This window comes from Eptesicus fuscus, chromosome 4, assembly GCF_027574615.1.
Source record: "Eptesicus fuscus isolate TK198812 chromosome 4, DD_ASM_mEF_20220401, whole genome shotgun sequence".
NCBI classification, from domain to species: domain Eukaryota; kingdom Metazoa; phylum Chordata; class Mammalia; order Chiroptera; family Vespertilionidae; genus Eptesicus; species Eptesicus fuscus.
The window spans coordinates 40,178,807-40,406,132 of NC_072476.1; the positions used below are offsets into that span (position 1 = coordinate 40,178,807).

The following is a 227,326-nucleotide window of genomic DNA, read 5'->3' on the forward strand; positions in this document are numbered from 1 at the left end:
ATCAGAGGTTGGCAAGGATGTAGAACAATGGGAATGCTCTAGCTGACTGATATAAATGTAACATAATGTAAGTAATTATAACAATATTTGAAAGTTTCTTATAAAATTAAATACCTACCTCCTCTAAATATACAATTCTATCTTGAAATATTTGCCTAAAAGAAATAAAAAATACATCCATGTAATAATTTGTCGATGAATGCTCAATAACCCCAATCTGGAAAACAAACAAACAAGCATGTTCACAGCGTGAAACAAATATGTATGTTCACAGTGTGAAATTCTAATTATTAAGAAAAACAAAAGAACTGCTAATTGATGACAGCATAGGCGACCCTGCTATCGGTTCTCAACCTGTGGATTGCGACCCACAGGTTGAGAACCGCTGCTGTAGAGCCTAAGACCATCAGAAAACACAGATATTTACATTATGATTCATAACAGTAGCAAAATTACAGTTATGAAGTAGCAACGAAAATAATTTTATAGTTGGGGGTCACCATAACATGAGGAACTGTATTAAAGGGTCGCGGCATTAGAAAGGTTGAGAACCACTGTTCTAGATAAAACTAACCCAGCTGGGGGAAAAAATTAGAACTGTGGTTTCATGGGGCAGGGGTGGAGTGGGCTCGCAGGAACTTCATGGAAAGATGGAATTACTCTGGATCTTGATTGTGGTGTCATTTACAAAGCCATTTATACCCATTAAAATATATCACACATACACTTGAAAGTTGTGCATCTTATTTTATATAAATTACTAGGGGCCCAGTGCACAAATTCATGCACCTTGAAAGGAACTGTGGGCCGAAAGGCTGCAGTGGGCACAGGAGTGGGTCTCAGCCCATCCTCCGCGCCCCTGACGGCCCCTCCTGACATGGACCCCAGTCCCCAGTCTGCCAGCAGCCCTGCTCCTGCCGCCGCCGCTCCCGTGTGCTGATGGCACTGAGTGATTGGGGCTGGCACCAGCAGTGGGTGAGAGCAGGGCCAGCACTGTCAGTTGGTGCAAGCAGTGGCTCCAGTGCCAGCAGCAGGTGTGAGTGCCGGGCAGGAGCAAAGAATTTTCAGTAACCACCAAAGGCTTACCCTGATGACAGCGACTGGTGCCCTGCCATGGTCTGGCGCCCCTGCTCACCTGCTCCACCATCCCGCTGCAGCCGATGCCCACCATGTTCTATGCACTGCCGCCTGCTGCCAATGCCCGCCACGTTCCACACGTGCCCCCTGGTGGTCAGTGCACATCATAGTGACTGGTTGTTTGGTTGTTTCACCGTTTGGTCAATTTGCATATTAGCCTTATATTATATAGGATACCCAACAGAGTTGATTAATATATTTTTCAAAGAATATTCCTTCCTCAAAGTAACATAATAGGCATTTTAAAAGTGTAAAAAAAAGTCCATTTTCATTAGTATAGAAAATGCCTTTCTGTATGACTATCACAAATAGTCTTTGCTGACTTTTAAATTCTAATGTCTAAGCAACAAGCAGTAACATCAGTTACCATGTACTTAGTGCCAAATATAAGCAAGATTCTCTGCCATACACTTACAAACATTTCATTCTCATAACAACCCTGCAAGATAGGTCTTATTATCTTCATCTTTGGATGAGAAATCCAAGTCTCAGAATAGTTAAGCAATTTGTCCAAGAACATCCAATCAGTAGAAAGTAGAGGTAGTGGTTATCCAAGGACTGTCTCCATCACCCATATTCTTTCTACTACTTGTCACCTTTCAGTTAATTCATATGTCAGACTTATCCCAAAGCCATTTAGCCACTAGGTAAACAGCCATTGCTAGTCTATTCATTTAATTGGTCTGGTCACAATGTCCTCATCATGTTACTTTTAATGAGTCACCCATTTAATAATTATCCCAATAATTAAAACAAAGAAAGAAAACCAAAGAAACAAATACTTAACCTTCTTTCAACTTCACATGGCAAAAGTTCAATATGGTGTTTATAGCAGGATAGACCTGGGTTCACGATCTAGCTTTGGCAATTTTTAACTGAGAATATTGCTTAATCTCTATAAGCTTCTATTTCTTACATGAAATGCAAGTATTAACAACCATCTCATAGGGTTGTTGTGAGGATAAAGTGAAGTAATACATTATAAGCACTTTGCATTATGCTAAGAACACTGTAAATGACTAGAGATAAAAATGTTATTAATGAAAGGACAGATATTGTTTGTTATAAAGGTTGATTAATTTCTTATTTTTCTTATTATTGCATATTTCCTTATTATTTCCTTTTACTAGGGACCATTTAGCAAGCCTGAAAAGACCCTGTGTATTCAACTCAATTATCTGGACTTCAGAGATTCTTTAGCCAAAAATCATTTTGAGGTTGTATACATTTAGTTTCTACTTAATATTTATTTAATATTTTCACTCAAACAGTTCATTTAATATTTTCCACATGCCATTGTATTATGTGCCCTTATATTACTTCCAGTAACTTATATGGACAATTGAGAATAAAGTATACAAGGTATGCCACTGTCTTGTTCTCTGTAAGTAGCCCAAAACAATGGTCAAACTGTCCAGTGCCATTATGTGACCTATAGGGACAAAGTCCCCACAAACTATGAGCTTCAGTTTTTACCTTTTTATTTTCCACCCTCTGGAAGAGATCCATGAAACAGTGGAAACGTAAAAAAAAGAAACTAGGTAGAAGCCAAAGAAACCAATGTTTATAACAATGTACTAACTATAACTAACCGAGCCTGCTTTAAAAGACTCTCCTAGCTTTAAAAGGCATTATATAAAACTAGAGGCCTGGTGCATGAAAATTCATGCACTGGAGGGGGGCGTCCCTCAGCCCAGCCTGCCCCCCCTCTCACAGTCTGGAAGCCCTAAGAATCAGGAGGCGACCCAGCGATTAGGAGAAGGTGACGCCCCATCACACCTCTGCTGCTGCCATTGCTTGCAGCGCAAGCCTCAGCCAGACCTGGTTACCTGAGCCTCGGGCGGCCCTGGGTGGCTTGGCAGCCACCATCCGAGGCTTGCCTGCACCTTGGGCTGGCCCTGGGCGGCTGAGGGGACTGGGTGCTACCACCTTGTGGCTGTGACAGTCAATTAGCATATTCCCTCCTTATTGGCTGTGGGCACCATCATTTTTGCAACAGCATGAGGGTCAATTAGCATATTCCCTCTTTATTAGATAGGATTCTTTGATTCTCTGCTCAGGGTGTTATATAATTGAGAGGAAATAAGATGATACAATAAGTAGTATTCTAATAATAACAGAAAAGGGAAGTATGATTCTCAAAACTGACCTTAAACTCCATTAGGGAACAGGTTTTCATCTTTACAGCCCCATCACAATCTTCCTTCCACTCTGCCTCTATTCCAAACATAAAACACCCTCAAACGTTCTCAGAACTATCATTTTTATAGGAAAGAAAAAAAAAATCTCCATATAATTTGCAATAGGTTATTAGTAATTTGTTGTCTTGCTCCTCCTGGGCTTCCAAAGAAAGCAGTGCACCTTGGGTTAAGTTAAAGCAGAGGGCTTACTATGGTGGATTGCAACTATTTGTGTGTGGCAGGCAGATAAGATGCCCCGACGCCCCAGTTAAACATAAATGTCCTTCCCACTTCTATCCTACCATCTCAGATGATCATGCACAGATTATATTGAATTAAATAATTTTTAGGGTTCCGGGACAGTGAAGCTGAATCCGAAAGAGCTGAGGAGTAGCAAACAGGCCAGGATGCAGACCCAGAGTGCACAGTACTCTATCGGTTAAAAACAGAAATGACCTAGTACACCCCACAGCATGAACAGTTGCCTCATTGTCATTGGACAGTCTGTCAGGCCTAATCAAATCACTTGGGCTTCACTTGTAGGCAGTTTTGCCAACTGGCTGATTCCTTATTTTTGTGGTCAATATAACCAAATTACTTTGAACTTTGTTTCATTGAATTTCAAAGACCCATTCTCCTATCATAACTTCACCTCTTCTCATTTCTTCCATTTTGTCCTAGTTACTAACATTATTTACTTAATCACATATGAATATGCATTAAAGATACCAGAATGAAATACTTTTCCATTCCCTAGGGTTAAGCTCCACTTTTCCATTCCCTAGGTGGCCCAAGGGGATAGGTAACCAAACAAGATATATTTAAAATTCATTATTTCTGGAATTCTCCAACCCAGTCTGTTTACAGATTTTTTTTTTTTCCAGTTCAGTCTTGACACACAGACAAGTGTGTACCAACTGTCTACTTTTTATATTTGGGTGAGTACCTGGAAGTGGTATGTGGCAGAAGACAAGAATGAGGAGAAGGGAACACAAGCACACTGTTAACTTCAAGACTACCTTACTCCTCACCTTCATTTTACTCCAAGTGAAAAGATTCCTGGTTTTTTATTTCACTCTGTTACCCATTTTGAATTACCTTTTTAAAATGTGTTCATGTCCTCATTCACCCCTCAGTTCATCCCCCTTGTATTGGATGTCATACCTACCTCTTTTCTCAATAGTTTTCCCTTTACAGATCTCCAACTTCACACTTCCTTTATTCTACTTCCTCCAATGTTTTCAAACTACACAGCATCAAAGCACATATGAGCATTAGTCTTGGCCAAATAGTATGAGCTTCCTGAGCCCCAAACAAAAGAATGTATGCTCAACCTGGAGTCCTTTGACAATGGCATTAGTGTTCTGGAATTGGTTGTTCAGAAACATTACTATATGGATTGGGATTTCTATATAACATAACTTTCCATTTATATGAGTTATTCCCCAAATATAAATACAGTTAAATATCAGGAACATAGCTTTATGACAACTTTCCCTTTTATGACAACTTCCCCTTTTTGGGCCAGATCTTGAAGTTTAAGTCCTTAGTATTGATAGCCTAGAACAGTGGTCGGCAAACTCATTAGTCAACAGAGCCAAATATCAACAATTGAAATTTCTTTTGAGAGCCAAATTTTTTAACTTAAACTTCTTCTGACGCCACTTCTTCAAAATAGACTCGCCCAGGCCGTGGTATTTTGTGGAAGAGCCACACTCAAGGAGCCAAAGAGCCGCATGTGGCTCGCAACCCGCAGTTTGCCGACCACGGGCCTAGAACCTTAAATTAAAAATTTTAAAAAGTGACATCAGCCTGGCCAGTGTGGCTCAGTGCTTGAACGTCAACCCAGAAACCAAGAGGTTGTAGGTTTGATTCCTGGTCAGGGCACATGCTTGTGTTGCGGGCTCGATCCCCAGTAGGAGCCATGCAGGAGGCAGCTAATCGATGATGTTCCTCTCTCATCAATGTTTCTATCTCTCTATCTGCCTCCCTTCCTCTCTTTCTAAAAATCAATAAAAACATATATATTTTTAAAGTGACATCATTCCATCTCTCTTCCTCTTATGGTATCTTCTGCAAAATTGTCCACAAAAAGAAAGTCTCAATATCAAAGTGAAAACATCTGTGGATCTTACCAAAACTAAAGGTATCTTGATATAGCTGCAGTTACCATTATTATTATTTCAGTGTTGAGTAGAAGGAATTGTGGTTTCTCCAATATTGTGAATAATTGTTTTGTCATTAAACAGAGAGTACAATATGTGTCTAGACTATCTCCCATAGGGCTCACAAACACTTTCAATTGTCCCCAATGTGGTAGCCACATGTTTGTCTTTAGCTGGCTGAGTCTTAAGCCAGAGTTTAGAGAAAGTGGAAGAGAGAAAATCAATTAAGCGTCTCTTTAGGATGTGTCACTAAGGGTAATGCATTTCCCCCCTAAAGTAATGTGTTTAAAAGAAAATAAATATTGCACACCATTACTGTTCTCATTAGTTACTTATACTCTGATAAGAGTATAAAGACATTTTTAAAACTGTTGGAACAAATTCAAAAATTGGTGAACCTCATTCAGCTATAAATTCTGAGAATGCATGAACTCATTGATATTCATTGAGTGCTTATGTGTGCCAATTACCAATATGGTATACTACACTTCAGAGCATAAATGCGTTCCAAGTATTTGTAAAGGAAACAAATGGATATTGAATTTCACTGATAGGAAATAAAGTAAAAAAGGAAAATGACTGTCTGCAAACTCTAGCTCACACATAAAATGCATCCAATGTTTTAAAGTCCAACTGAAGTAGTTATTCAATTAAATATTAATAATCATAATGAAACACTATAGTGACTGAAAGTAGTTGCAAGTACTTAGACATTCACAAAAATCAGAGATTTTAAAACTAGAAAAACTACTTTAGAAAAGATTTGGATAATTCTGATTCCTACAGATAACTGAGAGCCAGGGACAGTAAATCAGCTGTCCAAAGATACACAGCTTTTCTGTGTGAGCACCAGGATTGGAAACAAGGCTTATTTTATCTGAGATCCAGCATAAACTTTCTTCCCTCCATTAGGAGCTGCTGTGGTCAGCCTCTCTGACAGCGTGACCTCCACAGCATAGGTCTTCCCTCAGGAACATGTGGTCAAGCACTAGCAGTTACAGGCTTCTGTCTTCTGGGGAATACACTGTTCATGGGTGCATGCAGAATCTTTTTCAAATGAGAGATAATTATACACTCTCCCTTCCTGCTACTCCTATAATTTGGCCTGTCCATTCAAATTATACACACCTGCTTCTTTTTACTCTATCTTCTCTTTGTGGGTTTGGAGAAATTGACTAGTTTAATTTTAACCACAGCTTCAAGTCCATAAAATGACAGCTGGAGATGTCTCTGACCTTCGCAGAAAGAAATGACACCATTGACCTGTCATCAGTGGGATTTGCACTTGAAGTTTTATCTTCATCATATAAGCAATAGGTTTGCCAATCCACTGGTAAGCTTCCATCTGACACCTCTTTGTGACCAAAGAAACTATGGGGTCATGGGCAGAGCAAATCCAACTTGACTCAAAAAGAGCCAAACCTATCACCTTGAACTCAAAATTGTGTGATCAGAGTAGTTGAGAGAAGCAGCCACAATCCCCCCAGTGTCAGTCAGGGTTCTTTAGGTGGCAAATAACAGACCAAAGGAACACATTGGGGAAAAAATGGAAGGACCAGGTCTTCAAAGGTATTGGTGTAACATAGCTCAGGGGGAATCTGTGTAGCAAGACCCCACAGACACTTTCTTCAGTAGTGGGAAGAGTGGACTCCAACATTGTTTATTTATTTATTTATTTAAATATTTTATTGATTTTTTTACAGAGAAGAAGGGAGAGTGATAGAGAGTTAGAAACATCGATGAGAGAGAAACATCGATCAGCTGTCTCCTGCACACCCCCCACTGGGGATGTGCCTGCAACCAAGGTACATGCCCTTGACCGGAATCGAACCTGGGACCTTTCAGTCCACAGGCTGACGCTCTATCCACTGAGCCAAACTGGTTTCGGCAGGACTCCAAGATTGTTGACCCTTGTGTCCTTCTGCTTAAGAGTTAAATTCTAGGGAGACAGTGTGATGAGCCAAGTTTGGATATCATGACCACTACCTGAAGCGGGGGAAGTCTCATGAATGCTCAGGTAGTGCCACAATTCAATGGGTAGAGGAAGTTTCCCAAAGGAAAATAGTTGTTCAGAACAACAACAACAACAAAAGGGAAATGGATGCTGAGCAGTCAAATTAGTGGATGTCCACAACACCACCAATGTGGAGAGACAGAGCCTGGCTGGCGTGGCTCAGTGGTTGAGCGTCTACCTATGACCCAGAAGGTCAGGGTTCGATTCCTGGTCAGGGCACATGCCCGGGTTGTGGGCTCAATCCCCAATGTGGGCATGCAGGAGGCAGCTGATGGATGATTCTCTCTCATCATTGATGTTTCTATCTCTCTCTCCCCTTCTCTTTCTCTCTGAAATAAATAAAAATATATTTTAAAAAACACGTGGAGTGACAGAGACTAACAGAGATAGCTGAATATTGAAGTATTCAGCTCAAGGATGACACTACCTCAGACAACAGCTCAAGGATGACACCAACAAAAGGTTACTAAAATCTGGTGTTGAGTCATAGTTTTAAATCAGGCTGTTTAGCAGCAATTTTCCTTTGAAATGTCTCCAGCACTGTCCAAAACCTGCGTGGTATGTGAATATCTGGTCCATTAAGCTCTCTTTCCTACCTCCCACCCATTCTCCTCCAGCCACTCCTACTCCCTTCTCTTTACCAAAATCTGAATCCCAGCTGTTTCTTTAGCAACATTTTTGTTTAAGTTGGAAGATCAATCAAACATCATAGGACTTTTCGACTTTTAACAAATGTGACTTACATTTTTAAAATCCAAAGTGAAACCTAATTATTAGATGTAAAAGAGAGAGGGGGGAAAAGTCAGATAAAATGCTTCTTTGTCCTGTGAGTGCTCTCTCAGGCAGTCTTGCCCCAGTCCCTGCTCAATGAAACTTCCTGGTAGACCCTGTTGAGGTGAAAGATGGCTCTTCACGTCCACTCCAAGTACAGCTCAGACCAGCATTCTGAAAAAGAGGCAGGTTTCAGTGTACTGGCTTTTGTTCCCTGCAAAATCTCACTTTTAGTTATTAAAGTATTCACTGTAGGAAACAAATTTGTAACCCATTTCTCATGTTACCAACACACAAAAAACAAAATTTGATATCCTGGGGTTTATTTGCTGAGGGCACTTCCCATAAAAGTGAGTGAGTATGCATTGGAAAATGTGTCTGGGTAACTCCTTAAGGATAAATGTTAGTCACAATCGTTCCACCCCCAACCCCCAACTCTCGCCCCTAGCACCCTCCCCACCTCCTGACTTCCCGCCTCTCCAGGGCTGGTGACCTAATAGCATTTTTCTTCATGCATATTTTGGCTTCGCCCCATGGCCTGGCTGCCTTGGTCTGTCTGAGTCTTTTGAAATCCCTGCATGTTCGCCCCAGATTAAACCGAGTGTGTCTCAGGATGTGTGTTCCGTTTGGTTCTTTCCCCTTAACGTTCCCTGTGCAACGTGTCTGGGGGGGAGGAGGACGCGACGGGGAGGCGCGGGAGGGGCCGAGGCGAGGAGCTGTCCCCTTGCACGTTTCCAATCGCATTACGTGAACAAATAGCGGAGGGGTGGCCGGGCCAGAACGGCTTGTGTAACTTTGCAAACGTGCCAGAAAGTTTAAAATCTCTCCTCCTTCCTTCACTCCAGACACTGCCGGCTCGCCGGGCCGCCGCGCCGCTCCCCATCGCCTTCCAGAGCGCTGGGAAAGAGCAGAGGCGGGTGCCACGTCCCAGCAGCCGCCTGGACTGGAGAAGGGTCTGCAGCCCAACCTTGCTGGGGACTACGATACCCGCGCTCCACCGCCTCCCTGGAGGAAGATTTCTCCCTCCCTCACGTGATTTCAGTCCAGTTTTCCTTTTCTCTGAGCGACGTCCTCCCGGAGTGGGGGCCATCGGAGAAAGGGAGAGATGCGCTTCGCCTGGACCGCGCTCCTGCTGGGGCCGCTGCAGCTCTGCACTGTCCTGCGCTGCACCCCGCCGGCCGCCGGCCAGCAGCAGCCCCCTCGCGATCCCCCGGCGGCTCCAGGCGCCTGGAGCCAGAAGATCCAATGGGAGAACAACGGGCAGGTGTTCAGCCTGCTGAGTCTGGGCTCGCAGTACCAGCCGCAGCGCCGACGGGACCCGAGCGCCACCGCCCAGGGCGCCGCCAACGCTGCTGCCCAGCAGCCGCGCACGCCGATCCTGCTGCTCCGCAACAACCGCACGGCGGCGACTCGGGCGCGGACCGCTGCCCCGTCCGGAGCCACCGGCGGCCGCCCCAGGCCCGCCGCCCGCCACTGGTTCCAGGCTGGCTACTCGTCGTCCGGGACCGGCGACGCTGGCCCCGCGCGCGCGAGTAACCGGACCACGTCCGCAGAGCGCCCGGCACTCAGTAACTTGAGGCCGCCTAGCCGAGTGGACGGCATGGTGGGAGACGATCCATACAACCCTTACAAGTACTCCGACGACAACCCCTATTACAACTACTACGACACGTATGAAAGGCCCCGGCCTGGGAGCAGGTACCGACCCGGCTATGGCACCGGCTACTTCCAGTACGGTAAGCACCCCAAGTCTCAGGAACCACCCGGGCACCCCTTCCCCAACGTGGCTGGTGGCTCCCCGACGTGGCTGCCAGGGCGCGGCAGGCCCGAGTCCCCGCAGACCCGACCCCTCCCCCTGCGCCTGCAGAGGCAGCCCTGGAATCTGGTGCAAACCGCGCGCGCCTGGCCCCTCCTGCTTCCTTTCCACATTGGTCTGCAGCCCCAGGCATCCCCCAGTCTCCTGCTACCCACAGCCTCACACTAAACAGCAGTCCAGCTGGGTAGAGGTTGAGGAGTAAGGGACACGGAGGGACCAGTAGCCAGGGCAGGGGGCGCAAGGTTGTCTCACTATGCCCATCACCTGCTGACGTTTAGGTCTACCGGACCTGGTGCCAGATCCCTACTACATCCAGGCGTCCACTTACGTGCAAAAGATGTCCATGTACAACCTGAGATGCGCTGCGGAGGAAAACTGCTTGGCCAGGTACGAGCTGGGATATCAGCGGCCCGGCTCCCCTCTCTTGGTTCCAGGGGCTCATCAGGTCCCTGGTTCTGACTACTCTTGTTCCTAACAGACAAGAATTGGAAAGTGGTACAAGAGCTGGGAAGTAGGACTTGAACTCCTGGGCACGCTGACCTGGATGGAGAGATAAAAATTTTAATATTTCTGTGGGTTCTGTCTTTCAAACTGCAGCACAAATCAATGAGATGGAACAAATACTTCTCCCGAGTGTGTTGGGGGGGGGGGGGGGGGGGGGGCGGGGGGGGGGGAAGGGGGTGTCTCTGTTTTCCAAGATCCTTCAACTTTGAAGCCAACTGTTTCCAATAACTTTCTATTAAATAACTAACTGTACAATAACATGGGAAAATATTATAATCAAAGAGCTTGTTAATATACCCTTAAAAGACTGGGGGCTAATTTGCCATCGAGGAACCCCTTATTGGAAAAGGTTAAGTTTTATCCTTTTGTTTGAAGCCATAATTAACTTAGCTATTTGGGTGTCACTATAGCCAGAATAAGACTATGAACAAGAACTTTGTTTTTCCATCAGTCCTAAAATAAAATCATAGCAATGGATTTCTCTGAAGTTGCTACTGGGAAACCAGCAGAGGGAGCTAGAGGATGTTTTGATAGGTCTCAAAAATGTTTACACTGTAAAATAAGGTCATTAGTAATCAGTAGTATTTGAATGCATATTCACACAAAATAGTGTATTAGAAGGTACACAGTAATGTTTATTCATATATTTCTTCCACTCTGGCCCTTTATAATTTCCAGGCTAAAGGAAGAGAAGAAATTGAAGCGCATCATTTTCATTCTTGAATCTTGCATCACTAACACCATTGCACTCTCTATACTATTACAGTAATGCTGTTGTTTTGAAGACAGTGAAGTTAAAAAATTGTCTAAAATTATTTGTGTACTTTTTAGAGTGATTTCCCCACTTTACATCATAGTTATTTGTTCAAGAAATGTATTGTTAAATTCAAAGTTCTTAACAGGTAAATATGGATGATTTTTTTTTTAACATGGGATAATTTCCACCTCAGTTTCACTCATTCATATGGTTAAACTTGACTTGATTATAAAGTTTACTTATCACTCATTTTAAAATATTTTTTATTATTGATTTCAGAGAGAGGAAGGGAGAGGGAGAGATAGAAACATCTACACTAATAATAGAGAAATACGCAAATTGACTGTACCTTTGCGATGCCCACCAGCCAATCAGGAGCGAGTATGCAAATTAACCCAACAAAGATGGTGGGTTAATTTGCATACATAGGCGCCAAGCAGTTGGGGGGCAGGGCAAGATGCTTGCATTGTCGCCATGGCAATGATGCAGGCATTCCACACTGCCCTAGCAGCTCCGGGCCTCTGGGCAGTGTGGGAAGGTGGAAAGGCGGCTCCGGACCAGAGCCAAGGCGGTGCCTGCAGCCAGGGGAAGGAAGGCCCATTTTTGCATGAATCTTTGTGCATGGGGCCTCTAGTCAATGATGAGAGAGAATCATTGATTGGCTGCCCCCTGCACGCCCTCTACTGGGGATCGAGCCCAAAACCCTGGCATGTGCCCTGACCAGGAACCAAACTGTGACCACCTGGTTCATAGGCTGACGCTCAACCACTGAGCCACGCCAGCAACACTATAATACTAACTTTATTGTTTTTATATTTATACTGAGGATTTCCATAGTTTTCATTCACTCACTCATTCAACATATATTCCAGAGTTCTGACTACTTGCCAGACACTCCCCTAAGATCTGGAGATTCCACAATAATAAGCAAAATGCCCTGACTCTTGAAACTCATAATCTAGTTGGAGGAGTGGGAGAGTCACCATTATATACTGAAAAGGTTTTGCTTGTAGTTTTCTCTTTAGTTAACAGTCTGTGAAAATAATAATGTTTCTTTTTTTAAAATGACAGCTCAGCATATAGAGCAGATGTCAGAGATTATGATCACAGGGTGCTGCTAAGATTTCCCCAAAGAGTGAAAAATCAAGGGACATCAGATTTCTTACCAAGCCGACCAAGATATTCCTGGGAATGGCACAGTTGTCATCAGTAAGTGGATGGGCCTTCTGGGTACTTTTGAGTTGGTTTTTCATTTTTCAAATGATTTTTACACAAAGGGAGAAAATTGCTGTTATTCACATTTAGAATTTTTCTCTATGTAATCTGACATAATCAATGGAGTCTGTCTTTAAAATAATATATCAATTAGTAGATCCTGTTATCTTTTAAATTAGAAACTCTAAGTCCAGTTTATTAAAACAGTTGATAGGGTTCAGTGATTGGATTCACTAGAATTTTACTCCAATATATTTCAAGATTTATAAAAAAGCCCATTGCAGCCAAGATCATCTGTAGTTAGCATTTAACAGCATTTAATAAAGAACACAAATTGTTATTAAAAGGGTTCAGATACCTTTCTCAAAGAAAGGTGTATATGATATACTCCATGAGCTGAGAAGACCTATCTCCATCTTTCAAAAGACCTGTATCAATACAACTTTGCCTGTTTTGTCCTAAATTTAAAGATGTCCACATTAGGTTATGCTATAATTAGCCTAGATAAATTGCTCAGGTGTTTATTGCCAGAAAATCCTGACATGTGCCCTTAAACTTGTTCTCTTCCTAATGGGAGAAGATGAACAATTCAGCATGTTCTCTTTCATGAAATGATAACAACAGATATGAGCACCTAATGTGCTGATAAGATAGAATTATTCATTTCCAAACAAAAGTTTATACTAGTTAAAATAATAATGGTGGGTAAAACATGCCATTTTCTCTTTTGCATTTTAGTAATCATTTTTAAATCTATGAGAACTTAAATTTCTAAAATCTCACAGACACTTCCCAAGAGTCATGTGCTCTTCTTTATTGGAATGAAACATCAGTATGGCAGCCAAGGGAAATATACTAGAAAACACATGGCAAGTTTCACCTAAACACAGAAATTTACTGTCCAATTCTATTTAATATTCAAAGATAAAACAGGGTATAATAGAAAAGCAAAACACTCAAAATATGTCTTTTTTTTCCAAGTAGCAAAGTTGAAAACTTACGGTTTTTATAGACTTCTGACCCTGGGTAGGGGGGTGAGGAGGTGGAAATCATACAGAATCTGGCTTTAAAAAGATAAACGTTATCTCAATTTTAATGTGCAAACAGACCGGTGGGCAGCGGGGAAGTCATCTGAAGTTCTCACTGCTTTTCCTCTCTCTGTCACTGACCACTGTCTCTGTGTTGTGGGGCACACTAGACATTACCACAGCATGGATGAATTCAGCCACTATGACCTGCTCGATGCCAACACCCAGAGGAGAGTGGCTGAAGGCCACAAAGCAAGTTTCTGTCTGGAGGACACATCCTGTGACTATGGCTACCACAGGCGGTTTGCATGTACTGCACACACACAGGTAGGTTGGCATCATCAGATCAGGAATCTGCAGGCTTCGAGAGAAAACAAAGGGGTCTTCTATTTTCTTTCCTCCCGCCTGTCTTTTACAAACTGCTTCATTTAGGGGTTTATCTAGTCAAGATAGAAGATAACTGAGAAAACAAAAGTGAAGGCTTGATGATCCAAATTATTTTGAAAGTATTTTATCATCACAGAAGGTCACTGCAGACTCATTGTGTTCCACAATCAAAAGCAGCACTTTACTCTCTGAAAAAGTCTGAATGGTTTCCAATATCTGAGCTCATTCTGTATCCTTTCACTGGCTTGGTAAGTAACTATAGAAAAGATACCTGTTTTCCCACCTGCAAAACCTAGTATGCTAAAAATAGGATACCCGGTGATTGTGGTTAGCAAAAGGAGAGAAAGTAGGCTTCTTAAAAAGCACTTTAAAAAACTGTCTCTTTTAATCATGTAAATAAAAGCAGAAGGATACAATTTCTTTCTTTACACATATATATTTAAGACTACAGTATAATTGATGTCAGATGTTCTTTGGATGAATTTTTAAAAATCGTGCTGAACTAAGCAATTTGTGTGTCCTATAATGGGAAAATCTGTGTCAGTTCAAAGCCATGCCAGTATTTCCATAAGAAACTCTAATTTGTAAAAGGACATTGTAATTTTACTCCTGCCGAAATCTTGGCAAGGAGTAGTGAGAGTATATGTCTCAGGGCAAGGGGAAGCAAATTCCAGGACTGTGGCAGGAAGCCTTTGGTGACCTAAATGTTACTGCTGCTTCTTTCTCTAAGCTTAGAATATGAGAGCAATTGGAGGGGGTAGGGTTCAATTCCATGTGCCCTGAGGCAACACTTATTCTTTAAGCAAAAGAAGATGTAACCTATCCACACGTTACAGATATGTGTCTACAGAAATTCCTTTTCCACTGAGAGTCCCACAGGGCCTGCCTGTGAAGGGACCTAGTTTATTCTTTTCATTCACAAAGAGGCACTGTGGATAGCTCACTGCTGAAATACTTGAATCTAAGACGACAGGTATTTACAGCACTTCTAGTCTCTCAATTCTTGGGGTCACCCCACTTCATTTTATATGGTAGCTTTCCCCTAACCATCCTCATTTATGCCCTATTAACTATTATTCACCAGGTCTTGTATTATAAGCAGTTTGTGCTTTTCACTTAGACTGGCATATCATTTAAAGGAAAAAATAATTCTCTCAAAGCCCCAATATTGACTTAGATTAGTTGTATTATAATGTTTATTAAATGTATCCAAATATAAAACTAGATATAACTTCCTTATATTTATACTTTCATAACAAATTCATATATTAAATGTATACAAAACTAGAAACTGTCATATTAACTTACTGTATCAAACAGTTGTGTTTTGCTAAAACCAAATAGCTAATTTAGATAGCCTCAGGTAAGGTTCTACATTTAATCTATTTCTAAAGCATGACTTTGAATATATGAAATACCTGTTTCCTTAATGGCCCTAAAAACTCCCATATTTGTTTGCTAGTTCAAATAATCAAAGCTCATACTTAACTTCTGCGAGCTGAGTCATGCTAGAGTACTAGTTTCAGCATTCTTTAAAGCTCTTTTATTTACTTGAAAGTAATATAAACATTGTAGTATTATTTAAACCTGGATTAAAGAGATATCTATTCCAATGACTCCCTTGTAATGCCATAAATTTAGTAGTAGCAACAACAACAACAAGAGCTAAACTTATTAAGTATTTATTATGTGCCAGAACAAATGATAAGCTGGGATAAGAAAGCAAAAATTATTCATTACGTATTTACCCCTCAACATACTGTTAATGCGTTTGTATGAGCAAAGGTGGGTACATTGTTCTCACTGCTGTGGCACAGGTACTTCTGAGTGTGGCCTGTCCACGCTACATTGTGTGTGGTATGAGAGCACAATTCTTCCTCTTCCTCCCCAAATCAGGTTATCGTCAAACCAGAACTGGTAGGACACGCTAGATGATTTTGCCATCTCTTTGGTGACGAAGGTGATCTTAAGCACCAAAGCAATTTGGGGTGCTGAAATTAAATAGCAGTATTGAGTTAAAATGATTCTAGCATATGCTTTTTAATTTTCTTTAGATTACCATTAGAATGAAAATACAACAGTAAAACTTCTCGTGAAGAACTAATAGATTTGAGACTGCACCTACAGACTTCAGTTTGAACAAACTTCTCCAGACTATAACTTTACAGAGAGCAAGGACCGTATCTCATTGGTATTCTTCTCCTCACAGGCTGTAGAAGTCACTCATTTACTTGCTGACATGAATACCTTAGCAAGTGAAGTGAGATGGGATGTGTACATTGAGACATACATTCATCCCTTTAATTCAACAAGATATTTCAGTGACTATATGAGAGAGGGTACAGTGTGGTGGGGAACATCAGAGACTCTGGATCCAAATGCCTAAACTCAAAACCAACTCAGCCACTTATAAGCTATATATCCTTCCATGAGTTATTTGACCTTACTGTGCCTCAGGTTCCTTATTTGTAAAATGGGGATAATAATAGCACCTGCCTCGTGTAGTTCTGGGAACTGAATTTATGTTTAAAATGATTCCTGACATGTAATACATAATTACAGTTAGCTATTCAAAAATGCAATCATAGACCCTACCCTTAGGGAGCTTACAACCTTTAATTAGATGTTTTTATATAGTATGATTATAATTCAGAGCAGAAAAGGATAAATACTATAAAAGCTATATACACAAAAAAGTATCATGGGCAGAGTACAGGAAGTAATTTCCAAAGGTCAAAATTGGGGAAGGTTGTACTGAGAAGAGAATATTTGAGCTAAATTGATTATTATGTGGCCTTTATTCTTGAACTGATGATAGTCTAGAATTTTGGTGGAGGTCTATTTTTCACTTAAGATTATACTTATCACTGGTGACTTATGACACTTTTAAGAAGCTAGATATACTACTACTTATATTAGGCAGTTTTTTGTTGTTGGAGGTGCTATAAGGCTGAGTAATATATACTTCTCAAGGGAGATGCAATATAAGTATAGTTGTACTCACAAACTCTTGTAAGTACTAACTTAAAATTTGATTTACAAATAATATGCATTCTCTCTCCCCTCTTTCTCTCTCTCTCTCTTTTGTTAATCCTTCATCTGAGGATATTTTCCCATTGATTTTTAGGGAGAGTGGAAGAGAGAGGGAAAGATAGAGAGAAACATTGATGTGAGAGAAACACATCAATTGGTTGCCTCCTGCACGAGCCCCAACCAGGGCCCGGGCCAGGGAGAAGCCTGCAACCAAGGTACGTGCCCTTGACTGGAATCGAATCCGGGACCCTTTGGTCCTCAGGCTGACACTCTATCCACTGTGCCAAACTGGCTAGGATTAATATGCATATTCTTTAGCATACTCTAACCATACACCATCTTTTTAAATGTCTTATTTTATTTGTTTTAGGGGTTGAGTCCTGGCTGTTATGATACTTACAATGCAGACATAGACTGCCAGTGGATTGACATCACAGATGTAGCACCTGGAAACTACATCCTAAAGGTAGAGACCTTTAAGAATATATAGCTGTAACTTATTTCCACTGAAATTCCATAGATCCCTTTCTCTGGATTCAAATGTTAGATAATCATGACCCTGAAAGCAATTATACATTTTCCATAACTATTTCTAAATGATCCCAGATATATTATTTTTTATTTTATTTTTAATAATATATATATATATTATTTATTTTTTATTGTTAATAGTATTACAGATATCTCCCAAAATATCTTATTTTAAAGAACTTGAGGGGAAAATACACAACCTCTCCCTAAAACGGCTCCAGAGTTGAACCATTTGCCTAAAACTTCACCCTCCCTGCTTCTGTGAGTTGAAGCATGGTAGCCCTGTGAAAACAGGAAGAAATTAACCAGTAAACACTGCTAATAAAATCTGAAGTGCAGATGATGTTTGTGTTGCCTAGGTCAGTGTGAACCCCAGCTACTTGGTGCCTGAGTCCGACTATTCCAACAATGTCGTGCGCTGTGACATTCGCTACACAGGACATCATGCGTATGCCTCAGGTTGCACAATTTCACCGTAAGTCTGATTTGCCTAACTAAGCGATACTCTTTCCCAAGCGTTTTAGTTCATCAACAGGCATTGCACAGGGTATGTTTGTTCCTATCATTAGTATAGCCTCCTTGCAAACTAGACTGAAGGTAGAAATGGTCTGCACTGTCACATAGTTAGAGCTGATCTTTTTTTGGCTATGCTAGAGAAAGGAGGGTGTACTCAGCTTTTTAGCATCTTAAAACTTAGTTTTGAAGACAACACACACACACACACACAGAGAGGGGGGGGAGAGAGAGAGAGAGAGAGAGAGAAAGAGAACACATTGTTTACCCAGAAAGCATGTGTGGAGGCCGAATATGTGAAGTATGCAATGCGTAGTGTGGGTGACCTTGTGGGAGCCCAAATGGTTGGGTTTCCGGCTGCTGCCAGAGTGCATGACAGAGCTCTGGAGAAATTCCTAGAGTTCCTCAAAGTACATTCTGAAAAATCGCTGCCTTAAAGAATGCAGCTAAAGGGATCAGACTGCCTGTTCTGTGCAAATCAAGAGTTCACATATTTGAGTTCTAGAACAAATACTAGGGAAATATTCCACAAAAGAAGGGATGTGTGAAGGTACCTTCATCATTTTCTTAGTCCTGGAACCCTTCTCCGAATGACATCTTAGATAGAATTCCAGCACATTAATATTAACAGGAGTGGTGTGCTGATGAAAGTACTTAGCGAAAGGTGGGCAGGTTTCCTGCTTGTCTGTCCATCTCACCCTAATGCCTTAAGCACTGCCTGCTTTAGTGTTGCTGGGTTTTAGATTCTAACTACACATGCCACCTGTGAGCGGCACCTTCCGAACAATGAGCACACCATGAGAGTGATACTGAACACCCATCAGCTTTGCTTTGACGCTGGAGAGGCACTGGTGCCTCGGAGTCACACAGAAAGGTGTAACAGGTACACTAGAAACTCATAATAGTAATTTCTCCCTGATGTACAAACCAGGACAGTGGTTCATCACACATGCACCTGCAGCTGTAGGTTTCCCCAAGACCACCTAAACCTGATTGTGCAGGTTCTGCCTTAGACCTGGGCTCCTGTCCCATGCTCCACTCACAGAGCCACCTCCTGTGGCTTGGGCTGCATGCACCTTACAGGGGCGCCTTTTCCTCGTTCCCATGAATGAGCAAAGGCTGTGCTTTACAAGTGTCATCACAGCATTCAAGGTCAATGAAGCTTATAACAGCAAAATGATAATTAAATATATTCTTCTGAACATGCCCACAACATAGGAAACCTGAATGGGTTTATGACCCATATAGTACAGAGTGATCATAGTGTACCTGCAAATCCCCAGAACAGCAATGAAATTTGAACTAAAATACATGGGTTACCTTGATTTTTATAATTCCTTAATTCTCTAATCCTTGGTATTCTCACACTTGCACAATGTATTTATTGAGGTCCTACACTGGGTATTTTAGAATAATTCAAGGATAAATAAGACTCCTGACCCTGTATAGCAATAATTACAATTAATTACTTGTGAATCTTTGTTCAATGTTTGTCTCCTGTTCTACTGTCATAGCCGGGACCTCGCTTCTTGTCTACTGCAAACCCATTACCAGGTAGAGGTCTGCCACTATGTAGCCTCTTAGTCAATATTTGATTAATAGATAATTACCCTCTCTTTAGGGAATTGAGAGGGTGAGAGAAATACATAACTGTAATAAACAAACAACAAGGAGTTCCACGAGGGGTAAAATAAAATGCAGCGGGACCAGGACCTCGGTTATACTAGTAATAAGCTAGGTGACTCCCAGGTACAACCGCTAGCTTTCCTCTAGAATGAGGTCTGGAGAGGTGACTCTGTTGTTTCACAGAACGTGTCTTGCTTCTCATTCAGTAGAATCCATTGACTTGGATGTTGCCAGATATTTCCTTTTTCTTTTTTAAAAAATATATTTTTATTGATTTCAGAGAGGAAGGGAGGAGGAGAGAGAGAAACATCAATATGAGAGAGAATCATTGATTTGCTGCCTCCTGCACGCCCCCACTGGGGATCAAGCCCACAACCTGGGCATGTGCCCTGACCGGGAATTGAACCTTGACCTCTTGGTTCATAGGTTGATGCTCAACCACTGAGCCATGCCAGCCGGGCTGCCAGATATTTTGAGCAAATAAAAATTGTTTCAGCCTAGAGTTGCCTTTTCTTTTTTTAAACAGTTGCCACTGACTATAACTAAACTGCAAGAGTGGTTGAGATAGAATTTTGATAATGAATATTGATCAGATGAAAATGTGAGTTTAATAACCCATAGTTAGTGAATCATAATAAAATAAGATCAGACTTATCCATGAATGGGAAATAATGGGAAAAGTGCAGAAACCTCGACTTGAGAAAGATATCCTCACCTTCAGCTGACTGCCTCTTACGTTTTGACTTTCACTTCCAGCCTCCCTTGCTAGGGATCAGAGTTCAGAGGAAGGAGAGATATCCTCTGGCTGAGAATCAGGAGTGGCTTTAGGACAGCATTTGAATTGGGTCTTGAGGCTAAGGAGGACTGCACTGGAGAGAGTTTGGCAAGAGCATGCTCTGACTATCAGAGAGAAAGTAGGGAGCGGGGGAGAAGATTAAACAGGGAACTTGTATGCATAGCCAATGGACACAGACAATAGTGTGGTGAACACCTGGAAAGGGTAGGTGTGGAGAGAAGGGGGTCAATGGGAAAAAAAGGAAGAGGGACATCTGTAATAATATCAATAATAAAGATAAATTTTTTAAAAAAGAGCATGCTGGGAGGACATCACTGACACCTACATGGCAGGAAGAAATTGCAGGATATGTTTGGAAAAGCAAGTGTTCTAGTTTGGCTAAAATATGTTTCATGGAGTGAAGAGTTAGGTAAAAAGGATGGAGCAGTAAAATGGGACCAGATCAAAGAGAGCACTGAAGAGCAAGACAGAAAGTTAGAACTTCGTTTTGGAGGCCATACACAGTCTTTCTTGGGCGGGGAGCATATGTAGCCTGAAGTTATGTGGTCTGGTGACTCTGTAAGTAGCAGTGGGTGTGATTCCCTTGGTAACATTATTGTACTTTTTTTTTTTTTTAACTCTTAAAGACATATTACCTCTGAGTTTACTGATGTTTTTCACATTAATGAAATATTTGAGAGCATTCCATTGGTGTGAACAAACCACCCCGTTAGAAAGTGTGTGACTTTAATGTATCCTCTTCTCGCTCATTGTTTATAAAATATACAGACCAAGTGACTTTGTGGTCCAGTTCAGTTCTATGATACTACAACTAAGTTTTCTTCTCACAGACATTACTGTTGGGAGATTATGGTTTATGATTTGGACTATGGTTTATGGTTTATTTCCTTTACATGGGGAATCTGTGATAATGTAAACACACTAATATTGATTTATTGGCTTTGATTCGGTGTCTTGCACATTAATGCCTCACTACACATCCCAAATCATGCTGGGAAAGGACTAATGCAGGACAGCGAGAGGCCGGCCCTGCTTCTTGGTGCGCATGCCACATTTGTTCCATGGAGTGAACTCACCCAGGCAGAGTTGCTGGTCTGAGTCCTGCTTTACTTTTGGTTGTTTAAGTAGATTTTTTATTTAACCATAAATATCAGGCATATACTTTCTGCTGCTGACATACTTTCTTTAAATCAGTGTTAAAATCAAGTATTGGCCCTAGCTGCATCGTCCTGATATGCCAATGTTGCAGGTTCGATCCTCTGTCAGGGCACATATAAGAATTAACCAATGAATGCATAAATAAGTGGGACAAGAAAATGATATTTTTCTCTCTCAAATCAATAAAAATATTTTTTTCTCAATCAAGTATTAATGGATAATTTCATAAGCTAACTGCTGCTTAGGTGGAGGAAAATGATACCTCAATTTTTTAAAAGGTTGACTTCAAACTTGTCTACTGTATTCATTCATAGTATTATCAGGTTAATAACTTATCTTTTGTTTTTTAATATAGGTATTAAAAAGCAAGCCAAGACTCCCAATGGATAAATCAGTGCCTGGTGTTCTGAAGTGGGAAAAATAGATTAACTTCAGTAGGATTTATGTACTTTGAAAAAGAGAACAGAAAACAACAAAGGAATTTTTGTTTGGACTTTTTTATAACTAAGCACATAACTGGATTTTGAACATTTAAATTGGCATTGTTTGGAAAAATTTTAATATTATTCACATTATTTTGTGAATTAACATGTTTCAATTCTGTAGTTGCACCCTTGGCTCTTTCAAAGAAATCCAAATTTCTTATGCTCTTTTTGTATTTACAATACAGAAGGGAAAGTAATATTGCAATGAATGAGCCAAAATTACTTTGAACTGGGAATTTTCTAAAGTGCTGTAACTTCAGTGAACTACGGTAATCATTGGCTTATATATGTCCTGGCTCCTACTGTTTAAATAGGTATGGACACATTTGGTGCTGAGGAAGGAACAAATGCATTACCATGGGTCTCAAAAAATATTACTATATAGCAGAGAAATGGCAGTATATGTATTCAGATAGCTACATCCCTATATAAAATTTATGTTTACATTTTTAAATTAGTAGATAAACTCCTTTCTTTCTGTCAAGTGTACAATTTCACTCTGACATAAGTCAGTTTTTATTTTGGAACAAATTGAGTAATTGAGCTGCCCAACTCTCCCTGACATTTGTTGATGCTCCCTCTACTCTTTAATTTTCCTATGGGCAGAGACCTTTTAAGTGGCATCTTAAAATTACCCTTCTGGGGACTGGTATACATAGGACAACTGTGTCAATGGGAAGTTATTCTGATGACAAATATGATACATCCAAAGATAATGCACAATTAAGTATATTGAAGTACTGGCCAAAAATTTTTTCTTACGGACATAAAATAAAAATCATAATGAACAAGTCCCTCAAACCACAACTGTCTCTCAAATAATTTTTAAAAAGTAATGAAAATCAATTTAGAATTTTCAAATTTTCTACATTTAAAAAAATAAGTTCAGCTTTAAAAAGAGGAATGCTAGAAAGTTTTAAGTTATCCATAATAGATGACATAATATGTGTGGATACAGGAACCGTGTCATCCAGGAATCAGTCATGTGTGTGTGTGTGTGTGTGTGTGTGTGTGTGTGTATGTGTGTGTGTGTTTGTATGTGTGTGTGTGTGTGTGTGTCTGAAATATAATCCAGATTAGCAAAGCACACAGCATTACATACTTGAGGGGTTGGTGAATAAGGGTAAAAAAAATACTTTCGTCAAAACCAAAGGCTGTGCTACATAATGAGACAGCTGTGCTTTTATTTTAAACTGTGAAATCATGTGTCACAACAGAATTGGGAGACTTTCTCTTTTTTCTAGATTCAAAAGGTGCAGAAAGAAATCAAATTACACTTTTAAGTTAGTGGTGCTTAAGCAGAAGTTTTTCTATATTAACCAGTATTAAAATCTCAAGCAAGGTACTTCAAGTGCCAGGACACACAGGTAAAATTTAAAAATGAGTTGGCATCCGTGTATTATACGCCATGGAGTTGTAAAGTCAACACCATTCAGCACTCACTCAGTGCCTAGAGCAGTGAGAGGGGCTAGAAATGGACAGTCATGGAGGCGTGGGTAATGGAGGGCCACAGATCTACATCCGCCAGAGTACACTCTTCCCAATAGAGAACACAGACAACTTAGTAGAGATCAGGGCTTTCACTGAGCTAGTATCTGATCTATGGGATAGCTTCTTTGATGTACCTCTTTGCCTTAAATTGCTTTTTAGTTTTAAGATTGCAGGAAGAGCCTTTCTTTTAGATTATAATATTTTCAAATATTTTAACATAGTTACTTCTTAGAAAAACAATAAACTACTGTCAGTATTAATACTGAGCCAGACTGGCATCTACAGATTTAAGATCTATTAGTGCAAGATTTTTACCCCTGTATTAAAAGCTAGCCAATATCATGGCCTTTGGATACACGAGAAGACATATTTACTATCATTCATTAGACCCTCCATCTGTCTGTCCATCCATCATCATTTGAGGGCCTAATATATGCCAGGCACTGACATGCTAGGCAATAGGATATAAAAAAGATTTTCTCTAACCTCAATTAAGTATTAAAAATGTCATTATTATGCTTTAGGTTCACTTTATTTCATTTTTAACAACTATAAGTACATGTCTAAAAAATTTTATTTTAAGCTCTATTGTTTTTCATGACCATATTTTATTTTAAAAATAAGTTAAAAACTAATAGTTATATGCATGTATGTGTTACTAATAATTAAAAATATGTTTCCAATTCCTGAACTGTCTGCCTTTTAAATATAAAATGTGCTATTTGATTGATTTTGAAAAAAAAAAGTTTCGATTAGGAAGTAAAGATTCTCACTTAATCCTTATGCATCCTTCCCCCTCAGTCATCTCTTAACACTCCCTTAACATTCAATATTTTTGAACCTCAAGGGATCTCTTCTCTGAATAACCACAAAAACTCACACAAAATGACTAGCTGGTAAAAGTTATCCATTAATAAAATAAAGAATCCAGCCTTACAAACTCTAGATTAAAAAAAATAAATAGAAAGTAGAAATGATACAAAGAATGTTGAGCAGTGAAAAGAAACTGGCTTTTAAACTAATAAAGACTGAGAAAAAAAAATGGGCTAAACAGGAAAATAATAATGAGTCTTCCACACACCATATTAGTGACCTCATAATTATTCAGACCACCGTTTGAACTAAAGATGTCTTGACCTTGGGGGTGAGGATTCAGTTTTCCAGCAGTACCAGAACATATGAATCTACAACTTGCCTATTTCTAGGAAATCTTTACACTTTTACATAATAAATTTATTCACAATTCCAATCACTAGGTATTATTTGTAATAATGAACAATAAATGTTTTTTCTTTGCAACCTCATAGAATAATCACATTTAAACATTCCCAATATTCAGATTCCAGAGGAAATGCCATGCATTAAAATGATCATGGCACTGAGAAATCACCTTTAGCAACTTGTGTGAAAATACACAATTTCTGGTCAGAAGACGCCTTATTTTAAAAATAACTTGTACTGATACTAACAGTATAGTAAATGATAAGTAAAAAGTTACCCCTTTTCTACATTTTTTATATTTATAATCCATATTCACAAATAATACATTCAAACAACAGCTATATTTCATTTCCAGTTACCAAAAGTCCTGGGCCACTTTTAAACACTTCAAGCATTTCATTTATCTTTTAAACTAAAATGGTGCTGAATTATTTCAACTTGAATGTAAAAATGTGTTGTCTTAGTTCACAGGATATAAACATTTAATTAATAGGTAACTGCTTGCTACTAACTACATATCATTTGATATTGTAATACTTTCAATGAAGGTTTAGTTTCTTCCAAAATTTTCAAGAATCCTATTTGTAAAACACCTGTAACTTTTTTGAGAAGCTCTTAATTTACATGCCTGACACTGGCTTTATAGTCTTTTTTACACTCTTACATTCTTTCATTGTATGCTATACTACGAGTGCAAAATTATATAAAAATACCTTGAATAAATGATTTCAAGTATCCATAGTGGTCATTTGTTGTTACATACAAATAAATGATATGAACTTCATTTTAGGTTAAAATCTAAAAGCCCATGTATGTGGTTTGTGGTTTTGCTTAGTTGACTTTTGTATTAACAAATTGTTTAATAAGCTCACATGACTTAAAACTTGTCTATGATGAATTAAAAAAAATCTAGTTGATGTTTTAAAAAAGAAACTATCATACATGAATGGATCCTAACTTCTGTCACCATTACCAGCCACTTCAAGGACACAGAGCAGGCACTAAGAGGACAACCACACTATGTTTTAATTAGGATTTATAAGAAATATGCATAATCATATATATACTCAGGGGACACATCCAATTCAAACTACAAACTAGCCATAAAAAGAGAAACATTGCTATCATAGAAATCCTTATTTAAACATTTACCAGATTAGCCTGGAAGCTGGTAACCTGAGAAAACAACCTGGCCCCAAACTGTGGACAAATGTTTTTCTTTGGGGGGCGGGGGGAGTCACAAAATTAACCCACACAACAATTAACCTGTAAAGAGCTCTCACAGGTAAAACAGATGTAGGCTTGTGGTTGGCAGTTTGGAGAGTTAAGTTGTAGAATATCTGGTGATACCCTGAACGAACAATTTCCTGCTTCCCTAGCCTGCTCAAGGCAAAGTATCTGAATACACTTTCCTTATTAATGCAAAAGATGATTTTCTTTGTCCCATCAATGTTCAGTATTTCTCACACTGTTCAACATTAGCTCATTAACCAAGACAGGGGAGGGCAGATCATTCCCTTTTGTCAGAAAACTTGACTGCCTTATGCTACTCATTTATTAATATTTCAAATCCTTGCCACAGATATTAGTAGAGGATTATTAACCCACAGGTTGAATATATCACTTGTGTTGCAGTAATCTGTAGCTTAAATTTAAACAAAGCTCTTGCATCATTCCTCTTTTTAATTTGAAAAAGTAAAATATTTATTACAGAATTAGGAAAATACTGATTTCCTCAAGCATGTATTGAGGGAGTCTCATTTCACAAGACAGTCTACTAAAAAAAGAACCCTGTACAAAAATAAGAGAAATGTTATCTCTGTGGCAGATATTCACAATACATATTGCCATATTCAATAATTCTAAGAAGTCCTGTAGTAAAGAAACCACTTTAACTTTATTATCTAGTGTTTCTCAGATTTGTTTTGCCATAAATATCTGTTTTAAATAGCATTTACTATGCTGTCAAAATGTTGTTTTTTCATGGAAAACTCTGAGATATGCCATATTATTTAATTATCAGTTCATAAAAATGATATTATTTGAAAATGACTTAAAACATACCTAATACATAGTCACAAACCCAAACAGACAGCCAAAATGAGGAGACAAACAACCCCCAAATGAAAGAACAAGAGATAAATGAAGAAGAGATAAATGAAGCAGAGATAAGAAATTTCTCTGAAATAGAATTTAGAGCAATGATGGTAAAGATGCTCAACAGCATGAAAAAAGCTATAGTAATTATGAAAAAAGAACAGTCAGAAATAAAGAATGACATAACACAAATAAAGGACACATTGGAAGGAATACACAGCAGATTAGGGGAAGCTGAGGATCGAATCAGTGAATTAGAAGACAGAGTTGAAAAAAATCACTCAATCAGAGAACCAAAAAGAAAGAAGAAAAAAACAATTAAAAAACAGGAGGACAGCTTAAGGGAGCTGTGGGACAATGTGAAATGTAACAATATTAGAATAGCAGGTGTACCAGAAGAGGCAGAAAGGGGGAAAGGGATAAAGAACATGTTTGAAGAAATAATGGCAGAAAACTTCCCTAACCTAGTAAAGGAAAAAGTCACATAAGTTCAGGAGGCACAGAGAATCCCAAGCCAGAAGAACCCAAACAGGATGATGACCAGACACATCATAATTAAAATGCCAAAAATTAAAGACAAAGAGAGAATCTTAAAGGCAACAAAAGAAAAGAAAACTGTTACCTACAAAGGAGTTCCCATAAGGCTGACACCTGATTTCTCATTAGAAATTCTACAGGCCAGAAGGGAATTGCATGAAGTACTCAAGGTAATGGAAAGCAAGGATCTGAAACCAAGATTACTATATCCAGCAAGGCTATCATTCAAAATAGACGGTCATATAAAGAACTTCCCAGACAAAAAAAAAAAAAGGCTAAAGGAGTTCATCACCACCAAGCCAGCATTACAAGAAATGCTGAAGGGATTGCCGTAAGGGATTGCTGAGAAGAAAAAACAGAGAGAGAAACCTAGCCACACAGAATTAAAATGGCTATAAATAAGTACCTCTCAATAATAACCCTAAATGTAAGTGGATTAAATGCTCCAATCAAAAGGCATAGGGTAGCTGAACGGATACAAAAACATGACCCAACTATATGCTGCCTGCAAGAGACCCACCTCAAAACAAAAGACACACACAAATGAAAGTGAAGGGATGGGAAAATTTTTCCATGCAAATGGAAAGGAAAAAGAAAAGCTGGAGTAGCAATACTCATATCCGATAAAATAGACTTCAAAATGAAGGCCATCACAAGAGACAACAAAGGACACTACATAATACTAAAGGGATCGATCCAACAAGAGGATATAACCCTGGTGAACATATATGCACCCAATATAGGAGCACCTAAATATATAAAAAGAAAACTTCTAGAGGTCTTTAATGGAGAGATTGCCAACAATACAGTCATAGTAAGGGACTTCACTGGATAGATCTTCCAGACAAAAACTTAACAAGGAAACAGTGACTCTAAGGGACACACTGGATCAGATGGATTTAACTGACATTTATAGAACATTTCACCCCAAAATAGCAGAATATACATTCTTCTCATGTGCACATGGATCATTCACAAAGATAGGCCACATGTTAGGACACAAAACAAGTCTTTACAAGTTCAAGAATATTAAAATCATAACAAGCATCTTCTCAGATCACAGTGGAATGAAATTAGAAATCAACTAAAATAAAACATCTAAAAACATTGAAACACATGGAGGCTAAATAGCATGTTATTAAACAATGAATGGGTTACCAACGAGATCAAGAAAGAAATAAAAAACTTCCTGGAAACAAATGAAAATGAATACACAACAACTAAAAATCTTTGGGACACAGCAAAAGCAGTCCTGAGAAGGAAGTTCATAGCACTACAGGCATACCTCAAAAAACAAGAAAAATCAGCAATAAATTATTTAACCCTACAACTTAAAGAACTAGAAAGAGAACAAAAAGAAAAGCCCAGAGTGAGTAGAAGGAAAGAAATAATAAAGATTAGAGCAGAAATAAATAACATAGAGACTAAAAAAAAAAACAACACAAAAAATCAATGAAACCAAGAGCTGGTTCTTTCAAAGGATAAACAAAATTGATAAACCATTAGCAAGACTCATCAAGAAACAGAGAGAGGATGCAAATAAATAAAATCTCTCCTTTCACAAACATTACTTGTTGAGAACACGGAAGGTGAACCAATCATTTTCTTCATGGTTCATTCATTTTATATATTTGAAATTATTTTATGTTCTACATCTAGTATAATTTAAGTAAGTTTGAAACAAATCTTAGCACTTCTCAGAGTGGGCAGGAAAAAACAGGATTGGATAGGAATGACTTGGAAGGATATATGCATGTATTTAAAATTTGCTGCTAGTAACTTGCTGTTTCACTATGGGTTATAGGCACCAATTTGAGAGAGAGAGAGAGAGAGAGAGAGAGAGAGAGAGAGAGAGAGAGAGAGAGAGAGAGGAGAGAGAGAGAGAAATGCCACAAAACCAAAAGTTGAACCAGCAATAAAATAACTAAGAATATGTCAAGGTTACTGTTAGAAATACAATATTGCTAGTTCCCAATAGAAATACAATATTGCTAGTTCCCAATTTCTTTACATTCCAAGGCAAACCAGAGCTCATGACACAACTGTACATAATAGGGGTTAAGGACAAATGTAATGGTAGCTCCTGATAAGAGGCAGCTCCTTTAAAAAAAATAAAATGTTAGATCTTCATTGCACATAACTTACTAAACTAATGTATAAATTTTATGCCTAAAAATTTTGCAACAAATATTATCACCCAGTTATTTGTAAATAACTAATGAATTATACCATTGTCATAATAACTAATGAATTATACCATTGTCATACAGCAACTATTAGAGTCAACCATTTTCAATTATTACAAAGCCATTCTTTTCTAGAGGTATGATATTAGGGAAAATAACTTTTATAACAATTGATAGTTGGGGTGCTGCTGGGGCCAAGGTTCATAGATAAACAGTCTGGTAGTTGTGATCATGTCACTTTTATTTTAGGACTCTTTGATTTCTGGTAATAGGAATATACTTAAACTTGTTTAGTCCAAAGAGGACTTTATACGTTCATGTAATCAGACAGAGGAAAGGCAAAGGTAGGGTTGTCCCAGGAATAGATGGAACCAGGAAATCAAACACCATCAATGTTCTCACTGTCTTCTCTCTGGGTGTTCACTTTATTATTTTGGTTTAGTTTCTCCATGAGGATGGAAACTTTGTTGCCTGCAGATCTCAGTACACATTTACACAGCTTACTGAGCAGAAAGAAAATGGCATTAACCTATAGCTCAAATTTGAAAAATTCCAGGGGAAGGTATTTCATAGGCTCAGGTTGTCATGTGTCAATCCCAGATCTAGTCATTGTGGAAACCATGAGAGGTTCCGAATGAGTCAAGTGCTCTTCTTATCTATATATATAAAAGCCTAAGCGACCGAAAGACCGAACAACTGGTCGACTGGTTGCTATGACATGCACTCACCACCAGGGAGCAGACGCTCAATGCAGGAGCTGTCCCCTGGTGGTCAGTGCACTCCCACAGTGGGAGTGCCACTCAGCTCAGCTGACTGACCCGTCCTGGCAGCCCACCACCCTGAAGGCAGCCACTCACTCCCTCAGTAGTCCTTCAGGTCCAATCTCCAGAGAACAGGCCAGACACTGATGGACCGGCGCTGCCGGCACATCCCGACAGCGCCGCCAGCCTCCTAGAAGTCAGCCTCGGGCACCACAGCTGCTTCCCCTCCCTAGATGCTCTGCAAGGAAGAAACGATATAAAAGTGGCCGCCAGGTGGCCCCCGACAACTGGCATGAACATCAGCAAGATGGATCCAGATCCAGGGCTGGCAAGGGCATCCCATTGTTTGCCTGGGGGGCTGATCATGTCCCGGGCCCCCCAAACCTCTTCAGGACAGGCGCCAGATGCAGGGCTCATGGTGGCGAGCACTGCTATGGTGGCGCAAGCCTCTCCAGATCAGGACTGACTGGGCACGAGCCTGCAGCAGGTGCAGCAGGGCCGGGGTGAGCGGGAGCAGCAGGCGCAGCAGGGCCGGGATGAACGGGAGCAGCAGGCAGGAGCGGCAGGCATGTTGGACTGCTGGTTTCAGCCCAATCCCCGCAGGCCATGCCAAGGGACCCCACCCATGCACAAATTCGTGCACCAGGCCTCTATTCCATTATAAAAGTCAAGGAGACAGGGTCAAGTAAGAGAATGGCTGCTTCCATACAAATCACATGACTACATTTTTGCTTTATGTGTAGGTGTGAGCGGAGGGTGTGGGAAAGAAAAAGGATTCCCCAGAGAAAGGGGTGAGTTATTATGGGTATTTTCAATGAGAAGTTTACTGGGAACCAACAATCCACCTACTTATGTCCAGCAAAAAGATTAATAAAATCAACATATGTATAATCCAACTCAGAACCTTTCCTTCCATGCTACTCATCCACCCTATTTCTGTTAAGAGAACCCCATATCCTCAGCATTTAAGGGCTGGCTTTTTCACAAGAAGGAGATAATGCCACCTTCTTCTCCCTTTCAACACGATTTTCCTCCCCTACTGGCAGGTCTAAGCAGTCTTCTCCCTCCCACCCCATCGGCAGTGTTTCATAAAGTCTTAATAGGTTAACATAGTGGTCGGCAAACTAATTAGTCAACAGAGCCAAATATCAACAGTACAACGATTGAAATTTCTTTTTTGAGAGCCGAAAACCGACATCTGCGCATGGGCCACGAAGTTTTAATCGCACTGTATGTGCACGCCTGCACGTGGTATTTTGTGGAAGAGCCACACTCAAGGGGCCAAAGAGCCGCATGTGGCTCGAGAGCCGTAGTTTGCCGACCACTGGGTTAGCATATCAGAAGGGAAGCTCATCCTTACAGGTGAGAGAAGATCACAGTTCCTTCTAATTCAACCAGTCACACCCGAGTTGCAACAGGTGAGTCATTCCAAAAAGAAAAAGGGAAAAGAACAAGAGAAAGAACCATTCTTTTAAGGTTTTGCTTCTCCAATTGCTACCCATTCCCACTGAACCCGCTACCATCCATCACCCCAGTTGTTTGTCTTTGACCATCAGTGAGAGACTCCATCTAGAAGGAGTAACTTAGGGGAGGGGGCATTGCACTCTTTATTTCTATTAGTAACACTATGCTTTTAACACATTATAGTCCTTGTAGAGTGGGTGCAGTCAATGGTGAAGTAAGGTGGCAGGGAAAACTTCAGAGAAAAGCACAGCAAAATACTAGTGTTCTGGAAGAACTGCAATGATAAATGAGAGGCTAGGATGAGATAAAAAGTAGTCAGTATACCCGTCTCTCTCCCAATATTCTCTCTTGATGTTCTCACCATCTTTTAAGGGCATCCCATCGTCTGCCTGGAGGGCTCATCATGTCCTGGCCCCCCCCCAAACCTCTTCGGGATGGGCACCAGACGCAGAGCTCATGGTGGCGAGATATAGAAACATGTACACGTGGTTATGCTAGGGTGAGGTGAAAGTAGTATATAGGTGTGACAACTCATCCAAGAGGTTTTTGAACCTGAGTCTGAGATACAACTGTTAAATTGGCTTTGCAGAGAAGAAATCTAAGAGGATGAGGTCAGAGGAATGGGATGGAAAACATACACATGGTGCAACTTCTTCACTAACTTAGGCAACCTGCTCTCTGGAAAAGGACTATTAAGCCAAGACTTTCTTCAAGGCCAAGGCTGACCAGAGATGCCTTTTAGTCCACAGGGAATTATCCTGTTATTCTTTCAGAGTTTGAGAAGGCTTATCAGGAGCTAGGCACACATAACCTTATTCCCTGTCTCTTCTCTCCAATTTTCTCAGGGGAATATTTTTGAATATTAGAGACATGGAAAGAAATGACATATTCTCCTTTCCTCTCTCCTCATGCAGGGATTTCACAATTTAACTACAGGGGGCCCTCTAGAATTCTTTCTCTCTCAGTGATCAAAAAGAGGCCAATGTGAGTGCTTTAACCTCAAACACTGATCTCAGTTGAATCTACCAGAAAAAAAAAAAAAAGTCTAAGAGTGAACTTTGCCCTATCACAATAATTTGGATCTTCACCCAAAACCAATACTTCCATCCTGGTGATGCTAAAATCATTTACATTGATTGTCATCAATATATAATACTCATTTCACTGAGCTAACTGCTAAGATAACTGTTTCTTATATCTAGTTTGTATTCAAATTTCACCAATTGTCTTATAATTTTTTTCCTTTTTTTAAAGTTGGTTTGTTTGAATCAGGATCAAACAAGGACCATACACTGAATTTGGTTATTAATGTGTTTTAAGTCTTTGAAAATAATATATATTTCCCTTTTATCATTTTTTGTCTTGCTATTAATATATATGAAAAATAGGTATTTTTATAGAATACCGTTTGTCTTACAGAATTTTTCACTTTCTGGATTTGCAGATTTTATCCTGGTAGTGTTATTTAATACATTCTTTTGTTCCTTATATTTCCTATATAAAATCAGATCTAGAGACTTGACCAGATATAAGCTAGGTTTGATTTGGAGGAGCAAGAAGACTTGATAAATGGTGGTATGTCCTTCTTAACTGCCTCACATGCCCAGTATATCTCTAGTTGTCTCTTGGTGGTGTTAAGAATGAACAGTGTTCACTGTTGTCAGTCTGATTTGCTCACTACAAAATCCCCCATCAGATTTTCACCTACTTATTTTAGCAGCCATTAATGATCACTGCTAGATCCATTATTGATTATCAAAAGTGATTTTTAAAAGAACTCAGAGTATTTCATAATGCTTTTTCATTTGAACTGAACTACTTCTTTCTTTCATTAATGTACTTTATTAAATTAAATAACATTTAATGTGAAACTTGATAATTGACCTTTTTTCCCCCTGTAGTAATCTGAGATAGTTCTGGAACCTTATGAAAGACATTCAAGGTGCTGCGCTCTTTCATAAGAAAAGCCAAAGTGTTGTTTTTGGAGCTGTTTTTGTCATGTGCGTGTGTATTTTTCTCCCATTATTGTCATATGTAATTTTAATCTTACATAAATGATCTGTTGATTTGAAATATCATGGGAACACTTTGACCTAAAACATTTTCAAAGAGGTTAGTTACCGGATATACAAGCTAAGGACACTTTACACAAGCATAGCTTCCTTATTCCTCAGATTTTTCTATTTTAAATCTGGTTTCTCAATTTCTTGTAGATTTTAAGAAGCCTAACTGACATTCAAGGCTTCCTTTATCAGGCCCCAATTCCCACTTCATGGTTTCATATCCTACTATTGTGTATTCTCACCTATGGCCCAGCCACACAACTGGCTGCTTTCCTTAGATCTCTCATATCCCCGGGGGTAAAGTACTTCCTACCTTTACCTCTCTGTCTCTTAAGGTACTTGTTTATTTTTTATAGATTCACATATAGCGTGTTCTCCCGAAATGTTTACACACACCTTGAATAATTATAAAGGCAGTATTTATTAAAATACATTTCATTTTCAAATCTGAGTTATCAGCTGTTCAAGTGTGTATACATTTTTTGGGGGGACACCCTGTGTATACATACTCTCGTATTAGACTTCTAGTGTACAGCTACTGCTTCCTGGCTAACACCCTTGTGTTTCTATTGGGATGAAAATAAATTTTTAGTGGTCTTACTGGGCAACTTTGAAAAATATAGAGAATACAGGCTTATTTGACATTTTCACATCCACATTTATAAATGATTTTGCTCCTCCAACCCCACCCTCTATAGTCTTTATTAGGTTTAGTGTGAACATTATCCAAGCTTCAATAAAAATGGCAGTATGCCCTGACCGGTTTGGCTCAGTGGATAGAGCGTCGGCCTGTGGACTGAAGGGTCTCGGGTTCGATTCCAGTCAAGGGCATGTACCTTGGTTGCAGGCACATCCTCAGTAGGGGGTGTGCAGGAGGCAGCTGATCGATGTTTCTCTCTCATCAATGTTTCTAACTCTCTATCCCTCTCCCCTCCTCTCTGTAAAAAATCAATAAAATATATATATGAAAAAGAAATGTAAAAAAATAATAAAAATAAAAAATAAAAATGGCAGTATGATGTAGTGGCTAAAAACAAAGGTATTTAAGTTCATAGCCTAGCTTTACCGCTTAACAGCTACATGACCTTCAACAAGTTACCTAGCTGCCAAAGACTAGGGTGATAAAACAGAATGTAAATGCTATAAACATTCATAAGGTAGAAATGGAATAACTAACAAACATTGAGAGAGAAAGAAAAAGAAAATGGAAGTGTGCTACTTATACTTTTATAGCTAGAGTCAAAATCTGCACTTTGACTCCAGCTATAAATAAAGCAGATAAACATATACATCTGCCTATTCTTAAATTTATTAATACAAAGATAACCTTAAGAAAAATAATACCACTAACTAATATTCAGTAGTGGAGGAAAACATTCTGAGAGAAAGAATATGTTAATTTAATCATCCATCAGAATAAGCAGTAAATAGATACTGTCCAAAGCAGGACTTGACAAATATGGACTGTTAGCTAACTCACCACTAGTTTTTGTAGATAAAGGTTATCTAAATATAGCCAAGCCAATTTGTTTACAATACCACAATCAAGTAGCTGCCACACAGACCTTAGGGACTGCAGAGCCTAGAATCACCTGCTACAGAAAATGTTTGCTGACCCCTGTCCTAAAGTAGGGTACTTAGTATATGAAATATAATTGTAAAGGTAGTCTCTATTAAAAGATATAAATATTTCATATTATAAAAATACCACTGACACAAAAGTTACCTAAAATGCATGACAATGTAACTGACAACTGTGTTAACATAAGAAAATATTGAAACCTGTAAAGAATTTTTGTTGAGTTTATTTGAGCCAAACTGTTGACAACTGCTGATAAGCAGAATCTCAATGTATTGGAGTATTGGGATAATGCTCCAGAGAATGGCAGTTTTCACCTTATTTTATACATTACTATCAAAGGGGGAGACATAAGTGGGTTACATGAAATCCACTGGTGATAGATTAGGGAGGTGGGAGAAAGCAAAGCGGGAAGGGAAACCTCTGAGATTGGATAAAAAGTAAAATAATAGATACATACTTCTTTTATATAGGTGGGTACAGGACAGGCAACAGTCAAACATTAACAAGATAACAATAAAAATGAGTGAATTTGTGGTCTCGCCCTGGAGCCATGGTGTATTGGTTGTGCCCTGAGGGGTCTGGAAAAAGGGAAGTTACAAGTTACCCATTTCTAGACTACTGGTTTCTCTTTTCCTACTTTTATTCAATTTCAATTTCCCCCCCATTTTCTCTCTCTGCTATTTTGGTATTTCTTCAAAACTGTGCTTTAAATTTTTTGAGTGAATATTTTCTTAAAATCTAAATTAATCTCAGTAACTCTACCAGCCTACCAGCAAAACATCATTGTCTAGTGAAGATCTGTTACTGGTAAGCCTTTTTAGATTTTGTCTGTCAGAATAATACCTTTATTCTCAAATGACAGTCTAATAGGGTAACTGATCTTGGTTAGTAATTATTTTCTCCCATTGCTATGAAGACACCTCATTTCTTTCTGACTGTTTCTGTTGAGGTAGGCTGTGGATGAAAAGGGGACACATTCTAACCTGACTAGCCCAGGGAAGGCCTACGTGGAGACCTTGCAAACTCTAGAGACCTAAAGTAACTGTTAGGGTCTCTGAAGGAGAATGCACGTGGCCAAAAGGTAAAGAATTATAAATTTACTAGAGGCCCAGTGCATGAAAATTCCTGCACTGGAGGGGGGCATTGTCCCTTAGCCCGGCCTGCCCCCTCTCACAGTCTGGGAGCGCTCAGAGGCGGGAGGCGTCCCGGCGATCAGGGGAAGGTGACGCCCCCATCACACCTCTGCTGCTGCCACTGCCGGCAGCACAAGCCTCGGCCAGCCCTGGTTACCTGAGCCTCAGGCCAGCCCTGGGCGGCTGGGCAGCTGCCATCTGAGGCTTGCCTGCGCCTCGGCCGGCCCTGCTTGCCTGAGCCTCAGTAAGTGGGGGGGTGCAGGGACCCTAGGTCCCTGGTGGGGCTGACAGAACAGGCACGCAGAGCAGCCGGCCCCGCCCCTGCAGTGGGCACTGCCATCTTGTGACAGCATGATGGTCAATTTGCATATTACCTCTTTATAATATAGGTTTATTACATCTGTTAGCAGAAGGGCTGAAACCAAAATGGCATCAGCAGGGCAGAGTAGGGGGAGCAGGATATTTATGTCTCTTGTAAAGGGCAGTCAGAGTAACTGGTCAGACCTGGTGCAGGTGGGGACCAGGTATAAGCGGTCCACTGGAAACTGGGTGAGGAGGTTTACTGGAAACCAAAGGCTGTTAATCAAGAGCCCCAAGCAAGACATAATGGAATGCAAAAAGGTGTCTAACATTTCAGCCTCTCTCTCTCTGCCTCTCTCTTTCTTTTTGTAAGTTGGGGTTGATGAGGGATGCTGATCTCACTTTTCTGTAACTTCTTCATGCTTAGGTGGGGTATAGAGATGTCCCTAATTCGTCAGTGATTGAGGGAATGGATGATAATCTACTGTAGGTCTGAATAGCATAATTCCCCCTATGGATCTATTGGTAATTGCTTGAATGTGGTTTTGAAGGCAGGAGGAAAGGGCTCTTAGGATGCATTGGCCAAAGATGAATGCCAGGAAGAGCATTAAGAGGGGTCCAACTAGAGGTAAAAGCCAATTAAGATTCTGTAGCCAGGTGCCCCAAGATTCCAAAAGTTGTTGTCAGACTTTTGAGGCCCTATCAACTAGTTTCTTGGTCCCATTCTTTACTATGCCATACTGATTGGCATAAAAACAGCATTCTTCCTCTAAGAATAGGCATAGCTCCCTTTTCTCAGCCTGTGAGGAAGGGGGTCAAGTCCTCTCCGATTTTGGAAGTTAACTGCTGCCAGTAAATCTATCTGGTCCTACACTGTGACAATACTTTGGGCAATTCCCTCTAAACTATCTAAAAGGTCTTTGGATAGGCTCTGATATTAGGAAAGGAAGATTGCCAGGCCTGTCTATGGAGGGCATCAGCATGGTCCTGAGCTGCTTTCATTAAGTTTGTCATAGTTGACTGCCTAATGGGCAGTCTTTTTGAGCCTGGCAATGAGACAGATGATCATATAAGCTGGCGCCCTGGAGAATTTACCTGATAGTCCCATCTTGGGTCAGAACAAGGGACTGCATCAGAGCCAACCGGGTTGGCCACTGTGTAGCTCAAGCATGTCAAATTCGTGGCCCATGTGCCACATGCAGCCCACAACGAATATTTTTACAGCCCGGGCAATATAACAGTATGTAAGAAACATTTTAATAAAATTTCGTAACTTAATTTTTACAATATCCTGTTATACATAATTTTTAATAATGAACTACAACGTTTGCTAATGACTGATTACTATAATCATGTTGCATTAATTTCCCTTAACACCTTACCCACAGGCGTACCATTTCTCTCTGGTTACTCTTACAAGAGTCATAAATATCCTGCTCCCCCTACTCCGCCCCACTTATGCCATTGTGGTCTTAGCCCTTCTGCTAGCAGATGTAATAATAAATTTATAATTCTTTACCCCTTTTGGCCTCGTGTGTTCCTGTTTCACTGGTTCAGGAGTGCCCATTAGGGAGGAAGGTCTAATTGAGGCCGGCAATCATATCACTGGAGGTAAGCCCAGGTCGAGCTGCCGCTGTCTACTGCTCTCCGAGTAGCAAACTTGGGGTGACCGAAGCTGGGACAATGGCTCCTCTTCCCCATGGAACACCCCCAGGTTTTGGCACCAAATGCTAGGGTCATAGAAAGAGGAGCAAGAGCCCCAAGTGGAGCACAATGGAGCACAAGAATGTGCCTAATAGTAACCACAAAGGATGGTCTGAAATTAAAGCTTTTAACTAAAAGCAATATACGACAGGTAGTCATGTCCTAGGCTAGATTCTTCCCTGACAAAGGACAATTTAACTAATCCTGCTGTTGTCTTTTGCATCTTTGATAACATACCATTGGAATGTCAGCTAAAGTGCACACTAAGAAAGCACTGTATACCTTTACCTAAACTAATCTAGAAAAAAAAGTACAAAATACAAATATGTAAAATAAGACAAAAGAGTAAACTAATCCAAACTTGTATAGGTAATTTTAAAAATAAAAAGTTATACTGTTTAGTTCTGCAAATAAAACATATATCATGGATGAAATGGTTACATTTAAAAAATATGTAAATTGAATTTAGGTGAAAATCTAAACAGATAAATTAATATAGAAAAAAACACACACACACAAAACAAAACAAAACAGAAAAAGCTGTTAAAATGAACCAGGCAGAGATTGGTGGTTTTTTGTTGTTGTTGTTGTTTTTCAGTTATTCCACTAAATCTTTAAAAAACAAAAAAGAAAAATCATATAGTCATTTTCATAAATGCTTCAAAGACATTTGATAAAACTCAGCATCTATTCTTAATTAATAAAAATACACCTCAGTAAAAAGAATATATCTTAACAACATAAAACATATCTAACTAAATCTAAAAGTCAATTTCATGCATATGGGGAAGCACTAAAAGCATTCCCATTAATGCCAAGAAAAGATAAGAAGGTCCACTTTTAGTGCTATTATACAATGTTGTACTAGAGATACTAGTCAATCCAATAAGCTAAGAATTTTTATATTAGTAGCAGATTAAGAAATGATCATTTTCTTAAAATGATGTAATTCAGAACTTGCAAAAATGCAAGAGAAACAATGGAGTAGCTATTAAAAGTTTTATAAGGTGGCTGAGAAAACTGTCAGTATACAGAAGTTAAGAGCTTTCATATATAGCAACAATAACCAATTAGAAGGTTAAAGATCAGATATCATTTATAACATGAATAAAATAAAATATTCTGTCTGGAAACAAAGTCAAAAGACTATGACAAGATGGATATTCTTTGCAAATCATAATAAGTAAAAGGCTTATTTCTCTAACATATGAAAAGCTCCTAAAAACCAATAACAAAAAGATTAAGAGCGTCAAAACAACAACAACAACAACAACAACAAAAAAAACAGGTCGTAGAAATGAAAATACAAATGGCTTGATTGGGCTCACTTTAAATTAATGCAACAAACTTCAAGTGGGCTCCTAATGCTGCCCACTAATCACACTGCTTCTTATTTCAATTACTAGAAGCCCGATGCACGAAGATTTGTGCTAGAATGGGCTTTCCTTTCCTTGGCTGCCAGCACCACCTTTCCACTCCGGCCCAGCCCCTTTTCGCTCAGGCCCCGGAGCCACCTCTTTCCACTCCAGGAGCCATCTCTTTCTGCTCCGGCCCCGCCTTCCCATGCTGCCCAGAGGCCCTGAGAGACCGGGGGTGGGGTAGAACGCCTGCGTCGTTGCCATGGCAATGACACAAGCGTCCCGCCCCTGTCACTTGGCACCTGTATATGCAAATTAACCACCATCTTTGTTGGGTTAATTTGCATAACACTCCTGATTGGCTGGTGGCATAGCGGAGGTACAGTCAATTTACATGTTTGTCTATTATTAGGTAAGATTCTTATTTTTTTCCTAGAGGAAAACATTACTTTCTCTCCCATTCTCATTCTGTACTGTTACTAAACAAGTCTGAGCCATCCTATCTCTCACCTGGATTATTCTAATAGCCTCCTAACTGGTATCTGCAACTATTCAACTATAGGAATCATCAATAAACTGAAGGGAAAAAAAATCTTGTATATATCCATTATTATTTACTCAAAATAACAATATTTATTCAAACATCAATAGAATATGTATTCAAAATGTAAATATTTCACTGAGCACCTACTATTACTGAGCACTGTTCAAGTTTGGGACATGGCAAAAAACAACAACAAAGTCTGTACACTCACAAAACTTATATTCCAGATAGGGAGACTGACACCCATATAAATATATGTGTCAGATGATGAATGTCATAGAAGAAAAATCAAGCAAGGAGAAAGCAACTATAACCACTTAATGTTTTTCTAAGGGCAGTCAAAGAAGCTCTCCCAAATAAGATGAGATTTGCACAGAGACCTGTAAAACTTAGGGACAGAGCCTTGCAGATATCAAAGTAGAGAACAAATTCAAGCCCTAAAGAAAGTAAATTCTAAGTATTTATAATGCAATTATAGTGCTTAAAAAATCTTTAAAAATTTGATGGACCTGAAAATCTCTCCTTTATCACCTATGATAAAAATAAAAATTCAAAAGTAGTTCACACCTATTTCACGTATGAGCTAAGTTGGTTGTTATTAGTACATGTGAAAACTATGAACTTCTGTCCACAACAGAGAGGCCTAAGCTAAATACTGAGTATTCATACCATGTTTAGTTTAAAAATAAATACAAATAACCTTCTTCCCTTCAATGACCCTCTAAATTTTGGCTGTTTTTACTGAAAAACATCCTTTTAAATTTGTCCTGAAGACAACATGGAGAATTACTTTCTTTCAAAACAAGTTCTCCCTTGAGGAGAAACACATGTTCAAAGAACAAACAACATTCCAGTATCTGACTTAAGGCTACTTAATTTCAGCAGGATGATGTCATACTTAGGCAACTAAACATATTCCTGTACATACTATTTCTTCTGCAATTCTATAAGTCAGGCCTATTCATGGAAGCAGACCCATCATTTTATGCAATTAGAGAACAATAAAGAGAACAAGTTTGAAGTACAAATACATCCCCAGTAATAAATAATTTCTAAGGGAAATTAAAGAGAGAAATATTGATGTGAGAGAAACACATCAATTGGTTGCCTCCTGCATGAGCCCTGACCAGGGCCTGGGCCAAGGAGGAGCCTGCAGCCAAGGTAATATGCCCTTGACCAGAATTGAATACAGGACCCTTCAGTCTGCAGGCTGATGCTCTATCCACTTGCCAAACCGGCTAGGGTCAAGGACGTTACTTCTTATCCTGACACTCAGCCTGGGCTCCAGTGACCAGGTCCCAGGGAGCACAGCAGTCCTCAAGCCCAGGAAGTAGCAGAAGTGGTGCTGAGCACAATGAGTGACCAGAAAGTAACAATAGCAGCTGAAGTAATAACAGTAATTGCTCTACTCCCATTGCTAAATACCAGTGGGAGTATAGCGGCAAGAAGAGAAGTGTAACACTGGTGGAGGTATTTACTTACTTAAATTTATCCAGAGCTTACCAGGAACCAAGCACTCTCCAAAGTGCTTTATAGTTATTAACACCTTTAATCCCCACAATAATCTTATTGTTGGTCACAATTCTTATTACACCCATTTTACACATGAGCTACAGATTCAGTAATTTGCCAAAAGCCACATGGTTAGTAAGGGGTAGGGCCAGAATTTAAAATTGGCTAGTGCAACTTCCAAAGTACCAGTGGTAGGAGCAAAAGTAACAGAGGCAGAAGCAGAATGTTAACAATTGGAGCAGCAGCAATGGTGGTAATAGTGTGGGCAATGATGGCAGAAGTAGTCATGGTAATAGCACCACAGATAATGGTAGTTGTGATAGTGATATTAGAGAGCGTTAACAGTAGTGATCGTGGTGGCAACAATAACAATACTGATACCATTTTTGAACACCTACTGTGTTCCAGGCATCCGAGTGAGGTGTTTCCACATCATTAATCCTCACCAAAAGCTGTGCGGAAGGAGTTCTGACACTTTATAGCCAGGGTGACTAAGGCTTGCAGTGGTTCAATGACTCCCTGGGGTCACACAGCTGGGAAGAGATAGAGCCAGGCCATTCTACTCCCAAGGTTGGGTTCTCTCTCCTTCTGGGGTCCTCAGTCCACCCCCTTACCTGAAGCTGCCTAAGAAAGCACAGTCTCTTGCTTGCTGCCTCCAGAGGCAGAAGTGTGCACCTTCACCTGGTACCATTAGCAGGACAGTCTATTACCCCACACCCCCTAATCCTTGTTCCCAAACCTACCCCTCATCCCACTCCAAACACACCCACTCCCTTTGCCATGACAGCTTGTAGAGGTTGAAGGAAAAGATCTTATCCTAATCCACTAATTTCTTTCACATCTTCTTGCTTATAACATGGGTTCCTGACCTCTCTCCACCCTGCTGGCCCTTCTCCAGGCATGATGTCTAGAACAGGGCTAATTCTGGAAATGGGAGAGTAGTAGAGGAGTCACCTCCCTCGCTCTGGCATGACCTCTTTTAAAACAGCCTGAGATTACAAAACAGCCTGAGATTACATGAGCTTCTCACACTGGTGATGTCCTAAGCTGACATCCTAAACCCTTGCTCACTCCTGGGTCTGCTTCTCTCTGACTTGCCTGACCCTGGGCCCTTTCTGTGGTTCTCTGAGACCCTCTAGCTTGTCACCAATGGGAAGTAGAGGGTTTTCTCCCACAAGTTTTTGGTTGTCCTCTCCGAGCATCAGATTTAAGGGATTCTATATTCAACCACTCATTGTTCCCCTTCTGAAGGACACTGGTTCAGTGGTAAGTTAGTAAGTGTTCCTCAGAGAAAGGGTTCCCAGGTCAAATCAGTTTGTGAAACTCTGAGCAAAACAGGCTCCTTCCCTGGAGAATTCAGGACCTTTATGAATCTTTGCGATGGGCCTGGGACTCTCCCAGAAAAGGGTATACTTCTCAGTGTTTCCCAAACCTGGTTCTTTAAATGGCTGTTTATGTAAGTATGTGACACACAAATAAATTCCCTTTGAAAAGAAAAGTCCCAAATTACAGTTAAAGCTTAAAAAAAGGTAATATCCCAACATATATTTAAATAAAATTTAAAAGCTATAGTTAAATAAAATGTAAAAGTTATATTTAAAATTTCTTTGTAAAAAAAAAAAAAGAAATAAAAATATCCAAGTAAACTTTGAGAAGAAAAAAAGATAAGGGTGAAACAAACTACTAAGTATCTAAAGAAAATACAAGGCTATAATAATTTAATGTGTAATACTGGATCAGAGAAATGCATAAGTGAAAAAGAGAAAGAGCATAGAAGCACTCCGTGATTTTATGGTGACATTTCAAATCAGTAGAGAAAGGATAACCCAACTACTCAAAAAAAGCATTAGAACAATATTCATTTAGGAAAACATAGAATAGTTAGATCCTCACCACATAGCATGCATGTATTAAAATAACCCTAGCTGCAGTAACAGATAAATAGCCTAAATCTGTCACTTAATCAAGTACTCACTGATTTCTTGCTCATGTAAAGTTCAATAGGTGGTTGTATAGGGTTGGGGGATCTTCTCAATGGAACCATGGTTTATAGAAATGTCACCATCTTCAAAATCTCTCTTGAAAGGTTGCTCAAGATGTCAACATTTAGCTGGAAAACAAGGAAAGAAATATGGAAGAATGCTTGGAAAATTATGTGGGACAGGTGAAAATCATGTAGTCATCTTTACCCATATTCCATTGGCCAGCATTTGCCTAGCTTTAAGGAGGCTGGGAAATGTAATTTAGCCAGTTACCTAAGGAAAAGAAAAGTAAGATTCAGTGAACATTTTTTTTTTTTTTTAGAAAGTTTTTAATGCAGTATGCCCTTCTGGTTACTAAGTATCCTACCAAACCTAGAGCACATTTCCTCGTTCCCCAAGTGAGACAATCTAAAATTCTACCTAGTTATTGCAACCAGCTCCAAGTCCAAGAGCTCTGAATAATGCATGGCTTTTCTATCAGTTCTGAATATGGCCCATTAAGGTTCAGTGACACTTGCACTAAACACACAAGTTATAGAAATCTCTCTACTGCCACCTGGCTCAATCTACTAGGTTGAAGAAGCACAGGAGACACACAGAGGCACTGGTCTATCTGGCAGGCATTTTGAGGTCCCTATAATATAGCAGTGGGGACATCTCCTTAATTTGAACTTTGCTAGGTGGAAGAAACTACTTATTTAAATGTTCTTCCCAGCTCTGGATCTACCCTTATGCAGGTTCTCTTTTGTCCATTATCACATTCAAAATAAATTACGGGGACTGTGCCTTCTTTGGAGTGACTTTAGTTTTTGTAACCCATATCTTCCCTGAGCAAGTTTGGGAGCCCCCAAATACCTTTAATGATAGAGCATCTTTAGGCTGCTGAAGTGCAGGCTTGCAATTTCGTTGCCATTACAAATAAGCAGATTATTGTTTTCTGAGGGAAAGTTATCTCTATTCAGTTACATATGCTAGTAGCATTTCCCAAAGTTCTTTCCTAAATGTAAATCTCAAGCCTGTCTTATTTTTCTCTTCCTTTGCCCCATACCATCATGTTTAGGAGGAAATACCACACCTTTACTCAGGTGTGTATGCTGGAGCCAGAAGTCGTCATGGACCTTTATGTATATCTCTTACCATCTGGGACTAGATGCTTTTCCATCATTTTACGTTTTGTTTTGTTCATGCTGTCCAAGTAACAAATTATTGCCATATCTTTTTTTCCTATCACCTTGATAAATGTAGGTAATAACCATCAACATTTATTACCAACATTCCATTTCCTAACCTCCTTCCCTAGATCAAAGGGTTCCCTAGACATGTGATCCACATTCTAATTGCAAATGACCACTGAACAATCATTTTGTCACTGCATGACACAGATTTCATTTCTCAACCTGGATATTAGCTTTCATCTTGACTGTCTGTTGGACTAATGCCATGTGTTTTGGATTTTTTTTTTATAATGGAATTCTTGTAGCAAAAATTTCTGCGTCAAAGTAATGATACCTGTCCTGTTACAAAAAAAATATCCCCAATTCTCTGGTTTAACACAGTATTTTTTTTTACAAAAATAACAAATCCAATTGGCTTAAGTGGAGGAAAGGGTTGATGACCATGATTCTCAGTTACTTAGTTCCCAGACTGATGGCTGTTTCTTCATTTTAAAAATAGGGTCTTCTAATGTCTTCCTAGGAACCCACATCCATCTGAGGGACAAAAGAAGAGTGGAGGACAGAAGAGGATTTTATGGGCCAGACCTGGAAATGTTTTATACCATTTTCACCCATATTCCAGTCAAGCAATTCTTAAGTCACAAGACCCCAACCTAACTTTAAGAGAGGCTGAGAGATGTAGATAACTTGTGTACTAATTGACTTGATTAAGCAGTTTGTCAATCTCTGCCAGGATACACAGGGGTATATTCCAGATGGTTAAGAAAGGTAAACATAAACCTATAAAAAGTACTAGTGGAACTACAGTATTATTTAGGGGTGTCAAGAACTCCTCAGGGTATGGGAGTTCCATGGACCTACTACAGAGAGCACTTAGAAGACGGGGGCAGAGCAAAGATTAAACTGTCCTTGATGGTGAAAGAAAAGGTTGTTGTTGCAGCAGGGAAGAAATACCCACCAGGATCCTTCTTCCCTGCTGAGGAAAAAGCCTTAAGCTACTGTAAGATCGTCAGACACTGTCAATCAGGACACAAGTAAAGACTCACTGTAGCATGGGTAAAAGGAAATACACTCTACCCCTGGGAAGAGTCAGGAGGCTATCCTGCAGCCAGACTTGGGGAGGGGCAAGAAACACTCTAAACAAGATTCACCAAACAAACAGTGAAGAGTTTAGCTTCCACAAGGAAGAGGGGTAGGAGCATTGAGAAAGCCATAATCCTAAAATCTAGCCACAATCCTACATAATAAAAGGGTAATATGTAAATTACCATCACTCCGCTACGCCCACGATTGGGCCAGCGGGAGGCGCAAGGGGCGGGACTCGGGGTGGCTGATTGGGCTGGCGGGACGCTGAGCTCACATCGCCAGTGGCGGCACGAGCTCAGCGTCTGCGCCATGGCTGTGCTGTGGCACAGAAGGGGCCTCTGGGGCAGCGAGCCCACGTCCTACTGCGGACCATCAAAAGCAGGGAGCGAAAGCGGGGGAGCTGGCTGTCTGTCCGCTCCAGCACCAGGCCTTTCAAAAGCCTCCGCCGCGCCAGAGGCTTTTGAAAGGCCTGGTGCACCAGCGGACAGACAGCCAGCTCCCCCGCGATCGAAAGCAGGGAGCTGTGTGTTCGCTCCAGCACCAGCGGACCCCCTGCCATCAAAAGCAGGGAGCAGGCTGCTAGCAGTGTCCGCAGAACGTGCTAGGCTTTGTGGGGCAGTGGATATGGCCTGGATGGCAGGTTAGGCCTAGGGGACCCTACACGTGCATGATTTAATCATGCACTGGGCCTCCAGTCTAAGTATAAAAACCATGGAAAATATTTTAAAGATCAAGGGCTCAAAGAATTCTTCCCATGAGTTCTTTTCTGAGGAATTTACTAGAAACTGAACTTTATCCAAACAGAAGAGTGGGAAAACTTTAGCAATTTAGCTTTAATATAACTTAATTGCAAAAATAAGATTAAAACTAAGGAGAATAATCCTATATAATAAAAGCCTAATATGCTAAGTGTCCAGTTGTCTGTTCAACCAATCAAAGCATAATATGCTAATGATATGCTAAGGCCGCTCAATGGCTCCCTATGACGTGCACTGACCACCAGGGGGCAGACGCTCCCACTGGTAGGTTAGCTTGCTGCTGGGGTCTGGCTGATTGGGACTGGAGCCTCCCGCAGTCCCTCCCTGGCTGGCCAACCTCCCATGCCCCTCCCAGCCATGATCGTGTACCAGTGGGGTCCCTCACCTGGCCTGCACCCTCTCACAGTCCGAGAGCCAGTTCTGGCCCGGTGCACGAATTCATGCACTGGGCCTGTAGTGTTATATAACAGTGCTCTATGTCTTGTGTTGTATGTTCCAATAAAATAAAAACAATGCATCTAAAAATGGGAGGAGAATGGAGATGGAACAAGGAAAGTAGAATAAACTCATTAACTGTGATTTAGATAAGTAAAAGTTAAGAAATGTTATTAAAAATTGACAATACAAATTATAGATAAACGAAATAAGGAACTAAGGGCACTAAGAAAGGTGTAAGCACAAAGATAACTACTAGAACAAAAATGTTAACCTCCCTAAATACCAAATTTAGGGATTTTTTTAAAAAATAAAACACAGTAAGCACATTATAAAGAGAAACAATGAATTATTACAGCATAAATCTTATAACTGAAAGCAAGCATATTCATCTTATCAACATTTGTGGGTTTAATGTGCCTATCAAAAGGAAAGATTTTCAACTTTCATAAAGATGCAACTATATAGTATGCTCTATTCAAGAGACATGCATAAAACAGAAAGGCTAAAAATAAAAGGATAGTCAAAGGTATTCCAGGGAAAAGGCAACACTAAGAAAGCAGGGCAGCAACACTGATATCAGATAAAGTAAAAGGCAAACAACAGTAGAGAAAGATTTTCTAACTATGATTCCAAATCCATATGCAAAAATGAAATAGAAGAAAATGAAAAGAGAAACTGATATATCTGACTACATATTAGTAAGTGGCAGATAAGCATGATAAAAAGGAAATCCAAGACAACTGACAAATCTGGAAAAAATATTTGTAATACATATAACAGATAAGGGCTGGTATTTATTTTAATATAAAAATAAATCTTAAAAATCAGGGGGAAAAGACAAAAATAAAAAATAACTCACTTGCCCTGGCTGGTGCAGCTGTTGTTAGAGCATTAGCCCGCACACCTAAGAGTAGTGGGTTTGATTGCAGTCAAGGGCATGTGCCTGGGTTATGGGTTCGTTCCCCGCCCCTGGTCAGAGTGCGTGTGGTAGGCAATCGATGTGTCTCTCTCACATCATTGTTTCTCTCTTTCTCCCTTCCCTCCTCTGTCCCTTCCACTCTCTCTGAAAAGCAATGGAGAAAATATCCTTGGGTGAGGATTAACAAAAACCCAAAACAAAACAAAACTCCTCACGAATGAAAAAAAGGGCAAGACAATAAATTCACAAAAATTGACTCAATAAAAACTTAAAAAGTATTCAACTGTACCCATAGTAAGAAAAGTACATAGTAAAACTGTATTTCACTTATCCAACTGGTGAAAATAAAAATGTAAAAACACCAAACTCTGTTGGAGGTTGTGAGGAAACAAGCCTCTCTCATACACTTCTGGTAGAAATACAAATTGGTACAATCTTCATGGAGAAAAATTTGGCAATTTAAAAAATGCATTTACCTTCCGACATAACATTCTTAACTCTAGGAACATAACCACAATATGAAAATGCATCTGTTTTTCATATTTTCTTTGCAACATTGTAAATGTAAAATATGAAAAATAATCTATATACCCATACATTGAATAAATTGATAGATTACCCAAATGAAGTACTATAATGTTTTTTTGTTTGTTTTGTTTTAAATGAAATTTCAATGAACAGATTTGCAGTGATTTCCAGGATATATTTTTAATGAAAAAAGCAAAGTTTATAAAAGCATCTAGGGAATGCTAAATTTTGTATAAAAAAGAGGGAATAACAAAATATACATACATGTGTTCATTTGTGCAAGTGAACACAACAAGGAAACACCAGGGACTAATGAGATTGATTATCTAAAGAGAATGTATGGGGATGAGGTGGAAAATAGGGAGTTGCCAATTCTCTTGAGTATAGCGCTTTGTGTGGCTTTGACTTTTGGAAAATGTTAATGTTTTACATACATAAAGAAAAAAATAAATCAAATTAGCAAGAAAGGACAAATACTTAAAATTATACACCATCAGAAACATATGACCAAAATTGATTTTAAATGAAGTACTACATAGAAAAAAGGAGGAAGAAAGCACAAACCCAGATAACTTTATTATTATTTTTTAAATTGAGATACAATTCACATACCATAACATTCACATTTTAAAGTGCACAATTCAGTGGGGTTTTGTCTACTGAGAAAACTGAGCCAACACCACCATCCAATTCCAGCACACATTCATCAATCAAAAAAAAAAAAAAAAATGCCATACCCATTAGCAGTCACTCACGAGGCCTCCATCACCCAGCCCGCACAAATTTTTGTGAATAGGTTTTGACTCCCCAAAAACTTAGTTGTTTCTCAGTATCCACAGGAGATTAGTTTCAGAACCCCTGCTTCTCCATGGATACCAAAATTCACAGGTCCCCTATAAAAAATGGCATACATAGATCAATGCAGTTGGCCCTCCACATCCACAGACTCCCAACTACAAATAAAAAATACAGGTATTCATTAAAAAGATCTGCATATAAGTGGATCCATGCAATTCAAACCCGTGCTGTTCAAGAAGCAACTATATTGACTTTTGTTTATTCAATCATATGTTGGATATTTGAATTGTTTCCTCTTTTAGCTATTATGAATAGTGTTATCATGAATATTCATGTTCAAGTTTTTGATTGAACCTGTTTTCAAAGTTCATCCATTGCCATTGTATATATCAGTATTTCCATCCTTTTTATGGCTGAATAACTCCATTTATGTACAGTTGACCCTTGAACAATTAAAGGTATACAGCTGAGTGGAAATGTGGCATCATATGAGACTCTCATTATGCCTATGTTGGCACACTTGATGGTATCCCACAAGTCTTTGTGAATCTGTTCATTTTAATTCTTTTGTTTGTTCCTCAGACTGGATCATCTTAATAGACCTATATGTAGGTTCACCTTATCGTTCTTTTGTCTGCACAAATCTGCTGTTGAGCCCTTCTGTTAATTTTGTTGGTTTCACTTATTGTATTTTTCAGCTGCTGTTTTTTTTTGTCTCTTCATTATCATTTCTATCTCATCATTGATATTATTTGGTGAGACACTGTTCTCAGACTTTCTTTTAGCTCTTTAGACATGGTTTCCTTTGGTTCCCAGACATATTTAAAGTAGCTTATTTAATGTCATTGTTGGATAAATACAAAGTCTGGGTCTCCTCAAGAACAGTTTCTATTGATTGCTTTTTTCCCCTCTTTTTTCCCCAAAGTCTGAGCCAGACTTTGCTTCTGCATATCTTATGTTTTCTTGGAAACTGAACATTTTAAATATAATATTGCAACTCCAGAAATTAGGCAGTCCTTTCTCCACATTGCCTCTACTTCATTAGCTTAGTAGTATAATAATAACTGGACAGAAATTTCCTTAAATTCTTGGAATCAATACTTTCCTGATTTTGTTGACAGGGCTCTGTGTGCTGGGACACACCTTCAACATTTAGCCAGAAAGTTGACAATTCCACCTTAGCCTTAATTTCTTGCTTGTGCAAGCTATCTCCTGTGTCCTTTCGACATGTAAGTCCTTTCTCTAGCAGTAAAAAATATATATTGTGTAGGCCAACCAGAGATGAGAGTTTAGGGCATCTTTAGCTTTTTCCTGAACATGCACAGTTACGCATGTGACTTCCTTAATTCCAAGAAATATGTCAGAACTTACCAGATTTCCCAAGGATATTAAATTCTTCCTATTTTTTTTTAAGCTTTTTGATGAAATTTTTGTTTGCCCCAAGTTATTTACTGCCTCAGGCAGCTATGATGTTGAACAACTGCCTCTCTTTGTTTTCTAAGTGATCTCAGGAAATGGCTTTATGCACTGGGCAAGCTCTTTGACACAAGACAGATTTGCAAGAAGGGCCTTCCAGTGAACTACCAAAGTAGTCAAGTAATAACAATTCTGATAATATATCTATAAAGCTGACCCCCAGTGGCTGTCAGCTGCTGGTTTGCAAGACTACCAGGTATATGAGAAGTGGGGACGAGAATAGGGCAAGTTAAAATGTCACAAAGATCACTGTTCTTATGAACATTCAGCCGTTTTTCTTGAAAAAATACTCCCTCGATTGCTGTATGCTTTTGGTTAATTCCATAGCTCTAAAGAGTTGATTCTGACAATAAGGACAGTTTTCTCATTGCTTTTGACAGCGAGAAAAATTTCTGGATGCCCTTATTCCACCATTTTTGCTGACATCATCCCAGATAACTTTCAAACTTAGTTTTGAGACCATATGCCCTCAGGCAAAAGAAAAAAAGCATTCTAAACATATACTGAAGTTGGTTAATGGACTCCTGTTTTACAGAGGCATCATTAGCAATTCTGAAACTAACTTCTGTGTGTTCTCGTGTTGAGAAAACAAGTAAATATATTGTGAAAGGCTCCCAGTGGTCAAATTAAGGACAATTTGAGTATCAAAATAAATAAGAGACTTCTATTTCTGACCATTACATAATAACTGAAACCAGATTTGCCCTTCTACATTAAGCAAATAGAAAACTTAATAAAATTTATAAAACAAAGGTTTTGGGATAATGGATAAAAAAGCTGTACAGGATATTAACACCCCAGAGGAAAAAACCAAATGAGTTGAGTGCTTCAGCTCACTATCTGCTAGTTCAGAGTTTAGATAAGCTAATGTGACTAGATTGTGGGAGGGAAAATACAGAAGAGGAAGATGCACAGAAAGGTTCCTAGATGTACAGAAGGAAGGGTTCCTTCAAGTTGATCATATAAGACTGATCTGTGCAATGCGTATAAAGAATCTACCAAGGCCAGGGGGAAAAAAATCCCTAGAAAGTAGTGGAACAATACCAAGAACTTACAGTCCCAGGAATAGTTTGTGTTCTCACCAGACACAACAGAAAGATGTCCTTACAGACAAAGCATAAGATAGTGATTCAGTAATGGGGCCAAATGAGCCCTACACTAAGGTTTCCCAACCTTAGCATTGTTGACATTTTGACCTGGATAATTCTTTGTTGTATATACTATAGAATGTTTAGCAGCATTCCTGGCCTATTATCAGCAAAAACAATAACAATGTATTATAGGGTTACACGTAGAAGCAAAATGTATGTAATAACAGAACAAAGGCTGGGAGGAAAAAAATTAAAAGTGTACTGCCCTGCCAGTGTGGCTCATTGGTTGAATGTCAACCTATGAACCAGGAGGACATGGTTCGATTCCTGGTCAGGGCACATGCCCGGGTTTTAGGCTTGATCCTCAGTTAGTGGGTGTGCAGGAGGCAGCCAATCAATGATTCTCTCTCATCATTGATGTTTCTCTCTCCTCTCTCTTCCTTTCTCTGAAATCAATTTAAAAAAATGTGTACTGTAGGTTAGACTGTGATAAAGATGTATATTGTAAACCTTATAAGCCAATATTAGACACAACAAAATAAAAAATACCCAATAAAAATAGAAAGAGGTATCCATGAGATCACAATGAAATAAATTTAAAAACTGAATAGTTTTTCCCTTAATATAAAAAGCCAGCTAATTATTGTAGAAATAAGAAGAAACTTTTTTTAAAATTACCATTTACAATTACTCTAGCAGTAATCGTTTCAGTAAGAATTATGGCTAAGTGGTAGAACTAGTCAGTGTAAGTTTTAGAATAGTCTATAATCTGAAAGTATCTCCCTAAAAATAATTATTCATTACAAAGAGGAAAATATTAACTTTCCAGTGGGGAAATCTCATAGACATTACCTGAAACAAGAAAATTAACATCACCAGTACTAGGTCTCATCAACATCACCTGCCTCTTAATATGCCCTGAGATAAATACAACATCCCTCCTGTGATATTCCTGCCCAAAGTGCCTAACTTGAATTTAATAATGGGGACATCAGACAAACCCAAATAAAGGGACAATGCTCAATACTTCTGAAAAATGTCAATGTCATAAAATACTAAAACAGACTCAGAAACTATTATCAACTGAATGTAAGGTATGATGTTGGCTTTTCAGATGTAAAAAGACATGGGGACAATTGGGAAAATATGAGCATTTGATAACTGGATTGTGGTAATACAAGAGAATAGAGAATGACTTTGTTTATAAAGAGAATATAAAGGGTGGAGGGGAGAGAAGGAAACAAGAAAAATGAAATGGGAAAAGAAAAGGATGAGAACAAGAAAGCAGTTGGAGAGGGAGAAAGAGTGGAAGACAGAAAGAGGGGGATAAATAGGAGAGGAGGAGGAAAAGGAGAAAGGGAGGAGAAAGATGAAAGCTACATGTAAAGAAAATGCAGTAAAATGTTAATGCAGTAAATGTTTATGGAATTTGGGTGCAGGACAGGGTGTGGTAAAGAACTCGGCCTTGCCAAAGACAATAATTCAAGAAGGTGAAGGCAATCTATGTCGTACCTGATTGAACTGTCTTTGTTTAGGGTAGGAGCTGGCTATACTAAAAAAAGACAAACCATGTGATTTACCATAGGGGCTTGGGTCATGTAGTATCAGTCTCTCCAACAATCATGTGGGCAATCAGTCATCCCTAAATATTGAAGGCACAGTAAAAATTCTGGATACAAAACCTTGAGAAAGCTCCTCAGACTGGCAATCTGCATTTAATGTCTCAATGATAATATGTCCTGAGGACAAGAGAAGCTTTGCATTTAGAACCCTCATAGATATTGCTCTATGCATCTCTTCCTATGGCTGTTTATAAGTTGTGCACTTTCCCTGTGATAAATAAACTCTGTGAATGTAATAGGTTTCAGTGAGCTCTGGAAATTTTCCTAGCGAATTACTGAACCTCAGTGTATGGGGAACCTCCCACCCTTTCCCCTCCCGCACACCACCTACGAACCTGCAACTGGTGTCAGAAGTAAGAGTGGTCTTGTGTGGGCTCTTCTCTCTAACTTTGTAGTTGGCCCCTAACTCCTTGCAATTGGGGTAAAGTCTTAAGCAGACTTGGCAGTCTGGAAAATAGTGCTCTCAACTTCGTAGCTTGGCTAAATCTGGGTAGGCATAGAGACATTTTTCTTTCACTTTTTTCCTGTAATAAATTTTCATAATTGAAATTAATTTCAATCTAACATAACTAAAATTATATCAAAATAAAATTTGAAAGAAAAAAACACAAATTTTGCATTCAACACAGAAATAATTTTCTTTCCACACAGTATCTTGAATTCCATTGCTCAAGTTATCTAAATTTTTAAGCTCATGAAAAATGTAGAAATGACTCTCCAGAGCTTGTGAATTCCTGATAACCAGAAGACTTTCCCTGCCATTAACTTTTGAAGAGATTTTATTATTTATATATATATATATGTGCACGTACACACGCACTCACACACATATACATTTTTATTGATTTCAGAGAGGAAGGGAGAGGGGAGAGATAGAAACATCAATGAGAGAGAACCATTGATTGGCTGCTTCCTGCATGCCCCCTACTGGATGTGCCTGCATTTTACTGAAACACAGGATGTGCCTTATCCAGGAATTGAACCATGTCCTACTGGTTCATAGGTTGACGCTCAACCACTGAACAATGCCAGTCGGGCTTGAAAGAATTTTTAAAATCTTATTTTTCTTTTAATAGAAATACTATGATGTACAGAGTAGCCCCCTCCTCAGTGAGTCATCTTATAACCTTTCTGTTCATCTATCGTAGAAATGCTCTTTCAATCATAACTCCTTCAATCTATGATTCCTCAAAAATGTTTCTATAAGAGCACATGGCCACGTAATTAGGTGTCATACATTTTGAATTTAACAGAAATATTTATATGCAGTGAAATAACTAATTTTTGGTTGTGTTGCTACATTTAAACAATATGTTACCTAAATAATTGAAATATTCAGAAAGCTAAAATTGTCCTGGGAAACTAAAACAGTCAAAAAGTACAAGTTAATTACTAAATAAAACTATAATAAATATTAATATTTTTTGTATAATTTATTACCTGTATACCCCAAATGAATATTACTCTCTCATTTTATTGATATTAGAGAGAGAGAGAAACATCAATTTGTTGTTCCATCTATTCATGTATTCATTGGTTGATTCTTTTATGACCAGGGACTGAAACCACAACCTTGGTTGTATTGGGAAGATGCTCTAACCAACTGAGTTACCAATCCAGGACCAAACATCACTCTCTTAATCTTAGTTTTACTAACAAGAATAACTTTTAGTAGAGGTTATCTACTTTAAATAGCTACAATTTCCTCATAATTTTCAATTATTATTTTAAATATATCTCAACTTTTATTCTCAAGGCAAAGAAACACAGACCTAATCCAGTGAAATATACTTCATGATAAGCACAAATGAGGAAATCTGAGTAATAATCTCAAAATTCTTTTATAAAGGGAACATTCTGGGCATATTTTTAAAAACCAACTTATTTAGTTGATTTGTGGAAGATTTATGTAAACATAACTTGAACATACTTAAAAAAGAGAAATAAAGACAACAACAAACTTATTTCTGTACCTCCTCCAAAAAGACTTATCCAAATACGAGTTTAAATAATGGGCTGGCAAAAAAAAAAAAGAAAAAGAAAAGAAGGACAACAATTTTTTAGATGAAAAAGTTCACAAAAAGAGGTACTAATTAATCATCAAACGTAATTTTTTTCCCCTGAAACACAGCAATTTTAGATTGCTGCTCTTTTCGCCGCCTGCTTGCTTCCCATGAAGGATGAAGAGGCAGCTGTGTCTGCTGTTTAGTATTTTCTGGTCCTCTTGGTGCATTCTTAATAAACTGATTTTTGAGTTGATGGTCATTTTGCTGAAAACCTGGGAGGAGAAAGCAAAAATAATGAAAATTAAGTATATACACAAACAACATGCAAAAGAAATATATTTTATCTTCTCAAATCAGTACTGAAGAAGAAATTGAGTTTTACTGAAATGGAATACCTCATTTTAAACCTAAGTCCAATAGGGAACAGTTTGAAGTTGAAATATACAGTACATGAGCAGTCAATGCTGGGACACATGCTTCCTAATCCTTGCAAGTGGATGTGTTGTGTATTGCTTGTCTCTTAATATGTGCTGTGATATCTTAACCCTTTGCACTGGCTTGCTTTTTTCTCGATTCCTTTATTCTAATGCTAACCGTGTCGAGTCACACTCGACATCCGAGTGCAAAAGGTTAAGAAATATCACTTGCTTATGAAATCTGTGTGTGAAGCAGATGTAGCCAGAAAGCACACATCTTTACTAAGATATTGAATCTGACAATGTTGATAGGAGAGATTTATTTTTAAAAGGCTATTTATTGATTTCACTCCCTTCTGTTACTGAACAAAGTTATTACTACAAGGTAAATTACTAAATCTACTTCAATACAAGATAAAGTTTTGTTTTAATCACAAAGCTACCAAAAGATATGAGGTTGCCAACTTATATTCTAGTCCTTATGGCATCTTATATTATGAGGCACTTCAATTACATTACCTTGAACAAACTACTGTTTGGGAGAGATATACTAGCTTGAAAAGACCTGAATCAATGCATGTTTATAGAATCAGAAAGAAATGGGGCGGGGGGAGGGGGGGGGACAAAAAAAAGAAAGAAACAGGGAGGCAAAAAGTTTAATATAGATGTATTAAGCATCCTATATTAAGTTTAATATAGGATACATAATTTCTCCACTTCAATTTAGACATCATTATCAAAAGCCTTTTAAAGATCTCCTTAAAAAGCAAATGGCATAATCTACATATATAAAAGCCTAAGCGACCATTCGACCATTAACTATGATGCACACTGACCACCAGGGGGCAGACACTCTGACTGGTAGTTTAGCTTGCTGCTGGGGTCCGGCTGATCGGGAGTAGGTGAGACAGGCCGGACACGCCCTGGAGCTCTCCTGCAGTCCCTCCCTAGCCCTGATCGTGCACTGGTGGGGTCTCTCGGCCTGGCCTGCGCCCTCTCGCAATCCAAGACCAATCGGGGGATGTCAGAGAGCCGGTTTTGGCCCGATCCCCACAGGCCAGGCCGAGGGACCCCACTAGTGCACAAATCCATGCACCGGGTCTCTAGTGTTTTATAAACAAGTGCATAGAGTTTCTAAAATATCGTGTACACAGATTCATATTTTATACAAATCACCATGTGCTCCAGAAATTTATAATACTCAGAGTGGCTCTAGGGATGAAGAATGAAGTTTAAATGTTAAGTGAAACTATTTCATGATAACTGAGATTTGAATGAGACAGTATTTCTAAACTAATAATATATTTTTTATAATTATGCAAAGTAAGTTTGCATGTGTGAGTAAATTGATAAGTATTATAAATTAAAAAGTTAAGCAAAAATAAACAAAAAAAAATCTCTTTTACACGGGTCTCCTCAGGGAAAACATGGGTGTGGCTTTAGTTTAGTTATCCTATGTTTGTGAAAATAAGGTAAATGAGGCAGATGGCCTCGTGTTTGCCAAACTTGGTCTTCTTTTCCTTCTAGGTGCACAACCATAATGTATTTCCCATCACACAACAGTTAAATGAGGCCATGTAACTTGAGTTATAGCCAATGGAAGCTTCTATTCTCTCTCCTTTATTTTTTGTAGTATATTGCCAAAGAGCCATCAGTATACTAATCTTTTATAATTTCCAACCACTTACCACCCAAACTCCAAAAACATGAAGCCTGCTTCCCAAGTTTTCACTGCCAACGGTTTTAACTATCTTTAGCACACAAATGCTCACTTTTCAGTCTCAGATATCTATTTTCTTACCATCTATCAATGAACTGCTAAGCTAGTTTCAAATTTTTATGTTTTATTTAAAATATTTTTATTGATATTTTAGAGAGAGGAAGGGAGAGGAAGAGAGAGAAAAAGAAACATTAATGTGAGAGTGCAACATCAATCGGCTGCCTTCTGCATACCCCCTACTGGGGACAGAGCCTGAAACCTGGGCATTTGCCTTGACTGGGAATCAAACCAGTGAACCCTTGGTACACTGGATGACGTTCAACCAATTGAGCCACAGTGGCCAGGGCCAGTTGGTTTTTTTAATGTACAGGTCACTAAACTCAGAGCAGTCACATCCATGAGCTCTATGGAAAGCACCACAAGCATCACTCAATAATCCTGGGCTTTGAGTTGGATGGGCCTTTGGGTTGGCTTTGGTGGGAAGGAGGTCAGTGTGCTCTATGTGTGGGAGAAAAAAAAAAAATGGGCATCTGGTGATCATAAGGATGGTGATTATGTGATTATCTGTTCAAGAAATTCCACTTTATTTTTTCTCCTAGCCACAGAGTCAGTTTGCATTTCTTAACTCCCTTGTGGCTAGATATGGGGTCATGTAATTGAATTTTGGCTAATGAAATGAGAACAGAACTGATTTCTGCCACTTCAGGCCTGGCCCATAATAACCTTCTGCAAAATTTTCCATGTACTTTATTCCCTTCTGTTGGCAAAATGGAGAATATCTGGAAACTGCAAGAGGAAGAATCCAAATGAAACTTTATCATTGAATGACTATGTGAAACATAGCCTCTCTGCTGATTCATGCTGGACTGTGATGTGAGTGAGAAACAAATTTTTATTGTTTTTAAATCAGTGAGAGTTTGGAATATGCACAGAAGTTAGCCGACCCAAATATATTAAACTTGATTTGTTATAAATTAATTTAAAAACATTTTGAGCTGGCCAGAGTGGCTCAGCTGGTTGAATGTCATGCTGTACACCAAAAGTTTGCGGGTTTGATTCCTGGTCAGAGCCCATACCTGGGTTGTGGGTTAGATCCCCAGTTGGGACATATATAGAAGGCAACAGATCAAAGTTTCTCTCTCTCTCTCCCTCCTTCCCCTTCTCTTTCTAAGCATGTCCTCAGGTGAGGACTAAAAAAGAAAAAAACACAACAAAAACTTTGATTTTACTCTCAACCCAGAAAGTAACATACCTGTTACTGAATGTTTAACAGCACAGTGTTGACTAAGATATAGCTCATATAATAATTTACTTAAAGAATACATTAATTTAGTTCAAGATAAATTAAATACACCCAATATTTCCTAATAAGTTTTGTCTATATCTTTCCCAATGGCAGGACATAGGGAAATAAAACAACTTAAATCTTACCTAATAAGAGACAAACATGTAAATTGACTGTACCTCTGCTATGCCCACAGCCAATCAGAGTGAGTATGCAAATTAGAAGGCCAAAGATGGTGGCTGCCCAGCTGCTCCAGGTGCAGAGTGGCCAGGCGGGGCAGGACGCCTGCTATGAGAGGGAGGGCGTGGGGGGTGAAGGGATCTACAGGAGCGGCACTCTGGCCGCAGCGAAGACAAGACTGCAGACTCTGGAGTCTGCAGTGAAGACGAAGATGGCAGACTCCGGCCCGAGTCTGCAGCAAAAACTAAGAAGGCAGACTCTGGCCGGAGCGAAGGCCTGGGTCCCGAGTGCCGGAGGAAAACCGGTGCTGGAAGCCAAGGGAAGGAAGGCCTATTGCACAAATCTCTTCGTGCAACGGGCATCTGGTTAATTGTAAGATGGTAATTATAACATGCTCTATTTCCATTTCTGTGGGTACATAATTCATTCAGGCTATTGAGTAATGAGAATTTTTCATCCTTCCACTTTGACAAAGCATTGCTTTATTGCATATGAAGGTCAACCAGTCAATAATAACATACCTGGGGTGCTGCTTTTTGGAGCCTGTTCTCTGTAATTTCTAAAAGAAGAAAAACGTCATTAGGATTTTCAAAGATAAGTAAATCTTCTGACTTAACAGAGAAAGATAAATTGATTTCATTTACATGTAAATCTAAAGAACAAAATAAAAGAACAAACACAGATGCAGAGAACAGAGTAATGATTGCTTGTTCAATCATCAGAGGGGATAGGTTTGGGGGACTGAATGAAAAAAATGAAGGGATTAAAAAGTATAGATTGGTGGTTATAAAGCAGTCACAGATATATAAAGTACAGTAGAGGGAATACTATGTATGGTGTCAAGTGGGTACTAGAAATATTGGGAGCAACACTCTGTAGTGGTTAGACACATGATTGTCTAACCACTATGCTGTACACCTGAAATGAATAATGTTGAATGTAAACTGTAATTGAAAAAAAAAATTTAAAGAGAAAAAAAATCTTTTAACTTAATATCCTATGGTTACCTTGTGTCTATTTTTGAGATCTATCTAGACAAAGAATTCAAAAAATCTTTTCACAGGGGGAATGAGTCACATATAACAAAAATTAAGACTTGCATTTAGTAGGAAAGAAAAGGGATAGTGATATGTTATTTTCAAGTGAGAAAAAAATGACTTTCGAGGCAGGTTTAAGAGATATGTTAATTATTTTCAAGGCTCCAAAGATGGTTGTGTGTCTTTTCTACATCATTAGATATATACTAGAGGCCTGGTGCATGAAATTCATGAATTCATGCATAGGGGGGTGTCCCTCAGCCCAGCCTGAACCCTCTCCAATCTGAGACCTGCTGAGGGATGTCCAATTGCCCGTTTAGGCCTGATCCCGGACAGTTGGACATACCTCTCACAATCCAGGACTGCTGGCTCCTAACCACTCGCCTGCCTCTGCCTGATTGCCCCTAACCTCTTCTGCCTGCCAGCCTGATCGATACCTAACTGTTTCCCGGCCAGCCCGATTGCCCCTAACTGCCCTCCCCTGCTGGCCTGGTCACCCACAACTGCCCTCCCCTGCAGGCCTGTCCCCCCCACAACTGCCCTCCCCTGCAGGCCTGATCACCCTCTACTGCCCTCCCCTGATGGCCTGGTCACTCCTAACTGCCCTCCCTGCTGGCCTGATCACCCACAACTGCCCTCCCCTGCAGGCCTGGGTCCCCCCCAACTGCCCTCCCTTGCTGACCTGGTCTCCCCCAACTGCCCTCCTCTGCCGGCCTGGTCACCCCTAACTGCCCACACTGCCCTCCCCTGCAGGCCATCTTGTGGTGGCCATCTTGTGTCCACATGGGGGCAGCCATCTTGTGTCTTGGAGTGATGGTCAATTTGCATATTACTCCTTTATTAGATAGGATACACACACACACACACACACACACACACACACACATGTAATTTATTGATTTCAGAGAGGAAGAAAGATAGATAGAAACATCAATGATGAGAGAGAATCACTGATTGGCTGGCTCCTGCATACCCCCTACTTGGGGGGGAATTGAGCCCACAACCTGGGCATGTGCCCTTTGGCCAGAATCAAACCTGGGACCCTTTAGTTCCCAGGCTGACACTCTATCCACTGAGCCAAACCGGCTAGGGCTTCCATACTCTTAAACTTCTATCAACATCACAGTTTTCTATTGTATTAAAATGATCCCTGACCTCTAAATATATAGAAAAACAGTTCACTGAAGAAAGCAGCTAAAACTGAAGAAATTAGCTTACCATGTGTAAAGATACCCCTACTTGATTAAAATTACAAAGGAAAATAAACTTATTGATTTAAAACAGAACAGCTGTGCAAAGTGGTATTTAATAGCAGAGATAGAGACAACAGCATCACCAAAACATTAAAAAAAAAGCATTCTGGAGAAACTCCAGTGTTAGGGCAAGCAGCTGTACTGAAATAGAAATGCATACTAAAATGATAGATGCTTACAATAATGGCCATAGGTTAATAAAAACAAAACAACAACAACAAAAAAACACCTATCACATTTTTATTCATTAAGTTTTGTTTAAAGAGTGAACTATGTAAGACATTTTCAAAAGTTATTCATCAAAAGCTAACTCAAAGTTTCAAAACTTTGGTAATTGAAGGGATAAACTTGAATTAGCTAGAAAAATTATTTGGCTATAACATCTCATTTTCTTATGAAGCTGGATAAATGTGTCATTGACATTTGTGTTTTTGTATATATTATCCTAATATAAAGTGGGAGAGATCCAAGTCACAGGATGTACTTTGTATAAACTAGAATTATGGAGGGGAGGTAGTCTCTTCTTTCACTATTAGAATGTGTAAATATTTAATATTTTTAAAAATTAAAAACTAATAGTTATTTCAGAATACCAAAATATAATTACCTTCTAGAGCTTTTAGATCCAGATAAAGAATGGAAAAACACTGATTCAAACTTCCTTGCTTCTGTACTTGGCTTGTTTTTGTCATTTCTTATACTCTCACGGGTTTCAAGTATATCTTCTTCAGGGAACACTTTTTTGGGAGATTTTTGTTCCAAAACTGAAGAAGGACAACTACTTTCCTTCTTTCGTGTCCGTCTGACTTTACCAATGAAGAAGTCATCTCCACTATCACTATCCTCAGACATGGAAGACTGTTTGTAAAACCTTTCTTCTGTGCTATCATCAAAATACTCCTTCTCTTCTTCATGTGATTCTTCTCCATCACTGTTATTACCAAGTGAACTATCAAAGGCTTTCTTTTCTTGCTTTTGACTTAATGTTTTCATTTTGGGGTCAGCAGGCGTCTTCTGCGGTCCAGAGGAAACTACAGAATCCTTTCCAGAAGGCTGTGACGGAGAATTTGGAATATCCACTGTTTTGAGTCCATGTTCCATCTTGGCTATTTTTTCTTTTGAACTATTAATTGGTTTCTTTGCTAATATTTTGGCTTCCTTGTCTTTTTGCTCACTGATAATAGCAACTTCATGCTGCAACTTAATAGCATCATCATTTGAACATGAAGTGTCCTTGGAATGATTTTCTTCTGAAGCATTCGTTGATGACTTAACTTCAGCATCATTCTGTCTTGCATCTTTGAAGGCTTTGACGGCAGCTGCAAGAAAAATAGCACACAACTTGTTTTAATACTGAAACAAACAACATAAAATATCAATGTTCAGTACAATATTCCTTATATTATTTAGGAACCCTTGGGCTAATTTAAACATTATATGAAATGCAATCAAGTACCACATAATGACATTTTCATCAACAATGGATGGCATATATGACAGTGGTTACATGAAATTATAATGGAGTCTAGGTGTGCAGGAGGCCATACCATCTAATTGTGTAAGTACCCTGAATAGTGTTTGCATAATTATGAAATCGCCTAATGATGCATTTCTCAGAATGTTATTCCTGTTGTTAAGTGATGCATGAGTGTATATATAACAAACAGGTCTGAATTTACAAAGAAAGCTACTGACTTTTTAGAAACCAAACGTTGAGTAAGAAAGCTCAGGAGTATCCATTTAAAATACAAAATGAGAAAAACCCACCATTTTATGCCTTAAGAGTGTTGAAGAACAGTAAAAACTTTACTGAATGCAAATAAATAAAACAAAATAACTTTAATTTCTATAGGAATAATGTATAGATATAATTATAGAGCATTATGAATTGGTTTTCAGACATAAAAATATCTTCAAATCTGTGACAAAAGCATTTAATTCTTTCAATACATTTTAGAATACACATACTAAATGGAAATCATATGGCTAAGTAGTAGACATATCAAAAATAATAATATGAATTATATCAATAATTAGAAAATCAATTGTATTCAATATAATCATGAATATGTATTACATATATTCAAATATTAGAATTTAGAAAAAAATATGAATTAACTTGGGCTACACACTCATATATCCAACCACCTACTTGACATAATTCTTCAGATATCAGATACCTTCCATATTTTCAAGCCTCTACCCATACATATAGAAATATTTGAAAGAGATATTTGTAAAGGCAAAAGAACCAAAAACACAAATAAATCAACAGCCATTTTTAAAAATAATATGCACACGTGCATTAATAAGTACATGGCTTTAATTCATACCTTTCAGCACATCTATTTTTTTCTTCAGAAGAGGGTGCATTGCTAATCTGGCAATTGCTCTTTCAGTCGCAGTAGATTCAGGCTGCAAATTGAAACAATAAAATTCACACTGATAAAAATACTACTGTCCTTGGACAATTATAATTATTGTGTAATCAATGAATAAATATTGTTTGGGTACTTAATGTCTTTCTAAAATTGTGGTAGGCATCATATGTGATTTTTAAAAAGTCTAAAAAAACTATATCACCCTAGTTGGTTTGGCTCAGTGGGTAGAGCGTCGGCCTGTGGACCAAAAGGTCCCAGGTTCGATTCCAGTCAAGGGCTCATGCCCTAGTTGCGGGCTCGATCCCCCGTAGGGGGTTGTGCAGGAGGCAGCCAATCAATGAGTCTCTCTCATCATTGATGGTTCTATCTCTCTCTTCCTTCCTCTATGAAATAATATATATATATATATATATATATATATTTTTTTTTTAAAGTATAATATTCCTGCTTTCAAAGGACTGAAAAGATCAAGTTAAGACTAAATTAATATAAAGGAATCAAATGACGTATTATTAAGCTTGGTGATATAACTTATGACTATATAATGTTTGAACTTCCATTTAATATATACCAAGTAATTATCTAATCCTCTATATTTATACTTTGAATGTCCAATATTACTATTGCACTCTTAAAACCTTCCACTACAGTGCCTGGCTTACAGCCAAAACTTTATAAATATCTGATGATGACTGAACAGGAACAGATTACACATCATATTTAATGTATTTAAGAATTTAGAAAATTCATAATACGGGTTAACTGCTTTAACTATCATCTGTAGGCTAATAACTTCCAAATTTCTACTTCCAGTTTTAACTTGGGCTAAAGACTCATATATCCAACCACCTACTTGATAGTTAGATAATTCTTTGATTTTTCTTCTCAAGTCCACTTTTACTATAGACTTTCCCATCTTACTGTATGTAATTTTAACTTTTCTGGTTACACAGGCCTAAAAGTTTAAGGATTCTTCTATTGTATTTCTCCTTCCTTTATATCTCATAATTAATCCTTCAGCAAATCCTATGGTTCCAACTGCAAAATATACTCACTTCTTACCATTTCTACTCTTACTACCTTTCACCAACTCACCAACGGTCTTCTCACTTGGGCAAATGCAATAATTTCATACCTGGTCACTGTCTTCAGCATTTTTCTCCCCTACAGACAATTTCCCCTGTAACAGTCACAGTGAGCTTTTAAAATATAACCAGATCATGTTATCTGCTCTTGATACTTAGGCTTTTCCATTGCAAGATCTTCCCTACCTGGAATACTCTACTCTCAAATATATACATGGTTGATCATCTCACTGTATTCTGGTCTCTGCTAAAATGTTGCCTAAACTAACACAACACTTTCCATCACTCCTCATTTATTTCACATCACCTAATGCTTCATGCCAGTGCAGATATTTGCATATCTGTAAGGCAGACACTTTATCTTCTTCATTGCTGTAGAGACCAGGGTCGGGGAACCTTTTTTTCTGCCAAGGGCCATTTAGATATTTATAACATTTTCGAGGGCCATACAAAATTATCAACTTAAAAATTAGCCTGCTCTATTTGGTCAAACATTTAATTAACTCACCCCTAATGCCTTAGCAGGGCCAGACCAAGTGATTTTGCAGGCCTCATACGGCCCGAAGGCCAGACATTCCCCACCACAGTGCCTAGAACAGTAATGGTTAATAGTTGGCATTCAGTAAACATTCCATAAAGCAAGTGAATAAATTTCACTAGTGTGTGAAAGAAGAGCTACCAGCTTCAAACATCTTTATTATAAATTTATCCTACAATGTTAAATAACCCAATATAAGGTTTTTCCCCTTGCACGTAATATAAACTTGGGAGTATCTAAGTAAAAGCAAGATGGTGGCAGCTTGAAGTCTACTGTTTAGAACACTGATCTAGGTAATGTCACCCAGAATAATGTCTTCAAATTAAACCTGGTGAAAATCCTCTGCCAGGACTGCCTGCTGCTATCTAATTACCTTGTGTACTGGGCTGCATAATCTTCCCCTAAAATTTATGTTCAACTAAAAACTCAGAATGTGACCTTATTTAGAAGCAGGATCCTTGCAGATTTAATTTAAGACAGTGGTCAGCAAACTCATTAGTCAACAGAGACAAATATCAACAGTACAACAATTGAAATTTCTTTTGAGAGCTAAATTTTTTAAACTTAAACTTCTTCTAACGCCACTTCTTCAAAATAAACTCGCCCAGGCCGTGGTATTTTGTGGAAGAGCCACACTCAAGGGGCCAAAGAGCTGCATGTGACTCTCGAGCCGCAGTTTTCGGACCATGGATTTAAGAGATCACAATGGATTAGGGTGGGCCCTAAATCTAATATGACTGATATCTCTTAAGGACATTTGGTTACAGAGGCACAGAGAGACAGAAAATGAAGAAAGAAGGCTGAGGCAGAGATTAGAGTTAAACTGCCACAAGCCGAGGAAGGCCTAGGGACACTAGAGGTTGGAATCAGCAAGGAAGGGTTCTTTCCTAGGACCTTTTAAGGATAGCCTTACTTGACTTCATATTTTAACTTCCTGAATCATCCTACCTACTAATAGACAAATATGCAAATTGACCGCACCTTCGCCATGCCCAAGCCACGCCCACCAGCCAAGCCATGCCCACCAACCAATCAGGACGAGTATGCAAATTACCCCAACAAAGATGGTGGCTAATTTGCATATCAAGACAGCGTAGAAAGAAGCCAAGAGCTGCAGAAGGGAGCAAAGCTGCAGAGAAGCAAGCAAGCCGGGGGGGAGGAGAAGGGAGGAGCGGAGGCGGGGCTGGGGGAGAAGGGAAAAGCAGGCGGGCTGGCGGAGAAGGCGGGCTGGGGGACAAGGGAGGAGCGGAGGCGGGGCTGGGGGAGAAGGGAAAAGCAGGTGGGCTGGCGGAAAAGACAGGCCGGGGGGACAAGGGAGGAGAGCAGGCAGGGCAGGGTAGAGTGCAGCAGGAAACCCTATTGCAGGATTTTTCCTGCAATGGGAACGCTAGTGAGAGAATAAATTTCTGTTGTTTTAAACCATCTATTCTGTGGCATTTTGTTATAGCAGCCTTAGAGAAACTAATATACTTTGACTGTGACTCTTACACATCTCTGTTCAACCTTCTCTAAGAAATGTAGTCCACTGGGAGATCATTCATTACACACAGTATTAAATCAGTCTTCTGCTTCTTCAATACATTTCTAGGTTTCCTGATGCAACACTGGACTTCTTACCCATTTTATCTACCTTATAGAGATATGAGAGAACCTGGGAAGAAAGCCTATTGCTGGTATCCTGAGTCACTCAGTGACAAGCTGGACTGCTGAAGTTTATGGGTCAAACATGCTTGCTTGAACTTTACAGAAAGCGTATTAAAGGCTGTAGCACAGAACCCCCAATGAAAGACACAATTTTTCTGGTTGAAAAGGCTCAACACAATATATGAAAACAGTCACATCAGAATATTGACTTTACAAGCTTTCAGAGGAAAAAGCAAACAAACAAAGCAAATCACACACACACGAATAATAATTATATCACACACACTCACATACACAAATTTAGGAATCAGGATCAGAGGTCGAAAGATAATAAAGCAATGCTTCTAAATTTTTGCAGGAAAATAATTTTCAAACTAGGTAAGAATAAAAATATGTTAAGACATGCAAGGTTTTAAAAAGTTCACATCCCTTGAATCATTCTCACAAGAAGTAGCCAATGCCTCACCACTGATATGAAGGACACAGCAAATGAGGAAGGCATGGGTTGTAAGAAAGAAGAGATTCAGGCAAAAGAAATGCCCAGTATGGTGACCGATTTAGAATCAGAACACCTGGTGTATTAAATATTTTTAGAGGAGATTTCAGTAACTGTTGAGGGGTTTGGTGCTATGCTAGAGAGAAGACAGAAAACTAACAAAACAAACATAACAATGATGAACTATAGGAAATAGAAATATTATGGAAAGGGAAAAGTAATCACTCACTACATGACATAGTTAAAATAACGTAACCACAAAATGCTCATTTAACCTAAATTTATATATAATCCTACTAGGTGTACCGGTTAATAATAGAGGATTTTGTAATGAAAGAAAACACGGCAATTTCAAGAGAAACATCAAAAGTGCTTTATTCAAAGTAATGTCCATTGCTAGCTTCACATTTCCCTATCTTTCAGGAAATTTGTGGATACCGTCCCAATAGAACTTTTCTTGATTTGAGGCAAACCATTCAGAGACCCAATTTTCCACTTCTTCGTATGTTTTCAAGTGCTGCTCAGAAAGTGCGTGTGCCATCGATCTGAACAAGTGGTAAACTGAAGGAGCAAGGTCTGGTGAATACAGCAGGTAGGTTAATACTTCCCAGGCAAGATCTTTTAATGTGTCTTTAACTGGTTTTGAAGTGTGTGATGGTGCGTCATCATGAAGCAAAATTACTTTGCCATGTCTTCTGGAACATTCTGGTCATTTCACGATCAAAGCATGGTTCAAATTGATTATTTGTTGTCAGTAGTGATCAGTATTAACGGTTTCATCTGGTTTTAGAAGCTCATAATACACCACACCTTCCTGATCCCACCAAACACAGAGCATTGTCTTCTTTCCGAAGTGATTTGGCGTTGCAGTTGATGTTGATGGTTGACCTGGATCAACCCATGATTTTGTGCATTTGGGATTCTCAAAATAAATCCACTTTTCATCGCCAGTCACAATTCGATGCAAAAAAGACTTTCTTTTGTGCCACTGAAGCAACATTTTACTGATGACTTTTCGGTTTTTCATTGATCTTTCGTTCAGTTGATGTGGCACCCATTTTCCTTCCTTTAAAATCTTTCCCATTGCTTGTAAATGATCGGAAATTGTTTGCTGAGCAAGGTTTAATCTTTCTGCAAGTTGTTTTTTAATTTGACATGCATCTTCATCCAATAATGCTTGTAATTGTTGGTCTTCAAACTTTTTCGGTTGACCAGGACGTTCTTTGTCTTTCACATCGAAATCATCACTTTTAAAGCATTTAAACCAGCGTTCTCAAGTATCTTGAGATGGAGCATGTTCACCATAAGCTTCCCGAAGTATTCAGCACTTTTCTTCAAAATAAAGTAATGAATTCAAACTTCCCGCAAATGCTCTTTTTTGGGGCACGAAATTCAACATTTTTAAGTGTAAATATATCTATGATGTTAACACCTTCAGCATATTTGACATATGAAGTTTTGAAGCTTGTTGTCAATACAACAAAATAGCATACATATCACATAGCATATATATCAACATATGTGTAACTCCATCTATTAAAAAAGTCCGCATTATTAACTGGTACACCTAGTATATAATAAAAGGCTAACATGCAAATCGACCGAACTGCGGAACGACTGGTCACTATAACACGCACTGACCACCAGGGGGCAGATGCTCAATGCAGGAGCTGCCCCCTAGTGGTCAGTGCACTCCCACAGTGGGGGTGCCATTCAGCTCACAGCTGGAGAGCACAGTGGCAGTGGTGGGAGGTAAGGAGTAAGGGGTCCTGGACTGCAAGAGCAATGTCTGACGGCCGGCTTAGACATCCCCTGAAGGGTCCCTGTCTGCGAGAGGGCGCAGGCTGGGCTGAGGGGACCTCCATCCCACCCACCCCCCCCCCCCCCCCCGCTCCAGTGCCTCTAGTCTACATATATTAGAAGAATGGAAAGGTACAGATATGACATGGAGGAGGAACGAGATAGAAATCCTTACAGATCATAGCAAGAAATCAACAGTTTATGCTTAAAAGTAATCAACTTAAGTTGAAAGTGGGGGGAAGCTAATAAAGACCTGTCATTTTCACAAAAAATCTTATAGAAGTATTTGACTCTTATATCCGGTGGTAGGCAAGCTGGCCAGTTCTCACCTGTTGCCTATCTTTTAAAATAACATTTTATGGGAATGCAGCCCCATAAATTCATTATACAACCAACCATATGCACTCCAGGGCCCTGCCTTTCTTTCAGGTTCCACGGGAAAAGAAGACACTGCAGCAACAACTATCTGTAACTGCTTTCTTCAGTATATTTCCTGTAGCAACAAAAAATTTGTTTCAAAGATAATGTCCAACATATGAACATCTGTATTTGTAAAATAGGCAAATTAGAAAGTGACTATTCTCATCACATGGGTTAATTTCACATGTTTTTAGATAAAAAATTCTGGGAATCCTAATAGATTTTGACTAAATGTATTCACGTAGAATTGCTCAAAACATCTACTACTGGCTTTGACAACTTGCTAAAAGCTTTGATAAATTGGGTATTTTTCTTTCCAGAGTTAGCTACAACTTTCCATCTTAGTTATAAAAAGTTTTAGAAGAGCAGTGGTAATACCTGCATGTCTGGTGTTGACTCTAGGTAAATACTGTTTTGTTAAGAATCATTTTATCACCGAGTTCATTTACCAATGTTATTTCTCTGCCCTGGAAAATATCTTACAGCGACTTAATGATAAAAATTCTGTAAATTCTATGTTTTTTAAAGGCTCTAGAGCAGCGCTCCCCAACTGGTGGTCTGTGAGGTCTGAAAGGTTGGCGACCGCTGCTCTAGAATAAGTTTTAAATTTTACAATTATGTATTAATTTAATAAATGAAGATGCTATTCTTATTTATGTCTGATAGGTAATCTTGAAATCAAGTCAAGACAGTATAATTGTTAAATAAAATCTTTGGTCTGTGTTCCCTTTACAAATTCTTATTAAAATTTATATTTAAACAAGTAAATAAATGGTTTTTAATTGCTTTTTGAAGAATAAAGTTAAAGAAAGGTTTAAAGTATTAATTTCACATTTTTTTACTTAGAAGAAATAAGTTTATTTAAATGATTGCTGAAATTACAAAATTGGTATTTTTAACTAACTTTCTTTAAATAAACAATTTGAGAACTACATGTATCAAAGTCAGGTTTCTGAATTCAATCTAGTATGAGAAGTTGTTGAGAAACAAGTGTTCTTCCAAATTATTTGAGATAACTTTCTCTCATTTTGTGACCCAACTTCAAGCCCCTTTCAACCCTTTTGGGAAAGAGATCAAATATAAACATTTAAGAAAAGAGGTTTATGAAGCAAGTGGGCTCAGGCTCACACCTTTGGTCGTGCTTTGGGACTCTGCTGCAATTTGTTTAAAGCACTAGGCTAAAGTGTAGGAGCTCACAAGAATAAGCAGGCAGCCCCTGCCATGAGACCTCCTTTCTCTCTCTTTAATTTCTCTCCGGTCCATCCTCCTTCCTCACTTACATCCTCCCTCTTTATATTTACTCATATTTATATTTACATTTATATAAACATGACTTATTATATGAAGGTATGGTCTTGAAGACAAACACCATCTTTTGAGGTTTATGATCTTGCACTAATATAAAAGATTAAGACAAATGCACAAATAACAATTCCAAGGCAGAATGTGATAAACTTCATAGGAGAGACAGAAAATGCTACGGAAGTTTACAGAAAATTTTCAAATAGAGTCATACATCTTAAATTTAAATAAATTTATTTTTCAGCTAAAAGGCTAAATAGTCTGTGAGCAAATAGTTTTTACACCTGCATGAAAGTCCTCACAATATTGTGAGGTATGAAAGAAACCACAGGTTTCCTTATTTAAAGTTGACACAATGTTTGCCATGGAAAATTCTCAGGAAACTGTGGTTTAACGCACCTCCAGTTTCTTCCATTTCAAATAAGTTAAATAAAAAAGGGAAAACACCTAATTCTTTAATGGAAAATTTTTATTTTGGCATATGGGTATTTATTGTGAGCACAAAGCATTTGGTGTTCAATTTTGAAAACCATTTTGAGAATGTACATATGAATATAAACAACAATCTAAAAATGCAAAAGCTGTCTCTCTCTCTCTTTTTAATATATTTTTATTGATTTCAGAGAGGAAGGAAGGGGGAGAGAAAGAAACATCCATGATGAGAGAGAATCATGGATTGGCTGCCTCCTGCAAGTCCCCCACTGGGGGTCAAGCCCACAACCTGGGCATGTGCCCCTGACTGGAATCAAACCTGGGACCTTTCCATTTGCAGGCTGACGCTCTATCCACTGAGCCAAACCGGCCAGGGCTGCTAAAGCTCTTTTACATGCAATGTTCATTCCTTTGAAAATATGCCTAAAACAAAGTGATTTTAAATTAACTGGTAGAGATAGACTGCTAGTAGCAGTACTTTTAACTGGATTTAATTTCAATTCTGTGTTTTACCTAAAGATATAAATCAACACTTTAATATTTGTACTTACTAAAAAGAAACAGTTTATTCAGATGGATTCAAAGAACTATGGCAAACTAAGGTTTAGAGTTCAAATTTAAGGGCACAGGAGACCTTTCTGCATTCGTTGAATTCATAATCCCTGATACCATGATTCAAAAATACAGTCTTACATATATGGAAACTTATTCCATCCTTTTGTCTTAAATTTTCATTCTGTAGGCCAAAAACTGAGAAACCTGGGTTTAGACCTTGGACCTGCCATTTCCTACTATCTGACTGTAGGAATATTTTTTACCTTTCTGGGCCCATGGTCTCATCTGTTAAATGGGATTATGATCATCTTCCCTGAGAAAGCTAGCATATATAAAGCACCTAATGAGCCAGGCAAGTGGTATTCATGTTAACAAGTATTACTTTGCTGCCTCTTATCCTGTAGTTGTTTACTATAACTGTCTTTTATTTCTACTGGATTACATCATCCTTTAGAAAAGCTGTTGTATATATACACAATAGAATACTATATGGCTGTAAAAAAGAAAACCTCTTACCCTTTGCAACGGCATGGACAGACCTGGAGCTTATTTCGCTAAGTGAAATGAGCCAGTCAGAAAAAGACAAATACCATATGATCTCCCTTACATGTGGCATCTAAGGAACAAAATAAACTGGCAAACAAAATAGATCCAGAGGTATGGATACACAGAACAGACTGACAGATCTCTGAGGGGAGGGGGCGGTGGAATGGATAAAATAAGGTGAAGAGATTAGTTACAGAATGCATATGCAGAGCCCATGGACACAGACAACAGCGTGATGGAGGCCAGGGGGTGGGGAGGGCTGAGTAGACGTGGGCAAAGCAGAGCAAGGAGGGGCAGAATAGAGGACATCTGTAATAGTGTCAATAAAAAAAATATATTGTCTCTATTCCCTTCATACCTTCCACAGTGCGAATTGCTATGTTTTGAATTGAGACGCTCCTGAAATTCTGGCAACAGCTGTCTGGAAATGTCAGAGTTCCAGTCCCTAAACTCTCTAGCTTTAAACTCTCATCACATACATATTAACTGGCTACTTAACCTTCGTACCCTGTTCCCTTGAAAAATAAAGACATTACTATTATTACCCCTCCCGCCCCCACACACACGAATACTTTCTCTATAAGATCACTGTTTTACAGTGTTTTAAGATCAATTAAGATAAGAATGCAAAAGGAGAAATTGTGCAAGCTGTAAGATATTCCGCAAATTAGTTTGTTCTGGTCTATTCTGACGGTCACATAACCTCAAATGTACAGAGCTCTATGTAACAGACTTATTTTCTATTTGGTCATCTTCCACTGAGCTCCCTTCCTATGGCAAATCTACATATATAAAAGCCTAAGCGGCCGACCTAACACTGTCAGCACACTGACAACCAGGGAACAGATGCTCAACGCAGGAGCAGAAACAATAGGCAGGGAAACATGGAATAGATGGATGAATCTCAGAGGGAAGCGGGGAGAGGGGATGGTGGAAAGAGATTAACCAAAGATCTTATATGCATACTAGAGGCCCGGTGCACGAAATTCGTGCACGTGGGGGTGTGTCCCTCAGCCCAGCCTGCACCCTCTCCAATCTGGGACCCCTCAAGGGATGTCCGACTGCCCATTTAGGCCCAATCCTACCTGGCAGTCGGACATCCCTCTGACAATCCAGGACTGCTGGCTCCCAACTGCTCGCCTGCCTGCCTGCCTTCCTGATTGCCCCTAACCGTTTCTGCCTGCCAGCCTGATCACCCCCTAACCACTCCCCTGACAGCCTGATTGATGCCTAACTGCTCCACTGCCAGCCTGATTGCCCCTAACTGCTCTCCCCTGCAGGCCTGGTCACCCCTAACTGCCCTCTCCTGAAGGCCTGGTCACCCTAACTGCCCTCTCCTGAAGGCCTGGTCACCCCTAACTGCCCTCCCCTGCAGGCCTGATCGCCCCCAACTGCCCTCCCTTGCAGGCCTGGTCCTTCCCAACTGCCCTCCCCTGCTGGCCATCTTGTGTCCACATGGAGGCAGCCATCTTGTGTGTTGGAGTGATGGTCAATTTGCATATTACTCTTTTATTAGATAGGACTAGAGGCCCGGTGCACAAATTCGGGTCCCTCGGCTGGCCTGCAGGGATCGGGCCGAAACTGGCTCTCCAACATCCTCCTATGTGAACTACTATTACAAATCTCAGGACTACATATACAAATGAATTTATTATTACAAAATAATGATAAGGTAATACAGATGTTTGTTTTTCCATTTTCAATTTAAATGATATTTTAAACACTGGAAGGCTGAACAAAGGGCTGTAAATGGAAGACAGATGATAATCTAAAAAACTCATTTTACACATACTACACATACATTCATTGATGTTAACTTTCCAAAGGGAAAACAATCTGGCTGAGAAGTTAAAAAAAAAAAAGACACAGGATATTTTATTTCGGATATTTTTAAGTTAAAGTTAAGTAATAAATATTGCCAAGTGTTACTGTTAGAGTTTAGATAAAAACATAATATTATTAAGGAACTAAAAATAAATTGCTTTTTACTCTTAACACAAATTAAACATTAATGAAATACCTTTAGAACTTAGCAACCAAAAAGTTTAAAAAACTTATTCTGGTAAAAATCTTAAATTATATATTTTTTAAAACTCTCAAGAGGAAGCAAAAATATATCCTGCCATATTTTTATACAATTACCACTATTCTATTTAAGATGTCATTATTTTGTGTGAGATATAGACCAAACCACAAGTTTAAAGCTATAACAAAACTAAGTTTTTCCTTCTCTTTTATGAATGATTCCTATAAAATAATATTTACTGAGAAATCATAGTAGTATAAAATAAAGAGGCTATTGTAAAATCATGCTCAATACTTTGGTGTTGCTTCTCTGACAAGGACAATGATGGCAACAACAAGTCCTTATTCTCCTCAAACAAATAAAACCATTTTCTATTCTGGACTTCTTCTAATAAAATGCTTTAACATTTAACATATCTAAGACCAATTAATTGTAGAGAAGTCCGTGCAAGTCTACATAAATGTAGAATAAGAGTATATATTTTCCTTAAGGCTAGAATAGACAACTTGACATTTATAGTTGGTGATTCCAATATATTTCTCTCAGCAATCAATAAAACAGGAAGAAAATTATTAAAGATATGAATCACCTGAACAACATCATCACTCAATTTGACCTAAGGCATTTATAGGACACTGATCCCAAGAAAATATATATTGTTTTCAAGTGCACATAAAATAGTCACCAAGATAACAAATAATAAAGTTAAAATAATAAAAACCATAAAAAGTATGCTCATGTATCATAAAGAAAACAGTAACAAAAATATACCTGGAAAAATCAACCAAAGATCCTGTATGCATATATTCATACATAACCCATGGAAGCAGACAGTGGAGTGGGCTGGAGGGGGTTGATGAGGGAAAAAAGGGGATATATGTAATATTTTCAACAATAAAAATTTAAAAAAAAAGAGAGCTATACCTGGAAAATCCCCTATTTGCTCAGAGATTAAAGAATATAGTTCTAATTAAGCCATCAGTTAAAGATAAAATTTCAGAGGAAATTCAAAACATTTTGAACTATAAAATGAAAATATATCAAATACATGAGATGAGGCTAAAGTGGTGCTTAGATGGAAACTTATAGCATAAAATGCTTACATTAGAAAACAAGGTATTAAATCAGTAATTTAAGCTTCCACATTCAGAAACTAGAAAAAGAGCAAAGTAAATACAAATGCAAGAAAAACCAAATAATATAGAGTAGAGCAAAAGTCAATGAAAGCAAAAACAGAAAAACAATGTAGAAAATCAATCAACCCAAAATCTGTTCTCAGGTAGCAATTCTCTTAATTGTAGGCATTAGCAAAATGAGCGGAAATATAAAAAGGCAAATAGTAAAGAAGAAGCAGGAGTTGCAAATCCAAGAAGCAGAACAACTAGATAGAAGTCCTAACTGTACAGCATAACAGTGGTATAACCTTAATCATCTCACTTAATTCCCTCATTTGTAAAAGGGGGTTTAAAAAAATCATTCACAGGGTGAATGGCAGGGGTTAAGGGAAATATTCATGGAAATTATTTGGAAAGAATAAAAATAACTATTCTTGTTTGAATTAGTAAGATTGACAAACTGTTATCTAAAACATAAATATCATGTTAAGTTATGTCAACATTTAACATGTCTAACATCAATTAATTGTAGAGAAGTCAGTGCCTTTAAGGACCTTGAAGGTGTGATAACACAGCAAAAATATTCATAAATTACTATAAAATATTTTTTGGTGGCAATATTGAAGGTCAAGTGGGAAAAATTCATTATATACTAATAATACCTGGATTCTTCATAAGTTTTCTCATCAAGGAAAAAAGTAAAAAATATAAATAAGGAACTTAAAAAAAAAAAAATACAACCCACTGCAGATATACCTTTTTGCAGATTTTTTCAAAATTGATATCATCACCAAGAGCAGATTTAGTTACTATGTCAGGTTTCAATTCCTGTAAAAAAATAAAACAAAATAATTTTAGTTATGAGTCTAATTTTAAACTGTCATTATTAACCTCTCTAATAAAAGAGTAATATGCAAATTAACCTTTTGCACTCGGATGTCGAGTGTAACTCGACACGGTTAGCATTAGAATAAAGGAATTGAGAAAAAAGCAAGCAAGTGCAAAGGGTTAACCATCACTCCGCTACATAATCCACACCCATCAGCCAATCAGGGTGAGTATGCAAATTAACCTCAACCAAGATGGCTACCAGAAAGGAGGCTTGGGTTTCCCTGGCAACAGAGGAAGCCAAGCTTTCCACACACTCTGGCGGGCCCAGACCTCCACTCAAGGATACAAAGTTTCAGTTATAGAAGGTAAATAACTTCCAACAGAAATGGCTGCCAGCCACGGAGCGAGCAGGAGGCTTGGCTTCACACCAGGCTACAAAGTTTCAATTGTAGAAGGTAAATAAATTCCAGATACCAGGGCCTCTGCTTGGGGCATCAGGGGCGTGGCTGGCCTGCAAACCACCACAGGCCCCTCGCCCAGGCCTCTGCACGCCCCAAGGGAACCCCCACCCTGATCCAGGACACCCTTCAGGGCAAACCAGCTGGTCCCCACCCGTGCACCAGGCCTCTATCCTATCTAATAAAAGAGTAATATGCAGATTGACCATCACTCCAAGACACAAGATCAAGATAGCTGCCCCTATGTGGTCAAAGATCCTGCCCTCATGTGGACACAAGATGGCCACCACAAGATGGCCAGCAGGGGAGGGCAGTTGGGAGGGACCAGGCCTGCAAGGGAAGCCAGTTGAGAGGGACCAGGCCTGCAAGGGAGGGCGTTAGGAGGCGATCAACCCTGCAGAGGAGGGCAGTTAGGGGTGACCAGGCCGGCAGCGGAGGGAAGTTGGGGGCAAACCCGCTGGCATGGGAGTGGTTAGGGGGTGATCAGGCTGGCAGGCAGAAACGGTTAGGGGCAATCAGGAAGGCAGGCAGGCAGGCGAGCAGTTGGGAGCCAGCGGTCCTGGATTGTCAGAGGGATATCCGGTGGGATCGGGCCTAAACGGGCAGTCAGACATCCCTCGAGGGGTCCCAGATTGGAGAGGGTGCAAGCTGGGCTGAGGTACACACACACCCCCGCCCCCATGCATGAATTTCGTGCACCAGGCCTCTAGTTATAAGATAAATTTCTTTCTCTGTTTTGCTCTTAAGAAATCTGATGTTAAGTAAATTTACAACTTTTAGAAGATAACTTCTATCACACAGTAAGAAATGACTATGCTAAGAAAAAAAGTCACAGCAAAATGAATTTAAAAGCTAATCACCCACAACAATTATATTCTATGAAAGCTAGAACATTCACTGTGTTATAAAATTCCAGGATAAAAACATTTCCTTAATAAAAATAAGATTAAAATAATTCAAAACATTAATTTAAGAATTATTACATTTACAGAAATTTTTACTTATTTTAATGACATTGGCAATTTCATTAATTTATAGAGAAATGTAGAGATTTATTGAGAAATATCTAATTTTAATTAATTTTAAAAATCTTAATTTAATTTATAAATGAAGATATGTTCCAAGTGACTGATACCCCAGTAAAATACCTGAAACCGTGCATAGTGCCAAGTCCTATATACATACTATATTTTTTCCTGTACATACACTAGAGGCCTGGTGCACGAATTCATGCACGGGTGGGGTCCCTCGGCCTGGCTAGAGATCGGGGCCAATTGGGGTTGTCTCGCCCAGTCCCCATCAGGGCCAATCGGGGAGAGGTACCACAGGAAGTTGGCTGTAGAAGCACACTGAGCACCTGTCCCCTGTTGGTCAGTGTGCGTTACAGCGGCTGGTCAACCGGTTGTTCGGTCTACCGGTCGTAATGGTAGATTAGGCTTTTATATATATAGATGCCTCTGATAAAGATTAATTTATAAATAAGGCACAATAAGAGATTAACAACAATTAAGAGTACAATAATGATAAAACTGAATTATAACAATGTACTATAATAGAAGTTATATAACTATGATCTCTCTCTCAAAATCCCTTACTGGACTGTACTTACACTTTCACTTAAAAGAAGCACTTTATGATGTCTCTTTGGCATGTCTGAATTGCTAGCATCACTACTCTTGCACTTTTGGGACATTATTTAGTAAAATAAAGGTCACTTAAATACAAGAACTGTGATACCATGACAGTCAATCTGATAAACCCAGATGGCTACTAAGTGACTAATAGGTGGGTGACATATACAATGTGGATACACCGGACAAAGAGATGGTTCACATCCTGGGTGGGACACAGCAGGACAATGTGGGATTGCACCATGCTACTCATATAGGTGCACAATTTAAAACTTATGAACTGTTTATTTCTGGAACTTTCCACTTAATATTTTTGGACTGCAACTGACTATGGGTAACAGAAGCTGGGGATAAGGGAAGACCACTATACACTAATTCATAACTGTATCACCAGTGGTATTGGGGAAAGTATGTTTCCAACCAAACTATTTTATATCAGGCTATGGAGAGGGATACTGTATCAAAATAAAAAGTAACTTGAAGGCAGTGACCATGTAGACATTTTAAATTCCAACAGGTTCTCATTAAGGTTGGGCTTTTAATTTAATAAAATATAAAACCTGCTTGTATTTTCCAAAATGTGATGAAACTAAAATATGATGTTTAGATTAGGAGGGGTTAATTCTCAATACAAAGAATTACAAGGTGCCAAGAAAAGTCTGGATTCTTGAAGATTTTTTTTTTTTTGGTCTACTGAAAAATGAGGCAAGAAATGCATTTCTCTGAAATAAAAAATCTGAAATAACGTGAGAGAGTTATTGACATCCAAATCTTCATGCTTTTCCCCAGATAGGAATTGCATTATGGTTATCCTTTAGTAACAATAAAAACCTTATTTCCTAAATATTGTTCTACTGTTTGTTAAAATACACTTCTACCAGATGGAACTTCAATAGGTTACACTTTGTCATCATATTCCCAAGAAATTAAAAAACAACAAAAACCCCCAATAACCTTTGTCTTCTTCCTTCACCTATTCCTGTGTTCTTCGTTGCAATTAATGGCATCTCCAGCCTTTGCTGCTCAGATTAGACAGCTCAGGCATCTGATACTGCGTGCCGCTTTGTCATGTTTCTGTTATACTCTCATCCCCCTCCTTGCTTTCTTTGCTGTAGTGTCTGTTGAATTTTGTTCCCTCCTTTGGATTACTATTATCTTAACCACAGGCTCAGGACTCCTATACTTCTTCTAGGGGATATACCATCCATTCAGTGTTACATAGAATTCCTTGAATACATCTATTCTCCAACCTCAGTATCTTTGGTAAACTGCTTTAAATTTTTTTATTTGTGAACTGCCTTTCTCCATCTGGCCACCTACCTTTCTCACTCCCTCTCCTCCCCCCAATCAAAAGCTATCCACATTTCAATGCTTGCTTGCTAAATACCACTAAAATGAGACAGAGCTTCTTAGAAAAAAAAAAATGGCTGACCACAGATCTGAGGCAGAAAAAGTATAAGCCCTGCAATATTTTGTTATGACAGAAAAGGAAGGACTAATAGGGTTCTCTCAAAAAGTCACATACGCTAACCTTTGAAGGGATACCATTGGTCAAATTTGGATGTGATAAAAGAATAATGACAATGACTACATAATTTTTTACTCAAATGAGGATCCATTTTGAGAATGAAAGGAGGCTCTATTAAAAATTATGCTGGGACACAAGTTATGAATGGGAGAATTGCAAGAAAATGTGGTCATGTGGTCACTCTAATTATAACACTTACTAATTCCTCTTATCTCCAAATACTCTTTATTTTCTCTTAAACCCATTTCAAGCAGGCTTCTGCTCCAATTATTCCAACTAACACCATTCTTGTAAAAAAATGTCACCAACAATTTCCATGTTGCAAAATCTAATGAACAGATCTCAGTCCTCTTCTTATTCAACAGAGCAGCAGCATCTGACTCTTCCCTTCCTTGGCCTGTTATCACCTTTTCACAGGTTAATTCCTTTTTTCTATTTGATATACTTTCTTTGTATGACTTTCAGGACCCATACTCTTGGTTTTCCTTCCTTAGCCTCCTTTGCTAGTTCTTCCTCTTCTTTATAGCTTAATAGTGGACCAGAATTCTGTCCTTGGTACTCTTCACCATTATCTAATACTACCTTAGTGATTTCATTTAGTCTCATGATTTTAAATATCATGTACAAGTTAACTACTCCCCAAAGTCTCTTATGTCTAGCCCAGTACTGTCTTCTGCACTCATATTAAACTGACTCCTTCACATCATCACTCCTAACCCCTCCTACTCTGCTCTAATTTTCCATAGCATACCATCTACTAACATACTATTCTATAATAAAAGGGTAATATGCTAATTAGACTGGGCGTCCTTCTAGGTGTCATTCTGGATGAAGACAGGGCAGGAGGGAAGCAGGCCGGTCCCAGGTGCCTGCCGGCAGCTGGAGAGAAGCCCAGGTCCTGGGTGCCAGAGGGAAGCTGGCTGGCAGCCAGGGGAAGGAAGGCCTACTCTTGCAGGAATTTTCATGCATGGGGCCTCTAGTTACTATATTGTCTTTCCCAATTCCTCCCAAATATCAGAACACTGTAAATTTCTGTTTCTCAGGTATATCTTAAGTACCTAGAAAAGCTCATGACATTTGACAAATCGTTCAAAAATACTTGTTGAAAAAATGGATACTGAGATTATTTTCATTTATTAGGTAGTATAAATTGTTAAATTGAATACTTTAGTTATCTCATATTAGTAGAGCATAAGCTAGACCTGATAGTAAACACTGCCCCTGTTCAGGAACTATTATAGAGAGTACATTTAATTACTATGTCTTTCATTAATTTAACTTTTTAAAGTAAAACAAAATTTTTAATATTGTCATGTTGAGATATGAATCTAAATCACTATCAAACCTAATGCAACACTTCATGTAGGGAAAACTAGTAAAATAATCTAAAAATGTTTTGTATTTTCAAATTCTCTGTTCACATGTCCATCTCATTCATTAGACTCTAAGCTTCTCAAAGAAAGCATCATATTAATTTCTAAATTTCTATAAACTAACAGAGTACTTGGTAAACAAAGTACAGACCTAATAGATTTTTGTTGAGCTGAAATAAAGTGCTTTGGATGGCTCCAAGATGACATGATAAAAGTATGTGAACTTTTCTGGCAAATTACAGGACTAAATAACATCTGGTAAAACTTTTGTTTTTTGAAACCTACAATACTAACTAAAATAGTAAGAATGATTTCAGCTCTGGTCTAAAGTTACAATGTAACACAGACAATGATGGTGGACAGGGGTGTATAATAAATCTCCAAAAGACCTCTGTTCAGGATTTCTCTATACTGAATAGTTTTGACATAATTTTTCAAAATGGCATTGAAGTTAATTGCTATCTTAAGTAATATTTCATCTATGCCAGTTACATGGAGTAAAAGATTAAAGAGATTCAAAATGGTTTTAAAAATTATTAAACTAGTACCATGCTAAGAACAATGATATTGCATCTTAGTGGTACAAAAACAGTATCAACCCAACTTGTTAAAATTTTCAGGAAATGATAGAAGTGGTTTTATTCTTCTTTGCTTTTATAATTATACCCTTCTACATCTTTAAAGTCATCAATGCTAATTTTACTTCAAAAAATTCACTACAGGTGATATTTCAACAACATGGTTTTGATCTGCACAGGTTCATGTACAAGCAATTTTTTTTCAATAAATATAGTCAGCTCTCCACAACCCAGGGTTTTGCATCCACAGAATCAACCAACCATGGATCAAAACTGATCACAGTTTGGAATCTGCAAATGCAGAGGGCCAACTGTATGCATTGCTCTATGCCATTCTATATAACAAACCTGAGCATCCACAGATTTTGGTATCTGGCGGGTGAGTGAGTGAGTGAGTGTGAGTGTGTGAGAGAGAGAGAGAAAGTGTGTGTGTGTGTGTGTGTGTGTGTGTGTGTGTGTCTGGCGGGTCAGAGACTGTGTGTGCGTGTGTCTGGCGTGAAAGAGAGAGTGAGACAGCGAGAGAGCGAGAGAGAGAGATTGTGTGTGTATGTCCTGGAACTAATCCTGAGGGACAGCTGTAGTTCAGTTTTTGGGGGAGTCAAAAGTTACCCTGCTTTTCCACTGAGCAGGGTGACCAAGAAGCTGTTCAAGAGTCAACTGTATTTAAAATTCAAATTCTTAAACCTGAAATGGAAACTTAATAGAATCTCAAGCATTATTATTAAATGATTGATAGGAAAAAAGGAACTAAGAAATCTGCAAACAATTGACAGAAATTTATCTTTACTTTGATTAGCAAAATTTAATGTGAAGCATGTTACTAAATAGCCTTCTAAAATCCAGAACAATGGGCACTGTATAAAAAGACAACCAAAAAGAGTAGAGTTTATAATGTGCAAATGACCTGACATAACACAAAGGAAGATATAATACGGTAGATTGTTAAAAACTGATATATGGCCGAAACCGGTTTGGCTCAGTGGATAGAGCGTCGGCCTGCGGACTGAAAGGTCCCAGGTTCGATTCAGGTCAAGGGCATGTACCTTGGTTGCGGGCACATCCCCAGTAGGAGGTGTGCAAGAGGGAGCTGATCGATGCTTCTCTCTCATCGATGTTTCTAACTCTCTATCCCTCTCTCTTCCTCTCTGTAAAAAATCAATAAAATATATTTAAAAAAAAAAACCAACTGATATATGTTTGAAGATAAAATAGGCAAGATATTTTCTGTTTAGTTCTCAATAGTGGGAATAATAAAAAGATAACCCAAATACTGGGGTTCCCTTCTCAATTTGTACAAACCTCCCACCCATATGATATTTGTCACTAGGTATGAATCCTCATGCATCTATCCTGCCTCCCCCAACAAAAGCTCTGTTTTAGAGGTTGATAAAGGGTTTGACAATGATCCATTCTGGCTTTGTAAGAATATGTGTGAGGTGATGGTGAAAGCCGTGTGGTTACCAGAGAAAGTTAGAGAAACTTAAAAACAGGAATGTACAAAGTATGTGTAGGGATATAAAGTTGACTGTATTATGTAGATAAAAATGGGGATGAGAGAAAAAGTTGATCAGGATGAGAAGAACCAACTAATGAATTAGCTTTTACTACCCATGAGGAATTAGACCCCATCTGGTAGACAATAGAAAGGTAATTTAGGTTCTTGAACAAAAGAGTAATATATAAAACAAAGTAGGTTTACTATTAGGAAATTTTACTAGTGTCAGGTTTTGCTGGCAGCCAGTTAAAGAATTACTAAATGTCTACAAACAGTACTGTCTCACTTTAGTTCCAAGTTGACTTTCATGTTTAAAGCTGAATCTTCATATTCTAAAAACTAAACTGTAATGCATGTTTCAACTATAAATTATTTTCATCAAGCTATGAAATTACTGATGTGAGCAAAAGCTAAAAAACAATGTGTGAAATTCAATAGTGCAAAGATGTGCATTACATTTAAAAGTAGACATTAACTAAGCATAAACATAATCAAATAATTTCATCAAATTAAGCTGCAAAACCCTCTTGGCATTATATAGTCCTATCTCTCACAGTAGAAATACCTTTTAGAAAATAGGACAAAACAAAAATAGTTTAACTCAAGTGATTAAACACGATAACATTTTTTTATGCCAAATAAAAACATCTAAACTGTTCTTGGAACTTCATGAAATTACCCACTTCTGAATGTTCAAAGAGGCAAGCAGAGAAATGAGATGCAGCAATTACATCAGCCTGAAGGTTCTACTTAGAGCACTTCTGCAATTTGAAGGAATAAATCAGGGTAGACAGCTTTTTCTTTTCATTTTAGAGACTGTCTTCTAACAAAATGCCTGGCCTCGGGAAGAAAAGTTTACTATTTTGTAAATATATAGAGTAAATAAAATACTTAAAACTATTTTACTTTTGTCTTCCCAATAACATGTTAAGAATAAAATAGAGTAGGTGAGATCTATACAGTTATTATTTTTGTTATTATTCAGTATATCAAATAAAAGAGGACACAAATACAGCTTTATTTGAATATTTTTTAATACTAAATACACACACACACACACACACTATTTGCAAGTTTAATTTTCCTTGCCCAGCACCAAAGAGCTAAAGAGGGGGAGGGGGAAGCACTTCAAACTTAATAAACAATTACATAAGCCCATAGAATATTTTTTCCCCTTCAGTAAATTACCTAGGAAATTCATCAGAAGGCCTTAGGAAAATTATATTAGGTGAATGAGCAGTCTTTCCCTGTAATATTGGAATTATAACTAAGATATAGGGATGTGCTACAAAGGATTTAGGAATATGTTAAAAGACAGTGAGTGGTTTTTAACTGAAAAAATAAAGGATAATCTTTAAAATCTCAAGGAAGTCAAACTATTTATTACAGCTCTAATTCCTTTAAGTAGTTTCTCTAGAACTTCAAATGTCCAGTAACCTTTCTCAAGGACAAAATAAAATGTATACTTGCCTTTTTTAAAAATTTATTTTTATTGTTGAGGGTATTACAGATGTACCCCATTTCCCCACCCTTTCTTCCCTTCCATCCAGCTTCCACTCCACCCCATGCCTTTGCTCCTCTCTTTCTTTCTCCCTCCCTACCTCCCCCTCTCTCTCTAGTTGACTTCAGAGAGGGAGAGGGAGAAATAGAAACATCAATGATGAGAGAGAATCATCACACTGGGGATTGAACCTGGAACCTGGTATGTGCCCTGACCAGAAATCGAACTGTGACCTCCTGGATCATAGGTCAATGCTCAACCTCTGAGCCACACCGGGCAGACTACCAAAGCTTTTTAATCTACTCATCTAGTGATGGGCATTTGGGCTGTTTCCAGATCTTAGCTATTGTAAATAACACTGCTATGAACATAGAGATACATTTACACTTTCTGATTGATGTTTCGGGATTCTTAGGATATATTCCCAGAAGTGGGATGGATGTTCCATTTATTATTTTTTGAAGACTCCCCATGCTGTTTTCTACAGTGGCTGTACCAGGCTGAATTTCCAACAGCAGTGTACTAAGGTATCCTTTTCCCCACATCCTCGCCAGCACTTCTTTGTTCATTTATTAATGATAGTCATTCTGGGAAGTGTGAGGTGGCACCCCATTATAGTTTTAATTTGCATCTTTCTGACGATTAGTGATATTGAGCATTTGTTCATATGTCTCTTGGCCATTTGTATGTCCTCTTTGGAGAAATGTCTATTCAGGTCTTGTACCCATTTTTAAATTAGACTGTTTGTCTTCCTTTTGTTGAGCTGTATGAGTACTTTATATATTTTGGAAATTAACCCCTTATCAGATTATCATTGGCGAATATGTCTCCTATACAGTGGGTTCCCTTTCATTTTGTGGATGATTTCTTTTCCTGTGCAGAAACCTTTTTGTTTGATGTAGTCCCATTTGTTTATTTTTTTCCTTTTGTTTCTCTTGCCCTAAGAGAGATGTATTAGTGAAAATTCTGCTACGTGAGAAGTCTCAGATTTTACTGCCTCTGTTTCCTTCTAAGATTTTTAGGGTCTCACGTCTTACATTTAAGTTTTTACCTATTTTGAGTTTATTCTTGTATATGGTAAGTTTGTGATCTAGTTTCATTTTTTTGCATGTAACTGTCCAATTTTCCCAACACCATTTCTTGAAGAGACTGTCTTTACTCCATTGTATGCTCTTGCTTCCTTTGTCAAACAATAATTGACCACATTGGCATGGGTCAATTTCTGGAGTCTCTATTCTGTTCCATTGATTTATATGCCTGTTCTTGTGCTAGTGCCAGGCTGTTTTGATTACAATGGCTTTGTAGTATAGTTTGATATCCAGTATTGTGATTTTTCCAACTTTGTTCTTCTTTCTCAAAATAGCTGGTGGAGTCTTTTTTGGTTCCATATAAGTTTTTGGAATATTTGTTCTTGATCTGTGAAATATCCTAATGATATTTTAATAGGAATTGTGTTGAATCTATAGATTGCTTTGGACAGTATGGGCCTCTTAATGATGTTAATTCTTCCAAACCACGATCACAGTATAAGTATCCACTTATTTTGTATCTTCCTCTATTACTTTTTTCAATGTCCTATACTTTTCTAAGTACAAGTCTTTTACATCCTTGCTTAAGTTTATTCCTAGGTATCTCTCTCTATTTTTTTTTTTTTTTTTGCAATGGTACTAGTAAATGCCCTTTTTTTTTTTTTTTTTTAGTTTCTCTTTCTGAGAGTTCATTATTGTTTTATAAAAGTGACATCAATTTCCAGATATTAATTTTGTATCCTGCTACTTTGCCGAATTCGTTTATTAAATTTAGTAGCTTTTTGGTGGCATCTTTAGGGTTTTCTATGTTCAATATCATATCATCTGCGAATAATGACAGTTTAACTTCCTCCTTTCCAATTTGGATGCCTTTTATTTTTTCTTCTTGTCTTATCCCTGTGGCTAGGACTTTCAGTACTATGTTGAATAAGAATGGTGAAATCAGACAACCCTATCTTATTCCTTTTTTTTTTTTTTATGGGAATTACTTTTAGTTCTTGCCCATTGAATATATCTCCACATGCTAACAGCTTAAAGAGCCTATATCAATTAATACTAGAATCATGTTACACTCAAATTTGTTTAAAATATTATGCCAAATGCAGCAGGGAATGAAAATGCTCAGAAACCTAATCATAGCTAGCTACTAATTCATGGTGCCTCAGGAACTGATAATTTTGATATTTAGCTTCCAGATATTATTTCTAAATGTCAAATGCATAAACAAAATCCTTAATAGATAGCCAGGTATTCTATCTTTAGGAAGGCCCAACTATTCTAATTATGTCAAATTATAAACAAATTCGATTTTTCCCCAAGAGGCAATGATGATAAATCATTTCATTACTTTTATTTTTCATTTAATAATGAGCATTAAAATTATAATGCAAAAGCACATTTCATTTTTTTTCTTTTAGAAAAAGCACATTTCTTTATAACACCTAACTATTCTTGATAAAATTGTGCAATTAATACTTAAAAGTAAGAGAGGTGAGGTTTGTATAGTATTAAGAATATGAGCTACTGATTCAGACAGATTTGTACTGCATCCTGGCTTTAGCTACACTCTAGTAGTGTAACTTTGGGCAAAGCAATTAATTTGTAAATCCCTAGTTTACACATCAGTAAAATGAGGCTAAATAGGAGCCTTGAAAAAATACTATGAAGATTACAGATAATACAGGGGTTGGCAAAGTAGGTGTACAGTTGTGAGTATGTGAAACAGTTTATTCTTGTATTACTATTTATTCTTGTATTATTTTTCATGTGAACAATTGTAAATCTACTTTCACCCACTCCTGTATACTTATGCTATAGCAGAGAGCCTGGCACAGAGTAGGTGTGCAGTAATTAATAACTAAAATTACTATTAAATTGTTTATTAGCACGCTTTTACTTCTGAAGTTGAGCTTCCTAGTGCTATAAATAACATATAAGTCTGGGATTTGAAGTTGTTGCATTAAACAGTATCCTTGCTATCTAACTGGGATTCACTTAAAGATTATCAAGGAACTCATATCAATTTGGTAAATCAGTAACCTTAACATTTTTCATTTAACTGTCTCCTTTTCCAGGAAACTGTCCCTGATTATTAGCTAGCAGCAACCTCTTACTCTTTTAAAATTTTCAAAGCACCTCTCATAACTTAGTCTGCTCTTAAAAGTGTGTATACCAGCCCTTCTCTGATAGTATAATACTTTTGCAGAGCAAGAACAATGAATTACATTGCATATTACATTCCATAAAGATAGGCTTAATAGATGTCTCCTTAGTGCATGGAAAAAGTAATTTAGTCATTGCTTCCTAATCAGTTATCTCCCCTCCAATCAATACTCACTCTCCTTCAAATTTATCTTTCTAGAAAATACATATGACTACTTAAAAACCTTTCATCGTCCATATTTCCTAAAGGCTTTAAATGGTAATCTCATCTACCATTAAGCCTCTATCTTTAACCTTTTGGTCCTCTATCCATTCCATATTCCAGCCATGATACTGACTACTAAAGAAATACTTGGTAAATGGATGCTTTATGCCAATTAGTACACTAAGCACTGGAGATAAAAAGACAACATTCTACCCTCAAAAAAGAGGAGACATTTAAAGAAATAATTATATTTCAATGTGCTAAATATTGTAAAAGAAGTACTGAACAGCTCTTCCAAATCACACCAAGTACTTTCAGATCTGTATACTTTCTTCTTGGTGTGCTCTATTTACCTAGACTGCCTTTTCCAAAGCAGAATCATATGTATTTTTCAAGTTCCAACCCAGTGCTTCCCATTCTGTAAGGTCTCCCCTAAATCCTGTCAATTAACGAATCCCTTCTCTAGGTTTCTGAAACTCTGACTACATTATCAGTATAGTATATATCACGGAGAGACTCATATGCTTATTTCCCACAGAATAGTATGTTCCTTGGCAGCAGAAATCTATTCATCTATAAACATAGGATGTTCTAAATTATAATTTATTTAACTAGCCTGAACATATAACATGGAATTTGTAATAGCTATTCTTGAAATTCCTAGTCTTTTTTTAAATTTGTAGTTTTTCTTTTTCTTTTCTGGTTGCAAATTTTATGAGTCTTAAGAGATATATGATCATTAATAAACTGGTATGCTATCTTAGATAGTGAATAACAGAATTATTAATGTTAACTAAAACCCACAAGTTTTATTTTAATATATTGAGTTTCACCAGAAATTATGAATTAAAAAAGTAAAGATCTCTCCATACTTTCTTACCTTAATATACCTTTTGAAGGATTTGGTTAGTTTTTATACAGAAGGACAAGAATATAAGTAAAGTATACATTTTCACTGTCAACTGCCAAAGAACCATTTTTGTAATTTAACAGCAGGTAGAGACCACGGAATAAACTTCATATTTAAGGAAAAAAATAGAACACTATTGAGTTTCTCTTGTTGTCACGAGATATTAATACTTTGAGTAGCAAAATACTAACATTAGCTATTCTAACATAAGGGGGGAGGGGAGGGGAGAATGCATAGTTTCCATTACAACAGAAATATAACAATCCTATCCTATCTAATAAAAGAGTAATATGCAAATTGAGCATCACTCCAACACACAAGATGGTTGCCCCCATGTGGACACAAGATGGCCACCACAAGATGGCCAGCAGGGGAGGGCATTTGGGAGGGACCAGGCCTGCAAGGGAGGGCAGTTGGAGGCGACAAGGCCTGCAGGGGAGGGCAGTTGGGGGGGACCAGGCCTGCAGGGGAGCAGTTAGGCGTCAATTAGGCTGGCAGGAGAGTGGTTAGGGGGTGATCAGGCTCCAGGCAGAAGTGGTTAGGGGCAATCAGGCAGGCAGGTGAGCGGTTGGGAGCCAGCAGTCCTAGATTGTGAGAGGGATGTCCGACTGCCCTCAAGGGGTCCCAGATTGGAGAGGGTGCAGCCTGGGCTGAGGGACACCTCCGCCCCATGCACAAATTTCGTGCATCAGGCCTCTAGTGTAAAATATGTGGGCATGTTAGTGATATAAATATAAATAAATGTTTATTTATTTATATTTTTAATTTGTTTCAGAGAGAGAAAATGACAGGGAGAGACTGAAACACTGATGAGAGAGAAAATGATCGGCTGCCCCCTGCATACCCTTTCCTGGGGATGGAACCCAAAGACTGGGCATATGTCCTGACCAGAAATCAAATTGGTGACCTCCTGGTAACCTCCTGGTGCATGGGCCAATGCTCAACCAACTGAGCCACACAGACTGGGCATGAGTATAAACGTTTAAAAATAATGTGTCTCTATTTAATCCCAAATTCAGGTGACATCCCAGTTGAATAAAAAAGAAAAGCCCATTTTCTAGACCAGTTATTTATTGTTCTTATTCCTGACTACTCTAGGACTCTATGTCTCCCATTGTGTGTTTCAAACAAACTATGTTGTAATATTTGCCTCTTTTCTCAATCACCACATTATTTCATGCTAACATTATGATAGTAGTATTGGTTGTCCAAATTTTTTGAATTAACAGTTGAAAAGGGCTTTGGATACTTGCACAATTAGTAGGAACACTTTGCCAAGGTTGTAAGTTCAAATCTGCAGAATTACAAAACTTAAAAAAAAAAAATCAAAATAAAACAAAAAGAGATAAAAAACATTTTTGACCAAAAGCTCATGTGATAATCCTTTCTTACTTCCTGTTCCCACACTAAATCCTATTCACATACTCAGAAGCCTCTGAAGTAAGTTTATCTGAACTGAAACAATTCCAAAATCAGTTTATTATTTTAAAATTAGGTGTGTATAATGACTGAGTAAATGGTAATAGCATTTTCATCACTTTTGTCAACAAGGATCTATAACTTTTCCTGTGTTTTCAAATAGAATCAAGTAGTTTCAAAATCAGGGAATGCATACCATTTTTATTTGTCACAACTGCTCTTAATTTAAAATATAAAAATATTTTAAGGGCACCATATGCTTGATATAATATCTTTATATCAACACAGCCTACAGTGAAAATCATGAACCCTACATATTAAAAATTTAACACTGCTAAAGGTTAGAGGACTTATTCAAAATACTGGCGTAAAGCTGTAGAAACCACATGCCAGGAAACAAACTGGAATTCCAACATGATGATCTGTTTCTAAATGTTGTTTCATGTGTGTGAGGAGAGCAGTATATATATATAATGATCTTTTAAAACACCACTATGACTTCCTGTTGATCATTTCAAATGTCACAAGCTGAGTACAAAAGAATATTTAATCAGGGCATCTTGTTATGCCTTAAGAAGCAATAAAAGTTGTTCCTTAAAAAAAAAAAAAAAATTAGAAATTAAATGGCCTTAAGAGAACTGGCCAAAGGTGACTATAAAATGAAGAGCCTATCCATTTTTCTATTTCTGACACTTAACATTAAACCAACTAAAACACAAAAACAACTCTGGTTAGTGACTCTTCTTAGTAATAGTTCAGTAATATTCTACTTATATATTGAGACTCAGTGCAACCTCAACATTGTACATATGACAATATAAATAAATGTTACATTAAATGTCACTCAGTCTGCCAGCCAGGCAGCATCATTTATCATACACCTGACATGTTACCAGGTGTTGGGGACAAATAATTGAGTAAAACAATGTACTAGTATTTTCTTAAGACGGTCTCTGTGAGTAGTGTAGGAATAGCATGGAAACAGATTCATACAATATGATAATAGAAATATATGAAGGTTAAGGAGCTGTATAGAAGACGTGGTGAATAATTCTTTTTGGGGCAGAGTGCTTGTGTCAGGGAAAGTTTCCTAGAGCAAGTAACATAAGAAGTGAAGTAAAGCTGCTGAAATAAAGAGTAAGTCTTTATTCAGATCGGAGAGGTGTGCTATCTTTCCCTTTCTCTTCCATTCTCTCTAAAAAGTACAAGTATGCATGAAATAGATTGATATGTTTGGGGTTCATAAATTATAGTTGGTACAAAAAGTATGGGATAGGTAGATGGTATAATTGGAGAAAAAAAGGTATCTTGAGTATAGATCACAAAGGGCCTTGTATGCCATGCAGGACAGAATCTTGATCAAATCTGCATTTTAGAAAGGTCACTGGTTACAGTGCAGAATGTGATTTGAAGTGTGGTAATACCTCAGGCAGGAAGTACAAGTGAGAAATAATAAGAACCTGAACTAAGAAGTGGTTACGTATTTAGAGGATAAAAATAACAGATCTTGGTGAAGGACAAGATATGGGAATATAAAGTAGCTAAGGGAGAAGGGAATTCAAAATAATTCCTAGACTTCTGGCTTAGGAAACTACATGAATGATAGTGTTAAAACCAAAGTCAGGAATAGAAGAGAAGAACATCTGATTAGAATGTGGGTGGTGAGGAACAAAATGTTAGAATCTATATTCAGATACTGACATCTTTTGGAATATATCCTTATCCATCTTCTTTTCTTTACAACCCATCATCCTGTCCCCTAATACCTGCACAGCTGATTAGACTTAGACCAGTGATGGACATCTAACTCAAGATGGCCCAAGAACTTGAGTCACTGTGGGCTGAGGTTGCCACTATACAGTGACCTTGGAAATACCTAAGCAATGAGAGCTGTTTGGAAAGTCAGATAGAAGGGGAGTGAAAGAGAACAGAGTGGGCAGGATAGGGGGAAGATGAGGAAAAACAGAGATGAAGCACAAAATGGAGGAAAATGAGGCAGGAAAGAAACACACAAACAGAACTACCTGAGTTTCTGAGAATCTCCAGATCCTGATTCTCACCCCTGCTGAGGTTAAAATTCAGTGCTTGCCCTTAGGCTTCATAAGAAAACCAAAAACCTTAACCATGCTTTTTAACTTAGCTCAGTGAATCATGTAAAATGTTGAGTTTTGGGTGCACCTAAAAACATTAAGTGGAGCTGAATATAAGAGTGCAGACTGCCCTAGCTGGTTTGACTCAGTGAATAGAATGTCGGCCTGTGGATTGAAGGGTCCTGGGTTCGATTCCAGTCAAGGGCATGTATCTTGGTTGCAGGCTCCTCCCCAGCCTGGGCCTGCTGTTTCTCTCACATCAATATTTCTCTCTATCTTTCTCTCTCTCTTCCATTCTCTCTAAAAATCAATAGAAAGAATATCCTCGGATGAAAATTAAAAGAATGCAGACCTTCAAAAATGCAAGTAGCCATGTTAAAGAGTATAAATTGAGAAGAAAGAACTTTGGGGGGACAACAACACCTAAGAGTCAGTGTGAATCTTATTCAAGGACACTGATGAACAGGCAGACAGATACATTAAGTGGGTTGCTGAGGGAATGGGAAGAGAGGATGTCCAGTTCCCAGTGGTTATGCTATGGGAGGTAAAGATGCTATTCTAATTAGGGGAAAGGAAGAAACTGAGAGGCAGTTAAAGGATGATGATGGGTTTTAAGGCATAAACTAGTTTATTAGCTGACTAATACCCAGTTAGGGGCAAAGTTTGAAACTATAGGTGAAATAAGGAATAAGTAATAAAAGAAGAAAAAGAAAGAGACATAGCACATTAACAGGTTTTAGCCCTGAATAGGAAAAGAAGAAAGCATGGGACCAATAAGAACCAACTATCAGTCTTGGATGACTTTGTGAAGAAACATAGACCTATAAAAATTTTTAGAAAGTTTCAGTACATGTTATTTTTTAAATACAAAAATGCATGTCTCCTCATTAAGGCAAAGAAGATTATCATATCTAAAGAAAATCATCATCATTGTAAAAAGATGTTTCAAGGATAAACATCTAGAAAGGCCCTTACCCTGCCTGTCAACTAGATAAAATGAATAAGAAATTGCTGATTTAGTAAATTAGTTATTTAAGTGGTGTAAGTTCTATAATGATATTGAAAAACATGTCAACCACTGCTTTGTAAATAAAATATAAATTTCAATTAAACTACTTCAAAACAAAAATATTGTTTCACTGAGAAGCTAAAAAGCCTACATTTTTTGCTCATGATTGAAAGAGCAGGTAGCAAAGGTAGTAAACTCCAAGCTAGTGGAGATTAAAGAATAGGACACGGGAGCAAATGACTTAAAAAAAAATCTACTCAATCATCTTAATTTTGTGAAGAAACTAAAGCCTACAGAGGTTAAAGTTTATAACCTAAATTCTACTCAATCATCTTAATTTTGTTAAGAAACTAAAGCCTACAGAGGTCAAAGTTTATAACCTAAATTCCAAGACTTAGAACTCAGTTTTGTACTTTTCAATTCATACTCATTCCATTTGTTTGTTTGTTTTTCTTCTTTCGGCCTATGCACAGCGGTGTTAGATAAAAAGATTTTATATGTTCTCACAAAAACGTAGGCAAACATATCTAAAGAAGAACACTACTCTGTTCCAACTACTCTGAAGACTATTGCAAACAATTAATCCAGTTCATAACTATAGTCACATAGCTGAAAACTTCAAACTGTCAAGTACTAAAACAGCTTTATTCAATTTTCAGACTATTAGCAGCTATTCTCTTACTATCACTGTGGATTAACAATATCATTCAGTCCTCTCACAGTATTCACAAAGCACAGGTTTGTAATTGCTATACAAAGTTTTCTCTCATTTTCACATTCAACTACATCATAATCCTCCAGAAATATACAATAAAAAGATTAACATTATTAAAAAATTATTGTAAAAAATTCAATTGCAACATACATTAAGATTTTAAACTTGTGCGCTCTCCCTCCTAGGAACATGCCCGCACCTTTCTCTCCCTCCTTTTCTTCCCACACAGGCCTGTATCTCCTTAACTCTACGGGACCCCATTAGACTTGCAACCAGGGGAGCAAGGGACAGTGGCTGCATATCCTGGGCTAAGCCCCTGATCCTGTCCCTAAGGCCTCCTGTTCTCTAACTCTCCAGTGAGCTAACAGCAGCACCTCCTTGGCTCACTTCTTTCCCATAATGTTTCTAGAGAGCCAAAGCAGCCCTGCATAGTCTCTCTCCTGTTGCTTCTTCTATCCTAAGCCTTTCCTCAGTTTCACTATCTCCAGCTTTAATATATATACTTCAAAATCACCTGGAATCTTGTGAAATCTTTCCTGCAGGAAGTCAAGAACCCATACTCCATAGGGAAAAATGGCTATTAGCACTATCCTTAATATTGTAAAAAAAAAAAATTAAAAACCTCTTAAATTAAAATCTTATCAGAAAAATAAAAAGAAATAAAAAATTCCAGCAGAAAAAGAGAAACAATTAACTGATTAAGCCACAAAACATCAGTCACTGGGTGAAAGACTACAGAGTATTCAGTTTCAAAATTATCACCTCACAGATTACTTAATAATTGCAAACAGGAAAATGGAGAAATCTGGCAGATAACATCTAACCAGGGGTGAGGAACGGCTGGCCTGAGGGCCAGGCCACATAAAGCCCACAAAATCATTTATTCTGGCCCTTCCATGGCATTAGGGGTGAGTTAATTAAATGTTTGGCAAAATATAGCAGGCTAATTTTTAAGTTGATAATTTTGTATGGCCCATGAATGATGTTATAAATATCCAAATGCCCTTGGATATTTATAACAAAAAACGGTCCCCACCCCTGCTCTAAACCAAGTAATTGGAACTAAGCATCACCAGTAAAGGGACAAACTAGATGTATTACTACTATATATTGTAGCATTATAATTTTTCTCTAGGTTTAAAATAGTTTCCAAAACATTGGAGGGAGATATAAACAAAAGAAGGGGGAAAAAAATCAAAGGAAGACTATTACAAATCAGAGAGGGAAGAATTAAAACAGCTGTCCTGGGCAATCACTTCTTTACCAGGAGGAAACTCAAGTATAAGTAGGTGATGGAGTTTAATCTATTTTTTAATATGCTGATAACTGGTCCTCCTGGTAAACAGGCTAATGATTTTTGTTAGAAGGAAAGGTCTTATCTGAAGAATGTTCAGCATGGAACCCTCCTAAACATGTCCTTTGAAATAAGATTCTGCTCATTTTATAGTTGTGGTGAAATGAAATGCAAAAGATGTGATATGTTACTTTGTTTACATGTTATTTTATTTGACTTTGCATAATAACTACAGATCATAATCTACAACTCTTTTCCCATTTGTGTTCCACTAATAACAACCACTTAGAAACAGGCCATGAAGAGCATAAGCAAAGGTGCTTTAAAGATGCTTTTAATAACAGAGACGTGAGCATGTAAACTTAGAAAAAAATAAGACAAAAGGAGTTTTAAAATAAAGAGTAGCAGGCAGAGCAAAGTCTCAGAATAACTTTCAAGTTCTCACTAGACAGGAATACTCAGTATAGGAAAAGTAATCACCTCAGAGAGAAGGAAGTTAAAAAAAAAAAGCAGCTTGAGTTAACTGGGTATATGCATTTAGCTCTGAGGAATTAAAGAATCTGAAAACATGTTGCACATCTCCTTTGGGTCTTTTTTTCTTAGAGGACAACTATTATCCTATCTAATAAAGAGGGAATGTGCTAATTGACCCTCACGCCGTCGCAAAAGATGGCGGCGCCCACAGCCAATAAGGAGGGAATATGCTAATTGCCACACCCTCAAAGATGGTGGCACCCACAACCACAAGATGGAGCTGCCTAGTCCCCTCAGCCCCGCTGGGGTGACAGGCATGGCAAGGCTGGGCCCGCCCCCAGCTGGGCCCAGCCTTGCCGCGCACCTGCCTCCGGAGTCCCCCAGTCTCCTCAGCACCCCCAGCTGCCCAGCGCCGACCCGAGGCGCAGGCAAGCCTCGTATGGTGGCTGCCCAGCCACTCAGGGCCACCTGAGGCTCAGGTAACCAGGGCAGGCCGAGACTTGTGCTGCCAGCAGTGGCAGCAGCAGAGATGTGATGGGGCGTCGCCTTCCCCTGATCGCCGTGTTGCCTCCAGCCCCTGAGGGCTCCCGGACTGTGAGAGGGGGCAGGCAGGACTGGGGGACCCTCCTCCAGTGCATACATTTTCATGCACTGGGCCTCTAACGTTAATCATATTATCTCATCTAGTCTCTAGGAGAGTAGAGAACAGGTATATTTCAGAAGTTCTGGTTTTAATGAAGAAGCACAGTAAAACTACCAAGGCCATTAACTTTTTAATTAGTTATGAAGCCCAACTACTACTTGACCTTGGGCAAGTTGCTTAACTTCTGTAAGCCTTGGTTTCCAATTCTGTAAGATAGTAAGAAAAAAGACATCTATCTCATGAGATACTGAATATAAAACAGAGGACAAATAAGGCATCTTACACCTTATGGCAAATTTCTTTTTAAGCTCTCATACAAAAAAATTAACATAGTGTCATGCACATAGTAAATATTCACAGAAGCAGCTAGTTATATTACCTTTATTATTAAGGGATTTCTTGTATACTTATATTAATTTCACTGTCTGCCTTAATTTTGCTATCTTTTTCTTTAGCTAAATAACTTTGGGATCTATAAAAGTTGATCAGCTACTAGTACTTTAATTTCTAAGAAAAAGAAACTGTTTCAGAAGCCAGAATTTACACTAGTATCAGAGTTAAAAGTAGGAATACTATTAGAAAAGGCAAGAGAGTTGGTATTCATATACTATAATCTACAAAATTGGAACCTATGATTTCATAGTATCATAAAGATCAGGCCCCCCCTTAGCCGGTTTGGCTCAGTGGATAGAGCGTTGGCCTGCAGACTGAAGGGTCCTGGTTTTGATTCTGGTCTAGGGCACATGCCTGGGTTGCAGGCTCAGTTCAACGTGCAGAAGGCAGCCAATCAATGATTCCCTCTTATTATTGATGTTTCTATCTCTCTCTTCCTCTCCATTCCTCTCTGAAATCAATAAAAATATATTAAAAAAAAAAAAAAAAAAAAGATCAGGCCCCCTTTTTTTCTCTTGGCCAGAAATAAACAAACTCCCATTTCTAAAAATATTTTAGGTTTTCTCTTTGAGGAAGTCATCTTGCAACAAAATACCCTATTATCATAGAAAGCAAGTATAGGACAGTATGTCATGAACAAGACTATAAAAATGTAGTGGTATATGAGCCAAGGAAAAAATTCATCTGGAAAAATGAATAAGTAGAGGTTTTTCTTCAAATTTAATTGAGACTGTGAGCTTCCTGTTTTGTGACTATTTCTTTGATACTCCCATGTATATATGATAAACTGTTCTTTAGGAAATTTCAAATGACCATTCACTTAAAAAATGCTCTATATATTTTTCTTTTAGAAAAGTAGACCATTAAAAGGATCATAAATAAGGAATAAAATTAGATGTATAAGAAAAGCAAACATAGTCTTACTCTTTTTTTCCGTTTTTTTTTAATATTTAAATTTAATTCAACTTTTAAAAAGCATTACAAAAAAAAAGTTCAATTCATAGCATCCAATTCAGACCACCCTAACCCACTGCCATGAATACAAGGGGAAAAATATACATACATACTATTAACTTTATGAATTTCAAGACTATATAGGCTATGCATTTTAGCTTTCTATGAGGCAACAATTCCACAGTGGTCTTATATAATCACATACACACACAAAATAAAACTATGAATGTGACACAGTAATGTTGCAAACCTATGAACTTTCTCACTGAGTCTGATTTGCTATTCCTGATGAGGTTTAAGAATAAAAGAAAAGTTTCACATATAAATCAATTAGGACAACTTATTTTTCTGATTAACTTTAAATTAAATCCATTATTGAGAGTTACAGAAGGGAAGTATTCTGAAGATTAATGAATATCTTTTGTTTTCAGAGTCTTCATATACTACACATAGGCCTATTATATTATAATGCATCCTTTCCATGGAAAAATAAAATCAGCAATTATATAGTAGTTCAAAGCCTTTGAATAATTGAGGACTACAAAAATGACCATTCAGAAGAAATTACAGGGGAAAACTTAGGTAAGGAATGTAATAATTTAGTAAGAACCTTGGTTAAGAGAAAGTGAAAGAGACAATGGGATACACAATAACTTCCTATCTTAAAGTTATCCTCAAAACAAAAATGTCTAAACATTTTATCTCTCATTTTTATTTCATGAGAAATAAAAGGTATATGAAAAAGCCTAAATGATGTATCATCCAAAGTGACACAAATGACAATTAGGAGGCAAACATAGAGTATTTTGACTGAATGATTGGGGGAAAAAAGAGGGATTAAAACACTAGAGAAGATAAATCAAATGTATTGCATAAATTTTGCAGTCCTGTGATTAAAAATAATTCCACAAAAAAATAAAAGCACCTCACACCAAAAAAAAAAAAACACAAAAAAAAAAAACCATGTCCTACATCTGTTTCTACTCAGATTAACTGTGAAAAATAACTGGCCTATAAAATACTTTACTATCCCTTCAAAAGCAAAAAAAAAAAAAAAGATGAGAAACTTTGATAATTTAACTCAATTAAAGTAGTTTTAGAGAATTCAATCATTCTTTTATCTATCTCAAAACTTGGAAGTGCCCAGTCGGTGTGGCTCAGTGGTTGAGTGTCAATCTATGAACCAGGAGGTCACAGCTTGATGCCCAATGGGGGCGTGCAGGAGGCAGTTGATTTTCTCTCATCATTAATGTCTCTCTCTCTCTCTCTCTCTCTCTCTCTCTCTCTCTCTCTCTCATCATTAATGTCTCTCTCTCTCTCTCTCTCCTCTCCCTCTCTGAAATCAGTAAAATTAAAAAACAAACAAAAAAAACCATACTCTTGAAAGTTATACCAAAATGTAATAGTCAAACATACATGCAAAATGACCCTGCAATTAACATAATTGCTAGTACCAAATGTTGTTTTTAAGTTCTGCAATAAAAAAGTCTCCCAGACATTTAATAGTATGTCATTTGGTAAATGAAAGTTTCCACAAAGTAAGGGCAGTGAGAAGACCTAAAAATTATGCTAGTGAAGAGTCTGGCTGAAAGAAACAAAAATATGGATCATTTTGGTCCAATACTAATTTTATTTTGAGTTACTACAGAGCTGAATAAAATGCTGACACCATCACACAAAAATTTATTGAGTTGGCAATAGGCAAAGCATGATGTCAGCCACCAATATCCCCATCCACATTACCAAATAGCATGAACACTTCAATTCTTGAACTCAACTTAGACTACATGCCTAAAGTTACAGTAAAAATAAAAGCCTTAGGCATGAGGCATTATTAAACACAGATGAGTTTAGTTTGGCAGTGTTTTGACTCAAATTAGTCAAGTACTTTAACAAATTCAGTGAAAGAGAAAATGCAAGCTTCAACATATTACAATTTTCTAAATGTGCTACATTCTTCACCAAACAGACCCATAAAATAAGTCTTGGTAAACCTACAATAATATTCAAATAAGTAACCCAACATACACACACATGCAGACTGAGATGAGAGACAGAAACACGCATTCACACAGCTGCACAAGTCCTTACCTTCATGGCATGAATTTCTTCAAGCAATCGTTGTGCCCGCCTTTGGTTTTTTAACAGTGCATCTTCAGTACCCCTGCAAAAGATACATTACAATATGTAGACAGGAAAAGCATGTATTACAGACTCATACCATAATGAAAAGTCTCATTTCTTTTAGAAAAGTATCATAAATCTCTAAATAACAAGCAATGTCATCCTGCACTGCTTTCTCCCCTTCCAACATATATCCCAATTCTACTAATAAACCCAAGTTCTTGGCAAAAATAGGCATAGTCCTGGCATAATATTAAAAATTATTGCTGCTGTTTGCCTTCTAATTCCTTAATGGGAAGGTCAAATAATACTTTTTAATTAATCAGTTAGTAGCAATTATATTTAATATAAGGTCCATAAGCTACAACTAAAGGTTAGATATAATTTTATTAAATAAGAATTTGTTCTCTGGAATTAAAAGAATATACAAAGATGTCAAATATCTGATTATATCAGAGAGGAAAGCCATCTTCTGCAACATTTATGAAAGAAAGCACTAAAAATTAATCAGGAGCAAAACACATTTGAAGACTTTAAATAACATACTTTTTCTCTAATACCAGTGACACTGAAAATACAAACTACTATTTTTTCAAAAAATTAGATGGAACACAATGTTTTGATAAACACTTCCACAAGGTACTGAATATTTCAAATTAATTAGCAATTCAAGAAAAAAAGTGATATAAATTTTTACAACTGATTTACACAAGGTATTACTAGATTTGCTCAAACATACCACATCTTAAGATAACTTCTAATAACATAAAACACATACATAACTCCAAAGGACTTTCATTCTAAAAAGGCCAAAGAGATTTTTGAAAAAAATAGCAGCAGAATTCATCATGTATTTTAAGCAAATATGATCAAAACCATGTAACATGCTGACACAGCACATTTTATCTCAGATCCTCTCTAAATATTATTTTTTTAAAGTGCTGTGTGAGATATTTAATTATTCCTCTAGGTCCCACCCTCAAATTTTGTAAATATTAAATAAAAACAATTTTTGACATTTTATCAGTCAGAAGGCCATAACTTTAAATGACTAACTTTTTTGACTTCAGTCTGCTAACACTTCTGACAAGTTTTCGGATAACCAAAACTCGGATTCTCTTCACTTCTTTTCTCATCTTCACAACCTTTGAAGAATAAAGCCAAAATTTGAAAGGTTATTAATTCAAAAAGAAACATACTTTATTTTGAGTCTTAATATTATAGGCTAAGTCTACCACTTTATCCAAATTTTTGGTTAACTATATTGATAGTTGGATGAAATCAAACATTTTCCACTGAGAGTGAATAAAGGAATACATCAACATTTTAAAATGTGTCTGAGGACTCAAGAGAAAGAAGTTACCTTTAAAAAAGTCACAGCATTCCCAATGATTAGTATTTTAATATTATACTTACTATATCTTGTTGGGCTTGGAACATAATAAACTGTGAGTTTTCTGAGATCACAGATCATCATATCAATCTTTGTGTCCTTGTGGCTTAAAACAGAGCTTCAACAATCATGATGGAAATTTAATTTATTGAATGATTGTGTTAACAAAAGTAAGTGCATGAAAGTGATCATATTTACTTATTTATAGAATACCCTTGCATTTATTTTTAGCAATAAATTATTTGAGGCATAACTTTAAAAGAAATGCCAAAAACACAAGGGCACATTGTGTGTACTCACACACATACTAGTCCACAGATACATGCTTAAATCATCCCATTAAAGAACAATACTGAATTCTAAGAACAAAAAAACAAAACAAACAAACAAAAAATGTATTGGCCAAGAGATGGAAATATTCCAAAGATAAAGAACTACATGTTATAACAGTACTTATAGTACAATGGGATGCTATCGTTTTTAATTTATGCTTATCTGTTATTAGGAGCCATACATCTTATAATTTCTCCTGTATTGTCTTTCTTCCCCTCCTTCATGTTAGGAACTTTATAAAATTCATTTCAGATATCTTTCCCATAAAACCTTCAATGACTTCTTCAATTAGAGAAAACCACTCCATCCTTGGGGTTCCAAATATACTTTGTAGGTAGATTCTATTTCACTATACTGTCATTAATCACTGTGGTTGTTTTTTTTGTGTGTGTTTTTTTTTTCCTATAGTTTTTGAGCTCCTAGAGGACAAGGGACTTGCAATATTTACATAGTGATTTCTGTGTTTTTCAAGAGTACCTGGCATACACAATCCTACAAATTCTTCTTGCCAAAATAGCAATATCAAGGCTTTTGCATTTGGCTGTAATAGCTTCTCTTACCTTTCATGACTATCATTCACCCTCTGTATTACATTGAAGATACTGACAACCAACTTATAATTTCTCTCCACCCTAAGTTTTGACATCATTCTTATTGACAGAAATGCCCACTTAATAACTCATCCAATATATCCTCACTTCTTGACTTGCTCTTTTCTAACTACCTAATCTATTCCATCTCAGTGACCCACTCCCATGGTCACACTGTAGTCCTTATCATCACTTATAATCATTCTATTTCTAAAATGATCAGTTGAAATATTCCACAAGATTACAATTTCTATCTGCTTGCTTATTAAATTCCACCCACCACAATCATCTCTGACTTCACTGGATCAGCAATTCACTTACCCATGTACTTTCTCTCAAACAGTCCTTTGCTTTTGATTTTCCTCCTTTATCCAATTTAGATATATGATCAATATTTGCCAATACCTTAAATTCCCCTATGGTTAGCAATCCCTCTAGTTAATCTTGAATAAAAAGAACATTCTGAGTTCTTTATCACAGCATCCCAATAGCCAGGAATTATTTAATACATTCTATCTACTATAAATTCACCATAATTAACCTCAAACAGGCTCCTACACTTCCTAGCAATCCTACATATATTTTATTGGCCAATTCACTCTACAGTAATTATTTTTAACCTGTCTGCTTTCCTAAAATATTTAACACTAGAGGCCCGGTGCATGAAATTTGTGCACGGGGGGGGGGGGTGTCCCTCAGCCCAGCCTGCACCCTCTCCAATCTGGGATCCCTCTCACAATCCAGGACTGCTGGATCCCAACTGCTCACCTGCCTGCCTTCCTGATTGCCCCACTAACTGCTTCTGCCTGCCAGCCTGATCACCCCCTAACCACTCCCATGCCAGCCTGATTGATGTCTAACTGCTCCCCTGCCAGCCTGTTTGCCCCCAACTTCCCTCCTCTGCCGGCCTGGTCACCCCTAACTGCCCTCCCCTACAGGGTTGATCGCCTCCAACTGCCCTCTCTTGCAGGCCTGGTCTCTCTCAACAGCCCTCCCTTGCAGGCCTGGTCCCTCCCAACTACCCTCCCCTGCTGGCCATCTTGTGGTGGCCATCTTGTGTCCACATAGGGGCAGGATCTTTGCCCACATGGGGGCATCCATATTGTGTGTTGGAGTGATGGTCAATCTGCATATTACTCTTTTATTAGATAGGATAGAGGCCTGGTGCATGGGTGGGGGCCAGCTGGTTTGCCTGAAGGGTGTCCCGGATCAGGGTGGGGGTTCCCTTGGAGCGTGGAGAGGCCTGGGCGAGGGGCATGTGTTGGTTTTCAGGCCAGCCACGCCCCCTGGCGACCCAAGTGGAGGCCTTGGTATCTGGAATTTACTTACCTTCTACAATTGAAACTTTGTAGCCTTGAGCGGAGCCAAGCCTCCTGCTCGCTCCATGGCGGGCAGCCATTTCTTTAGAGGTTTATGTATCTTCTATAATTGAAACTTCGTATCCTTGAGTGGAGGCCTGGGCCAGCCAGGGTGTTCGGAAAGCTTTGCTTCTTCCATTGCCAGGGGCAACCCTAGCCTCCCACTCTTTCCAGCTCGTGGCTGCCACAATTTCTGTTTGGATTTGTTTACCTTCTATAATTGAAACTTTGTAGCCTTGAGTGGAGGCTTAGGCCGGCAAGGGCAGGCCGAAAGCTTAGCTTCCTCCATTGTCTGGAAAACCCAAGCCTCCCTCCTGCTCTCTGTGGCTGTAGCCATCCTGGTTGGGTTTATTTGCATACTCGCTCTGATTGGCTGGTGGGCGTGGCTTGTGGGTGTAGCGGTGTGATGGTTAATTTGCATATTACTCTTTTATTAGGTAGGATTCCTTTTCATTTCTCTTTATACAAATTTACTTGCATCATTCACCCTATTCTATTAATAAAGTTGTATTATCATATATAATAAAAGGCTAATATGCAAATAGACCAAATGGTGGAACAATCGGTCGCTATGACGTGGACTGACCACCAGGGGGCAGATGCTCAACACAGGAACTGCCCCCTGGTGGTCAGTGCGCTTCCACAGGGGGAGCGCCACTCAGCCAGAAGCCGGGCTCATGGCTGGTGAGCACAGCGGTGGTGGCGGGAGCCTCTCTCGCCTCAGCAGCAGCGCTAAGAATATCTGACTAAGCCATCAGTCGGACATCCCCAAGGGCTCCCAGACTGTGATAGGGTGCAGGCGGGCTGAGGGACCCCCACCCTCCAGGTGCACAAATTTTATGCACCGGGCCTCTAGTAAGAAATAATCCTATACATATCTCAGGTTAACCTTTTAACTGTTTTGAATCCCATCCTTTCTGCCATCCTAGAACCCCACTATACAGTATTCCTTTCTAGCACTGTCAATCTCTTAACTGGATTATTCCCATTGATTTTTATCATGCTTGAGTCGTTTTCATTAAAAACAAGACAAACAAAACATCCTCACTACAAAGTTCACAAGGAGCACCCTCTGTCTTCAAATGCCTCAGAGCCAAGCTTTGAGAGATGTTCAAAGTCATTATCACCATTTTCATGCCACATAATTCCAATTTGTGGTGTCCAAGACACCAATGATTTCTAAATGACTCTGAATCCAACAGGAAATTTTCAGACTTCATTTTACTTGAAATCTCAACAGCATCTAACACTGTTCACCACTTCCTCCTTCTTGAAACACTTTTCCAAGTGTTTACATGACCCATGACAGAATACTCTCCTGGTTTTCCTTCTGCCCCTCTAGCCTCTCCTTCTGGTCTTCTTTGAAGGCTCATCCACCATTTCATGTCATGAAATGTTCAAGTTCAAAGGTCAGTCCTAAGCCAGCTGTACTTTTCACCATCCACTTTTGGCCCTAAGTGATCTTATGTGTGAATATTTTTTCAATTTGCCACCTAAACAAAGATGACTCAAAAATTTCTACCTTCAACTGAGATATATCTTTCAGATCCAGACCCAAGTGTGCAACTGCCTACTCAACAATTCCTTTGGAGTAGCTTAAAATCACTTCCACCTCACACTGGAACCCATGTTCTTCACCACCAACTGGATCCCTTTTTTGGTGTTTCATGTTTCCAGGAAAGGAACAATCTTTTCGTTATAAACCTAGGGTTCACTATAGATAGCTCTCACTTCTAAATCTCTCACAATAAATCTATTACCAAGTCCTGTTAATTTTATCTCCTAATTATCTCTCAAATTGTACCACTTTTTTTTTTATCTTGACCTCACCTAGCTATCCCGGTTGAGTTTGGTAACTTGTTTCCCCACTCTTGCCCCTCTCCAGTTATCCAAAACTCAGTCAGAATACATTGTTAACACAGAGATGTCATGCCATACCTTTCTTTCACTCTCTTCAATGGTTTCCAATTGCTTAGGATGGCCACATGGGCTCTTTTTGAGTCCTTTGTCTTTACCATGCTCACATCTACCAGCAAGTCTATACATTTACTGTTTCCTCTGGTAGATTTGCTCTTTCTCCCCATGTCAGCTTGTTAACATCTGATCCTTCTGATTTTTGGCCTATTTGTCATTTCCCAGTAAAGTTATTTTTTGGGCTCCTTGAGTCAAAATTCCCAAATATAAGTTTTACATATAAAACTTCACATATAAGTTTTATATGTAACTTACATATATAAGTTTTATATGTACTTTTTTATTTTAAGTACATATAAAACTTATCATGAACAAATAATTTAAGTTTAATACCGTATTTTCCGGCATATAAGATGACTTTTTAACCCAGGAAAATCTTCTATATGCCCAGTCATCTTATACACCGGAAAATACGGTACTTTATTTTTAATCTGATGATATTTAATGTTTCGTTCTCCCAGTAAGTTATCAATTCAATGAAGGTCAAGTATCTTGTTTTACTTAACATTATATCTTAACACCTAACATAGTGGGTGACATACAGTTAAGTGTGTTCAATAAATATTTGTTAAATAAATGACCAGAAAGGTAGAAATAGTCGCTTGTTCATTCACCATTTCAAAAGAATAGTATAGTAACAGAATGAAGAGCAATCAGGTTTCTTTTTCACTAGATAGGTTAACCTCTTTGAAATCTGTTTCAAAGTTAGGTCTATTTAGAAAAAAAAATCATCCTATATAATAAAAGGCCAATATGCAAATTGACTGAAAGGCGGAATGACCAATCGCTATGACGCGCACTGACCACCAGGGGGCAGACCTCAATGCAGGAGCTGCCCCCTGGTGGTCAATGCACTCCCACAGGGGGAGTGCCTCGGTGGTGGCTGGAGCCTCTCCTGCCTCCACAGTAGTGCTAGTGCTAAGGATGCCTGACTGTTGGCTTAGGCCCATTCCCTGGGGGAAGCGGGCCTAAGCCATCAGTCAGACATCCCCCCAAGGGCTCCCGGACTGCTAGAGGGTGCAGGCTGGGCTGAGGGACGCCCCCACCCCCGAACCAAGTGCATGAATTTCATACACCAGGCCTCTAGTACTTACATAAATGAAAAGCCATTTAGACCAGGTTTAAGTGGAAGAAAAAAAAAGGTTTGCTACATTTCATAAGCAGCATAATAGGTTTATTAATACATTTTTTGAAAGTTAAGTCATTCATAAATAAATAACAAGTGATAAATTTTGCCTTAAAATATATTAGCAAATGTTTCTAATTGCTGTACCCTGTAGTGCATGAGATTATATACCATTTGCTAACCACTGTTAACCAAACTTAACTAATAAGCAGTGGGCAGAGTTGGTCCTCGGTTACATTCCAATCATGGGAAAGCTAGACTCCAATTTTAAAATTCCAATTTAAGAAGAACTATGTTTGTCATTACTGCATAAGGGAATCTAAAAGCAAAGGGAATGCTTCATGTACTTAGTTTCATGCCAATGTCAAAAAATACTTTTCTAGGTTAACTTTCTCAGCATTTATGTACAGCAGGAAGAATATTTAACAAATTTATTTTTAAAAAAAGCACATTCACTTCATGTAAAAATTGAATTATACTTTTATTTTTCTCACAACTGCTTACCTCAAGCATTTAGCTTTCTCAAAGTATTTAAATTTATTTTTGGAAAACTGATGAGCAGCTACCAATAGACTTTTAGTTAGAATTTCAAAGGGTGCCAAATCATTTGGCACCTAGAAATTATGATGCCGGTTGAAAGATAATGCTGAAGTTAAATTAACAAAAAGGACTAAAATAACCAATATCATTAGAAAGCTGGAGAATTCACTTTGATGAATTCTCCAACCAAAAGCAAATAGAACTTTCATTGTTAGAAATGCAATAAGAGTATGATACTGTCTGGAAGGGAAATGATAGAAATGTGAGCAAAGAGGCAAAAAATGGAAACGAAATGTGCTAACAGAAGAAACAACATGAAAGAAAAGTGGAAAGAGTTTGAAGACAGAAACTGAAGGACAAATTGGAAGGTCATGATCATCAAGACTGAGAAGCCTAAGCTAAAGTGCTTCCAAGCAGCAAAATAAATTTAATACAATCTCCAAGAGCAGAAGAAAAGAGTTAACACATCACACATGTTGAAAGTGAGGTGTCACCTAGAACCTAGACTTACAGATGCTCAGTTAACCTGGTAAAATCTGAACATAGTAATGTAACATGGATCTCCCCTTGGATAGCCAGTACAAAAATATGACCTAAAATAAATTAAGTGGAAAGCTAATATAACTACTTGCAAAAAGACCATGTAAGCATATTGGGAAGAAACAACATAAACACAGGAAAGGGAACCATGAAAGCAAAAGCTGGTAGTGTCCAACTCAAGGAAATTCCAAATTGTACTGGAATAACTCAATTATAGAGACAGATATATCATAGCCCAACACTGAATCATGCAATTAAAATCTTTTCTATGGTTCTATATTCCAAGCAGCCGATGTAGATCAATAGACAGGGGGGAAAAAATGTTTATAATGTGAGCATTACTGTCTACATTAGATATATATATTTTTAAATATATTTTATTGATTTTTACAGAGAGGAAGGGTGAGGGATAGAGATAGAAACATTGATCAGCTGCCTCCTGCACACCCCCTACTGGGGATATGCCCGCAACCAAGGTATATGCCCTTGACCGGAATCAAACCTGGGACCTTTCAGTCCGCAGGCCAATGCTCTATCCACTGAGCCAAACCAGTTTCAGCTAGATATATTTCTTAATAAACAGGCTTTCTCCTTAATATAGTCTCTAATAATAATATGCTTATGGTTAATGCAAATTTGCTTTGAGAGAATGAGCTATACTTTTGGGATGATAGCAGCAAGTTTCTGATCTACAAAGCTCAGAGCAAACTTTGGTCCACAACGTAAATACTATTTTGGGTTGATTTTTTTGCATTTGAATGTTTTATTAAAAGTTTAAAGTAGGTGTTTAACCTTTTGCACTCGGATGTCGAGTGTGACTCGACACGGTTAGCATTAGAATAAAGGAATCGAGAAAAAAGCAAGCAAGTGCAAAGTGTTAAAGTACAATATCTCCATTTTTTAAAATTACTTTATTTTCCAATCACATCTGGCATACAATATTATGTTTCAAATGTACAACATAGTGATTAGTGATTTATATGCCTTATAAAGTCATCACCCCAGAAAGTCTAAGTATTTATCTAACATCATACATAGATAGTTATTATAATATTATTGACTATACTAGAGGCCCAGTGCATGAAATTCGTGCACTGGGGGGGGGGGGGGGGAGTCCCTCAGCCCAGCCTGCCCCCTCTCACAGACTGGGAGCCCTCAGGGAATGTCCTACTGATGGCTTAGGCCCGCTCCCCATGGGGAGCAGGCCTTAAGCCGCAGTCTGGCCTCCCTCTGCAGGAGGTGACCAGGCTCATCAGGGGAAGGCGCCAGCCCCATCACCCTGCTGCTGCTGCCACTGCTGCAGCCGCCAAGGAGTTTTCATCAACACAGATTCCAGTCCCTTTACCACGAAAAAACGACAACTTTCTTTAGGCATTTTCAAGATGTGTCTTTCATAGGATATGACATTTCTTTCTTTTTTTTTTTTTTTTATCCTCACCTGAAGATATGTTTCCACTGATTTTTAGAGAGCTTGGAAGAGAGAGGTAAAGACAGAGAGAAACATCAATGTGAGAGGGACACTTCAATTGGTTGCCTCCTGCATGAGCCCTGACCTGGGCCCCGGCCAGGGAGGAGCCTGCAACCTAGGTACATGCCCTTGATCAGAATCGAACCTGAACCCTGCAGTCGGCAGGCTGAGGCTCTATCCACTGAGCCAAACAGGCTAGGGCAGGATATGACATTTCTTAGCCCCTCCAGCCGCAGACCTTAGTTTTTTCCTCCAGGAGTGAGGTGGAAAAACCCTAGATCACCTTCTTGGATTCTTTTTTTTTTTAAATATATTTTATTGATTCTTTACAGAGAGGAAGAGAGAGGGATAGAGAGTTAGAAACATCGATGAGAGAGAATCATCGATCAGCTGCCTCTTGCACAGCCCTTACTAGGGATGTGCCCGCAACCAAGGTACATGCCCTTGACCGGAATCGAACCTGGGACCTTTCAGTCCGCAGGCCGACGCTCTATCCACTGAGCCAAACCGGTTTTGGCACCTTCTTGGATTCCTATTACCCAAGTTACCAAGAACACTGTGAGTGGCAGTGTACAGGGAACTTAGCCAATGAGCGGTCAGAAAAGGTGTTTCCTCTGCAGCTCATGCACAGAGGACCCTCTGCGTGTGTCCGCTGGGCTGGGGGTGTGCCCGGAGCTGTGCGGCGGCCGCCAGGAGCATGCCCCCAGCCCAGCAGCTCTGCCTTGTGTCTGCAGCCCTCCCTCCCTCCCTGGTCAGGGTGCTATGGCCGCCGCCATCTTTGTGTCAGAGTGATGGTTAATTTGCACATTACCCTTTTATTAGATTAGATTCCCTATGCTGTACTTTATATTCCTGTGATTATTTTTATAACAGGCAATTTGGATAGAGGTTGGAGATGGTGGTATGAATTGACTCTTCATTGACTATCTGCTAGCCCAGTGGTTCTCAACCTTTCTAATGCCAAGACCCTTTAATATAGTTCCTCATGCTGTGGTGACCCCCAACCATAAAATTATTTTTGTTGCTACTTCATAACTGTAATTTTTCTACTGTTATGAATCGTAATGTAAATATCTGTGTTTTCCGATGGTCTTAGGCGACACTGCTAGCGGTTCTCAACCTGTGGCCAACTAGCCAGCTTCTTTTTGATAATACATTGACTTTGCCATTTATTTGAATTAACCTGTAACAAAAACCATGGTTAGTATAAAGCCATTACTCCAAGAGCTAGTATTGTTCTAGGGGAGCTTGCAGTGCTAAGAAAAATCTGAGTATACTGTGTTTCTTACAATACATTAAAACTTCTGAAAAAAAACAGCAACAACTTCTGCTTATTCATTACTCATTTATCAGACTGACAAAGACAAAAAACTAGGACAACATATTCTTTAGTGAGGCTGTGAGGAAGCAGGCACTCTCATACATTGCTGGTAGGAATGCAAATTGGTATACTCCTTCCAGAGGAAACTTTAACAATATCTAACAAAAGCCTAATTCTAGGAATCTAGGTAGAAGACACACCCCCAGCAATAGCAAAAGGTTATATATAAGTCTATTTATTGCAGCATTCTCTTTGTTTTTGTTAATCCTCACTCCAGGAAACTTTTCCCATTGCTTTTCAAAGAGAGAGTGGGGGGGGGGGGGAGGGAAGGAAGAAAGAGAGAAAGAGAGAAAGAGAGAAGAGAAAGAGAGAGAGAGAGAGAGAGAGAGAGAGAGAGAGAGAGAGAAACTGATGTGGAAGATAGATACAAATCAATTGGTTCCCTCCTGCATGCCCCAACTGGGCCTGGGGATTGAACCCCTGACCCTTCAGTGCTTGATTGAGCTGACACTCTAACCACTGAGAAACACCTGCCAGGGCTCACCACAGCATTCTTACAAAATGTTGCATAAGAGATAAAATATTATATAAGGTATACACAATGTAGTATTTTAAACCAATGTAATAGATTTGCATGTATCATGGGTAAACCTTGAAAATATTTGGCAAAAAAAGTAACTTTTAGAGTGATATGCATATGATATCATACACAAAGTTTAAAAATATATAACACAATACTATCCACTGGATATAAGCATGGGTGTATATATATATGCTACTAAAATTATAAAAACTATGGATGAGAAAATAACACACTAAGAGTAATAATTACTTCTGAGGTTGAAAATACAGTGGGTAGAATGAGGCAGTCTAATATGGCAAAATATTGACATTTTCTAAACATAGGAAGTAGATTACAAGGACATTAGTTAGACCATTTTCCATATATTTGAATTATTTCATGGTTAACAAAATTAATTATGGTTTTATATGAAGTACTTATTTGGCCATTATTATTGAATTATATTTCTTTTTATTTCTAATGAACAACAATGTAAAAATTCTAGAATGCTTGGTAATTATCTACTACTTAATCATTATTGAGAATATGCTGCCACCTAGCAAAACTTCCCAGAATAGTTTAACAACAAAGCAGAAAATGATTCCCTTCTTATGGATGGATTCTATTTACTATTTCAGTAAAAATTATTTAAAAGTACTACACACTCAATTATGAAATAGCAGTTTTGCAACATCAAAAGCACAAACATAGTTTTTGACAGTCTTATCTTTTACAATGCATGAAGGCAAACCATTTGTTCTCTGGCACATTAGCTTCTATGTTTATTATCTTATAGGAAATGGAAAGCAACTTTCTAATAGGCTTGTTGTTAATCTGCAATCAAGGAAAACATAATGTCAGTTTTATATAAAAGCCCCTGGCCCTTGTATGAAATTAAAGTACCCTGACTGTTTCATCTCCTAATTCTGATTGTATATATCACTGCTATTCATTACTCCGGTGTGGCAGTGTGGCTCATTGAGCGGCAGCCTATGAACCTGGAGGCACATGCCTGGGTTGCAGACTTGATCCCCAGTAGGGAGCGTGCAGGAGGCAATCAATGATTCTCATCATTGATGTTTCTATCTCTCCCCTCCTCTCTGAAATCAATAAAAATATTAAAAAACAAAAACAATAGCATGTTGTTTTCAATTGTGCATCCTTTATCTAGTTCTAGTAAAAAGGGAGGAAAAAAGTCTACATGTAGGACATTCTCCCAACCCCCACATGTAAATATTAGTCTCAAGTTGAGCTGTCCATACTTCCATGTGTTCAACACATATTTACTTGTTACTATCTATAGACAAGGTACTATGCTAGAGGTTAGGGAAGTTCTATAAGTCAGTCCACATAAAGTAGTGGTGAATATAAAGCATGCATTAAATAATCATAAGATGAAATAAAAAGTGATAGTTTATTATTTTAAAAAGGTAAAATTTTACATTACTTCAGAAGAATAAATGTATTTTAAGGACCTAGAGTCAGGAAATATTCTATAAATGTTAGCCTAAACTTATCCTTGGAAATTTTTTAAAAGAATGGGATTATTAAGGGTAGAAGACATTGAAAGTTAGCATAATAGGTGCCTCTGGAGGCAGGCTTTTAAGACACTTTGGGTACTTAAATATACTATAACTTTTTAAAAGAAAAACCACAATACAAAATTACAATACAAGTAATTCAGTCAAATAAATCACAGATATGAGTGCCAACATTCTAAAGATAATACCAGAGCTTTATAGATGAATTAGTGGCCCGGAGCATGAAATTCGTGCAGGGGGGGGGGGGGGGATTCCCTCAGCCCAGCCTGCAACCTCTCCAATTGGGGACCCCTTGGGGGACATCCCTCTTGCAATCTGGGACCGCTGGCTCCTAACCACTCACCTGCCTGCCTGCCTGATCACCCTTAACTGCCTCTACCTGCCTGATCGCCCCTAACTGCCCTCCCCTGCCGGCTTGATCTTGCCTCCAACTGCCCTCCTCTCCCAGCCAATTTGGTTCTGATTGGTCAGTTTCTATGCCAGTCAGCGTCAAAAACTCCGCCTCCTAGGCAGCCATTGGCTCCTCACAGTTGACCCAGATTTGGTTCTGGTCAGTTTCTATGCCAGTCAACGTCAAAAGCTCCGCCTCCTAGGCAGCCATTGGTTCCTCACACTTCACCCAGATTTGGTTCTGATTGGTCAGTTTCTATGCCAGTCAGTGTCTCTGGGTCTATCAATGGGGCCTGATCAGAAAGGTGGGGCTGATCAGCAGCCCTGGTGGAGGCCTGGAGAGAAATGGAGGTGTGGCTGCTGGCCAGACTGGGAGAGAAAGAGAGAGGCAAGTCTTGATCAAAAGCTGCCACAAAGGCAACGGGTCAGTCCCTGCTTCTCTCTTCAGGTCTCTCTCTGGCCCTGATTCGCAGCGCCCTCAGCAGTCAGTTTTGGGGCACCGCGCTTGCACTGGAAGCAGACTGCAGGACTGACTTCTGGTTGGTTGAGCCTCAGTCGTTACCGGACGTTACAACCCAGGGTTTTTATATATTAGGATGCCTAAGGACTCTTTTCCCTTCAGAGACAGGCATACAAATCCCAAATTACACATAATTTCTGGCAATTATAGGATCCCTGAAATACATTCCTGGATCTCAGTTAAGGAGAGCTAATTTAAGTTACTAAGGATCACAAAAATGATGCCTCAAATTCTCATTCAACAGATAGGTACTGAGGATATGATAGTGAATAAAAACTTAGGTGGAGGGAATAGAAATCTCTCTCACATTCACATACACACTAAGCAACTCTTACAAGCTTACCTCTAAAAAGAGGTAAAATGGTTCTCCAAGAGCTTATAAAACTGGTAATGAAGGTCAAGAATGCTTTCCCTGAAAAAGTATGAAATGGACTAATGAGAGAAACAGTTAAAAGCAATAGCATAGGATCTGTAGATGCTGTGCTAAATCAGGAGTGAGGAATGTCTGGCCCAAGAGCCATATAAAGCCAGTGAAATCATTTGATCTGGCCCTGCCAAGGTATTAGGGGGTGAGTTAATTAAATGTTTAACCAAATAGAGCAGGCTAATTTTTAAACTGATAATTTTGGATGGCCCTCAAATGATGTTGTTATAAATATCCAAATGGCCCTTGGCAGAAAAACAGTTCCCCACCCCTGTGATAGATGGTGGAAGACCAGTGTAGTGGAAGTAAGGAGAGAGAAGTAGGGGTTTGGGGGTGGGGAGTGGTATAATAGAAGATGGAGAAATTGGCTTTATTTAGATAGGTCTTGACCAAAAGCAATGGGAAAACCATCAAATAGGTTCTAAGCAAGGGAATCACATGATTAAATTTGTTTTGAAGAGAGCACTTCAGCTGCATTAAAGGGAGTGACAAGATTAATGTTTTGAAGAGAGTACTCCAGCTGCACTATGGAGATGAGATTGGAGGGAAAGAAGAATCACAGGTACGTAGCTAGGAAGCTAGTACAGTAGTGCTGGAGGGAGATATAATGTGGACTAGGATAGGGGTAGTAATGAGAAAGATAACAGTGAATTTGAACTTTTTTTCAGGTACATTTCTTCTTGAAAAGTTAATTCATTTATTTTACCAATTTTCTATGAGATGGTTCCTCTTAATTTCCATGAGGTATTTTACAGTAATGGCATTAGCCATTTATCTGTCATATTTGCCCTAGTTCTTTTCCTAATTGGTTTTGTCTCCCTCCCCTCTTTGGGATGTTTTTCAAATTTTATGCAGACAAATCTATATTTGCTTTTTTCTTTGCAGTTTTCCTCCCATTAATTTAAAATTATACCATCATGTCTACTTTTCCCCACCTTCATATTAGAACATATAAGATTTACTTTAGTGTGAGACATATAAGCTTCCAATTTGATAAGTTCATTTAGTCATCCAACAAACATTTATAGAGCACATATGTTGTAGGTGATAGACATACACACAATAAGAAACAGGTAAACAAGTGTTTTCAGAGTAGAAAGCACTCTAGTTGCACAAAGAATGGATACTTAGCCCAGATTGAGGTGAATTAGTGAAGACTTCCTAAAGATCAAAATTTATTTGGAAGAGGCCTGGAAATTAGCTAAATGGAAAAAGAAAGAGCCTTAAATGAGGAGTGGCATATGTCATTACTACTCTTAGAGTAATTTCAAAATTGAACAGGAACTCACTAGTATTTCCAGTGAACTCCCAAGAACTCCAATTAGATCTTTTATACCCCACTAGAGGCCCGGTGCATGAAATTTGTGCATGGGGGGGGGAGGGGGGAGAGAGTGTCCCTCAGCCCAGCCTGAACCTTCTCCAATATGGGACTCCTCAGGGGATGTCCGACTGCCTGTAGAATCGGAACTATGGGCTCCCAACCGCTCACATGCCTGCCAGCCTGATCACCCCCTAACCACTCCCCTGCCAGCCTGACTGACGCCTAACTGCTCCCCTGCTGGCCTGATTGCCCCCAACTGCCCTCCCCTGCTGGCCCAGTAACCCCCAACTGCCCTCCCCTGCAGGCCTGGTCGCCCCCAACTGCCCTCCCTTGCAGGCCTGATCCCCCCCAACTCCCCTCCCTGCTGGCCTGGTCACCCCTAACTTCCCTCCCTTGCAGGTCTGGTCCCCCTGAACTGCCCTTCCTTGCAGGCCTAGTCCCCCCGAACTGCCCTCCCCTGCCAGCCTGGTTGCCCCTAACTTCCCTCCCCTGACAACCTTGTCGCCCCCAACTGCCCTGCCCTGCCCTGCCAGCCTGGTCACCCCTAACTGCCCTCCCCTGAAGGCTTGGTCCCCCCCAACTGCCTTCCCTCCCCTGTAGGCCCGGTCGTCCCCTAACTGCCCTTCCTGGCTGGCCTGATCGCCCACAACTACCCACCCCTGGGGCCATCTTGTGGTGGCCATCTTTGACCACATGGGGGCGGCCATCTTGTGTGAGGGGGTGAGGTTCAATTTGCATATTACCTCTTTATTATATAGGATAGTTAACCTAATGCAAAAAAAGCCCACTAAATGTTTTCTGGAACTAACACAAGCTTAACATACATTTATAAATATACAATATTTATAATATTTCCCTTTCTAATAAATCCTGTACTCCACTGCCAAGTGAAACCCAGATTTATTGACCTGGCAGTAAGGAAGTAATATATTTCAGTTTCATTTCCTACTTCATCCCACAAGTTCTCATCAATGGAGAGTTTCTATCCCTATATCATCCAAGCAGTTTCCTTCTACCATCCCTTTTCTGCTTATTCTGGTCCATCTGTCTGGAATGCCTTCTTCCCCTTTATTGAATCACTGACCTGAAATTCCTGCATAAGATTCTTAAATCCCAAGAACAAATACTGCACTCACTTCACTTTGCCTTCTTTGGAAACTTTTCTGTACTGTTTTTCTGGGCATTATTCTGAATCATAGGTGAGTTTTCCTACCTGGTATAGGTTGCTTGAAAATAGAAAGTGCCTTACACAACTGTGTAATATAAACAGTGCACAGCTTATAGCAGACACATGTATCCATGGAATAAAGACATTAAAGAACAATCTTTGCTGTAGCTGTGAATCCTAATTTGAACCTTGCTTTTACAGCTTAATTTTAATCTTCTGATGATTATTGACTCCCTTGAATAGAAGCAAAAACTGTAAAGAGAATAGTGGCACAAACGGTAGCCTGGTGACATGAGCACGCTATGGTGGAGGTGATGAAGGCAAATGTTTTGATGAGACTGGAATCAGAACGAGCGAAGAAGAATTGGGGGCCACAAATATAAGCAGCTCTTAAAAGTTTTGCTGTAAATGAAAGCAAAGAAATGGGGCTTTCGCTGAAAGAAGAAATGAGGTACTGAGCATACATCCTCATAAAAGATAGGACCTCATTCAGGGTCAGCAATTTCTTAGGAGACGCTACATGAGGTAGGTAATGTGTACCGGGAGTTTACAGACTGTCAGGCACTGGGCAAACCCTTGACGTATTCCAGTTAATTTAATTCTCACAACCCTGTACTATACTCCGAGTTTAGTTGTACAGAGGACACTGAATACATACATATATAACTCCCCAAAGTTCCACAGACACGAATTCCTGGGTCCAGACGTCAGGGGTACGTCTCTTGCTTCAGTCACCTAGAAACCTGAAGCGGAGTTACCGCGGCATCCTCCCAGGTCCGGACACCAGCCCGGGCCCACCGGCAGGCTCCTCTCCGCACTTCCCATCCTCACCCCGGCCAGACCACGCGTCCTTCAGAGAAACGCACAAGTGCCCTTCAAAGGCCCCCAAGGTCATCCCCACACGCCCCCAGACCTCGGTGCTCACCTCGTTATTGAGGTTCAGGGTCCCGGGCTGGGCCATGGTTGATCTAGGAAGCGGATCCGCAGCGGCACGTGAACTCAGTCCGCCTTTGGCGTCGGCGTCGCCACGCCCCCTCAACGGTGGCCTGTTTGCCCCAAAACTCCGTAGTCGTGTGCGCTAACCAACGTTTGAATAAAAAGGGACACAGACTCTGAGGCAGGACAACTTCCGGAGCAGAGGGCTACGCGCCGGAATTGCGCGTTTCTATGGAAACCAGGCGTGAACGGTGGCCCCTGGGCGCTCTGCGATCTGTTAGTAAAGGAATTTTTCAAGATGCTGGTTTTATTTTATTCACTTGTAGACTGGGCCCGCGTTGTAAGGACCTTAGTTGTTTGTTTTGTTTTTTTTGTCCCAGTGGAGGTGAGAGAGCTTTTTTGAAAGCATCACTTGAATCACCAGGTTTTGCTCTGAATTTTTATTTATCTAGTACATGTGAAGATTCTTGCACGCCTTATTAGATACAACTTTTTGTTTCAGCCTCACATTATAACTTAGGCGTGAAAATGTTTTTCCTGCACACTGTAAGAAAGTTTAATTATTTTTTAAAAATTTTTATTTTATTGTTTAAAGTATTACATATAGTAATACATATATCTCCTTTTTTTCCCCATAGACCTTCTCCCAGCCTCCCCTACCCCCTGTTACATGCCTTCATCCCCCCCCCCCCCCCGGCCCAGTGTCTTGTGTCCATTGGTTGTGCTTATACACATGCATACAAGTCCTTTGGTTGATCTCTTCCCCCGCCCCCCCCCCCCCTCCCCAACATTCCCCAGTCTTCCTGCTGTAAGAAAGTTTAATTAGAGAATGAACTTGTAAAGCAAAACCAGGACACACATTTGCTGCCGCCTGTGGGAATGGATATTTTAAAGTATTAGCCTGCAGGCAGATGAAACATGAGGGAGTGAGTATGAATTAGGTAATATATTGATTAATACTTAACACCTGTAGTACTGAGTGTAACATGAATCAAGTACTGGGACAAATGATCTCCAAGACAGTAGCAAATCCAATTGGATAGGAACAACTATTCTTATCTTTACAGATGTGGAAACTGACTTCCAAGGAGGACTCCAGGGCTGGTTGTAATCTCCGGAGCCCAGTACAAAATGAAAATGCAGAACTCCTCATTCAAAAAGTAGGAAAAAGTTTCTTTCGTGGTTTATTGACCTGTCATGTATTTCTTATTGGTATTTAACCTGTTCCTCCCTCGATCACAGGAATACTGGTGGGACTGGTGCACACCCTCCCAGGTGCCTAGGAGCCCTGCCCCAGCAATCAGGGAGGGGTGCCTGTGCTGGGCATAGACAGGGCTGTGGGCAGCCAAAGAACCCCCATGGGAGGATGTGGACAGCAGGGCCACACATGACCTGAGACTAAGCCCTTGATGTATGTTCCACTGCACTCACAAAACTCAACTTCACAGATAAAAGTATTAGCAATTTCAAGAGTCTGATGAAAGAACATTTAATCCAGGCCTGCTTCTGAACTCTGTCCAAGAGACAGTGCTGTCCGGAGCCCATGCTCTTAACTGCTAATTCTGTACTCAATTTACAGCAACTCAGATTTCTATTTGGATTAGGATTCTTTTAGTTTAATATATGATTTGAGCACAAATGAATTAATGGCTGACTTCCTGTTTGACTAGTGTCACATAAAGGTAGTTTTTTTTTTGCCACGAATAAACCATATACTGACTTATATTGGTCTCCTTATCCATCAGCTTCCCTCATTAAAGATGAGCTCCTGCCCTAGCCAGTTTGGCTCAGTGGATAGAGCACTGGGCTGCAGACTGAAGGGTCTCAGGTTCGATTCCTGTCAAGGGTACACGCCCCAGTTGGGCTCGATCCCCAGTAGGGGAGTGTGCAGGAGGCAGCTGATAAATGATTCTCATCATTGATGTTTCTCTCCCTCTCCCTTCCTCTCTGAAATAAAATAAAATACATATATATTTTTAAAGAGATGAGTTCCTATGTAGGGGCTTTTTCAACTCAGCAGGTAGTAGACACTACATACATAAATACCTAGGGAGAAAAAAAAAGAAAGAAAAAACATAAATACCTAGGAAAGGATGTTTTAAAGCTAAATGTAGGACTTTATGGAAAAGGTGTTTTCTTATTTGGGAGAAAGGTGTTGTTATGATTTCATAATGCTTCAGAAAATGTATTCTTATTATGAAGTTTGTCTGTGGTTCTTAAAGGCTATGGTATTTACTCATGACCACACCTCTTATTTTCTAACACCTCATATTTCTAGCAACTACTGTCTCCTCAGGCTCAGCATTTGTTTTCTATCTTTTCTTAGCCCAAGCTCTCTCCTTTGCCTTTGATACTTCACCAGTACTAATTTACAAGATCAGGTCAAATTCCATCTATCCTTTTTAAAAAATCCTTCCCATAGACCCCCAACAGAAGTTAATTTTTCTCATCAACAGTTTATTCTTATATTATTTACAACTAGAGGCCTGGTGCACAAAATTCATTCACGGGGGGGGGGGGGGGCAGCCCTCAGCCCAGACTGCACCCTCTCCAATCCGGTACTCCTCAGGGGATGTCCGACTGCTGGTTTAGGCCATCAGGTCTAAACCAGCAGTCAGACATCCCTCTCACAATCCTGGACTGCTGGCTCCTAATCGCTCACCTGCCTGCCTGTCTGGTCACCCCTTACTGCCCCCCCTGCCAGCCTGGTCACCCCCAACTGCCCCTCCCCCGCCGGCCTTGTTGCCCCTCATGGCCCCCCTGCCAGCCTGGTCACCCCACGCAGCCTGCTGTTCAGTCATTTGGTCGTCCCTCACTAACCCCCCTACCGGCCTGGTTGCCCCACGCAGCCTGCTTATTCAGTCATTTGGTCGTCCTCCACTAACCCCCGTGCCAGCCTGGTTGTAGGCAGCCATCTTGTGAGGGCATGAGGATCAATTTGCATATTACCTCTTTATTATATAGGATAGTCTAATTTGAAATTTCTTGTGTTCTGTCTACTCCTTTATATAATAAGTTCTCAGAAACCTTAGATGCTCATTTTTAAAGTGACTGGTAGTTTTTCATTTGGCCCTAATGTATCACTTCCAAGTCAATCTCAAAAATTATTTTGATTCTTTACAGAGGTGATTCTAGTAACCTGCTCTCATTAAGCCATTCACATTTCCTCTAGTAATAATAATATATTTATATTAATCAGATTACAAGTTTCTCTAGAAGGCAATGCCATCAAACCACCTCTTCCTTTATTCCTGAAGGACTGACCTGGATCATTTAAATGTTGTCAGATATATGAAACAACAGATTTAGTATCATTAAAGCAACTAGTGTGAGACCATTTTCCTCTTTATTGCAGTATTCCAATCAGTGGAAGTAAAGATCTAAAGAATGTTTAATGGGGACTCAAGTTTCCCAATTTCAAGTTTGTCAAGAATTACTGAACTCCCAACATATCATAACAAAATACCACTACTGGGTATCTTTACAGAAGTTAATTTTCTAACAGTTCTGAAGGCTCAAAGTACAATTTCAAGGTGCCATCAGGGTTGTTTCTGGTGAGAGTTTTCTTGGCTTTCAGAGACAGCCTTCTTGCTATGGCCTCAGGTGGCCTTTCCAATGTGCACCTGGAGAGACACTTCTCGGGTGTCTCTTACTCTTCTTATGAGGATAATAATACTATTGGGTTAGGGCTCCACCCTTGTGATTGCATTTCACCTGTTACCTCCCTGAAGGCTTTGTCTCCAAATACAATCACATTGGGGGTTAAAGCTTCAATATATGCATTTTGGCAAGATGCAATTTGGTTCCTAACACCCACTTTCTTTGAGAAAAGGAAGTTATCTCAAAAGTAATCTTTTCCTTATCTAACATGCCTGATGATTGCCATTTCTATCATTTTGCACTTTCAAAAATTGTAGTCGTACATTTCTAAAATTTTTTAAATTGATTTTTAAAGTGAGTTGAAAGGAGAGGGATAGAGAGATAAAAACATTGATCGGTTGCCTCCTGCATGCTTGGGCATGTGCCCTGACCGGGATCGATCCAGTGACCTCTTGGGTCGATGCTCAACACTGAGCCACATCAGGCCAGGACATTTCTAGATTACAACTAAGCATATGGATATTTAGCAATCAGAATAGAATTGTGACATAGACCTACATATATATGGACAACTGATTTTCAACAATGTTGCAAAGGTAATTCAGTGGGGAATATGTAGTCTTTTCAAAAGTTGGTCTGAAACAATCAGATATCCATATGAGAAAGAGTACTTTGACACATATTGCACACCAAATACAAAAACAACTTAAAATTGGTCATACACCTCAATATAAAACTTAAAACTATAAAACTTATAGAAGAAAACATAGGACAAGAATGTTGTGACCTATGGTTAGGCACAGATTTCTTGGATATCAGAACAAAATCAGAATCTTTATAAAAACACATTGGACTGACTGGAACTCTCAAGTATCATTTTTGGGAATGTAAAATGGCAGAATCACTTTAGAAAAATTTGGTAGTTTCTTAACTTATACATCCATCAGCCAAATGATCTAGACATTCCCCTCTTAGATCAAATAAGAGATGACTACACATATTCACATGAAGACTTGGGCATGAATGTTCAGAGAAGCTTCATTTGTAAGAACTAAAAAATAGAAACAACTCAAATTTCCATTCAGCTGACAAAGGAATAAACTGTGGTATATACACAGATACACACATACACACACCACACACACAATGGGCCACCACTCAGAGTAAAAAAGAATGATATATACTACAATATGGATGAATTTTTCAATAATTATGCTGATAGAATTCAGACCAAAGAACTATATACTGTATTATTCTATTTATGTAAAATTCTAGGAAATGCAAACTAATGCATAGTAACAAAAAATAGGTCAATGGGTTTGCCTAAGGACATGAGGGTATGGGGGAGGATAGAATGAGGGGAGGGACTAATCACAACAAGTCAAGAAGAAACTTCTGGGAGTGATTGATATGTTCATTATCTTGATTTTGGTCATGGTACCACATTGTATGCATATGTCAAAATATGTGCACTTTAATTATGCACAGTTTATTGTGTGTTAATTATACCTTAATAAAGCTGTTAAATAAATACACTTACCATTGAACTAGCAATTCTCCTTCTAAAAAATTCTACAGTTATATTGATACAAATTGATGATGCATATACAAGAATACTTATTACATGAGTGTTTGTAATAACAAAAGTTTGGAGGAAACTTGTCCATCAATACTTAACTGGTTAAATTAATGGATTCATTAAGAAGAATAATCAGCCCTAGTTGGTTTGGCTCAGTAGATAGAGCATTGGCCTGCGGACTGAAGGGTCCCAGGTTCGATTCTAGCCAAGGGCACATGCCCAGGTTTCAGGCTCAATCCCCAGTAGGGGGCATGCAGGAGGCAGCTAATCAATGATTCTCTCTCATCATTGATATTTCTCTCTCTCTCTCCCTCTCCCTTCTTCTCTGAAATCAATAAAATATATATAAAAAAAGAATAATAATCAACTCTTTTATTTACTGGAATGGAAGACTTGTCCTTATATATTCTTTGATGAACAAATCAAGTGACATTATACTATAGTATGCTATCTTTTGTGTGTGTTTACAGGAAGGAGATATATATATTACATTTACTTGATTATATAGCATTTTTGTTCCCTGGAGGGGAAGTCAGTGGCTGAAAAACAAATAAAGTATTTCTTCCTTGTTCCCTTTTGTATCTTTTAAATTTTGTACCATGTGGTAGTATACACTTTTAAAACAAAAATTAAAATATATTCTCATGTTTGTTTGTTTGTTTGTTTGTTACAGTTGTCAACTGCATATGTTTTCTCATTTCTGCCTGTGTTAGCTGATAGTGCCAGTATAGATATAAGCTACATATTTTTATTTTGGATATATTTGTTATGCAATCACTTATCCAAGTGTTTTGTTGTGTGTGTGTTTTTCTGAGGGAGGAGAATTTTCCAAGTATATAACCACATTACCAGAAAGAGAATTACATCTTTTTTTAGTATTTATGCCAATTATTTTATTTTAGTGTATTATTATACTAGAAATTATAAAACAATAAGTAGTAACAGTGATGGTGAATATCCCAGCTTGTTCCTGATTTTAATGGGAATGGCTTTAACATTTCACCATTTGAAATATTTGTTGTTCATTATGGTGAATAGTTTAATAAAATTCAAGTAGTTTTATTTTTCCAGCAGCTTTTTTATGGGTAGAAATGGTTGCTGAATTTTATCATTTGCCTTTTTAATTTCCATTGCTTTGATCATATTGATTTTCCCCTTTAAAGAATTTCCCCCACATATGTTTTAATTTTATTGTAGCTACTAGCGGCCCGGTGCACGAAATTCGTGCACGGAGGGGGGTTGTCCCTCAGCCCAGCCTGTACCCTCTCCAATATGGGACCCCTCGAGGGATGTCCGACTGCCCGTTTAGGCCCGATCCCAGTCAGACATCCCTCTCACAATCCAGGACTGCTGGCTCCCAACTGCTTGCCTGCCTGCCTTCCTGATTGCTCCTAACCACTTCTGCCTGCCAGCCTGATCACCCCCTAACCACTCTGCTGCCAGCGTGTTTGCCCCCAACTTCCCTCCTCTGCCGGCCTGGTTACCCCTAACTTCCATCTCCTGCAGGGTTGATCACCTCCAACTGCCCTCCCTTGCAGGCCTGGTCCTTCTCAACTGCTCTCCCTTGCAGGCCGGGTGCCTCCCAACTGCCCTCTCCTGCTGACCATTTTGTGGTGGCCATCTTGTGTCCACATGGGGGCAGGATCTTTACCACATGGGCGCAGTTATATTGTGTGTTGCAGTGATGATCAATCTGCATATTACTCTTTTATTAGATAGGATAGAGGCCTGGTACAGGGGTGGGGGCCAGCTGCTTTGCCCTGAAGGGTGTCCCGGATCAGGTGGGGCAGCCTAAGCGAGGGGCCTGTGGTGGTTTGCAGGCCGGCCACGACCCCTGGCAACCCAAGCAGAGGCCCTGGTATCTGGAATTTAGTTTCCTTCTACAATTGAAACTTTGTAGCCTGGAGCAGAGCCAAGCCTGGGGCTCCCTCCGAGGCTGGCAGCCATTTCTGTTGGGGTTATAATTGAAACTTTGTTGCCTTAAGCGGGTGGGCCCGGCCAGGTTGTGCGGAAAGCTTTGCTTCCCCTGTTGCCGGTGGCAACCCTGGCCTGCTCTCTCAAGCTCCATTCTGCTGCCATTTGTTTGAATTTGTTTACCTTCTATAATTGAAACTTTGTAGCTTGAGTGGAGGCTAAGGCCTGGCAAGGGCAAGTGGAAAGCTTGACTTCCTCTTTTACCTAGGAAACCTTGCTCTCTGTGGCTGTAGCCATCTTGGTTTGGGTTAATTTGCATACTTGCTCTGATTGGATGGTGGGCGTGGCTTGTGGGTGTGTTGGAGGTATGGTCAATTTGCATATTTGTCTATTATTAGGTAGGATTAGAAAGGTATGGTTGTAGATGTTAGCATCAAGCATGCCTATCTGCAGATTCCAGCAATGAACCCGCTCATCTGTGGACCGTGCCAGCTGACCTGTTCCTGCCCACAAATCCCACTAGCTATCCTGCCTGTGGACCCTGCCAAATGGCCTATGCAGAATCTCTGGCCGAGGTGAGTGGGGAGTGACTCTCCATGATGACTCCAGTCTGTAAGGTCTACTAGAGACGAGTGCCTCTTCAGATGTGCAGCCAACAATCGAAGGTTACTAGGATAATGATAAGTCATGATGGAAACACGAGACCATCAAAGTAACAAAATGAAGCTCCAATAACCCGTCAGAAGAAATGGAGAACTATGAACTGCCTAATAAAGATTTCAAAATAATCATCCTAAAGAATTTCAAAAAAGAACAGATATAAAATCAAATGGAATCAGGAAAACAATAAATTAACAAAATGAGAACTTCAACATCCTTTTATGATAAAATCTCTAAACAAATTTGGTATAGAAGGAATGTACCTCAACATAATAAAGGCCGTATATGACGATCCCACAGCTAACATCATACTCAGTGGTGGAAGGTTCAAAGCTTTTTTTCTAATTTTAGGAATAAGACAAGGATGCCCACTGTCACTGCACTTATTGAACATGGTACTGGAAGTCTTAGCCATAGAAATTTGGCAAGAAAGGGAAATAAAGGCATTCAAATTGGAAAAAAAAAGTTAAATTATCTCTGTTTGCAGATGACATGATCTCATATGTAAAAAAACTCTAAAGATATAACAAAGAAACCCCACTTATTTGAACTAATACACACATTCAGTAAGTTGCAGGATTAAAAAAAAATCAACAAACAAAATCAGTTGCGTTTCTACACAATTACAAACTACCCAAAAGGAAATTAAGATAACAATCCTACTTATAATAATATCAGAGAGAATAAAATACTAAAAAATAAATGTAATAGAAAAAATATTTTTGGGTGGGGATTAACAAAAATAAATAAATAAATGAATAAATCAACATAGCCTCTGGTGAGGACTAAAAAATAATAGAGAGAAATTTATGAGCTGGTACTAACAAGGTGATTGTAATGTTACACCTTTCTCTTACTTGGATGAGTCAGTAAAAGTTATTTGGAATTCTGTCTTTTGTTAAGCATATTTTCAATCTTTAGTACTCAAACTATCATTAGTAATTTATCTCACAACAGATTGTAACACAACTGAGTGTTTCAATCCCTCCTGAGGACCTCTGCATTAAGTTTTTCAGTTATTCTGGCTCTGCCTTTTCAATCCTTTATCCCCTGGATGGCAGTGTTGTTCTCCAAATTTCACAGTACAGTGGAAACTTGGAATGTGAGAGAAAATCTCAATGGATGGATATGATTGCGTTTTCTGAATTCGAAAGACAATAGATCCCAGGTTTTATATTTCTTTAATGTCTAAGATTAACCCTTCAGGTTTCAGTTTTTTATTTAAATTAAATTACTAAATAATAATAAACCCAGTAATTGAACTACTAATGGATTTATTTAAGATTCAATGTTTTATGTGTATATAAATAAAACATACTGAAGGTTATAACTAGTCACTGTATAAGAGACAGAAAATTTGCAAGTCACTCGGCTAACATGTTTGCTAAATCAATTCTCCAACATATTTTTGTCTAAGTTTCATTTGAATTTTTATGGAGTGTTTTGATTAGATTTGTCACTTTATATGTCTAGGAAATCTAAAGAAAAGTTTCTATTCTTGGAATTTTAGATCTTAAAATTTTGAAATAACTTGTTAATATTACATAACCAAGTTTTACAGAATCTGAAGGGATGCAGCTGATACTTAGCAATTTAGCATTTTGACTAAGAACTTTGTTCTGAAATCAGACTAGCTGATATCAAATTCTAATTCTATCTTTTAATATCTATGTGCCCTTGGGCAAAATACATAAGCTCTATGTAACAAGATTATTTATGAAAATGGGTATGATAATCAACCTCATAAGATTATGTTGGTGATTAAATGGAAACACAATGTAGAGAGTTCTTGATAAATATTTACCTCAATAATTCAAACTGTTATGATTTTCCATGATCTCATTTTATCTTGATTGTGAATTTGTGAGATAGGCATGATACATATGAAGTATTCATTTTTTAAGAATAACAAATATGCTTGAGATCATAGAGGTATAGTGGGCAATCCAAGTCTCTTGACACAAAATCACTGGTGGCAGATTTATAACACTATGACAAGAATGTATAAATTATACTAATAATTTATGATAACCATGTTATTCTTTCTCATTAATCTAATTATTTATTGAATGTTCAGTAATTAATGAGCTAATGTATTTTTATGACCTATAAATCCCTTCATATATAATTTATTTCTTTTGTTTGCCAATTAACCCAAGATAGGCTACAGATTATGCAACAAAGTCTATAATAATTTAAAGATAAATTCAGAAAACATTATTAAAGCCCAGTTCAGATTAATTTTCAATATAGTGATTGGCTTTGATTCATTTTGATCAACATTTAAAGGCAACTCTCTCTCTCTGGTGGCTGAGGACAATTGTAAGGCTCTACAAATAGAAAGTAAGGGGTTTGAACAGAGATTTGATTTTTAATGTGAAAGGAAACCTTGCATCTATTCAAGGTAAGGCCCATGAAAATGGTTTGATACTATACATAGAGCAGAACTGTTTTGAACTTTGCAAACATAGAAAACAATGTGTTATAGGTTAAAATGAAAAAAATGAGGCAAAGGGAAATAAAGGCAGGAAAATAAGATATAACCAAAAGAAGGGTAATATATAAAAGGAAGTCACAATGTCCTATACCTTATTTTAGGGATGAACAATAGATTAAACTCTAAGATTATAGTGCTAATTCTATATAATAAAACCCTACTATGCAAATTGACCAAATGGTGGAATGACTGGCAGAACGACCAGTCCCTGTGATACGCACTGACCACCAGTGGGCAGATGCTCAACGCAGGAGCAGCTTCTGTGTTGAATGTCTGTCCCCCCACCCTCCCCACTGCAGAGGGAGGCGACCAGCAGTGGTGATTGGGGGGTGGGGCCGGCCAGCAGGTGGCACCAGGCCACTAGCCAAGGCGGGTGCCAGCGGGGTCCCCCCCAATTGCCCCGCCTGCCGGTCATCCCACAGATGGCCCTGACCACCAGCCAGGCCTAGGAACCCTACCCTATATATTGGGAATAGTCTCTTGGATTTAAAAATTAAAACCTGGCAAGGCTACTCTAACACTGAAAAAATAGGATGATGCAGCGATGGACTCTGGCTTGTACATTTTGTGGTTAGCCCTGATTCTGACACTTATAACTGTGTGACAAAGCCAATTACTTAACTTCTCTCTGCTTCAGTTTTTTCACCCATAAGATGGGGGAAATGGTACTACTGCCTCAGAAGGATCATGTTATGTACTACTTTTTATAATCAGGGCAAAAAAACTGTAGCTGACCATAAAAACAGCAAGATGCCTTTCACCTGTATGAAAAGTATGGTCACTGGTGCATGCAGCATCCCAGATTGCGAGAGGGATGTCCAACTGCAGGTTTAGGCCTGAGGGGTCCCAGATTGTGAGAGGATGCAGGCCAGGCTGAGGGCCCTCCCCCCTTGTGCATGAATTTCATGCACCGGGCCTCTAATAAATGCAGTAATTTTGTTGCACTGATTGTCTATAGTGTAAATTATGCCTTGTTTTTAGAAAGGCAATGTGATATTAAGATCAGAGAAGTACATCAACTAGGTCTTCCTCTCTGAAACCATCATGTCATAGATGACATTCTCAACATCTTTACAATAAACAGTGATTTTTTTTTTGTTTACTATGTATCTGTCATTAAAAGATACTTATATTTTTATTTTCTACTAGGGGCCCAGTGCACAAATTCGTGCACCTGGAAAGGAACTGTGGGCCGCAACGCTGTGGTGGGCACAGGGGCAGATCTTGGCCCATCCTCCGCACCCCCGCCTGGCCCCTCCTGCCATGGCCCCAGTCCCCTGTCTGCTGGCAGCCCCGCTCCCACCTCCGCCGCTCCCATGCACTGACGGTACCAGCCCCACTCGCACCTGCTGAGGGTGTGGAGTAATTGGGGCCAACACTGTCAGTAGGAGTGAGTAGGGCTGGTTCCAGCAGCGGGTGTGAGCGGTGGCTGCTGCCCTGATCACCCTTCAGGAACAGGGGGAGATGGAGAAGCCCTCAGGGGTGATAGAGGCCAGCAGCTGCCGCAAACACCTGCTGATGGTGCTGAGCGATCGGGACCGGCGCCAGGCACCAGCAGCAGGTGCGAGTGGGGCTGGTGCCGGCAGTGGGTACAAGCAGTGGCTCCGGTGCTGGCAGTGGGTGTGAGCGGCAGCTGCCGGCCTCAATCACCCCTCAGGAGCAGGGGGAGGTGGAGAAGCCCTGAGGAGCAATCAGGGCCGGCAGCCGCCATTTGCACCCTCTGACGGCGCTGAGCAATTGGGGGTGGTGCCAGGCACCGACAGCAGGTGTGGGCGCCGGGCAAGACTGCAGTGCACAGGAGCAAAGAATTTTCAGTAACCACCAGAGGCTCGCCCCAATAACAGCAACTGGCACCCTGCCTTTGTCTAGTGCCCTCACTCACCTGCTCCATCATCCCACCGTGGCTGATGCCCGCCATGTTCTGCGCTCTGTTGCCTGCTGCTGATGCCCACTATGTTCTGTGCGCACCCCCTGGTGGTCAGTGCATGTCATAGCGACCAGTGTTTGGTTGTTTGTTGTGGAGAGTGGCTACAGTGTTTGGACAGGATCAAGCCTCAGGCTGACAAGAGGGCACATTCCTCTTGTGGCAAAGCCACATACAAGTCCCAGCTAGGAGGCCAAAGCCCTCCCAGCACAATTATAGCCAAAGGCTATGTTTGTATGCAAGCTTGACCTTATAGTCTGACCTTGTAGTCCTAGGTAGCTGAGGGATGTGGGCTGCAGGAGGTATCAAACAAAGCTTGATAGAGTTCAGAGAATGGCAATAACAGGAAAAAAGCAGATTGGAAACTCACAAGAACATTGTAAATATCTTGACCACTCCCTTGTTTTGCTTTGTGTGATCTGACTATGGAATAAAGATTAGGCTTACAGGCAGGGGTCCCTGTGTCCTCATCCAGGCCCAGTGATCCACCTGCCCCCAACTATATTCTCTTGTCTCTTTTCTTTAATCCTTCACCACCCCTCCTCAGATTCACCACTGGCCGTGCTGGACGCGGTTCAGTTCGGTTGTTCCACCATTCGGTCTATTTGCATATTAGGCTTTTATTATATAGGACTAGAGGCCCGGTGCATGAAATTCGTGCATGGAGGGGGTGTGTCCCTCAGCCCAGCCTGTACCCTCTTCAATCTGGGACCCCTCGAGGGATGTCCGACTGCTCGTTTAGGCCCGATCCTACCGGGATCGCCCCCAACTGCTCACCTGCCTGCCTTCCTGATTGCCCCTAACCGCTTCTGCCTGCCAGTCTGATTACCCTCTAACCACTCCCCTGATTGATGCCTAACTGCTCCCCTGCCATCCTTTTTGCCCCTAACTGCCCTCCCCTCCAGGCTTGGTCACCCCTAACTGCCTTCCCCTGCAGGCTTGGGTCCCCCCCAACTGCCCTTTCCTGTAGGCTTGATCGCCCCCAACTGCCCTCCCTTGCAGGCCTGGTCCTCCCAACTGCCCCCCCCCCCTTGCTGGCCATCTTGTGGTGGCCATCTTGTGTCCACATGGGGGCAGCCATCTTGTGTGTTGGAGTGATGGTCAATTTGCATATTACTCTTTTATTATATAGGATAGAGGCCTGGTGCACAGGTTGGGGCCAGCTGGTTTGCCCTGAAAGGTGGCCCAGATCAGGGTGGGGGTTCCCTTGGGGCATGGGGTGGCCTGGGTGAGGGGCCTGTGGTGGTTTGCAGGCTGGCCACGCCCCCCAGCGACCCAAGTGGAGGCCCTGGTATCTGGGATTTATTTAACTTCTATAATTGAAACTTTGTAGCCTTGAGCAGAGCCAAGCCTCCTGCTCGCTCCATGGCCGTAGCCATTTTTGTTGGGATTTATGTATCTTCTATAATTGAAACTTTGTAGCCTTGAGCAGAGGCCAAGGCAGGCCAGGGCTGCGGAAACTTGGCTTCCTCCATCGCCAGGGGCAACTCAAGCCTCCTGCTCTCTCCAGCTCTGTGGTTGCCGCCATTTTTGTTGGGATTTATTTATCTTCTATAATTGAAAGTTTGTAGCCTTGAGTGGAGTCCCCCATGGGCAGGGTGTGCGGAAAGCTTGGCTGACTCCATTGCCAGGGAAACCCAAGCCTCCTGCTCGCTCCATGTCAGCAGCCATCTTGGTTGGGTTAATTTGCATACTCCTGATTGGCTGGTGGGCGTGGCTTTTGGGTGTAGTATAGGCAAAGTCAATTTGCATATTACTCTTTTATTATATAAGATAGCTGGAGGGCATCCTAGGTTTTGATTCACCAAAGTTTTGTTTCAAAATATTAAAGATCATGTTTTAATAAAGAGGAAAATATTAAAGATCATGTTTTAATAAAGGTTCATCTCTCAGTCCTGAGAGACTAACAGTCTCTGGGATTACTTTTTGCTGTAAACAACTAGAAAATGGGATTAAATGTATGGAATTTCACATATAATTCATAAATAATTTTTGTACATTGAACAACAGGCAGCAGAGGGCTGAAAGAAAACAAACAAATGAATATAAATTTGTTTGAACCCTGAAAGAAAACAAACAAATGAATATAAATCTATTTAAGGTGTTATTCTATGCTCTCAGTGTCACTATTAATTATACTTGTTCTAAAAAAGATATATTTTGTTATGAAGTTTTGAGTTTTAAAATTATTCTATTACTAGAGGCCTGGTGCATGAAATGCTTCCACAGGTAAGGTCCCTAGGCCTGGCCTGCGATCAGGGCTGATTGGGGCCTTTTGGCTGCCGGCCGGAAGCTTCCTTCCCCAGCTGCTGGCTGCCGGCTACCAGCCGGGGCCTTCCTTTGTTCTGTGTCATCCCCTGGTGGTCAGCGCACATCATAGTGAGCAATCAAAGTCCCAGTCCTCTGATCAAACTCCTGAGGGGACACTTTGCATATTAGCCATATATATATAGTATTATTTTAAGCACTAAAATCACCCCTAAATACCATGGTGCCATTTATTTTGTTCCCTAACACCTATATTTCCTGTGATTTGGTACTTATAAAACATTTCATTGATAATATTGTGTACTTCCATGAGAAGGCATGAATATGTGACTCCTTCTGGAACATCAGTACCTATTCTGATCATTGTCTAGCTCCATTAATTTCTTAATGGTTCAAAAATGGTGATATTTTAATTCTGTCATTTCTTTTTCATTTAGGAGTTGTTCTGAAGAATAACTTTTTAATTACTTGGTTATTAGGGTTCAGTTGTATAGGAGAGGTGGATTAAATACTTGATAGCCTTCATTGGTTTTAAAAACGAATTGGTTTCCTAGCATGCTTAAAAAATGGACTAAGAAGTTTTCTGGGGTTTTAAGAAATGCTTGTCTTAGAAAATAAGTACCAGTTTTGGGGAAATATAATCTACATCATTGAGGTTTTAATCCCACTCAGTTGCTCAGTTGGTCAGGGAATAAGTAAAAGTAGATAATATATACTATCCTGTAGCTATCAGAAGTTACATATAGGCTACTCAACTACTTCCTCTCTTTTCCTAGATTCATTTCAGACAAATCAAAATGTTCCTGCTCCTTAATTTTTTTTCTTTTTCCCTAGGAAAAAAGGCCAAGAGCAAGAATCCTAAGGGGGAAAATGGGATAGGCAGAGGGTTATATATTATTTTAAGGTGAAATTCACAAACCCATTAGGTTGTTTGGGGAGGCTGTAGATAGGCTGCTGTTTGATCAAGCATATTGATTTTCCAGAATGAACTAGAGTAGGAAGACCCAGAGACACATCAAAGTTAAAAAAAGGAAAAGCCCTAGGTGGTTTGGCTCAGTGGATAGAGTGTCAGCCTGTAGACTGAAGGGTTCTGGGTTCAATTCCAGTCAAGGGAACATGCCTGGTTTGATTCCAGTAGGGGGCATGCAGGAGGCAGCCCATCAATGATTCTCATCATTTATGTTTCTATCTCTCCCTTCCTCTCTGAAATAAATAAAAACATATATTTAAAAAAAAGTTTTTAAACAAGAAGGAAAGTTCTATTACTAAGTTTAGGAAGTGATTTTTGATCTGGAAACTAGACATAAAGGAAAGAATGTTAGAGGATGCATAAGTTCTAGGATGAAGAGAAGACAAGACCAATGATAAAATCAAAGGTTCCAACATAATTGTTTTTAAAAAATTGGAGTCCAATGGGTCATTTTCATTGAGCCATTTATGCAAGACTTGAGCAAAAAGAGAGGAAGAAAGATACTGGTAAAATACTAAGTGCTCAGTTCTTAATTTATTCTTGGGTGACCTAATTTGTTTTAGATTTGAGGGAGGTGGTTATTATGTTTGATTATATGCTGATTTAAGTGCTGTGTATATCTTTATCAGAATAGAACTTAGTTTTAAATGGAGTTACTCTCATTCTTTTCTATTTGGATGATAAAAGCACTGTTAATTCTAACAGTTCTTAAATTAAGCAACCACTAATTATAACTTCTTCTCAGAAATCCTGGGTAGAAGGGTAACAATTACTTGACAACCTCATCAGCCTGCCATTTACAAATTACCTACGTTATCTTCAGCATTGAGATTCAGCAGCACTATTGCAGGGCTACAGCCAGACTATAAATTAAAGAAGCTGCTAGAATTCTTACAGTTGCCTCAGTTTTGATACATATCTTGTAGCTGAAAAAGGATTATATCTTACTTAGAATATGACCTGTTATTAATATAAGAAACTCTAATAACTAAATAAATTAAAAAACCCGAAACTGCAAATTCAGTAGAACCCAAGGAACAATCCTATATAATAAAAGGCTAATATGCAAATTGACCAAGCAGCAGAACCACCAGTCGCTATGATGCGCATTGACCACAAGGGGGCAGACACTCAATGCAGGAGCTAACCCTTAGTGGTCAGTTGCACTCCCACAGAGGGAGCACAGCTCAGCCACAAGTCGGGCTCAAGGCTGGTGAGCGCAGCGGCAGTGGCAGGAGCCTCTCCCACCTCTGCGGCAACGCTAAGGACCCCACAGGGAGTGGGCCTAAGCCAGCAGGCAGACATCCCCTGAGGGTTCCCGGACTGCAAGAGGGTGCAGGCGGGCTGAGGGACTCCCCACCTCCCACCAGTGTACGAATGTCGTGCACCAGGCCTCTAGTAGTGTAAATAATCTATCAGTGGGGTTTAAGTTCATTCTTCATTGGCTTTGTATTGCAAGACTGAACAGTTAGAACAAAAATAGATAGACATTTTAAAACAGTTTTTAAAGAAATTGTATTTCGTGTAAGAATACTAAATGTGTCTTTACTAACTCTGATAGTGTGTCAAGTTCAAGTACTGACAGATGTGGTTTAACAAATGTCAACTCTGATTAGAATTTTGACAGTGTTCTAGCCTTTAATGATTTTATGTCCATGTAGTCTAGAATACTGTATCTAAGTAGGACTGGGAAAACAGGCACATGAAATTGACAGAATGGTGAATAACCCATATATAACCATTTTTTTGTCAAAAAAAGAAGCCCAAAGCTATAGTTTTAGGTTTCTATTTTGCTTTATAATTAAGACTTTTGCAAGATAGTTTCCATATGAAGTAAAGAAATGGTCTTTCCCCTTGGAATAAATGAATTTCTTTTCAGTTTTCAGAAAGTGAACTTTTCATTTTCATAATATTATATATAACACTAGAGGCCCGATGCATGAAATTCATGCAAGAGTAGGCTTTTCTTCCCCTGGCTGCCGGCACCAGCTTCCTTCTGGCACCCGGGACCCAGGCTTCCCTTGCAGAGGGAGGCCCCACCCACCCACTGCAGCCCACCCACTGCAGCCCGCCCGGTGGCCTGGGCCTCCCTCTGCAGGGCGATCATGGGGCGATGTCCAGGCCCCTGACCAATCGCATTGCACCTGCCTTGGCTGGCCTGGTGCCATGGGTGTCATACTGTGGTCCTGGATGGTCCTCTAGATGGTCGTCCAGAAGGTCATCGGACAGTAATTCCGCCGTTCAGCCATCCAGTCTAATTAGCATATTGCCCTTTTATTATTATAGATAAGAACTCATAACATTAATAATTTTAAATGTAGAAATGGATTGCAATGTATGTTTGTATATTCTTAATGAAACTGATCTCTTCATGGATCCACTGATTGGAGAAATTGTATGCCCTAAGTGTTTTGGGACATAATACCAAAAATAAAAATGTATTTATGAATTATTCTTAATTTTTTTAAGAAGGAGTCTTTTATGGTCATGAATATTTAATATATTCATTAGGGTTTAAATTCATTCTTCATTAGCTTTGTATTGTGATTTTCAGAATAGTACCACTGTGGGGCCATCGCCAAAAAAATAGGTCATCATGGCTTGTGGAATAATGAAGCCATATGAGTTCCTAGGTTAATGCCAGCAAATTATTTGGAACACATTAAGTTTTGTTTAATCCAACTCAGTAACTGATCTAAGACTATGTTTCCAATTTTGTTGACTCCATATTGCATCGGGTATATAATAGTGATAGGCTCTTAATTACAAAGTTATAACTCTTGAAAGTATTACTAAATAAAAAATAGATACTATATCAAACTACTCTTTTCTTGCTATTGGCATATATTAACTTATTATTTAACACACTTTTTTTCAAGTCAGAATGTCTTATAATGTGTTAATCTTATAAATCTCTCTTGATTTCCCTGCTTCTGTCCTGCTAATTTGCATTCTTTTATTATAATGTTTGTGCTAGCAGTAATAGTGAAGCATTTTAGTTCAGTATTTAAAACTGCTAACAGCTGTTTAGCAATCCACACTCATTCCCTGCTTCTATAACCCAAATTCTTATCATACATTTGCATTCAACCTCATGGTACAAGAGCAATTCATTATATTTCCCCTGATCCAAGTATTCTCAACTTTCAAATGCTCTCAGCTCTTATTACTTCCTGTATAGTAACTGGCTCCATAATCATCTCAGAAACCCAAGATGGTTGTGAATTTTCCCCTTTATCTTCAATGGTTCCTCATTGCTTATAGGGTTGTTTAAAACTCTTTCCACTTGGCATATAAGACCTGAAGCTTCAAATATTAGAACTCCCATCCTTGCACTTATGTACCACAAATACTCAATGAACTATACTTGTAATCCCTGGAACATTCTATTGTCACAGCCTCTAAGCCTTTCCCCAGGCTGTTTCCCCTGCTTGGAAATCCATTCCCCAGCTGTCTGCCTGCTTTTCAAAGGATACCCACATCTCCTTTTCCCCTTCCATCATTCAGAACTTCATCACCTTGTTGGTCTCTGAGACTACAAAGAATATACGCATCACACCTTTGGTTTCTGTGTATTTTATTCCCCACCAGAAGCCCCAGACCCTCATCCTTAGATGGCTTGTGTTTAACCTTGTTTGTCTCCATTTCCTTCCTACCCCAAGTCCTAATTTATTCCCTAAACTCTGCTGGTGCACTCTCTGTAACTTGTAATTTGTCCTTATCAAAACCTCCTGTATCTTTCATCTCTACATTAAACATTTCCTTTATCTTCATGCTCTAACCAAGACTTGATTGTACATACTAACCACTCTATATTTTATGTAGCTTTCTCAGGTAGTGGCTAATTTTCCTCCTATGGCCTTTGTGTCTCTGAGTCTGAAACTGGAATAGATGCCCTTTTTGTTTCTATCTGCTGTATTCAGAACATTGTTCATCCCTCCTTCTAAAAAAGCCTCCATCATTGAAGCTTCTGCCATCAAATTATGTTACTGGTTATTTTTGTTTCTGTTAGCTACACACAGGCCAGTCTCTCTTATTCCTCAAATATTTGAGTACTGGTTGTCTAGTACAAACAGATATAGAATTGTGATGATTTTAATATCCATATAGATTCAAATAGACAAACCTTCAAGTTCCCTGCCCTGGTTTCTCAATTCCTTGATTTTCCTTTATTTATCCCATTTTTCACCCTAAAACAGCCAACCATTCTCATGTTACTCTAAATTAGCCATAACCAACAATTACCCTTCTTTCTCCATAATTTCAATTGTAAACATCCAGCTTTATTTTCCTTATTGGCATTTTATTATAAAAAGTTTTCAAGCATGAAATATTTTAAAGAATTTTACAGAGCCCTAATCGGTTTGGCTCAGTGGATAGAGCATCGGCCTGTGGACTCAAGGGTCCCAAGTTCGATTCCCAGTCAAGGGCATGTACCTTGGTTGCGGGCACATCCCCAGTAGGGGGTGTGCAGGAGGCAGCTGATTGAAGTTTCTCTCTCATCTATGTTTCTAGCTCTCTCTCCTTCTCCTTTCCTCTCTGTAAAAATCAATAAAATATATTTAAAAAAAAGAATTTTACAGAAAAAAATTCTGTATACACAGCACCTAGATTATACCATTAATATTTTACTGTATTTGCTTTTCTATCTATGTATCTATGTATCTATCTATGTATCTATCTATGTATCTATATATCTATGTATCTATCTATCATCTATCTACCTTCCATCCATCCATCATTAATCCATTTTTTTCTAGGTGCATGTCAAAGTAAATTATAGATATCAGTAAACTTCTTCTTTAATACTTTAAAATTAATATAATTAATTACAGCTTAAATATTTGTTTGCAATGGTAGTAATTCTCTCTCTCTCTCTCTCTCTCTCTCTCTCTCTCTCTCTCTCTCTCTTTCTCTGTCATTTATTTGCATTCTGCTTTACCACTGGACTGTGATCTTTTTTTAAAAAAAAATTTTCTTTATTGATTAAGGTATCACATATGGGTCCTTATCTCCCCATTGCCCTCCCCCGCCACTCATGCCCTCACCCCCCTGGTGTTTGTGTCCATTGGTTAGGCTTATATGCATCCATACAAGTCTTTTGGTTGTTCTCTCCTCCTTACCCCCACCCTCCCCTACCTTCCCTCTGAGGTTTGATGCTTCTCTGTCTCTGGATCTGTTTTTGTTCATCAGTTTATGTTGTTCATTATATTCCACAAATGAGTGAGATCATGTGATATTTATCTTTCTCTGACTGACTTATTTTGCTTAGCATAATGCTCTCCAGTTCCATCCATTCTGCTGCAAATGGTAAGAATTTCTTCTTCTTCTTTTTTTTTTTTACCGCAGTGTAGTATTCCATTGTGTAGATGTACCACAGTTTTTTAGTCCACTCATCTGCTGATGGGCACTTAGGCTGTTTCCAAATCTTAGCTATTGTAAATTGTGCTGCTATGAACATGGGGGTGCATATATCTTTTCTGATTGGTGTTTCTAGTTTCTTGGGATATATTCCTAGATGTGGGATCACTGGGTCAAATGGGAGTTCCATTTTGAGTTTTTTGAGGAAACTCCATACTGTTCTCCACAGTGGCTGCACCAGTCTGCATTCCCACCAGCAGTGCAAGAGGGTTCCTTTTTCTCCCCATCCTCGCCAGCACTTGTCTGTGATCTTCTTGAGGGCATGCACAATGATACACTTATATTTGTATCCCCAGTGGCTAGCACAAGAGCATTTAGTAATTGGTAAAAAATGCTAGTTGAATGGATGAAGATCTCTCCTTACAGTAGTATTAATTTAGTCAATTAAGATCACAAAATAAATCCCAACTGGATTACTCATATTCAGACTTAGGTTACCTTGACAAATCAGGCAGGGAGCATTGCCAGATGTCAGGACACAGCCTGACTTTATAGACAAGTCAGCTTTAAAAAAAAAACCACAACACTTTTCTTATATTTTATTATATTCTAAAGAAGTGACAAAATTGAAATTTATTGTATGAGCAAAAGCTATAATGCCTAAATGCTTTCTTCAGAAAGGCATGCTTATGCTGACACATTTATTTTCTATTATGGCTAAACATAGGCTAATATTTTTATTATTAGTTCACTATGCCAAGAATAATTATAGTTATTGTCTCTTAATAAATAATCACTTCCAGAATGCATTTTATCTTTGAGCTTAGTTAAATAAAACTCTATCATATATAGCATAAAGACACCATTAAGAAATTAAATGTCCACATCAAATCTTGCTAAGTTACATAGATCAGATATTTAATAAACTAGATGCAATCTGACATGGCTTTTACACATATGTGTTGATTTTTCATGGTTGCTTGTAGTGTTATACAGATGTCATAATGTTATTAAGAAAATCAAGACTCTGTGATATACCTTACTCCCAACAATGTAACTAGATAATTTATCCCTCCTGCTAAGAGAATCAGTAATCATACTGAACAGATGCAAAGGAAAAAGAAGTGTATGATATGCTCTGACAGCATGATACCATTCACAATATTAAACAAGAAGCATGTGCCATAAATGTGAACCTTAATAACACCTTTTAAAACACAAGTGTGATCATAAGACCATCTGTTTTATAATGAGGTTGCAAAGTACATCTGGTATTGCTATATTGGCTCACCAAATATTTCCTAAATGCATTTTAAAAACATAAAGTACATACAGATAGTCTATGGATTGAGAGATTAAATATCTAGATGGCTTCCTTTAGTACCTTTGCTAATTTCATCATTGTATTTCTTTAATTAAGCTCTCTCAGTAAGCATGTAACTGTTACCATTAAAAATGCATACTGATTAAATGGGTGTTTGAAGGACAATCAGGTAACTGGTGGCTTCAATTTAGTTGTGTAAGTTGTGAATAATTTCATTTCTACTTAATTATTACTTATTAAAATAGCAGGAAATACGACATCACTGGAGTCTTTCAATCTTAATATCTATGTATCATATACAATGTTGCTACAAGAAGTGTCAAAGCTTAAAGTGTAAATTAATATAGAGTAGACAGTGGGTTCTGGCTTCAAACAGGTTTTAATAAGACAGTGAAAAGCTTTATCTTAAATCAGAAGACACCCCTACCTTCTATTATCATTGACATCAGAACTTTGTATTTTTATCTTCAGTAAGAGTAATATTTGATTTAAAAATAATTATCAGGCTGGTCAATATTTCACAGCAAATTTGTTCTTTATACTAGTTGGCAAAAAACTGCAAAGAATTTATGGATATTAGATTTTAATTATCATGTGAACTTCTTTTCTTAAATTTAAATGTATTGGAGTATAAGATTAGATAGGTTTCAAGTGTAAAATTCTGATACATGATCTGTATGTTTCAATGTGTTCCCACCACCCAAAGTCAAATCATCATCTGTCACCAGATATTTGATCCCCTTTATCCTTTACCACTCCCACTCCTCTTCCCTCTGGCTGCCACCATACTATTGTATGTGTCTATGAGTTTTTGTTTTTGTTGTTTGTTCATTTGTAGCTTTCAGTTTTATTCCCTCATGTGAGTGAATCATATTGTTCTTAACTTTTTCTAACTTACTTTCCTTATCATGATATTCTCAATATCCATCCATGTAGTTGCAAATGGCAGTATTTCAACTTTTCTTATGTCTGAGTAGTATTCAAAAAAATCATCTATCAAGGACACTTCAGTTGTCTCCATGTCTTGGCCACCATGAATAATGTTGCAGTGAACATAGGGGCATATATTTTGCAGATAAATATTTTCAGATTTTTCAGGTAGATACCCATAAGAGGAACTGCTGGGTCATATGGTAACTTAATGGTATTCTTAATTTTTTGAGGAGCCTCCATATTGTTTTTCCATAGTGGCTATACCAGTTTACATTCCCACCAACAGTGAATGAGAGTTCCTTTTTCTCCACAACCTCTCCAACACTTATTACTTTCTTGTTGATAATAGCCATTCTAACAGATGTGAGGTGGAATCTCATTGTAGCTTTGATTTGCATTTTCCTGATAGCTAATAAAGTTGAAAATTTTTTCATATATGTGTTGGCCATTTGTATGTCTTCTTAGGAGAAGTGTCTGTTCGGGTCTGCCCATTTTTTTAATTGTATTGTTTGTTTGGTGTTGGGTTATATGAGTTCTTTATATATTTTAGATATTAACCCCTTGTCAAAGCTGATATTTGTAAATATCTTCTTTCATTCAGTTGGCTGCCTTTTTGCTTTGTGGGCAGTTTCTTTTGCTCTGCAGAAGCTTTTTAGCAAACACACAAGAGAATGAAATAAAAGGCATCCAAATTGGGAATAAGAAAGTAAAATTGTCACGTTTTTGCAGATGGCATGATTCTTTATATAGGAAACCCTAAAGACTCCACCAAAAAGTGTTTAGAAACAAATACAGGAAAGCTGCAGGATAAAAAGTCAATGTACAAAAATCCACTGCATTCCTTTATACTAATAATGAAATTTCAGAAAAAGAAATGAAAAAACAATTCCTTTTGCAAATGCAACCAAAAGAATAAAATACCTAGGTATAAACTTAACAAAGGATGTAAAGGACCTAATCGTGAAAACTACAAAGCATTATTAAAAGAGACTGAAAAAGGCACAATGAAATGGAAAGATATTTCATGTTCATGGATTGGAAGAATCAACATAATTAAAATGTCCATATTACCCAAAGCAATATACAGATTTAGTGTAATTCCCATCAAAATCCAAATGACTTTTTTAAAAGAAATAGAAAAAAATCACCCCATTTGTATGGACCTACAAAAGACTCCAAATATCTGAAGCAATTTTGAGAAAAAAAAAAAACCAAAGTGGAGGTATTATATTTCAAATTATACTACAAAGTGACAATAATCAAGACAGCATGGTATTAGCAGAAACACAGATACACAGAATAGAACAGAATTGAGAACCCAGAAATAAACTCATATGTATATGGGCAAATAATTTTGACAAAGGAATAAAAGACATACAGTGGAAAGGAAAGACTCTTTAATAAATGGTGCTGGGAAAATTGGAAAGCCACATGCAAAAGAATAAAACTAGACTACTGTTTGTCCCTATGTACAAAAATTAACTCAAAATGGATCAAAGTTCTAAGTATAAGACCTGAAACAATAAGTTGCATAGAAGAAAACATAGGTACTAGACTTATAGATCTTTGGTCTTAGGATTTTATGAATTTGACCCCAAAGGTGAGGGAGTAAAGGCAAAAATAAATGAATGGAGTACATCAAACTGAACTAACCTTTTTATCATAACCCTTCTCCTTTGAGAGTTTGAACTGTTTCCTGAGTTAGGATTTTAGGATTTATATTTGCATGTGTTTCTCTCTCCTGTCAATACTGTTATTTTTAGTTTAATCCTATTCCTTTTGCTATTCTAGGGGAGAGGAACAAATGTTTCCAGTATAATGTTTTAACACCTCTTTAAATCAACATTTAAAAATATTTCATTTCTTAACCAGTGTTGATGACAGTATGGGCCAAAGGCCAGTACTTTTGGTAGATGTGTAATACTGTAATCTAATAATTTTTAAAGAAATTTGGTAATATATATTAAAATGTAAAACGTTATTACCCTCTCCAGCAATCTATTTCGAGAAACGTAGGTTCACCTTGCAAATGTGCACAGATATATTTACTATTGAGAGTATTCACTGTACTCTCATTTGCAAATTGTGAAATATTGAAAACAAGAAAATTGTTGCCTAATAAGGGACAAGTTAAGTAAATTATTGCTTATCTAAGCTCATCTTTTTGTTAAAAAGAACCCAAAATTATAAATGGTATAAATGACTAAAACCAAACATAAGACACTGTAAAAGGATTTTCTTACTTTGGGTTTGGCTCCTGGAAGACTTCTTTTTATGTTACATAGTTTTGTTATACTTTTTACAACCAGCGTGCATTACTCTAGCAAACTGACAAATAATAAGATAATGAACCATTTCAATGGTTGGAGTGATTTTAGTTCTTTTATCCCTTACTCCTATAAACAGCAATGTTAATGCTAGCATTCATTTCATACTACTTTTGAAAGCTTTCCCTTCTTTTGCTTTTATAAAACCCAATCCTTCCCATTACTTAGCTTTTACCCTTTCAATGCCAATATGATATTCTACATAATTGCATATTTAAGAGTTATTAATTTTACTCCGATTTCCACTGTACATTTTTAAAAATTTATTTTGGGTCTGGAACAATTTATTTTCTGTATAGAATCAACAGACATGGCTTTGGTGGGCTTATTCTGTCACTTTTGCCATGTGGTTAATCCAGCATGAATGTAGGCTCTTTCCAGAAGTCTTTGCTATGAAAAATGTAGAATTTGTCATACAATTAAATCTCATTAGATTTATAATATAGTCTATTTTGGAGAACTGAATTTTTAAAAATTGTTTTATTAGAACTATTTTTTTTAAGCTAATAGGCCCTGAAATACTTTGAAATAATAAAACAGTGCAGGATTTAAGCAGTATGTTTATTTATTATTTCTAAGTAAATTCCAATTGAAGTCACCAACATTTTCACATTCACTCAACAGAGAGTAGGGGAATTGGCCTCTATAGCTTCACAAACAAGCATTCTATAGTTCTGTGCAGAAAAATATGGAGTAAATGCAATTAGAATGTTTAATTTAAAACTAATAAGGATAAAAAAGCAAAAAGACACAAGTGAAAAATAAGATACTAAACAAGACTTAAAAAACAGAAAGCATAGTGAAAAATACAAAATGAAATAGCGGTAAGAAATGCAAACATTTCAGTAGCCACAATAAACGTGAATGCTAAATGAAGCTATTAAAATAAATAAGGGCTCAAATTAACTTAAAGAAACCTTAAATCGAGATAAATGCTGCCAGTGTGGCTCACGGTTGAGCCTCGACCTATGAACCAGGAGGTCATGGTTAGATTCCCAGTCAGGGCACATGCCCAGGTTGTGGGCTTGATCCCCAGTAGGGGGCAAGCAGGAGGCAGTCAATGGGTGTTTCACGCTCATCAATGTATCTTTGTCCCTCTCTCCGCCTCTCTGAAATCAATGAAAAAATATTTTTTAAAAAGATAAATACTTATTATAAGAGACATTCCATGTATGTTCATTACAATACTGAATAAGCAGAGGAAAATGGAGGTATGTTTCCTAGTTGGAAGAATAATTCATCATGAACAACAAGAAGGTGTAGCAGTTGGAACCTTTATGCACCCAACAAATTTGCCTGAAATTTATTATACAATCTGAGAAATATAAAATCTATAATCATAGTGAAACATTTTAACATCCATCACTCAGAAATGACAGATTAAAAGGTTAAAAGTTAGATTACTGAAAATTACAACTGTAAATTTTTCTTTCAAACAACAAATATCTTTTCCAAAATTATTTATGTTTAGGCCTTGGAGTGAATCTTAATAAACAGGAAAATTTGTTTTTCTGCATTTATTATGTACTTGCCCTCTGATATTAGAACCTTGGTTTGCTTTTGTACAGTCTTTTAAAATCATACCCAGTATAAACTGGATCTTTATGAATAAATTGGGGATCTTTATCTCTGACCTCATGCTCAAACTTACCAGTTTTAAATTGTTCATTCAAAAAAATATTTGAGTTTGCACTATATTGAACTCATTCACTCTTTTAGAAAATTCGACAGGAGTTATTGTCATTACTCTCAAAGAACCAAAGAACTAAAATTCTTTAAGAATAGTCATTTGAGGAGGCTTCATTAAGAAAGTGATGTGTCAGTTGGCTAATTGTGAGTGTCCCATGTCCCGCGTGGTTCAGGGTTCAGGTTCAGGGTTTGGGTTCGGGCTGTGGAGGAGGCCGCGCGCAAATGAAAGAGACAAGACAAGAAATAATAATTTGGGAATTGGGGGCCAGGCAGAAGCCCAAGGAAGGACTCTGCTTTGCTCTGGCCTTGCCATCCCTTTTATTCAGGTTTGGGATCCATCTGTAGCCCTTAGGCAAGCAATTCCAGTAATAGCTCAGTGATAGCCTATCAGAAAGGATTTACATGAGACTAAAAGGTGGAAGTTGCTTCAGCTACCTTTGTCTCAACTAGACAGTGGGTGTGTGGCTCTGACCCTTGCCTTCCCGGTTCCTTGTCCACACCTCTCTGCTAGTGAAGACAATGGGCGGCTTCCCACAGCTAATATTTTTTAAAATTCTTTATTGTTTAAAGTATTACATATGTCTCTTTTTTTCCCCATTGACCTCTCCCTAGCCACACCACCGCCCAGAACATGCCCTCACCCCCCTAATGTCTATGTCCATTGGTTATGCTTATATGCATGCATACAAGTCCTTTGATTGATCTCTTACCTCCCTCCCCTGCTTTCCCTCTGAAGTTTGATGGTCTGTTCAATGCTTTTCTGTCTCTAGATCTATTTTTGTTCATCAGTTTATGTTGTTCATTATATTCCACAAATGAGTGAGATCATGTGATTTTTATCTTTCTCCAACTGGCTTATTTCACTTAGCATAATGCTCTCCAGTTCCATCCATGCTGTTGCAAATGGTAAGAGTCCTTTCTTTCTTTCTTTCTTTCTTTCTTTCTTTCTTTCTTTCTTTCTTTCTTTCTTTCTTTCTTTCTTTCTTTCTTTCTTTCTTTAATATATTTTATTGATTTTTTACAGAGAGGAAGAGAGAGGGATAGAGAGCTAGAAACATCGATGAGAGAGAAACATCGACCAGCTGCCTCCTGCACACCCCCTACCGGGGATGTGCCCACAGCCAATGTACATGCCCTTGACCAGAATCAAACCTGGGACCCTTCAGTCTGCAGACCAACGCTCTATCCACTGAGCCAAACCGGTTTCGGCAAGTTCTTTCTTTTTTACAGCAGCATAGTATTCCATCGTGTAGATGTACCACAGTTTTCTAATCCACTCATCTGCTGATGGGCACTTTGGCTGTTTCCAAATCTTAGCTATTGTAAATTGTGCTGCTATGAACATAGAGGTGCATATGTCTTTTATGATTGGTGTTTCTGATTGCTTGGGATATATTCTTAGAAGTGGGATTACCAGGTCAAATAGGAGTTCCACTTTTAGTTTTTTGAGGAAACTCCATACTGTTCTCCACAGTGGCTGCACCAGTCTGCATTCTCACCAGCAGTGCAAGAAGGTTCCTGTTTCTCCCCATCCTCGCCAGCACTTGTTGTTTGTTGATTTGTTGATAATAGCCATTCTGACAGTTGTGAGATGGTATCTCATTGTCATTTTGATTTGCATCTCTCAGATGACTTAGTGACTTTGAGCATGTTTTCATATATCTCTTGGCCTTCTGTATGTTCTCTTTTGAAAAGTGTCTATTTAAGTCCTTTGCCCATTTTTTGATTGGATGGTTTATCTTCCTTTGGTTAAGATGTATGAGTTTCCTATAAATTTTGGAGATTAGCCCCTTATCGAATATAATATTGGCAAATATGTTCTTCCATGCAGTGGGCTTTCTTATTGTTTTGTTGATGGTTTCTTTAGTTGTGCAGAAGGAAGGAAGGAAGGAGGGAGGGAGAAAGGGAGGGAAAGAGGGAGGGAGGAAAGGAGAGAGAGAAGGAGGGAGGGAGGGAGGGAGAGAGGGAGAACAGGAGGAGGACAGGAGGGAATAAGGGAAAGAAGATAGAAGGAACGGACAAAGGAAGGAATAAAAGAATGGAAAAGGTAGACTTAAATAACCATGTAAGAATGAGGAATAAATATTTATAAATAAAATATCATAGTGTTAAAAATGACTAAATCCAAACCCTACTTTCATAAATTGAAGGCAGACAGAATTTTTGTCTTCAGTCCCTCCTGCTGGTGGATAGTGGAGAGCGAGGGCACGATGTTGACTATTATTGTGTATACATGTTGTGTATCTTTAGCAATTAGTCTCAGTGACTTTGCCAATTCCTTTGCTGTATCAAAGCTGTATAATTTACTTTCACGGGACATATATCTGATTAATGTTGCAAGCTGACAAGTGCCTGAGGCTCAGCTCTCTAATTTGCCACCCACCCCCAGCTACTGTCTGTCACAATTTTTATGACAAAGCCTTTTAAAGTATAATTTGTTATTTAAAGTATAATTTTCTGTCAGCACTCACCATTACCAAGAGTTAGCTACTTCTGTAATTCTCCTACCAGTTTTACTACAATTTCCTATTTTCTTAAGAGTTTTGCTTATTGAAGTACCATTTAATACAGTAAATTATGCAAATTTTATGTGTAGAATCATATATGTCTTATTTGTTTCTGAACTATTATATTGTTGATGTTTGGTATTGAAGCACATGTGTCTAAAATACTCTAATGTAGTCTATATTTAATTTATATTTACAGTATGTATAATTTGACATTTAAAAAAGAAATAATAGCTCAAACTGGAAGCTCATGTCCAAAGTAAATGACATTTTATTTAAAGAATTTTATTTTTAAGAATTAATTTTATTAAATGTCCCCCTAGTAAGTTTTAAAAAGTCACAAATTCTCACAAGTTGAGGCAGCTAAGAATGGACAGAATTCAGAACATTACCTAATCTGATTTACAGTTATCCTACCATGTTTTGCTTTATGCCAGTTAAATGGAACCTACTTTGTCTCAAATTCTTATTATTATGTAGCATCAGAGTGGAATCTACTTTACTTTTAGTTTTGCTTTATTTTACGTGGTTCATAATATTTCTGGCTCAAACAAATTCCCAGAAAACCTTTTAGGAAGCACTTACAAATCTTTTCAGGCCCTTGGAATTTATTGTCCTTACAGAGTAAAGCACATATATGAGTAGGTGAAAAATCTATAAATATTATACATTATTTAAAATGCAGCACATTTTATTTCTTGGCTTCATTTGTAAAAGTTAATGCTTCTAATGTCACATTGAATAAAACATTAGCATTTAGATGTGCCTGAAGATATTATCCTCTAATATGGAAACTAATTATTCTTTTTTAAAGTTTGATAACAATTATGAATTAGTTAAAGTAATTTAGGCTGACCTAGTTTTGATGCTTAATTTGAGACTATAGTCAAATTATTTTAAAATTATATTACTGTTTTCAAACTTAAGAAATTCTTATAGAATTTTAATAAGTTTTGCTTTGTGTATTTACCCACCCTCCTATTATTTACTTGATATTTTCTGTTGAAATGATTCTTAAAAAGAAAACAGCCCTGGCTGGTGTGGATCAGTTGATTGGAGCATCATCCCGTGCACTGAAAGGCTTTGGGTTTGATTCCCAGTTGGGGGGCATGTGGGAGGTGGCTGATGAATGTTTTACTCTTGCATCCATGTCTCTCTCTCTCTCTCTCTCTCTCTCTCTCTCTCTCTCTCTCTCTCATCCCTCCCCCCCCCCCTCTCTACCTTCCTATCTTTCTAAAATCAATAAGGCATATCCTTAGGTGAGGATTAAGAAAAAAAAAGAAAGCAAAGCTTACATACTATTTTAGCTTTATCTTTATAATAGTATCACAGCTTTTTATATATTTTTTATTGATTTCAAAGGGAGAGAGAGATAGAAGCATCAATGATGAGAGAGAATCTTGATCGGCTGCCTCCTGCACTCCCTGCACTAGAGATCAAGGCAGAAACCTGGGCATGTGCCCAATTGGGAATCGAACTCTGACCTCCTGGTTCATGGATTGATGCTCAACCACTGAGCCACATCGACTGGGTAGTATCACAGTTTTGATGTATTAGTAATATGTTTATATATATTTAATAAACATATTACTATTAAAATTTAAAATGTTTATCTTTGTACTAACTAACTGTATCAAGTACTCAGGGTTAAGTGTACCACATTTTGGAAATAACTATTAAATTATGAGTTATGTTATGAAGAAATGAGGTTGTTTGGGCATATCTCTAGCCACCAAGTAAAGTCCATACAGGTCTACAGTCTCAGTATCTGGCAATCATGGGGCAACTGAAACCTGGTAAAAGGATCAATCAGTTGGAATCAAAGGTTTCAATGGACAGAAATTATAGATAAATATGGATAAACTACTTTAATTTCTGTTTAAAAGATGACATGTTAGATTAAAATCTAAGTTAAGATACTATAGTGTGGACAAATGGTCCCACAAAAATGTATATTATTTTCGTGGAAATCCTGAATGCAAAACCTTGCCTGCTAACAGTATTGGCATATTTAAGTATTTGTGAGCAGAAATAAGAATCAGAAAAGAGGGAGATAAAGCTTCTCAAAATTGGAAAAATGACCATCTAGAATATTGATAAATACACAATAGATCATCATGGAGTTTTCATGAAAGCCAGATTTTTATGTGCTTCTTAATTTTCCATTTCTGTAGATATGAGAAGAATTAAGTATAGACTCTACAAATAACAGAGGTTGTATTCTCTAAGTTCTAAATATGAAGTCAGAATTCCAATGTGTTCAGGAAGGTAATTGACAATGCTTTTGATGTAAAGCAGTCTTTTAAAAAACTCAGTAAATTAGAGACTTGAGGGAAGCCCATTGGAAATGTTGTGCTTGATTTAAGAGATTTAGGATGTATTAGACATCATCAAACTTAGAGAGAACTATACTGAACCATGGATTGTTTGAGACTTGTTAATGTTTTTGTTGAGATTTGATCTTATGAGTATGAGATTTTCTCTTCTTCTCTAAATAATATATTGTTGTTGTCTATAATTTAGAAATTGTATTCAATAATTATTATACACCTATGTTTTAATAAAGCATCTATTTCTATAGAATAAGCTGAGTTGAATAGGAAAACTTGCTTTGATCTTTGGTATAGGATCTTATGATATAATTTAATCTTTGGTATAAGACTTTATTATGTAAATTGCTAATAGTAACACTCTGAAAAAGATCAAAATTTCTACAGTAGTTTTGCTCAATAAAGCTATTGCTTTTCTGCATTTCAGGAATTTCATTTTCATGTTTATAGTCTAACTTACAATAATATAAAATTAATATTTTTATGAATGACAATAGTTATTAAAATGAAATTTGGAATGGTATGGTCACATTTTTTATTCTAGCAATGCAATATGTGGCCAAGAATGTGAGTTCAGAAATCAGATAGCTCAGAAATTCTTTTTTAAGCCTCAGTTTTCTCATCTATAAAATGAAGATAATAAGAATACTTACTTAAATTTGGTTGTTACGGGGATTAAATGAGATAATTTCCAGAACGTTCTTAGTATTGTTCTAGGGACATAAAAAGTACTCTACAAAAAGCTATAATTTTAAATAATATGATAATAAATAGTGAAAATAAAATAAACTTAAAACTGATGAGATGATTTTAAAATATATGAAATTTGTATATATAATAGACAAATATGCAAATTGACCGCACCTTCGCTACACCCAAGCCATGCCCACCAACCAAGCCACGCCCACCAGCCACGCCCACCAGGAAACCATTGCAGGGATGTTGGGGTGTGGCGGAGCCCAAGGCTGGGAAAGCCTCGGGTGGAGGCTTTCCCGACCTTGGGCACCAGCGGGGAGCCTGCACGGATCGCAGGAAACCACTGGGGGTCGGCTCCTGCGATCCTTAGCAGGGATGTTGGGTGCAGCCAAGCCCAAGGCCACCGCCCGGGGCCAAGCCCCGACCCTGAAAGAAGGCAGAAGGCGGTGGCCACAGCCAAGGCCTGGGTCCCCAGTGCTGGCAGAAAACTGGTGCAGGCAGCCAGGTGAATGAAGGTCTATTGCATGAATCTTCGTGCAAACGGGCTACTAGTTTGTATATAAGTAACTGAAGAGGTATTTCTGGTTAAGATTATTATTACTACTAGAGGCCCAGTGCACGAAATTCGTGCACGGAAGGGGGTTGTCCCTCAGCCCAGCCTGTACCCTATCCAATCTGGGACCCCTCGAGGGATGTCCAACTGCCTTCTCAAAATCCAGGACTGCTGGCTCCCAACTGCTCACCTGCCTGCCTTCCTGATCGCCCCCTAACCACTCCGCTGCCAACCTGTTTGCCCCCAACTTCCCTCCTCTGCCGGCCTGGTCACCCCTAACTGCCCTCTCCTGCAGGGTTGATCACCTCCAACTGCCCTCCCTTGCAGTCCTGGTCCCTCTCAACTGCCCTCCCTTGCAGGCAGGGTGCCTCCCAACTGCCCTCTCCTGCTGGCCATCTTGTGGTGACCATCTTGTGTCCACATGGTGGCAGGATCTTTGACCACATGGGGGCAGCTATATTGTGTGTTGCAGTGATGATCAATCTGCATATTACTCTTTTATTAGATAGGATAGAGGCCTGGTACAGGGATGGGGGCCAGATGGTTTGCCCTGAAGGGTGTCCCTGATCAGGGTGGGGTTCCCTTGGGGCGTGGGGCAGCCTGAGCGAGGGGCCTGTGGTGGTTTGCAGGCCAGCCATGCCTCCTGGCAACCCAAGCGGAGGCCCTGGTATCTGGAATTTATTTTCCTTCTACAATTGAAACTTTGTAGCCTGGAGCGGAGCCAAGCCTGGGGCTCTCTCCGTGGCTGGCAGCCATTTGTGTTGGGGTTATAATTGAAACTTTGTAGCCTTAAGCGGAGGCCTGGGCCCGGCCAGGGTGTGCAGAAAGCTTTGCTTCCCACTGGCCTGCTCTCTCAAGCTCCATTCTGCCACCATTTCTGTTTGAATTTGTTTACTTTCTATAATTGAAACTTTGTAGCTTGAGTGGAGGCTTAGGCCTGGCAAGGGCAGGTGGAATGCTTGGCTTCCTCTGTTACCTAGAAAACCTTGCTCTCTGTGGCTGTAGCCATCTTGGTTGGGTTAATTTGCATACTCACTCTGATTGGATGGTTGGTGTGGCTTGTGGGCGTGGCTAGTGGATGTGTCGGAGGTATGGTCAATTTGCATATTTGTCTATTATTAGGTAGGATGTTGAAAAAATTCATTAGCAGTGGGTCTAAAACATTCAATTATCATGTAACAAACTCCCCTGTAGGGAGCCAGGAGGGTAGCTCCCTGAATTTTTGTAATTTATCAACATCCTTTGATGACTGTTGAGAAGAGGTCAAAATGAGCTTTTTATTTTCTAATTGATGGCCAGGAGTTTCTTTAGGTTGTCATCCAGTGGCATTTTGAGCTGCAATGGTCAATTAAATTCTGCTATGAAGGGATGACTCACTGTACCCTTACTTATCCATCATGACCCTTTCTATTTACATAATATGTACAATTAGATTTGCCACTTTCACACCTCTCATCAAATTTATAGTTGCCCTGAGTAGTTCAAAATGTTAGAGAAAATTATATTTAATTCCTAAACAACTAATTTTTCTGATACATTTTATATTTTTAGAAATAAATATAAAAATAAATAACCACCAATAAGGACAATATACAAGAAATATCTTAAAGTGATTTCTGTATCATGTGCTTCAGCAAAAAGGACTTAGGGATATCTTAATAAAGGAGTTAATAATAGCAGTACTCTTGCCAATTAAATTAATATTCAATATTCTATGGTTCTCTACTTAAACCTCAACAGACCTAGTATATTGTTAGAGAACTGAAGAACCAGTGCTACTGTATGTCATACTTAATAGCCTTAAGGAGGAAATTTGTTAAGTGGTACAGATTTGTTAACTTTTGGGAGAACATTAGGTGTGAACTAAGTAGGACATAAAAAGTGTCTTCAGCCCAGCCAGTATTGCTCAGTGGTTCAGCATTGACCCATGAACCTGAAGGTCATGGTTTGATTCCTAGTCAGGGCACATGCCTGGGTTTTGGGATCCATCCTCAGTAGGGGGCATGCCAGAGGTAGCTGATCAATGATTCTCATCATTGATGCTTTTATCTCTCTTTCCTTCTCCCTTCCTCTCTGAAATCAATAAAAATATACTTAAAAAAAAGGGTTTTCTAATTTAAGTTACATTTAATTTATATCATGCAAGTTCTAGAATTATTTTAGTTTCAATATATATTAATTTACTCAACAAGCAGTTATTGAGTACCAGCTATATACGAGGTACTTAAGGCTCTGGAGATACAAAGGTAAAAACTGTTTTCTGACTTAAAGGAACTTACTGTAGTGTGAAGGATATTCATGACAGTAATAATGACCTTTCTAAAGATCATTCTCCAAAAACTGAAAGGATAAAAAAGCTGTGGTACTTTTACACAATGGAATACTACAGGGCAGGAATAAAGAAGGAATTCCTACCTTGTGTAATATCATGGATGGATGTAGAGATTATTATGCTAAGTGAAATAAACAAGTCAGAGAAAGACAAATGCCATATGATCTCATTCATATGTGGAATTTAACAAACAAAATAAACTGACAAACAAAATAGAAACAGAAGCATGGATACATGGAACAGACTGACAGCTGTCAGAGGGGAGGGGAGAGGGGGACTGGATGAAAGAAGGTGAAGGGATTAGCCAAAGAACATATATGCATAACCCACAGACACAGACAACAGTGTGGTCTTGATCAGAGGGAAGAGAGGCTGAGGGCTGGAGGTAGGCAAAGGATGGGGGATAGGACATTTGTAATAGTTTAAACAGTAAAAAGAGAGAAGAAACTCCATGAATTTTTAAAACCTTGTTTATTGACATAGTGTTTGTTATATATGTGAACCTTTCATTAGTTCAAAACATATTTGACCACCTACTATATGGGCCAAACATTTTGTGAGATGCTAGAGCTACCATGTGAATAAGATTTAATTCTTGCTTTCAAGGAACTAGTCATATAGTACATTATAGAGCTGAATAAATGACAGTTTAAAAATGTATTAATAAATGAATTCAATGTCAGTTAGAGAAAGGCAAAAAACAACCACATTATCTATAGTCTTCCTTTCTTCTTCTCTAACCTCTTCTAAACTCTTGAGTGCTTTTTGGTCTTTGATGTTTGTGTGAGTTTGGGTTAGTTTTGTTTATATTAGGACATCAATCAGGATTCTTGGTGATGACCAATAGAAACTGACTTTGATTAACTTAAGCAAAAAACATAATCTATAGAAAGATTAATATATTACTCTTAATATAAAATGATTCAACAAGGATTTATGAAATAACAGAAATCCACTGTAGCTCCAGGGACCATTTTCTATTTTTTAAAAAAATGTATTTTATTGATTTTTTTTTAAAGAGCAGAAGGGAGAGGGATAGAGAGTTAGAAACATCAATGAGAGAGAAACATCGATCAGCTGCCTCCTGCACACCCCCAACTGGGGATGTGCCCACAACCAAGGTACATGCCCTTATTGGGAATCGAACCTGGGACCCTTCAGTCCACAGGCCAATGCTCTATCCACTGAGCCTAACCAGTTAGGGCTATGTCTTCTATTTTTATGTGTCTCCACCCAATATTCAAATTCCTTGGAGAGACATCTGATTTTTCTAATGAGTCATGTGCTCATAACATGGATAAAGAAAGAAGAAAGAGTATGATTTAGAGTTCTACTAGAACCATGTGGAATAGAGGAGTGGTTTTCCAAACGAAGAGTGGGATGCTACTGCTAAAGGCAGGTTTAAACATGCTGGGCAGCTAAGAACAGTGTTTCTCAAAGTTGAGAAATGCATGGCCTCTTTTAAATGAAAAAGAGTGATCACACCCCTTCTCAATGTAGCTTACATTTATTTTTATTCATTATTTTCAATATTTTTATTTTTCTCTTTTTAAATTTTTATTGTTAAAAGCATCATTTTCAATATTTTTAAAGTTCAAGCATTTTGTGCTTATTAATAAACATACTACCTCCTTTTATAAGGTTGTTGAATGGAGAAGAATAGAAAAATGATGACTAATTTTTGTTTCTTGGTTTAAAACACCATGAAAACTTGCATGTACTAATACAGTAATGGTGTGTTTCTCTTGTCCTGCCCAGCGGTACTGTCATCTGGTAGCAGGGGATGGAGAAGTAATTCCCCATACAACCCTCTGTTGCCATAATCTCCAAAATAATTGTTGCTAATTAAATGCAAACAAAACTAAAAAAGAACATACTATTTTATTTTAAAACACTGTTTTACTGTGACGGATGATGTTGTTTCCTAAAATTGAATCATTGCTCAAAATATAAATATGAAACCAGCTGCTGCAATGCAGGTTCTTTTAAGTTTGGCATGCCTATACCAGGGATAACTCAAAATTTCCTTCACTTTTCTTTGTTTAAACAGATTCATAACCATTGCTTTGAGAGTGTTCAGTGACATCCATCTAACCTTCATCTGACATGAAAATATTATTTGTATATTAAGTCCATATCTGTGCTTTTGTTAATAGCCTCGATAAATAAAGTGAACCATTTGGTTTCAATGTGATGATAAAGACAAATGCAACATGTGCTGAAATGATGAAGCTGCACTCCAAGTATAAGGCAGATATACAAAAGATGCTTATTTATAAAACTTTAGATTAATATTAAACAAAAACATCACTTAAAAATTATCTTGACTGGAACTCATATACCCTACTTGAGAAACTGGTTGTAGGGACAGGTGAAGGATGGAAGGACAGAAAGATAATCACTGTGGGCAGGACATGGGTTATATCTCTACTCAGCTCTCCCCTCTTTCCCTGACTTAATTTGGTCCAGCATTGGCTATATTTTCTTTTTCTCTTACAAAGGTTTTAATTAGTTGGCCAGGAATGCGAAAAAAAAATGATTTATTATATAATATTATTGATGCAGATCGGGAAAGCACTGCTTCTCCAAATTAAAGAAGTAGACTTTCATTCATTTGTCACAGAAGATAGTAATCATGATATTTTATCTGCAGTAGATTGTTTCACACTTGGATGGTACTCCAACAATTATTCATGAAAACTATTTTAAATTTGAACTTTGTATAAATTAGTATTTTCACACATGGTAATAGAGTACCCAGTTCCTAAGTAGTAAATAAACTACCCCTTTTACAGGGATGTTGATTAGGGAAGAATTAAAAATGTTTACCTTTCAAGGAAATGAATTCAGTATACTGAATTCCCATGTTTACTTAAGCATCCACTATAACTCATTGACTACAGTGTCATTTAATGTATTTTAATATGGTTCTCTGACTATATTCATAATAGTCAAAATATGGATATAGCCTAAATATTCTTCATTGAATGAATGGATAAAGAAACTCTCTTATCAGTGGTTTCACTTTCTGTGGTTTCAGTTACCTATGGTCACAGTCTGAAAATATTAAATGGAAAATTCCGGAAATAAAATTCTTAAATTTTTAAAGTATACATATATATTTTAAATATATTTTTATTGATTTCAAAGAGAAAGGGAGAGGGAGAGAGATACCGTAGAAACATCAACGATGAGAGAGAATCATTGATTGGCTGCCTTCTATAGTTCCCCCCTGGGGATTAAAACCACAACTCAGGCATGTGCCCTGACCAGGAATCGAACCATGACATCCTGGTTCATAGGTTGATGCTCAACCACTGAGCCACACTGGTTGGGCACAATTCATAAGTTTTAAATTGTGTGTGGTTCTGAGTAGCATGATGAAATCTTGAGTCATCCCACTTCCTTTGTCCAATGTACCCACCCATTATCAGATCAATTATCAGAGAGAGAGAGAGAGAGAGAGAGAGGGAGGCAACATTCACATAACTTTTATTACAGTATAATGTTATAATTGTTCTATTTTTTTTATTGGTGTTGTTAATCTCTTTCAGTGCCTAATTTATAGATTAGACTTTACCATAGATATGTATGTATAGGAAAAAAATCTTACCTTATAATAGACAAATATGCAAATTGACCGCACCTTCGCTATGCCCAAGCCATGCCCACCAACCACGCCCACCAGGAAACCATTGCAGGGATGTTGGGGTGTGGTGGAGCCCAAGGCTGGGAAAGCCGCCCGAGGCTTTCCCGGCCTTGGGCACCAGCGGGGAGCCTGCACGGCAGAAGGCGGTGGCCACAGCCAAGGCCTGGGTCCCCGGTGCCAGCAGAAAACTGGTGCAGGCAGCCAGGTGAACGAAGGTCTATTGCACGAATCTTCGTGCAAACGGGCTACTAGTAATATATATTGGGATTGCTACTATCCTTGATTTCAGGCATCCACTGGGGGTCTGTGAACATATCCCTTATGGATAAAGGGGGACTCTTTTGGCCCTGGCCGGTTTGTCTTAGTGGATAGAGGGTTGGCCAGCAGACTGAAGGGTCCCAGGTTTGATTCTGATCAAGGGCACATACCTGGTCGGGGAGTGTGCTGGCGGCAACCAATTGATGTGTCTCTCTCATATCGGTGTTTCTCTCTCTGTCTCTTCCTATCCCTTCCACTCTCTCAAGCAAAATCAATAAAAAAAAATATCATTGGGTGAGGAATAACAACAAAGATAAAAAAAAATAAGTAAAGGACTACTGTGTGTGTGTGTGTATACTGTATATGAATTTTATTAAGCTATAAAAAGAAGAAAGTCATTCCATCATTTGTGACACATGGAAGGCATTATACTAAAGAAATAAGCCAGACAAAGACAAATACTGTATACTACCATTTATATGTGTATTCTTAAAAAAAAAAAAATGGTTTCATAGAAATAGAGAATAGAATGGTGGTTTCCAGAAGCTGGGAAAGAAGGGAAAAGATGTAGGTGAAAGGGTACAAACTTTTATTTATAAGAAGAAGTTCTGAGGATCTAATGTATAATATGGTGACTGTAATTCATAGTATGATATTATATATTTAAAAGTTGCTGAGAGTAGATCTTAAGCATTTTTAACCCCCCCAAAAAGTTAACTATGTGAGGTGATGGATGTGTTAATTATATTGATACTAATAATCATCTTACCTAATAAAAGAGCAATATGCAAATTGACCGTGCCTTCGCTACACCCACAAGCCATGCCCACCAGCCACGCCCACCAGGAAAGCATCAGCCAGAGGCTTTTCTGGCCTTGGGCACCAGCGGGGAGCCTGCGATGGATCGCAGGGAACTGGGGGTCCGCTCCTGCGATCCATCGCAGGAAGCTTGGGGTCTGCCCCAGCCCAAGGCCGGGAAAGCCTCTGGCCTTGGGCACGAGTGGGGAGCCTGCGATGGATCGCAGGGAACTGAGGGTCTGCTCCTGTGAGGGAGTCTGCTCCTGTGGTGGATTGCAGGGAGCTGGAGTCCCCTGCCCAATGGGCAGTGTCTGCGATCACAGGGAGCTGGAGGTCCCCTGACCAGGCCTAAAGCTTTGGCCAGAGGCTTTAGGCCTGGGCAGGGCACAGCCTGTGATTGGTGTGAACTATAGAGGAAACACCTTTTCTGACTGCACATTGGCTAAGTTTCCTGTATGCCACTGGTAATAGTCTTAGTAATTTGGGTAATAAGAATCCAAAAAGGCAATCTAGGGTTTTTCCACCACACTTCTGGAGATAAAAACGAAGGTCCGCTGCTGGAGGGCTAAGAAATGTCATATCCTGCCCTACCCGGTTTGACTCAGTGGATAGAGCCTCGGCCTGCTGACAGCAGGGTCTGGGTTCGATTCTGATCAAGGGCATGTACTTAGGTTGCAGGCTCCTCCTTGGCCGGGGCCCAGATCAGGGCTCATGCAGGAGGCAACTAATCAAAGTGTACCTCTCACTTTGATGTTTCTCTCTGTCTTTCCTTTTCTCTTCCACATTCTCTAAAAGTCAGTGGAAACATATCCTTAGGTGAGGTTAAAAAAAGAAAGAAAGAAAGAAAGAAAGAAAGAAAGAAAGAAAGAAAGAAAGAAAGAAAGAAAGAAAGAAAGAAATGCATATCCTATGAAAGACACATCTTGAAAATGCCTAAAGAAAGTTGTCATTTTTTCTTGGTGAAGGGACTGGAGTTCGTGTTGATGAAAACACCTTGGTGGCTGTGGTTACTGGCAGTGGCTGCAGCAGCGGGGTGATGAGGCTGGTGCCTTCCCCTGATCAGCCCGGTTGCCTCCCACAAAGGGAGGCCAGACTGCGGCTTGGGCCCGCTTCCTGTGGGGATCAGGCCTAAGCCATCAGTGTGAGGGCTCCCAGTATGTGAGAGGGGGCAGGTTGGGCTGAGGGACCCCCAACCCCCAGTGCACGAATTTCGTGCACCGGGCCCCTAGTTCTAATATATGTTTATATATAAAATTATCACTGTCCATTTTAAATATAAGCAATTTTATTTGTCAATTATTCCTCAATAAAATTTGGGGGAAAGAAAAATGATTGCCTAAATTTTCTTTTAAAGCAATATGAAAAATTGTCTCTAACTACAGTAATGTTAGATTTTCCTTGACTTGGCCTGTGTTGCCACTCCAAATACACATAGAATTTGGATAAATACCTGTTATAATTGCATCTTCAAGACAAGTCCCCCAGCTATACTCAACCGTATTGCTCTGCTTCCATTTAGAAATTCCAGAGTTGCTATGGACATTCCAGAGCTTCTGACACATTGTTGACCCTCAAGCAAAGCTTGTATGGACTTGACAAGGGGCGACCCACAGATCTAGCAAATATTTCATGTTGCTGAAAACATTTGGTCTTTTAGCACACACATATATTTCTATGTGAATAAGTCTAGTACATATAACAGACTTTGGAAGGAATTTGAACTATACAAATGTAAAATAAACTCAATTTGCAGGGTACACACAATAAACATAAAAATGAATTTATTTTGAAGTGATTAGGGAGGTTCAGGGTTGAAGACCTTCTCTTTATTGAAATGGCAGAAAATGTAAACTTTACTTATTCTCACATAGACAAGCATTTATACTGATTATCTGAAGTCAGAACTAATAAAGCCAATCTGCCAAAGGTCAGTTTTTATGTTTGGGTTTTACAGTGTGAAAAAACCTCCATTCAATGATTTTTTTCACTAGATTAAACAAACATTTACTGAACATGAGCTGCACAGATTTGTGCAAGGTGCTGTCAGGGAGACAAAGGTGAATAAGCAAGAAGGCTATAGGTAAGATGCATGCACACATCATAATGGCACAGTTCTGCAGCACACATTTTGAGTGAGCTACTCTGGGAATAGAAAAAGTGCACATAGGAGATAAGAAGGGGGGATGATTGCTGTAACCCCAGGTGCTGGGAATACAGAGAATAAATAGACACCAGTCTTTGCCTTCATGGTGTTTGCTTTCTTATAGCACAAACAGAATTACACAAGTAATTATGCAAATATTTAGTTAATCATACATGCTATGAGCTCTACAAAGGAGAAATATAGATGTTAGGAGAATATGAAACATTGGAGCTAACCTATTCTGATTTTCAACAAAGACCATCCTGAGGAGACAGAATCTGAACAGAGACCTGAAGGAGGCCAGGTGGCAAAGAATTGCAAGGAATTCGTTGATGGCATTGTTGAGGATGCTGACCATCTGAAGAGAAACATCTCAGGCAGTGGATACAGTGGACTTGGCAGGACAGATTCAGGAGAGCCAGGCAATCTTTTGGATCATAGCACGATTTGAAAGGGAGCAACCGGAAAAAGTATGGGAGTTGTTGGGTTCAGATCAGAGTGTGAATTTGAAAGCCTCCCTTGTATTCTTACTGAGGTACTTGGACTTTATTTTATAGGCTCTTAGGAACTGCTGAAGCCATTTGAGCAGAGGATATAATCAGAAGCAGGACATGGAAAGATTACCCTCAGGAATGTGCATTTCCGCAGGAAGGTATCAGAGTCAGAGAAGTTGCAGTGGAGGCTAGTACCAGGCCTGAGAGCATCTGAATGAGAATAACTCCAGTGGTAATGGAGGGAGAGCTGGGATCAGATGCAAGGGTGAATGAAGTGGCAAAAGGATCATAGAACTGTACACTTGAAACCTATATAATCTTATAAACCAATGTCACCCAAATAAATTTAATTTAAAATAAAATAAAATATTGTAGTATGTAAATGTCTAAACACTATATTGTATACCTGAAACTAATATATTATTGTAAGTCAACTATAATTTAAAAAATAAATAATAATAAAAAGAATACCCCACCAGGAAAAAGAAAAGTGACTCAAAGCTTTGAATTTGGAACTGCTGAAGCCATTTGTTTGGTTGTTTGGTGCCACTGTCAGAATTAGAGGACACACGCCCCAAAGAGTAAATTTTTGCCCAGACGTGAATGTGGTTTATGAACTTCAGCTAATAAATACTTATTTTTAAAGGAAACAGTAACACCTAATCATAGATGGGTAGATTTGTGTGACAAATTTTATTTAATGCAAATGTAGAAAAAAATCTAGGGTGTTTTCCCCCTTGCAAATGTGCTTATTTGAATGAAATTATCTTTGTCTAAAAATCACATTAATTTTTTAATTAATATTTCCTTTTCATTATTATTTTTTGTTTCTCAATGATGTTAACACACTAGGGCTGTTAAAGAGGTAGAGAAGAAATATGTAGAAAAGGCTGTTTATATTGTAATTCCTGCCATTCAGCCAGCAGCCTAAATGGCTATCCTCCAGGGAGAGTCTTGGCAGCTGGTCAATAATGTGAGTCAAAGGGCCAGACTGGAGCCAGGTAACTTGGCTGTCTCTTTAATGAGGCATCTTCATAGTGGCTTGTTTGTTTTCTTTCCAGATGCTTGATTTGTAACTCCAATCAATTTCTGAATGTTTATGTAATTCATTTAAAAAAAAGAAAGGATCAACTAATCCCACTTCTGCCTAGAATAACCAGGTTGAACCAATTCCAGTTCTCTTTAAAACATTAAATTGCACTTGCACCGTTTAAGAAAAGTATCTTGCTATTCAGAAATTGCCTTTCATTTGTTCTTGAAAGTCTCATTCTGCTTACCCTGCATTATGGACAGAGTGAACATGCTCACTCAATCTTCATTCACATTTTATCTTCAATTGTGGAAACTGCTTAATGAATTGGCTCTCAGTTAGTGGCTTGGAGTGTGCTAAGTTCCAAGCCTCATCCTAAAGCTGTCCAGAAAATACACTAGATTCTGATCTTTTGAGTTTGGGGAGAATGAGTGGTTTGAAGTAGAGGGAAGGTGGATATTTTCTCATTTCCAGTACACCTATGTGTTCATCTCCTAAAAGGATAAATAACCCTAAGTTTAACAGCTCACTTGGGGTGGACATGAGGGGCCAAATAATCAGAGATGCCCTCTCATTACTTAGGAGTGCATCTTTTGAATCCTTCAAAAAAAAAAAAAAAGATACAACCACTACAATTAATTGAAAATTTCAGGTCAGCTTTATACCAGTAATAAAACTGATTTCGAACTGGGATTTCCATACTGTCATGTGTTAACAGTGGTAGAAACTCTTAACCAGCTAAACAAGACAAATCATATGTTTTTGTCTTTGCTATTTTTCCATTTTGAAGATGACACAGATGAAATTATGTCTGACTTGAAGAGCACGGGACCAGGTTAAAAAGAAAATTTGTCTAATCCTTACTGAGCATGAACTTGAACTGTCTCTCCTCTCCCCGCTGTGGCACTTAACCTTCTCTGTGAGCTGAGAGTAATAATCACACTTCACTTGACTGAGGACACAACTTTATGAAAATTTACTTTAAAGGCACATTTAGCAGACATAGAATTTCCTTCCTTAAAAGTGCTTCTGGTACTCCTGATGATAACATTTTAAAAGGAGAGCCTCAAAATGTGAAACCTCAAGAAGAATTTCCATAGACTGGAATCTGCTGAAAGATCATTAGCAAAAAGCATAGTAGCTTTAAGCAATGTTCAGAGATTGAGAGTTGAATTGGGACATGGATAAAAATAAAATGATATTCAATGAACTAGTGATAAAGAAGCTAAGTATAAACTATATATCTCTAAGCATCGGGTTTCGACATATTTTGCTGTCTGCATTGTGGTGTGGGAAGGAATTTTAGTTTACTACTAGATATTCCATAACAAAATGAGTTTCTCTGAAATGGAGGCAGCTCTTGGTGAAAGAATGTGCTCTCTGGCTTACCATAGGGACAATGTGAAGCTCTGCAGCTTTGACAATATGTGCTAAATACCTTATCAAAACATACTTTCTCTCTGATGCTCTACAGCAGGCGTCCTCAAACTACGGCCCACGGGCCACATGCGGGTGTTTTTGCCGTTTTGTTTTTTTACTTCAAAATAAGATATGTGCAGTGTGCATAGGAATTTGTTCATAGTTTTTTTTAAACTATAGTCCGGCCCTCCAACGGTCTGAGGGACAGTGAACTGGCCCCCTGTTTAAAAAGTTTGAGGACCCCTGCTCTACAGCCTTAAGCACTTTAAAAAACATGTAATCTAGGGTGCAAGAGTGGAAAACATGTTATATTTTAACTTTTGTTTGCACCATAAATATCCTGGGGGAAACTGTATGGATAAATGTGTTTGTAGTATGTCCTATAGGATCACGTGTTGTGTTGTTATGGTCCAAACATTTCACGAATACTTCCTTGTCTATTAGAGGGATCAAACTAGAAAATCACCTATAAAACTGGGTTAAAATTTTCTTATCTCTTTTTAAAAATGACATGGTCTAGGTTAGTGGAATTCAAATAAAGTTTTTTTATTTTTAGGTATTTCATTTCGTTCACTGGTGCATCTTAGCCTTGAGACAATTTTTCTACTCTGCAATTCAGAAAATGGCATGGCAAGGGTTCTTTATGAAGACAAATTGCCACTAGGTCTTGCCAGGCATTAGATTTAAAATGACATTATTTTTAAAAAGCCCATATAGGGTATGTGGCCACAACTGAATGACAGTTGAGGTTATAAAATAAAATCTCCACAGGTATATAAAGTGCCAATAAGTGCGTGAAATCATTCACTGCTTTGAAAGTTAGCTGACTTTTTAAATCTACGTCTTGAAAAGTAAGTCTTATTCTGAGGAGATGCAGTCTTCCTGCTGCGTCCATATAATTAGCAGTAATGGCAATTAGACAAGCACATGTCCTGCAAGCTCACCTTTGCTATAAGTTGTGCTTGTCAAGTGGGGATATAAAGTGAGATGTGCTGTTAATGCTCCGGTGCCTGTGGGCATATGGCGGGCTGTTAGCACAGGGGCACCCTGGGAGGGTATTTGCTTATTCTTCGTACACGGCACTGAGACTCTCAGCACCCTCTCTCTCCTAATGTCTAATAAAGGGCACTAAGAAAAACAAGTGGCTGAATTTATGACCTAACAATGAGTTACGAATTTATCATAAATTATGGCGAATATGAACCTTCGTAATTGAAGTTCATTTGATGCATTTTAATTCATGGTATTGTCCTCTGTCCTAAATTTTTTCTAGAAAAGGCTATAATCTCAAAAAATAAACAATTAACTCCTATTACAGAAAGACTGGGGACTGTATGATGGAGGAGTGTATGTAACTTATTTTTTGGAGAATCTACGATGATTTCGGTAATGTTTTAATGTTGTTTCATTTCATCTTTACCATCTACTTGGAGGTAGGAATTATTTCCAATTCACACATCAGGTTGTAATTAAACCCAAAATCTGTGGGACCATACTTTTCTCATTATCAGTTTTGCTCAGTGCTCTTCATTCACTTTTACCTTCTGCTTCTTCTGGCCTAGAGGGAAGCAGTTAAAAGTCTACTAACTCTGTACCATGATTCTCTTCTCCTGTTACAAAATATTAACCTAAGAAAAATCACATCCTTGATTATATAGTTATTGACTTTTAGTTTTCTCCCCAAATTCAGTAAGGATTTTGGCTGGAGTCCCCTCCTGAGGGGACATTTTGCATATTAGCCATATATATATATATACTGTATAGATTGAATAATGACATGTTAACCCAGACAAAGATCCAGGAAGATTCCATAATTGACACACTTTCTCCTGGCCTAGGACACCTAGATATTTACATTGTCAGGCTTGTTGTTAATGTAAAGTTATTCCTATATAGTGAGAAGGGGAAAAAATGTCTTTCTTAAAAATATGTTTTTATTGATTTCAGAGAGAGGGACAGAGAGAGAGAGAGGGGGATATAAATATCAATGATAAGAGAAAATCATTGATTTCCTGTCTCCTGCACACCCCCTCTTAGGGAACCAGCCCACAACCCAGCATGTGCCCTGACCGGGAATCAGACTGTGACCTCCTGGTTCATGGGTCAATGCTCAAACACTGAGCCACACCGGTCGAAAAAGTCTTTTAATTTAATTTTGTATAACATTAAAATATACAGCATAGTATTAATGAAGACAAAATTCTCATAAAAATATTTATAAAATTCTGGTTTAAAAAGCTATGAAATGAGATTGGAACCAACCTCATATCTATGGAATAAAACCCAGAATACTAACCTTGTAAGCAGCTGTCTAGCCACTGACATTGGAGAACTACATCTTTAGGTAAATTTCTTGATATTCCGCATACTGGCTTTACCTAATGTTCAAATCTGTGATGTTCACTTGACATGCTTTCTGTACACAGAAGGGAGAGTATCTTACCTGAGATGTAGGCTAGCTATCTCTGGAGATAGATGAGTAAATCAGCACTAGTACAGATATCTGTATATTGGAGGTTATAAGAGCGACACCTTTGCAGGCATTTCATTGATCTAATTAAAATGAAAATTGTTTAAGCCCCAAACTGTTTATTTGGTTGATAAAATCTTTATTTTGTATCTTTTTTTTTTCCAGGTAAAGGAGAAAATAAATTAGCTAGTTGTACTACATTCAGCTATAGTGAATCAAAGCTGGATGTTATATATGTTCAGATGTTCAAAAGGAAACAATTATCATTTGTCATTTTCCAGTCTGTACTGAAAACAATACCAACTTAGAATGGGGGAATATGATTACACATAAACATTTGGCATATCTCTAATAACCAACCAAAGATTGCTTTCACATCATTGATGCTTGATGAGTAGTCTACTGATATTTCATATTTTTACACTCAAATAATAATATACCTGTTAATACGGGATCACAACCATTCTTTCTGTTTTCCCTTTGAAATAAAAAAAAACCCCACAGCTTCCTAAGTAAATATTAGAATTTCTGTTGATAGTTCTTGATGATGAGAAACTAAACAGCTATTAAACTGGGCGCTATGTGATATTAATAAACTTCTCTATATGAACATTTATCTGGGTTCACGCTCAGTTGTCTCATGTCCTGTGCTATAATACCATTCTTCAGGAAAAAATAATGTATCAAAATCTTTGTCTTTAAGAGGTTGCATGAGAAAATCATGTATTAATCACTTTTGACTTCATAAGAAAGTAATACAATTATATTTTGAAGTTTTAGATATCTCATTGAAATCATTGACTAAAAAATATATTACTGTTATAACAAATTTCAGATGATCCACTTTAAAAATGAGCCCTAACTGGTTTGGCTCAGTGGATAGAGTGTCGTCCTGTGGACTCAAGGGTCCCAGGTTCGATTCCAGTCAAGGGCATGTACCTTGGTTTTGGGCACATCCCCAGTGCGAGGTGTGCAGGAGGCAGCTGATCGTTGTTTCTCTCTCATTGATGTTTCTAGCTCTCTATCCCTCTCCCTTCCTTTCTGTAAATAAATGAATAAAATACATATTTTAAAAATGAAGGTGATAAAGAATACTTAAGAAACATTTTCATTAAAAAATATATGAATTTTATTAAAATATATTTTTGTAGATAATTTATTTTTATTAGTTTTTCATGGGCATTACTTTTTATATTAAAATATCCAAAAGCAGAAATAATATTTTTTGTTAAAATATATATGAATTTGTGATAAATGCCTGCTTTGAACACATTACTTTAACTACTGAATAATTGTTTAAAATTCCAGCCAGAAAATAGAATTATATTGTAAACTATTCAGATATACTAAAACACCAAGTGAGCATTATAAAATACTTTCACTGCAGAAGTCTTTGAAACATTATTTAAATATGCTTATATTGCATGTAGTGTTCACAGAAAACAGATATTTTAGCCAGTAATTAAAATTAGTATTCAGTTTGATTTTATTTAGTAGTTGCCCATTAAAAAAATCAGATATTATTCAAATAAATTTGTAATATATTTAATGATTAAATAAATATATTATATATCAATAAATCAGTGCAATAATTTAATAGAAAGGAACAAAAATCATTTCCCCTTTATTTTCTTTAAAAAAATACATTTTTATTGATTTCAGAGAGGAAGGAAGAGGGAGAGAGAGATAAAAACATCAGTGAGAGAGAATCATCAATTGGCTGTCTCAAGCACGCCCCACACTGGGGATCCATCTAGGCATGTGCCCTGACCAGGAATCAAACTGTGACCTCCTGTTTCATAGGTCAACACTCAACCACTGAGCCACACCAGCCAGGCTTCCCCTTTATTTTCACCTTCCCATAAACTCATTAAATACTCAGCATCTTTTCAAAATACATGAAAAGAATCTCTCAGAATATCATAAAAATTTAATCAGATCCCCTGCAGGAACATTTAGAGATAAGTGGTATATGCCGTAATTACTTCCTTTACTCCTGGTCCTTTAGGTGTGTACCTTATGAGGTAACATTGTTAATGTTTTTTGTGTTTTGGGATGTATGGGTAATTATTCTGTGCCTCACTGGTCTATGAATATATGCTCAACACTTTAATGAGAATTGCCCTTGCCTTGTCTACACAATGCACTAAAAGAGAGCCAAATCCCCTTTCTGAAATTCAGGGACCCATTCCTTGCCATGTATTATTCATTTTAGGTAAGTTAATGTCATGGGGAGATGGAGTTCTACCTTGCATGATAAAAGATTTTAAGTGAGGTGCAGTTAATTATTATTGCCTATGCCCTGGTGTGCTTTCCCATATGGTCTTTTTTTTTTTTTCTTTTAGCATATGAGTGACAAGAAGTCATCAGGGCAAAGTCATAAGCAGACCTTTCTATATTAAAACTTTAATGTTTCAGTGCCTGAGGCACTAGCTAATTCCAGTTTTCTAGTTACAGAACCTGAGCAAATAATTTAGCATCTAGTGCTTCTCAACATGCTTATTTTAGTTTGTCTCTTAAATGAAATCAGAATTATCTCTCGAGTGCTTCAATTGCATGTGTCACTGACCTTGAAATGAAAGTTTTATTAGCAGGAATGCCTGTGTTCTCACAGGATACATACCCAAACTTTTAAACCGCAACTGTGTGGTGATGGAAATCCAAAATGTGCATGATGGAATGAACATCATAACATTTCTTTTAGTTGTATTGGATTATACAAAAGAAGACAAAATGCTTTATTCACATTTTCTAATTATGAAGGTGTGCTTTAAAATGATCCTTGATTGATAAATACCTGTTCTGATTACAAGCCTTGTAAATCAATACATGTAATGATTATTGGAAATGAAGAATAAAAAATGTGAGCAGTTGAGCTCTAGAATGTGTACATCAGGGAAGGCTGGGCCAGCAACTTTGCTGGGTGGGTTGCCTGTGACTTGACAAGCCTCACTTGCGTAGTAGCCCACAGTTTTGTTTTGTTTGTGTGTGTGTGTGTTTTAAAGAATAGTCTTTACTTAAAGCTTTTTTTCCCTATATGAATTTAATATAAACATTGAATTTTAGAGGTAGAAGGAATTTTGAGTAATTACTGTCAGAGAAAATCAAGTCACTTGATAAAGATCACTTAACAAGTTAGTGGTAGCCCACAATTTTTACGTCATTGGTCTGCGGTCTGAGTGCTTTTGGAAATTTGATATAAAGCTTCTCTGTGCTAGGCCTCAGTATGACCACTTCATATGAAAATATTAGAAGTAGAAAGGACTTCAAAGTTATTTTAGAGTTACTCTTTTTATAGTTGAGAAAACTGAGTGCTAGAAGTTAGAGTGATTCAGTTAAGGTTACAGTTTAATTCTTTATGCTTTTATGTCTTAAATCTCTCTTAATATTAAAATAAATTGTAAACAAGCATGAATCATTTGCTATTCCTAAATAGGTATCAAAAAACATAATCATAGCACAATTTTTAATTTTTCCTTGTCAAACTATTAGAAATGCTTCCTGTGTAAGAATATGATTATCAAAAAAGCCGGTAGCAACATACCAAAGCAGACATTTGATATAATTTAAACACAAATGTTAGATGCATTATGGTTTCATAATTTACATATTATGTATTAGTGAAATTGATTTGCTATGCAAAAGGGAATATATACTTGGAAAAAGATTTTCACCAGTATTACACTTGTCTTATATTTTTATGATACTTAATGTTACTATTCTTTTTTTAAAATAAAAGGATACTTAACTATAATGTTATTTGCCTTATACTATAGTTATAATTTATTTAAAAATGATTTTTGCATATTGCCATTTTAGAAGGAGATGTTTGGCAGAAGATAGAAAAAAAGGAAGAAGTTTAGTATATTACTAATGAAATAAAATTGGCCAAGACTTCAAGACCAAGCCCAATTTAGTAGTAATTAAATAGCAATTATAATTTTAGAGCTATTAAGACAGCAGTGTGAATGGATTTGATTTCAATTCAGTTCCATGGAGGGACAGATGCACAATGTGCCGACAGATGCAGTCACTCCACTGAATTATGCTCTTGAGTGGGAATCAGTGAGAGCTGAGTCCATGTTCAATTTTACTCGTAATTTTTCAGAGCTCCTATTTTGTATCGCAAAATTTTAATCTATGGCTATTGCAATTCTTGCCTTTACCTTGCAGAGAGATTTTGATAGTCAATAAATTCTATAAGAGAGTGCTCAATACAATGCTTTGTATGTTTTTTAAATTTAAGTATAGTTGATATACAATATTATATTAGCTATATTAGTTTCAGGTCTACAATATAGTGATTTGACATTTTTATACCTTACAATGTGATCAACCCACTAATTCTAGTAATCATCTGTCACTGTGCAAACTTATCACTATCTTATTCAGTATATTCCCCTTCACCTTTTTCACTCATCCCTCCATCCCTCTATAAGCCCTTTGGTCTCTGTTTCTGAGTCTTTTTGTTTGTTCATTTGTTTTGTTTTGTTTCTAGATTCCACATATAAATGAAACCATTATTTGTCTTTTTCTGACTTATTTTACTTAGCAAAATACCCTCTATGTCCATCCATAAATGGCACAGTCATAAATGGCAAGATTTATGCCATTAAATAAATAATTGTTGTCACAGTCATAAATGGCAAGATTTCATTCTTTTTTATTGCTTCATAATATTCCTATATATACATATTATAAATAAATTAATATATGTATATACATACATATATGTACATATGTTCACATCATCTTTATCCATTCATCTATTGATGAACACCTAGGTTGCTTCCATTTTCAATATTGTAAATAATGCCGCAATGATTTTGTACTGCAAATTGGTACAGTCACTGTGGAAAACCGTATGGGAATTCTTCAAAAACTAAAAACAGATCTACCATATAATGAACAATTCCATTTCTGGTATTAATCAAAGAAAATGAAAGCACTAATTCAAAAAGATATATGCACCTCTATGTTCATTACTTTGCATTTGTTTATGTTGTTATTTTTTTTCCAATTACTTTTGGCATTCAATATCATTTTATTTTAGTTTCAGGTATACAGCATAGTGGTTAGATAATTATCTAATTGCAAAGTGATCCCTGATAATTCTAGTACCCTCCTGGCACCATACATAGCTACTACAATATTATTGACTATATTCCCTATGCTGTACTTGACATCCCCATGACAGTTTTGTAACTAACAATTTGTACTTCTTAATCCCTTCACTTTTTTTACCCAGCCCTCCAACCTCGCTCTTATCTGGCAACACTCAGTTTATTCTCTGTATCCATGAGTCTGTTTCTGTTTTATTGGTTCACTTATTATGCTCTTTTGATTCCACATATAAGTAAAATCATGTGGTATTTGGTTTTCTCTGTCTGACTTATTTTCCTTAGCAAAATACCCTCTAGGTCCATCTGTGTTGTTGCAAATGGTCAGATTTTATTCTTTTTTTATGGCTGAGTAACATTCCATTATATATATATACACCACCTCTTCTTTATCCAATTGTCTAAAGATGGGCACTTGGGTTGCTTCCACATCTTGGCTACTGTTAATAATGCTGAGATGAACATAAGGGTGCATATCTCTTTTTCAATTTGTTTTTTATGAAAAAATATTTTTATTAATTTCAGAGAGGAAGGGAGAGGGAGAGAGATAGAAACATCAGTAATGAGAAAGAATCATTGATTAGCTGCCTCCTGCACGCCGCTACTGGGGATGGAGCCTGTAGCCTAGGTATGTGCCCTGACCAGGAATTGAACCATGACCTCCTGGTTTATAGGTCAATGCTCAACCACTGAGCAGCACCACGTGGGCATTAATTTGTGTTTTTGATTACTGCAGATATTTAAGCAAAAGTGGAATTGCTGAGTAATAAGGTAGTTCTATTTTTTTATTTTTTGAGGAACTTTTATACTGTTTGTATAGTGGCTGCACCAATTTTCATTCCCACCAACAGTGCAGGAGGGTTCCCTTTTCTCCACATCCTTACCAATTGGATCTTTCTAGAAGGTTGTCCCAGAGGCACATTCCACAAACTCTTCAAACTAAATGTTATCTTTCTCATCAAACACCATTCTTTCACCCAGAAGCTCATTATTCATGTTAGGAAATTTAGAAATGCTTTTACCATCTTTCTTTTTTCACATAGCCCATGTTCAAGAAATGGGTAAATCCCAAATATCAAATGTTTTTAGAATCAATCATCTACTCTTTTTTTAAAAAAATATATTTTATTGATTTTATTACAGAGAGGAAGAGAGAGGGATAGAGAGTTAGAAACATCGATGATAGAGAAACATCGATCAGCTGCCTCTTGCACACCCCCTACTGGGGTTGTGCACGCAACCAAGGTACATGCCCTTGACCAGAATCGAACCTGCAACCCTTCAGTCCGCAGGCTGACACTCTATCCACTGAGCCAAACCGGTTTCGGCCATCTACTCTTAATTTACATTGCCAACACCATTATTTAGGTCCTTATTGTTCAGTGTATTAAATTAATGCCATATAACTGTTTGCGTAGATTGTGGAAAGAATGGGGACTTTGGTGCCCAATAGACTGAGATGTTTGAAGACTCAGCTCTGCCTCTTACTAGCTGTGTTTGGGAGATTACTTAAACTTCTTGGTTTATTCAATGTATAATGGCAAATCATTATTTTACAAGGTTGCTTTAAAGATACAGTTTTTAGCACAGTTCCTAATACATCACTGGCTTTAAATAACTTGCTGTGGTATCTTTAAGTGTATAGTCAAAGTCTTTAAATAAATCTGGCTGCAACAGTTATCTCATCTTTTTAAAAAATATATTTTATTAATTTTTTCAGAGAGAAAGGGAGAGGGATAGAGAGTTGAAACATCGATGAGAGAAAAACATCAATCAGCTGCCTCTTGCACACTCCCTACTGGGTATGTGCCCGAAACCAAGGTATATGCCCTTGACCAGAATTGAACCTGGGACCCTTGAGTCTGCAGGCCAATGCTCTATCCACTGAGCCAAACCGGTTAGGGCAGTTATCTCATCTTTAGCTCAAGTAGCCTTTATAATGCTGCCCAAGTCTTCTAAAACTTATGTGTAGTTGAGCCCCACTTAAGCCTAGAACCTTCAAATTTTTGGAATTTGAGATTCTTACTAGTGTGCATTTCAACCTCCAAGGTTATGCATTTACTTCCCACCACTTTTGGAAAAAAGTCACTTCCCATTAGAATACATCAGGAACCTCAATGTCCCTTGAGCTTGTTTGTTTTGCTTTCCCTGATTGAACTGCCCTTTCTTCATTTTCCTTCGTAACTAAACTTTGGGCCTAACCATTATCCTTGCTTTGAAGCCTCCCCTGACTCCCTCCCTTGTCATATATAGAATTACTCTCTGCTTTGGAAAGTCTTTGTCTTTGGTTCACACAGCTAATTATCATAGTTAACTTTTGTTGAATTTTATTATATTCTCAACACTCTTACAAGTATTTTAAATGTGTAAATTTATACTTTTAGGGAAGGCACCGTTATCATCCACATTTTACAAATCAGAATTCAGGTACAAGGTGGTTAAGGAACTTTGCCCAAGATCAGTGGGCGGTGGAATCAGGCTTTTACTTACGTAGTCTGGCTCCTGTGTCTATGCGATTTCCACTTACTCCTTATTGCCTCCTGATAGTATTTAACACTGGATGGACTGTCATATGCCCCAGTCATCTCCTTCAACTAGGAAAGACCCAGCCCCATGTTGTACATAGATTGGTTTGGCAGTAACAAGTGCAATTACAGGCAATTAGGAAGTAAGCCCTCCAGGACTATGTAAGGGATAGCAGTTTGCAAATGATTGTTATTGTTAAAGTGCTTTTGAAGTGGCAACTATCCATAATGCTGCAAAATCAACTTATATTACTTAGGGAGTGATTATTCATTTTTGTGACTTGCTTTTTTGGCATTTACTGACTTCACCTCTGACCCATCATTTCTGCTTTTTGCTATTTTTCTGCTCATTATCATGCCCAATAGGAGAAAAAAGAAGAGTTGAATTCTAATCATTCCAGAGTAAGGAACAGTTAAACTGTTGGAAAACATAATGTTTAGGGTTATACTGTGAAATTTTACTCACACATTTATTTTTAATTATAATCAGTAATCAAAAACTCATTTACATTTTAAGAACCATATTTTGTATACTTATTATATGCTAAACTCTGTGAGATGCATTAATTGCTCCTTTGAGCAATATAAGCTTTATCTTATATTTTCAACCTTTTAATACAGGTCCAATTTGAGAAATCCTCATGAAATAATTTTTGACAATGTGCATTAATTAATTTAGCAGTATACATAAATGCACCTGTGTAAAAAATTCTGGCTTTGGGAAACTGTTCATTTCTCCTGGGCTGAATATAAACCTTCTCCTATCTTATTTCTACATTATACTTCAACTGCAAGTCCCAGAATCTTCCCAAAAAGTACCCTTATGGTTACAGTGAGGTGGTTCCCAAATATATCATATGCATGTGTCTTATGACCTTTGTCATACCTGGTGTACTCTCCATCCCTCACTTCTATTGGGAGCTTTCCTCTGCCTTTGAAGCCAAAGCAGCAAGATCTCAATGAAGGTATCTCTGGGGAACTGCCTTGTTCCTATCTTTTCCTCCTGCTATAAACTCCTACAATGCTTCTTACCACTACTACTGACACTTAGTCTCGATAATTATCTCCACTTCTGTCTCACTTACTGGTTTCATATAATCTATATTAATAAAAGGGTAATATGCTAATTAGACTGGACATCCTTCTGGACATCCTTCTGGACAAAGGCATGGTGGCGGGGACCAAGGCAGAGGTGGTTAGGGGTGACCAGGCCGGCAGGGGAGGGCAGTTAGGGGTGACCGGGCAGGCAAGCAGAGTGGTTAGGGGTGATCAGGCAGGCAGGCAGGTGAGTGGTTAGAAGCCAGCGGTCCCAGATTGCAAGAGGGATGTGGGATTGGGCCTAACCCGACCATCAGACATCCCCCGAGGGGTCCTGAAATGGAGAGGATGCAGGCCCGGCTGAGGGACCTCACCCCCATGTACGAATTTTGTGCACCAGGCCTCTAGTAACGATAATAAAAACTGCCACTTATTGAGCATTTTCTGAAGATCAGGCATTATACTAAGGTTTAACAAACTTTATCTCATTGGCTATTCACAGTAAACTAGTGGGTGGGCATTATAAAGGAAGTAACAGAGGCTCAGAGAGGATAAGATACTTGCCCTGAATCATACAGCTTGTGAATGGTAGCCACTGCTTTTTATCATGTTTCTCTTTGAGACCAGAGATCATGTCTTTCTTTGAGGAATATTGTGAAGCTTCAGTGAGATAAAACTTGTAGCACCTAAATGCACAGAGGGGACCTGAATCATCTGTGGATAATGACACTGTATCTTAAGGTACAAATAAAAAGTGTACAAATAAATAAGAATAAAAACACCAAGTCGATACTTCTTTATTTGTATAAATTAAAATATCTCTCTAATTATATAGCAGCCTAAATAGCAAGTTACTGGGAGAAGTGATATGAGAATACTATAATTTTATAACTTATTGATAACCATATCATGGGAAGCATTAACAGTACATTTTATAACATTAGGTGGTCACTTAAATCATCACCATATTATAGAAAGAATAATTGTTGAAAAATTTTAAATTCTCAAAATAATTTTATTGTTTAATTTCCCAATTTCTTATATCATCAATTAACCATTTTGTAATGCACTATTATTGCTGTTGCTTTCCAGGTTTTGAGATTATTCAACTTAAAAGATGTTATTTTCCAGTTTTTACCAACATCTTCAACAATGTCTAAACTAATGGGGAGTAACTTGTAAAATGTTGGCTATTGCTAGAACTAACCCTGAATTAGAATATACATTTCTAATATACTGTATTCTTTACCTAATTGTTATGCCCCATGATTTTTCAATTGATTCCCCACTTTGTAAGTTATAGACAAGCAACTGTAATAGTAAAATCAGGTTATCATGTGTAGGCTTTAGTGTTGATTTTAAAGTGATAGCCATTTGTAAGGTGTCTACTAAAATAACATATTTCTCTCTTGTAACATAATGATTTATGACACCTTTCTTTTTTTGACAGATAACCTAGAATATTTTCAACTCATCTAATATATGTCTAATAAAAATCTATTCATGTCTCTGTGGGTGGGCACAGCCAAGGCAGGCAAATAGTGCTGAGTGTCAGCAGTGCTGCTTCTGTTAATAAAGATCCTGGAGAAAAAAATCAACTCAAACAGCAGAGGCTGGGGTTCTTTTTCTAGCCTCTTTTGAAATCTACCATGCCATTTTTATTGCTACATTTTAAATCTTGACAAGAAGTTAAATAGGTATCTTACCATGGATTACAGCAATCTTTTCACTGTGGGGGAGTTTTATATGGTTACTAGTGGCCCAGTGCACAATTTCATGCACATTGAAAGGAAATTAATTAGAAGAAATATTTTAGTATCGCTATTTGCCCTTTCTCTATAATAGAAGTGTCAACCAAATTCACAATTGACAATGACAGATCGAAACACACACATGCAATTGGCACCGCGAGAGTTTTATATGTATTGCGCATGTGCAAGTCAACTTAGCCTTTATATATATAGAATAAACTTGCTTAATTAGACCTGCTTTCTGATTTAGCTAAACTATTTCCAGCCCAGTGAAGCACTCCAACTTCTCTTTCAGGTAATTGTCAGCAGCACAGCAGTAAATATCAACATGAAGCAGATTATTATTGTAGATCACGAAGGGAGAACAAAGGGTAAAATATTTAACTGCAGCAGAGTTTGACTATATTCTGCGCAGTGAGAAAACCTGAAGTCATTTTCAAGGTCCACCATTTCTTACTTCTTTTCATTCAGGTCAACTTTCTAAATCTCCATTTTCTGGCTAATGAGAAGAAAATAGGATTCCACCAAATCTCCTATCTACCTACTCCAGGACTTCTGTGAGGATCAAATGAGATGGGGCATGGGAAAATGCTTCACAGACCTTTGGTTAAAATGTAAAATGTTTCCCACCAGGATATAAAATAAGTTGTGTTCCTGGGCTGAAAAAACTGCAAGAAGGGTAGTCGCTAGGGAGAGGAAGCTAGGCATTACCACATGACGTCATTACCCGGACAGACACTTAGCATATTAATTAGCCTTTTATATATATATATACTAGAGGCCCGGTGCACGAAATTCATGCACAGAGGGGGTTGTCCCTCAGCCCAGCCTGTACCCTCTCCAATATGGGACCCCTCAAGGGATGTCCGACTGCCCGTTTAGGCCCGATCCCTCTCACAATCCAGGACTGCTGGCTCCCAACTGCTTGCCTGCCTGCCTTCCTGATTGCCCCTAACCACTTCTGCCTGCCAGCCTATCACCCCCTAACCACTCTGCTGCCAGCCTGTTTGCCCCCAACTTCCATCCTCTGCCGGCCTGGTCACCCCTAACTGCCCTCTCCTGCAGGGTTGATCACCTCCAACTGCCCTCCCTTGCAGGCCTGGTCCCTCTCAACTGCCCTCCCTTGCAGGCCGGGTGCCTCCCAACAGCCCTCTCCTGCTGGCCATCTTGTGGTGGCCATCTTGTGTCCACATGGGGGCAGGATCTTTGACCACATGGGGGCAGCTATATTGTGTGTTGCAGTAATGATCAATCTGCATATTACTCTTTTATTAGATAGGATAGAGGCCTGGTACAGGGGTGGGGGCCAGATGGTTTGCCCTGAAGGGTGTCCCAGATCAGGTGGGGGTTCCCTTGGGGTGTGGGGTAGCCTGAGCGAGGGGTCTGTGGTGGTTTGCAGGCCAGCCACGCCCCCTGGCAACCCAAGCGGAGGCCCTGGTATCTGGAATTTATTTTCCTTCTACAATTGAAACTTTGTAGCCTGGAGCAGAGCCAAGCCTGGGGCTCCCTCTGAGGCCGGCCAGTAGCCATTTGTGTTGGGGTTATAATTGAAACTTTGTTGCCTTAAGTGGGTGGGCCCGGCCAGGGTGTGCGGAAAGCTTTGCTTCCCCTGTTGCCGGCGGCAACCCTGGCCTGCTCTCTCAAGCTCCATTCTGCTGCCATTTGTTTGAATTTGTTTACCTTCTATAATTGAAACTTTGTAGCTTGAGTGGAGGCTTAGGCCTGGCAAGGGCAGGCAGAAAGCTTGGCTTCCTCTGTTACCTAGGAAACCTTGCTCTCTGTGGCTATAGCCATCTTGGTTTGGGTTAATTTGCATACTCGCTCTGATTGGATGGTTGGTGTGGCTTGTGGGCGTGGCTTGTGGGTGTGTCGGAGGTATGGTCAATTTGCATATTTGTCTATTATTAGCTAGGATATATATGTATATATTATTGAGTTTAAAGTCTCTCAACTTGGTATTTGGTCCAGCAGATGTATTTTTCCTGTGTTTGCTAAAAAAGTGTATCTTTCATTATTTAATCAATTATAACAATACAAATAGACTCTATTGCTATTGTTTTCAGAAATTGTTTTTAAATAGTAATTATCTTAAACTACATTTTATTTAAAGGGATTAAATTTGATGTTATTTCCAGTTTGGTTTTAGGTTGTTCAATGAGCTGAGGGGCATGTTATCCAGTTACATGATGCTTGTGCCTTTTCAGGCCATCCTCTCTTGCTCTTCTAGAAGATTCCTCCAGATTCAGGGAAGATTCGGGCAGCAAAGACAAGATTGTCTTCTTTACTCCATCCACTGCCTTCATCTGGCTTTGCTCTGTATCACCTTTTCAAAACGCTAGCGTCATGGTCTTTCGACATTCTCCAATTCAAAAATCTTAGATATCTGTTCAAGTTCAGCAATTCTCACTCAACATTTACAACTTGCCATCATCTGGAACTGCTCAGTTTTATAGCTTTCATGTCTTTATTTTATTTTTTTGTTCTTTTTATTCCTGTCAAGGAGTCTTATTTCTTTCCTACATTTAACCATCAGTCATTTCACTGCATTACTATTCTCCCAGCTGTCCAGCCATTTCCAGTTTTCACTTATCTCTCTCTCTTAAACCTAGACCCTTCTAGTCACTCTATCATGTTCTCTCACCCTTAAACTTTTGGTATTCCTTCTTCATTATTACTCAACCCTAGAGACATCCACATGTCTGATTTACTTATAGTTGCTTTCTAGTCTTATTTTGTGACACAAAGTCACATAACTTGATAAATGATCTCTAGTATAAACACTATGATTTCCAAATATAAAGAAGTGTTGGAAATCAAACAGCATTAAAAACATTTTTTTTCAGGGAAGGGTGAGTAGTTTAGCTTGTTGGGCTTAGTGAGGAATGAATGAGAATGTAGCTGGAAAGGTGAATTGGATAGAGGTCATATAAGGGTCCAAAGTATCATGCTAAGGAGTTTAAACTCATCCTATAGGTAGTATGGACAAGTTGAGAAAAATTGAAGTAGATACATATTCTTAGAGTTACATTTTTAGAAATAAAATGTTGACAACAATGGGGAAGATTACTGGCATATGAAGAATAATTGGAGGCCATCAGACTAATTTAGAGGCTATTGAGATTGTAAGTCATGAGACTCAATGGCCTAAGCTGGGCGGCTAGGGTAGGAATGAAGAACTAATTGTCCTTCGCTGTGTTCTTCAGTGAACTAGTATCTTCCATAGCATTCATAATGGTCTCTGGTGCTATAGGACACTTTCAGCAAAATCTCTGACATCTTTAACAGGATGGCATGTCAATTCATCTTTCTCATAGGAAACAAATTAGTTTACCAAACCAACTATATAATTGAACTAGAGGCCTGGTGCACAAATTTGTGCATGGGTCGGGTCCCTCAGGGTGGCCTGTCAGGCCCCAGCTTGTGCCCCCAGCCTCACAGCCATGCAGCACTGCCTGGCACTCAGCCATGGCCTGGTGCTGCCCTCTCACCTGCTCCACCATCCCGCCGTGGTCTCGCTCTCATCGGGGCCCATCGGGGTCAGCAGCATCTCCACTGCTGTCTGCTGCCAGCACTGCATCACTGACACCCGCCATGTTCTGCGCCGCCCCCTGGTGGTCAGCGCACATCATAGCGAGCGGTCGAACTCCCGGTTGAACAACCACCGAGGGGACAATTTGCATATTAGGCTTTTATCATATAGGATTGTCATCAAGATCATACAGTCTCTGCCAAGGAGGTAATAACAATGTTAGGAAATGCTTTCTATTGTTAAAGCAGCCACTGAGCTTGGCCACACAGCCTGGCTAAAAGTTGCAGATCTCTCCGAGTTGCCCTTATAAACCCCAGTGAATTAGGCAAGTTGAAGGTCACAGATAACTCCGCTTGAGCACTTACAACTTTGGAAGACGGATGGAAGCAGCAAGAATCAAGTCTAAATAGCCCTTGGCATTGCCTTGGATAAGAAATAAAAGGTATAGTGCCTTCTTCATCTCCTTTTTATCTTTTGGTACCTTACATTTCCAACTTATTGTAAAAAGATTTTAAGGTCTAGGCTGCAAAGAAGTTTTGTCAAATACTGTAGCATTTCTTATAGTCAAGTGTTTTTTCCCTAATTTAAGATGATTTGTGGTCTGCGCTGGTAGAAGTAGCTAGAACCTTTCAAATGGCAGCTTCTCTTGAAGAGATTAGCAATAAATCAAAATTATATTCTGACTGCTCTGACTCAAGTCCCTTGCTACATAACCTGAGTTTCATATTTTTCTGTCATTTTGAAGGTTTTAGGAGGGTGCATAAGTCAGGCTTTCTTTTGTTCGGTTAGCCACTGTGGAGCGGAAATTCAATTATTAACTTTAACGAAGTCTATGAAGCAGACATTTACTAATATAGCCTGCTTTAATTAGAATGAAATTGATGTTTTACATAAAACTTTGTTCACTAATTTAGCCTGCTTTAATTAGAATGAAATTGATGTTTTACATAAAACTTTACCACTTATAGTAGTTCTCTTTTTCTGCTTTGTATTAAGGTTGGTGCATACTTGTTTTATTCTTCTCAGCCTCCTGCTATATTAACTTTTGGAAGGCAAGGAATGAGTTTCTCATTTTTGTATCAGTGCAGCCTCTAAAGACTATTGCCATCTATGTCTCATTTAATAGACTCAAATATATTTGTGTGCAATCTAGCAACTGTTAGCCCAGGTAATATCGTAAGTCACTTGAACTTATGTCAGCATGGCCATGTAAATATCAACAGGGCATCTTTTCCATTTTGTTTTATTCAAAACACTTCATTAAGTATTTATATTTCAAATTTTTTAGGTACTTTAAATACAAAGAGAGAAAATGAAGTCCTGGTTGTCTAATAGGGGCAATATTTAATTAGAAAATGGAAATACACTTAATTTTTCTAAAAACATAATCTTTAATTATTCACTTTAGTAGCTCCATATTGTGTCAACAATAGGCATTTACTCTATAGTGGACATCAGCATGATAGAAATACAATATTTAATTCTTGCCTGGTGAGTTGTGTAGAAAATAAAGTGGTTAAATTGAGCAGGGAAGAGAAATGAATTCTGATAATTTTCAATATTCCAGATCTTTCACTTATCTCTCTCTCTCACACACACACAAAATTGTACAAAAATGTCTCTCTCTCCCTACATACACACACACACACAGAGGGTAGTTTACAGCTGTGAGAACATAAAACACAAAGTTTATTCTTGTATTATTATTTATTAATTATTATATTATTTTCCATACAAACATCTATAAATCTGTAAATCTATTTTTGCCCCACTATCTATATCTATATCTATATCTATATCTATATCTATATCTATATCTATATCTATATCTATATCTATCTATATATCTCTATCTCTATCTATATATATATATGCTTTTGGACAAAGCTATTTCAATTATATTCAATTCTATCATTCTCTTTGGGATAGAAAGGAATATGAGAAGAATGTCTGTTCTTATTCCCAACAATCCAACTGTAGGCTTTATAAGATCCATGGTACTAAAGAAGTAAAGGTAAGATGTACTGGGGGTGGGGGAGAGAAAATACCTGTTGAAAATTTTCTAGATTTCAATTTCTAAAAGAGTGGGAATCAACTTGGTTCAGTGGTTGAATTGACCCCAAAGAACAGATACTATAATCATAACTTCACTCATTTTTGGTTATGATGCTTCATTTTTTCATTTCAACAATTCTTCATGGGTCTCTTGTATATCTACATATCTTAGGATCAAAGGCACTGTCTGTCTTATCTAAGACTATCTGCTTAAGGATGTTTGCATACAAACAGCCTTGGAAGAGAAGGACAATATCTAGCTCCAGATGGAAGGGCAGGTTGGTTTACTGTTTACTATAATAAAGACAACATCTGCCTGCGTCAAATTTCAAGCAGGCTTACTGCCTATTACAAAAGATTTGTTTTCCTAAAGTCAGGAGTCCCTTTCCTGTAATTTGCCCCACTTTATGTAGAGGCGTCACCCATCCTCTTTGCAGTGACCCATGGGAATTGAGATGCAGAGAACAAAAATGATGGTAGTTTGACTACCGCTAGTGCTGTGAGTAAAGAATTGGATTTTGTTTCTGACTCAGGAGTATACCTTGAAACTGTGCCCATGAAACTGTGGCAGGCTAACTTGTAGGCTTCCAAGTAGGGGACGAATGGAACCCTGCAAAGTTTTTGACAGATACAAAAGGTTAGAACTGATTCTCTATTATAGAACCAAGTGAAATGAATATGTGGACCCTCCAAAATTATTCAGCAGTGACAGGATACCAAATTGTTTCTATCTTTTCTTCAAAAGTCATACAGCTTTATTACTATTATTATTATGGATATGACAAAACAAGAACAATGCTTTGAATGCTGCAGGTAGAAATATTTCTCCAGGTAATATTATAATAGGACTAGAGGCCCAGTCCACAAAATTCATGCACAGAGGGGGTGGGGAGAGTCCCTCAGCCAGGCCTGCACCCTCTTGCAATCTGGGACCCCTTGGGGGATGTCTGACTGCTGGACAACCCTCTTGCAATCCAGGACCTCTGGCTCCTAATTGCTCGCCTGCCTGCCTGCCTGATTGCCCATAACCACTCTGCCTGCCTGCCTGATGCCTCTAACTGCTCACCTGCCTGCCTGATCTCCCCTAACTGCTTGACTGCCTGCCTGATAGCCCCTAACCACTGGCCTGCCTGCCTGATCGCCCCTAACTGCTTGCCTGCCTGCCTAATTCTCCCTAACCGCCTCTGCCTCGGCCTCCACACCTGAGACTCAGGCTTCCCTCCTTTGGCTGGCTGCAGGCAACTGGGACCCGGGCTTCCCTCCCTCTAGCCAGCTGCAGGCACCCTGGACCCTGGCCAGCTTCACCTGGGCAGGCACCTGGGACCCCGGGTGGCTTTGCCCAAGTTGGCTGCAGGCACCCCGGACCTGGGCTTTCCTCCCTCCAGCCGGCCACAGGCACCTGGGACCACGGGCAGCTTCCCCCAGGCTGGGCCCCAGCTTTGTCAGGAAGGATGTCCAGAAAGACATCCGGAAGACGTCTGGTCTATCTGGTCTATTACCCTTTTACTAGTATTTATAATTGCATGTTGATTTTTTGTTTGTTTGTTTTTTTGGTTAACTTTCAATCTCCTAACCTTCCACACAGAACTTGATAATTTTTACCCCTTCACAAGGCTCCAGAGGACCACATACAATCTCCAATTCCATTGGAGATTTTGTAGGGGACAAAGCCTAGGAGCATATAGCTAGTTAGAGCTATAAATACAGAGAGTATTTGCAGGCCCAGCCTCCTTCACAACTCTGTGGGAAATCAAGCAAATGGCAAGTGTTCTAAATGTATTGCTTATAATTTCAGTTCTTTGTTTGTCATCTTTATACTGGAGCTGATTTTTATCACCTATTACACAGGAGTCCATATTGAAGTCAAACTTTGCTGAGGATTTTATTGAACATTTTGAGAGATTGAAATCAAAACACTGAATGCCTTTCATGTAGTGTGTGTGTGTGTGTGTGTGTGTGTGTGTGTGTGTGTGTGTGGTAATCACACATAAGAAGCTTGGAATGATTTCCCTTTATCTATAATCAACATCTCCCTTCACAAAGAGAGTTCTTAACAGACAAAAACATGGAAAATACAATTATTTAACTCTCTTCTTTCTCTGCAATGGAATGTTCACTAACACGTTGTAAATTAAGCCTGTGAATAAGGTAGCAACTTTTTGTGTAATTTGGTTCTGTGCAAATACCAATTTCCTTTTAGATCATTAACTTCTTGAGGGCAGAGTATTGTTCAAAAGTCACACCTGGTGTGAATTTTATATAAGGAAATTGATGGCTTCAAATTGGTAGCTCTTACTGAATTCTTGTAGTTTTAATTTTTATAACAAATCGAATGGGGTTCAGGAATTTTTCAGAAAGACAGAATGACCTCTAATTTTTTAAAATTTCAAATGAAAATCTAAAATTACTTGATATAAACATATTTTGGATCATTCAGAGGACCACATACAATCAAGTGCTAAATAGAATTTGACATTTGGCATTTGGTATTTGCCTGGGCTGGATTTTTCAATCTCCATACTACTGACATTTTGGACCAGATGATTCTTTGTTGTGGGAATATGTCCTGTACTCTGTAGGGTATTCAGCAGCATCCCTAGCCTTTCATATTAGATTATATACTGGTGCCCTCTCCACCTAGTTGTAGTGACCAAAAATATCTCCTGATGTTACTAAATGGGCCCTAGAGGGCAAAATTGCCCCATTGGAGAACCACTGTGCATCGGTGGCTACCAATGTGTTTAATGGAAGAGATAGTTTTAAATGGGGATAATATGAAAAGAACAGAGGTGGAACTTAATACATAAATGATGCATTTCATACCAGGTAAAGGGCAAATGACATAACAGTGAAAGCATAATTGAAGGCTTCACAATAGTTTTAATAGAGAAATGTGTTATAACTCTAATCATCAGATATCACAGGATAGTATAAGCATTTTGAAATAAGATGCCAACCCTGTGCTGAAGCAGTTTAGTGTCATATTGACATTTAATTACAGCACAATAATGCCATCTATCACACTAAATTAATGTGGTTAATTTGAATTTTACTTATTTTTAAATTTTATTGATGTATATTGGTAAATTTGTTTTGGTTACAAGATTAAATCACTAAGCATAAGCTTTAAACACAAGGAGTTTATACTTAGTTTTGTGTTTATACATATTTAACAAACGTAATAATAAAAATAACTTGTCAACACCAGAAAGCCTCAAATGTTGATTTTGTTTTCCATTGAAAGGGATCGGTACATTTGTGGAGTTTGAGAAACACTGGATTTGGGGTGTGGAAGGCTGAATGGAGGGAGGGGCAGCGGGCCAATGAGGAGAAATTTGGGGAAAACTCCAAACTTAGATGCTGGGCTTCTGCCGCATCATTTAAACATGTGCCAAATACAGAAGAAATAAGAATCAATGTTCCTTTTTAAAACTGGCTCACAAAACAGAAACTGCTAACTGGGTTATTCTACTTTTTTTTTTTCCTTTTGACAAAATAAAGTTTATACACACACTTTTTCCTTACCTATACTGCTGTGTGGAAAGCATGATTATTCAAGGAGATCATTTCAATTCTGATTAGAACTGAAGACCTAAGAATCAGGGATGGAATTTTAGATATGTTTTTAGGTAATTTTGACAATTTATTGTGTTGCACTGTACAAAACAATATAAGATTCCTGTGATTTTAGAGCAAGTGTGAATTGGCCTCGCAGGCTGCAGAACTTGCTCCCATTGCTTGATATGCTACCATGTTCATCATCTGCTGTTACCTTACCCCCTTGGTTGGACTGATTTGCTTGAAGAATCCTTGAGACTCCACTGCTCAATACCCCAAAGAAGCTGGAAAACCCTCCCCTCCCGCCACGATCCTTTGCTTGTTTTTTTTTTTTTTCTCTCATTCTCCTCTGTTGGAAGGTGTTTTGGAATGGTGCTCAGTAAAGTAAAAGAGTGCAATTGATCATAACTGGTCATGGTTTCGATGGTTGAAGTGGAAAAGCCCAACCCTTCCTCCCGAACCCATTTCTCTCCATTCCCAGAATGGGGAGACTCCTCAATGACTGGTTTCTGCAGCTCCAGGATGACTGGGAATTATACTCTGCTCCGAGCTGCAGGGCAGGGGACGTGGAAAAGTAATTAGGGGTTGGATAGCACTTCCTAGCTTTCTGAGAGAAAGGGACTTCCTTCTAACCTGTGTACCGTGTAGATGACTGGCTCCTCTCTATCTCACTCCTGGTCCAACAAAGACTTGAGTGTCTGCATTTCCATAGGGACAGCAAGGCCAGAGTTTCTCAGGTGAATCTAAACTCTAATAAAGCAACACTGCTTTTGAAGACTATAGAGATAAAACGCTGGAAGAGAGAGAAGGGAACTTTCTGAAGGTAGAATTTTGGAAAGCATTTGGGGTGCGTTGGGAACCTTATTTCCTTTCTCCATTTAAGGGGAAGTAGAATGGTCAATTGTTTCATGTGTTTTTATGGAATTTGGGGCCATCTGAAAATGTGTAGTGTATTGTATTTCTAAAGAGACAGTAAAAATGCAAGCAATAAACTAGATTAAAATTTTACTACATTAGGATGACCCTCTGCTAATTAGGATCAATCCTTTCTTCAAAAAAGTTAGATTTCTCAGTTACATTTTGGATCTAACTTTTGGAAAGAAATATTCTTTGGTACTAAATGTGATATATTATCACAAAGTCTTAATGAAATGAAGACGGTTTATGCAGGGAGTTTCATCTGTCATGTGTAAGCTCTAATGTATAGCATTTATGCTTCGAGGTCCTGATGTTTGAAAAAGGAAATCTTTCAAATTGCTGTGATTTTGGAATCAAGTTTCTCACTCTTAGCAGCATTATTTGATGGAAAAATTTGAGTTGCTATTTTGTAATGTCAGACGCTAGTCTGATAAGTGAAAATGTTAGCCTAGTTTCTTGCAGGCACAGTTGCCTTGTAAACTGCCAACTCACTTGATGGGTGCAATTTGTACTGAGCTTGTTAAAGATATAGATAGGAAGAATCCCCAAAGAAATAGGAATAGGAGACTTTAACCTTCTGAAAGTGAATAAGCTCATTGAAACAATTGTTTGGACATGTTTCTGATTATCTTTGTAAAAGGAAGCAGGGTCTGATTTTTTCTGAAAGGCCACGCTTCCAGGACAGGCACAAATGTGCTTTACACATCGATATGTTTTTCAGGATTCTTCGTGACTGAAACCAAGTTTATCGGAAATTTTATGAAACAAATTCTCTCTCAACTATTTTATTTGTTGTCTATTGAACTTGTATATATGTTATAAGGGAATAGACTGTCATGGTTATTTTAAAATTGCATTTTTTAAATTCACTTACATTATGAGTAAATCTGGTTCTATATAGCTGAGATAAAAAAAGTTAAATGATGCATAAATCACTCCTTTTAAAACTATTTTTAATTTTGTACTTTAAATAGAAGTTACTTCTAAATGGAATACTTTCAGGTATGCACATTACCAGCTAGCTGTTTATTCTTTACTAGAGGCCCGGTGCAGAAAATTCATGCACTGAAGGGGGGGTCCCTCAGCCCAGCCTGTACCCTCTCCAATATGGGACGTTAACGGGCAGTCGGACATCCCTCTCACAATCCAGGACTGATGGCTCCCAACTGCTTGCCTGCCTGCTTTCCTGATTGCCCCTAACCGCTTCTGCCTGCCAGCCTGATCACCCCCTAACCACTCTGCTGCCAGCATGTTTGCCCCCAACTTCCCTCCTCTGCTGGCCTGGTCACCCCTAACTGCCCTCTCCTGCAGGGTTGATCACCTCCAACTGCCCTTCCTTGCAGGCCTGGTCCTTCTCAACTGCCCTCCCTTGCAGGCCAGGTGCCTCCCAACTGCCCTCTCCTGCTGGCCATCTTGTGGTAGCCATCTTGTGTCCACATGGGGGCAGGATCTTTGATCACATGGGGGCAGCTATATTGTGTGTTGCAGTGATGATCAATCTGCAGATTACTCTTTTATTAGATAGGATAGAGGCCTGGTACAGGGGTAGGGGCCAGCTAGTTTGCCCTGAAGGGTGTCCCTGATCAGGGTGGGGTTCCCTTGGGGTGTGGGGCGGCCTGAGCGAGGGGCCTTGGTGGTTTGCAGGCAGGCCACGCCCCCTGGCAACGCAAGCAGAGGCCCTGGTATCTGGAATTTATTTTCCTTCTAAATTGAAACTTTGTAGCCTGGAGCAGGGCCAAGCCTGGGGCTCCCTCCAAGGCCTGTAGCCATTTGTGTTGGGGTTATAATTGAAACTGTTGCCTTAAGCGGGTGGGCCCGGCAAGGGTGTGCGGAAAGCTTTGCTTCCCCTGTTGCCGGTGGCAACCCTGGCCTGCTCTCTCAGCTCCATTCTGCCGCCATTTGTTTGATTTGTTTACCTTCTATAATTGAAACTTTGTAGCTTGAGTGGAGGCTTAGGCCTGCAACGGCTATGGAAAGATTGTTGAGGAAGAACTCTTTCCTAAGAAGATAATGCTGATGACTGTGTGCATTGAAAGCTGGAATTTCAGGTATCAGAGAAGAAAAATTCTTTTCAAGCCTTTGATCTGGAGTAAAGAGCCATCTAAATGAAGCAGAGAATGATACTTCATCAACCACAGAGAATCTAAACTCCCCTCTCCCATAGTCGGTTTTTGTAGGAAATGGGCCTGTGATCCATCCCCAGCATGGTTAGCTTTTGATAGAAATGGTTGCTGAATTTCTCCAGGGCAAACAGAATGTAAGGAGGAGGGAAGAGGATGTAAGAGCAAGGAACTGTGGATGTGGGCCAGCGCCTGCCTCAGCTAGACAAGGGGAGGTGGAGGCAAGTAGAAAAGACCTCAGCCGATTTTTTTTTTTAATGGCCCAATGGAAGACAGCAAGACCTAGGTGACATATGAGGAAACAGGTGACCCCATAGTACTCAGCCAATGAAGAACTAGAGGAGGAACTGAATAAATAGGCTGGGATCGCTGCCCCAGGTGTGCCTGTACAACCCGACAGACACCCACTCTCGAGAATGTATTAAGAGTCTCATTTTCATTATACTTCTGTCTCTGAGTCTGTTATTTGAATACAGCCAGGTGAGCATTTCTCACAGTTTTGGTGCACTTAAGCACATTTTCTTTTTCATTGCAACTGATATGCTTGTTATTCATATTTTCCAAATACCAATTAGAATGCCATGTTGTTTTATTCCATTTATACACCATAGAAGAGTACCTAAGGAATATGAAATATATTTCCATTGCTGAGTTTTGAGACATATACTTCCTCTCCCTTCACTTCTTTGCATTTTCTTTCCTTTTTCCTCCTCTTGGGGAGATTTTACGTCCATCAGTAGTAGAATTGATTTTGTATGTAAAGGAGAGCACATGGTGTCTCAGATGATAATGAAGTTTAATTTCCAGCTGAAGCATTTTTCATGAATACTTAAAACATTAAAGAGAGATCTACATAACTGCAGCCAGAGAGAGCTACACTCTTCATGAACTTGGCATTCATTCATTCAACAACTATTCCCTGAATGCCTGCAATGTACAGTGCACAGAGCACAGACCCATAGATTAATTAGAAATTGTTCATGCCTTCCTGTAGAAGGAATAGATACTTAACTCTAATTAGAATTATGTAAAAATATCATAAATCCATTTGTAGAGCCAAGAATTCTCCTGAGAATTTAAATGGCATTTGAGCTAGATCTAAGATATAAAAGCAATCTTACCAAGGAAGAATAAAGGGAAAGACAACCCAAGGACGTAGGAGAGTGCATTCAAATGCAGAGATGTAGTTTCTTGGGGGTAAATATCTTGGTAGATTATATATTTAAAACTTTTTTCAGTTCAAGACACAGCTCATCACTGACTTCTATACTTTTAACAAACCATCTTTATCCTGTTTTGGCCTGCTTCTCCCAGCCCCAGCCGGTCACCCCAGCCAGAAGATCTGCACACCAAGTGCACCTTTGCCCAGCCCTCGGGCCATTCCTGACTGTTAACTGTGTTGGTCTCAGCAGAGTCTATCATCAGTCATGTTAAACTGGATCCACAGTCAGCTATGGCAGGGTGAGCCCTGACCATTCCATTAGGATGTTCCTGAGCTACAGACCACTTCCATCATCTTCTTTGGTCCTTTGTGCTGAACTTCAGCCCATGGGATCACTAATATTCTGCTAGTCTCTTCCTCTGGCCAGGAGTCTACTCCCACATCCTTGTTCCCACTGTCCTATTTTGAAAGGATTGATTGTCCCATGACAACACAATTGCTCATATAAAAGTATAGGTCCTGCTATTTGTTCTCCTTCTAATGTGCATTTTTTTTTTTCCTGAAGTGAACTTCCTTTGATGTAAAGTCTTGACAGAACCATGAAGGACGTGACCTCATCACTTTGCTATTGCTCTTGGAACACTGACTTGGGCTCCTTGCATCCCTTGCCTCTACTTTGAGGCAGGTTCTGGACTCAAGCCAGCTCCTCAATGAAACACTTAGGACATTTGGTGAAAAGTAATAGAAACATATTTAAGCTAATGTAAGAGTGAGACAAAGATATATTTTTTGGAAGAATATTTTCTGACACATAGACAGAAAAAAGCAATAAGATCAGGTCTTAGAAAAGGCAATTCTGAGGCTAAAGGCAGCAGGAACTACCACCACTGGGATGAATCAGCTCCGCCACTTTTCTTCAGTTGCAACCCAGAGCTCCATTTCTGAGAGGGTTAAATTCCTGAAGTAGTTGTATATGTTTGATTGGTTTAGATTGATCTATGTTTTTCCCTTCCCTTTGGCTAGGGCAAGGCAGGGCCCCTTGACGTCCTGCCAAGACCACAATCAGTGGGAACTGAATAATCCTCCAAACAGAACAGCACTGCTGCATACAAAAGAAGTTGGAATGAATATTGGGCAAGCAAAAGTAATCCTGTCAATTGTACTTAGCCTCTGCTCTAAGTTGTCATCCCTTCCTCACTGGCCGATGCTATTTGGGTCCAGTGCCCATTGAGACAAACCCCTCCCAATTTATGACAGTAGAGGAATCTCTAAAGTTATTATGTTCTTATGAAACCTCTTCTTGGAGGATTCTCATTTAAAGTTTGAATTAAACCAGAATTAGGTTACTTGCCTAATGTAGTCAGAATCCAAAATCCTCTAGTCAAGGGACTACATTTACTTTATTTCTATTTGACTTGAAAAAAATAGCAAGATATAATATATCTATCTATAGTTACAAAAATGCAATCATGATTTAAAAATTTTAATATCTTATCAGTAAACACAGTATCAAGATTCCCTAAGCCTCTAAATTTAGATTGAATTAAAATTTATTATAACTAATTCTGGTAATGTTTACTGAAGCCTAAAAATGAAAAAGTAGTTTTAATACAAATTATATCTGTGCCTATTATAGTTTAAAATATTTTGTAACCATGAATTATTTAACTAATGACATTCGGTATTCCTGATTGTCACTTTAAAATTCAATACATATTTTCAAATATTTTTTCTTAATAACACTGTAACACTTAAAAATATATGCAGTTCCTGTTTAAAAAGAGATTTCTAATACCAATCTGATCAGTTATGGATTTATTTATTCTTTGCTTTTACTTGAATAAAAGATGAGTGGTTAAAATACAAGTACAAGATGGTATTTAAGGACATTTTCAGTTAAAATAGTCTGATTCTGTGACTCTTTAGTATATTGTTTGACTGTATTTTCTCTTGTGATGAGCATCTTGCTACACACATGAGAGTGCTTAATTCAATAAATTATACCCAACTCTGTCTCTTAATTTAGTTCAAATGTTATGCTAATTGTCAAAATAATTGATTTTAATAGTATGTGAAACAGACATTTTTGTAAGGACATTTCTTCTTCGATCATTCTCCAATTACATACCTCCTCTCACCCCCTTTCTAGATTCTAATGTGTGTTCCCTGTCATAGTGAAGAATGAGTATCAGATAGGTGAACAACTCAGTATAACTTACAACCAAGACTGGAGAAAAAGCAACTTAGAGTTGCTTTTTTCTCTCTACTGATGGTCCTGCAATATTATCTCAGCTATTGGATTGTGAAACACAAAGTGAACTGGTAGAATCGTCGGAACTTTGTTAAAAAAGTAAACAATAAGACATTTTCAATGTATTTATTTTGTTTTAGCTGATGTTTATAGCAATAATCATCTGGTGCCCTTGATCAAACTTCAGCTTCCTGTGCAATACATTTCATAAATATTCCAAAAGAACAAGAAAAGATATTGAATTGACTTGGGTTAAAGGACAGTGCACATATTGGGAGGTGGGAGGTGAGAGAGGCCCCGATGTTAAATGTAAAATGTTTTATGACTGGAGTTCTCAGAAACCAATGAAGCATTCTCAATCCAGCTAAGCTCCATTGCTTTCAATGAAGAATTCTTAATATAAACACACTGGATCAATCTGGATTCAATTGAAAGCAGTACTGTAATATGCAGAATATTTCTCTCATATCTTTGCTGCCAATGAATCGTCTCATGATAGAATGCACTATTGATTTCAATAAAAAGTTAAGTGCATAGTGTGAGTATATTAAAGCAGTTTTTAAAATATTAGCATAATCAAGGAGCAAAAAATACTAATATTTGAAATGATTGAAAGATTATATATATATATATATATGTAGGAAGTACCTCAAAAATATGTCTTACTGAAAAGCACATGACTCTTTTGCCATGACTCTTTTATTGACATGAAAGTGATAGAGTAGATTCATGGAAAATCCTTTTGAAATTCACAAATCCATATTAAGTGCCTATTAGAGCTTGACATTGTACTAACATGCTAGGCTAATGATTTTCCAGGGTAGGGATGATATACAACAGGATATATCATGGGTTTTTAAAATAACTGCTCCTAGAGGATTTTATCAGTAGCAGAGGCTATGTGGCACACAGGGAGGATCTTGAAGCAGTTACCACTTCACTATACCCACTTGTTAATGTGAGAACTTTGAAGTCTGTGGCCTGGATCAATTTACAAAGTATAGCAGGAGGTAACATTTTTAGAAGAATTAGATTAAGGGGTCGATATTCAAGCAGCTGATCTGTAAGTTATCTTGGATTTCTACGAATAACTCCATACACAGCCCCTTCTAATGACATAGTCAACCAACACAATTAAAAATTTCAAAATAAAAACCACATTTAACCACTATTCATCTAAATAGAGTTATATAAGGTGCAGAGGGCAACCCTGAACAATCAGTTGGCAATCACCTAAAATCAGCAGTCATGGAAACTGAAATTTTGAAAATGAATGTTAAATTAAAGAATACAGTCTACTAGAAAAGAGTATTTTATCTAAAGTTTAAGCCCTTTAATTTCTTATTCAGGATATTGCATAAGAAAACTCTAGCAAGGACAAAAACTATAGACAGTTTGAGATGTTATACTGATATAAAAGTCAGAAAAATAAATTACACAAATATTTGGGGGAAAAATTGGACCATGTCCCTCAATGTTACCTTCAACTTTTTTTTGAGTGTGAATAATTGATGAGAAAAATATGAAATAAAGACAGTCCAAATGAGTTCAAATATTTGGCATGTAATAAATCCTCCAGTCTGAATATGAAAAAAGAGGTTTATACCTCTTATGAGCATAAAAACAAACAAACACACAAGCAAACAGGTTTTCTCCCTCTGAGATAAATACTGAATTCATATTTCAAGACTTTGGATCTGACGGAATTTAGGCTTTTAGCTTCCTTGAGGGTCTCTTGATTTGCCCCTGACTTACAGACAAGGGATAAAAAGTACAGTCATTTGTAATTGTGATAGATAAGGAAGAATCCAGAGAAATGTTGAGGTCTGAGCTGGACCTTAACAGGAGTTTAGAATTTGAATTAGAAAGAAAAAAAGAGCCATGGGGAAGGGGCAGGTTGACATTCTCTGGGAGTATTTTTTGTCGCTTGTGAAATGATTTTGTTTTAGTTAACTAAATTTTGAGTTCAATGAGTTTTATGTATGGTTATAAATGATCACATTTCCAATTGGCATTTTTTAAAATTTTAAAAATTTTTACTTTTTTTTTTGTTAATCCTCATCCAGGGATATTTTTCCATTGCTTTTTTAGGGAGAGTGGAAGAGAGAGGGAAAGACAGAAAGAAACATTGATGTGAGAGAAACACATCGATTGGTTGCCTCCTGCATGATCCCCAACCAGAGCCAAGGCCAGGGAGGAGCCTGCAACCAAGGTAAAGGTCCTTGACTGGAATTGAACCCAGGACCCTTTGGTCCACAGGCTGATGCTCTATCCATTGAGCCAAACCAGCCAGGGCTCTTTTTAAAGGATTATATATATATAAAGAGAAAAACTAAGAGCTATCTTTTATATTTTTCTAGGTCCTTCACCAAGACACCTGTGACTAAACTATTTAAGCAGTCTGCTGAGCCTTGACTTATCACATTTGCCGCAGCAGCCTCAAATCCATTATGGGGAAAGTAAGTCACCTTTGTAAGTCAAAGATTCTCATAAATTATTTTCATCATCGACTAATGGTCTGTGAAGATTTAAATCTTTTGGCAAGTTGAATGTATTGTTTCCTGTGTACTATGGTGCAGTTGGGAAATTACAATTTGTTTTAAAGCTTCCGTCGTTTAGAGGACATCCATTCAAACTTCATAAAAATACCATTTAAGTCTTCTTCTGAAGGGATATTTTGTGGGCATCGATGCAGAACAGCATTATTTCTTTTACAAATATTATGAATGATGAATATTTCACATTCTGGTCTATTTTCAAGTTTGGGAGGAGGACAAATTAAATTGCATCCATTTATAATAATTATGATAAACTACCATTTTTTGCCATACTCCATTTGACATAGCCCAGTCACTGTGATAAATGCTTCACACACACTAATTTAGCATTCTTCAGAACTCAGAGGAAAATGAGAAAGCCAAGGTAGAGAAAGCTCAGTAACTGACCCAAAATAACACAATTGGTAAGTGAAGATGTCAGAATTCAAACCCAGACCAGTTTGATCAAAACCTGTATTTTTAATTCCTCCTCCATTAAGTGGGTATAATAACTTTTCCAGAATTATATGGCTAGTATGTTAGCTATGATGCTTTGTTGCAAGCAAGAGAACCCAGTTTAAAATAGCTTACTAAAAGAAAAACATGTTGGAAGAATATAAGGATGATCCTTGGAATTTTAAAAATTAAAAAAAAAAAATCAGTTGTTTCAGAGGTCAGGGATTAGTACCAGGATCTGGAATAAAATCAAATCTGTTTCTCTTTTCACTTCCTATATCATGGTAGGAGCAGAAATTTTACCCATACTACTTTATATCTTTGCAAAAATTCTCCAGATAACCTGCTATTATTTCTTTTAATAGCTGTGATGACTGAGGTATAAAAAATGAATTGATTTGTCCAAGATGGGTGGCTGATTGGTCCCAGAAGCCGGATTAGAGCCCAGCGCTCTAAACACTTGTGCAGTGCTCTGATAATCTACATGTGTTTGATAAAGCCCAATTGTATAATATTCTCACAAGTATTAAAGCCTCTTTTTTAAATTTCAGATAAATTTCAGTTGTAGGCTAATGGAGATAAAAATGCTTTTTGAAGAGAAAACCTATATGATATTTGAATTTTAATATACCTCAAATATTCTTATGAATATTGATCATATGAAACCCAGAACAAGCCCAGGCAGTGTGGCTCTGTGGTTGAACATTGACCCATGCCATGAACCAAGAGGTCACTGATTCGATTCCCCATCAGGGCACATGCCTGGGGTTATGAGTTCAATCCCCAGTAGGGGGTATGCAGGAAGCAGCTGATCAATGATGTTTCTCTCTCATCGATGTTTCTCTCTCTCTATCCCTCTCCCTTCCTCTCTCTCTAACAACAAATAAAAACTTTCTTAAAAAAGTGTAAGAAAAAAAAAAAAAAAAAAGAAACCCAGAACAATATATGGGTAATGAGCCCACATCTAAAAAGTATTCAGCACTCCATTATAGTGGTAAATGACAGGTTACCTTTACTAATATGGATTTCATGAATTCTTTGTAAAAAAATTATTAAGAAGCTTTTCTAGCAGATACCCATTTCAGAATATAACATTTGGTTTATAGCTGATGCACAATGAGAAAAAGGCTTTTTTGATGAAAATTAACCAGTACTTTCTTTAACCTTACTTACCCTTAAGCATATCTACTTAAATAATAAAGATGAAGATATTAATTTCTATTATACTTAAAACATTTTTGCCTTTTGCCATGTGATTTCAAAAAGGTTTTCAAATAGATGTCTTATCCACAAGATGGTGTCCTAACATTAGCAACAAATAGGTTGAGCTTACAAAAAAATTGAATTTACGTAGCAAAATGTTTTTAAGTTGATAACGCCAAGTGCCCATGCATAAAAACAATTACTCCTCGGCCTGTGATTTTGTGCAAAATGTACTTGGGAAAATGTATTGTTCAACTCAATTTGATTAACTCTCTTTGTCATAGATTTCTATTTATTTATGTTAATGCTACACTGGAACACTCAGTTCATTAACTTCTAATTTAGCTAAAACAGAGAGGAAAAATGTTTTCCTTGCAAATCACAACAAATTTTCAAATGACTCTGTGTGATGCACATTTTATTTTATGTCTTCTGAGGTACACTTAAGAACTTAAGATTTATTATGTTTTTCAAATTATCATCATGGTTTGCTTATAAAGTCAGGGTTGCTAACATCTATTTAATCTTTCATTTGACTGCATTTAAAATTTGAAAATGGTAAGTTGTATGTTGTTTTCTGAATTGAACACCATTGTTTCCTGCTTGAGACTTTCTTATACCTCTTGGGGGAAAAGAGGCTGGATGTGTTCTATTGCTTTTAAGAGAGTCTAAATAAAAAATATTGTTTTAGAAGAGATCAAGTAGACTCATAACTTCTAACTCCATTTTAACACTAACTTAAAAGAAAGCTAAACTTGTTCTACAATTGAAAGTAGCACTTTTGCTTTTAAAAATATTTTTAATTTTTATGTTATCTCTGCTACCAGTCCATGAGTTGTTAAAACTTTTTTTTGAGAACTTTTTTATATTTTCATCATGAAAAGAAAGTTTATAAAAAATATCAAGGGACAAGAAAGAAATGTATCAAAGCGATATATATATATATATATATATATATATATATATATATAATCACTTCATTCATAAATTATTGTCTGTATTAATGGTCCAAATGTGAAGTTTATAGAAGTTTGGCAATAAACAACTATGGCAATATACATTTTTGAACTTAGTCCCACCTCTGGGAACCTATTATATAAAAATAGAAGTACCAGGCCTTAGGGCATAAATACAATGATGTTTATTCCAGCATTGTTCAAGAAAGCCAAAATAAAAGTAAAACAATACTGTGAACAAGATGAATGACCTTTGAAAGATGAATGATTAAACACATTATGATGTGTCTACATTACGAAATATTACTCAGCTGCTAAAAGAATGAACTGAAACTATGAAATTATACAAATTGCATAGAGGAATTTATACTCTGTGTTGTAAAATCGGAAAATTAAAGAATTTATAATAAGAACCCATTTTAAAAACAGAAAAGTCATATATATTTACAATACATATGCACATGTATATGCCTATATGTTTGCCTATGATTAAATAGTCATGGAAAAATTCATATTAGTTTATCCACATGGGATCCTTCTGGAGGGCTCTCATAGTCAGATTCCCTGGAAAACAGATTCAGAGATAAAGATCAGCATGTAGGAAGTTTATGGGGGAATGTTCCTAAAATCAATCCTTAAATGGAAACAACGGAAAGTAGATTAAGCTGAGGGAGGGACTGGTGGCTCAGCTGATCCCATGGGGATCCCTGGAGCTGGAATGTTTCTGCATAGTCATTTCCAACTGGAGCAAGAGGGCCTTTTTGCCCTCCCCTCTCTGTTTTGCATCCCCCGCCACCCAGCCCTCTACATTGACTAGTCATTGGATGAGTACTGCTTCCTGGAGGGGGTGTGATGTAGCTGCAGCTCTTTAGCTGAGGGTAGTCCTTAGAAGGAAGGATACAGCTGTGAGTCATCAACTATCAACATTCCCAGCACCTGAAGGGATAAGCTCTTTAGTCCTGAAAGGCATAAAGAAATGTAGTTGGCAAACCATAATATCCTTTAAGAAACTGGGTGAAGAATAATGTGGTTGAAATGGGGGAGGAGAGAGAAAGAGGTAGCCACACAGGAAAAAATTAGACATAACTTGTATAAAAGCATTTAAACAAGTGGTTAATATGCATCAATACAACAAGTGCTATGGGAGTAGCAATACTATTAAACATTAATAATGTTTTATGTGGAAAAACCCTCCAAAACCTTGACCCAATTATCTGGGTCATCCTTACTTTTCAAAGTAGTACTTGATCTTCTTTGACAACATGGGATAAATTTCTCAGTAAAGGAGAATTGAGAAATAAGCTTAAAGGTTTTATCTTAAGGAGGAATAAGTGGCTGATGAAGGAGGTTACATCACTCTGTATACTTATTGCAGTATTATGGCCATCACTACAATGTTGTATTTGGAGAAAAAATTGTTTTGGGTAAATAGATAAGCATGTTGGTAATATACTGTGCCTTAGTGTATTACAGTAAGGCTCTGAACTACTTTAGCTAGACTATACACACAGCTTTGTAGTTTGATTCATTTATTGAATAGCTATCATATGTCATGCAGTTTATTATGTCCTTGGGGACTAGAAAATAAACACTTAGTGATTCAGAGCCTTGTAGAGACTTAATGAATAAATACAGAGTCAACCACAGAGTGGTAAAGGCTATTATATAGATAGAGTGCTATGAGAGCCCAAATGACTACCCAAACATAAACCCAAAGGTTTTAGGTTGCAGATGTCAAAGGTTCATGGTAGAGGAAACTTCTGAATTTGGGGGTGGGTGAATATTAAGGTAGAAGTCCTGAATGCAATAAAGGCACACTCAGGAGGATGTAATTAGTCCAATGTGTTGCAGTTGAGACTGTGAACTATATGGATTGGGATGAGGGCACTAGTATCAGGAGATCACCTTGAAGAAAGAATCAAAGACAAGATCACAGGGTTCTGAAAGGGAACATAAGGCACAGTCAAATAGAATGATCAGCTTTCTTACAAAGATGTGGTAGGAGAGTAGGGTAAGGGTTGAATATTTCTATTCCAGGCCTAATGGCAGCACAAGTTCAAGGGGTTATTAGAACCTGTAGAAAGAAGGGCTGAGTGGAGGGAGCTGCTTTCCTCACAGGAGGCAGTGAGTCCATTAAGGATGCTGCTCACTTGCAGTGACATTGAAAGGTGGGAGGTGGGAGAATAAATATCTAGATGAAACCACACTGCAGGTGAGCCCATTAATAGGTATCTTCATGTTAGCATCTTGAAGAATGGAGGAAGATGGGATAGAGTAGACAGTAGTTGTGGAGGGGCAAACAGAAGATTTCTTCCCAGTGTGAGTAGTCGTGGCAGAATTAAAGATTAAGTAGGAGGTAAGTAGATGAAGAAGGAATAAGCACTTTCCAAGCAAATGGAGCAGAGCAGCAGGAGGGTGCATGGTGACTCTAGAGACCAAAATAATGCCAGTGCAGCCAGTGCAGAGGTGAGACATGATATTACGGTGGTAGCAGAGCAGACCATTCAGGACCTTCTGTGCCAAATCAAATAATTTTGTGTTTATTCCCATTGGAATGTAACCCCGTAGAAGAGTCTGATCATGGGTAACATAACATGATCAGATGTCTGTTTTTTAAAAATCCCTGTCCTGTCGGAGAGCAGACTGGGCAGAGTGGATGTGGAAGACAACTCGGAAGACGATGACAGAGTCTGGGAGAGAGATCATGGTGGCTTGTACTAGGGTAGAGCAGCAGAGAATGGACACAATCAAGAAATATTTCCCTAACCGGTTTGGCTCAGTGACTAGAGTGTCGGCCTGCGGACTCAAGGGTCCCAGGTTCGATTCCGGTCAAGGGCATGTACCTTGGTTGCGGGCACATCCTCAGTAGGGGGTGTGCAGGAGGCAGCTGATTGATGTTTCTCTCTCATCAATGTTTCTAACTCTCTCTCCCTCTCCTTTCTTCTCTGTAAAAAATCAATAAAATATACTTTAAAAAATATTTAGGAGGTAAAATCAACAAAACTTGGTGATAGTTTGGACATGGAGATTGAGGGAAAGGGAAATGCTAGCATAATTATTGGGTTTCTGACTACATCCTTATTTCTTTCCCGACCATCCCAATTCTTCTTTGCATTCCCAGGAATTCTTTTCTCAAGTTCTCATTTATTTTAATCATAATTTCTGATCTATGCTTGCCCACTTCCCCTAGTTACACAATGACTTCATCTCCTTTTCTTCCTTTCTAACTCATTATATTTCACCAATTTCAACCCAAGAGTTTCTTCCTCACACAGCACCTTACTGCCACTCCTTTGAATGCAGTCTGTGTGAGATTAGTTATATATAGAAGTAACATGCTACCAACCAGAAGTTTGGTGTCATTAATATTTCTTGAATTTACCCAGTTGTAGTTCCCATTTATTTCTATCTTGGTCTTGTTACTTTTAAAATGTCAGAAATAATATAGTCCATCCTAAAACTGTTGTTATCCCTCAAATATATTTTGTATTTATGCATAAAGAAAATATTGAAACAAGTCTATCAAACATTTTTCTGATTCATTGATGGGTAGGCTCTCCTAAACTCATTATTTTGTGTGAATCGTTCTCAATTAGTAGAAAATCATTTTTTCATATCACCATATGAATCCAGTAGTGTACATATAACTCACAAATAACAATGGAATATTAACAATCAAGAAATTGAACACCGGGGGTAGGTAGAGGCTGGGTGGAGGCAGGTAAAGGGGGGGTGAAAATGGGAGGCATCTATGCTACTGTCAACAATTAAAAAAAAGAAATTGAACTCAGGTACTACTGACATTTGTGACAGTTTTAGTGTCAATTAATGTGACTGACAATGCATCTAATAATTAACAGTGTGATGTCATTACATTACATTAATGACTTTAATGGAATTGATAAATCATTTATTCTTTAAAGTTATGCATGACGTGTACATTCACTAGTGAAAAAGAAATACATTGTAGATAATTCCTCAGATGAGGAACTCTGCATGAATTTGGTCTTGAATCCTTTCTTAGGAAGGCAAAATGACATAGTGAAAACCCCAGAACCTGACATTGGAATCTCAAGAGTACAAGTGTGGCTTAACCACTGGCTCCTAGTGTCACAAATGAGTCTCTTGTTTCTTAATCAGTGAGATGAAAATAACACCTACATTATAGGATTGTTGTGAGAAATGTTAATCTATAAAGATACTTTATAAATTGTTCAGTATAATGCTAATATTACTTATTAGACCTTAAACAGAAGCACTGTCCCTAATTCTAGTTCCCTTGCATTCACAATAAATTGTTTCCTGTATTATTACCTATCATAATTCAAAGATGCTTATTTAAATGGAGGAAATGCCTGACAAAAATCAGAAAAAATCTTTAGGATGATATTCTTACCAGACAAATCAGTTTTCTGCTTTAGTGAAAAATACAGATACTTCCTGTTTTGCATGGCAGTGTAAGGCTGTAAAAATGGCCTAGAAAGCTGAAACATGCACAGTAATCTTAATAATCATTGGGAAAAATTATGATTTTGTGTGGCCTTTAAGGTTTATTTTGTCAAAACATTGAACACTCTCTTACTGTTGGTTATACATGTAAAGTAAAATGAAAAAATAGTAAAACATTTATTTAGTATGCTAATTTAAAACACTTGAAAATTGAGAATTAAAGTATTTTTATTTCTTTGAAAAAAATTCAAGCATTGTTGGATCAGTGCTTGCTTTTTTCCTCTTATAATATAACTTAGTATGGAGTCAGCCTCTTTTTAAAATTTTTTTTGTCCTCGGTGAATTGTCTTCCTCATTTGGATTCATTTCCAAAATGTAATCTTTTGCACTTTCAATGCTGTGAAGTACCTCTAAGAGTTCTATTACTGTGAAGTTTTTTGCTGTTGTCACTTCTTTGGGATATCTTTATCCTTTTCATCATAGCTGCTCACTTAGGTCAAGCAGTTCTAATACTGTCCAACTTCACTTCCAGCAGCATTGCTTTTCACTTCTTTGATACACTTTCATCTTTTGACCAATTCTCTCTTTGCATTATTCAATATTATAAAGTGTTTCCTGCATTTGTCACTAAGAGACAAAGAGGCAATACACCTATAGGCTTTACTCTCTGAAGGAAAACCGAATAACACAGGTGCACAGTGACCCATCACTGACAGACTCTGAAAGAAATGACATGATTGGCAGCTGGCCGTATTATGCATCTGTTATTTACATAGTGGTTTGTGGACTAAAGAACTAGTGGCAAAGTTACTTTTTTATGTAATTTACTCACAATAATTATACCATAGTAACTGAGATGTGGACCTGTTGTTGAGGGATTGTTGTTATTTAACTCAACTACTAACAAATTCACATAAATGGAAACCATGTGAAGTGAGGACTGTCTGTATATTCAATTGATGCCTAAAGAGAGAGCAAAACAAACAATTATGGGAAATACCTTAGGCTGAAAAAAAGAAGAGAAATATGAGTCCTCCTCCAACTTTGTACTAACACATTCTAGAAAACGCAGCATATGTGCCCTGCTTAGAAGTGAGTAAAACTTATAGCGGCTCCTATTTATTTGCTATATTTAAATTTTATGAATTTTCAAAAGGTAATGATTTCAAGTAGCTAACCTTTTCACAAAGTAGGAAACGCTATATAAGGAGAAGAAGTCTTACCAGTGCCCCTTTCCCAGGTAGTGGGTTCTTGTCATTGAGGGCAACTGAGAGATAGTCTTTGCGTATACAGGCAAACGTATTAGCAAACAGACACAATTTTCTCTCCCTTTAAAACACAAGTTTAAGCAGCTAATATTGAGCATTTGCTATGTATTAGACAATGTACTGAATTTTATGTGCTTTATCTCATGGAATCCCCCAATAAACTTTCAGGAAGGCTGTTATTACAGCAAAAGAAAGTCAGTCTCTGAGAGTTTAAATTTCCCCCAAATCACGCAGTTGGTACACAGTGGAATAGCTATTCTCACCTAGGTATTCTGAATTCTCAAGTGCAGGCTCTTAATGACCGACTACACTGTCTAGGATCTGTGTATAGGTCATGCAGTAACATTTTATTAGTCTAACAGCCGTTTATGGTACTGGAAATTCTTTTTGATAATTCAGCCTATGAAAATACGGTGCTCAGGGGGTTTGCGAGAGACTAAGGTATGTCCAAAAGCATTAGATATCTCTCTCAGGAGACTGTTTGGCCACCATCTGTACTGGGAAATTGGCCAGCTTGCTTGGACGGAGCCCAACTCTGAGTGCATGTCTGTGGGCTGCTCTCAGGGACTGCCTGGCAGTCCCTCTTCTTGTTGGGCATTAGAATTCCATCTGACACTCAGTGTGTGTATGCATGGGCGTGTGCACATACACATCGTTTGTTCATTCAAAACAAATGTACCCATGAAGTGTCTTAAGCATTCACAATAGAAATATGAAGCTTCGGAAAGTTAACAATATATACCGAAACCTTTCTGATTTCATAAACTGAGTGCTGCCTGACATTTTATGTTTAAGTCTGTTGTCAGCATAGACCCTACCCTTCTCAGTTCTGGTTAGCAATTGTGCAAGTTTTCTAATTGTCTGCGTCCTGAATGCCTCTCTTACAGGGAGTGGGTGAAGGCCGTCCCCTGAAGCAGCCTGTGTTGCTCCCTTTTTCTCACATGCATACCTCTTACCTTCCTTTGTCACAGGGCTGTACACAGTGGAAAGCTTCAATTATTTAAAAAGTCAAGTGAACTTTCTTGCCTTCAATACAAAAATATGTCTCTCTCCCTCCTTCCCTTTCAGCCTCTCTCTCTCTCTCTCTCTCTCTCTCTCTCTCTCTCTCTCTCTCTCTCTCTCCCTTTCCCCTCCCCTTTTAAATGAACTGTTCAAAACCTGATAAACAGCCCTAGCCAGTTTGGCTCAGTGGATAGAGCACTGGCCTGCGGACTGAAGGGTCCCAGGTTTTTTCCGGTCTAGGGCACGTACTTCGGTTGCCGGGGTTGCAGGTTGCAGGCTCCTGGCCCTTGTCAGAGGCATGGGAGAGGCAACCAACCGATGTGTCTCTCTCACATGGGTGTTTCTCTCTGCCTCTCCCTCTCCCTTCTACTCTCTCTAAAATTCAATGGAAAAAATATCCCGGGTGAGGATTAAAAAAAATAAAAACTTAATGAGGATAGAAATATGCTATATTTTCCTGCAAGTCTGAAGGCCTTGGATCTTGGCATTACTGGGTGTTTGTGTTCAAGAGTAATATAATCTGTATGCATGCATCTAAGCATAACCAATGGACACAGACAGTAGGGGGTGAGGCCTGTGCTGAGGGGAAGAAATGGGCTGGGAGAGATCAATGGGGGGAAACAGGAGACATGTAATACTTTCAACAATAAAGAATTATTTAAAAAAGAGTACTATAATCTTTAATAATATTTAGGGGTTTGGAGTAGTTTCTTTCTTTTATTTATTTTCAAATAGGTTTTTATTTATTTTAGAGAGGGGGGGACTGAGAGAGAGAGAGAGAGAGAGAGAGAGAGAGAGAGAGAGAGAAAAACTTTGATAAGAGAGAAATATCTATGGACTGCCTCCTGCACATCCCTCAATGGATATTGAACCCATAACCCGGACTTGTGCCCTGACTGGGAATCAAACCAATGACTTTTTGGAACATGGGATGGTGCTTAACCAACTGAGCCACACCAGCCAGGCAGAGTCATTTTTTTCTGTATACCAGGTTTTTGTTTATAAATCTAGCCTCCAGATGCTTGCTTTTAATTCGTGAAAGCTCCAGTCTTTGTTTTACATATAAGACAGAATAAAGATTATATCCCATCTGTAAAATAACTTATATTTACTATTTTTAAAATAATATCTGATAAATGAAATTAATTCAAATATTTCTACATAGAGGTAGACATATCTCAGTAGGTGATCTTATTTGGCTACTTTATTCAGAAGTTTGAGCTCAGCCAATGTAGCACTCTGTTTGCACTTTTCTCATCTTAAATCACTTCTTTCCTCTTGTACACCTGCTGGTCTGGAGGACATTCTTTTGAGCCATACCAGTGCTCCTTACCTCATGCTCCATTCTCCCCTGGGATATCTTTCTGTTATTGGTCGAGTGTCTTTTGTGTCCCCACCTCTTACTGGTGGAAGTGGAGCTCTTGGGGTGCCACGGGAATAAGAATTTCCTGCGGCCCCCAGGGGAAGATGAAGTATCATGGAAAGCTTTATTGTTAATGTGACGTTAAGATAGTTCCCTCCAAGGACCCACCTCCCTCCATTTCGCCATGGAAAAAGTCCCACCTTGTCTCCACTGGGGCTAGAATTAAAGCCACTGCCCTGAGTCTTTGCTCCATATTAAAGCACAGTCCAGTCCAGCATCTGGCTAGCTTAGCTTGTGTTCCCAGCTGCAGTCCATTGCGTATGGGGTCTTCATGGCCCTGGGCTATGGGGCTTCTAGGGCCACATGGCAGGCTAGTGTGGATCACAGCCCAAGCGAGTATAGGAAGCAGGAGTGCAATAAGAGTAACAAGAGAAAGAAAGTTTAACTAGGAGCTTTAACCAATGAATCCTTCAGGATTTCATGCACTTGCAGTGACTCCACCCCTGTAGCCAACCCATGGTTCCCCAGGCTAGACTGACAGGCAAGCACCTTTCCTCTGTCACCCCGACTTCATTGCACATTTCCGCATCTTCCCCTTTGTTTGATTCCTTTCCCCAGTGATCTGTAGGGAATGGACAGGTGGCTCCCTGGGAGTGTAAAGTTGCAGCACCCTGGTGAAGCTGCCCAGATGAACACGCTTATAATATATGGCCTCCCCTTAGCTTTCTTCCTATATTAATATTAGCTAGCTAGTTATGATGGTAGCATTTCTATCACTTCTCAAATCACTCTTTTATATCATCTTTCCTTGTCCTACCAACACGCACAGCTATCCTGTGTCCTTTTACACCTTCAATTACTTAAAAAAGAAAATCTTTTCAAAAGAGAATGCTATGTTCTCCACCTCATTTACCTTAACCCTATGAATATGGCCTTCTATCTCTACCACTCCTAAAGCCACTATTCTGAAATAACCATTGGCACCCTGATGCCAACTCTGGTGGCCTTTCAACCATAACCTCATTAAGTTCTTCACTATCTGATGGAAGCTCTCTCCCCTCATGGCTTCTAAGACCAGTGTTGTTGTCCTGGTCTTGCTATTTTTATATTCCTTTTCTGTATCCTGTCAAGGATTCTTTATCTAACCTTCCCTAAATATAGAGCTCCTTCAATTTTCCATGTTTCTATATTTAGAATCCTCTTTGTCTCCCCTCTCTCCTCTATTCTCTGTTAGTGCAACCTCTTCACAGTTTTACATACCAACTTTATATGGATAACTACCAGATTCACTTGTCTGATACTAACTTATTCAGAGGTGCTGACCAGCACTTCCAACTGGCTTCTGGAGATCTTTACTCACTCACTCACTGGTTCACTTACATTCATTAAGAACCTAACAAAATGTAAGTACTGCTCTAGAACTGTGGAGATAACAATGAACAAAACAAAGTCCCTGTTCCACAGAGCTTACATTCTAGGGAAAGAAGGAAGTGTAAACAAATTTAGAAAGGTGTCAGATAAAGGTAAGTGCTGTAGAGAAAACCAAATCAAGTAAGAGGCTAGATAGTGGTGGGAAATGTGGTGACTAGTTTAGGCTGCATAATCAGTAAAGTCTCTATAAAATGCCACTTGAACAGGAATCTGAGGGAAGTGAGAATGCAAAATGATTTGCTTTTAATTATGCTGATCAATCTCATTGTACATTCCTTAATTTGGCTTCATTTGTTGCACAGGAATCCTATTACATTTCTTCAGAAAATTTCCTTTTTAATTCTTCTAGATGAGTGTTTTTCAAGCTATAGAATGCAACCCATCAGTGTGTCATGGAATTTAGCAAGTCACTATCCACCTTTTGTTAATACAATAGAAGTGAAAGTAAATGAAATAAGAGTATTGTCTCCTGAAATCTTTGGTGTGTGTGTGTGTGTGTGTGTGTGTGTGTGTGTGTGTGTGTGTGTGTGTGTTTTCTTATATTTACATCCTGGATAGTGATAATTCTTATTCTATGTTGCTGTAAAAAACATTCAATAACCATTATCCTGAATAATTATTTTATACATTTTCATCTCAAATCTCCTAATCTCCTCCCCCTCTTACTGTCAGTTGATAATACTTTTATTTAACAGTTGATAATACTTTTATTAATGTGGAAGTAATCACAGAACTTTACACTTTCTCATCACTGAATGGTGAATTTCTGGCCACATCATTATTTGTTTGACAAAATCATATTTAATTTCTGCAGAGTGTTCCATGCATAGTACTTGAATCTAAACCATGTTGTTGAGTTTGTGCAGTCATGTGAATGTGCCTCTTAGATCTGGGACTACAGGGAGCAAATTTGCCAGCTGCTGTGCTCTAAAAGCAATTTGTCTCTCGGTTTGTTGCAAAGTTGCATTTCATATGGATCATTCCCAGTGAATAACTGAGCCCTGGAAATGTGCTTAATCAGGCCCATTTCTTGGAGATTTGGGATTCCTCTGATGAGCAACTTTGCCTAGAGGTCTCCCAGACACCCTTGCAGACTTGCAGAACTTTCCTTAGACCAATGCAAACTTTTCCTTTCTTCCTTCTCTCATGATCAGGCTTGCATGGAGTCTGAAGACTCTCCCTGCTTCTTCCAGCTCTTTTTCCATTTTCTCTCAAGGGCCTTTCTGTTTTCCCTAATACATTTCTTGAACCCTTATTCCTTCTTGACATCTGTTTCTTGGAGGACCCAAACTAACACAGACTTTTAGGTTGTCCACAGATTTTTATTCTGTACAACTAAACTTCTGATTGCTCAACTCTTAGCACAGCATTCTTCTACTGAAAGCCCTTCAAATCACTGCCATTGCTCATTAAATTAAGCCTAACCCCTCCTTCTCACATCCACACTCCACTCCAGCCCATTTTCCAAACATCATCCAATGCTCTTAGTCTAGTCTCAGGTCTCCTAACTGAATATTCTCCTACTCTTTTTATCATACCTTCTCCTCCCATGCCCCCAAGAAAACATCTGCCCAGCAGATGCATCCTTCATTCTGGATCTCTTCTTGACTTTTCTACCCTATGATGGTTTTTTCCTTTACATTTTAAAGGCCATAGAAGGGTGTTTTCTGCAGTGTAGTTGCTCTTTTGGGGGTGTTAAAAGGAAGACTATATAGCCCAGTGGTGAAATGCAAGTCTGAAATTAGACAGATCTAGATATCTATATATATAAAAGCCAACAGTCGACCAGTCGCTATGATGCACACTGACCACCAGGGAGCAGATGCTCAATGCAGGAGCTGCCCCCTGGTGGTCAGTGCGCTCCCACAGCCAACCTCCTGCAGTCCCTCCCCCTGGGATCAGCCCCTTCGAGACTTGGTGAGATGGCCCCGATCGCCAGCCAGGCTGAGGAACCCCACCTGTGCACGAATTTGTGCACTGGGCCTCTAGTATTACCATAAAAAAGGTAAAAACAAAAAAACAAAAAAACCTAGCTGAGATCGGATATCTTTGGGAAACATTGAGCTAAACAAAAATAACCAAAGATTTTTTTTTTTTTTTGCTTTGCTTTGTTTTAATTGCAAGACTTCCCAGAGCCCTTAAAATGCTTACACTGTGACTTTCTAAGGCCAGCACTGATACCTTATGTAGCTTGTCTTAAATTTATTTGATCACAAAATCTTTTTAAAAAACAGATCATCTCCAGACATTATTGTTTCTTGAGACACACTTTGGAAAGGAGTAAACGTTGTCATAGAATTTTGCATGTCTGATTTTGACAGTACTATATGCATTCTTCATCTTGTTATAGCTATTGGTATATTTATCTTACACATTTTCCCACTTTAGCATAAAGTCTTGAAAATAACAGGCATTTGTTGAGTTGAAAATCACCAACGTTTAGTGAGGATCCATGGTCTGGAATATATTTGGTAACTGAAGAAATTTGTTTTTACACCTACTTTTAGTCACTTTTTTGCAGTCTTTTTTATACCATAGTATCCTGGGCTTCCTTTCTGGCTGGGAAAATTGCTGGTCAAAAAGCCTTGTTAATATGGGCTAACTTCATTTTCTCTGCAAATCACTTTATTAGAGGAATATAAAGGTAGAAGTGCCTTTTAAGGGCAAGAAAGCAGGAAACAGTTGATTCTGGGTCCTGGCACACCCTGGGTGGTGGGGAAGGCAGCCTGTGGCTTAGTCCTGATTGTTTTCATTTCCAAGGGTATGTTTGTCAAAAAGGTACTCTGCCAGGCCACAATCTGGGGCCCCCATCGTAATCAAGGTGTGCACGTGGTCACCTAGTTCTTTGATAGACTTCACCTGATCATTTAGATAGTGAGCTTCCAGGAAGTCGCACAAATGGGGGTCACCTTTATCTGAGGCCAGAGAGTGCAATTCCAGCAACGACTGGTTCACATTCTTCTCCAAGAGCAGAGCACACTCCATGGCGTTCAGCCCGCTCTTCCAGTCGTCCCTGTCCGGTTTCTTGATGTCCTGCAGGTTGATCCTGCCTCCCCGCTGGTTCTGCAGCCTCATCAGCATCTCTGCGTGCTGGGTCTCCTCCCGGGACAGGCGAAGGAAATACCCAGCGAAGTTGTTCAAGGCCACGTCGTCCCTGGAGAAGTAGTAGGCCATGGACAAGTACACGTAGGACGCATAGAGCTCGAGGTTGATCTGGCGGTTGATGGCGGCCTCAGAGTCCGGGTGGAAGTTCTGGCGCACCCGGGAGGGGGCGGAGGCGGACCCGGAGAGAGTCCTGGAGGAGGCGGCTGCTGCCCGGGGTCGGAGGGGAGCGGCGGGCCGCGGAACCCAGGGGCTCCCGGTGGCCCAGCGCCGCGGGAGAGCGAAGCCAAGGCGCGCGCTGCGCAGGGACACCAGCGAAGTGCTGATATGCTTGGAAAGGAACAAGACACAGGACAGCATGGCCTCTTCTCTTCAGAAGTGGAGAAGCATGGTCAGGCCCCTGGGGCGTCAGGTGTGAATCAGAACTGGGCCCTAGGCGACTGCGGCTGCGTCACACGCCCCCCTTTCTTCCAGTGGCGCCGAGGAGTTCCACGCGGGTGGCGGAGGTGGCAAGCGCCTGTCGCGCGTGTGGGCACAGATGACACTGACACAGTTCCATTGATCTGTTCCCTCTATCGTAGGCGCAAGATTTCTGCTCTTGGGTGTTTGTAATTTATTATTTAACCTAAGTTAAGAATGCTGTCCAAAAAGTAGCCGCCTGTACTTGGGAAAGAAAGGACTGAGCCAAGCCCTGCTTTGCCCTCCCTCCCTCCCTGAGCTTTTTCTGTGCCAGGGCTGTGGATGGGGAGGCAAACCTGAGAAATAGGGTAAAACAAAAGTCACTACCAACTTATCTCAGAGTAACAGCCCATTCCCAAAGTGAATGTTTATAAATTGACTTTGTGATTATTTAAACAAATTTAAGTATGGAAATAATTACCGTTCCTAGCCCAGTGACTGTTGGAGTGTTGTCCTGTACACCAAAAGGTTGCAGGTTGGATTCCTGGTCAGGACGCATAAGGGAGGCAACCCATAGATCTCTCTCTCTCTCTCTCTCTCTCTCTCAAACTCAATGAAAACAGATTCTCTAGTGAGGATTAAGAAATAAACATAAAATAAAATTACTTCAAAAGTATATATATTATTGTAGTCTATTGATAAACTCACAGAAGAAAATTCAAGACATTCCTAATTCTTCCTTTACTCAGAGACAACCATTGTTAAAATGTAATTTTAACATTTAACGTGATGGTAATTCTCACAGATATAAAAAAATATAAAAAATATATATCACAGATACACAAAAGTAGAAATATGCTTTTTTATTGGCTTTATAGTGTGGTATAATTGACATATTAAATAAACAACAGATACAACTTGATGGGGTTTGACATATTAAGACATCTGTGAAACCATCACCAAAATCAAGATAATGAACGTATCACCTCCCAAAGTTTCCTCATGCCCCTTTGTATTTTGTAATTTCCTTGGTGCAGCTCTCTGCTCCACGTCATTCCAGGCACCCACTGATCTGTTTTTCCTCACTAGATAGATTAGTTTGCATTTTCTAGAATTTTATATAAATGGAATCAGTATGAGTTTTTTTGTTTGTTTGTTTGGCTAGGTTTCTTTCACTCAGCATAATTATTTTGAGATTCACCCATGTTGTATCAATCCTTTTTATGGCTGGGAAGTATTCCATTGTGTGGATATAGCAAATTTGTTTAACCTTTCACCTGCTGATGTTCATTGTGGTTGTTTACAGTTTTGCTATTAAAATAAAGCTTCTATGAACATTCCTGTACAAGTCTTTGTGTACATTCCTGTATCAGTCTTAAGTTTTAGCCACTCTAACTGGTATTTCCTTTTAAATTTGCATTGCCAGAATAATTCATGATGCTGAGTATATTTTCACATACTTCTTTGCCAACCGTATATCTTTGGTGTAGTGTACGTTCAAATATTTTGCCCATTTATATGTTGAATCATTTATTTTCTTGTGGTTGTTTGATTTCTTATAGTTAATATCTGGATCTTTGCTATTATTACTGCTTCTATTCAGGTCTTCTTATATTATCTGCATCTTACCTTCTCTATGTTATTTTCTTTTATTTCCTTGGGGAAGTCCAATTACCTTTCTAGATCAGTTTCCTTACCTGGAAATTTAGGAGGTGATTGAAAAGGTTAAGAGAATCTATATAGAGTACTTATCATAGTGCCTGACACAGAATTGACTCAAAATATTCTTTAATAGTTTTTACTGGATAATTTCTATTTAATTATTCAAAACCAATTATTTTATATTATTCAGTAAACAATACTTATATTGTTGCACATGGAAAAAACCTAAACAACTTATAAAGAATGCTTAAATATATTATATTGTTGCTATTATGTATGACTAGTGAGGTAGAAATCCTTTTATTATATGGACATATCAAACTTGTAGTTTTGTAGTAAGCTCCCTAGTCTCGAATGAGCATCTTAAAGTGTGCCATAAATAAAGGTGGATGCCTAAGATCTGGTTGTACTTAAATTCTGCTCATAGAATGTGATTGATATTCACCAAACAATTTCTCATGATTTTCTCCTTCTGTATACCCATTTTTTGCTTTTATTTCCCCCAAACTTTTGCTATACCTAAAATGTAGTTCCCTAAAGACAGGTTATGAAAATGATTCTTTAGAGTGTTATTAAATGCCAACAGCTGCTACTAGTGTTTTAGGAGAAATGATGCTCTTTATATAAATGCTTATATGCAAGGTAATAAAAAGCATAGATAGAAAACCAATGAAAAACATGAAATGTAATGCAAAACAATGCCATAAAACACAATACACATTTAGATAATCCATGTTAGTTTGTCAAAAATGTTTCTTCTTCCCATTACAGTGTTTATCATATATTTTGCTGGACTTTGAAAATGCAAGGATCTGGTAGGTGTTATTTTTATCCTTTGGACATTTTGATTCCTAATATTCATAGTAAAATTAATGCTGTTCTGCCAAAAATACAAACCTAGACCATCATCTACATTCCTCACAACTCATTTCTTCCTCAGTTTTTTTTTTTTTAATAATCTTTATTGTTGAAAGTATTACAGTTGTTTCCTTTTTGTTCCCCATTGACCCTCTTCATCCCACCCCTATCCCCTCCCCAGGCCTTCTCTGCTCTATTGCCTGTGTCCATGGGTTATTCATATCCTATATAATAAAGAGCTAATATGCTAAGTAGACCGAACAGCCGAATGACCTTCCAGACATCTTTCCAGATGAAGCCGCAGCAGCAGGGGCTGAGGCAGAGGTAGTTAGGCACTATCAGGCAGGCAGGCAGAGGGGTTAGGGGTGATCAGGCAGGCAGGCAGGCCAGCAGTTAGGAGACAGCGGTCCCAGATTGCAGGGATTGAGCCTAAACCAGCAGTCTGACAGCCCCTGAGGGGTCCTGGATTGTAAGAGGATGTAGGCCGAGCTGAGGGACTTCTCCCCCCCCCCCGTGCACGAATTTTGTGCACCGGGCCTCTAGTCTGCATATAAATTCTTTGGTTAATCTCTTTCCTCTGAGATTTGTCCATCTGCTGCATGCTTCCATGTGTCTGGATCTATTTTCTTTGTCAGTTTATTTTGTTAATTAGATTCCACATATAAGTAAGATCATGTGATATTTGTCTTTCTCTGACTGGCTTTTTTTGCTTAGCATAATAATTTCAATTCTTCCTCATTCAAAAAAGTGTTTTAATTCTTACCTGAGGATATGTTTTTATTGATTTTTAGAGAGGAAGGAAGAGAGAGAGAAACAATTTTAATGACTTTTTCTCTTCCCTGTATACCTCTCTTAGCTTTTATGATTCTCTGGGGTTCCCTTCACTTCCTCATGAAATTCATCTTTAATGGCCCCATCAAATATATTATCTACTCTGTAAGGTCTTATATAGCCTCATTTGGAAATCCCTTACTTTTTTGTTGTTGTTGTCTAAGTACTTTATTTATACTGAGAGAATATCCTACCTTATAATAGAGAAACATGCAAATTGACCGCACCTCCGCTATGCCCATGATTGGGCCTGCGAGAAGCTGGGGGCGGGACTCCGGGTGGCCTATCCGGCCGTTGAGAAGACCAAGATGGCGGCGCCCAATCCTCTTAGTTCCGGGGGTCCCGGGCAGCGATCGCCACCCTGGGGGGGCATGTCTGGGCCGAGCCAGGCGCTCCCGGGGGTCCCGGGCGGCGATTGCCACCCTGGGGGGGCGTGTCCGGGCCGAGCCAGGCGCTCCTGGGGGGGGCGTGTCCGGGCCGAGCCAGGCGCTCCCGGGGGTCCTGGGCAGCGATCGCCACCCGGGGGGGCGTGTCCGGGCCGAGCCAGGTGCTCCCGGGGAATCCGGGGGCGATCGCCACCCTGGGGGGCCGTGGCAGGACTCGCCCAGCCCCTCCCAGGGTCCCTGGGAACATTGCAGGCATGTGGTTGCTGAGACCCAGACCAGGCCTCTGGCCACAGATTCATAGCTTTGCGGAGACCTAGGGCAGGGATCTGCCTCATCTGCAGAGAGACAGAGGTTCTGCAGTGCCCCCAAGATGTGGGTGGGCCCAGCCAGGGATCAAGGGGCATGGAAGGACTCCTGGCAGAGGGGCAAGGACCCTCACCCCTGAGGCGGGGGTTGAGGGGTGGAGCCACCTCAGTGAAGGAGTGCTGCACTGCAGGGTACTGGACTGACTGACGTGATTCAGAGAAGCTCCCAGTGCTAATGAGCCTCACTCAGGCGGCCTTCACACTTCAGAGGCAGTGACTACTGCTCCTGCCTTCACCCAAAAGCAAGCTCGCTACACCCTGCCCCATAGCAGAGCATGCCTAGGCAGTGAGTGGGAAGCCTTCCACCTGCTTCGCAGAAGGGGGGGCAGTAAAGAATGGGGGGAGAGGAAAGAATGTGGAGCGTCCGCAATGAAGAGGTGCTTGAGAAAGAGGCTGGGAAGCCTGACTGGAAGGTTTGTTCTGTTTGCTGGGCCGCTGCCCCTTAGGAAGCGCAAAGAGCATGGCTCTGAAGGCTTCCTGTGTGCTCTGAGGGCTTCCTGAGTCAAGTTCCACAGCCAACTGGAATTGGCCTCAGTTTCCTGGTCTGTAAAATGGATGAAGCGTGTCCCAGTGCCTTCACTGAGCTTTGATGGCCAATTGAGATACTATATAAAGAAAATGAGGGAAGAAGTGAGAAAGAAAAGGAAGGACAAAAAACACAAAAGAAAGATTGAAAGGAACCTGTAAACCCATTGTCACTTAAATAGGGAATATAGTCAGTAGTGTTGTAATGATGGTATGATGCCAGGTGGGTACTAGAAATATCGGGGAACACTTTGTAAAGTATATGATTGTCTAACCACTATTCTGTAACTAATATAAAACCTGAAACCAATACAAAATAATGTTGAATGTAAAGAAATGAAAATTGGAGTGAAATTTTTATAAATTTCAAAGTTTAAATAAAAGCTGTAAAGGAAGGAAGGGGAGAATAAAAAGTGTTTTTCATTTTGCCACTTCATTAAAAAGACAGTTGTCTTTATGTGGTGCTTTTATACTTTTCTAAGTCATTATCTCATTTTAATTTCCGGGCAACTTAAAGACAAGATAAGTATTCCCTCCACTATTCAAAGAAAGGAAATCTTGGTGTCTGGTCCTAATGATTCAATCGTCAAGCCCTTATTGTAAAGCAGGGTTAGTAAAATTTTCTGTGCAGGGTCATATCTATACTAATAAAAGCCTTGGGGGTGATCAGGCCAGCAGGGGAGGGTATTTGGGGGCAATCAGGTCCGCAGAGGAGCAAGGAAGCAGTTAGGGGGCAATCAGGCAGGTAGGTGAGTGGTTAGGAGCCAGCAGTCCCGGATTGTGAGAAGGATGTCCAACTGCAGGTTTAGGCCAGATCAGGCCTAAACCCGCATTTGGGATCAGGCCTAAACCTGCAGTTGGACATCCCCCGAGGGGTCCCATATTAGAGAGGGTGCAAGCTGGGCTGAGGGACACCCTCCCCAGTGCACCAATTTCATGCACCGGGCCTCTAGTCATGTTATAATTATGTGTGTGTGTGTGTCCTTTAGGACAGAGATGTCATCTAATTTCAGTGATTTTGGATATGAGCGAATTGCTCTTATATTTGTATTTATTTATTTTTAAGGGCAACTTATTAATTTATTTTTAGTTTTCACCCAACGAGTGAGGATATTTTTCCCATTGATATTTTAGAGAGAGTGGAAGGGAGGGAGTTGGGGGAAGGGGGGAGAGAAACAGAGAAACATCCATGTGAGAGAGACACATTGATTGGTTGTTTCCCACTTGTGCCCCAACCAGGGCCAGGGATTGAACCTGCAACTGAGGTACATGCCCTTGACTTGCTGCAAGATGGACAGTGTGTAATTTGCAACTTAGGAGAGAATTGATTTGAATTGGGTCAAGGTTTTGAGTCTGCTTTATAGCTCTAAAGAAGGTAATGAGTGTTGATGTCCTGGCTTGCTTTAATATGTTATAGTTTAAAATCTTATGAAATAATAAAATGCATAAAACATACATGTGCTGGCCTGTATGTATGCTTGGAGTAGCTATTTTAAGTGCTAGAACCCTTCGAGGATGCTGCTTCCACCAAAGCTGTGGTTTGCGCTGTTACTCAAGCTATGTAACATGAGGTTCTGTCAGTCGGTGGGTTAGACATAGAAGTGAAAGGGTCAATCAATTTTATTTTTTTCAGAGTGTTTCCGAGGCCAGTTCAATTAACTAGAGTCTGCTAATACTATTTAGTGACCACGATATCTTGGAGGGGTAAATGAATCCTTAGGAATTTATAAATAAATCCTTTTCTCAAGAATCTCATTAAAATCCTTATGACTTAGCAACCCCACTTTGAGAAACTCATTATGTGGAAAAATGTGGTGCATAAAGAGTACATAAATAAGAATGTTAATTTCATTGCAGTGCTGTACATAAAAATAAAAAGCCGAAAGTAAACTGTCTCTCCTTGGAGTACTGATAAATTACTGGAGTCATAAAGTGGAATATCATACAGCCCTTAATAGGATAAACTGGTGTTCTCTTTGTGGCAATATGGAGATGTATCCATAAGATATTTTAAATGGAGAAGCCGTGTGTGTGTGTGTGTGTGTGTGTGTGTGTGTGTGTGTATACAATCCTATACTTGGAGGGACCAAAAAAGTGTACATGAAAGTGTATACACACAAGCACACATGAAGAAGAGGAAGCAAAACATTTCTAAACAGTAGACTATCAGAAAAGTTGCACCAGCAGGCACCTATACCATAGTAATATCCGACCATTGCAAGTGGATAGATTGGAAGAGAGAAGGATGAGGATTTAATTTTGTATAACATTTTAAAATAACTTGATTAAGAGCAATTTCACTTAACCACTATTTACATATTTTGTTTTAATTAAAAAATATAAAAAGAGGTTTTTGAAGAGGTCAGGTAATCACAGATGAGGTGAAATGTACCTGTAAAAAGGAAGCTTTAAACACAAACAAATGACTCTACCCAAGTCATGTATCTGTTGAGAGTAGCTAAAGTTGTGGCACCACGGGAGAAGTGTGGGGGTGATCATAAGAAATAGAATAGCCAACCACTCAATTATCTAGGGAAATTGAGATGGCAATGTTAGGAAATATTACTAGGGAATTAAGATGGAGGAGGTATGAGGAAGATTAGGAACAAAGGAGCTTGCTGAAAGGGGGAATGACAATTTGTGATCATCTAGAATGTAGATTTTAAATAATAGCCCTAGAGTCTGTTTTATGGTTATAGGTATTGCAGTGGTTTTGATATTAAACCACATTTAAAAAACATTACTCATGTTTTATCAGCATAAACTAACAGCAATATTTTCTATCATTCTTATTATTAATTGGTCCACCTTATTATGACATAATATAGTTAAGAAAATACAGATTTTACTTTTTTTCTGGGGCAAAAGTAATACCAATTTTAGTTTAATAACCTTCGCAAAAATTTCTTATTGCCTTTGCACGTGAATAAATTTTTGTCTAAAAATCTGCAGTAAATTTTAATATATCAGAGTTTTGTGGTTCATTTAAATTATAAGCCCAAAGCTAAGTTGTGTATTTATCTTCCTGATATAGAAAAATGGTGTTATCAAACTTCTCACTCACCGAATTGATGACATGCACTCATGCATATCTACTGGAAAAAATGCTGACTAAAATAAATGAAATACAGAGACATTTTAGGGTAGTGCATGCAGGACACTTTTGAGACTTTCTTTCTTCACCCAATCATTGTTTCTAAAACTGTAGAAATTAGTCATTTTCACCCACCCATTTTTTTAAAATCTTACTTTCCCTCTGCATAAAGTAGAATTTTATTGCTTTGCATTTAGTAAGTACTAACGAGGTACATGGCATTTAGCTTAGATCCCTATTCATAGTTCATTTGTAATTGAATCCAGAATATAGATGGCTGGGATAGGCATGTTATAAAGGTGCTGTACCTTTCTTGCTTTCTTGATCGGATAAAATAGTTCCCTGTGACAAAATCAATCACAAAGATTGCTGGAATTTCATTCTTGTGGATTTCATAGTTATTCACATTTTTTGACTTTGGGATTCTCCTTGATCTCTGGATTGACTTTAAAAATCTCCTGGTGTTAAATTAACTATTTGGGTTATAGGGTTGGCGTTAAGTTAGAATGTTTGCTGGTGGCCCATGATACAAACCAACCAGCACATTCAGAGTTCTATCACATGGAAGAGGATTACTATATATGTGTTCTTTGGACAAGTGGATACAACTAAAGGGTCTGTAAATCCCCACATCCTGCCTGTGCTTCCTGCTTTGTCTGTGTCCATTGAAGAAAAGGATTGTACAACAGCACTGTTCCTGTGCCATCTGGTCCCAGAGCAGTTGTCATTTTAAAATTTGCACAAAGGCACTGTAAGACAGAAGTCCTGACCTGGAAGGATTTTAATGTTGATCCATCTTTTTATGATATTGAAACTGAGACAGTGATTATGTACTTCAACTTTAGGTTTGAATGGCCAAATTTAAAAAGTTAAGATCCAGTTCTCAACTATGAGCTGTTCAAGGACAGGAACCTGGTCTTGTTCATCTCTGAATCTCTAGTGATTTTTTATATTGACTAGCATATTCAATTATAGATAGTTAATAAATAAATGGATCAATGAAGGAATAATTGGTTGATTCATTCAGATGGCTTCAAATATTACACACATTGATGGAGATTTAGGTGATGGGAAGTGGCACCCTACTGTATAGGACAGTGGCCTGGAGTGCTGTGAGTGGTTGGTAAATGTTATGCTTTATTTCCTGATATGTAAAGAAAAGATTAGGAGAGTTTCCTCTAGAAGTTTCATTGGTTACTCCAATAATGCAAAAGCATAAATCCATATATACTTGGTCTATATACCAAGACATAAGTGCAGAGGTGGCTTACAAACAGAATGCCATAGGCCTGAATGGAATTAATTCTGGATAAACCACAAAGTTTCCTGTAGGCTACTAAAGACCCTTTAAGATCCCAGCATGTTGGCTAGTGTGATGGACTGAATTGTATTCCCTCCCCACTTCAAATCCATATGCTGAAGTCCTAATACTCAATATGACAGTATTTGGACATAGGGCCTTTCAGAATATAATTAAGTTAAATCAGATAATTATGATAGGCCCCTAATCTGATAGGGTTGTAGTCCTTATAAGAAGAGGAAGAGACACCAGGAGTTTGCTGCACAGAGGAAAGGCTGTGTAGGAACACAGAGGAGATGATATCTGTAACCTAAGGAGAGAGTCCTCACCAGAAACTACCCTGGCTGGCACCTTGATCTTAGATAGCCTTCTAGATCCAGAACTATAAGAAAATACATTTTTGCTATTTAGTCTGTGGTGTTTTGTGACGGCAGCCCTAGCAGACTAATACAGCTAGAAATATTTTGTTACCATTAAGCTCTAATTTATGTCATGGGAATTCTGCGGAGACTGCTCAGGAACAGATAATAATAATGGAAACATGGACACATCATGAAAATATGACCGCAGAATATATTGAAAGCTTTTTAAATTCAGACATTTCTCAGAGTTTAGTTATGGCAACAAACAGAGGAAAATTAGCAACGGAGGGGAATACTATTGAAAATATCAGTCTTTCCCAGGTAAAATCACTACATGCTATTTTATGTCAAGGAGAAATAATGGCTGAGTTGAATTGCTAGGGCAAGTAACACAAAAAGGGCAAAGTGAAGACAATATAGGGAGTAGGTAGTTGAACAAAAAATTCAATGTGTTATTCTTATCTTTGGATAATATATGTTTCCATATATAAAAGTTGTTTTTTTGGGGGGGAGCTAATAAATTGCTGTTAAATCACATAAGCATCTTTTAAATATGATCCTCTTTCTCAAAGCACAGACTTTCTTGTTGCCAGGACAAGCTAATATCTTCTGTGTTTATTAAAGGCCTTGGTTAAGACGTTGTTTTTACCTTAAGGTAAGGAAGCACACCCAGAGAAACGGACAGCCAAATTGTTTCAAATGTAGAGCTGATGAATTCAAATATGGTTAAAAGAGCTATTTTCTAGTAGGAGGAAAAATAGGGATTTATGTTACTTTGGTGATCAGATTTTTTTGGGGTGTGGCTATGGAATGAACTTGAATTCTGAAGCATAACTTCTTAGCATTTATTTCCTTTTTAAATTGTTTTAACTTGTAAATCTTAGCAGTTTAACATATATACATTCATACAACTACCATTTATGCTTTGCTAAAGGTATATTTTAACATTATTTTAGAAGACAAGCTGTTTTATTATTCGTTGCTGTATGTGTGAGCCTGAATGTCCAGATATATTACATACATACATATTCTGGGAACAATTTTTATGTGAACTTGCTTTATCATTTATGAATAACCTCTAACTTGGGAATAACACCTCCTTATATTATGAAAGCAGTTAGGAAAATAAAGTTACCTCTATATATTTAAAATGATTTAATTCATAGCATTCTCAACATGGGCCTTATGTGATTACTAGAAATATTTCAAAACAGCATTCTTGAAAGTGATGATCATTTGGACAGAGGGTATTCTGAAAGGCTTGAGCACACTATTGTGCTATGAGGTGCAATTTTTGAAGATATGCATGATCATTATCTTTTGTCTTTTGTCACATCCAACAGTTTCAATTTACAACCACCACAGGCCACATCAGAAAGACAGATGCTCTAAAAGAATTTAGTCCTCCAACAAAGACACCCTCTGAAACACCAGTGGATCACAAGATTGGAATGACCCATTCTTATTCAAAAAATAATAAGCAGTAGAGATCCAATATGATGCGGATGGTCTAATGCCATTACTTCTGTCTCAAGAAAGAGAGCCCAAAATGTAACAGTGTGATTCAGAATGTATAAAAAAAGATCCTGAAGACTCTTAAGGGCCAGAAGTGGTGACTCAATATTGGAATTTAAATTTAATCCTTGGTGATTTGGAGCAAGACTTGAATAAAAATTTTTACTCTGAGAAATAATGAATTGAATGACAGCTATATGAGTGGCAGGTATGCATGTTATACCAATTTCTGATTGATATTTTGTTTTTTATTTTTTTTCACTTTAAAAAAAACTGAGACAGTGACAGAGCTGGAATAAATCAAGTTTTCTGAATCTTTTAAATTTTTGTCTGTTTCTACCTATAATTTAACCCTTTTCTGCTGAAAAATATTTTTGCTGAAGAGGTCATTTTTTATCAGATTTCATTTATAATTCAAACTTGAGTTTACTAATACTTTACCAGAAGATTTCATAATCTCATCTCCAAACAATCTAATGGCATTCAACAATTATTTGGTAATTAGAAATTACATTTGAAAGTGACACTAAGTAGTGTAAAAAGTTAAAATTGGTTTCTTGCAATGTCAAAAATGGCCTACTTTAGAAGATATAGCTTACTCTATATAAAAGAATAAATTATATTTAAATATGCTTATTGGAGCATTTAGTCCAGCGGGTGCAAATAACTGAATTAGCCAGATGTCATATTAATATAGAATATTTGAATCAATCATCACAAATAGGAAAAACCTGACTGCTGATTAAGCGGAACTGCCACCTACAGGATATATTTCTAGAATGTCAGCACAATATGTGAAAGGGCCTTCACTTTCACTTTCAGTAAGTCCTGTTCACACTCAAGGAATTCTCTTTTGCCCTAGCCGGTTTGGCTCAGTGGATAGAGCGTTGGCCTGCCGACTGAAGGATCCCAGGTTCCATTCTGGTCAGGGGCACATGCCCGGGTTTCAGGCTTGGTCCCCAGTGTGGGGCATGCAGGAGGCAGCCATTCAATGATTCTCTCTCATCATTGATGTTTTCATCTCTCTCTCCCTCTCCCTTCTTCTCTGAAATCAATAAAAATATGTTTAAAATAATTCTATTCCTTGAATTTGAGCTGAACTTACTGACTTGCTATAGAACATGGTAAACAATATGGAATGTCACTTTCAGGTTAGGTGATAAAAGACCATGGCTTCCTTCTTGGATGTTCTCTCGTTTTTTCTTGAGTCTTTTAATCTAGGCAGAAACAAGTTGCTATGTTGTGAGGCAGATCTATGTGGATGGACAAATGAGCGAGCTTTGTTGCAGGTGTTTTGTGGCCTGCCAACATCTACTCAGTGCACATTCAAAGAGCATCCTTCCCCAGTCCAGTTTTGTGATGAGAACGTGGCCCCAGGCAACAGACCCTGAGCCAGAAGCACCAAGCTAAGCTGTACATGCAATCCTGATTCACAGGAACTGGGACATAATAAATATTTGCTGTGCAGCAATAGATAACTAATACACTACATTTAAAATTCACGAACTAATATTAACTTATTAAACCATCTGTCACTTCCTTATTTAAGGATATAATTTTCAAATGTTTTCTTTCTAAAGACAACGGGAATTGGATAATGCAGATATTCTACACATTTGAAATTTGTTTGTTTTGTATATTATTGGTATTTTAGGGAGAAGTTATGTTTGAAAATAAATAGGAAAGTCTTATATTTGTTAAGTCTTATGTTTATTATAGTATATTAGATTCCTAAATTTGAGGTATACTTACATCCAAGAAAGTAAAGTGAAAAATGTACAAATATAAATTAGAAAATGATGAGGTTAAATCTATTTAGTTAAAATGACTGTTCTATCTTTTGATATGTCTGATTATCTTTGCATATCTCTCTGCCTAAAATTAATTTGTATCTATTTACGGCATATAGTTGGATATGTTACCTATATCCAGAACAGGGGTTTTCTGGCCCTCCCTTACAACTTAATTCATGCCTATTATTTGTAAAGATAAATAGGTAAAATAGAAATATGTTTCTAAGTATGTTAGAATACGGATAAATGACTATTTTACATGGCAACCTGCTGTCTTTTAACAAATTATAAAGGAAACAAACGTTTGTAGCATTTGAGTATATGTCAATATCTGAATGGCAACAGATTGATTATTATAGTTTCTACAAGTTATCTTAAAGCACTTTTCCAGAGTAAAATTCTAATTTCCGAAGCAGTTCCTAAATAGGGTAACAACTGTCATCTTTATGAAAACTACACTTGACTTCAAACCTCTATTAATTGAAACAGATGTAACATACTGTGAGGATACAATGACATATGCATATGCTCGCCCCTTCTCAATTCACAGAGAAAACCCAAGCCTTGGGTCAGGATGGTAGTTTAGCTGGATCCAACAGCCACCTCTCCCCTCACAGACCACTGCGCTGGTTTTCCAGTGGCTGCCAGTACTCTCTGGTTTTGTGTCCACTTATAAAAGTGAAGCAGATGCTGAATTTCTCTGAAATGGGAGTCAAAATACATGTCAAGGAATTTAGACAAAACCTATGGCTACAGAGAACGTAGGCCATTTTTAAAATATATATTTTTATTGATTTTTAGAGAGGAAGGAAGAGGGAGAGAAATAGAAACATCAATGATGAGAGAGAATCATTGATCGGCTGCCTTTTGCAGGCCCCACACTGGGGATCCAGCCTGCAACCTGGGCATGTGCCCCAATCAGGAATTGAACTGTGACTTCCTGGTTCATAGGTAAACGCTCAACCACTGAGCCACGCTGGTCGGGCAAATGTAGGCCATTTTGGAATAAAGAGTAGACAAAGCCAATGTGCTTGGCTTTCTGGTTGAAGTCCTCCTGATTTACCAATTACTTAGGCTGGTCTTGTAGCCAGAATTCTGGCAACTGTCCATGGCAGTCTGAAAGCTGGCTCAACTGCTGCTTGGTAACTATATTAAAGTGACCTTAGCTACACAGTATACATCAAGAACTCTTTAATTTCCTTTGCTTTCCTTTCTGTCTTTGTAGTGTATTCTGTGTATTTAGCAACATTTTGTACCTGCAGTCCAGTGCAAGCGTAGGCTTTACTTTGCAACAAAGCACGGAAATGCCAGGCTTAATGAGAAAGGAAGCATCATGCAGAGTGTGAGCATTTGTGCTCCTTTGGAAAAGCATCTTCCTAACCAGGCTAATCTGAATCTGAAATGAATCCTTACTCCTCCTCTCTGCTAGTGCAGTGAATGAGCGGTGGGAAGGTCAGCGGAAGCTGACTCAAAGAAACAGCTAAATCAGTGACTAAATTTCTTGACATAACATGAAATAAAACGCAATAGTTACAATATTCTGTATTTAATCATTGCTTTCTTCCAGAGCATTAGCAGCCTTCTTCTCTAGCACCTCCCTGATGTGACAGAGAGCAGTGAGGTGCTCAAAGCCCTGGATGTGGGACAGGTTGATGCAGAACTTTGGCACCGGCTGCTTCCACAGCATTGTCTAAAACCTGCCATACTTTGTCATTTCACTAAGACACAAATTTGAATTTTGTGCCTGGGTGTCACATACGGGGAATGAGTCACCTAGCTTTTGTGGGAATCTTGCCTAGTTTTCATATCTGCAGCTGAAGAAAGTTTCACTGGGTCGTACTAGAATTCAGTATTGCTTGGAAGTGCTTAGTATTTGAGCATTTGGAAAAGCATGAAGTTCTTCACATTAATAAAAATAGCAGGGACTAACAGGCAGGTGGAGTTCAGGCTACCAGAGATCCTCTTAGATATCAGTAGAACTATCGTCTAGGATTGAGCATCTAACTTATGTAAAATTCTAGGGAGAAATTAGGCCTTTATGATTGGCTTAGAACCGTGGTCGGCAAACTGCGGCTCGAGAGCCACATGCGGCTCTTTGGCCCCTTGAGTGTGGCTCTTGCACAAAATACCACGGCCTGGGTGAGTCTATTTTGAAGAAGTGGTGTTAGAAGAAGTTTAAGTTTAAAAAATTTGGCTCTCAAAAGAAATTTCAATCATTGTACTGTTGATATTTGGCTCTGTTGACTAATGAGTTTGCCGACCACATTCTTTCCATTTAGAGAAATGCACATAAATGACCCAAAGCAAGGCTGTTTTCTTTTCTCTTTTTATGATATATTTTTTATTGATTTCAGAGAGGAAGGGAGAGAGAGAAAGAGATAGAAACATCAATGATGAGCGAGAATGATTGATTGGCTGCCTCCTGCATGCTCTACACTGGGGATCAAGCCCGCAACTTGGGCATGTGCCCTGACCAGGAATCGAACCATGACCTCCTGGCTCATAGATCGATGCTCAACCACTGAGCCATGCAGGCCGGGCAAGGCTGTTTTCATGACTGAAGGTCTATAAAAAGTAAGCTTACATAACTCTCTTGATACCCTATTATTTGAGTGTTCCTCTCCAGAGGGAAGAAAATGGCCAGAGGGTGTCTGGTGGTCACAGGTTTAAGTTTATAGAAAATGTAAACCTTTATGGTCTTGTTTTGTGCTTTAAGTCTACTTCAGAACACTTGCTGGCATTGACATGGTCCTTGCAAAATCATGGTGCATCCTGTTTTCTGCAGTTATTCAATTTTTCTCTCAAAAAATTTCCAAACATATTCTACATTTCAAACAACGTTTGGTGGTTTCTCGAGAAGCAGTAGCAGGGGCAATATGCAAAAACTACACTGTAACCATTAAAGAGGTCATGTTTTCGGCAGAAGTTTGTAAGTAAAAGATAAGCAAAAGACCGTTTTGGGAATATTATCATTGCACTGTTTGGTTATGATCCTTGATAGACACCTACAGTCTGTACTGTTTTACTTTAGGTTTATAGAAGCCAAATACAGTAATGAACTGACAATAAAACAGAGAAAGAAAGTTACATTATGCTTAGCAGTGACAAGATGTTGAACAATATGTGTGCTAATGGCAGATCACAAGTGGACAAAATAAATCTCTGTATCTTGGCCAAGAGTTGTTAATGGTAAAAATCATGATCTTGCTCTTAAAAATAACAGACTACTAAAAAAATTCTTGTCAATTTACTGCACTCAAGTTTGTTGGCTAAGAACTTTATTTATGTGAGTATTGATGGCGCAATATTGTCTCACACAATTTTTTTTCCTCCACCAAATTTTGATAACCTTCCTGGGACCAGAAAAATACCTATATTGCAGTGGAAAAATCAAGACAATCATTAAGTCTCTCTCTCTCTCTCTTCTCTCTCTCTCTCTCTCTCTCAAGACAAGCTGAACAGAATTATAATATTACTGAATGGTCTTAGGTGACAAGTCTTAAGTGGTTTTCTAACTCAGCCAATCTTTGGAAGTTCAAGGGAACTTTATGGGAGATGTCACCCTCCAGAAAGCACAGGATATTTGTTTGCTTTATAACAATGCAATCTACTCTTCTAACCTGGCACAGTAAGGCACATGCTGCTTGGGATTCATGGGACACCAAAAGCAGGGGTGAGCCTTGCTCTGTTACTTCCCATTAATGGCCCTTGGGAAGGGACATCATCTCAGTCCCTGTGGGTCCTCCTTCCTCTGTGACCGCTCAGTTATGGTGCGTACACGTAGCATCAGTCAGGATCAGAAGCATAAATTGAATTGACATAAGTCCAATTCAAAAATCATAAGTCAATTTGACAAAAGTAGAATTTAAAAATGTATAGGCAATCCAAGATTGACTGTGATCCTTTGAAGCTGTTTAAATAGAAAGGTTTGGGCATGGTAAATCATTTGGGGAAGATCTTTAGGAAAGGTTTAGCTGTATGTCAAAAATTCACCTGGGTTTCTAGAAAACTTAACCATTATTAAAATAATTCTTCTCTAGCATTTTTCTTTTAAAAATTGCTCATGGCAGCAATTACAGTAACTTATTTTTATGTTTGCCCTCAGGTGAATATTCAATATGTTAGATATCCTTAATGAAAAATTCTAATGTTCAACTTAATTTTAAATTTTTTGATCACCTTTTAATGTACCCTTAATTTGTAGATGTCTTATATTT

At 38.5% G+C, this 227,326-nt stretch overlaps 3 protein-coding genes and 1 long non-coding RNA gene across 6 annotated transcripts; 2 read left to right on the plus strand and 2 right to left on the minus strand.

The window, feature by feature from the left end:
- The first annotated feature begins 9,077 nt into the window (after window positions 1–9,077).
- Window positions 9,078–25,571, plus strand: LOX (lysyl oxidase). 2 transcript variants are annotated; one of them, XM_008141335.3, is made up of 7 exons: window positions 9,080–10,003; window positions 10,362–10,470; window positions 12,416–12,553; window positions 13,758–13,914; window positions 17,378–17,473; window positions 17,898–18,013; window positions 21,987–25,571. In XM_008141335.3, exons 1-7 carry the CDS (start codon window positions 9,373–9,375, stop codon window positions 21,991–21,993), a joined length of 1,254 nt encoding a protein of 417 aa, XP_008139557.1. In that variant the 5' UTR covers window positions 9,080–9,372; the 3' UTR covers window positions 21,994–25,571. The 2 variants fall into 2 exon arrangements, with proteins under 2 accessions (XP_008139559.1, XP_008139557.1); XM_008141337.3 differs by lacking the exon at window positions 21,987–25,571 and having other exon boundaries at window positions 9,078–10,003; window positions 17,898–18,017.
- Window positions 25,572–55,987: 30,416 nt separating this feature from the next.
- SRFBP1 (serum response factor binding protein 1) lies at window positions 55,988–118,551 on the minus strand. Its single transcript, XM_054714967.1, has 8 exons — window positions 118,223–118,551; window positions 102,052–102,140; window positions 100,963–101,035; window positions 76,936–77,007; window positions 64,173–64,254; window positions 62,447–63,158; window positions 60,071–60,108; window positions 55,988–56,220 (listed from the first exon to the last, which is right to left on the minus strand). The coding sequence occupies exons 2-8, from the start codon at window positions 102,129–102,131 to the stop codon at window positions 56,036–56,038; spliced, it is 1,242 nt and encodes a 413-aa protein (XP_054570942.1). The 5' UTR covers window positions 102,132–102,140; window positions 118,223–118,551; the 3' UTR covers window positions 55,988–56,035.
- Window positions 118,552–118,590: 39 nt separating this feature from the next.
- Window positions 118,591–221,475, plus strand: LOC129148834 (uncharacterized). Of its 2 annotated transcripts, XR_008555805.1 has the most exons (4): window positions 118,591–118,776; window positions 119,568–119,660; window positions 194,613–194,711; window positions 221,145–221,475. It is a non-coding gene; the product is annotated as an uncharacterized LOC129148834 (long non-coding RNA). The 2 variants fall into 2 exon arrangements; XR_008555806.1 differs by lacking the exon at window positions 221,145–221,475 and having other exon boundaries at window positions 194,613–194,760.
- Window positions 209,019–210,416, minus strand: FTMT (ferritin mitochondrial). The gene has a single exon (XM_008141333.3). It carries the CDS (start codon window positions 210,377–210,379, stop codon window positions 209,651–209,653), a length of 729 nt encoding a protein of 242 aa, XP_008139555.2. The 5' UTR covers window positions 210,380–210,416; the 3' UTR covers window positions 209,019–209,650.
- Window positions 221,476–227,326: the final 5,851 nt, after the last annotated feature.

Excerpts from the sequence above, each read along its gene's own strand:
- SRFBP1 (XM_054714967.1), bottom strand. The coding sequence starts at position 102,131 with ATGAGAAAAGAAGTGAAGAGAATCCGAGTTTTGGTTATCCGAAAACTT. Across the intron at positions 77,008-100,962 it reads AAGAAATTCATGCCATGAAG|GAATTGAAACCTGACATAGT; the intron begins GTAAGGACTTGT and ends ATTTTTTTACAG. Across the intron at positions 56,221-60,070 it reads TCCAAAAAGCAGCACCCCAG|GTTTTCAGCAAAATGACCAT; the intron begins GTATGTTATTAT and ends TTCTCCTCCCAG.
- FTMT (XM_008141333.3), bottom strand. The coding sequence starts at position 210,379 with ATGCTGTCCTGTGTCTTGTTCCTTTCCAAGCATATCAGCACTTCGCTG.
- LOX (XM_008141335.3), top strand. The coding sequence starts at position 9,373 with ATGCGCTTCGCCTGGACCGCGCTCCTGCTGGGGCCGCTGCAGCTCTGC. Across the intron at positions 10,471-12,415 it reads GAGGAAAACTGCTTGGCCAG|CTCAGCATATAGAGCAGATG; the intron begins GTACGAGCTGGG and ends TTAAAATGACAG. Across the intron at positions 12,554-13,757 it reads GAATGGCACAGTTGTCATCA|ACATTACCACAGCATGGATG; the intron begins GTAAGTGGATGG and ends GGGGCACACTAG.